This window comes from Apodemus sylvaticus, chromosome 6 (genome assembly GCF_947179515.1).
Source record: "Apodemus sylvaticus chromosome 6, mApoSyl1.1, whole genome shotgun sequence".
Taxonomy (NCBI): domain Eukaryota; kingdom Metazoa; phylum Chordata; class Mammalia; order Rodentia; family Muridae; genus Apodemus; species Apodemus sylvaticus.
The window spans coordinates 23,945,647-24,234,004 of record NC_067477.1 but is presented as its reverse complement, the minus strand read 5'-3'; the positions used below and the strand labels follow the sequence as shown (position 1 = coordinate 24,234,004).

Genomic DNA, 288,358 nt, shown 5'->3' with positions numbered 1-288,358 from the left:
ATAGATTTGGGTATGTTTTGTTTTCATTTTCATTGTGTTCTAAAAAGTCTTTAATTTCTTTCTTTATTTCTTCCTTGACCAAGGTATCATTGAGTAGAATATTGTTCAGTTTCCATGTTTATGTGGGTTTTCTGTTGTTTTTGTTGGTATTGAAGACCACTTTTACTCCATAGTGATCTTAAAGGAGGCATGGGATTAGTTCGATCTTCTTATATTTGTTGAGGTCTGTCTTGTGACCAATTGTATGGTCGATTTTGGAGAAGGTGCCATGAGGTGCTGAGAAAAAGGTATATTCTTTTGTTTTAGGATAGAATGTTCTATATATATCTGTTAAATCTAATTGGTCCAAAGCTTCAATTAGTTTCATTGTGTCCCTGTTTAGTTTCTGTTTTCCTGATCACTCCATTGAGGAAAGTGCAGTGTTGAAGTCACCCACAATTATTGTGTTAGGTGCAATGTGTGCTTTGAGTTTTAATAAAGTTTCTTTTACGAAAGAGGGTGCCCTTGCATTTGGAGCATAGATGTTCAGGATTGAGAGTTCTTCTTGTTGTATTTTTCCTTTGACCAGCAAGAAGTGTCCCTCAGAGTCTCTTTTGATGACTTTGGGTTGAAAGTCAATTTTATCTGATATTAAAATGGCTACTCCAGCTTGTTTCCTGAGACCATTTGCTTGTAAAATTGTCTTCCAGCCTTTTACTCTAAGGTAGTGTTTGTCTTTGACCCTGAGGTGTGTTTCCTGTAAGCAGCAAAATGTAGGGTCCTGTTTACGTATCCAATCAGTTAGTCTGTGTCTTTTTATTGGGGCATTAAGTCCATTGATGTTAAGAGATATTAAGGAATAGTGATTGTTACTTCCTATCATTTTTGACGTTATTTTTTAAATTTGATTGCTTAAGTTCTTTTGGGTTTGATGAAAGGTTACTATCTTGCTTTTTCCAGGGTGAAGTTTCCCTCCTTGTATTGGTGTTTTCAGGGAGGATCAATCTTGAAGTCTGATAGCCTGCTCTCTGGTCTGCTCTCTGCTTCCTGACTCTTAAGGCAATATGACCAGAAGCCTAAATTAACTTGATAGAAGGTCTAGGCCATAAAAGTTGTAGAAACAGTTTTGAATATACAATACCAAAGTGATGACTCATGAAAGAAATAAATGACTCTCCAGATGTCATTGTAATTAAAAACTTGTACTCTGTAAAAGACCACTCAAAGAACTCTCAAAAGTGAGCAACAAACGCTTGGTTGAAGCACGTGCACATGAGGATGGAGAGAGACTCAGAAGTTCAGATTCCATGCTGTTTAGTCACAAGGACCAGAATTCAGATCCCCAAATCCACACAATGAGCTGTGCGTGCAGTGTGCATTCACCTGTTACACTAGCTCTGATGGAGACAGAGACAGGGGCATTGCTGAGGGTTTCTGGTTTCTTGTCTGGCATAGAAAATGTGAGTTCCAGGTTCAGAGAAAGACCCTGCCTCAAAGAAAAGGACACACACACACACACACACACACACACACACACAGAGAGAGAGAGAGAGAGAGAGAGAGAGAGAGAGAGAGAGAGAGAAAACACACTTGACACCCTCCCTTCTGGTCTTTCCACTCATCACAGGTACTCATACCCACATGTACATTTGAGCATACAGTCAGACACGTATGCAAATAAGTAATAAATAAATGAACCTTCAAAAATATGTAAAAGAAGTTGCACATTCACTAAACATACAACAAGATAGTCAACGGCATAATTTACTAGAGAATTACAAATAACAAGATACTACTAAATACCTACTAGACTGGCCAAAGTCTGAATGATTGACATCAAAAGCAGGTAAAGATATGGAACAGCAAGAATTTCCAGTTATAAGTGATGGAAATTCAAAATTATACACCTACTTTAGAAGACAGCTTGGTAAATTTGCTAAAAAGTAAATGTTTTACCGTATGATGCGACTACTGCGCTTACTCCTCCAACTTTTTGAGAACTTGATTCCACATCAAAGCTTGATGATGTTTACAGCAAAGGTGTTCATATTGTTCAAACCTCAAGGGCGGCAAGATGTCTTTCTCTGCTCATCCGTTCGCCCAGTGAGCAGAGCGTGAATCATCAAACAGCTTGTGATTTGCTGCCACATCACTATTGCATCAGCAACGGATCAAAGGCACAGATTAAAAGCAAAGATACCAAGGAGGCGCCAAGACTCCAGGAGTGGAGACCGGGGTAGAGAGAGGAGAACTGTCTGGAAATGTGGTTTGGAGCTATAACCACGCCCCTTGGCTTCGAAGATTGCACACCTGAACAGGCTGCTGGAATAGCGGCCATTGAAGGACTATCAGAGTTTAGAATTATAAATCCACCACAGTCTCCTTACCTTAGCTGAGTCCAGTCAACTCTCTCCCAGGACCGCTTTCATCTGTCAATACTGTGCTTTTACTTTTCTAGGTGAATTCATGAACCAGATGAGAACATGAAACTGTGTTGGGAAATTCTGTGTGATAAGGCAGGAGTTCTGCAACTTTCAATCGAGTGGATACAATGTCTCCCTATATGAAATTCACCAGAAGCTTGCAACGAAGATATAAAAAGCACTTACCAAAAGTCACCATGAGGCTTTCATGTCTAACAGCCAAGGCACCCCGCCGATGTTTTTGTTTGAATCCAGGATTCCCTTTCCACCCTGTCTTTGCTTTTTTGCTTTTTTTTTTTTCTTTTCTGAGCATAATGCCTGCTTTCTCTTAACCTAAATAAAAGTGTATCAAATCAGAGGAAGGTCCACCTGCTGACTCACCAGCAGATTGTAGTTCTTGGAAAAAAGAAACCCAGAGAGAGAGAGTGTGCAAGGCTGGCCTTCATTACTAAAGGGGGAAGGGGAGGGGCTATTGAAGCAGAGTCTGCTAAGGGATGTACACGTTTCTGTCCAGAAAGAAGAGAATGGATAAGCGCCCTGATGAAGTTAGACCACTCTGCTGCCTCAGGGAAGACTGGGAAAGGAGAGATACCTCTGATGATGGGGCTGGGGCAGGGATCTGCACACTTACGAAGTCTTCAGTGATGTCTACACTGTTCATGCCTGCGGCTTAACAAAGTCTGCAACTGGCATGACCACAAATGGGAATAACTCCACTTCTCCCTTCCACTTCTTCCAGCACATTATGCTGGGTCGGCCCCTTTGACAACAGTCCAGCCAGATCCACTGCAGCTCTAGCCCTGCTCTTCACCACGAACAGTCGCCCCCCCCCCCCTTTCCACTACTTTATTTTTTTCAATCTCATACAAAACCTGAACCTCGTTTCTGAAAGGAAAGATGCTTCTCTTTCCTTCTGCCCCCTTGCTGCCTCAACTCCTCAACTGCCTTACTCCCCCTCTAGTCCTCCTTGGGCCTTGCTGCAGATGCTGACCATGAATTTAACCTTCTGCCTTCCTGTTCTATTGGCCCACTGCCTGGACTAGAGGGATTAGAGCAAGTGGTAAAAGACTTGTTTTCTTTTGTTATATTTCTCTCCTGGCACTACATAACCACTTCTCTGTGTCCCCAACTCAAGTCCTGTCTCCTTGAGAGACAAATGTGTAAGTCCTTTAAAGACATGGTGGAGTCACAGTATTGTTTAGTCTCCATTTGGAGAGTGATGTGGCATCCAGCTATTGACTTTGGGTCACATCTCAGCTCCAGTCTCCCATGGAAATTCTACAGTGGCTCTCATTATCAAGTGTGATACCCTCGTGAGAAGATTTATTCAGATTGCTCAATTCTAGTACCATCTTCACTTTAAGTAGGATGTTGAGGAGGTGTTATCATGTGACACCAGCTAAGAAACAGACTACTGGGTGCAGAGGACACATATAACAGTCATGTAAAAACAACTATAACCAGTTTCTGAGACACTCTGCATCAGGTGGGCAAGCATTGATGAGGCAGATTGCACAATGCGATGTCAGCAAAGATTAGCAAAGAGCCCCAAATGTTCTGGGCATTGTGACAGGTGCTAGAAGTCAACAGAACCCAAAAAGGTTGGGAGGAATCCTTTACAAACACCGTTGAGTCATGTAGAGGTTAACTGCAAGCAAACACAATCTCCAATCATACTCTTTCCTAAGCAGATTTGTAATTGCATTCATTGGGAACAGATTGCAATACCGATAACGGCAGCATAATAGAGTTCTATCGTGTTTTCAGGGAACTTCTCAGTTTTTTTCCCAATAAACAATGAATCATGTTTATTTGGAGGCCAATTTCATCCCCATCCAGCATCCACAGGAAGATGGTACTGATCCAAGAGAATCAATTATCCCCTCCCACTTTCCAGCACTAGTCTGGAGAAAGTGTCGAGCACCGTACATCACCACCTCGGAATCATGGCTAATTTCTCACCGAGTTTCGAAACTCATGCAAATGGTTATCTTTAAAGATGCATCCAATTAGAGGGGGGAGGTGAATAACATCCCCGAGACAGGATGTCATCAGCGCGATCAGGAAGCATTTCCTCTTACTCCCTAACTCTTCAGTCACTGTGCTTCCTGCCCTCCCATTTCCCCATACTGTTTGCTTGAGGAACACAGGGAATACAAACCTGAAGGCTTAAGTTCAGATACCCAGTACCCATGCAAAAGTGGGAGGGAGCACAGGTCTGTAATCCCAGAATGGGGCATGCTGGGACAGGTGAAACCATGAAGTGTGCTTGGCTGCGAGTCCAGCCAAATCAGTGAGCTCTGGGGTCAAATAAAAAAGGTAGACTGCAGCTGAATAAGACATCAGATGGTGACAGATGCATGCAGATGCATGCTCTCTCTCTCTCTCTCTCTCTCTCTCTCTCTCTCTCTCTCTCTCTCTCTCTCTCTCTCTCTCTCTCTCTCTCTTCCCTCCCTCCCTCTCCCTCCCTCCCTCTCCCTGTTTCTCTTTGTCTCTCTTTCTCCCCTCCCCCACCTCTCTGTGTGTGTTTGTCTGTCTGCCTGCCCCCCTCCCCCGTGTGTGTGTGTGTGTGTGTGTGTGTGTGTGTGTTTGTGTGTGAATTTTCTTTTCAGGCATTGCCCCCATGTATTAAGATGCAATAACTCCTTGGAACTTTGTAAAGATTATTTCTTACCAAAAAACTGTAAAAACAAAACAAAAGAAAAATAGGTAATGCTGTCCCTGTTCAATAAATAAAAAGTGGATGGTAACCAGAAATCATGCCAAAATATACACAATTCACAAATATACAGAGAGAATTTCAAGCTAGATTTTTCCTTTTTCTTTCTTTTATATATATATATTTTTCTTTTCTTTTCTTTCTTTTTCTTTTCTTTCTTTTTCTGCTTTTGGAAACAGAGTTCCCTGGTAGCCCTGGCTGTCCTGGACCTTGTTCTGTAGATCAGGCTGACCTCTAACAGAAATCCATCTGCCTGCCTCTGCCTCCTAAGCACCAGGTTTAACAATGTGTACCACCACTGCCTGGTGAGGCTACATTTTTCTAAACCAGACTCAAGACTCTTCCCCTGAAGAGGGATTGGAGAAAACTGTTCAGCCACTGGCCTCTGAGGATAAGACACCATGTCATGTGCCTCTGCTAAAGAAGTTAGCAACTGCAGGTCCCTGGTTCCGGTTAAGGTCCGTTACACGACAAACACTCAGTACTCTTGTATAAAGTTCCAAGAGGAGTACACAATAATGAATTATCTCTGTTGCTGTCCTGCTGCCCAAAGATCCCAACGTTATCCGGACCCTCTGAGACTCTCCAGACCTCCTCAGAGGTTCCTGCGTCCTCCACCAGACGAGAGTCGGGCATGGGAGCTCCCTGACTCCTGTCTGCACAGCTCAGCAACACGCACTTCCCTGCTCAGTATAGACACATGGTCTGTAGGTTCCCCTCATGTTCCTGCCATTTGGGACTCGGAATAATTTTAATCCATCTTTTCTACAACAGCCTTTAGGCAGCCTTCACATTCTCGGCCGAGACAGGTAAGTACATCCTGGAATTATTATAAACTACACGTATGACATTGCTTTACATCTTTTTTGCTGCTGTTCTAGAATCTCGCCTCTGTTCTCGGCTCATCTAGTCACAGCCTGGCCGTTTCTAGCAGCTTTTTGACTGGTGTGCTCACACCACCCATAAACTATACTCTAGACCCCACCCACTATCTGGGATATTTCTTTTAAGTATGAAGAGTCACGTTTCCCTTTCACTCAAAATCGCCTAACCATCTCAGATGGAGAACACTGTTTTTAACCTCTTACCTCACTGTCCCAGACATTAACTCTCTAAGTCTCAGAACATGATAGACACCTGACCGGAAGTTAATGTTATTACTGCTGGGAAACGTTGAAAGTGCTCTGTTCCTGTTCACATTTAGATTAATTGATTTGCATGGCGCACAGTTAGGATCCTCAGCCGCTGACACTGTGTTTCATGAACTTTTCAGCCCTTTGCAAATCTGGCTCCGTTGATCCGAACGATAAGTCGTTCATTATTTGAACACATAAAACGTGAATGGGCTGTCCAAGCTTTTCCTAAGACATTCAGCCTTTAGTCATCGTAGATAAATTCAAAGTAGTATGGCCACACATAAAAGTGTAATTCTGGTTCATGCTACGGCATAAACCAGCAGTTGTTTTGAAATCCGTATGTTTTAAAATGAGAGGGTGGGGGGAGAGACGTCCAGAGAATCAGCACAGAGCATGCGTGCAATCAGGAGTCCCTGCCTTTGAGGGGTTCAATCCGGTCTTGGTGACACATTAAGTCAGCAGCAGTAGAGATGTGAAATTACTAATACAGTGAAAGAAAAATACAAAGGAACTTAATCTAATGGCAGATCGGCCGTTTCAAAGGTGACCAGAGGAAGGTGATGCTTCAGCCGAGATGTAAAACATGAAAAGTAATTAACTGGCGACTACTTTCCTTAAGCCTCTGCGTTTCTTTTTTCTTTTTTTCTTTTAAAGGTTATATTTTTTTTATTCGATATATTTTTTTATTTACATTTCAAATGATTTCCCCTTTTCTAACCCCCACTCCCCGAAAGTCCCGCAAGCCCCCTTCTCTCCCCCTGTCCTCCCACCCACCCCTTCCCACTTCCCCGTTCTGGTTTTGCCGAATACTGCTTCACTGAGTCTTTCCAGAACCAAGGGCCACTCCTCCTTTCTTCTTGTATCTCATTTGATGTGTGGATTATGTTTTGGGTATTCCAGTTTTCTAGGTTAATAACCACTTATTAGTGAGTGCATACCATGATTCACCTTTTGAGTCTGGGTTACCTCACTTAGTATGATGTTCTCTAGCTCCATCCATTTGCCTAAGAATTTCATGAATTCATTGTTTCTAATGGCTGAATAGTACTCCATTTAGTACCACATTTTTTGCATCCACTCTTCTGTTGAGGGATACCTGGGTTCTTTCCAGCATCTGGCAATTATAAATAGGGCTGCTATGAACATAGTAGAGCATGTATCCTTATTACATGGTGGGGAATCCTCTGGGTATATGCCCAGGAGTGGTATAGCAGGATCTTCTGGAAGTGAGGTGCCCAGTTTTCTGAGGAACCACCAGACTGATTTCCAGAGTGGTTGTACCAATTTGCAACCCCACCAGCAGTGGAGAAGTGTTCCTCTTTCTCCACACCCTCTCCAACACCTGCTGTCTCCTGAATTTTTAATCTTAGCCATTCTGACTGGTGTAGGGTTTTGCGAAGACTTCCTAAAGGGCCGAGGGGCACAATAGCTTTTCCCTGGAGATCATTTCCACCACTTCCTTTCCTCTTGGTACCCATATGCCACTCCATTATCTGGGAAGATTTTAGAGTGGCCTTAGATTTCCTTGAAGAACAAGATGTAGCCGAATGTTGCTACCTGGAGGAGACCCGAGGGAGCTGATGCTTGAGAGATGGGGCCACCTTGGGTGTCCAGTACAAGTGAACTTAATTATGACCTCAGCTCTGCAGCTGTCTAGTCGTAATTGTGTGAGAGATCTTGTCAGAAATTGCTAACCTAAGGCTCAATACCCCAGACAGCCAGGACAGATGATGATGATGACAGCAATGATGACGACGACGACGATGATGAGGCTAAGGGTGATAGTGATGATGATAGTGATTATGCTAGCGATGATGATAGTGTATTTTTAAGCCAGTGTGCTTTTAGGGCATTTGTTATACAGCAGTGGGTAACCAGAAGGCTTGCCAATGATCAAATTAAGCCCACGTTAAAGATTTAACCTAACGAACGGTGTTATATCAAGTGACAGGATACCCTGCAAACATTAATTTGCCTGTTTCCTGTGATGACAGGAAATCAAAGCCACGTCCTTCCAATAGATCCTAGGTTACCTGCTCACAAATCAAATGTCTCCTTATTCTTAAGGTGAAGAATGAATTCGAATGTCCCTAATGAGACCCCTATCTTGGAGCAACTCTTTTCAGAAATTCTAGCTCCAGACATCTCACAATAAATAATAATTATTATCAATTTCTTCTGCTTTTTGAATCCAGTATCAGTTGGAGAAGGGCCACCTACGCTGCTCTTTTGTCCTTTCTATGAGTTCAGAGTAAGAGTATAGGGAAGAGGATATGAAAACATGTGCCTTGACGTTGGGAAGTGTTTTTGTTTTTGACATCATGCATTATTAATACTCATAGTAGCATAATTAGCTGTCTTCCCAAGCTTACACACAGAGCGAGATGTTTATGCCTCTAGTTCCTAGCTCAACCACAGGCAAAGCCACCCAGTGCCCTGAAGGCTGAACGCACGTAGTTCTGAATACAGTAGGGCAATGCTTGCCCAGAAGAGTGGGATATATAAGCTTTAATGGCTGCTAAAAATATATCCACTAGAAGAATCATACTCTGTCTGTCAGGAGTGGATAAGAGTATCTACAGATTCAGCACCCTCGAGAAAGGCTCTGCAGAACAAAGGAAAAGGCAGAAAAATAGGAATGAATACAATGTATTAGTTAGGGAAGATAGCCAATACAGGACAATACTTCTTTTCTTTGTTCCAATAATTGGCAGTCCATTTTACTTGGATAATGATTATTGCCTTACAATGTGGTTTCAGACTCTCGAAGCAGTTCAATTTAAGTCCTGTGTTGGTGTCACGCTTTCTCGAGCATCCTGGAGTAATTCAACATTCCTTACAATAGCACAAGCTATTAGGGAAAGCTAAAAGAAAGTTTCCAGCCAGGATAATGGACCCTTTGTATCATCTTATTTTATGCACAAGTCAGTGGCCTAGGCTCAGATTTCCACCAGCTGTTGATTTCTAACTCACAGATATTCATTTAAAAAAAAACTATTTTTGCTTTGTTAGAAATGACTCAATGTTAGAAGAATGCACACACACAAGATTGTGTGATAGGACTTCTCATCCATCTTATCATGGGAATACCGGCCTGGCATCCGGCAGGAGGTAGAAATTCTGATCAAGTAATACTCTCATCCACACACACACATATTAACATTAGTTAATACTAAACACAGTGCTTATTATGTGCTGAACAAATACTCTTAGTATTAATTCACTTAATTTTTTAATTCAAATGGAATATATGCTATCACTCTTCCAATTTGATAGATTAGGAAAATGAGGCATAGGGTTATATAAATTCACTTAAGGTCCTGGAATTAGCAATGGTCAAAACACAATTTTAGAACTCATCAATCCAGCGTAGACATCTGTCCACTCAACTAATCAACTGCACTGTGGTGCTTCCCAATTGAAAGGAATATTTTTTTATATTTACCTAATTTTCAACCTTATTTTACCCCTAAAACAGAGCACCAGTTGCTTGTCAGCATACAGAGCCTTTACATACAGTCTCCCATCTTCACATTTTTTAACAGCTCTTAGAAGTAAGAACAGCACCATCTTTCATTCCAATCCACAGATAAAGCGACTGAGCGATCAACTTCCTTACATTTATAACAAGAGGAAGACCATGCATATAAACAAATGCCTACAAATAAACATTGAACTCACAGCTCAGTTAAGCCCGGGCAAAGCCACAAACAGATCTGTCACAGAAGTGCATGGCCAGCAAACCTAGGGAGACATGTTTCAAATGTTCACTGAAATGACAGAGAAATGCAAATTAAGGCCAGAATAGGGTAGCAATTTTCATGCTTTTTATAGGCAAAAAATGTAAAAATATATCTATGCCAAGCGTTAGAGATAAAATAGAGACAGGATCTATGTGCTGCTGATGGAAATGTGAATTCGGAAAAGTTTGACATTCTGTGCTTAAGTTAAATTCATATATTCTATGACCTGAAAATTTCATTCCTACATATATTCCCAAAATAAATCTTTTCCACCTACAGGAAACATATATAAAAGTGTCCATATCAGCATTTTTTACAATAGCAAAAAAAAAAAAAATCCAGAAACAGCGCAAGCATCTATTAACATGAGACCGGATAAATATATCTTCTAAGCATGCATTCAGTGAACTCTCAAACAGCAGTTAAAATGAGCAGGGTGTAAAGCACCTATCAGTATAGACAAATGGTAAAAACACACATGCCAATTGACCAGAAGGGAAATATCAAGGTAAATATTCTTACAGATAATAGGAACATGAGAAGGGAGAGATTTAGGGGGAAGAGGGAGGGTTGCACTGGTTACTGGAAGAATCCATGACGGTAGACTTCTGAAATGAGTCACTTGGGGTGGGGCCTTGATTCTAATACAGCAAAGTGGGTGGGCTGTCAAACTCGTGTTGGTGTTATATATTATGACAAAGATAGGGAGTTTTTAACTGGGGGTGGGGGGAGAGATGGAGGCTGGAGAGATGGTTCAGTGGTTAGAGATAGTTCACTTTCTGCTCTTGTTGAAGACCTGAGTTCTTTTCCTAGCACCTACATCAGGGAGCTCACAACCACCTGTAACTCCAGGTACAGAGGGATTGATTTAGTGCTTCAGGCCTCCATGGGCACCTACACTTTTGTGTACACACTCACAGGCAAGGGCACACACACACACACATACATACAAACACACAAGCACAAATTCACACAATTTACAATAATAAGACAAATTTGGTTTTAAGGGAGTTAAAGTCCCCAACAATAGACTGGAAATAAAAGACTTCCCCAGGAGGGTATCATGCTATCAGCTGGGCCCTTAAAGAAGTCTGAGAGACCAGACTTATAACAGAGATTCCTGCACTCCCTTGCTTCTTGGAATTCTACAGCTTCAAGGAAGCAAGTCGACCACCTGCAGGAGCTTTCTTTATCGGGTCAAACACCCTGGGTTTAAGCTTTGAGGCCTGCACAGTGAAAGACATAGTTAAGTAGCATCTCAGCACCCATGAGAGAACTAACAGCTATCTGTAACTCTCCGTCCAAGGGATACACGCCCTCTTCTGGCCACTATGGGAACTGCATGGACAGAGCGCTTAGACAAGCAGTCAAAACACCTATACACACAAAATAAAAACAAATCTCAAAAAAGTAACTAACATGAGATTATTCGTGATGCAATACTATAACTATTCCATTTATGTACACCTGTAATAAAAATGAATAGAATTTTAAAAGTGGAAAAATGTGGTACTTTGGGTCTGCTCTCTCCATGAGCCAGAAGCACAAATTAGAATTTTCAGCCCAATGTGCTATCCTTTCTCTTAATATTTTTTAATTCTATTAAATTATATAGAAAAGTTCAGTAATTTTATATCAGTTTATGGTGTACCATGGTCAAATTTAACCAACATTCCTATTTTGTTAAACATGATCTGCCTCTAATAACTCTGTGTCAAACCCAATCCTTGTGGGCATGCAACAATTTGTGTGATGAGTTAAAATGTTGTAGTCTTAAGTGACAGGTCATCTCACATTACAGAAACTTCAAAAAGCTAAAAGTGGTCTCTCCCAATAAGAAAAATCTAAAGTCAGCAGTCCAAGGATAAAGTGATGTCCTCAGAGCCATGGGCTCCTCACAGATGATTTGCTATCATTAGATTAAGAATTCCATTTCATGGTCCTCAGTGGGTACTCTATCTCCTTCATTCTTCTCAGCAGAATGGAGGAAGAAAATGAGAACAAAAACTCAGACTTCCTTTTCCTTTGTTTTCAAAGGGGAGAGCAGTTCTTGCAGTTGTCCTCTGAAACAAAGTCACACTGTAACTGAAAAGGAGGCATGGAGACAGTCTCTATTCCGGAGAGCCACTATACTCTGATAAATTGTGAAAGGGAATGCCTAAAGAAGAGGGTACAATGTTTGAATTAACAATTTGCAGTCTCTGCCACAGTGGGTTTATACCGAGATACTGAACATGCTTAATTAGTTTGTTTGCTAGGAAACAAGCTGACCCCAGTCTCATGGGACTGGATGGATCTGGCTATTTCCAGCTTTCGGTACTAGAAAGCCTCCTTAGCTATAGCTATAAGCCACACTCTCTTATACCGTCTTTGCCACCATCAAAGATAATATATTTATCTCCATCTGCTGGACAACTTTGTCCTCTTTGAAACCATTTCAGAATGCACATGAAGAAAAAGGGATGGCATTATTGAGAGCCCTCAAGGTTCTCTGTGTAACTCAGAAAGGAAATCTTCATAGAATGCCTCAACACATGAGAGTTACACAGAACTGCCCGTGATCCTTTACAAAGCAGTGTCACAGAGAAAATCCAAGATGCATCTCTGTGCTCATTCAGCTATTCTGCCTCCAAGCGTAGATCTTATTTGGTTGCTAAACAGATGCAGATATAGTCTTTTAAATAGTGTCTCTGGATAGCTTCTGTTCTGAAATGGTTTGATTCTGCACGGTAGCCAAGGCTGTAATGTTTATCCCTTAGCAGAACGGGGTTTCCCCCTTTGGGATCAAAACTGACTATTCTCTAACATGCACGGTTTTTAACATTTATAGAGTGTCCATTTTTAGAAAAACCGCAGCTGTGTGACTATAACATGTTGGTGCGGAGGAGGGCCACATGGCAAGTCGCTGTAAAGAGAAGAAAAGCACTGCCTTTGAGATCTGGGTAAGGCTTAGGTTGTTGAACAACCTCCCTTCACTGTGAATGAGAAAACCAAAGCCTAGAGGTGGACAGCAACATGCCCCTGGTCACCCAGCACTGCCGGTAAGTTCAGCAATGGCCTGCAGGCCAGTACACTTCCAAACACATGACAACAGACAAAATTCTCCTGTCTCCCACGGCCCACCTATAATCCAGAAAACTAAAAAAAACAAAAAAACAAAAAAAAAACAGTATGCATTATTTAGCATTCTAAGTCTCCCTATTCCATATGTAAACCATATGTAAATGATAACATACCTCCCAAGATTGCTAAGACTGAATTAGACAATTATGATATCCTAATACAATCAAGATAAGTGTACATCAACGTGAGTGTTCATTAACATTTCTTAACAAAGGAAAGGTTTTATGTAAAATGTTTAAAGTATGAAGTATAAAGAACCTGAAACGCCATCATATGAAGTATAAAGAACCCTGAAATGCCATCATCCTGACACATGGGCCTTCGCTCGTCCACCCATGCAGTTGAGATTAAGGAGCAGCCCCTGAACTGATCATGGCCAAGAGTTTTTCTGAGCGTGACACATGAACAGGTAAATCACCACATGCAACTTTAAAGACAAGAGAGGAACCTTCAAGCACAGATATGAGATGTTAAGGAGCAAGCTGTTAACCCTTGGCTAAGGCTGGCTGGGGGAACGTCACCAAACCTTTCCTGTAGAAATGACTTCTGGGCGTGCTCGAAAACTATCCACAAGTATGCCAGGTGGAAGTTGGTCCCTTCAAATACAGAACTGCGTAAGGAAAGTCACAGAAGCAGTAAGGCACAAAGGAGACAGACACTGAGGTATGCGGGGTAGAAGCCTGGACCGTCTGAATATGAGATCTGCCCAGATCATCCCTTCTGGTGATGTTTTCTGCTGTCGGCGAAGAACATTGTGAACGCTTTTGGGCAGTAAGAAACACGGTTAGGACATCTTTGGTTTGCATCGAGAAAAAGGAGGCACTATGAAGCCAGAAGCTGGGACATGAGCAGATGAAGACATGACTTCAGGCCATCCACAGACATCGATTTGTTCTTCCATAAAGATGGAGACTTTATTAATTTACTATTTGACAATTTCATGCTAGACTGTGCACATACTCATCCCTCTGCCCTCTCCTGACCTCTTCCCACCCTCCACCCTCCCTCCAATTTCTTCCCATCCCACTTTCATGATTAGTTTATGGTTTTGCTTTCTGACCCCACTGGGTTTATCCAGGGTCACTTGTATAGGTGTGAAGCTGTCCACTGGAAGTGTGAACTGCTCACCAAAGGCTACAGCACTGAAGACAATGACTTCCTTTCCCCCAGCTGTCCTTGGCTGTCACTAGCTCCCCTGGATGCAGCAGGGCCCCATGAGCCCCTCCTCTGCCTGCGACTGTTTAACTGGCTCCATCTTGTACAGACCTTCATCATGTAACTGCAAATGTTGTGAGCTCATCAGTGTCATGACCATGTCTGCCCTAACATTCTGCTCTGACACTCTTCCCAGCCTCTCTCCCACGGTGTTCCCTGATGATTTACAAGGGTGATATGGATATCCTGATTAATAGTAAACACTTGATAGTTCCTTTCTCTTAGCACCTTAACCATGAGTTAAGCACCACTCACTGGGAAGGAAATCTTCTTGGATCATGGTTAAGGACAGCACCAATCTATAGGTATAAATATTTAAGAGGCAGTTTGATGGTATGTGCATTTAACAAAATGAAAGTGGTAGGTTCACCCCTAGTGTTTATGACTTCCCTAGCTATGGCCTTTGACCAGTCCCTAATACCAGGCATGAAGTCTCTCCTATGGAGAGGAGAAGGCCTTGAATCACGTCAGAAATCAGTAGGCTTCCCCGTCAAAGGTCACACTGCTATTGTACCAGTAAGCACCTAAGCCTGAAAACCGGGTATTTTAAAGCTGGGGTGAGCTTTGGCGATGGTTCTCCTCCACCTGCCTGCATAGCAGCTCCAGCACTGTGACGGGGAGCAAGCATGGAGGTAGCTTCTGGTTCACTTCCTGCGATGTTTTCCTGACCTTACACAATCAAAACGTGAGTAGTGTCTTCAGCAGCAGGGCCTTACTATCAAGTTCTTATGGGCAACTGGTAGCAATAGTCTTAACCCACATAGTTTGGGAAGTTTCTGGAGATCTTCCTGACCATCAGCTTCTAGGGATGTGTCATATACCTGGCATTTGGATTTGAGTTTAATAACTCATGACTTCTGGGACTGCAATTATCCACCCACACATGGCACCTCCATTCAAGGTCTTTTTCATTATTATGAAATTATGACCTGGATTCAAGGCTTCTTAGACTGCAGGATACTCTATTGAGGTGAGCTACCCACTTTGTGCCAACCATCGTTGCATTGAAATGGGGCCATATGACTAACATTGCCTACTGGGCTGGACCTCTGAATTACCTGTGGGATGTCTGAGTTATGTGCTTACAGGAAACAGGAGTAGCCTCATTGTTCATCTCTGTCCTCTCCCTGGCAGGCACGATCAAGCCATGTTTGACCGTATGGATGACACACACCCGAACATGCTGAAGCGATGCATCAGGAGACTGAGCTCCTGAGGAGCGAGAGCCTGGGTCTTTTATGTCCAGAGAGACACATTGTCTATCTGTATGGTAAGCCAAGGTTACTTAGAGACTCTGTTGCACTCAGCCAAACCTAAACTGTTACAAGTCTGTGAAGCTGCCTGGCTGAAAGGAAGTTGTATAGGGTGGGGGCAAATGAAATGAACAGGGGTCCCAGAGGTGAGAAAAGTTGTGGCTGTTGGCAGGAGGTGGAGTGGAAACTAGAGAGAAGGAGTTAGCAGTGCTCAGCGTACTGCTGCTTCAAGGGGGGGGGGGGGTGGATGGAGAAGGAATAGAAAAAGAAACACATAGAAGAGGAAACAAACTACTCTTATATGCTTTAAATCAGAGGTCTCTTCAACTTGTTCACGCCCCTGTAATAACCTAGGGAAGGTCTATTTTCAGTCATTCGCTTACCCATTCAAAAGCCTTTTGAATGGCCTGGTACCTTGTATAAGCAACAAAAGAATTTTTTGGAGAGTGATGCATTTATTACAGATTTTAGGGGTTTTATCTTTGTGTTTGGTTTTTCTGGGTTTGGTTTTGAAAAGATGGGCAGGGGCTAGGGAGATGGTTTAATGTGTAAGGGTGCTTGCTGTGTACGCAAGAGCATGAGTTCAAGTTTCAAACACCCACAAAAATCCAGGCATAGCAGGGTGTGCCTGGAACTCTGGAATTGGGGAGCATAGACAGGCAGAGAGAGATCCAGGAGCTTGCTGGATAGACAGCCTGGCCAAAATAGCGAGCTTCTGGGTCAGTGACGTGGGTGAGGAGACATGAAATTGGGGCTGAGGAGATGAGTCCATGGGTACCACACTTTCTGTGCAAGTGCTAGAATGTTGGTTTAATTCCTAGAACCCCTGTAAGAGAAAAAGCCAGGCTTGGTGGCCATGCTCCTGATCCCAGTGCCAAGGAGGCAGAGACAGGTGGATTCCTGGGGTTCAGTGGTCATCCAGCCTAATCATGGCGTTCCAGGATGGTGAGTGACAGGCTGGTCCCAGAAATAAATCCTAGGTGGGAAGCACCTGAGAAACAGCGCAGGAAATTGACTTCTGGCCTCCATACATGTACACACACACACACACACACACACATGAGAGGCAGAGACAGAGATGGAGAGACAGAGATGGAGAGACAGACAGAGAGACAGACAGAGACAGAGACAGAGACAGAGAGGCAATAAAGACAGTAGAATCCATAACTTTCTAGCTGGCGTGCTGATGCGGACCCTCTGCTACTGAGATGGTAGTGGGGGTATCACCCCCACTGGCTTTAGTGTTTTTCTAGTTTTGCATGTGGACCTAGCATGTGCAAGTGAAGTATGAAACATACTTCTTACATGGTCTGCACTTAATGCGACACAAGAACGGCTTCTCAAGCAAGGAAAACTGCACATAGCTATTTGTGGACTTGGGAACCAGTAGCAGACACTCAGGACATAAAGTTATCAGGATGAAAAATACACAAGTGGGGCCTGGAGTGAGGGCTCCAGTTAAAAACTCTGGCAGCTCTTGCGAAAGACCTGGGTTCAGTTCCCACACCGACAGGACAGCTAACAACTGGCTGTAACTCCAGTTCCAGCAGATCTGATACCCTTCGCTGGCCTCTGTAAGTACTTCCTACATATGGTGCAGAGACATAAGTGCAGGGGAAAGCCCACATATAGCACAAAAATAATCTTTTAAAAAATATGTATATACACATTTCAAACAGTTCTCGACACACAGCTCAGTTTGTAATCTCTCTCTCTCTGTCTCTCTCTCTCTCTCTCTCTCTCTGTGTGTGTGTGTGTGTGTGTGTGTGTGTGTGTGTATGTGTGTGTGTGTGCTCTTTCTCAGTAGACTTCTTATCCTCCTACATGAACAGCTTAGGTCACTGCCACACAGCGCATTCCGAACTTCCAGAGTAGAATAGCTGCTGTTATTCAAAGTGTATCTATAAATTATAAAAGCCAATTAATATTCATGCTGATATCCATAAAGATTATACTGTCTCAAACATATCCATATATATATATATATATATATATATATATACAATTTGCCTATCTTTGGTAAGTTCCTGAGTGGTACCCCATTGCTGGTGAGATGAATGTATAATTGATGAGCATGCAGTGGGACCCCAGGGGGTTATTGCTTGAATTCCTACAATGTACTACATCTTGCCCAAGACATATGGAGGTGCAGAAGAAAATAAAATATGTTTCTCTGACACAGATAAAAACCAAACTATACTGGGCACTTAGGAGAAGAGATTAATTCCTTTTGAATTTTGAGATATTAAAAACAACAACAACAACAGCAGAAAGAAACATTCCCTAGGGTGTTTTTTTTCACCCAACCTTGGGAAATAAGAAAATGCTGGTCTGCTAAGACAGTTGAGAGATTCCAGGTACAGTGGACTAGTCTCTGTGAGTACGGGAACACTGCAGGCAGAGTAAACTAGTTTTCTGTGTTTTGAAAGGAAAACAGAGTTCAGTGGGGTTGGGCTGTAAGATGAAATGAAGTGTGCTCACAGACTCAAAACATGGTCTCCCTCCAAAGGGAGGGAGGTGATTGGAGAATGGGTGGAGAGAAGAAGGTTTATGGGACATATTGGGAGGGGGGATTTGGGAAAGGGGAAATCATTTGGAATGTAAACAAAGAATATAGAAAATAAAAATATTAAAAAAAAAACATGGTCCCCCAACCCACGGATCGGAGTCGGAGCCCCAGTATCTTACAGGGAGATTCTTTGTGAGCTTCGCATCATGCACCCCGTCCTGCTCATCTCCCCATCCCCTCATATCTGCTCTTTGCCTTTGTGAACCCCCCAAAATAAAAACCACACACAAACAATAGCAAAGAAAATGGCATAGAAAACATGTCATCATGGGAGCTGTAGTATGTCAGGGTGTCCCACAGTATGCCCCTCTGTCCACACATCCTCACTTGCAAATGTTCATTGCAATGAGTCACACTGGTCTGGATCAACATCTCTGGCTTCTGCTACACCATCGATGTGGATCCTCACCAGGCCTCCTCCCAATTATTCTGCTGTTGCCTTGTGTAGTGGAGATCCTGCAGTTTCAGAGCAGCAGGACTGCCCTTTCACACATCTCAGCCATTTGCAGATTTTGAGGTGGGCCCTGTCAGAGCCCTGGATCTGGGCCTGGGGGTAGCAGAGCTGGCCAGCCCACTGGCTCTCCCTTATCTGAACTACCAGGGTGCGCACATCAGCACTGCTCTGGCTAGACCACCCAAAGCTGCTATCAGCAGGACCTAGTCCGATGATCTCCTGTTCTCATGCCCTCAGGCCAGCTCACCAGCACCCACCCCATCCAAAGGCAGCTCCACTGTGCTGCAGGCTGGGAGGGGCACAGCCTTGGGGCTGGATCACCTTGTGCCTTTGCCATTAAGGCCAGCTCCACAGTGTTACTCCACAGGTGAGGTACAAGGTAGACAGGGTTCTCCTGATGATTACAGGTGGTGGATGGGGGGGGGGGGAGGGAGAATCACCCCCTCAACCACACCACCTCACAACAGACAAGTGGGCAGAGCCAGCTGTGATCTCACCCTTTCAGGGGGAGGGGTCTGCTCGCCTGTGCTGCACAGGCAAGGTACAGGGCCCGCTTGCTCTCCCAAGTGCTGCAGCTGGCAAAAGGCAGAGCCAGCTCACGACTCTTACAACTCCAGGGCCAGCTCTCCTGACTGCTATAGGTGGTGGTGAGCAGAAGCAGCATGAACACACCCATGCCACCTCACAGCAGATGAGTGGTAGGGCCAGCTCGCCCTCGCTCTTGTCCCCTTGGCCAGGGCCAGCCCTATTGTGCCGCCCTGGAGAGGTATAGTACCCACTGTGCTGAGTGATACAGTGATGAGGGGCAGGGTCAGCTTACCCACTCTCATGGCTCCAGGGCTAGCTCTCCCGACTGCCACAGATGGTGAGGGGCAAGAAGTGGAAGGGAATCATTCATGGGCATGCACTTACACACACACACACACACACACACACACACACACACACACACACACACACGCATGCACGCACGCACGCACGCACATGAGCGCGCGCGCGCACACACACACACACACACACAGACAGACACACACACACACGGACACACACAGCGCTACCTCACCAGACTAAGTAGTGGGGCCAACTCTCTTGCTCTCTTGCTCTCTTGCACTCTTGCCCTCAGGGCTAGGGCTGGCTCGCCTGAGCCCCCACCAGTGGAGTCAGCTTGGCTTTGCTATCTAGGATAAGGATAGCTTTCCTAGGCTCACGACACTGTGAGCAGCTTTTCCATCTGTCAATGCACCCATGTCACCTCACAGCAAGAAAGTGGTGGGGTCAGCTCTCCCACACTCACACCCTTGGGGTCAGTTCACCCACAGCCCTGCCATCAGGACCATTTCCACTGTGCTGCCTGGACAAGGCTCAGGACCTGCTCTGCTGAGTGCTGCCAGGGGTGAGAGATGGAGCCAGCTCATGAAGAAGGTTTGTTAAAAGACTTCATTAAGATTAAGTGAGATCATCTAGGTATATCCCAATCCAGACTGGACTCCTTAAGACACAAGGAAAGATATGGGGGGGGGGGCGGGGGGAAGGGGGGACCATGTAAAGACATAGACTATATCAATCTACAAACCAAGAAGAAAGATCTCAAAGAGATAGCCCTGTCTACACCTTGATTCCAGGCTTCTAGTTTCCAGAATTGAAAAAATAAACCACGCACTGGATCACATTTTCATGGCCCCCACCAAACAAAGACAAGTTATAAACTGTGAGCATATGGAAGGACCAGCAAAGACACCATTTCTACTCTCTACATTCACACTTTGCTGGGTACATTTTTTTTTAACAAACACTATTTGATTTTTTTTTAATTTTTTTTATTCAATATATTTTTTATTTACATTTCAAATGATTTCCCCTTTTCTGGACCCCCACTCCCCGAAAGTCCCATCAGCCCCCATCCCTCCCCCTGTTTTCCCACCCAACCCTTCCCACTTCCCTGTTCTGGTTTTGTCTTATACTGCTTCACTGAGTCTTTCCAGAACAAGGGGCCACTCCTCCGTTCTTCTTGTAACTCATTTGATGTGTGGATTATGTTTTGGGTATTCCAGTTTTCTAGGTTAACACCCACTTATTAGTAAGTGCATACCATGATTCATCTTTTGAGTCTGGGTTACCTCACTTAGTATGATGTTCTCCAGCTCCATCCATTTGCCTAAGAATTTCATGAATTCATTGTTTCTAATGGCTGAATAATACTCCATTGTGTATATATACCACATTTTTTGCATCCACTCTTCTGTTGAGGGATATCTGGGTTCTTTCCAGCTTCCGGCAATTATAAATAGGGCTGCTATGAACATAGTGGAACATGTATCCTTATTACATGCTGGGGAATCTTCTGGGTATATGCCCAGTAGTGGTATAGCAGGATCTTCTGGAAGTGAGGTGCCCAGTTTTCGGAGGAACCGCCAGACTGATTTCCAGAGTGGTTGTACCAATTTGCAACCCCACCAGCAGTGGAGTGTTCCTCTTTCTCCACATCCTCGCCAACATCTGCTGTCTCCTGAATTTGTAATCTTAGCCATTCTGACTGGTGTAAGGTGAAATCTCAGGGTTGTTTTGATTTGCATTTCCCTAATGACTAATGAAGTTGAGCATTTTTTAAGATGCTTCTCCACCATCCGAAGTTCTTCAGGTGAAAATTCTTTGTTTAACTCTGTACTCCATTTTTAATTGGGGTTATTTGGTTTTCTGGAGTCTAACTTCTTGAGTTCTTTATATATATTGGATATTAGCCCTCTATCGGATGTAGGTGCAGATCTTTTCCCAATTTGTTGGTTGCCGATTTGCCCTTTTGATGGTGTCCTTTGCCTTACAGAAACTTGGTAATTTTATGAGGTCCCATTTGTCAATTCTTGATCTTAGAGCATAAGCTATTGGTGTTCTGTTCAGGAACTTTCCCCCTGTACCGATGTCCTCAAGGGTCTTCCCCAGTTTCTTTTCTATTAGCTTCAGAGTGTCTGGCTTTATGTGGAGGTCCTTGATCAAATTGGAGTTGAGCTTAGTACAAGGAGGCAAGGATAGATCAATTCCCATTCTTCTGCATGCTGACCTCCAGTTGACCCAGCACCATTTGTTGAAAAGGCTATCTTTTTTCCATTGGATGTTTTCCGCCACTTTGTCAAGGATCAAGTGGCCATAGGTGTGTGGGTTCATTTCTGGATCTTCAATCCTGTTCCACTGATCCGCCTGCCTGTCACTGTACCAATACCATGCAGTTTTTAACACTATTGCTCTGTAGTATTGATTAAGGTCAGGGATACTGATACCCCCAGAATTTCTTTTATTGTTGAGAATACTTTTAGCTATCCTGGGTTTTTTGTTATTCCAGATGAATTTGAGGATTGCTCTTTCTAACTCTGTGAAGAATTGAGTTGGGATTTTGATGGGTATTGCGTTGAATCTGTATATTGCTTTTGGCAAAATGGCCATTTTAACTATATTAATCCTGCTGTTCCATGAGCATGGGAGGTTTTTTCATTTTTTGAGGTCTTCTTCCATTTCCTTCTTCATACTTCTGGAGGACCCTGATATACCACTCCTAGGCATATACCCAGAGGATTCTCCGGCATGTAATAAGGACATATGCTCCACTATGTTCATAGCAGCCTTATTTATAATAGCTAGAACCTGGAAAGAACCCAGATGTCCCTCAACAGAGGAATTGATATAGAAAATGTGGTACGTTTACACAATGGAATACTACTCAGCTATTAAAAACAATGAATTCATGAAACTCTTAGGCAAATGGGTGGAACTAGAAAATATCATCCTGAGTGAGGTAACCCAATCACAAAAGAACACACATGGTATGCACTCACTGATAAATGGATATCAGTCCAGAAGCTTGGAATACCCAAGACACAATTCACATATCAAATGAATCTCAAGAAGAATGAAGAACAAAATATGGATATTCTGGTCCTTCTTAGAAGGGGGAACAAAATACCCACAGGAGGAGATACAGAGACAAAGTGTGGAACAGTGTCTGAGAGAAAGACCATCCAGAAACTGCCCCACCTAGGAATCCTTCCCATATACAGTTACAAAACCCAGACACTATTGTGGATGCCCACAAGTGCTTGCTGACCAGAACCTGATATAGCTGTCACCTGAGAGGCTATGCCAGTACATGACAAATACTGAGGGAGAAATCCCAGCCAGCCATTGAACTGAGCACAGGGTGCCCAGTGAAGGAGCTAGAGAAAGGACCCAAGGAGCTGAACGGGTTTGCAGTGCCATAGGAGGTACAACAATATGAACTACTCAGTTCCCCCAGAGCTCCCACAGACTAAACCATCAACCATAGAGTACACATGTAGGGACTCATGGCTTCAGATGCATAGGCAGCAGAGGATGACCTTGTTGGACATCAAAGGGAAGAAAGGCCCTTGGTCCTGAGAAGGCTCCATGCAGCAGTGTAGGGGAAACGGCAGGAAAGCAGGAGCAAGTTGATTGGTGAACAGGGGGAGGGGGATGGGTTAGGGGATTTTCAAGAGAGGGGAGGGGAACCAGGAAAGGGGACAACATTTGAAATGTGGATAAAGAATATATCTAATAAAAAAAAGACTCTGAGTCTCAGAGTGTCGTGCTTGAAGTCCACATCTGACGGAAGTGGAGAGAGGCAGGGCTGAGAGGGAGGTAAAATGTCTTTATGAGCTGTTTTCAGCTCATGACCTCTTACAGGGATCTCCCACATCACTAAGAATCTGAATCTGCCATCTCAGCTCCCTATCATGAGTTGGAATCCACAGCCTGTGGAATCTCCATTAGACAAAAGCATCCTGGAAGACCAAGAATGAACAATAATATGTTAAAATTTCTAAGAAATCTAGTCTTCATCTGAGATACCCAAACATTGGAACAGGCAAGAACATATCTGCAGTCTGTCCTGGATGCTGGAAAAGGCCGTTTAAGCCTAACTGGATGTCCTGGGGATGGGGGGAGCTTTATCACCTTCGTTGACCCCAGGAATGATGAATGACTGACAGGAGAGCTGCTCCGTCCCTTGCGTCTGACAAAGTAAAGGTGAAATATCAGCATTCACCCCAGAATGCCCTGACCGAGGGAGAGAATGAAAATAGCTCATTTCACTGTTCAGGAAACATCAGCGATGATTTCTATGGTTGGGAAAAGAAAAAATTTCCATTCTTCTTTACATAAGTTATTCACTATACTCTTTGTAACAACTTTTAGGATTATTTGGGTGATCATCTCAAGATAATAAGTCTAATAAATGCATATGATTTTGAACGGTAAAGTTCAAAGTGGGATAGTAGTTACCCTGGGGACTTAAAAGGGAGAATTTGAAAGAGTTGTAGGCCACTGTCCTTAACGCTGCCATAGGTTTATCTGGAACACCATCATGTCTTAAGCACACAGTATACAGAACATAGATTTATGCTCAGGCCTTTGATTAGAATCCCAGATCCTGAAATTATAGCTTATTTGACCTAAGATATAAGCAGTGAAGGTGCTACTGTTGAGAATATACTGAGCTCTTTCTGAAAGGTTGCATGGCAACCTATGGAAGGCACCTGGACCACAGTCAAAACACTATAAGTGGAAACTTGTATTACTCTTAGAAGCTGTTGTCAGTCCTCTATGAGTCTTGTGACAGAGCTACAGAACCCATGAGAATGCTCCTTTATTGCTCAAAGTCCTTGAGGCCAAGTCTGGCAGTTCCTCAGAAATCTGGACATGACACTTCTGGAGGACCCTGCTATACCACTCCTGGGCATATACCCAGAGGATTCCCCAGCATGCAATAAGGACATATGCTCCACTATGTTCATAGCAGCCCTATTTGTAGTATCCAGAAGCTGGAAAGAACCCAGGTTTCCCTCAACAGAGGAATGGATACAAAAAATGTGGTATATTTACACAATGGAGTACTATTCAGCCATTAGAAACAATGAATTAATGAAATTCTTAGACAAATGGATAGAGCTGGAGAACATCATCCTAAGTGAGGTAACCCAGTCTCAAAAGATCAATCATGGTATGCACTCACTGATAAGTGGATATTAGCCTAGAAACTTTGAATACCCAAGACATAATCTATATAGTAAATGATGTCCAAGAAGAACGGAGGAGTGGCCCCTGGTTCTGGAAAGACTCAGTACAGCAGTATAGGGGAATCCCAGAACAGGGAAGTGGGAAGGGGTAGATGGGGGAACAGGGGAGGGAAGAGGGCTTATGGGACTTTCTGGGAGTGGGGAGCCAGAAAGGGGGGAATCATTTGAAATGTAAATAAAGAATATATCGAATAAAAAAATAAAAAAGAAAGAAAAAAAGAAAACCAAGTTCAAGTTCCTCAGCAGGTTGGTTCTTCCTATGAGTGACACTTGTGAGTCTTTTATACTCCGATGATAGCTAGAAATCCAGTGTTCCCAGCTTATGGCTGCAACACACACACACACACATACACACACACACACACACACACACACACACACACACTCCCTCCCCAGTCTCTGCTCTCCTATTCTTATGGCTTCATTCTTAGATCTCTCTGTTTCCTCCTCCTCCTCTTCCTCCTCCTTCTCTTCTTCTTCTTCTTCTTCTTCTTCTTCTTCTTCTTCTTCTTCTTCTTCATCCACCACTATACACCAGTATGACGCTACTTTAATTACATTTGTAAGACTTTCCAAAAGGTCTTATTATGAGGTACCAAGAATTACCATGTGGGCATATCTTTATCTGGGAGTTGAGGGAGACGCATGGTTTGTGTTCAGCTTCTTCTCCTAGTTCTATTACAGCCAGCCAAGTGTCGTTGAACAAGGCACCGCCTCTGACCCTCACTGTCTAAGGCACCACCTCTGACCCTCACTGTATCTGTTGTTTTTGACATTGCTGTGACCAAGTACATGATCAGAAACAATTTAAGAAAGAGTTCGTTCTGGCTTAGTTTAAGGGGATACAGTGCCTCATGGTAGATGATGTCATATCGGGAGTCAGTGATGCCTTGTCACATTTCATATGTGATTATGAAGCAGAGAGCAAGTGGGATGGGGACATAAAACCTGAAGGCCCGCCCCTTTCAGGCACCTCACTCTCTCCAGTGAGATGCTGCCTCCTAAAGGTTCCACAACCTTCCCAAACAGCACCATCCCCTGGGGACACACAGACCACAACACTCAGGGTCTCCCCTCACATGCTTCTACATGGAGATAAGATGCTTTCTTATTCAACTGTCTTCAGAATCAAGGCAGACTGCTTTGTGTGTGATACTTATCATGTAATCCCGCCAACCATGCACATTCCTCTGGTGGCTGATACAGTATTCCGATGCTTGTCCTAATCCTAGCAGTCCATCGTTCCAATGCCCGACATCCTCTCATATGCCACAATTCCTTCCCTGCCTTCAACAATACTAAATAGGACATTTTATTATTCATTCTTTCTGTTAACTCTGAGCGAACTGAATTATGCCTGCAAATAATTGGGCCTCGGCAATTGAATTGGGCCTCACAATTGCCAGGTAAGTCACCGTCATAATATAATGCAATATGGCAGCTTTTTCCTGCAGTAGTTTCTAAATCTGATTATTCTGAGTAAGAAAATATTCATCAGGAGAGCCATGAAAACTATGCAAGGCCTGTTTAGTGTCTGAACGTCAAAATCAGATGGCAGCAGTGAGGGCTGAGAAGCCATCCTCCACCATCCGTCATTCTTCTAGACCATTGAACTGGGCACAGCCGAAGTGTGCCTGGTTCTATCGCCTTGTGTGGAATTAGCACACAAGCCACAAAGCCCACTGTTCATCATAAATCGGAGGAGAGGGTCAGTATTGGTTTCTGAAAACAATTTAAATTGCCACTTTCACAGACTTGGTATGTTAGAAATATGAAAGAGCTTCATCTGAGCTCTTCCTTCTGTTGGTAATTAGGACATGGTGCCAAGATGTATGTTCTTGATAAATGATTTAAAATAGTACAGCACATACAGTCATTTGTTGAGTTCTTATTCAGTTCTGTACTAGAAAATGTAATGTCTCCTTTCCTGTTTCCTTGGGATACTTTGCACTATGAAACATTACCCATTTCACGCATGTCATCTGCGAGCGCTTTCAACCATAAACATTAAGTAAGCCACGGTTTCATTGGACTGGAATGTCAGTTAACCAATGAGAAAACAAAAATCCAGAAATGATTTTGGAGCTACCTCAAATGGTCCTCCCAGGACGCTAAGTCAATGCAGCAGTGGCAGTGCTCAACACCCTTCCTTACATGTGGCTTTTGTACCTTTGCAACTTATTCTCCATCCTGCATCCTGTAGGTGCACCTAGACATCTTTCAGATGCTTTTCTAAATCTGTGAGACACTCATAGGTTCAGAGAATATAATGAAACCTTGTATCAGAGAGGGGGCATGATCTCCAGAGCCCCACCACTGTCTGACCTGAGCAACTGGTCATAGTTTTCCACAGCTAAAGGAATACTGAGTAAATATAGCCAAGAACTCAGATGGGTGATAGCATACCACTGCTTGGGAATTAGAATATATGTCTATATGTATATAATATACTCTATGCTACATACATAAGCATATATAATAAAGATAAACAAATCATTATATATTCAAATAAATCATTATATAATGATTTATATATATACTTATTATATATACTTATGTATATAACACACTGTGTGTTATATATTTATGCATGATATATATCTATACACATGTGTATATGTCTATATATACACATAGACAATTTGTGTGTGTGTGTGTGTGTGTGTGTGTGTGTGTATGTGTTATATAGAATACCCTAAAGATTACTGCTCCAGCTAGTCTAACAATGGCTGGCTGTCTCCTGACTCAGGAAGTCCAAGAATCAAATAATTGTTCTATCCACTGGGATAAATATCTCAGCTTGTCTTCAGTATATATCACAATTCACAAGAAGTAGGTGTCAATACCAGTGAAGGAATAAACTTTCCAGTAAGACTGAGGGCAAGCAGGAAAAAAGCAACAGCTTCCTTCTTCTGTGTTCTTTGCATAGGCTGCCACTGGAATGTCTGACCCAGATTTCAGTGGGTCTTCTGACCTCGAATGATCCCATCAAAGGAAATCCCTCCTGGGTGTGCCCAAATGCTTGGGTTTTAGTTAATTCCAGATGTCATCAGGCTGATGATCAAGAATAGTTGTCCTAGCGTGTATTGATTGTTCTGTTAAAACAGTGCCGAGCACAGCAGAGTCGATAGGAAGCTCTTACTTTCATAGTTCTCTGCAATCCCAAATCATTCTCTCTGAGCTGTCCAGTTTAGCTCTCCTGGGGTATTGTTGCAGGTCTATTGCACATGCATCAACCTGGAGGAGCTTGCTGGGAGGGTGTTTGTCTCACACAGGACCACTGTGGTGGTTTGAATATGCTTGGCCCAGGGAGTGGCACTATTTGGAGGTGTGGCCTTGTGGGAGTAGGCGTGTCACTGTGGGTGTGGGCTTTAAGACCTTCATCCTAATTACCTAGAAGCCAGTCTTCTTCTAGCAGCCTTTAGAGGAAGAAGTAGAACTCTCGGTGCCTCCTGCACCTCCTGGACATTGCCATGTTCCTGCCTTGATGATAATGGATTGAACCTCTGAACACGTAAGCCAGGCCCAATAAAATATTGACCTTATAGGAGTTGCCTTAGTCATGGTGTCTGTTCACAGTAGTAAAACCCTAACTAGGACAGCCGAGAGAGCAGGGCATGCTCATCTGCTGCATCTGTGCCTCCCCACAACCGAGGGTCAGTCAGGGTCTGAACCTGCACCATCTCTCTACTGACCACAACTGGCTTTTGAAAGGGTCCCAGGGATGGGCAAACGACCGCTATCCCTGGAAGATCAATGTGCTTACCTATTCTTGAGGAGTAATGGGCAACTCCTATGATGAGCTTGATCCCCTTTCCCTGTGTCTCTCTGTCTCCATGTCTGTCTGTCTCCATGTCTGTCTGTCTCCATGTCTGTGCACTGACTCCTCTGGACTCTTGGGAGCGACAGGAACCAAAGAACACATAGCTCCAGCATTTTCCTAGGCCCAAGTACACCGCACGAAGCAGAGACCAATAGATCTGCAATTCAGTGGGCTCTGGCTCTCACTGTATGATGCTCACCTTCAGTAATCATGGCCATCCCATTAGAGAACTGACTGAGGAATTTTCTCTCTTTTTAATCCCCTGGATGGAGGCTTTAAAGACGAGGTTCTTGACCTATAGATCACAATTCCTTCAGGGCACAACAACCCTTTCACAGGGGTCACGTATCAGGCATCCTTCCTAGCAGATATTTACAGTTCATAACAGTAGCAAGGTTACAGTTATGAGATAACAAAAATAATTTTATGGTTGGAGGTCACCACCACAATTGTACTAAAGGGTCGCAGCATTAGGAAGGTTGAGAACCACTGCTTTAAAGCCTTCCAGAAGTTCACTAGCACATGTGGATTTTGTCAGTCTTTTTCCAAAAGAACTCCAGTTCTACTCAACTATTACCACATTTGCCTTCAAGAGATCTCTGGCAGGCTCCTATATCTGATTTACATTTTCTGCATCCTTCTTAGCCATATTATCACCTTAATAACCCATTTATATATCAGCCTAAGACACATAATCCCACCAGAGCCCCTACTACTTCAAGTTTTATGATAAAACCTGGCAAAACTGCAAGATCTCTGTATCAGCACTTAGGTCCTGGCTGAATTAGCCTTCTCTGTTATTCTAAGTCAACATGGCCCTCTCTTGCACCCTAAGCTGGTAACATAGCTACTTTTCTATTGCTGTGAATATACACCTGACCTGACTGAGGCAATTCCTAGAAGAGTTTATGGATGGCTTTACAGTTTGGGAGGGTTAGAGCTCATGGCCATCATTGTGGGGAACATGGTAACAGGCAGACAGCTGTAGTATTAGAGCAGGAGCTAAGAGATTACATCTCCATCCACAAATAGGCAGAAAGGGACACTGGGAGCGACACCAGCATTTTGAACCCTAAAAGCCTTTCTCCAGCGACACACTTCCTCTAACAAGACCATACTTCTTAATTCTTCCCGAATAGTCTCACCCACTAGGGACCAAGTGTTAAAGCCTATGAACTTATGGGGGCGCGATTCTCATTCAAACCACCGCCAGCCATCAACCGCCTCACTCATGCCAGGGTCCCTCACTCCTCTTTCTGCCTAATCGCTGGCCAGTGTTTCCCATGTGTTCAAGGATATTTTATTCCAAGAATAAATTTCTCTTTTAGTTACAATCAACAGCAAGACAGAACTTCCATCTCCACCTCTCTGGTAGTCAGTTTACCTTGTTTAAATGAGAGACTAACATGGAAGATGGTTTCCACATCACAGATTTTCTATTGTCATGTCTCTGTGAAGAGTGCAAGTTCTTCCTGTGTGGGGTGCAGACACAGCCTTAGTTCCATGTCTTGTGAGGGTAGTGTGCATGCATGGACATGCTGTGGGCGTACAGATGTATTTGTCTGTGTGTGAACTTGTGGAAACCAGAGGTGGGTTTGGGTATATTCCTTTTTTTGCTATAATTCTTATTTTTTGAGACGAGGCTCCACTGAGCCTGGAGCGTAACACTTCAGCTAGCCTAAGATCCCAGGTGAGCCCCTGAGATCCACCTAACACTGCAAGTTAGAGAACTTGCATTGCAGGCCTATCCCACGGTGCCTGACAGTTCTGCATTTGTGAGAATCCAAACAAGTCTGCACACTTGTCTGGCAAGTATTTCACCCCCGGAAGTCATTCACATAGTTCTGTTTTATGCCTTATCGTTCCTCACAAAGTCCCATCCCATCACATAGAGGCTACTTTCAGTGCTTGAAACATAATATCTGGTTCATTAGCAACTCGAGGGACGCCTGTGTGCTCATATGATAGACCCCATTCATCACAGAGGCACGCCATTCTACACCATACTGGGGAAGAAGGCCACATCAGGATTGCATCCACAGATGCTCTGTCCTCTGATGGCCTGAGCTACACACATCTTATCACCATTGGCAGAGCAACACCGCAGCTCCTCCCATTTGGTTCTGAGATGCTGCTGCTTAGGCACCAATGTGCTTTTTAAATGGTGTGTGTGTGCATACGTGTATGTGTATTGTGATAATTTATTTAAAAGTTGTCTTTTTAAAGGGTTTTCAAATGAAGAAGACTCTTGTATATCTGCCCTTGTATTTACCAGTTTCAGCATTTGCTATTTCTGAGATCCAAACGTCTGTTATCTTTTCTTTTTGCCTGAAGATCTTTTTATAATCCTCTTGAACTGGTGGTTTGCCAGTGGTGAATTTTCCAAACTCTATTTTTCTATGAAAACATTTATTTTTTTCTACTTTGAAAGTTATTACGTGCCTTTGGATAGTTGTTCATAGCGTGTTTGCTTTGTTCTCACCCACCTCCTTCTGGTGGGGTAAAAATGTCGCTCAATTTTCCTTCTGTTGGTCACAGTCCCTCTTCAGAAGTCTGGTGCCAGTCTCATCTTGCTTTGAGCTGCGTGTTTTTCTTTGGCGTCTTGTTAGGTTTTCTCTCTACCATGATTTTCACAAGCTTCTATACTGTCTTTACGTTCTTTACATTTATTCTGTTAGGTATTTATTGATCTCCTTGAGCTTGAAGTTTCAGTATTTATGAAAAATATCCTCCACTCACTGCCCGGTGGTGTGTTCTGTCCCCCGCCCCTCCCCCCGCCCCTCCCCCCACTCCCCGCTGAGTCCCCGCTGAGTGCTCCCCTGCAATGCTGCTCTCACTGTCTAGGTCTGTCTTTGTGAAATTTTTAATCACTTACCTTTCTTCTTCTATTCTATCGTAATTCCTTTCACTAATAGGAAGAGTCTTTCATTTCTAGCTTTGCTCTTCTCAGCACTGTAAATTCTCTCCTTTATCACTTGTCATTATCTCCTGAGTGTGCTTACAAAGCGCTTTCTTCCTCTTTCTTAAGCATATTACTGTGCTATGTTTCTAAAAGTCACTTTAATTTTCTTATGTTAATTTTAGACTCCATAATCTGGGAGCCTGTTTTCTTCCCTTCACTCTATATTACAGGCCAGACTTTTGTGCCTCTTGAAATGCCTGATAATTTTTAATTGACGAGCAGACGTTGTTTTATGCCTTGAAGCACGCGACTTCAAAGCATCCTTTTCAAATTGTGTTGGACTTTATTCTGGTAATTTGCTTATTATAAGTCATTTCGGTCTTCTCAAAACATTAAGCTTTCTTTTAATTCTACCACAATACTAACTTTCTATGTGTAACTGTTACAGCTCTGAGAGGAAAGGTTTCCCCAGTAGAAGTGTTACTGCTCCAAAGCAAAAGGTGTCCTGGTAGCCGGGAGCCAAGGAGTGCCACAGCGTCACACTGCACTGTCACACTGCACTGCACACGAATCATGCAAGAGATTTACTGGGAGAGACACAAAAGGGTGACTGCGTCTACTCGGGTGCGATGCACTATAAAACTGAGTGAGAAGCCAGCTTATATACGATTTCTTGAGGGTAGAGCTGTCCAGGATGGAGACTTCCAGGATGGGAATCGGCAGGACTTCAAGCCCTGAGCATGGGGTAAACTCAGAGATTAGAGGGATTTCCAGGGCAGGCACTGGTAGGTTTCTGAGCTCAGGGACCGGTTGATTTCTAAGTTCTGGAACTGATGAGTTTTCAATACCCAGAAGTTAGCTCAGACCTATGACCTTATAATTTCCTTTTAAGAACTGAAACAAAACCTTACTTCTGAGGCTGCCCTGCGTAACGTTCATAACAATGGGCCTTCGTTTTCCTGAGTGGATTGTGCAAGTTCTTTAGTGTTTAGTGTTGCCTGGCATTTCTTTACCTAGCTCAGGGTAGCTTCCTCTCATTGGTATGAAGATTAGTACACAGCCTATACGTCAGATGTCTTCTTGCCAAGGAACTGACTGCCTGTCTCCCATGTCTCCAAATTTGAGCCACATTGGCTTTTCATAATTCATTCCTACATCCTTTCCTCGGCAGGGCTGCCAGGCTATGTTAGGGATCCTCTTTCCTGCACTGAAATCTCTCTGCATAAAAGATCGGGATTGCTTAATTTCTCTCAGAGCTGACAGGTTAGTGCTACTTAAGGATATATATTGTATATATGATATATTATCAAATATATGATATATATATATATATTATTTATGTAATACTTTGCATATATGTATTACTTTGTATTGAGGTGGGAGGGTAAACTCAGCCTCTATTATCTCATCATTACTAAAGCAAATAAGCTTTTCTTAAAAAATTATTTTTGAACCTCATAAAAAGAGCTATCTACAATACATATTCTTTTGCCTTAAGATTTCTTTGCTAAATGCTGTAGTAGCCATGTTTTTCAAGTTCCACTAATTTATTCATTTTCATTACTGGTTTATAGTCATAGCTCAACAACTCTTTCCTTGCTATGGGTTCTAGAAACTGCCAAGTTCAAAGGATATAATTCTATTAGATCTTGCAAAACTCATATTCTCCAGAAGTGCATAGTCTACTGTTGAATAGCAATTTCCTCCAGGTTAAAAAAAAAAAATCCACCATGAAAGGAAACTTGTTAGGATTCAGGAAGTTTTAAAAGGGGACCCACTAAGCATCTGGAGGCAAACAACTCAGGAAGTCCCTGAAACTGACAAGATGCACAAGGTCTCTTCCTCCCCAGTCTTATATATAAAACAATAAAGACTACTGAAGAAAGATCAGCTGAGATATCTGGAAGAGACTTGCTGTCTCAAAGTTGTACAGTGAGCCTTCTGACCTGTAACCATGTCAACGTAGGTTTTCAGTATTGTGGCTGAGTCTCTGTCACCCCTGTTCCTGTGACCTCTCACTCATATCACTCCTGTTAGCAACCCCCATAGAAACTCATTACTACAACAAATTGTACTTCAGTGATATCCCTTATGTTGTTCTGTCATGGGTGAGAAGACATTTGTCCTATCTTCCAGGAATAGTGTCATATAATATTTAGAATAATTCAACAAATTATAGCTCATTGACCAAATGTGACCTGATTCTTGTTAAAGCTTTCTTAGAATGTGTCCAAATCCATTAACTTATGTATTAGCCAAGGGTATTTATTTGCTCCAATAACAGATAACTGTGACAGAACCATATGGACCACAGACATGTACTAACTTCCATTTTACATTAAATTTTTATTCCACTGTAATAGAAAATATCAGTACCTTGTAGTGGAGACCAGTTGTGCATGGCTTAGAAAAAATGATTGGAACAAAATTGTTTATAACTTAAAGTTGTATCTATTTGTGTGCATGTAGATGTTTAACTGTTGGTTCTGTATTGTTTTACTATTATAATTTACACAGAATATATGCCACAATTTGCAGATAAATTAATGGTATTTTAAATAGATTTATAACACTGTGCTAGAAGGGAAGCTAGCCAGGCAAACATGGCTCTGGGAGGCCTTGTCCCCTCCCACCTCTCCTCCTATTTCCCTTCTACCTTGCTAAAAACTCTTAGATTGCATTCCTAAAGCTAGCCACCACCCTCTAGGTCTATTCCCTTATTTGGCCACATCCTCCTGAGACTGATTGCTAAGTTCCAACAATAAAAAGACCCCCTTTCACTCAACTAATTAATATGCCCAATTACAGTTAAACACATCCTAACACAGGTTTTTACCTTTCACCTTTATAAATCACCATTTTCCTATGGGTCATGTCTGTCTCCTCTCTATCCAGAGTCAGGCCTTGGCCCCCTGGGACAAATAACCCTGCCCCCTCTCCCTTGTTCCCTTCCTCTTCTTCCTCTTCCTCAGTCTCCTGTCTTTGTCTCTTATTCCCTGCCCTTTGTTCCTCTGGGGCAATAAATCTCCTTTGTGCTGAGAACCAGATGGGGGTCCTGAACCAATACCAATCACTGCAATGCTATGTGAATGTTCTACATACATCAGGTCCCATGGATCTGTAGTGGAATTATAGGATGAGAATGAGTTTTTGACTCTTGGTGATTATAGGGTTTTCTTTCAGAGAACTGAAGAGCTTCTAAAATTAGATTTATATTGACAGTTTCACAACTGTGAATATACTGAATAAAATAGACTTAGATAACTTTTCTGTAACTATAGATTTGTTTATTTTAGATAATGTACATAAATGGTATCAAAGGATAGGTAATTTTTGTTATAGCTAATGCCCATGGAATGTTCCATAAAGGAAATTCATATACAATGCTTCCCTTGATTTCTGCTGACTTTTTTATTTTTTTTTTTATTTTTTTTTTTAATTTTTTTTTGACTTTTTTTTATTCGATATAATTTATTTACATTTCAAATGATTTCCCCTCTTCTAGCCCCCCCACTCCCCGAAAGTCCCGCAAGCCCCCTTCTCTTTCCCTGTCCTCCCACCCACCCCTTCCCACTTCCCCGTTTTGGTTTTGCTGAATACTGTTTCACTGAGTCGTTCCAGAACCAGGGGCCACTCCTCCTTTCTTCTTGTACCTCATTTGATGTGTGGATTATGTTTTGGGTATTCCAGTTTTCTAGGTTAATAACCACTTATTAGTGAGTGCATACCATGATTCACCTTTTGAGTCTGGGTTACCTCACTTAGTATGATATTCTCTAGCTCCATCCATTTGCCTAAGAATTTCATGAATTCATTGTTTCTAATGGCTGAATAGTACTCCATTGTGTAGATATACCACATTTTTTGCATCCACTCTTCTGTTGAGGGATACCTGGGTTCTTTCCAGCATCTGGCAATTACAAATAGGGCTGCTATGAACATAGTAGAACATGTATCCTTATTACATGGTGGGGAGTCTTCTGGGTATATGCCCAGGAGTGGTATAGCAGGATCTTCTGGAAGTAAGGTGCCCAGTTTTCGGAGGAACCGCCAGACTGATTTCCAGAGTGGTTGTACCAATTTGCAACCCCACCAGCAGTGGAGAAGTGTTCCTCTTTCTCCACACCCTCTCCAACACCTGCTGTCTCCTGAATTTTTAATCTTAGCCATTCTGACTGGTGTAAGATGAAATCTTAGGGTTGTTTTGATTTGCATTTCCCTAATGACTAATGAAGTTGAGCATTTTTTAAGATGCTTCTCCGCCATCCGAAGTTCTTCAGGTGAGAATTCTTTGTTTAACTCTGTACCCCATTTTTTAATAGGGTTGTTTGGTTTTCTGGAGTCTAACTTCTTGAGTTCTTTATATATATTGGATATTAGCCCTCTATCTGATGTAGGATTGGTGAAGATCTTTTCCCAATTTGTTGGTTGCCGATTTGTCCTCTTGATGGTGTCCTTTGCCTTACAGAAACTGTGTAATTTTATGAGGTCCCATTTGTCAATTCTTGCTCTTAGAGCATACGCGATTGGTGTTCTGTTCAGAAACTTTCTCCCTGTACCGATGTCCTCAAGGGTCTTCCCCAGTTTTTTTTCTATTAGATTCAGAGTGTCTGGCTTTATGTGGAGGTCCTTGATCCATTTGGATTTGAGCTTAGTACAAGGAGACAAGGATGGATCAATTCGCATTCTTCTGCATGCTGACCTCCAGTTGAACCAGCACCATTTGTTGAAAAGGCTATCTTTTTTCCATTGGATGTTTTCAGCCTCTTTGTCGAGGATCAAGTGGCCATAGCTGTGTGGGTTCATTTCTGGATCTTCAATCCTGTTCCATTGATCCTCCTGCCTGTCACTGTACCAATACCATGCAGTTTTTAACACTATTGCTCTGTAGTATTGCTTGAGGTCAGGGATACTGATTCCCCCAGATTTCCTTTTGTTGCTGAGAATAGTTTTAGCTATCCTGGGTTTTTTGTTGTTCCAGATGAATTTGATAATTGCTCTTTCTAACTCTGTGAAGAATTGAGTTGGGATTTTGATGGGTATTGCATTGAATCTGTATAGTGCTTTAGGTAAAATGGCCATTTTAACTATATTGATTCTACCGATCCATGAGCATGGGAGGTTTTCCCATTTTTTGAGGTCTTCTTCCATTTCCTTCTTCAGAGTCTTGAAGTTCTTGTCATACAGATCTTTCACATGTTTGGTAAGAGTCACCCCAAGATACTTTATACTGTTTGTGGCTATTGTGAAGGGGGTCATTTCCCTAATTTCTTTCTCAGCCTGCTTATCCTTTGAGTATAGGAAGGCCACTGATTTGCTTGAGTTGACTTTATAACCTGCCACTTTGCTGAAGTTGTTTATCAGCTGTAGGAGCTCTCTAGTGGAGTTCTTTGGGTCACTTAGGTAGACGATCATGTCGTCTGCAAATAATGATAGTTTGACTTCTTCCTTTCCAATTTGTATCCCTTTGACCTCCTTATGTTGTCGAATTGCCCGAGCTAGTACCTCAAGTACAATATTGAAAAGATAAGGAGAAAGGGGGCAGCCTTGTCTGGTCCCTGATTTCAGTGGGATTGCTTCAAGTTTCTCTCCATTTAGTTTGATGCTGGCTACCGGTTTGCTGTATATTGCTTTTACTATGTTTAGGTATGGGCCTTGAATTCCTGTTCTCTCCAAGACTTTAAGCATGAATGGATGCTGAATTTTGTCAAATGCTTTTTCAGCATCCAATGAAATGACCATGTGGTTTTGTTCTTTGAGTTTGTTTATGTAGTGGATTGTATTGATGGATTTCCGTATATTGAACCAACCCTGCATTCCCGGGATAAAGCCTACTTGATCATGGTGGATGATCGTTTTGATGTGTTCTTGGATTCGGTTGGCAAGTATTTTATTGAGTATTTTTGCATCGATGTTCATAAGGGAAATTGGTCTGAAGTTCTCTTTCTTTGTTGGATCTTTGTGTGGCTTTGGTATCAGCGTAATTGTGGCTTCGTAGAAGGAATTGGGTAGTGTTCCTTCTGTTTCTATTTTGTGGAATAGTTTGAAGAGTATTGGTGTTAACTCTTCTTTGAAGGTCTGGTAGAATTCTGCACTGAAGCCATCTGGTCCTGTGCTTTTTTTGGTTGGAAGACTTTCTATGACTCCTTCTATTTCTTTAGGCATTATGGGACTGTTTAGATGGTCTAGTTGGTCCTGATTTAATTTTGGTATTTGGTATCTGTCAAGGAAATTGTCCATTTCCTCCAGATTCTCCAGTTGTGTTGAGTATAGGCTCTTGTAGTAGGATCTGATGATTTTTTGGATTTCCTCAGTTTCCGTTGTTATATCTCCCTTTTCATTTCTAAGTTTGTTAATTTGGATACTTTCTCTGTGCCCTTTGGTCAGTCTGGCTAAGGGTTTATCTATCTTGTTGATTTTCTCAAAGAACCAGCTCCTGGTATTGTTGATTTTTTGTATGGTTCTCTTTGTTTCTACTTGATTGATTTCGGCCCTGAGTTTGATGATTTCCTGCCTTCTACTCCTCCTGGGCGAAATAGCTTCTTTTTGTTCCAGGGCTTTCAGGTGTGTCATTAAGCTGGTAATGTATGCTCTCTCCATTTTCTTTTTGGAGGCACTCAGGGCTATGAGTTTTCCTCTTAGCACTGCTTTCATTGTGTCCCATAGATTTGGGTATGTTGTGTTTTCATTTTCATTGTGTTCTAAAAAGTCTTTAATTTCTTTCTTTATTTCTTCCTTGACCAAGGTATCATTGAGTAGAGTATTGTTCAGTTTCCACGTGTATGTGGGCTTTCTGTTGTTTCTGTTGCTATTGAAGACCACTTTTACTCCATAGTGATCAGATAGGAGGCATGGGATTAGTTCGATCTTCTTATATTTGTTGAGGTCTGTCTTGTGACCAATTATATGGTCGATTTTGGAGAAGGTACCATGAGGTGCTGAGAAAAAGGTATATTCTTTTGTTTTAGGATAGAATGTTCTATATATATCTGTTAAATCTAATTGGTCCAAAGCTTCAATTAGTTTCATTGTGTCCCTGTTTAGTTTCTGTTTTCCTGATCGGTCCATTGAGGAAAGTGCAGTGTTGAAGTCACCCACAATTATTGTGTTAGGTGCAATGTGTGCTTTTAGTTTTAATAAAGTTTCTTTTACGAAAGAGGGTGCCCTTGCATTTGGGGCATAGATGTTCAGGATTGACAGTTCTTCTTTTTGTATTTTTCCTTTGACCAGCAAGAAGTGTCCCTCAGGGTCTCTTTTGATGACTTTGGGTTGAAAGTCAATTTTATCTGATATTAAAATGGCTACTCCAGCTTGTTTCCTGAGACCATTTGCTTGTAAAATTGTCTTCCAGCCTTTTACTCTAAGGTAGTGTTTGTCTTTGACCCTGAGGTGTGTTTCCTGTAAGCAGCAAAATGTAGGGTCCTGTTTACGTATCCATTCAGTTAGTCTGTGTCTTTTTATTGGGGCATTAAGTCCATTGATGTTAAGAGATATTAAGGAATAGTGATTGTTACTTCCTATCATTTTTGACGTTATTTTTTAAATTTGAATGCTTAACTTCTTTTGGGTTTGATGAAAGGTTACTATCTTACTTTTTCCAGGGTGAAGTTTCCCTCCTTGTATTGGTGTTGTCCTCCTATTATCCTTTTTAGGGCTGGGTTTGTGGATAGATATTGGGTAAACTTGGTTTTGTCATGAAATATCTTAGTTTCTCCATCTATGGTGATTGAGAGTTTTGCTGGATATAGTATTTTTGGTTGGCATTTGTGTTCTCTTAGAGTCTGCATGAGATCTGCCCAGGACCTTCTAGCCTTCATAGTCTCAGGTGAAAAGTCTGCTGTGATTCTGATAGGTCTTCCTTTATATGTTACTTGGCCTTTTTCTCTTACTGCCTTTAGTATTCTTTCTTTGTTTAGAACATTTGGTGTTTTGATTATTATGTGACGGGAAGTATTTCTGTTCTGGTCCAGTCTGTTTGGAGTTCTGTAGGCTTCTTGTATATTCATGGGCATCTCTCTCTTTAGGTTAGGGAAGTTTTCTTCCATAATTTTATTGAAGATATTTGCTGGCCCTTTAAGTTGTAAATCTTCACTCTCATCTATGCCTATAATCCTTAGGTTTGGTCTTCTCATTGTGTCCTGGATTTCCTGGATATTTTGGGTTACAAGCTTTTTGCATTTTGCATTTTCTTTAACTGTTGAGTCCATGGTTTCTATGGAATCTTCAGCATCTGAGATTCTTTCTTCTATCTCTTGTATTCTGTTGTTGATATTTGTATCTCTGTCCCCTGATTTCTTCCCAAGGCTTTCTATCTCCAAAGTTGTCTCCCTTTGAGTTTTCTTAGTTGTTTCTACTTCTGATTTTAGATCCTGGATGGTTTTGCTTAGCTCCTTCACTTGCATGTTTGTGTTTTCCTGTAATTCTTTAAGAGATTTTTGTGTTTCCTCTTTCATGAGCTCAGCCTGTTGACCAAAGTTCTCCTGTATTTCTTTAAGAGATTTTTGTGTTTCGTCTTTCATGACCTTAGCCTGTTGAGCAAAGTTCTCCTGTATTTCTTTAAGTGTTTTTTGCATTTCCTCCTTGTTGGCTTTTGTATTCTCCTGGATTTCTTTCAATGATTTTTGTGTTTCCCTTGCAGGGGCTTCTAACTGTTGATCCATTTTCTCCTGAATTTCTTTATGTATGACCTTCATGTGTTCCTGTACCAGCATCATGACCAGTGATTTTAAATCCAAATCTTGTTTTACTGGTGTGATGGGGTATCCAGGACATGTTGGTAGAGGAGAATTGGGTTCAGATGTTGCCATATTGCCTTGATTTCTGTTAGTGACGTTCCTGCGTTTGCCTTTTGCCATCTAGATCTCACTGGTGTTAGTTTATCTTGTCAGTGCTGGACTCACCAGTGCAAGCTGCCCCTTCCCAGTTGGCCTCTGGTGCACAGCTTACCTCCTGCACTGCTTGTAGACAGTGTGCTGCTGCCCAGGCTGTTCTGATCCCAAAGCAGGCACCCGAAGGCTCCCGCTGGGGCCCGCTGGATTCACTGGAGCACACTGACTTCTCCCAGCTGGCCGCCCGGAAGCCCAGCTAGCCACTTGCAGGACTTGGAGATGTAATGCTGCCGCCCAGACTGATCTCAGTCTGTCCGATTCCTGGAGTACGGAACCAAGATGGATGCTCCTCTCCTGACTGGTGGGAGGCCGAGTTCTGAAGTGGCCTCCGTGCAGGAAAGGCGCCGCACAACTGCAGCTGCTTGCTGCCCGGCTGGTCAGCGAAGGTCAGTGGTCGTGGGCGCAGGGCCTAACTGGTCCCTGTGACGCCTTGGTTCCACTGCTGATGGCCCTTCAGCTGGAGCAGCCACTGCTGCCGCCGCCGCCGCTGCCGCCGCCGCCGCCGCCCATATATCCTTTTTTATTTTTTTATTGAATATATTCTTCATTTACATTTCAAATGCTAAAACCTTTCCTGGTTCCCCCCCCCAATTAAAACCCCCAGTCCCTCCTCCCACCCCTGCCTCCAAATACATGCTCCTCCACCCAACCCACTCCCACTTCCCCCGCTTCAATTTGTTTACCAACCCCCTTTTGTTGGGGCTGCTGAACTTTTTGTATTTATAAGTAGTAATTATGATTGATTGCAATTGCAATCTTAATTTTTCTGAAAATACTTGCATATTTTAGTGTGAATGAAATAACAAAGTTCTGTGTGAAAACTTTAGTCAGTGAATCAGTAACATGAACAACTCTGTTGTTGAAGTGAAAATGAGTGTTTGAATACTAAAAAATGTTTTCTCAATATTTTGTGTCATTCAAAATGTAATAGTGAGTTCTCAGTGAATCCCCTGCCTCAGCTCTATATCTTATTGATTTCACTACTGCTTTCTGAAGATCTCTCATGGTTAAGCCGCCTCTTTACAACGGTCAAACGTGCCTCAGTGCCTTTGGCCTCAATTCACAATTCATCCTGGCATTCCGAGTCCTTTCAGATGTGATTGCAATATACCTTGGCCATGAATTGGTTAAACTTCATGGGGCTAGAGATATTGTTAGGCAATGAAGTACCCTGCTTTTGCAGCATCAGAGTTCAATCCCCAGCCTCCACACCAGGCAGCTTACAACCAGCCGGGACTCCAGCTCCAAGGGATTTGACACCCTCTTTGACTTCTGTAGGTGTATACACACACACACACACACATCTTAAAGACAATATAATTTCATGCACTCATCATGCTATTCGTTCTGCATCACTGCCTAACGTAGAAGAAACCTACTCCACGGGTCATGTGAAGACTTAGGGTGTCTTAGTCAGGGTTTCTATTCCTGCACAAACATCATGACCAAGAAGCAAGTTGGGGAAGAAAGGGTATATTGAGTTTACACTTCCACATTGCATGTATATACATATGCATATGCAGCACATAATAGACATACACACACACACACACACACACACACACACACGCACACGCACACGCACACGCACACGCACACGCACACGCACACACACACACACACACACACACACACACATATACATTGGCTGGGCCCAATCACCTGTTTAATCTGCTCCATAAGTATTCAGGCATACTTACACATAGACAACCATATACATTTGGTGGATGGATGGATGAGGGAGAGTGCCCCCTAAGACAACAACTTTATTTCTTTTCTCTGGTCTTTTTATGCCTTCTTTAGAAAATTACTTCATAAATAAAATGCTACATAAAATAGGACTCACAGAAGGATGTTGATATTAAAAGCAGTGTGTCATTTTATATGCTCATTATAAGTTCAAAGTAACAGTCTCACATGGTCTTGTCTTATCATAGTACACACCTGTGGCTTCATCCACAGACCTGAATGCCTTTCCTTGAACATAAATTTGTCTCAAGCCTATATCTCTTTGTACTGTCATTATGAATTCTCATTGTATTTCTTATTATGCAGCCTTCATTTACCGTTCTATGAGAGTGGGCTCATTCTATTCTTGATTCTGCCTTCATTTTATCTTCCTGTCAAAACAACTAAAACCATCTCTTAAAACCGTCTTCCTGGTATTTCAGTCAAATCAAGGATTCTATAAAATCATTAATTCACTTAAACTTCATGAAAATTTATCTTTATGTTGACCTGAAGGAAGTCTGCTTAATAGGGTGGGCTGATGTTCAGGAATCCTTAAGCTATTTAAGAGTGATGGGAAAGGCATATCAGCTGCAAGAAGCATTCCTGAGATGAAGTCTCTGGGGACCTTGCCTCTCCAGAGCTCACCCATCTTAGGCCATGCACAAAGGCGGATCACCTCCAGGGAGGTCACCTGCCTGCCTTAACCCTTCCTGGATGACTCCCCACAGGGTTTTCTACCCCATTGCTCAACTGTCTTCTAAAGTGTGTCTTTCTATCTGTTCAGATACCCATGTATGCAAAATGTACATGGTCTCAGGGCTGTCTCCCAACAGGAGACAAATGAGAACCTGAAACAAGTAACTTCCTGCACTAGAACTGACACAGAAACTGCCACAGCGTATCCTTGAATTGGTCTTATTCAGATGTTCATCTCTAAATTCAAGGAAAGCTGGTAAAGGTAACTACCCCCACCCCTCGGGAGCTCATTGCTCTTCCGAAATTCAAAACTGAGAGGGTAGTGCAGTGTTCTATGTATAAAGGGGGTAATAAAAGTGTTGAAGATGTAAAACTTCAGCTGTGAATCTGTGACATACACAATTCCACTTAATGCTGCCTCTTGCGTCACCATGGATACCCATCCCAGCTTTGTCTCTAAAGGTAGTTTAATAAGTGAAAATTCCCCTGCATGTTTTTTATCAAACTAGTAAATATTTTTGGTTGGAAAACTTAGTTAACATTGTAATAGAGGATAATGATTTTTGTCAAAGGATTAATGTTGCATAGAATAAATACATTTCAATGATACCGTGCATTTAGTTTTCTCAATACACACATAAACTCACCTGCCAGCATCTGGTTCTTTTTCTGTGATATAACAGGAAATATTAGTCCACAACAATAGCTTATTTGCTCATAATTATTAATTGTGCTTCCTGGATTCCGTGATGTGAGGTGCTAGATTCCATCCTCTGTTACAATAGCCTGAAAATTTGGGGACTCCAACACACAGCTTCTGTGAGGCCATTGCTGGGGTAAGACTTTGCAATGCTGTTGCTGTATGAGGGTCACTCATGTCCTTGCAAGTCACCCCTCACCCATGCATGCTCAGTAAGGTGGCCCTAGCGAGAAGAAACAGTGCTCCGCCCTAAGGACAAGGCCCCAATCAAGGAAGCTCCAAATTCATCTACAGGCTTTGATATGCTAGCACTTCCTCTGGCAGATGGTTCAGCAGTGGAAGGAAAGACCTTTTGGTCACCATGACTTGGAGGTCAGGCACTGGATACCACCTCAAATATTTCTTTAAAACTTAGCTCCCTTGGGGCACTGAGAGCAAGAGCCCCCCTCCCCCCCCCATATGTCTGCGAAGCAGTGAGGCAGAACTGGATAGCACATTGGGCGCATGAAATTAGGTTTTCTTTCACCCTTCTCATCTCTGGGATGAACTGGGATGAACGTCTGTTGGGCAAGTGGGAAGACTTGATGCTAACAAGGTAAAAAAGAACAGACAGCAGGAGGCTTAGCTCAGGCAGGAACAAGTTCCTTGTTTCAGGTTCTCATTTGTCTCCCGTTGGGAGGCAGCCCTGAGACCATGTTTGGTGACTGCAAACAGATGGAATTAATCTGGGGTCTGATATTCCTGAGTTTAATGTCAGCAAATAGATCAGCGTCTGGAAATTCCTGTCTGCTATCACAGTATTCTATAGAATCCTGTCTCTCTTGGATTCTATAGTATCCAAGAGCTATAAGCTCCTTGTCCTCTACACCCAGAAGGGTGATCAGTGCTCAGTGGGTTTTGAAAACACTGAGACAGGTCTTCAGCCCCTACAGATCTCAATGCTGTGCTTGCTTTCTCTAGTCCCGGAGAGGAAGAATCTGGGGGAATCTTGCTAAGTGGGAATACCAGCCCAATACATAGGCTAGAAAGCTAAATGTGACCATCTGGCCTCTGGTACACAAAGGGAAAACAGCTCTAGTAAACATCAAAAATCTCCAGTACAGGATCAACACCAGAGTAAATCATAGGAAAGACAAAGAATACCCAGGTTTATCTGAACCTCTATGCCTCTTGTGCATATAACTGGCAGGATCCAATTTTCAAAGGTCCATAAAGAAGCTACACTAACCCACAGTGCTATTTCTGTTGCGGTTTTTCTTGTAACTGCACTCCCAGAACTGTTTTTACTTGATATTTCTCTTCATATGTTCATCTTTACAAATATTACATATTTGTATTATTTGAGAGTTTTGTACAACATGCTAAGATCATATTCACATTTACCCTTCCTCCAGCTTAGCACAGATTCATTCCCCCATTTCCTACCAATCCTATGTTACATCTTTTAATCCTACAAGACCAATTTGTAGTGGCCAAATATTCTTGGGTGTCTGTCCTTCCACTAGAGAGTGGTCCACTTGCTAGGGACTACACCATTTGAAAAAAGTGTCTCTCCTTCTTGCCACTAGCAATTGCCTATAGCTCTACAGCTAGGGATGGAATGGTGTTTCCAACTCTCCATGCTGGGATTTGGTCTGGACTGGATTTGTGCTGGTTTTGTGCACTCGATTCCAACTGCTGTGTATTCGTATATGTAACAGCCATGCTGTCTTGAGTATGTTTTCTTGTAGCCATCCTTCACCTTTGGCTCTGAACTCTTCTTGTCCCCTCTTCTCCTACGCTCCCTGAGCCTTTGGAAGAGTGCATATATATGTTCCTTTTAGAGATGAGAATTTCACAGTATTTTTTTCCTCTGCAGCTTGGCTAGCTGTGTTACTGTGTTAAATATATAATTAGGAAACCTTTATTTCCCCTTTTTATTGCTTAATATGTTCTAATTTTGTGCAGTGTGTTTGGGTCATAGTCACAGCTTGCTTCCACATTTTCCCAGATCTACTCTTCCCTAGCCACTGTTTTGTGCTCTTTTTTAAATTGATCATTACCAATTTGTACTGTCCAAATATTTTTGGATTTGTGGCTACAATGGAATGTAGTCAACTTATAAGAAGCTGTTCTCAGATCCTCTTCCTGCAGCTATCAATTGCAAAGAGCTCCTTGGCTAGAAGTGGGACTTCATGCCCAGTTCCCCTCTCCACACAGGGCTTGATCTCTGTTGGGCTTGTGTCAGACTTATGTGTGTCACAACCACTGTGAGCTCATGGTGCAGCTGCCCTGCTGTGTTCAAAAGATAGTTTCCTGTTCCCATACAGTCATCTCCTGCTTCTGCCTCTGACACTTTCTATCTCCTCTTCTAAAATGAACCTTGAGCTTTGGGAGGAGGCAGTACTGCATATATGTTCTCTTTGGGGCTAAACATTCTACTGTCTCGTTCCCTACAGCCTGCCCAGTTATGTGTCTCTGTGCCAATTACCATCCAAAACAAATAGAATTTCTCTGATGGGAATTAAGAGATGCATTAATCTATGAGTATGACGACAATTAGGAGTTGGCTTATTATGCCCATTTAGCAGAGTAACAGTAATAGGTTCCTCCTAGGAACTATGATCTACCTACCCATAGGTTCCTGGCCTGATAATCAAGCCAGGTATGGTCTTTTCCTTGTAGAGTGGAGCCTCAATCCAATTGCAAAGTACTTACTTACTCCCATGACGTTCGTGTCACTATTACACTGGCATCAACCTTTAAAGGGGTAATCATAGTGTTAGGGTAGTGTTAAATTGAGATGGCAAGAGGGTGTCAGGGTAGAGGGAATACAAAGAAGAAATACAAAGAAGGGTAAACACTAAAGACATTTTGAAAAGGGTATACAGAAACTCACTACCTAAAATCTCTGTCTCTGTCTCTCTCTCTCTCTCTCTCTCTCTCTCTCTCTCTCTCTCTCACACACACACACACACACACACACACACACACACACACAATAAAATGGAGTTACCATAGAATGACATATCAATGTCCTGTCTGGATAACAAGATCAGCAAATAGAACGCCCAGTGCCAGGCACAGGTTCCTTCTTTTGTAGTTAGCTGCTGGCCAGTGAGATCCACAGGCCCCTGAACATTATAGGCAGCTGTCAATGCTCTTCACTGCTTGGTGGCATGCTGCTATTGTTGAAGACATCACTATGATTCTACTGGAATCATAGGTGGCAAAAAAACCAGCTGGTACTCATCTGGAAGCTGTATCCCTTGTAGCTTTCGTGGTGCTGAAAGGTGCTGTGCACACTCCCAGAGGAGGGGAGAAAAGCATCCATCTTATCCAGCCATGAACCTGTGAGCTACAATAACTGGCCAAACAAGATATGCCCACTGGTGTAAAGGCCACTTTTTAAAATTTGACCTATTTCCCCCTTTAAATTTCTGAACTTTCAGCAATATTTTTGAATCTTAATGGGTTTTTAAGAATATTTTAGGACCCTTAGAATTCTCCCTCAAATTGTTATATATTTAATTATATTTTGGTTTTTTCCCTTTTCCTCTATACCATTTTCCTCCGGCCCTCTTCCTTTTCCATATTTCATTAGCCAGTCTTCCTCTCTGCCCACCTCCCCTTTATGTATTGGTTATGTCTCCTAAATTAATTTGACCTTCATTGCACTCTACATTTATTTTGTCCTTTTCTGTTTTATGGTCAGGTGCTGACTTGCTTTAGTTCATCTAAAGTATGTTTCCATATCTTGCACAGTTTGTCATTGCAGTCACAACAGCTTTCTCTGTCCTTCCTGACAGGTAGCAGGAAATAACCCTGAACAGTAGACTTGCCCCATGAGAACTTTCCAAAGTAAAACTGTCCAAATAGTAAGTCACCACACAGAGTATTACAAAGGTGGCTCTAGTGCTAAAATCAATCAAGAAGCTGAGGAGGGAGATCCTGTAAGAGGACCAACAGTCCCAACAAACCTGGATCCCTGAGATCTCTCAGACACTGGGTGTACTGGATGGTTTTGTGTGTCAACTTGACACAGGTTGGAGTTATCACAGAGAGAGGAGCTTCGGTTATGGAAGTGCCTCCATAAGATCCAGCTGTGTGGCATTTTCTCAATTAGTGATCAAGAGGGGGAGGACTCCTTGTGGGTGGTGCCATTCCTGGCTGGTAGTCTTGGGTTCTATAAGAGAGCAGGCTGAGCAAGTCAGGGGAAGCAAGGCAGAAACATCCCTCCATGGCCTCTGCATCAGCTCCTGCTTCCTGACCTGCTTGAGTTCCAGTCCTGACTTCCTTTATTGATGAACAACAATGTGGAAATATAAGCTGAATAAACCCTTTCCTCCCCAACTTGCTTCTTGGTCACAATGTTTGTGCAGGAATAGAAACCCTAAGACACTGGGCCACCAACCAGGCAGTACACACCAGCCAGTATGAGGCCCCCAACACATATCCAGCAGAGTACTGTAGGGTATGGACTCAGAAAAGATTCACCTAACCCTCAAGAGACTTGAGGCCCCAGGAAGTTTAAAGATCTGGTCCAGTGGAGGGGTCAGGGGTGGGGAGGACATTCTCACAGAAACTGGGGGAGGAGGTATGGGTTGTGAAACAGTCAGTGGACCAGGAGGGGAATAAAATCTGGACTGTATAAAAAGTTCAAAATTAAACAAAAATAAAATAAAAATGTTAATGACACTTCACATAGAACTAGGAGGAAATCCTAAAACGTGTATGGGAGCATAAAAGAGTCAGAATGGAGGAGGTGAGAAGGAGACCCTAAGAAGAGAAACACTAGAGATATCCAAAATACATTTAAAAAGTAGTACTACATGTTTAGTTCATTTCAGTTTATTAAAAATATCCATTTAGTGAGCAAAGACATCACATCATTAAATCAGACTATCAGAATGACTTAACATTTTAGCCAAATAAGTATATTCATTATAGAATATGATGACAAAGTCCTGAATCACTGTGTTTACAAACCCTTAGCCTAAATTACTAAAAGCTGTCAAGATTACACACATGAAGTTAGAAACCATTACCATTACATAATTAGTGAATTTTATGTTGTACAACTGAGGATAAATTTGATATTTTCCAGATTATCCTTTCTAACAGTATCAAATTCTGAGAAATCCTTTTATCAGGTCAAAGTTGTGATAATTTCTTTGTGAGGTGGGCATGCAAGACCAGCTGCTACTTATCATTTAGATACAAAGTATTTCCCACACCCCTTCCAAGTTCATGTCTCCAGCATGTGGCATTAAGAGGCTCCATACCCTTTAGAAGATGGCGCATAGCATAGGCTAGATCACTGGGGCCATATTCTTGGGAGCTGTGTCTGGTCCTCTCCTCCACCACCCTTTCTCACTTGTCTGACACTGTAAGGTAATCAGAGTACCCCTTCTCCAAAACTTTCACCTTAGCCACTGTACTGGCTGGTTTTGTGTGTCAATTTGACACAGGCTGGAGTTATCACAGAGAAAGGAGTTTCAGTTGGGGAAGTGCCTCCATGAGATCCAGCTGTGGGGCATTTTCTCAATTAGTGATCAAGGGGGGAGGGCCCCTTGTGGGTGGTGACATCCCTGGGCTGGTAGTCTTGGGTCCTATAAAAGAGCAGGCTGAGCAAGCCAGGGTAAGCAAGTCAGTGAGAAACATCCCTCCATGGCCTCTGCATCAGCTCCTGCTTCCTGACCTGCTTGAGTTCCAGTCCTGACTTCCTTTGGTGATGAACTGCAACGTGGAAGTGTAAGCTCAATAAACCCTTTCCTCCCCAACTTGCTTCTTGGTCATGATGTTTGTGCAGGAATAGAAACCCTGACTAAGACAGCCACAATGAAATGGAGCCAGCTAACCAAATATTGAAAAATCCAAAACAATAAGCAAAAAGACCTTTTTCCTCGCTGAAGTTTGGTCATGCATTTTATCATAGCCAAGCAAAAGTTTAATGCCTTATCTCAAAGATCATGAAACAGAAAGGCTCAACAACCAAATTAAAACATTTCAGTTACACCTATTACCAATTTTAAACAAAGCAAAAAGGTAAGCAAACAGGATATTAAGTGAATGTATTCACCAAGTAAGTTTTAAGCAGACAAAACTAGGATCAGTTTACCTGTTTAGGACCAATAGATACCAGGCTCACATACTTTCAGGAGCACATAAAATTCCTTAAACTAAGAAAATAGATGTAATTTGGCCTGGTTAGATTTGCTTTGAGTATTTATTTTTAAGGGAAAGGCAGGTACCGGGAAGACTGAAGTGCACTAGGTGAAATGCAGAAGAAATGTCCATACTATCCAACCTTTGAGTCACATGGTGTCCACATGATGACTTATCCTGGATGGTGAGTAGGACAGCTCAACTTGAAGTCATTTAAAACACAACTTTCGGGGTGCTCCCGAGAGGGATTTTCCGGATCACACCGTTTGAAGCAGGGAGAGCTCCCCTTAATGTGCCTGCTGCAGTGGTCTGTCACCAATATTAGAGAGGACATCTTGGGAATTCCAGTGTAGACTCAAGACCAGAAGCTATCCAGGAATCCTATAGGTGTTCAAAGCCGGACTGGGACTCCTAAGACAGTTGCTGTGAGGACTGAACAGTGGCCGGATTCTCAGCCTCTCCTGGTGTTGAACAACACAGAACAAGTCCTGGAAATAACTTACTCATGTGGAAGGGGTTTGAGAGGAGGGTGGGGCCATTTATTAGATTTCATTAACTCTCATCAATACTGTTTTACCTCCATTAGATGCTTCATTAGACACATCTAATAAACTCCCTTTTATTGTATACATCTCTTCCATCAGTCCTGTTCCTTTAAAGAATCCTGACTAATGCAGATCGATCATAAAGTCCAGAGATGAAGCAAGAACATGAATGAGAAATCACGAAGTGCGTGGGCTCAGACCAGGCACTGGCTCCCTCTAGAAGGGAGGCACATGGCTTCCTCCCAGCCATGACCATCACTTGGCAATCAGTGTGTTCGACAGCTGCAGGGGTTGACTGAATTTCTCAGTCAGAGGACATGTGGAACATGACAGGGCAGCAGTGGGTGTCACCAGTGGATGACCAGTTTAGCGGTGACCGTTGTCAGCTCAGAGACATAGCATGCTCTACAACTTGCTCCTTGCACTCTTTATGTTAGCAGCCATCACTCTTGCTCCATCCAAGCATCCCTCTCTCCTCTCCCAGCACATCCTACAAGCTATATTATCTTTCTTTCACTGTTTTAGGAATTCTGTCTGATGAGCTATTTATTTGCACAGAATCTATCTTTAAACTGTCCTGGTAATGGGGCCTGTCTCAAGTCAGCTTTCTAACTACTGCTTCTGAGTTTTGTGCACCCCATTCATTTTCTTGACAATTACATAAAAACTACATTGTATAACAGAGAATGCCAATTACGGGAAATGTAAAGTAGTGCATGCCATTAGAAAACACAGCCACTAGTTCTATTAGAGATTGTGACCTCACTTGGTGTATACAGTTACATCCAGGAGAACCGAGTGGTACTCAAGTTCCCAACTTTTGTCCTCAAGTGTTTAACCTTACATCAAAAGATAGAAAATAGTCAACTTTTTTTGTGAGCAGAACAGAGTGAGCACTGTAATTTCAATACATATTTACATTTATGATATAGTCTACCAAAACTAAAAGAAATCATAAAGAACCCATCCATAAATTTTACTCACTGTAACTTGAAATAGTCTCTTTACAATTTTAGGATTGACATTCACTGACCTTGTCTACTTGAGTCATTCCCAGGTGCTTCTCTTTTCGGTAGGTGACATATCTTGGGGGAATGGAACATCAAACAAAATAACCAGAGGACTCACTTAAGTGGAACACATTTGAAAGGATGGTACCAAGAGATGGGACCATTGTTAGACTTCATTATTTCATCAGTACTCTGTCTCACCTTCATTCAACTCTGAAGATCTATGCATGTCTTGATAAGAGTGAAGGGGAGAAGAATAAATCATTAAAATGATGACCTGACATTAGTAATCGTCTGAACCAGAGAAAACATACAATGAAAATCAAAGAGTGCCATTTCTCAAACTATGCTTCACCTGTTACAGAAGAAAGGAGAGGACAATTGACGGGGCTTCTTGGCTCTCTTAGTTAAAGACTGCCCATCTAGCCCAGGGAGCGTCATAGCACAAAGTAATGAGTAAGAACTAGAAAGGGAGACCTGTTTGTCTTTCTTTGATAAAGTGGAGAGAGAACGACTAAGAAAAGAAGGTTAGAATGGACTATTATGCAATGCCAGGAGAGACACAGATCTGAGTGCTGGGGGCATTTTGAAGACAATGTTCTATAGCAGCCAAAGGAAAACTTTTCTATAGATGCCATCACAAAATGTTTCATCTATATTTCAAGATGAGTACATTCACGGGCCACTTCTTTTACTCCATGCTTCACATGTACTGGGCACCCTCTCATACCTGTTAATAACACATTCACCCATTCATTTAACAAGGACCTAAGCTGCTGCTGTCATTTGCTTTGTAATAGGCACTGCAGCATCAATGGAAGATAAATAATAAAACTACTTCCTTGACAAGTTAATTGATTACTTAGAACATCTAGATTATATAGCTATAGAATATATATTGTATATATAATATTTCAGTTTATTCTTACCCTGGGCTTATCAACTCCATTCCCAGCACCTCCTGCTCAGCATAATTACATTGGCATGATAAATGATTTCAGATTTTACAAATGAAACATAGGCACATTACATTTTTTTACGGAACACATTTTGCTTTTTCCTATTATTAATGCTTAGTTCTTTTCTAATTCAAACTTTCTAGTTTTTTTTTTTATGACACCCATTCCTCCACGCATAGTTGTGAGTGCCTGTAATCCCAGCATTTAGGAGGGAAAGGGGGAAAGATGAGAAGGTTAAGGGCAGCCTCCACTACACAGTTAGGATGAGGCTACATGAAACCTTTATCAAAACAAAATCATTCCTTCAAATCATATCAGCTTCTAGTTTAGGGGGATGCCTGCAGAGCTTTCAGATCTGGCTTGCTCTAGATCAGTGGCCCTGAAACCCTTGCCATAGTCCATTTACCCTGGGGAAGTTGTGTCTTGAGAACCAATTCCATTATTATACAAATCTCGGAGTAAGCAGTTTCAAGTGGCACAACCCTTCAAACTCTGATCTTTCAAGACTTTGTACAATACATTTTCACCTCTCATGTTGTTTATTGTCACTTGTGTCTGCAACAGGTATAGTGCATATGTGCCGTATTCTTTCACTAAACCAAACAGGCATCTCCAAAGCTTTCTATGTAGGGAAGGAGGAGCAGGAGGATGCTGTACATTCTGAAGGGAAATGGTTCATATTCTACTCCCACTTCCTCTGAACTCAGTCATAAAGCTCATCGTGCTAGCAACTGACAATGGAGCTGTGGTTTCGCTGCATGGTAAGTAGAAGAAATTGCAGGAGGAAACACCATTCTGTCAAGTCTGCCTATTGGACCATCAAACAGTCTTGTCTACTGGGTACACAGAAAGACAACCCAGGCTCCACATAGTTAGGCAGTACTCATTACGAGGTTCTCCCTCTCCACATTCAACCACCTATAAAGAATGAAAACTATTCACTTGCACAGCCCTAAAGTAGAGTACAGCTTAGGGACAACTCTTCAAAAGCTGAAGAGTATAAAACAAAGTTATGCCCTGTAGAAAAATTCTGAAGTCCCACTGGATTCTGAAGAGCAGCGGTAGTTCCTAGATTGACTCCAATTCTTGCTTCCGGAGGTTTTTGATTAGATCTAAAATGTCCCCCATAGGCTCACATATTTGAACATCTGTTCTCCAGTTGGTGGCTCTGGTTTGGAAGGTTATGGGACCCAGATGATGGTGGTAGAAAACAGAGGATTTGTTTCCACATCTTCCAAGGCATATCAATCCATCACTAGGTTTCCATCACCTCACAATGAGCCAGCTTCTCCAGGCACAAAACTTTTCTTCTCTCTGTGATGCAACTTTTCCCTCAGAAACCATGAACTTAAATCTTTCCCCCTTTAAGTTGCCTTGGTCCGGAATTTGGGCATATTATTATCTCATGTGTTGTTGATCATGCCAAATTGGGAGGAAGCCTTTGGAAGCCCTAGAAACCTTGACTCAGTTGGGTGATAAACACTGTTCTCAAAGAATTTGAAGCTATCTTGGCCAGATTTATGGTTTCTTCAGCAGGACCATTCTTTTAGAACCCAGAGTTCTGTAGATAAGTTGATGTATTGCAACCACACCCAAAGTGCTTTTACTTTCCATACAGACTGCTCCCATTACTAAGTCCTCCTTATGGTGCATCTTTCTCCCAATTAGTGGCAACCATACAAGGGCCACTGGAATTGGGCATCCCACTCAAGTTACATTATCTCACTGAGATGCTCCGTGTAAGCTTTATACTTCTCTCTTTTGCTTTATAAGCATCTCTAGGCTCCAATGTTAGTACACTACTTCTTGCAGACCAACCAGTTATTTTCTAGGGTCATCTCTTTTTTTCTAACAAGGTACCAAATAGTGCCAAGAATATCTGGTCTTCACAAATCCTTGCCTGAGGCTAATTCCTTGGCCACTGGTCCCCACACCATAGTTAAGTTAGGGTTTTGTTCAGTTTTTGCCATGTGACTATTTGGGACTTTATCTTTCTAATTTCTGAATCTTGGTTCTTCTGTGCTACCCACCGAGTCAAGGTCCTGTGCCCTTGACACCAAAGCATGGATTGCTATCCAAAGCAAATTCCCAAATAAGGATTCCATTTAATAATTATTTCTCGATCTTGTCACAGTCCAGTATGGCTGAGTCCAGATGGCACCTCATCTCATAGTAACTAGTTACCCTGAAGGATATACCAGACCTGGAGAAGTTATATAATCTGACATGGTAATTCCAACATGACTCCAAGGGTCACTGGGGTGGAGGTCCCCAATGCTCGATATCTTCTCTTTCTTTTTTAATGTGATGGCACATAGCTTCCAACAGCTTCTTAGAAATAGTTGGCTAGGCAAAATCTTGAATCCTCACAGGTTTGATTTTTTTTTCTGTGCCTCACATTCATTAACTACATGTCTAAGGTTCTTAACTGGAGAATATGACGTCCTTCAGAATTCAGGGGCCATTGCTGTAACATCTAACTTCTTGTGTCTCCATGTTTGTTCCTTTGTGTCTCCTTTCCAATTGTGTACGTGTATGTTTCTATTTCTTCTTTTCCTAGAATTCTTCTTTGTGCTACCGGAATTCTCCTTATATTGGTAAGCTTTTGGTAGCATGAGAACTCATGTCTTTCCATGTGGAACAAGTTCTCCCTTCAGAATGACAACTGCAGCTAGTATCCTTTTCCGAATGCTTGCTGTTAACGTACTAGAGCAACTGAACTACATTTTTTTAAAATCCTACTTCCTTTTTGTATTTTTTTAAATTTCTTAAGAGATTGCTTCCATCATACATTCTAATATTTCTTTAGATTTCATTTCTTCATCAAGTGTTCTTAAGAGCTGCATTATCACCTCAGCATCTGTCTTTATATGCCATCCTCTTCTCCACAGGTGATATTTTTTGAAAGTGTCTTGGAATTGTTGTTGTTTTTTTTTAAGGGCATTTGTTTTTTCCTCTGGAGCTTTGTATTTTATTTTATTATTATTATTTTATTTTTAAGCACACACTGGAAAGTTCTGTCTTATTGCTTTCCTTCGGAAAATACTTATTTAGATCATTCTAAATGTTCAGCTGAGTACTCTCACAAAACACTGAAAAGAGGGTTGGGCCCTCTAATTGGACGAGGGGAGCCTGCTGACTCAGAAGAGATCCAAAGTTTCTGCCTTGGTGTCAAGATTCTTCAGCAGACTACTAGAAGACAGTAGGAATGTCGTTTCTACCGTCCATGGCTATGTTTTGCTGGAGCCCCCACATGTGGATTAGGCCCAAGTCCTTCATTCATGCTCTGCTGCTGCTTCAGGCTCTCATCTTTTATTCCTTTTTTGTTTTTTTTTTCCTTTTCAAGCCATAAGCTTAATCTCATGCCTGTGTGGGAGAAGTGGATGCACAGTAGGAGTGCAGAACAGAGGATCTTCTCACTTCAACATCTCCTCCTTTCTGGAAGCTCCTTGAGCCTGCATCCTTTTCATTTTATCTCTGGAGCTTTTTGAAGTCTCTGTGGGATAAACACGGTCAGTTCTTCCCTTCCTGCACTTGAGAAGTTAGCCATCTTGCGTCTGCTGTATCAATTCCTGTTTAATCTCTTTGCTTTCCAGTTTCAGACATCGTTAATTCTAGGCTTCCAGTTCACCCCATCAGTATCGACTTGGCTTTGGATTGAGAGTGTGGCTGCATGCTGCTCCTTTCTCTCCTCCCAAGAGTCACAGATTTCTTGGGTCAAGGGCTGCACTTGACCAATGTCCTCCTCATCCCCCAGAACAGCAGCACTATGGTTGCACAGCTTCCCCAGACTCGGGTTTTCCAGCTGACTTCAGCCCTTGCAGTGCCTTCAAGTACTACTAGCACTGCTTCCTGTGTCAGAGCATCTGCATTGCCAGTGTATATACCCTGGGCCTCGAGCAAGCTTGTGCAGAGGTGGGGGTGGGGTGGGGGTTCAGTTCATGAGATTGTACTATCATCTCTTCCCATGGCAAGTCACAGCTTTAACAGAAATGAACTTAACTTTGAAGCTATATTCTCTGTTGTTACTTGCTATCAGCTGAAGCAAAGAATCACATCATTTCCCTTTGGCTTCTGGGAGAATATTTGTCCAGGTGGAAGGATACACTGTAACAGCTTGTTAGCTTAATTTGTAACTTTCAAATATTATGCCTTTGCTCAGTAGTACTGCAAATATTAGGCCTGGTCTACCCCCACCTTTATAGATTTATAAACTAAAATGTAACTTTACTGTGTTTCAAGAGGGACCAAGGACAGACCTGTGAGGTTATTTGCTACCCTGTACCTGACCCACACCACTGCAGTCTCATTCTCCATTTGAGATGGCTGCAGGCTTATAAGATGTCTTACATCTGAAATGATGCTTCACTTCCCTTTTTGTTAATTGTTTTAAGATCAGGGTGCCACTTCTGATCACTGAGGCATGCCCTAAGACTTTTTTTTGAGGAATGTTTATTCTCATGATTTTTGCACGAGAGTATTCCTGCAAGTTTCCCTCTTTGAAATACTTTTCCTAGAAAATTCATTTCTTCTTAAAGCTTTAACATCAGCTCCCTTCTTTTCACAGTATCCTATTCACACTGCCTGTTCACACTGCCTGTGTAGGATGCGATTTAGCACAGCTGCTTGCCCATTGGAAAAGCCCAGGGAGCACTGGGGTAGCACGACTGTAGCGGTTTAGTTATACTACTCTGCACCGAGCGGTAACCGCTTTACTTCTGTTGCTACTACAGATAACCAGACAGTCGTTTTTGGCCTGCTTCCTTCCAAGTGAGCAGCCTATTAGACCTAAGCTGAGGATCATTGTGGCATAATCTCAAAATTACACAAGTGCGAGAGAGAGCTGAGCCTCTGCCTCTTCACATACTTGGTTTCCTAACAGGAAATGTGCTATGTCCTAAAACAAATTCTCTTCCAGACATGTCTTTCTTAGTGTCTCTTATTGGTCTAATGGAAGTGATGTCAACTAATACTCTACGATTTGTGTTGAAAGCTAGAGTCAGGACAGAGAAGAAGCTGACGCTCTGAGAGGTGACACTCTGAGTCTAAAGTGTAAAAGCCAGCGCACCCCCTTAGCCAGCAGTCCAAAAACAAAAAGCATGTTAAATCTGGGAACTATTTCAGCACTATTTATTCTCCGGGCTGTTGGGCCTGCAGGCTGTGGTGTGTCCCCTCTTCTTGGGAACAACTGAGAAAAGAAGTTCCAAGAGAACATTACAATGAGAATTCAATAAGAGTAGTGCTATCTGGATCATCTATTGACCCAGAAATGAGGTGTGTCAACCAGCATTTAAGACACATTGCACACCTGTCCATTCTCCAGAAGGATAAAAAATTATCCAAGAAAGCAATATATTATCCAGGAAACCTGCAGGCCCCATGTGATGTGCTGGTCCCAGCAAAGAGTCAGTAAACTCACCATGGATGTGGGATGATCTCTGCCTTCCTAGACCTTGATTTAACTTTATCCATATTCAGAGGTCCCCGTTCAAGAGGCTGACTTCCCTCAGTACATAGGCATCCATCCCTTCTCCCATCATTTAACATATTTGAAACCCATCCAATACCCCTGGGCTTTAAAATTAAAGAGGATCTGTAAATTTGAGCTGGACAGGAGACCTACAATGAAACTACCCATCTGTAGTTGAGTTCTTGACACAATGAGAGAAATGCAGGCAGGATTTCGGTCAAGAAACCCCAGTCTTATGGGGCGGACAATACAGTATAATACAGTGGGAGAGCACTTAGGCTAGCCAGTCTCGGGCCCTACGTTAGAAAGCTCATACTTTAAGAAGACAAACAAGCGGAACTTTTTTTTTTTAATTCTACATGGATTTCACCCAATGGTTTCAATGAGACTAGGAGATGCCCACCAATCGATTGTCATCCACTTGTATTTTCCGGGCACTGGTTTGTATAGTTTCTACTTTTGAGGATGGGGAACATGTCCACAGGCTCTTCTCATACCATCAAAACTGGGTGAAAGTTTGACCCAAACTAAAAAGCAATTTTAAATATCAGATTAGCAGTGAGAAATCTGACTAACTCCGGGAGAAAAAGTGAACAGATACATTTTAGAGCTCATGGTTTCAATTAAGAGGGAAGACCATATTGGCTAGAGTCCAGCATTAGGAGTTAAACCTTTCCTGAGACAAAAGATAGTGTAATTGTCCACTTCCAGAAAGGCTCAGGATGCCATAAAGCAGTTCCCTCTGCTTTTAACTTATTCAGCAATGTTTTCAGAGTTGAGCCTAGGGCTTCATTTAAAATTCCTGGTGAGCCAGAAGGACAAGTCAGGATTCTGCATTTCTGAAACCAGGCTCCCAGCTTTGCTCTCTCCCCTGTGCCTGCCTCTGGCCCTCTAATTGTGTCTGCCCTGCCTCTCTGCCTTTGCCAAGAGACAGCATGACTCAAACAAGACTGTAATCTACAAGTGAAAGGAGGAGCCACGTCCTCAAGGCATCAAAAATGCCTTACGATTCTCCTCAGGGAAGTTCCCCAGTGACATTTAAGATAGAGCCAGCATAAAACCGAAGCCAAAAAGATCTTCGGGTTTAGCTGTGGTCACTTAAAGCTATTCGTGGGAGAGGAAGAGACTCAATCAGAACCATAGGCATAAATGGCTATTCAACTTTCATTCACAAAGGAAGCTGGTAGGCCGTCCTTGTTTCTTTTTGTCTGCGTCTGATACTAACTCGCCCAATGAGAACTCTGAGAAAAAAGAAAATGCTTCTGGAGCTGATGAAGCAAACTCCTGGCTGCTTTTTCTTCTTAGTATGAATACAGATACCGAGACACTGATTCCAGAATGCTCCCAAAGGGATAAAGAGCTGATGGATGCCCGTGTTCCCATCAGGAGGTCGATTCATCCTTCCAGGGCCTTTCTGATATTGCAAGCTCAGCCAAAAGTGGTTTTGTTACCAAAGAACTGGAAAAAAAAAACAAGAAAAACAAAAATGCCCCAGTCTTTGGGTGGAGTTTAACCTTTAACCTTAGGTTTAACACCTTTCCTACTTACTTACAGGTAGTTCATTTTCCTTGACCCTCCCTCTCCCACCCCACCCCCCAAAAAAGCAAAACGGAAATCAGAAGAAAGGTTGAAAAACCTTTTAAAGCAGAACAGAAGGAGGGACAGTTAGGGCACCTCACACAGGGAGGAGTGACTGAGCTGGGAGCAGAACAATAGCTAGTTGTCGTGTTCATTGAGGATTTCCTTGCGGGTTTAAATTGACAACAGGCAAACACAGGCTTCTACTCAAAAACCAGACTTGACTGTGAAATCCAGGCTCCCGTCTTTGGGTCTTTGGGGTCCACAAACAATTAGCCATGTGCTATTACTATTAGTTTAAATGCATAGCCGGTGGGGCTGGGTGTGAGCTGTTCCCAGTAAGCCCAGCATCTGAGTGTGTGATGGAGAGAGAGGAAGTAGGTAACTGCACCTCCAGTTGTTGGTTTCCCTTTTCATTTTGAGCTAGCTGACTATTGGCTCACCTGACAGTCACCAGCCCCAAGCTTCTCTGTTGGTAAGATTTGTTTGTTTGTTTTTAACCTAACTAGTGGCAAGCAACGTGACTGTTTCTGGAGAAAGATGATATGTATTCACTTAAGAGGTGGATGTTAGCTGAAAAGAAAAGATGAATCATGCTATAATCCATAGAAGCATGGTGATCTCTAGGGACAGGGATGTGCCTGGATCTCCCTGGGAAGGGGACATAGATGTCACATGTGGCCTGGAGGCTGGTAGGACGGGAAGCAGGAGGGACCAGATCGAAGAGAGGATGGTGGCGGTGGAAGCACTGGGCGAGAGGACTGGATCGGGGGCAATATTTACAGGGTAAAAACCTAGTGTAATGGAAACTTCCAGAAACTTATAAGACCCTAGCTAAGACTCCTAGCCACGGAGATCATGGCTCCTGCACTCAGCATCTTCTGTGACCAGGCAAGGCTTCCCCTGCAGGGACTAGGACACCAACCCAGTCACAGAACCTTTGACCTATAATTTGTCCTGTCAGCAAGAAGTGAAAGAGATGCTAACTTGTAGGAGTGGCCAAGCAATGACTGGTCCGACTTGGGACACATGCCATGAGAGGGAACCCACGCCTGACACTGCCTGGGTAGCCAGAAACCAGAGACTGGATAGCCCAGAGACCTAGGATAGAACCAAACATGACTGACAAAGATTTAAAAAAAAAAAAGTCATTTCTGAAGGGCATTTTCTCTTGTTTCCTCTGTGAGAATGCTTCCTCTGTCTCCCAACTCCCAACTCCCTGTCTACCCCACTTGATTGATCATCCTTAATAGAGAAGGGCCTACTGCATTGCATAAGTCTGTGGAAAAGGAACAATAATTATTCCAGAGGAAAAAATCACATCAGAGTCCAAAGAGTCTTCTCCTGGTTTTGGGGTTTTTTTTGGGGGGTATATATATACCCTATCCAGTCTAGTTTCAGATTTGGGAATCTGCCCCCTGGGGAGGATCCACTGTTCCTCAACTCTTCCCAACATACTGTCTAGTTTCTCAGGAACAAGAGGAATGGGGGTGGAGGAGCAGAGAACGAAAGAAATGTTAGATGATTCATATGGGCAGAATTTTCTTGCCTCGGGTCGACAAATACTGGCTTTAAGGAGGGCAGTTATTATCTGAAGACCATTCTAAGGGACCTCTAGTAACAGTCTCTAAAGAAAACGATGCTTTCTTTGAGTCCTTATGATCTCCAGATCTGACAGCTCCTCTTACCTGTATATATGTGTGTGTGTGTCTTTCTAGATCACTTGATCCTAGATCCTTCCCATTGTTGCCTGGTACCTTAGAGGATGCACTGGTGTCTCTTATGATGAGACACACATGCAGATGTATATTCTTCAGCCTTGGTCTTTGCCTCAGCCAGTCTCACAACATCTTTGACTCTGCCCAAGGGGATACCTGTCAACTTTTCTAATGAGCTCTATGTTCTTACAGTAACCCAAGGCAAGCCAATGAGTTTCTAAACCCCAGAAAACATTCATCTAGAGTATTTAAACTATTCTCCACCTTGGAAAAGAGGCCATAAGACTTTAATGCCATGTTGACTGCACCAGCTTTATCTGACTAATAAATGAAAGTAAAAGAGAGGCAAGATCCTCCTTGGTCCAATTCCCCTTCCCAACTTTCCAGATAGCTCAGGGTGGAGGGGGAGGCGCATAAAATACATAGCTGGTTTTCCTCCTACAAATCTCTTCAAAATAATTAGTCTAACGAATTGCAATCTTGTAGATTTTAATATGGGGCACAATTGTTTCAAGCCCAAATCTGTCCTAGAAATGAATGCTGAGCTCTGTTTTGCTGATTGCCCACCACTTCAGGGATTCAGTAACAGTTACTGTGCTGGAAGTTTCTTTCCGTGTACTATTGCAGATTCTGCCTCTGTGGATACCCAGTGGGGCTAGGAAGACTGTAAGACTTAGGTACTGGAGTTAAGTATCTGCTTCCACAGTTCCTTCCTCTTCTCTACTGGGATTGCTCTCAGGCACTGTGAGAAGCCGTTCCACTCACAGGGATGTGTCTCACTCCAGGACAGCATACCCTGATCTTTCTACAGGAGATCGGGGTATCATTTCCCCCCAAAGGAACACCAGTGCAATTTCAAGATATAGGGCTACCTGAGCAAGTCTTTAGCTTCCACTTTCACAAGTCTCTAAGAAGTCAATTATAGCAATTAGCTAGATGCACATTACAAATTAAAAATCTTTAACCAGCAGATAGTTCATTAAACATTAAACTGTTCCTCCTAATACCAGAAACTATCAGAAGCAATCAAGAGATAAGGAGAGTATGTGGAACTTTATAAAGAAAAGCCACTCTCCATTAGGCCCCTATGACTTATGGGAAAGAAAAGCATTCAACATAGTCAACTGCAGCTTGGCCCCAGCCAGCTCAGTAGCTGCTCATAGAGATGTATGATAATAAGATGGGCAGTTAATCTCAAAAATAAGGGCCCAAAGGAAAATCTTAAAGCCAAATGCCTGTCCTTTCTAGAAAGCCTGTTATGTATTCTGTCACAACAGAGTAAAATTATGTTTTATGTTTTGATAGGGCAAAAACAAAGCATCATCCATATGCTTTTTCTCACACACCACACAACTGTTGAAAGCTGAAGGGATAACCAGATAACAGCAACCACAGAATAAGGTAAACTTGCCCTTCTCCTTCTTCAGTGTTCTCGGTACTAACAAGAAGAAAGCATAGAGGAGCTGTCAAAACAGGGTACATTTTTAATATGGCAACAAGTCAGGAAGCCATAAGAAGGGATTTAATATAAGCTAAGAGAAATGTCTCAAGTCTGAGCCAGAGTTTACCATGAGACAGTGTCCATTCTGTATCAGCCCTCCATTGGGAATGTGTACAAAGAGTAGGTAGAAAAACAGCAAAGAAGATAGAATACATAGGCTGTGCTAACCATCACCCTCTGTCTCCAGAGTGGCCAGCCGCAGCCACCACCATATCACTGGTGGACAGTCACAACAGGTTATTCATCCTTCGACTCTGTTTATCATGTTCACTCAAGCATCCACCTGACTTTCCAGCCTCACATTTCCATCAGCTTCTAAACCCTGCCTTTATCACACTCTTGTGCCCACTACTCATCTCCTGCACTTAATGCGTCACACCTGACCCTTTGGTGGCCAGTTTGTGCTGTCCAGACAATCTCTCCCTCCTATTGACTGCTGTCAGAACTCAGACTTTTCCTATGTGTGTTTGACATAACCCTGTGATCATCATGGCTACCTGTTCACACCCCTTAAAGTGCTACCATTCTCCCAGGTCTATTCTAGACTAGGTAGAGCTGATGTTCAAAATATTTAACAACTAGTACAACATAGGCACTAACAAATAGAGCAACTTTCCGTAGGAAACCATCAGCATCAAGGGTAGATGCTCATTTGCTCAATGTGAACCCTGAAGAAAAGATGAAATGATCGACCTCTGTATTTTAAATCAATGATTTCTGTGGTTAGGCTTGGTGCCCACCCTTCAAGTGTCTTCCAGCTATCACCAAGTACAGCTTGTTTATTTAAGCCTGCTAGTCCCCGAGGATAAATGTCCTTTTTCTTTCCTTTTTTTATTGAAAAACTAAGTAAAAACATTTTATGATAAAATTGAATATTTACAGGGAAAACATTTTTGATAAATTGAAGAAATATCTAGAAAAACATGTTAAAATTGACAATTTTCATGGAAAGTCCTTTAGCAATAAATATTCAAGGTACATGTTTAGATTTAAGGCAGGCTGGGTTTGTTTTCTTTTAAAATACTTAAGTAACCCTCATAAGTATGCACCTCCACATTTTGACATTTCAGTTTCACCTGAATACTTTGTCTACATAGTGCTTCTTCCAAACACTAAACCCGTTCCTGTCATTCGGAAATCCTGTCATCCTGTGACCCGTTGGTCACAAAGCAACCAACATGTTCCAAAGCAATCCATCGTTCTGAACTGGGAACTTCTTCTGCATCGTGATTATCAGGAAAAAATAAATTAGCCCCCTGGAATTGTTCTACCATCTCCATATAAGCTCATTTAATATTTAAGGTATGAAATATCCTCCCCAAAGGTCCTTAGGTCCTGAAGGCATAATCCCAGCCCCTTTCACTATTGGGACATGATGCAACCTTAGGAGGCAGGGCTGGTGAAAAGATGTAAGATCACTGGAGTATGACCTTTGATGGGACACTGGGACCCTGACCTCTTCCATTTCTGTTTGTTTCCTGGCCACCGTAAGATTAGCAGCTTTGTTCTGCCACGTACTTCCTGCCATGATGTCCTGACTCACCACAGGTCCAAAGTGAAAGGAGGTCACGTGACCAAGAATGGAAACTTCTGAGACTAGGAGTCAAGAAATTTTTAGAAAGAGATGGTGTCAGAGATTTTTGTCGCACTGACACAAAGCTGATTAGCACAGAAAACTGGAACTGAGAAAGGTGGCTGGCCATGATGGCATGGTTTAAAAGCGTGAAGGAATTTGGAAAAGTTAAGAGAAGAGAACTAGCGAAAGCTGGGAAAGTTGTGAGCTCAGTGATCTGACTGGACCCTAGGAAACAGTGTGGGTAGGGGTATGGAGAGGAGAGACTGGGCATTTGTAAGGTCTTAGGTGGGAGCAGGGACTATGGAAATTGAAAGCCATTCTGACAAATGGCTTGTCTACATTTCTCCATGTCTTGGGACTTTTGTGGGAGGTTGGGTTTAAGCCTGAAAGACTATTTAAATCAAATGGAGGAAACTTTGAAGCACACAGCATCCAGGCTATAGCATGGGTATCCTGGCCCCCTTTTGTCAAGATTCATAGTGCTTGGCAAAGCAGCTAAGCGGGAAAATAAACACACGTAAAGTTGCAGCCAAAGAAGGTCTGATTCCAAAAGACTTCGTACCAATTAAAAGGAGCCAAGCACTTTGCACCAGAAATCATAGGAGAGATGGCTTGAGTGTTTCTAATACTGGAGTCTTCGATATTCCATTTGCAGCCATGGACTAGGGAAGCCCAGCTACTTCTCAAACCAGGAGCAGAACTTGGCATCATCCATGTGACACTGGTTTTTGCAAGGATATAGATGCAAGAGTTATAGGCTCATGCAAACTTTAGAGAATATGTTGGGAGTCTATGAATTCTGTGAAGGGGGTCAGACTTCTACAGAGCAGCCCTTGACCAAGCAATATATGATGCTGTAAGAGTCAAGCCAAAGATGCAATGGAGACCCCAGAAAGTCAGAGATGTCAGAACAGTGAAATACCTGCTGGGAGAAGTTGTAAGCAGCAAGCAAAGATGACCAAGAGAGTGGCCGTGGGGATTGCAGTCAGCAAGGCAGGAGGCTCTTGGGAGCTCCTACCATGGCACCTTGTGCCTTGGATCCTGGACATGAGGCTATTGTATTTTACTAAAACCTATGTTCAGTTTAGACTTCCCTTGGTCTACTTTTTATATCTATCTACCTATTTCCCTCTTTGTTAATGATAATGCTCACCCTATGCCTTGCATATTGGAAGCATGTAACTTTTAGATATTTATAGGTCTCACCACCAAATTTTTGCCTTGAGCCTCACAGGAGACTATGAATTAGGTAGGATCTTTGGGCAGTGCTGGAACTATTTATCCTTTGGGAACACTCGGGAATGTACTAAATGCTTTTTTCCCCCTTCATTATTAAATGACCCTTTTCAAGGACTTAAATGCAAAATGCTGCAGTTTAGATTTGAAGTATCCTGCAAAGGCCCATGTGTTAAAAGCTTGGTCACCAGCCTGGGCTGTTACTAGGAAGGAGTGAAACTTTTAGGAAACAAGGCCTAGTAGAAGGGAGTGAGGTCACTATGGGTATGCCTTTTAGAAGGTGATGAAACTCTGCACCCTACTCTATTTGTTTCTTGGCTGCCACGATATAAGAAGTTTTGCTCTGCCACAAATTCCCCACCAAGTTGTGTGCCTTACCACAAGCTCAAAAGCAATGAAACCAACTGGCCATGGGTTAAAACCACTGACACTGTGAGTCAAAACAAATCTTTCTTCCTTCTGAGTTGATTCCCTCAGGTGTTTGTCAGTGACACAAAGTGAGAAAGTACTAACATAGTACTCTCCTGCCTCCCAAGTGTCATTGAGGGTTGGTGGGTCTAGGGGAGGGGTGGAAGGCACCTTTAAATAAAGACTTCCAAATAGAACTCCTATTTTAGGAGTCAAAGTCAGTTCATTTAAGTTGTCATGGTTAAGACATTCAGCCATTTCTGGGAAGTGAAACCCACCAGAAACCCGCCAGACATGTTTGCAAGCCCAAAGTGACATGAACACCAGCTGTTAAAGTGCTTCCCCCAAGCAACTCTGCCACAGCCTAGGCTATGGTTTGCTATCTTTCCTCACACACCCCAGGGCCAACAGCATCAGACAAAGATGCAGCAGTACTCTGCATCACAGGGTATCCACAGAGGCAGAAAGGAAGCGGTCATTTATCCTACCTGCATGGACACCATTATTTTAAAACACAAATATCCTTTTCTTCCAGAAATGTATGAGTTCCTTGACAATCTTTACTAGACCATTGGCTTTATAGCATATGTGTTAACCAAGGCATTGAAGTTCATTATAAGGCTTCAATTATAGCTACACTGACATTTTTACCATGTACTGCCTCATTGGAAGTTCCAGACTGAGCTATATGTATACACCTTTGTATTTAGTGCAACTGGTTAAGCAACACAAAAGACCAGAGGCTGAAAATAGAAATATTGTCTAGAGAAGTGAAATGGCTTATTCAAAGATAAGGACCTTGTTCACTTAATTTAGAAATCTTTGGGACTCTCGGATCTGAAAGAAAAGTCATTGGGCCAATTGAAAAAAAAAAGTCAGAATAAAACTACAGGCCATTAAGAGTCTTGGGCTCAAGTTTGAGTTTTGTAAATATATATATAGTTACATAACCTGAACCTAGCAAGGAATTAGTCGTCATGTGCAAAAGGAGGTAAGAATGAAGATACTGGAGTCTACAAACAAACAGGAGAGTCATTTCATACTAGTTCTGTGTTAACCAATGGGCCAAGTCTTACAGACTAGAAGATCCTGACATCTCTATTAACAGTATACTTTGCCTTTATGCCTAGAAAATGCAGTCTGCTTTTATTTATATATGCAAGAAACACTGTGGCCCCAAGTCTTAAATTTCATACCAAAGGCATTATTCTCAGGCTCCCCCTTTATCAGAAGGCACGCTTGGGTAAATGAGGCCAGGAGTCGGTGTCTTGCTCTAGACAGTGGCTTGATGTTGACACTGAGATATGATCAGCAAAGCTAAGACCAAACACAGCTCAGGTTAGAGGTAAGTTTGGCAAAGCTGGCTTCCAGGATTAACTGCCGTGTTGGGCATTTGGGCATTCAGAAATAGATTAAAGAGCAGGCATTATTGGAAATAAGGACTCAAAGGCTTAATTCTCTTATGGCAGAGAGCCAGGACCAGAATACAGAGAACATAAGTGCAGATAGAAAGAGACTGACTGAACTGCGTAGGTTGAGGAGGGGAACCAAGACAAAAGAGCAGACTCAAAGATAGCCTGCTAGCTTCCATCATCTCCCAGGAGATGTCTTGAAGACAAGTGACACGCAGCAAGGGTTGGGAACATTCTGTTATAGTAATACTGAGGACCCAGGCTGATTGGGTAAATCTTGGGAAGTCTTCCTTTCTCTCTGACTCAACTTTATTATTGGTCTTCACAGAAACACTGATTCCCATGTGACATATTTGCCACAGCCCAACTACAGCCAGAAAGGTCCCAGCTTTCCAAAACACTACTGTAAAGAATTTCTCAGTACATCCACACTCCCACATCCCATGGTCATCATCACCAGCCCCCTCTCAACTGGGCCTTTCAGAGGCCAGCACCTCACACCATGTCTAGCTCTAAACCAAGCTTGGTTCCCTTCCACTTTGCCTCCTGTCTCCCTCCTCTGAACTTACCAGAAGGCTTAGCTTTAAGACCCATGTTCAGACACTAACAGGGGTGGTATCTGGACTCCATCATTGTGGGGGGGGGGGGGGCCCAGAGACTTTGAACTGTCAGTTCCTTGGAGAAGGATGCAGTTTACTGCTTTCCTTATGCCCATGTGTAGCTCCTGCACCCTGAAGTGTCCCACACTAATAGTCTCTATTGACCCAAGTATTGGGTATATATACAGCATTACAAGGTCCTGTTCCAAAGTATGGTTTTTCCCTGCCCTCCCCCTCCATTCAGGGATTGTATAGGGCCATACAGCACATTGGTGGCATCCTCTGCCAACAAAGCTGGCTCCATTCCCTTCTGTCTGCATTCCCTGGGAACAGGTGCAGATCTGGAGCGCAAACAACCCTTGGGTGTAACTTTCTTAAGTCTTCCCAGCAGAGAAAGGTCTCTCAATAAGGGGTTGCCGAGGCCCCTATGCCTTGTTACCAACAGTTTCCCTTTTAAATTCTATAATTCTGCTTCGACCGGGGTTACCTTTTCTAGCACAGCAAGGTCAAGTTTTGACCATTCTTATAGTAATACAAATACTGTGTCTAACACAGAAGAGAAACAAAATTCAAGAATTTAGGAAGGTTAAGCTTTCATATCAATAATAGTCACGCAGCTTAGACTTCTTGGCACGCTCTTGGTCAAACCTCATGATGAGAGCCTGCTTGCAGACCCTTTCGGGAACACGGCTGTGTTAAATGAGCCTGCTTCCCTTCCCTTCCAGAATTGGAAACTGCTGCTAAATTGATTGAGTTGCAGTCTACTCTACCTTACTGGTGATGCTAGTAGGAGAGCGCAGTGGGCCATCCTGACTGCTGACCATGGTCATTTATCAGCAAGAGTACATTGATCATGAGGCCAAAGTCTAATTTGTAAGTAATGTAAGAGTGGCTCTTGAAAGCGATGACTTAAGCAGGTACCATTTTGCCATGCTTATTCGAACAGCAGCTGATTCATTTACAGAAACAAGAAGTGCATAAACTATGGAAGAGAATGAAGAGCAAAGAGGGGCATTTATAAACTATTGGTGGTGTGTTGAGGACTGAAGCCCCTGGGCCTCACGAGTGTTCCACTGAACCACATACATCCTTAGACACCTGCTTAAAATGGAATCACTGAACACTCATCCAACCATGCCTTAGCCAGACATGGGTATATCTTAGTATATTTGTCTCAGTACATCCTATAACTTGCAGAGTAATGATGAGACACTTTGTTGGGGTGACCCCGTTCCTTCAACCTGAAGGTCTTTGGAAAGGCACCTGAATCATGATGTACGATCTCATCTTTGTGGTGGAATTTCCAGAACAGTGCTGATTTCAAATATTTCGTCCTGTTGTCTAAGTAAATATTTTCACACTTTTTTTTCATCCAAACTCCATCATCTGACCACCTCTCCCTCTCTCCCTCTCTTTCTCCTCACCCCTCTCTCACATTTGCCCAGGTGCAGAAGTTTTCGAAGAAAAAAAAAATCTGGTGTCCACTAATGGATCCCAGAAGAAAGGTCCTTGACTTCGGGGCTCCATTGCCACAGTTTCACACTCCATACAAAGCCCTGAGACCTGTAGAGAATGAGGAACCGTGAGAACAGAGGAGTCTAGAAAACACATCCTGGGTGGTAGACAGATTCTGAACAGTGGGACAAGGAGAAAGGATGCTTGAAGAGACTTGTACAACTGGCAATGTGAAGTCACACCTCCGAAGAGACAGTATTCTAGGACCATGACGATCCTCAATTTAAAAATTAGCATCTAATTATTATTAGGATGTAACCATAGCCTCCAAATTGATTCCTCCAGATATGCGTAACTTTAAGGGAACAGTGCAAACTAGCTCTTCCTTTACTGATCAGTTCATGCAAGTTCCTGATATAGGCATTATCAAAAGACACAAAGTAACCCATCTTTCCAAGGACTTTCTTTTGATACTTTTCTTTTTCTGAGACTGAGTCTAACTATATTGGTGGGGGCATTCTTCTCAGCTGTGTAGCCTCCCCTAATTCACGCAGCAGCCATGTGGCCAGGTAAAAGATAAAAGGCATCCCACGTCCACACCATTTCTGTAGTTTACCCTGCTGGTTGAGGTTACACTGGTCCCTGCTGCTTAGCTTTAAGGAAACTTCTCCAGTCCTATGTATGACGTTTTCTTTGAGACACAGTGCAGACGTAACCCAGGTGAGTGGCACATATTCCAGGAAAAATGACAACCTCTTGTTATTTTATGAGCATGTGCTCTGCACATATGTGGACTTTAAACACAGTTTCTGCAACCAGAACATTCCTTCTGACATCAGCTCTGTGACACCTCAGGCGCTCCGATCAACACTTTGGCAGCTGGTTGATACCTTATGCGATTCTTAAAACATCCTGTGGTGTGGGAAAAGGGGGTGAAGTCAGAGATTCAAGTCAGAACCCATGGGAAAGCATTAAGAGGTTCCTAAATACAGCAAAATTGTGTTTTTTTTCTTTTTTTTTTACTTGCAAAAAACAGTCTTTGGTTTCCATCTATGCTCATGAGAATGATCAAACTGTTGTTAACCTCCATTGTTTAAAGGCATAATCATTATGGAGAAGCTAGAGTTATCCTCTGGCTCTGTAGGGAAAATTGGGCACGCCATTTTCCTGTGCGCAAAACGGAAGACCATTATCAGAAGCCAGCCATTCGATGTAGCCAATGACCTTCAAGATTTGTCAACCTCACTTCAGAGGCATTTTTTCCTCTTCCCCTGTAGCCATCAATGCCAGATCCAACAGTCCTTGGCTCACTATATACAAACTCTGCTGACCCAGCTTTGGTTTCCAAACTCACCATGGAGCAACAGCTCCATGAAAACTATCACCAACGCTGCTGCCTACTTCTACCAGGTGGACACTATGCCCAGAACAGTTTCTGGAAGCCTCTTTACCCTCCCATTGGGGAATCCTGGAGGAGCAGCCAGATGTGATCAACATATAAAAGGAAACCCAAAAGTTACTGGGGGTTAAGAACCCACCTTGTCTCTGCATATGTAAATATAGAGAAGTGTACCTATACAGCCCACCTCCTCAAAGTGTATATTGGAGACCATTACAGGCAAGGAGTTCCTGCTGGTGTAGACTACCCTCTTAATAATGTTTGACTAGTCACGGTCTCCTTTCCGTGGCCCTTAACATCATGCCATGAACTCACTATAGCCACCTCCTTTGGCTCAACAACTCTCTCAGCTCTTGCCCTCATGTCCTAGTCAGCCAGGGTCCTCGGGAGGCCTTTTCTAACCACAAAAGAACTTTCCTCACCCAGGTCAGCTAGACATTCTTGTCTTCTGCCACCTACCACCACAGATCTGCTTCTGGAGGTTCATGGAAAAGTGGTCATAAGATTTTCAGGTATTTGAACTATAATTTGGGGGAAAAGAAATCTCAAGATTTATTATAGCAAAAAAAAATCTGTCCATATTTCACAAGTTGAAATTTATGATACTCAAACTGCAAATCATATTGAAGCACATTTTTTTTCTTTTTTTTTTGTGACAGTGGGCAAGGTGGATGTGCAGATACAATCTTTCAGCCCCATGTGGTGCCTTATCAGGAGGAAGGCCTTACTCTTCCCTGCATTCTCAGACTGCCTGGTGGGCCAAACCTTATCCCAATAGGCAACTCTTCCTCAGACAGCCCTGGTTGCTTGGGGTGACCAGTGTGATGTCTGTGGAAAGATATTTTCTCAGCCCACGTGCACCATCACCTCTCTGAAACACCTGCTCCCACCAAGGAGCCGGCAGACTCCCATGGGACTCAGAGTGACCCTCTGGTCCTGATCTGTGTATTTTCCCTGAGGCATGCCTGTATTCCACAACTTCCTGGAAATCATTCAAGATGGGATCTCTGAAACTGATTACTCAGATTCACTCACAAATATTCATTGGCAAGTGGGCAAGAAAGTCACACTTTGAGTGTTTTCTGTCCCTCCAATCAAGAAGTTGCCCCAACAAAATGTAGAATCCTTGGAATTGATGTTGAGTCCTAACTGCCAGGCTTCCCTGCTGAGGAAGAAATGGAAAAGGAGAGAGCAATGAGGGTCGTGCCAATGAGTCCCTTCAGGGCCCCCCACTTTTATTACTATAGCACCCACCAACTCCTGCCTTCCTCCTTTTTGTGACTCAGGTTTACTTTTCACACTGTAGGAGGGTTCCATGTGGACTGGCTTATGGAGGAGGCAGAAAGGGGGCAGAGCAACATGAAAGCAGCAGAGAGGTTGGGTCCTGCTTTTGTGCATCGTGACTGATGAAACTCAAGATTCTCATCATAATCTTGAACCTGACGAAAACGGCAATAACAAAAGACGCTCCCAGGCCTACCATGATGCCATTAGAATTAAAACTTGTCAAATATCTGATAGAACATGTTCCAGAACTCTGGCTAAGTTTCCATGGGTAGTACATAGAAATCATCACCAAAAAATACCAAGGGTTCCCTCTGAGACAAAAAGGCCTTTCATCTCAAGATCATTAGAAATCCATGTAGCCTTTCCTAGGACCTACTCTGAGAGGATTTTTGTTGCTCTAAATAAACCTAAATGTTTATAAACACCTAAAAAATAATAATTACTGGGTGACTGGCTGGGTATGGTGGTCCTCGGTGGGACATCCTACACCGTGTAGTAAGAACGGGATATTGTGCAGGACTGAGACTTTCTAGAGACTTTCCCTCTCACAAGGGTGCATGTAACCACTCTGACCACCTTGTCTCTTCCTGGTCAGAATTACAGTAAACTTCCAAACAGGGGATATCTCCATCTTTATGGCCTTAATATGTTACTAACATTGAATATGTTTCTAGAAAGATGTGCCAAGGCGGCGGTCCAATAGTTGCAAAAACAGTTAGTGACCCATTTAAGCTTTAAACAACCAGGGAATTTAAACCGTCAGGAAGGAAGAATGTATATAGGTCAATGAACCAACACTGAACAAGCAATTAGTTCTCATAAAAACAGTGGGTTAAGGAAAATGCTAGTAATCCTGGATTTTGATTTTGATGTGATATGTCATTGTGTTACTATTTGTTCTGCAAAAGTGTGTGGGTCTACCACAAACTCCGCTTTCTCTCAGTGTTTTCACCAATCCTCCCACAACAAGGACACACATAAGCACCCTGTCCACACTATCTCTTCCTGGTCAGAACTATGGTAGACTTCTGAGTGGGGGCATTTCTCCAACTTTAAGGGCTGAAAAGGTTACTAAACCACAACAGATGAGAACCCTGGGTGTCAAGAAAAGCAACCCGTTGATGTTGGAAGGCTGATGGTGAGAGATCAAACTCTCTGTGGCACATCAGAAATAGGAGAGAAAAATTAAGCCAAGTGGCAGATTCAGAGCAAGAGGAGGCCATAAAATAATAATCTCTGGAGACCTATAAAGTGCTCTTCCACTTATTAGCTTCTGTTGACTAACTTGGGAAAGACATTATCCTCTGTGTGCCCTGCACTGAGGCCCCACCCACCCAGGACACACCCTATATGTATATCTGTGAGAAGACATTTTGGCATCTAACCACCAAGCAATGCACAGGAAGCAAGAAGCAGAGAAGGGTCAGGCATAAGGTCATACAGCCCAGAACCCCAAGAATGAACAGTGCCTCTCAATGATGGTCACACTCCCAAAGCTAAAGCCACTGAAAAAGCCAGGCAATTTACTGGACATGGGGACATACTTTCATAACCCTTTATTCCTTTTCCTCTATTATGTACACTGACTATATTTGGGGTGGAGAAGGAAAAAATGTTACTTAAAAACAGTACTTTGTCTTTAAAGGGAATGGCATGGTCCATCTCTGGGTAGGTAGATGGAGTACCACATGTGGATTAAGCCTAATAGTGGCAAATTTTTCCTTGTTTAGTAAGGCAACCAGAATTTGCAGGGATAGGGGTGGGGTATACAATTGGGATCTCAGAAAAGGTAGAAGAAATAGGTAACAGGCAGGCAACAGCAATGGGAGATCCAAGGAGACATGTCGCCCACAGCGAAGTCTATGTAGCTCAGAAGAATACAGACATTTTGTTACCTATTGTCTTCAGCTCTAAAGTCTCTCCCATTAGCTCCAAATTTTCATCTCTATGAAGAGAATCGGAATTTCAAATTGAAGTGACAAGGGGGAAAACAGGTTGGGAGAAACAACACAGCTTAATATAGTCACCACTTAAAGTTCATGGGAAATGCTTTAAAGCATTTGGGAGAAACACAGTCTCCCAGCATGCAACACTGGGATTCAGAACCAGCTGACTTGTCACGAACGGGAAGCATCTCTCATCTCATTATCATCATCATAATGTCACCTCTGTTTCCATTAGATCAATGCTCTTTGGGCTTCAGCAGAAAGCAAGTTTGTTCACTAAGTTTCTCTAACAATTTGCTTCACTTACCCTCCCTAGAACTTCCTTTTATCTTTTTAAAAATCTAGAAGCTGTCACATCTTCCTGTCCCTAGAGGACCCCCGCCACCACTGCCACCATTGTTGCCCCCTGCTCCTTTTGTACTTGACTCTCTGGTTCACTTAAGAACACACTATTTTCACTGCCTTCTTTTGTAGATTCCACTCTCCCATAACTAACGAGAGACAGAACACTGAGTCTCCATGTCTCTTGCTATATGGCTTTCCTATCCAATGACTTTCCATCCATTAGACTTTGTAACAGGAAGCCCATGGGTTCCTACAGACTGATAAAACACAAAAGACAGACTAATGCTTTCTTTTAGAGTTCATTGGGAAAGTGTCCGAGACAAGCACCCATCTTAGTTGTTCTCCAACTGTCCCTGGAGCACCCAATTCTCAGGCTGTCTTAGTGACTTAACATGGTTACTGGGGGTAAAGGTCACCAATTCAAAGCAATATTTACTGCTTTCTGCAGGAAATTGACATCTTTATTTCTGAATTCTTAATGTGTATTTTTAACCAGTCTATCGTTGCACCCCCCCTCCCCAATGATATTCTGCATGATATCTTTAAAGGAACCATTTCTAAATATTCTGGTCCTTTTAAGCAAGGCCACACAGAACGCAAGGCAGAAAATGATGTGTTGATAGCTTCCAGAAGACAAACTGAAAACCTAGTCTTGCTCTGCAATTGTTTCTTTTAAGGGCCCATCAGCTTTCCCAACTCCACAGCTTTACAATGGTTTTTATTGCTTTAGCCATTATGCAAAAACAACCCAAAATTGTGAAATGATGTATTCCTGGGGTCAGACAGACCAGGATACTGCCACTTACTGGCCATGCTTACTTTAGGCAAGTGTTTACCCATCTCTTAGCATCAGTTTCCATATGGTTAAAATGTAAATAAATATTCAACTTGGCAACATTTTCCACCCAGTGTTAGCTTTTATTTTCCTGTTACTTTTAGCTAGGAAACCATAATGTGATGTTTTAGTATATTTATATATAGTGAAGTAGCTATTAAAATCAAGAAAAACAATCTGCTCATCATTTACTCAGTTAATATTGTGATTTAGATCTTAAATATTCACCCAAATGATGAATTGGCAAAAGCTTTGTTTCCAATGCAGTCCAGTTTAAAGGTGGAAGCTCTGTGTTTGTGACTCTGACCTCATCATTAATGGATTAATCCATTTATGGATGCATGGTTTAATGTGTTTTGGGAGAAAAGCTTTGTTATAAGATGAGAAATCTCTATTTCCTGGGCAATGTAAAGTAAACACATCAATGTGTATTTTTCATCTAGCCTGTTCTTGTCTCCACATTATCCCGTCCCTTCACCATAGGCCCAAAGTGACAGGGCAAGCTGCCATAGACCAAAACCTCTCAAACGGTAAGCCAAAATACATCTTTCCTTCTTTTGTTTGTCTCAGCTATTGTAACACTGCAACAAAAATTTCACACACACACACACACACACACACACACACACATCTATAGAGATGTGTCTCTACCCGACCATGTAGTTCAGAAACCTTTCGAACTGATTATAAAGTTTGGAGCTTAGAAGGTAAAAGGGGTGGGGGGAGGCTAGCTTAGGTTGTTGCAAACAGAAATGACTGAGCACTGCCAGTGGAAGTTCAGAAGACCACACTGCTTATACAAGTGCTGACAGCAGTGTGCTGGGGATAGAAAGGGTGGTTTTCATGATGGAAATGGCAGCTGGCGATTGGAGTAGAGGCCATTGGCGCGACATTCTGTCAAATGCCGTGTTTACATTTTGTCCACATCCTATGAAATTGTAGGGCTGAGTTTAAAGGTGACAGACAAAGCAGGCAGGCAGGACAGGACTTAGGCTGTGGTATGGTTATTACTGGAAGCTCTTGGTCAGTAACAGTAATAATTATGGATTAAAAAAAACCGATTTAAAAAACCTGTTGCTTGATATTTAAAGCATATTTTTGATATTTTCACAACACAAAGTTGTGTCGAAAGAGGGCATGGTTTGCTGAGGAAACCAGTCACGAAAAAGGCGGCTATTTTATACTAGGTTAGCAAGAAGGGTGGTTTTACAACATCTTAAGCTTGGCAAGACCCTCCTCATCACCTGCCCAAAGGGTAAGTAAACTTAGAAGACATTGTTTTAAGGAGAGAGGCCTAGGGCTATTCACACAGGACATTTTAGGGAACTATTTGGCCCAGATTAATGTTCTTAGCTATTCTGCTGGTAGCAGACCATGGCATTGTACATGGGACAGTTTGAGAGGCATACAAATGCAAGAGTTATGAGATCATGGAGACTTCCACCAAGATCTCAAAGAAGAGTCCCACAGGGAGGATGGTGGCAGTGTGAGGACCATGCAGTGCATGGCAAGGTCAGGACATGCAGCCAGCCCTCAAGGGCAATACAGGAAACTGTGAGAATAGAGACAAAGCGTCATCTGACACCCAAGAAGTTAGAGATGCCAGAGAGATGGGATACCTGCCAAGGGAGGTTGTAAGAGATGAACAGAGGCAGACTACAAGAGAGACTATGTATATGGGCTCGGATACACTTTTCGTGTTACAAAACTGTTTGTGACTTTGGTTTGTTCTTATGGCAGTTTTTACAACACACGTCCTATAGGAATCAGTATGGGGGAGGAAATGCTAAGTACTTGCCTTTAGAAAGTATCACAGGACTAAGAAGATGATGGTCAATTCTAAGCCTATCTAATGGCGAAGCATTAGTGGAGTTTACTAAATACTCCTAGCCCAAGGCCTGTCTCGTAGTGCACCTCTATTGAAGCCTTTATAATATTTTGATGCGGCACAGAAATTACAAGAGAAACTTGTTTTGTCCTGGAAACATGCAACCTTCGAAATAAGAACATGGTGAGCCAACTGACCAAGGTTAATTCCCTTTCCCCTTTGGAATTTCTACTAATCAGACTGCCATGCCTTTAGCCCTAGATGTGAAATAACTTAGAGGAGAAAATGATCAGAAAGCAAACATTTATCCCTCTCCCAAAATAACATATTTATCTTTAGAGAGAAACTTCCTGTAAGGAGATGGTTTTAAGTCCTCTAAGACACTCAGTAGTCACTGCTAAACAGTCTAATCTTTAACAAATGAGAAATCTGACAATCTTTCTCCAACAATCCTGTCACCAGCACTGGAGCAGCGATCGAATGCCCTGTCCTCAGAACTCCCTGGCTTTGTTCTGCCACGTGCTTGCATCTAAATTCTTCTCCTAGAAGGAAAGAAAGCTAGCCAAAACTCCAATTCTTTTCTCCAGTCATTTGACCTTGGACAGGTGGGCCTTCTAAGAGGCAGAGAAGGAGCACAACTCTAGACTCCTGTGATGTCCCAGGAATTTAAAAGTTGGTAAAAAATGGAAAAGGCGAAGTTATGAGTATAATTACACAATCAAATGAGAAATCAGACAGATTTTTTTCTAGTCAAATATATCATAAGCTTGCATAAACCCAAACTGAAGGAAGCACTCTTTGAAGGAGTGCTAATAGGCAAATTCAACAAGCATTTATTGAGTGCCTGCTTTTTACTTTGGCTTTAGGGAATGTGGAGGGGTAAATAAACAAGGTTCATCTCCTCATGGCATTTGGAGACTTTGAGGAAAACAAATGTGTCAACAAATAGTGATAATGACAGAAAATACATTCATCGAACAGCAAAACATAGAATGGGGGGGGGGGGGCGGGAACGGTGATCTGAGAAAGTTTCGAGTTCAGCCATACCGCCTGCCCCACTCAAAAAATTAAATAAAAAAAAAGTGTCTCAAGCAGAAACAGGTCATTTCAACAAAAGCAAGCAAGGGTGACATCCCCAGTGGATAAAGCAGAAGGTCACATTTGTGACGTATAAGAGCTCCCACACAAGATGGCCAGGAGCAGGAGGGAACAGCAAGAACACAGAAGACTGGCTCCTCAGACTTTCGTGAGGCATTCTCTCGCACCTGTGCCCAAGACAAAAGATCTGGTGCCACAGGCAATGGAGAGCCACCCATGAATGCAGACTGTGCCTTCCATGGCTTCAGAAATAGATCCGTCCATACTGAGTCTGCTTGTTCTGTGTCCTTCAGGAAATAAGGGCTCTGTTTTGTCACTGACTTAATCTTGAAGAGTTGTCAGAAAAGAGACCAGAAGGGAGGAATATGATGTATACTCAAACTGAAGTTTTGATACAGTAGCTTTCAAACTAATAGCTGCATAGTTCAAATGGGGCTTAGGTTAGCATATTATTCATCTACCTGTTCTTCAAGGCAATGTGAATTCAAAGAAATCCACCAAGGTAACACTTGTCTCAGTGTGTTTGAGCAATGAAGGTAAGAGACCTTCCCTGGCCCCTCAGAACCTAAAGGCAGAGGAGTCGGTTAGTACCTCTAAGATTGGAAGAATGGACCAGAGAAATAGAGCTCACTCTTGTTGACAGTTTGTCATCTGTGTGCATGCAGAGAAACCAGAGTGATGTCAAGTTCCCAGGAATGGTCCGTCCGTCCCTCTCATTCAGAAAGGCTAAGAAATGGGGGATGGGGTTTGAAAAGAGAGAGGAATCCAAGTGTTTTGCCTACAAAGAGGGTTTCCAGAAAGAGGCTTGTATATAGGTGTGCAGAACCCCAGCTGAGAGCGCCAATGCCTCCACATTCACTGATTTTATATTGACAAGAGTTTGAGATCGTTAGTTATTGGAAATCAGAAAAGAATTTCTCCCCCCCCCCAATTCCAAAGGCGTTTTTTTAGCTCCCTTGGGTTTCTCTAATACCATCTAGGGAAACGTTTCTGTGCTTCCCACAATAATCCCTATCACTTTTCAGAAAAAGGAGGCCCTAAGGGTCCATTCACATCTGACAATGTTTCTTGTGCAGAGCTATTTCCATATAACCCACCACAAGGTAACACTTACTGGGGTTCAACATCCTTGTGTCTATGTTGAAGCCTGTGTTGGCCAGGACTTTCACTGAATTGACCATTGACCTCAAGTCTTCTGTCTCAAAGAAAGTAAACCGTCCTTATGGAAATAGCATGACCTAAGGTAAGATTAAAAATTAACCTTGGCAAGACACGGGAATTAATTATCCCAGTAGTTTGCTAGAAACAAGTTCCCTCGGACCCTGTGGCTCTGGGTATCTATACTTCATGGGGTAATACACATGTGTAAGGATTTAGTTGAAGGAATTGCTGGGAACACAAAAAGACATAACCTTGTTATTAGATATCGTCATATCTACGGATGCTCTTTGCATTATGAACTGCACAAAAGGAAGCTTCGCAAACTGTTCTCAAGAGCATTGAGTATAATGTAAAGGTTGTGTGAATTTATGGATTAGCTAAGCAGATATGAAGCAGATTTAAGCAGATGAAGCCCAAGTGGAGAGAAAGAGGATGGGAGAGGGGATAAAGAAAAAGACTCCTGGTCCCCCATGGTTCTTCACCTTCTAGAGTCTTCATCACCTCCCATTATTTCTGTGTTTAATGTGTTTCTCCCTCCATCCATAAGAGCCCAAGAATTACTATATCTGACCATTTTTGGATCCCCCCAGTTAAAACAGAAAATACGCCTCTATGAGAGCATAATACAGGCTTTCTAATGCATTCTGGTATCAGCCATGGCTTATACAAGAAATTTAAAGTCCATGTCAAAGCCAAATTATAAGGCTCCTGATCTGTTGACAAAAAAAATAAAAAGAAATAGAAACTATTTTCTATGACTTTTTCATCTTCATTTTTGGCCTGAGTTTGAAAAGACCTGCTGCTTGAAGAGGGGGGTGCATTTATACACACAGACATATAGTCAAGTCGATGCACATGGACTGGGAAATGTCAACATGTAGCAGTGAGCATCTTGAGCTAGGAATTTGGAAACCTGCTCTTCTGCATGGAGAAGCTGAATCTTAAGGATGGATGGGATTTACAACTGGAAGACAGAAGAAAGTTGCCCTTGTTGGAAGAGAAATTCTGCAAAGAATTTCTGTAGAGTTAGAGGAGTATCCTCAGAGACATGAATGGATGCATTTGGAATGGAAGATAAATGTGGGCTGGGATGATGGGAGCCATGGGATGTAGACCCAAATCTCAAATTTCTCATGTGGGGAACTCGTAATCATACCATGTTCACTGCAGCCACACTTCTGAAAGGTATCTAGCATACCTGACAGTCTCTCAGTCCCAAACTTCAGAATCACTTAGAGACTTGTGTCCAACATGAGTACAGAAATAAGAGGTCAGTTAATTTTAACAAACCAAGATCAGAAAGAAAGCAAAGTACTTGTCTTCAGCAAATTGTTACGCCCCTCCTCTGCATAGACATGGTCATGCAGACTTTGCATGGGCCTTTTTGCACTAGGTACTTCTAGAGACAGAGGGAGAACAGGGGGCTGAGAAATCTGAGAGTCTTGGAACAATACAATTACCAGAACCCCAGATCCTGTCTAAAACTGAGGTGGGATCTCTTAAGAGGTGATAATGATTCCATGAGAACCATTAAGAGGTGAGTTGGGGCATTCCATGTGCAAGACAGGAAGACAAGAAACCAGTCAGACGACTCCCCAGTGGAGACAAAATGAGTCTAGTGAATTTGGTTGTTCCTGGGGTTCTTGCTCATATTTCCCATCTTGAGTTGAGCCGTGTCTGGTCATCTACCTTTCTCAGAGGATCTGGAATACATAGGCTGTGAGCCATTGAAATCAGGTTGCAAATGGCATTATTAGTCTGAGAAAATGCACACAGTGCGATGCCAATGTAGGAAAGCCTTTTATGGAAATAACTATATTCCCATCTTCTTCATTTGGAAGTAGAAGTGCTATGTGAGTATTTTAGGAAAGCATAACTACAGGTGATTTTTTTCATTACTCTTTTCTCTTTTAGTGCTCATGTTTAATATTGAATAGGCAATACTGAATTTTTTAAAATGGTATATTTGTTTGCTTGTTTTACCTGCATAAGAACTGGGGATGAGACAAGACCCAGAGATTATACCTCTCATCACCAGATATTCCCAAGCTCTTTGCCCTAGTCCTAAACAATGTATCAAAAGAAAGTCAAAAAGTAATGCCTGAAAGGTTGACAGTGGTTACCAGCCCTCTAGTGACTGCCAACACAAGCATCTTGTAGGGAATCTCCCAGGGCATAACAAATACAAATATCTCCAAGTGATTAAATTCATTCACCTAGAGCCAGAGGGAGAATGATGGGTACCCATGAATGAGAAGAAGACACTCTAAAAAGACCAATGTTAATTTCAAATATTTAATAGTCTTTCCATGCTCATACATGGTCGCTTGTAAGTACTGTCTTCGTGGCTGCCAGAATGATGTGGAACTCATGTGAAAACAAGATCCCATTCCTCATCACCCAAGTCACCACCACCAGCAAAATGCACTCTACTCCAGAGAAATGCAAAGGCAAAGGCATCCTGGGGAGGTATGCATTTGTCCTAATTCCAAACAGAGTCATCAACCCAAATCCTTGGCAGAGACCACAGGTAAGGCTCTGCTTGCCGGCAGAATGCCACAGAAACACACACTATTTGTAGTTTAATGACTATCAATGTTCCACAGTTACAAAAGCTTCTAGAAAAACATCCCACTTCTCACTGGAATTACCATCTTTGGGGCTAGATTTCTATTCTTCATTTTATACAATTACATCACCACCACTCCCTTTCTCTTCTGACCTCTTCCGTTCTCCTCCATACCCTCCCGTTCCAATTAAATTTTGTATCACCCTTTTTAAGTATTCTTATTATATATATATAATGAATAAATATATAAATACAATCTATTGAGTTCCTTTTAGTGTTGCTTGTATGTATATGATTTCAGGACTGACTGTTTGGATGACAGATTAGGGGAACCATCTCTGAGGAAGATGGATTCTCTCTTCTCTGAGCACTCACTAGTTTTATATCAATATACTTTGAAGATTCAGTCTTAGGATGTAAACTAGAGCTGTCAATCACGTTTGCCTGTTCATCTACATGCTTCTCTTTCCTGGATGAAGCCAGTGGTTGGAAATCAGCAGATGGCCATGTGGCAGGCGTGCTAAGACAGTGGGGACAAAGCCTCACCATGTCACTACCACCAGGCCTCTTTGGTCCTCAACTGAATAGAATCCACTGCCCTCCACCTTCTGAATTATTTTCTTAAAGAGCACAAAAACCTCTGAGACAATTCACTCCCCCTCCTCTGTACACTCTTAGCATGATATCTGACTTGTGTTTTTCAAACTTTTAATGTGCATGAGATGTACCTGGGGAGCCAGTCCTGGGTTGTAGGGTTTAGGATGTAGAGTTTCTAATGCATGCCCTCATGATACTGCAATGACATAATCCAACTTAGGAACCAAGAACCTTGTCCTTTCCAACCTTGGCACTCCATCGTTGGAGGTACTTCATTCAAACCACTTGTGTCTGATGTCATCAACCCAAGGTAAAGAAAATATAAGCTGCTGGCAAAGAGCTTACTCCACACCAGTAAATACCATGAAAGCAAACAAAGCCCTCTGTAGCCTGAGCATTTGACAACAAAAGGGGAGTGGGAGAGAGAACCTGAGTCAGGGAAGGAAAAGCACATCCAAATTCACTCTAAAAATTCAAGCTGAAATAAAATAAGGGGAGGGGCATGTTCTTCAGTGAAGTCCAAAGAAAAGCATCCCCCAACACTGCCTCCCCCAAATATAGAAAGCAAATAAAACTAAAACAGGGCTGTTTATTTCTTTAACTATATTCTCCTGAAATCCAAAACATTGAGGGGAAGCAGAAGGATTTTTCCAGAAAGTGGGGGCCTCTGTCTACCAAAGGTATTGGACAGCTAAGGACAAATGAGGTTGATTCTGCATTCTACAACACTGAAAGGTACAAATGGGTGAGCTAAAGAAATCATTGTCCTTTCAAATTTCCAAGGCTGTGTGAACACAAAAATTATAAATGGTGAAATCAGTTTACTTCCTTCCTATATGAAGCATTTGCACCTACCTTTCCCTGACTCTGTGGTCAAAGATGCGCATACCTCTCCAGTTTCTGTTTACATGAAATGGAGAAGCATGTGTGTGCATCACCTCAGGAGACCCTCAGACCCACAGAGTGAAGCCCAGAGCCACGTGTCTAAATCCAGTTCCCAATTAGAAGGACAACTCCTCCAGATCAGCAATGAAGAGTCCTTTTAATGGAAGGATTTCAGAGGCCCCGTGCAGTCCCACATGTGGGTTCAAGCTTGGCCCAGTCAGGGTGTGTTTTCACCCCTTTCCCTTCCTCATTGCAGGGTCCACAGAAATAGCCAAAGGCCAGAAAAAGAAAATTGACCAAATTATGTGTTCCTCTTTCTTCAATAACTGCTTACAGAAAATAGCAGATTCCCTGAAAGAGGCACAAAACCTTAGAATCCAGGTATGTGTTGCACTTCCAGGGGCAGAATGAGCAACTTAATCAAGAACCAAGGAAGCACAGCTCTATGATAGCCAGGAGGCCTCCTTCCAGTGCCTGTGTGGAAGACTGTCCTTTCGCTTTAAGGAGTCTTTCTTGTTCCAAATCACTAAAGTCCCCAAACAAAAGGAGATGGAACTGCTTAGCAAGGCAACTGCCTACAGAAGCAGAAGGAAATTTTGCCTTATTGTTTAAGGTCTGTAAATCCCTCTAGTAGTATGGATGACCTCTTTGAAAAACTTGAAAATGAAGAGGGGACAAAGGGATGGGGAGCTAGGATCCTTAAATATGAGGGAAAGGGACTTTGGACACCTCCATCTGTCCTATCAATGACTCCTTGGGAATGTGGGTTTCTTACAGTGTCAAGACACAAGGACATGCAGTTCCAGTTACTTGAACAGTAAAAACCTGCTGGAGAAGCCTGCGCTCCGACAGTCAGACCCCTCCCTAAAACAGGACCATCTTTGAAATGTTAGACTCCCGAGATCTCGTGTGGTCACGATCTGATATTTTTGCCTTACACCAGATCTCCAGCTTCACCGATCCTGAGCCCCCCAGCCCCCATGCCCTATCAGTCTCCTGTCTCGGCTTCCCTTTCCATGGTAGGAGGATTCGGGGTGAGCGAGTCCCTTTTATATTCCTCCTGATGTGAATCGTGCCACAAGCTTCTCTCTTCTGGCCCTAACTGGCCTATTACCAACCTTGAATGGGTCCAAACATCCTCCCCTCCTATGCATCTACCCCCTGCACTGCTGAGCACAGCTTGAGGAAGCCACTAGACCAGCGGTCTCCAGCTTCCTAGGTCGCAGTATTCCATAACCTTCTCCCCCATCCTACGCCACAGCTGTCTAAAACCCACAGCAGCTCTACCAAATCTTCTAATCCCCAATTCTTGCCCTTGGGAAGTTGACCTCACTTCTTGAGAGAAATGAATTCCTCAAAAAGATCAGGCAGGATTCTCTATGCCTATGAATTAATCTAAATTTATGTCTACCCTTACCCCATCTCTCTCCAAGTACAACACCTCTTTTTCTGTTGAAAGCAACTGGCCAGCAATACTTTGCTCCACCATCCTTCTCAGCTCCACCAAAAACCCAGACAGGTGCCTAGTCTCTGTCCCTGCATTCTCAACTCCAGCCTATCAAGCTATCTCTGTGTGGCTTAGAAATGTGCCCGAGTGCCTGCTACACCTATGGAAAAACAAAGTGTCTCCCCTTGATCTTTTGTCTTCCCTAGCAATTATTCTTGCTGACCAAGCCAAGCTTGCCAGAGGGATTGACACTACTCCTCTCTGAAATGTCTTCTTCAACTTGTCCCAACCAAAGTTCACGCTCTTTCCGCTAATAATAATCTGACAGAGTGCACAGGCTGCCTCTTACATAGCAAAAGCAGGCTCAGCAGATGCTTTTCAGCATATTTGTCCTTTGAAGAATATACTCTGCTATCCTTTCTTAAATTCTGCATTTTTTTCAAGCCCAGACTTCCAGTTGCTGACACCATTCTCCTGGGTTTTTTTCTCCTGTTTCTTTAGCTTCCCCTAGGTTCCCTTTGCTGTTTTTTTCTCTTTGGCGTACCCAGGGTTCTAATCTTTTAAGTCTACATGCCCAAGTAGAAGATTCTTCCTCATTTTTATAATTCATGGATAAAATTGTCATCCCAGAGTAGTTAAGATTATTTGCAACTATCTCATGAAGAACTGCCTCATTCTGAGACCCATCCTTCCTCTGTCACAACTCCAAGTCATGAGGAGGAACCCACTGAGTTTGAGTCCGTTCTTATAGGAAAAGCTTCAAGATTAGAAAGGCTGAAAAGGAGAGAGAAGGTCTGAAGAAAATCAGGAGTAAGCAGCATTGTGGGTTCTCTTTCAAGAGTACAGCTTTGAATGTTTAAAAAAAAAAATGTTGTCAGTGCTTCTGAGGAGGAAACGGTCGTTTGTAATGAGTGGCTGGCACTTGGTGTTTATAGCAGCCCAAGGCTAATCTGCTCCAAGGTCACAAAGCTAGTAAGTCCCCAAATCAAAAAGCAAGAAGATTCAAAAGCAAGCGAGCTCTCTCCAAACGCAGCACTCCTGAGCCATCAAACAGATCAAATCACGTTCCTGACAGAGGAGGAGATGGGAAATGACAAAGTCTGACAATCTTATGAAGACAAAGAGGACAATGCCACAAGACATAACAAACAAACAAAAAGCCTGGGTAATACTCTTCTGTATCCAATTTCCTCCTTTAGCAGTCACCACAAAGTCCAGTTAGTCACCTGCCTTAATATTTTCCTTTCAAATCAATTTTAAAAAAAATACGGATGTTTACTCTCATTTCTAACTTTCCCTTATCTTATTAAGCTTTTAAAAGGAGAGAAATAGAAAACATTTGGTGACATTTGACTAATTTTGTTCATCTGCCCCCACCCCCTCCCACCCCCTTTGCCACCCCCTCTGCTGAGAATTGTGTGTGTTGAAATCCTGCTGCCACAAACAGGTGACACTCAGGACAGCTCGTTCCTGGGGTTTTGGATGCATTGACCTGAGGACTGCAGCGGCTTCTCTCTGATTTTCCTATCAAATCAGAATAATAATCTATTCTTCTATTTAGCTTTTTAAAGTAGACAATAAAGACTAGCAAGAAGTACACTGGCTGTTCCTGAGGTGGCTTATGGGTGTGTGTGTGTGTGTGTGTGTGTATCTCCAGAAAAGTTACCTTTAGGACAATCAAAAACTAAGACAGGTATTTTCTTTGTTATATTAAAACAAGGCAATTCTGGCCAATAATAAAAAAAAATCACAACTGTTAGTTCAATTGCTGAAAATGCATTGATAAATTTATCTCCTGTTTTTATTCAATAAAGGACTCTGTGGTGTAAGAATGGTTCAAAAATATTTTAAACGATGACGTAGTAACATTTTACTGCATAAGCTATTTTTTTTAAGTTCATATCTCTGTTATCTCTCAAGACTTGAGACCACTGGGTGACTACTACGATCCTGGACCTCTCCAGGCCTTGCTCACTACCAACTAGATTCCTAGAAAGCCTAGTCTTAAACCAACTTCCTACTCAAGTTTGTGAGAAAACAGACTACCTGTCTCCCTGGGATACCTTTGGCACTAAGCTCTTAGGAGATTCACAAAGAATGACGTAGAAAACCCCATAAAAACCACATGCAGAGAAAAAAAATGACAAGAGATTTAAAGAAATTCAGTATTGACTTTGAGATCTGAGGTATCACCCGACACATGCAGAGGAGCTGACTCTGTGCCTCTGAGGGGGATGTGACCTCAAGGACTGCAGCTCGAGTGGCAGTTTAACAGAATAGAACTTTGGCTGAGGGGAGTTGCTGTAGCAACCCCACCCCCACCCCAGCTTGGTGAGGGCTTTGGGGGCTCCTGGACTCAAACTGTCAATTGCTCTCATATCCTGAGGGAGTGCTGACCCTCACAGTCATGACTCATTCCACAACTTGATTCCAGCCGACTTATTCATTCGTGCAGCCCCTCGGTCTAGCACACAGGAGACTTCCCAGTTAATATAGAAGCAAAGAAAGAAAATGGAAAGGCTGTGGATAGGGCAAGAAGACAGAGAGGAAAGACGGACAGAGTAAGCTTTAAAATGGGCAGCAAACCCTGTCTCAGGCAGACAACTAAAAGATGTATCCCCCTGAAAGATGTTAGAACTCTTGGAAAATTCAGTGGGCACAGCAGTCATGTGGAGCCAATATATTGGTGTGTTCAAGGCACACAGGATACATTGAAGATGGACAAACAGGACACTTGAAAAGTGTGTCTGATGGATGTGAAGGTTTATCTTTAAGGCCCTTTCCAGCCTGAGGTGACTGCCTTTGGTGCCTTCTATGGCAGGGAACTTTTCTCACCCCTGCATGGTCCTGATGAAACGAAATAGAAACCTCTGCCTCAGAGGCCAGAGAGAGGCAGACATTGAGGAGTTGACTCTGAGAAGGAGCTTGCTGTTCCAGTTGAGGATATTTACAGATAACTTCTGACTAAACTGATGTTTTCTCTGTAATGGACCATTCTGCTAATGAATGGTAGTGGATGCTGTATAGGGAGAAGAGTTGAGATTCAGCGTCGAGTTCCCAGCTAATCTGCACCGCTCTGCTGCTCGCTCTATTTCTCTGCCTCTGGGGTTGCTCTGGAGTTCTCCCGAACCAAAGACAAAAGAGCACACGTTCTCACACATATTTGTGTTTTTTCCCGTTCTCTTCTCTCATTGATCTGACAAAGATCTGCTTGGTTGGCCTCATTCAAAAGGATGAAGGATGTAGGAAAACTGTCCTGTGCCTGAACTAAAAGGCACATAGGTTAGGGGTCCGCACGATGAAAAAGATGAGATGGGCTTGTGTTTTTCTGCTATTAGGAATGAATGTTCAATTATATGGAAGAGAGGAAGGGGGGGAACATGAGGCAGGGGAGCCAAGGCTGAAGGCAAGGAAGGACAAAAAGAAAATGTGAGAGAAGTGGGAGTAGAGCAGAAGGAAGGAGATAAAAGGGAAGGGAAGAAGGGAGACTGGTTGGGGCATGACTGATTATCATAGATACGGCTAGAGATGAAATGCAAACTGAAACAGCTTACATCTCAGATCCACTCCATAATATCTCAGAAGTTCTTGTGGAATTAGTTTCTAAGAAGAGGCACTAAGGCAAAATTTTAAATAACCAAGTTTAGGTCTCAGGTGAATAAGGTCCCTTTCACTGGGTTGTCAGATGTCCTTTCTCCTGACAGGACTGGAAGTACACACCTTCTCGCTGTCTCTAAAGGTGGTTCTGGGTTTGGGCTCCTAGGCAAACTCTTGGGTGGACTCCCCTCTGTGTCCCAGTCTTCCTCATAAATCTTCAGTGCTTCCCTATGATCTGGGGGAGTTCCCTCAACAGTGTATTTAAGGAGGTCAGATGACCTGACGTCTCCCATATGTCCTCTTAGTTTTCCTTTCTAGGAACCACGAGGCTCCTCATCCCTTGAGCCTGGTCCATGGCATCTCTGTAGTTTAGCTAGCTCATAGTACTGCTCTGCCTGGAATTCCCACTTATCCCCAGACCCCAAACAAATGCACCCATGGCTCCTCCTTGGAAGCTCTTCATGTGGCGCCTCACCCCCACAGCCAGACATATTCCTCTGTCATCCCAACAGCCACAATCTGTGACCTTGTTCAATTTCATGGCTTCTCCGCCTCAATAGACCACGGGTGCGTCCTTCAGGTAGAGAAAAGAAAAATGTCTTTCCTCCACTTTGCAACACCATGCGTGACACACAGTAGGCGCTCAATAAATGTTTGTTGGGTAAAGGAGTCGGTGAACAGCCAGTCGCCTTCTCCCTCACCACGCTTGAAACCCAGCTGTCTGTTACAAGGCTGCTCACTAAGTTTGAAACCACTTTGAGTGTCACTGCCCACCTCCAGCCTCTTGACAGATGCATATTCTGTGCCCTTTTCTCCTCCTACCCTCTCTCCTTTCTCTCTTATTCCCCTTTGTCACTTTAAGAGTACACTAACCCCTGAGCATTGGATGCTGGTGGAAACCTAGCTACACCAATGTCACACACAAAAAAAATATTGGTAACCGCCCCTCCTCACAGCCCCAAGCTGGCCTTGGGTTAGCCAGGAGGTATGAGAAGTACAGATCTTTGGGAAAATGTTTTCCTGAAAGGAGGGTAAGTTGGGATAGCCCAACTCCTGGAGAAGTATATAAGCAACAGCGGACACACTACACACTGTGGCAATGACAGAAGCAGTTTGGGATCCTTGGAGGAGGTTTGAAAAGGTAGTCCCAGTGTCCTCTGCCTTTTTATTGGCAAGTGTTCATCTCTGAGTTAAAAACTTGGAGAACCTGCAATGAGTCTTAAGTGGCGCCTGTTGAGTCAGACGGTATCAGACACACCCTTCCATCCCTTCTCAGTTTACACTGAAAAGGATTAAAACTTCTGTATACCTTCCTCCAGGCTTGCCTTAGGAAAGAACTGAGATTTCTCTCTTGGCTTCTTCCGAGGTCCAGCCTGTGGACACAGAACATTCGTTACAGTTATAAAGACCAAAGCTTAAATGACGAGGGGCCTCTTCCAGATCTGCATGTACTTGGGCATGTAGCACCTGGCACGTTACCTGAGAAGGTGGGCAAGACAGAAGCAGGCTTTGTGGCAGTGCTTTTGAGGCCCGGCTTAAGCACCTCCCTGGACTTTGGCTTGGATGTCCATCCTCAGCCATCCACACCACATGGCTGACTACTGGTGGGCGCCCTGGAGGCCGCCCAGAGCCATCATCTAGAAGAGTAAAGGAAGGAGAGACATTGTTGAGTACTGCATGACAGAGTCGGTCATTCTAATGGGACTCTCTGGACTGTGCCCACAGAGCATCAGGGCACCAGGGCCAGAGGAGCATGTTGTTTTCTCCGTATAGTTTTGCCACAGTCAGAATTGCCTGGTTACAATGGCTAACTCTTGAGAGTTATGAGAAAGGATGAAGGGATCTTGAAAGACAGGCCAAAAAGATGCAGGCAGTAGCAAGAGCAGACGCCCGCAACAAGTGATGCAGGCCTCTCAAGGAGAAGCCCTAACAGACACTGAGAGGCAAGGGAGCTGGCACTTGGCAGTGGTAAAGGGGGACACGGCCCTGCTGATGGGGCGACTAAACATCAACTTGGTTGTTTTGAGTATTATCCAATAGCTGGCAAGGACAGGTTTTCTTTGCCCAGAGAGGAACCTTTGAAACAGACCCTACTGGTACTGTACCTGGCCTGGGGTGGTAAGGCAGCAGTGTTTTTCTATATCAGAAGGGGACCTAGGATGGAAGGGCACACGGTGTGGGGTCCCTAGCCCTGCCCACCGCAGGTGTGCCTTACCACTTCACCTACTCTTCTCAGATAACTCGAGGCTTATAAGATGCACCCTTAAAAAGAAAATCTGAAATCTCTCTCACAGAGTGAATTCTAAAGCACACACAAACCACAACAGTGCAATCTATTAAATATACTATAAATACAATCCCCATTTTCCAAAATCTCATACCGGCCTTACTCTGCTAAGACCAGCTAGAAGGAGCTCTTCCAGTGAGAACTGAGCAGCGAGAATTGGCTATGCGTGTTTTCTAAACAGACCTACACATGGCTTAAAGGGGCTCTCCGGAAGCACCCAAAGAAGACACAGCAATACCATCTGTGGCTGAGTTCTCCCGAGGTACAAGGGTGAAACCCTGGGATTGAGGCTACTCCCTTACTATGCAGGAAAGACATGGACATGGAGCTGGAACATGCAAGAGAAGAGAGCAAGAGAGCTGAGGGGTGGGAGAAGGAGTCTCTCCCTGTCTCTGCTGTACTACAAAAAGAACCCACCGAAAGTAAAACGCTGCTCTGTTTCCTGGGATGTGATTGAACCTCTTTGTAAAGCCCCGGGGGCAGTCCTTTGCCCTTAACTGCTTCTGAGAAGATAGAACCTAGGAAAAAAGATCACCATACCTTTTCCCCTCTAAGTACCCTCTGCCTATTTGGGACTACCCACACCTAGCTAACATGTAAGCAACTAGCTAGGTAGTTTCCAGACTCTGAGTCCCCTGAGAGGTGATTCTCCTTCAGCACCTGGGGCGAGCAGCCCTTGAGGGTGGGGCCGGCTTCCAAGGTGAGCAGCAAGGCACTGCTTGCTTCCACATCCTTGCATCGGCATCTCCTCAGTTTAGCCTCACTTCAAATTCAGTGTTGAGCTGAGGCCCAGGGAAGACATAAACTTGGAGTTGCTCACAGGCAGGTGCTCGTCTTTCAGGTGAAGGAAATGGTCTCTAAATGCCAGGGCCCGGCAGCCTACTCATCCACAGGAGAATAATTCAAGTGGCCTGGGGGTTGGGAAGGGGTGGGAGTGTGAAGGCAGGGACATCCTGGTTCGTTTGATACCATCAGTGACAGAGGGATAGACCCTGCTGAAGGAAGCCCCTCATTCCCTCTGAGATGTTTTAGTGTTGATGGCTATTGTATGGGGGACAAGTCACAGAAGAGTGACAACGGTAGAAATGTAAGAGATGGAGCTAAGCACTGACTGAATCTTTCTACCCAGACCTAACTTCACTGCTGATAAGTGCAATGTCTGGCAAGTCACGGTCCCTCAGAAAGCAATATACTGCGATTTGGTTTGATTCGCCAGAGACATGCTCAAGCTTGGACTTCTCAGGTGGCTTGATAAGTCAGTAAATGCTACAAGACTCTTTTGTAAGGTTGAAAGACGAATGGAAAAGATTGATTTTTTTTTTTTAAAAAAAATGTTTTCTCTCTTTTCTGTCTCCGTGTCTGGCCTCGTCTTCAAAGATGGCCAAGTAAAAGCCAAGTAGACTTTACACAGGTTTTCAAATGTCTATAATGGCCAAATATTAGTTATATGTTTATATTTTTCCATTGTATCACATATACATTATCACAAAGGATAAAAATAACTAGAGTGGAAAGATATAAATGCCTACCATTAACATTTAATCTTAATCATTAATTTTGTGCATATATATAACTATTACATACTCAGGGGCTTCATATACACTGCTTCTTAGAGATTTAGCCCAGGAAGTTCTGTCTGAATCTTGTAAAAATTCCTTTAGGAGGCCACCTATTTCTCTCTAATTGCCTTTATGACGTCTTGGGAGGGGCTCTCTAGTGTTAGAAAATACCCAGAAGTCTAGGCTTAAAGATGCAAACATGGGAGGAAACCCTCACCAGCATTAGAATTTAGGGGCAAGTCACATTGTACTCTACTGACCCATTATCTTTCAGTTCCCTTCAGGGCATAACACATGAAACCGCCACCGCCGCCGCCAGGGCAGACACATAGGCGACACATAGACCTGCTTTGTAACTTGGACAAAGTCACTAAACAGTTCTCTGAATTTGCCTTCCTATTTGGTAACTGCAAGCAAACGTGGTTGCCTCGCTTCTGACAGATGGAAGCTGTTTGTGTGGAAGTACCGAGTATGACATATTTCTTGGGTTTAGCATATAACTTAGTGCTGCTGAGGACGTCTTGTCGCTGGGCTGCCTTGGAACAGCTTGTGATAGATAGCTTGAGTTGAAACCAAGTGGAAGATACGTATGGTATCTGGCCTCCAACCTTCGAGATGCTCTAGTAAGGGTCAAGCGGGCTTCCCACGGGCTTTCCAAAATTGCTGGGTAGGCTGCTTTCTCTCAGACCCCAGGAAGGGCTGATGCTGTTGAAGCCATCTCTTTATGGAGCACAGCTGGAAACCCAGCAGAAGACAGAGATCATGGTACCTTGTGCCCATTTTCTCCTCCTTGAAGGTGTTCCTTAATCTCTTCAACTAAGTTCCCTTTGGGTCCTTTCAATGAATGTGATTTGACATGGGAGGGGGGCAGGGGGTAGTGAGCCTTCTCACTTTAGAATCTAAATATGAAGCTTTAGTGGCTGCAACCTTTTGTACGTGGTACTGGCCACCAGTGTGGAGTCTGGAGTTCTTGAGTCTGTCAACTTTGCTTCTGAAATAGTTGGGACCCTTGCCCGCTGAGCTCCAGCAGATGCTTGCTGTCAAAATGCCATTTTTAGGGTTTTTTTCAGCTATATAGATTCAGCCATTAGAATTCACAACAAATAGCACATTGCGATTTCTCAATTCTTGTTGAAATTATTGAGGTAAAACCATACTGTAAAAAACCCTCGCTATATTTTCTTAATGTTCTTCTCTACATGATTCATTGTCATGGGGTGGTTTTTCTAATGAAAATAATACAATAGCTTTAATAACACAAAAGATGCCATATGGCATTTTTGGGTTAATGCAGTTAGTTCCTATGATTTACCGTTCTTTTTTTTGTACATACCTGTTACTATCACAAGGGGGTAATAATCACATCAACCACATAAAAAGGCCAATCAGCATCCAGATTTAAGTTTCTATGGTACAGGTTTTTTTGTTTCCTTTTATTATTATTATTATTATTATTATTATTATTATTATTATTTCAGTAGTTGATTAAGTTCTTGGTTTTACATTTACCCAAGAATTCTGATTTATGAAGTGTTGTTTTACTTCCAATACTGCTGCTTTCAACCCAGTAGTTGCTCTCTACACATGCTTCTGCTCCTCATAAGCACGTCACATAGACCTCCTGAACTTGTTCAGGGTTTATGTGATGGGTTTGCCGCGATGATGTCAACACACGGGGTACTCATCCGCGAGCGCGCGCGCGCGGTCGAATCCTCCTGGGGACAGACAGAGGAGCAGTGTCTCAGTTCCTAAGACCATCAGAAAACACTTCTGATGTTTTCCCGTGTTTTCCGATGGTCTTAGGTGACCCCTGTGAACGCGCCACTGTTTGACCCCACTCCACCCGCAGAAGGGGCCACGACTCCCAGTTTGAGAAGCACTGCTTTAGATTGTTTCTGAAGTCATCTTTCCCAAACTTCTTAACTGCTCAGCACCTGCCCGTATTGAGGCTTAGGGAGGCTGCTTTTTGACATGTCTTCTTTGTGCCTGGGTCAGGACAAAGTAAGCCATATTCCTACCCTTCTTGTTATCCGGAGGCTTCTGCCTTCTACTCTGAGCTCCTGCCCCTACCCAGATTTCTCTGACCTCATGCCTTCTCTTTTCTGGATCCCGCCTTTTCCCTCTTTGCTTCTGTTATTTTTATCTGTCAAGTAAGGAATTTTTTTTTTTTTTGGTTCCCAAAATTTGATTTCTTTGCCTTCTTGTAGATGTTTTTGCCTGTATCTTTTTTTCTTTTACTTTTATGTTAATAGGATTCCCCCACAAGGATGCAGGCGCCTGAGAGAATAAAGAGAATTCTGTTAGACGGTTTCTGCTTTCCTCCTATCTGCATCCACTTCCCTTCCCTTGCTTGAGTTAGGAACAGCAGATAGCAAACTGTTGTGGGGGCTGGGAGGGGTTGTCCGAGGAGTAAGGGGTTTTATTTTATGCTTTGCCATGTTGCCAGGCTCAATCAAACTGTTCAGCCAAAGTATTGTGACTTCCTTAGAGCTAATTTCTTCCAGGAGTTTCTTGTAGGTCTGGGGAGGGGAGAGGAGGGAGGAAAGGAGGGAACTAGGGTTTCTCTATCCCTTCCCTCAATGCACATGGGCCTGTTTATTGAGGCCCCCACATAAGACGGAGAGTTGGCCCTGCCTGCCTACTCTGGATCCTGCAGAGGTGAACTGGGGAAGGGAGCTCACACAAGAGTGAAAACGGATATGTAGCTGGCTTCCCAGAGAGTAGCCAGGCCTGCTGGACATGAGGTCAGGATCTTCAACCTGGTTTGGCTATGCATCTGACTGGGTCTCTTTCCCATCAAGGCAATCCCCAAATTCTGGCCCCCTCCCCAAGCTCTGCTCAGCCTCTGGGAAGTATTCTCCTCTGCACCCTCATAACTACCCACCAAGGCAGAAAGGTATAAGACAGTAAGAGTTTATTGTGGGTGTTCCTGGTGCCCACTTACAGTAGACTGCCTTGCAAATCTTTTGAAAAGATGTTTTAGCTGCTGAAATGGCACACTATATTCATAGTGTCCCAACGTGGCAATCCTCTCTTGCTTCTGCCTCAGAAACCCTGGGATACAGACACAGGTCAGGAAGAACCATTTAGCACAGAAAAGAGAAAGTGAAAAGGACCCGAGTGTGTATGCAAAACTAGAAACGCCCTTTCCTTAAATCATCCTAACGCCAGTTTCCAGGATCATCCTTCCTTCAGTGATGGGAGCTTGTGTGTGCGTAGAAAGATGGTTTGGGCTAGGATCAAAGCTGACCAGCTAGTGGCCATGATCCTCGTGGCCACCTGCAGAAACTGATGGTGCATTTTCTCGCTTCATGGCACTGCACAGAGGGTAGGGCCACATTCTCTGGGCCTGTCTTCCAACCCAGGGAGAGACTTGTTTCTCCCAGCACTGTGTTTCAAGTCTGCTCGCAACCATGGGGAATCCCTCTGTGTATCTGACACAAAGAGATGACTCTAGCCACCATATCCCTTTTTGGAGGAAATAAAGACAGAACATGATATTCTCTTTCACCGGAGACAGAAGAAGGGCATGGGGGTAGGGGCATGCAGAGAGAAGAAACACTAAAGTTTGCACGTTAGTCAATTGCACGTGCTTTCAGAAGGAGTTAGAGTTCCCATTGTAACCCATGGCCAGTGGTGCTGGTCTCCTTTGTCTTTTCACTTTGGTTTAGCTTCTGTGACACATTCAGTCATTTTCAAGCAACTCTGCCTCCCCCTTTCACAGGAAACATCTTATAGCAACAGAGTATTTGTTGTGTTCTCAGCACGTTATTTTTTAAATTACACAGGATCATATCTTGGAACGATTCAAGTTCCTCTGTTCCCAGACAGGTCCAGCACCTGTCTCAGGAGACTTCCTCTTCCAGGAAGCTTGCTTTGACTGCCTTGGTGCAATCAATCTTGAAGGGTACATCCGGTGGCTAAGACGTCTCTGTCCCACTCTCTAGGCCTCATCCAGAACCGGGCTCCGTCAATGCTCGAGCAGCTAACTCCTGAAACTTGAGCCAGTTGCCCCTGCTGTTCTCTTCTTCACATGCTGGGAAGTGAGTAGAGAAATTGTTTTGGGTTTTTATCCACTCATGGACATAAGAAGGTGGCTTGTTACTTTCCTCCTTCAGTGGACCCCAAAAAAGCAACATTTAAAGACACAAGAACAGGATATGCTTGAAGGCACAGGGGAATGTTCTAGATAAAACATTGAGATGTTAATAACAATTCATGAAAAAGAAGCCATGGCTTTGAAGGAGCGCAAGGAGAAAGGTATATGGGAGGCTTTCCAGAGAGGAAAGGGAGAAACGTTGTGATTATAATGTCAAAAACAAAAGTTCTACAAATGTAGAGCTGTAAACTATACTGGCATCATGTACCGTCATGTCTGTTCCTACTCCATCTACAGCTGAGGTTGGATGTTTGTATTCTCCAAAGGTGCCCTCTATGGAGTGAGTTCACTCATTTCAAGGTCTTGCTATTGTTTTCTGCATGAAACATTTGCAACTAATTCAAAGGTTGTCTACCAGTGTAGGCGACTGGTAAAAATACAGGTGACTGTACCAGCCAAGATGGAAATTTTAGCGCATTAAAAGTGAAAGAAGATTCTTACCCAGAATGACCCGAACTCATTTAGTAAGAATGGCTGTTACATTGATTATGTGAAAAAAAAAAAAAAAACATGGTGTAAAAAAGGAGTGGACACTTTTGGTGCCTTTCTATAGGTCAGAACAAAAATGACTTCAAATAACAGAAATTTGAAACATTTTACAGAAAGGCATTCAAAGAATGCTCACATGACTGCCTTCTCAAATTCAAAAACTCTGGGGGAAAAGATTGTAATGGGCTTTGTTTTGTTTTTTTAATTCTCACACTTGGGTATGTTTTAGCATTTTTAAACTAGTATTTTCGTTCCAGGTATGTTACACTATTTTGAATCCCATGTTTGTTACAAGTTCATAACTGTAGCCACATACCATGGTGGTCAGTGTGCTAACTCTAGAGAAATCAGCCAAAGACTGTCTTATTTGCCCGGACCATGGAGAGCCCTTTGTCCCAGGCTCCTCCTGCACAGCATCCTGCCCTCTGTTTCAGGCAAATCTAAGCTCCCTTCTGCTGGGACTATGCTAACTCCTTTTGCTCAATGCTGTGGTTTATGGCAGACATCTTTTAAACTTTTCTCCTGTGTCCTGAAAACAGAGAGAGAGAGAGCTAGTTCCCTCTAGGAATTGACTATATATGGGAACCGATGAACAGGGAGGGGGCTGTTGTAACCAAGGTATCACCAGGAAGGCTGTCTAATCTCTTTTAGGAGTACCAGAAAAGCATCTAGAAAGTTTCTTCCAGTAGCTTACACAGTAGCCAATAAATAGAGGGCCTTGAATTTTTCCCAGGAGCAGCTGGGGAAGGCCTAGAAGAATAAATCTGTAGCCACAGCTGAAATCCATTACTCTTGAGGGGCAAGCAGGAAGCCCTTTTTAATGGAATTATTACATCTCACACTTCTTTTTTCTGTTTCTTATTTTGGGGATTATAATACAATCACAACAATTCTCCCTTTCTTCCCTCCAAACTCTTCCATATAACTACCTACCCCACTGCCCCCCTCACAAAGTGCCTCCCCTTCCCCCCTCCTTTTCTCCTCTGAGAAGGTGGAGGCATCTCTGGTTATCCCCTGACCATGGCAGGTCAAGTCTCTGCAGGACTGGGCACATCCTCTTCCACTGAGACCAGACAAGGCAGCCCAGTTAGGGGAACAGATTCCACAGACATGCAACAGCTTTAGGGTTAGACCCTGCTCCAATTATTAGGGAACCCACATGAAGAATGAGCTGCACATTTGCTACATATGTTAGGGTTGGGGCTAGGCCCAGCCCATGCTGGTATCCATCCAGTGGTGCAGCCCATGTAATATTCTTTGGTTGGTGGTTCAGTCCCTGAGAGGACCCCAGGGGATAGAAACTGCACAGGAAGACCAACAGTCAACATCTGACACTTTTTATACTCTAAGAAATGCAAGCCCATTTGCTGTCATTTTTGGAAAACAATTATGCTCATCAGAAGGTACCAGATTAAAAATAAAATAAGAGAAGAGAGGAAAAGAAAAGTAAAAAAAAGAAAAGACGGTACAAGATTACCTTGCCCATGTGCTAGTAGGTACTGGTGCTAGTCACTTGTTGTGAAGTGTATTCTCACAGGGTTAAAAAACCGAGAATTAACAAGAGGCTATACACTATCTGAGACTATAATCCTAAGAATTCACCAGATTAACAGGGAAAGGAAGAAAACATGTGGCTGATGAGAAAAAGGTGCAGGTGTGAGCATGGCAGCGGGTATCTCCAGAAAGCATAATACTTATTCCCTGTGTGCACAGAAGTTCCAGTTCTCTCTATAGATCTATTGTCTTTTAAATGGACATTGCCAGTATCCAAAGATCAAGATGAGAACTGGTCTTCAGGGTAGTCATCTTTCTGGTCTAATTATTTCAGTCACTGCCTGTGATTAAAATTCTGGAATTATGTATGCTTTTTTTTTCTTTTTGGTTTTGTGAGACAGGGTTTCTCTGTGTAACTCTGGCTATCCTGGAACTTATTCTGTAGACCCAGGCTGGTCTTGAACTTGAGATCTGCCTGCCTCTGCCTTCTGAGTGCTGGGATTAAAGGTGTTCACCACCGCTGTCTGGCTTTGGAATTGCATGTAAAGCATATATCTTATTTCTTTATAGATGAACTTGCCTTTCCCAAAATGATATTAAGTAGTTGAGGGAGACTTGAACTATCAGTCTTGACTCCAGGTGGCCTTCCAATTTGTGAAAACTTAAATCCTCTTTGAAGGATGAAACTATGCTCAGCAATAATTTAAACTGATTCTCTCTTAAATGCCTGTATTAACTACCTTGTTCAGTGCTGAAGATAAGAATGACAGACAGAGCCTCTAGCCCAAGAGGGAGCATATCATGTAATGAAACAGGCAAGGGGATCATGAGTTAAAACCCAGTCTAGCAAATGTCCAGTTGAGGGATGGTCAGGTTGGGTTGAAAGCGGGTGACTTGCTGTAAGGTGTTGGGGAGTTAAGAAAAGGTTTCTTGGGAATGCCTCTTGTACTGCATCCAAGGAACTCAAATTTGCCAGATAGGACTGGCACACAGGACTCAAGTGGAGACAACTCCTAGAAGGACCCCAGGTATAAAAAGTTGGAGAGAGAAAATGAGAAAATGGAGCAGGCCATTTGAGAGAGCTTGAAAGTAATTCATAATGGAGGCAGAAGAGATTGCTTTGTAATGACATATGACATCGTGCAGGGTCTGGTAGACCATATTTTTAGATATTATCCTAAAAGCCAAGGAGGTCAACTGGCCTATTTGTGCTGCATTTTTTGAAAGAAATCAGAGAGCTCCTAGCATGTATTGTGCACTGTGGCATGCCCAGAAAGACAATGGATATTTGAACCAGACCCTGTTCCTGACCAGCAATGACCAGCAGACCTAAACTTGATTTTGGCTTCAACTAACATGGAAGCCAGTTAGTTGGTCTTACTACAGCTAACAGCTTATACCTCTGACATCATAGAACTCCTTCCTCGCCAAGAGGAAAGAGAGGGAGGACAGGTGGATCTGAAAGAATCATGCCACCTTTACCAAAAAATAAAAGTGCATGCACTTACTCAACCTAGAGAGACTCAGGTTGATCGCTGAGTGTTGGTTACTTGGTTCCTATCTCAAAGGCTCAAAGCGGTCACCCATGAAATACTTTTCTCCTTTGGAAAGCTAAGGCGGGATGCTTGTCAACCACTAGTAGACAACCTAGCATGTGACAGGTGTCCAAAATTGGTTACCATCTATTGCCACCCGTCATGGAAGACACGTGTGGCATATCAATATCGTCTTATGATGCCTGCAACAGAGAAGTTATACCTCTCACAGTTGCAGACCTCTTATGATGTCCAAATGTAGTTTTTCCGCATACAAAATGTGGTTTAACCTGCTGCCCAACCCCCAGCAACATGCCACTGAAATGAGATAAAAGGTTAAAAAAAAATGAACGTCAGAGCACAACCCAAAGGTTGGCTTATTAGATTCCTTTCCTTGAGGGGTTCCAGACTCCTCCTACGTCCCCCGGGCTCTGTGCTCATGAACACAGCACATATGCTGATGAATGAGTACAGAACCTATTCAGTGGCCCTGAACATAGTGCCCAGTTCAGCCACTATGAGCCACATGCATCCCCTAAAAGAAAGGACAGACATGAGATTGGATCTTCCAGAAGGTCTTTGTTGCACTATTCTCCATCAGTGGAAACAAAATTACATCTTCAAATAAGGGCAATAGCAGCACAGCTTATTGAAATGTTACAAGCAAATTCCCATGTCTTCCTCCTAAGAACAATATGAAATGCCCCCCAACACGTTAACTGTAAAATGCCTTTAAAAAAAAAAGCACCATGAAATCCTACAAAAAAAATAGGCAAAACATCTCCACACATGGGTTTATGGTTAGTCATCACTGGGTCCCTTGCCTGCAGCTCTGAGACAGAAAGGAAACAGAGGTTAGCATTCGGGGTAGTCTGCATAGCCCATCTAGGCACCTGCCTTCCAGCTAGAGGCCCACACTTGGGACAGACCATGAAGCAGCATCTATGGCACAAATGTACTGAGCAGATGGACTGGAAGTTTCTCACAGGGGGTTCTTTTATGATGCACAGGGCAGAGAACAAAGAACTTAAGGACGAAGAACATAAGGGAGTCTCCAATCTCCTGTACCCGTGAAAACGATAACCACACCCAGTAAGTCAGAGACAGCCTCACATTTCCCTATTTCTGTAGGCTGGTGTCATGTGATCTGCTGACATGGAAGGACCAAGAAGCACACGGAGCAGGGAAGGAGTCAGTGTGGTGCAGCATGGCTACCACAGCAGGACAGGGTGCAGGACTTTAACAGAGCCCTGTAGCTGCCACACCACATGCAGACTCAATAGCACTCAAAATGCCAAATGAAAGTGGCCTTTTCTTTAGAGCCCAGTTGTATGTCTTTTTGAGGCCATTATTAATAATCTAGTTCTTATGCTTACATCAGCAGAGGCTTCCCACGCCCACCTTCAGCCTCTTGTCTTTGCATACACAGCTGTATCCCAAAGGTGAGAAAGACCCCCGTCACAAATTGGCAAAATGCAGAAAGCCAAAAGGCAGAAGGCAGTGGAACTCCTTTTCTTTTACAGAGAGGCTCTGCCAATTTGTTTTGCTTCTTTTCCTTTCGGTGCCTTTGATGTTGAAAGCTCTCTGTACACTGACTGGATGGTTAACATCATTCCCCAGTCCAGTGGGCCGCAAGTACTTCAACCAGAACCCTGGTCCCAGACCAAGCATGTAAATAGGTACACAGCAGCTTCGACTCCTCCAGGAAATGCCTCAGAACCGGGGAAGGGTTGTTTGCTAATGCTTAGCACACCTAGAACTTCCTACATGAGATTGTCCCCACAGAACCAGTGAAGTCATTTCCTTTGAGTACCAGGAGTGGGGAGGAGGGGGGGAAGGACATGAATTCATAATGTAGTCAAGGGAATGTTTAGTACAACTGAGTGCAGATAGCAATGGCTTACAACTCTTTGACTAGCCTTAACACCATTGCCCTGGCGACCCCACTCCCACCCTGCAAAACAAAAGAAGCCCCCTGTCATTGTGTGCTGTGCAGAGCAGCAGCAGGCTGAGAGCCAGGACAGTGGTGGGTACACTCTATATAGGGTGTGTTCCTAATTTGGACACCAGTCTCTCAAAAACATCTGGTCTCCGTCAACCATGCAGAAAACAAACACCGAGGGTGGGAGTGGGGCCATTAATCAATATGCAGAAATCCAACATAATAATCTTCTGATTAACTCACAGACTAAGGACTGTTTCCTCAGAGAACTGTACAATTGGAAACGTGGTTTGGTAATAATCTGTGCTCTGTTCCCTTAGTGTGCAGATGAGGTACAGGGAAAACAGTGTGCCTATGAGCATAGGCTGTGGAGTGGGAAGAACACAAGGACTGGTGGTCCCAGATACCTGAATTATAGGCCAGGACCCCTTTCATACCACATACACCACACACATACACACTGCACAGCCTGAGAGCTAAGCTGGAAACTGCTAGAGTGAATAACTACTGAGTTAGGTCTGGGATATATATATATATATATATATATATATATATATATATATATATATCCTCTCCCAACTATCCCTTGGATCTCACTAGTAAACCTCCAGAAAAAAAAATTCTGTACTCCGCTGCCAAATAAAATACAAAACCTCCCACCTAAGATACCAAACATGTGCTCTTTCCATGTCTTAACATCCATACATTTATTCTGGGCTTAAGAGGGGCAAGGGTTACTGAGGAGAAAGAATAGGCTGGGCTGATGTTTGTATGTAACGTGTAGCAGCTGTCTTATCATGCATGTTCTGCATCCTGCTTGCTCCCCTGCTTACAGGGGTAACATTCGAGTAATTTCCAAACAACACCTTCCAGCTTAGTGAGCTCCTATCAGCTTCTTCCTTGGAAAGTACTTCATAGTTTTTGGAACACTTTGTCTACACACACAATCTTCACTGAGGGTCTTCTTGGACCTCATTCAGAACCTTTAGCCAACACTCAGGGAACGGCTACACACTCTCAATCCGAGGTTATGATTGAGTCTCACGAATACATCTATGCACACACTGATTCATATACCTGTTCCATTTGATTGACTATGCATCTAAGTCTTCTGAGCTGTCTAATTCCTGCTGTATGAAGAGTTTCTGCAAGAAAATCAAGTAAAGTGCAAAGGAGTGCTTTGGAGGGGCATTTCTAGCAACACAGAAAAGGTGCTGTCTACAGCATCCCCAAGCCAAAAACAGGCAGTAGATAACTTCAGGGGCAACCTTTGAGGCCAGCTTTACCCCCCCAAATTATATTCCCTCTTAGGGCTTTTATAAAAAAAAATCTATCTTCCCCTCACCTGTGTCACCTGTGTCACCTGTGCTCATGAAGCTTGTAAGAAGTGTGCACGGATACAATCACACACACACACACACACACACACACACACACACACGAACACATGCACTCTCAAGTCACAAGGATGCATGTTGTGGACATCATAGCAAAACTGAAAACAGATGTTTACCATGTTCTTGCTGTGCTGTACCGGTAAGCTGCTTAGCCTCCCTGAGTCTCTGTGCCCTCTTCTATACAAAGAGTTTGTAAATACTTTCCATTTGACAGGGTGAGGTTTCAGGGAGTGCGGTAAAATGCCCAGTCTAGCACCAAGTCCATGAAGGGCACAGAGCAAGTGGCAGGCAAGATTCTCTACCAGATGTGGAGCCAGTGCCTACAGTTTTAGTCCAACCACAAAGATGTACCCAAGTACCACACAACGGAAAATGGGTGAGAACCATGTGCAGTTTCATCAGGAGACTTGTCAGAACAGAGAAGTCCCACTTAGCTACCTGTTCCTTAAAACACAATGAGCCAGGCTGAACCCTTCCTGTAATAAAAACCCAGCATCCACGCCTGCATACGCATCATAATTCTCCAAGTCTACCACACTCTGTGGAAGGCCAATGAGCCAGACCATTGTTCTGCTCTGATGGAGAACTGATCCCAGACAAACCCTTGACAGAAAAGGTGTTGCCATGGTGATTCCTATTTGACTTCTCAAATATTTAACAAGATCCTGAAGGTTTCCCTGAGAGCTGGGAAACAGGGCCTTCTGTGCTCCGAGAAGGGGACAGCTGGAAACAGTACATTTCAGGGAAATGGGCAGGGGACATGAGCCTTCCATGGTACCATCGAGGCAGTGGTCATAATTTTCCCCTTGGTTAGAAAACAGACGGATTCTGGAAGTCTTCACTTGTGCTGTGATCTCTTGTTAAATATGCTTTGTTTAGTTATAAGAAAACTCAATGAAAATCCCCCCCAAAGCATTACTGAGTCTTGAAGACCCCATAGCCAGCAGTTTCCTCATGATAATAGGATTCAAATGTTTAAGGGCAGGCGCCCTAGCTGAACCAACATGTAGCCAAATCTGATTAAAGCTGACACATTCACAGGTGAGATAAGGCCTACTATGAATTTCTCCTTTCTGATAAAAAACAAAATCCATTAAATCAGCCTCCCAAACCCTACAACTCACTCTTTCCTACAATGGCCCTTCACTGAACATTGTAAAAGGCTAAACAATCAAAGCAATCACATATCGATCATTGCTTGCCTAGAACCAACAGTGAGGGAGTTACCATTTTAGTGAATAACGGGTGTGGGGTGATTAGGTAAGGAAGGGTATGTTCCCATAATAAAGGATAAAGAAACAGTCATACAATGAACTTGATAAAGGCATCATGAAACACAGAACAAAATGAAATCTTTTAAATATTCCTTTTCAGTATTGTTTTAAATGCATTAATGGCACTTAAGCTGCAAACAACTTAGACCATTTCGATCTTACAAGGGTTTGGTGAGAAGTTCCTATTTCTTCTGTACAGAAATAGCAAGATCGAGTCTCATAGCCAAGTCTACTCTAAGACACCCAAAAGGACAGGAAGCCCTGAGATGGAAAGATGCCATGGTCCTCCTCAGTGTGTCTCACAAACGCAAATATGTCTATTTTTATCTTTTATTTAAAAAAAAAAAGGATCAGCTAGACAGAACAGCAAGTCACTGGTATCATGCAAAGGCAATAATTTTGGTATCTCCTCCCTCCTATCAAAACAAGTTATAATTGAAGTTCCCATAGAAAAGTGAGTATGAATGCTCCAAAATCAGGGGGGGGTTGTTTTTTTGTTTTTTGTCTTCATTTTTTGTTTTGTTTTTTGTTGTTGTTGTTGTTTTTTAACCTTCACACCCACTGAAGAAAAATGCATGATCTGCCTTCCAACAAGGCAGCGGCTGAGGCGGTATATTCATCAGTGCTTGCAAGCCTGCCTACACTATCCCATGAGAAGGATAAAGTTCAGTGGACCTCTGTCATTGGTTAAGGAGATATCCACAGTAGGATGTGTCTGTGATTTGTTTTTTATGAGAAAGCAATTGCACCTTATAAAACGTGTGTGCTCTGATCTGTTTTCCAACAAATTCCAGGTACTTTTGGGTCCCAAGGACATTCATTTTGGAGTAAGTGTTCTGCACTGTGGCCTGTCAAAAAATGTCCACTCAAACCCTTGCTAGAGTCACCAGGTCCCTCACGAACAGCCACCCTTTCTGTGCACCACCTATCTCTAAGGGCTGGTTCGGGAAAGGAGACTCAATTCAAAAGACAAACCTGTCCTCTCAGAGGCTGATCTGAGGGGAAGCTGCCCTTGCCTGTGTGCCAGAGTGGCCCTGTGTGAGGACTCTAGCACTGCCACTGGAACTCCCTCACAGGCACAGCTGACACCTGCTACCTGTGCAAATGCTCCCGTCTGTCCTGCCGCCACTATCTGAAACGAAGCTCTTCTTTGATTCATTTTGGCAGAGCAAGCTTTCAGTTGTGTATGGCACAGTGAAATATATTCTTCAATGCTATGTAATTTTGGACTAACAAGTCTATTTAAGGCACGTGTCTCAGTGTGAATATTAAAACCAAAACAAGACAAAAACAAAACAAAACAAAACAACAAAAACAAGACAACACGTAGTCCAACTTCAGTGTCTTTAACATTTAGTTTCTGTCTTCAAGTAAAGAATTGTTCTCCAGCCCCTGGTCTTTGGTGTCCGTGGGTACCACTCCGTTCTCCATCTCAGCTTGCTGCTGTATACACTCTGTCAGCATGGCTGTGCTAGAGTTGTCTGAGTTACACATCTTTTCTGTCTCATCCTCTTTCTTCTCTTCATCCAGAGAGTAATTCCGGAAGGTTTTGTAGATTTTCTGGACATCCTCGGGTAAGGTCTTTTTGAGATCTTTGTTTTTCCTCTTTGTGAGTCTGGAGGTGGATCCAAACTTGTTGATGATGTTGTCCTCAGACGCACCCTGCCCATGTTTGTTGAGCTGCTCTGGCCCCTTAAGGCGTAGGTTGTTGGGTCTGTTGTTGATGCTCTCCTGGGATGAGGCCTTGAAACGGCCTGTATCCAGGGATGCAAAGACAGAGCGCTTCTCAGGGGACAGCATGTCCAGCGAGTGGGCCCTCTGGTCCAAGCCCAGCCTCCGGCGCTCCATACTTCGGATGGTGGCTGCCCGTTGTAGCTTGTCGTGGATCTCAACACTGAGTCGTCTTCTTGTCTCCCGGAACTCAGCAGTGACATTAGCCTTCCACTCAGCTGCATGGGCTTTGATCTCACCAACCTAGACAAGACAGAAGAGCAAAACAAACTAAAAAATTCCTCTTCTCTTAGACATTCTAATAAACCACAGCTCTCAAGAATCTCATGAGGGAGGCTGTCTCTGGGGGAGCCTAGTGGGGAGATCATCTCCCAGGGAAAGAGACAAAGCACTACAACTTCTCTGGTGCTTTCTACAACCCAATTATACACCCATGTCAGGCTGGGTAGTGACTTGACTGATGGAGTCGGGAGAGCTTGGAAGCATCTGGGCTTGAGAAATTAGAGCTGAATAGAAACATGATATTTGGAGGTGAGATCTGGATTCTGGTTCAGTGTGAGTGTTTGTGTGTCACTGTATGACCCCATTTTTCTCACATGAAGTCTCATGGAGCTTCTATAATTGCATAATGTTAAAGACCACACCTAACTCAGTTGCGGCCATAAAGTCTATGCTCAGCAAACCTTTCTTTTTCTGTCTTTCCAATACTTCTGTCCAAGCATTAAGGATAGAACTCAATGGCTGAGCACCTGCCTCGAATGTTCAAGGCCCCAGGGTTCAATCTCTGAGGTACTGAGAAAGAAAAATGTCCCGTGCCCAAGGAAATCCCCTAGGGCCTGGGGCAAACTGGGATTGTTAGTTACCCTTTGTTGGAGCCATTCTGCAGCCATGTCATGAGGAAGGCCCAAGATACCTGATAATCCTATTTCCCTGGTTAAGGTGCAGGAAAAGCGCGTTTGCCGCCAAAGTCCACCTAAAATACTTCTGTAGGAAGTGAAGTTTTGCTGGGGATTCATCACCGATATCTTTTGGTTGCTTATGCCCCCCATTCAGCTTCCCTATAGAGGCAAATGACTCAAAGTTTAGCATTTAGAAAAGTCTGTTTCTGTTGTCCCTTCCTCTTTTGTTAAAGCCAACATTCAGCAGGTCAGTCTCTGGGGAAATCAACCTGGAAATGGCATTGGGAATGTTTACACACGACAGGAACATTGATCTGTAAGCCCAGGAACTGTGGGGAGGGGGTCACTCAGCAACTGTCTCCTATGCCCCTTTTTACCAAATGAACTGCGCAGCTGCCCTTAAATGGACCGTGTGTCCCTCTCTTGTCAAGTTATCTCCCTGTTTCTTTACTCTTTCTCCTCCTACTTAAGTTCCCCTCTTTGCAGAATGACATTTTGAATGCCCTATGTGTCTTCCCTCCTTGTCTTCCTTCTCTTGCCTTTGAGTTTCAAATACACTTCGAGGAGTAAAGACTGCAGGTATCTGGCAGCAGGAATAAAAGTCTGAGGATCTGACAATGAGGGGGTGGACATGGGGGCAATATATATAGGGACATGGAGATAGATGCAGAAAGGACTCCTGAGCCTATTTCCCCATGGCTGGGCACTGTTCAATGACTTTCATCTAGTGGTGTCCAACAGGCCATCACCATCCTGACCCTGAGACCTGGAGGGCCGTCCAGCCCCCTAGGCTCCCCATGAGGCCTTCAAGTCTCCCTCATGGCTGCTCACACAAGCAACCACATTCTCTCTGAAGCCACCCACCACCCTCGCTTGTCATTCCTTTTTTTTTCTTTACATTTTTAAAGCAGTTATTTACTAAGATATCTAGAAATAACTACTGTGGACTCAACTTAGCTTCTAAATAAATGGAAAAAGAAGTCACACAATCCTTTCATGGAGTCAGAAACAGACATTTCTCAATGAAGAGTGTCAAGGACATCTGTGGGGCTTGGAAGGGGTCCTACCTCTTCTTTTGTCTTTTTGGATAAAACCCTCAGCCAGTCTCCAATCATACTGAGGACAGCTGCAAAGTAGGCCAGGCCAACAAGGATCCAAAACCACACCAGAGGCTTATACCACTCTCGGTAATTGATGCCAGCATTTCCCCCTGAAAACAAGCAAATGGTACTTTAGCATGGTCAGCAGTTGGTCTTTGGCAGAGTAAACTCCAGCCCGTGGAGGGAAATGTCATTTCCACATATAGTTCTAGGCCATTAGGCTTGCAGGAAACAAGACCCAACAGAAACTGGAGTCTGGCTTGTTGCTTAATTTCTTTGATTCCTAACAACTCAAAATAACCCTTCATTTTGGAACAGAAAAATGCCAGGGGCCACCTTGAGTCATCTACTCTCACTGACAAAAGAATTAACTTCACAGGAAAAGTATTTTCAGATGCTGGCCTACCCGCCACCTATCATTTTGTTTTTCTCAAACTTCTCTGAATTCTCCTCATTAACACAGGTTCAATACTGCGAGGGCTTGCACATGCTGGTAATCTATCTCATCACTCAAAAAGCAAAGGCTGCAGGATACATTCTTTTTGTTGTTGTTGTTGTTGTTTTTCTCGAGACAGGGTTTCTCTGTGTAGTTCTGGCTGTCCTGGAACTCACTCTATAGACCAGGCTGGCCTCGAACTCAGAAATCCGCCTGCCTTTGCCTCTCAGAGTGCTGGGATTAAAGGTGTGCACCACAGCCACCCGGCTGCAGGATACACTCTTAAATTCAAGGCCAGCCTGAGCCACACAGTGAGTTCAGAGTGAGCCAGAGCTACATGGTAAGAATTTGGCTCTGAAAAGAAGAGAGGATGATGGATCGGGGGAAGAAGATTACGACTGATGATGCTGATGACAACAGACAGACCGACAGACAGATAAACTGACAGAGTGGAAAGGAGTAGGAGGGGGAAGAAGGGGAGAGGGGAGAGAACAAGAGGAAGAAACCAGGAGGAAGGGAGGAGTTGGGAAAGGAGAAGGAAAATGAAAAGAGAAGAAATACACACACACACACACACACACACACACACACACACACACACATACACATACAGTACCAAATGATTTCAAATACTTTATTTCCTTCTAAAGTTCACATGCATTAGAGATGAGTGTGTGTGCAGAAGTAAAATTAAGTGTAACAGCATTACTGAGACTTTGATCCGTGAAATAGTGATCTGATGCTAAGTGAGGGGTGCTGTTTACATGATGCTCACCCAGGGGGTCCATTAGGCCAGGCAATTGGAATTACCATAGCTGAGAGCTAAACCATACCTGTGAGGGCATCTAGTTCAATCCCATCACTTTATGAATAAAGATTACAGTAAAAAAATCCATCAAACCAAATTGGCCAGTTGCCTAATGGTATTGACTAGCTGTTCCATTAATAGAAATGGTCATTTATTCCAAATAATTAGCCTACTTATTCCAGTCTCAGTGTTTGCACTGCTGACAGCACCCTTCGCTCACCCAGAGAGCAGGCAGGGTGCTTCTAAGACAACTCATGGGTGCTGTACTAACAATCAAGACACTGGGTGATGAAATTTTTCTAGCCTTGTCCACTGGGTTGTGGTGGTCACCATGTCCACCATCACTGAAGCTCTATGGCGACAATGGCTTAGAAAACTTGATAGAACCCACTGGGACCTGTGGCTCTTAATAAAATCAAAACTAATCTGCAGCACAGCCCATGAATTGTTCTGCAGTAGGAACGGGGCTGGAGATGCAGCTGGCTATAAGGGCACTTGGAGCTCTTACAGAGGACCTACATGGTGGCTGTAACTCACATTGCGGGGACTTGACGTCGTCTTTTCTGGCTTCAAAGGGAATCGGGCACACTTGTGATGAACAAACATATGTTCAGAAAAAAATTATACACACAAAAAATAAAAAGTAAAAATTAATGATTCCAAGGTGTCAGGTCCTTCTTTCCTCTGGTTTATTCTCCCCTGTAGCCAACTGTTTACAGGGTTGTGTACTAAGCCCATTTCCTTAAATATTCTTTTCCCTTTAGGCTAAGTAAACATTTACCTTTGCAAATCCCTAGCACTCAGCCAAGGCTGCCACTGGTGTGTGCTAGCCAACAATACAGAGCATGTCCCTCTGTGTAGCCTTTCATCCGCCATGGCCAGCATTGTAAGCTCTGCATGTTCACAGTCAGGGTTGTGAAATACTGCAGCAACATTAGGCTGTCCCAAAGTGGGTCCGCAGTAAAAGAAAGCTTCAGTCAGTCCTGAGTGGTTCTCTCCCACCCTCAGATGAATTTCTAGTAGAGCTAATAACCTATCAGATCACAGTGACCATCAACTCGTGGTTATTTGAATGGTCCAGAAACCTTCCCAATCACACAGAGTACTAATTATCCCACATATCACAGATTCAACCAGAGGTGGACCGAAATTACTCAAAACAAAACATTGTGTTGGTATTAGACGTGTGCATGACTTGTCATTCTCACCACTCCCTAAACAATAAATACATTAGGATGACTATTTGCATAGTGTTTCCTTTCCATTGAGTATTATATGCCATCTGCACATAAATGGTTGAACATGCACAGGAGGATGTGAATACATTCTATGTAAAAGTTGTGTTTTTATGGGGGACTTTGAGCAATGTTAGTTCTGGTATCTTCAGAGGTCCCAGAGCCTGTCCTCTGGAGGGACAAGAGAGGTCTATGTACAAATAAGCTGGCGACTCCCAGAGTGCATTTTGCAGGCGCACAAATGCCTGGTTGATCCATGTGAGCTCTGAAAACTAGAGAACAGCTCAGCAGTTAAGAACACTTACTACACAATCACAAGGACCAGAGTTCAAATACTAGCACCCACCTAAGAAGCCAGACATCCCACAAATTCCTGTTATCCCAGCTCCAAGCAGGGTAGAGATACAAAAAAATCACTGGGGTTTGCTGGCTTCTGGTCTAAGCAAGAGAACATGAGCCTCATCTGTGTGAGTGCGCGCACGTGCGTGCACTCACACACACACACACACACACACACACACACACACACACGGATATGTATAAATAAAATAAGAACATGGTCCATTTCAGTTAGCATTGTGCAGGTTAAAAGACCCTAGTTTATGGAGGCCTCTATGTAAAGGAAATAGAATTTTGTAACCACTCATAAGAAAGACCCTCCCAAACAGTGCAGATCCAAGGACAGTGTAGCTCGCCCTCTCTGGAGTAATGAAATTCAAAGCACCAGAATGCACAGAGAGCTCAATCCACAGGGTGTAGTAATAGAGACTAAAACACAGAAACAGGCTTTGAGCCTTTCCCTGAGCTCACCAGGCCACTCCTGTGCTCAGAAGGGCTTTCTCTTTCAGTTCTCAAAATCAGAGCTCTGTGCTTCTTCATCCAGATCAACAGATTGGGCAAAGCTACTGCTTAGAGGGCAGGGTCCATCGCAAATGCTCAGACTATTCATAGATAGTCCTTGGGTCATTGATGCTAGCCCAGCAGTCGTCAACACTCCCCCGTATAAATTGCTCTGTTAAGTGTCTAAAGGTAGTGGGAAGCAGCTCTTTGCTCCTCTGATCTTACAGGTATTTCCTTTAGATCAGAAGCCCAGCCACCTTTCCCCAGGGTCCATTACCTATGGGTGACTGCCAAGGGATGGCCTAAACAGGCTTACAGGAAGTTGCCCTTCATAGCTCAGTTTCTCTCCCAGGCATTAGGATTCCATCCAGACCATAGTGGTTGAGTACTGTGCAAAAGGGAAAGCCTGGGAGTGCAGGGGTGTCTTACATCTGGGTAGCAGAGACTCTTACTTCAGCATTAGGAACTTACCTGCTGGCCACTGCAGCAATGCTAACTGTTCCCGAGTCTGATATTTGCCTTTGGCTAATTGTAGTCTTTATCTATTGACTTAAGGAGCCTTAATACAGTTAATAAGCCCAGGTTCAATGAAAACTTCACATCATCTGTACATAATGCATTCAGTGATGCTAACACTAAGTCAGCATCTAAGGAGCAGGGGCCTAGATTTCTTCTCAGGAAGGAAAATGATAGGTAGGTAGATAGATAGATAGATATATATATAGATAGATAGATAGATAGATAGATAGATAGATAGATAGATAGATAGATAGATAGACAGACAACTTGATACTGCTTATATAACAGTGACTTTCCAAATATTGAGCCATTTTGTTTACTTCCTCTGAAAATACCTGTTACCGTGATATTGAGTCTTTCTTTTGATCTGGATCCTTGGCCTTGGGATTTCTGACCAAGCACATTAGAACTAAGCTAAATCCCCAACCCTGGGCATCATGATTTTGAAAAGGACATGCAACAGATTGTTTTCCCCAGGAAGGCCCAAGTGACTGAGTACGTCCAGATTGCTTACCTGCAACAAAATCACCAAAGCCCACTGTGGTCAGAGTGACTACCACAAAGTAGATGGACTCCAAGGCTGTCCAGCCCTCAATGTATTTAAAGATGACAGCAGGGATTGTCACAAACACAATGCAGCCAGCCAAGATGAAGAGAATAGTTGAGATGACCCGGATCTTGGTCTGACTCACTTGCTTTTTCTGGGGAGAGCAAAGGAATAAGATTGATAGACAAGTCAGAGGCAGTATCCTGGATTCAGAGAACAGGTACCCAGAGGTGGGTGCTAGCTATGTCCATGGTTTTCAACCTTTCTCCAGAAGCAGCTGTGTAGAAATCTGATAACACCAGTGGACAGGAGCTAGGGAAAAACATACACAGAAGCTTGCAGGTGGTCTAGGAAAACCCCAGACTTGAAGTTGGACCCTGTTTGTGCTTTGAATATCTCCAGCATGGATTTATTAATATGGCCCAATTGTGATCTGAGTCACTAGTGTGACTGTAGTAATTATTTCCCAAGAAGATCTAGCTGGCTGACACTTTTCATATGCTACTGACCTATTGGGGATCTGACATTCAGGGCTGTTCACACACTGCCAGTGTCAAAAATGATTGGCTAGGGGAGGGAGAAATAGCATTGGATTGTAAGAGGGAGGAGGCTCATTGCCCACATTCTTCAGGCCTCCCAATAGAAGGAGAGAAGACAAAAGAAAATGGAATCCTAACAACAACAAAAATCCACCATCACTCGTTTGTGGGACTCCAGCCAATTTTAGTCTGTCACTTTACCTATAATCCCCATGTGTGGAATGCACACATCTCTAAGTACATGTTGAGTTAGTGCTGTGGTCATTGTGTATGTTGATTGCATCACCATATATCATAGGAGATGAGTCAGAATGACAAGGTCCCTTTCTAAAAGATCAATTGGTACTGGTACAAATGAATCACACCAGCCTTGTCCAAGGTAGATGTGCTGAGTCCTTCATATGCACTATCGTCTAACCTGGCCTTGCCTCTAGTGGGATGGTCTAAATCCTCTCCAGACTCCAAGAACTGGTGCTAGAGAAGATGACTCTGGAATCAGGGGTCTTCAATATCATTTAATGGTGTAAATATATGATTTGGGTGTTTAACATCAGACTGCATGGCCTGTCTACATTGCTTAGGTTGATTTTGTCGAAACTACACAGCACTTTGGGGACTACATATAAAATCCACTTCCCAGTCATTCATTGTTCCTGATCTCTTCAAAGTCAAAGAATCTCAGAACATGGAGAAACCAACTGCATTTATATTTCTCATTTTATTGATATAAAACAGACACCAAGAGGAGCTAAGGGACTTACACAAAATGATGCTGCTAATGAGGGTCAAAGCCAAGATTAGAATTCTGATGTGATTATTGCTCAGCCCTGTGCTCATGAAGGAAACAGCTCTCCAGGTTATTCAACAATTGTTCTGCTCAAAGAAAATTGCCAAATAAAGTTGGCCCTCTCTAACACAAGACACCAAAAGCAATCCTTCTGAGGAACAGGTCATCTTGTGTCCATTATAGGAAGATGGGATAAAAAGTGGTCATTGTGTAAACTCTGGGAAAAGCTAAGGAAATTCAGAGCAAGTTACTCCCCCTGACTTCTCAGAGGGCAGTTAGCATATAAAGTGGGAGAAGGGAAAAGCAACTTAACCTGTATACCTGTCTCCTCATAGACTCAGAAAGGCCTTCTGAAAAAAAAAATGTGTCTAGTAATATAATTGATATAACACAAAAGTGTCTTTTCCTAGCAGTGTCAATAGAGATTGGTTACCTGAGAACCATGGGGGATACTGTATCTATTTTATGAATTCCTGCTGTGTTGAATAGGAGAGCCTTGGGGAGAAGCAGCTTAGCTCTTTGACAAGCCAGGAACTTACTAGTCTGGTTTAGTTCATAGACATGCAAGAAAAGTGCAGAGCCCAAGAGCGGATCCCATGGTGGACTGTTATGTTCATCTAACTGCTGGCAAGGGAACTATCATTCCCCCTTTCTACAAATCGCCCTCCTCAAATGCATAATGAAATTCAAGTGGATTAAATGTTTGTGTGGTGTTAAGTTCTACATTAAGATGTGTACACAACCCTCATCTAAATGAGGAAGTGGTTGGCAAAGAAGGGTGTTCTGTGGGAAGCAGAAGATCTAGCCAACCTCCTGAGATGGGTGCAGGTGGGTTTGCTTGATGGAGGAGGAGGCAAGTATCTAGCAAAGGCTGGGTGCTACTGTCCTCATGGAAGCATCTATTAGTGACTTCACTAGCAAGGTAAACATTTCTCTTTCCACTTCCTGCCCACACTGACCAGAACACTCCTGAATTCCCAGGAATGATGTTTGGAACATTTCATTATTTGAGGAATTTGGGGGACTTGAGAAATTCATGACAATGTTTAGGTGTATGAAATAATGTATATATCCATGCTCAATTATAAAAACAAGGTGTGAGCCCCCAAGTTGTAGCAATATCTGCTATTCTGGGCATGTGTACTTTTGCTATCCACCAGATAACAGCAAACAAGCCAACTGCCTTCCCTGAATATCAGCTTTCAGCACACGTGGAGCCTCAGCCCCTATCATGTGTTGAACTCCAGGCATTGACTCTGCAAGCATGCGCTCCTACTACAGAAGGGCTTTTCTGGACACAGTCTTAAGGACAGACTACCTGAGACACATTCTGTTCCAACTGAGTAACCTCAAACTTCTCAACTCCAATAAAATGGAAACAAGAAAGCCCACCTTGTGGGTGTGGTTTAGAAAAATGAAATGTGTATAAAGGTCTTGGCAGAGGCTGCCAAGTGCTCAGTGGTTAACTGGTGCCTTTGATGTAAAGGCTTAAGTCTTTCCTTTACTGAGAGTAATGCCAGACTTATTATTTCTCTTTTTGAGTGAAAAAATGTCTCCTCCTAGCTTAAGATGATTTCCACTCAGCTTCAGGAGGTCACCACCCCTTGTCCCTCTCTGGAAATATTACCCCATATAATCACATTTTCAATTTGGGGAAAAAAATCTTCCTCTTCCTTTGATCCTCCTGTGCTAATCCTGGCTGAGGCTCTCTAGTTCATAATGTTGGTAGGGTTTCTGGTTGATTGGTTGGTTGATTGGTTGATGGGTTGGTTGGTTGATTGGTTTGGTTTGGTGTTTTTCTCTCTCATTTGCCTGTCCATTCATTTCCTCCTACTCACATCAACTTTCTGAAACTGCAAGAGCTGCCATTAGCAGCTATGATATATGGACTAAGCTACAGAGGAGAACTGAGAGGCCCGAGCCTCATCCTGTCTGTCTCTTCAAGTCCTGTGTCTCAATACCACTTATAGAATGGTTCTGACCCTAGGCAAAAAATCACATGGTTTATGGACCAATGGTTTGTGTGGCTGGATGTGGTGTTTGAGCAGATGTGATGAGGCTATTTTGTGTTTCTAACCCAGTCTTCCTTCCTTTGCTCTGTAGACTAGTTAGGACAGAAGAGTTGGTCTTCAACTCCATCAACAGATACTGTTATGAAATACCTAGGAGACACTGTTAGAAAAAACTAGCTCATATATATCCAGCCAATGCTGACTACAGGAATTCTTAAAGAACTCAAAATCCATCTCTCTGTCTGTGCAATTCTACCAAGGAAGGACTGGAGCATCATAAGTAGGAGGAGGAGGAATGTGAAGAGCTTGGAGAGGATTGCGTGTAAACCGCTCATTCTGTTGGCCTACTTCAGACATCAAGAGGCCAAGCTCCATGTCCAGTTACTGTGAACACATCCTCTCACTTGTTTTTCCATTTACAGAAACAAGGTTGTTTTAGTAAGCTTGTAGATACTTTTGTTCATTGGCTGCTTTGTTGTTGTTGTTAATTTGATTTTCACCCCTTTGTAATAATGTCTGCACTACTTCCAATTTTTATGTGCTTTCTTATAATTCTGACATACATTATCCAGATTGTTTTGTCTGCCTTAGGAGTATTTTTAGTGTGCGTTTTCAGCCTGGACATCAAAGATTTTATTCAAAGATATTGCGACAGAAATGCTAGGGATAGGAGCTAGATACACAGAGCCTTCTTTTATGGTGTAGTTGGGCTTTGTTGAAATTCAAACATGTCGCCATGGGAACACAAGCCGAGGATGACTTCTCCCAGTGAAGGAGAGAGTAGCCACCATCTTGCCAAAGGATGGATTTTTTGTTTTCTTTTTATGTTTTCTGCCAAGATTTCTTCTAAAAGGTCTACATAACTAATAGTCTCAACATTATAACAGCCAGAAAACACTCTAGAAACTTAAAAGAAGGTATTTGAACACCAATGTCTATGATCTCCATGGTAGAGACACTCTAAGCACACTACTGAGAACATGTAGAAAACTCTTCATGGACAACACATACAAGAAACACCTAGAGTTCAAATATACAAATCTGTGTGTATATACATACATATACATATATGTGTATATACACACAGAGATATGAATATATATATTTAACCAGACTGAGCTTAACAAGTATGACACATGTCATCAGTTTATCAATTCAGTACACTGAGGTTTTGCCATGCAAAACTATTTCATAGATGAAATAATACTGTTTTTAATCCTGTGAGCTGATTAAAAACTCTGTGATAGAGAAAAAATTGCATTCATAAATGATAATATTCTTAACTTATTCCACAACAGTAAGATCATTTTAAGTACATTTATTAAGTCAAAAGTCAGGGTAAAGAGACTGAGCGTTTCAATAAAATATGGAAGTTCTGTTGTCTTCCGTCATTAATATACCTCATTGTGGCCTAACCTGTATCAGTTAACTGAATTAAATGAATTACTAAATTAATCAGTAATGAAACAATACTGGTATCCAAGTGTTGGAACCCACAGGGAAATAATAAAACAAACCCTCCTTGAAGACTTCCAGAATTCCTACCAAATGTTGTGGATTTGAATTTGGTACCTCCTGGCTTCTTCGGTTTTTTGTTGTTGTTGTTGTTATTGTTGTTGTTGTTGTTGTTTTTAAGTAAAGTTCTGTTGGTTCCCAAACTCTTATAGATTTCCAACAGATGGGAACTAGGGGGTTGAGTTTGCCCAAGATGCTAACTCCCAAATCTGACCATCTGCATCTCCACAAGTTTTGCATGGTCTCTGCTAAACTACCTGTAGTTGCCATAGGCTCACAGGACCATTTATGTGTCATAATCTCTCTGGATGGTTGCTAGAAGCACTCTGATTTCTTCGAAAATTCTTGCACTGTCATTTTGGAGATAATGGGGTTGCATATTTAAATTCTGGTGACATCATCAAAGCAACTGGGTCATCTCTTAACTCAGCTGTTAAAAAGTTTAACTTTTTAAAAGCACATTAATCAGAACATCCATATCAAATTCTCTGGGCTTTCTGTCATATTTCAGAGGGTTTTTTTTCTTTAAAAAAAATCTAACTCCACTCCTTTCATTTTTCTTTTTTTTTCCTCACACGAAACTACATGGCAGAGGGTATGTTTCTCAATACATTTGTTGTGTGACATTTCCTAAAGAGGCAAACATCTATTTGCCACAGAGAGGGCACCAACAACAGACCAAAATAAAAAAAAAAACCCATTTCCTTACATGTCTTGCTTTAGTGAACCAGTGAGGAACAGAGGTGAGGGATTGTCTTTAGGACGAGGGAGGGCCCCAAAAGCAACTCCATCACCAAAAAGTCTGCCCTGACATGGCTGACAGCTTACAAAAGGTGCCAAGCTAGAACAATCTGCAAAATGCTTCTCCAATTGTGAATGCTCAAAAAGCCTCATGGAGAAGTTTTGTGAATCTTGTAAGTTTCTGGAACTTCCTGTGCATTCCAAGTTTCCTCAACATCCTGATAGATTTGAATTACTTGGAGAGTCTTAGGAACTTCCCTCCTCCTTCCAGCAGGGAATGTTTCAATTCAGAGGAAATAGCTACACATATTCTTTTATAAAAATTTCCTTCTCCTCTTCAGACAAGTTTTTCAGCATTGGATTTTTCCTGCTTGATTTTTGTGGGATTTTTTTTTGTTTTGTTTTTGTAATTCTAAGACGAAATTGTCAAGCTTTTGCAGTTGTCTCTACATCTTCGCATTATTTTCACACAGCCTGTATTAGGTCCATACCTCTTCCAACTGGGCATCAAAGTTATAATCATCCTCTTTTGAAGGACGTAGGACTAGGATCACCAGAACAGAGCTTATTTGGAATGCTTATTTCATTTACAGGTTGCATGTATGTTTGCTTCTTTATAAATTAAAATTTGGCTATCCTTCATTACAAATTAATAGGATGAAATGTCCTTGTTTTTTCTATCCATAGTTGTATGGTATGCTAGCAGTTTGACAGTCATAAGGTTTTCACTACAAACATGTTGGAGAGTAGGGCTGCCACTGGCATCCGTGACATTTGAATCTGCACCATGTTCTAACAGAATAGATGCACGTTCTTGCTGATACGTAGCCTCACTATGGGTAACGTGGTTGTAACAGCAATATCAATGCCACACACTTCATTTCTATTGAAAGCACACTATTCTAGGTATCTGTGTAGAATAATGCCAAACAGTCCTTTCTTCATCCTGACCATTTCACTGACCATTTCACTCCGACTGCAACCATGATGTTCCACTTGCAGAGGACCGCCAGCTGGCAAACTGGCCTTCTCAAGCACTGCTTCTTTGTGCTGGGGTAGAAAACACAGATCCCTCAGGTATCCGCCTCTCAGCTTCCTTTTTCTTTACTTCCTTCATATACAAGGTAGGAGGACTCTGATCATGGTCTTTGGCACTTTTTTTTTTTTTTTTTTTTTTTTGTGGAAACAGCCCAGAGCAACAGCACAGTAGGGGCTTTCTTTCAAGTCCTACCCACTGCTTTTGTGTTTTTTGTTTGTTTGTTTTTGTTGACCTTGGATGTGTCCTAATAGCAGATCAACACTTTTGATGGATGAAGCTAAAACCTCTGAGGCAGGCTTCCTCCTCTGAACCAGACGACCCAGGACTTCCCAAGTACACTCAGTGCAGGCCCTTCTGAGAGTGGCTAGGGTTTCAGTAAAGGGGAGAAAGAGAAGGCAAGGGCCAGAGGAGAGCAGAGAAGCACATTCCGGCAGGGGAAAGTGCAGTTGGCCCTCCGGAAAGACTTTAATTAAAAATTTCAAAAGTTAGTGTCTGCTAACCTTTGGAAATAAATGGTTATTGGAACGGATGGTCTGTATTGGAAATTCAATCTTTTCAAAACCTAATTATGAGTACTTTTCTCTACCATGGGCTGTGTGAATTGTGAAAGATGTGGCAGAAGGTGGGGGTGGGGGAGGGAGGAGATGGAGGCAGGAGGAGCTGCCAGAGGAGAGCAGAGAAAGGTGAGAGAGTGAGCAAGAGAGAGGGAGGGCAGGAAAGAAAAGGAAGGGGGAACAGAAGAGGGAGAGGAGGGAGGGAAGAAGGGTCAAAGGAACACAAGAGAGAGAAAGAAGAAAAGGAAGAGGGGGCAGGAAAAGGGAGGGAGTCAGGAAAGTTACGTTACTCTTCCTTTAGCTATACATCCTCTACTGGTCCCAGGTCAGAAGCACTTGAAAGTGACCGAAACCTTTAAAGATGCCATCAGCATCCATGGTATCTTGCCTTAGTATTTACTGCAGGTAAAATTTCAGTGCCTAAGAACACAGCAGAGAAAATGGAGAAAGGAGTGAATGATGGGCAGCAGGGGCACTGCTCTTCATGTCCTCTGCAGTGTGCCACCTGCAATGGTTGCTCTTTACACCTCTGTTGGCTAGACGTGCAGAAGCTTGGGCCCAGATGCCAGAGCCTTCCATAGGCAGTGCCAATACAGGGAAATGAACTAGATCCCACCTCAGTGGAAGAATGGTCATTTTCTCTAGTTGAGGTGTGGAAAGGAAGAATGGGAAAGATATGGTTCCTGAGAAGAACCATATCTGCTGTTACCCAGCAATCCGAACTGATCTTTACCTATCCACCAATATCTACCTATCCAAATTCTAAATTTATTCTATACACGTTTTGGCAGCATGATGCCATGATGCCCCTCCCCAAATAATGTACACCAATGCCACAACAACAATGACCCAGACAGATAACAAAATTTAAGACTAAGCTCCTTTGCTAAGCACTGTACTGTAGATAGGGCCCATAAACACAGAAGAATAGGCACCCATTTCCCACAGAGGCTGCAAGGTGTTCCAGCCACCACAACACACGTGGCCACTGTGCCCTTACTCTGACCCAGCGACTGTAGCAAGGCTCTTCTTTTCGATTTGAGAACAAGATTTCCCCAAGAAGATATCCCAACTAACTATGGTTTTATATTAGGGAACCCATCTGTTCATGGAGAAATCCTATTCAACAATATTTAGAGGATACAGTAAGCTTTAATTTTTTAAAGGTTTGTGTATTTTAAGTATATGGGCATTTGGTCTACCCTTGTTAGTTCATATTTGGAGTGACAAAGAAGGAACATGATTTATTGGGTTCTTTCAAAAACCCAAATCACCCTAACTATCCTCTACCAGCATTCTCTGGTAGTTTTTTTTGGTTTTTGAAACACAGTTATATCCAGCCCCTGACTCAGAGTCATCTTGCAACTTAAAGCACATTGGCCAACTTGGTGCTTTCTTGGTTTAACAGTGCAAAGTTTTATTTAAGAGTTTGGGGCTTGAGAGGTGGCACAGCGGTTAAAGTGAACTGGCTGCTCCTCCAGAGAATCCAGGTTTAACTCCCAGCATCCATTGGCAGGTCACAACCATCAGTAACTTCAGTTTCAGAGGATCTAACACCCACTTCTGGTCTTCATGGACACTAGGCTGCACGTAGCACACAAGCATACACACATGCAAAACACCTCTCCACATTAAATTTTGAAGGAGAGCTTGGATTATTCTATGAAAGAGAAAGGAACTTAGAACATCTACCATGCCATGAGGTTCATCTTCTTAAAGGGAAGTGACTTCCCCTCTTTAAATTGTGGATGTTCACCAAGAAGAAACCATGATTGTCATCAAGTCTGTTGTGAATGAGATTGTGCCAGATCTCCTGATAAGGTGGGAATTGAGAAAGTCCTAAGCCCTGGCAGAGATACCTAGGAGGGATAAGAGTCTTGTCTGGGAGCTAGAACGGAGTGCAGAGCAGTGACTGTGACCCTAAAGCAGGTGTAACACTTACTGGGTAAAGTTAGACATTATCTAAAGGCACTTTACCTTTTCCTTGTCCATTTCTTAATGGCCAATTGCCAAAACCACCAAGGGCGATCAGCACACAGAGAGGTCGGCATCTTAGTTAGCATCCACGAGAGGTTGAGGTGTGGAGAGAGGTTATTTCTGAGATTTCCAGTGGGCTGCCTGGAACACCCATCTATTACATGTCCAAGAATTAAGGTAAGTGAGAAACTTGTCTACTGGAAGATCTGTGGGAAGCTTCTAGCATCAGCCAGATTAAGTAAAACCAAAACAAAATGAGCAAACAATGCCTTAGTGTCATCAGTAGACGAAGGTCCCTCCACCCAATTGTTCCTTCCCACTCTTCCACTCTTCCTTTCCCTTGACCTCCTCTGATTTTCTTCTTGAATCTGCTTTAGTTTCTTGCTTTCTGGACAATGATTCTTAGTTCTGAGCACATGATGGGAACATACAGTTACTCTCTTGTTTAACCATTTCTTTGCGGAGGATTAGAAAAAGAGACCCTAACGGCAAAAAAAAGAGGAGGAGGAGGAGGAGGAAAAAACCCACCAGGCTTGTGATGCTCACGTCATATTAGAGCAAGCCCAGCCTTCAGTTGACTTAGTGGCCACCACTGATGCAGTTCTAAGCCCCTAAGCCAAGTGAGTACCAGTTGTGGCTGAACAGTCAGTGGGTCTTTTAGTTGTTTTGTTGTTGAACCTTTGGATTTCCTTCCTTAGTCTGGTGAAAGAGATCCCCCACGCAGTACAGAAACTGAAAAGGACTTGGACCTTTGAAAGGACTCTCCCAGGAATCGGTGAGGAACACGTAGGAGCTTCCATGGTAGGGAGGGTTGGGTGGCAGCCCTTCGCACATCATTTGCTGTTAGGTAAGAAGATCATCGGCCACATGACTTATTACTTCCTGAGGCTGGTGGCCAGAACAACACTGTCATGTCGCATTTCAGGGGAATCACCATAGTGCTTCTAACCAGCAACAGCAGCAACACCACCACAATCTCCACCATCACCACCATCACCACCATCACCTCCATTGAAGGGCTCTTGTCTTGCCTCTTCCCTCTCCTTTGCTAAACCATTAGATTACATCACCAAAGCTAGCGCCTAAGGTCCAGCAATAAAAACTCATTGTTTGGTTACCCTGGCTGCCCTACCCAATGAGGACTTACCAACTCCCCTTTTCCCATTAAAAAAAAATCACTCCACGCAAACACCTGCTGTCAGCCTTAGTTGGATCCCCAACCAACCCCCACTTGCCCCTCTGGAGAAACATATGTCCTTTGTGCTGAGAATATAGCATCTGGGTGTGTTCTGTGCTGACTCCAAAGGGCCCTGCCACAACCAGCATCACCACCAGCAGCAGCAACTGTGGCTACACTGTCTTGCTGAACAGACCCAGCTCTGGCTTCTGCTGGGACACACAGAAACCACTCTGCTGGTCTGGGTTCCTTCCATTTAGTTCTCCAGGCTTCCTGGGACTTGATTGGTATCTAAGACCTCTGCTCAAAGTGCTCTTTTCTTCTGTGGAACATGCCTGCCTATTTTTCCCTTATCACCAGGAAAGAACTCACCAGGGATACAATAATGCCAGGATGTCTCCAAAGACACACTGGCCGGTTTGTGGATTACATGGGAATGTTGCATTAAGCCACTAGGGGGGGAGGTTCCCCAAAAAAAGCCATTTTCTGATTAACACCTCTAGGCCCAGATAACTCCCAAAAAAATCAAGCACTTGGTCACTGTCCTCAGACAGCCTGAGTGTCAAGAAACCGATGTTATAGAATTTCTAACACCCACTTTCTTTTCAATTAAACATTTTCCTGGAGGAATTTTTTTTGTTGTTTTTTATCTCCTGTTTAAATTACCCTAGTTTTAAACTAAGCTACTTATCTGTAACTGCCACTCCTGGAGGTTACGGGGGAAGCTGGCTTCAGTCATTTGGAGGCAGACCGAGGACACAGCCCTATTTCTGACTCTTAGGACAGCACAGTTAAGAGACACAGTTGATCTCAGCTGTTTTGTGCCAGGGTTGTGCCCTTTTGGGACCTAGGGTTGTGGCAGGAGCTGTCCTTCTCTTAAGGCCAGCAGGGAGGTCACACCACCTGCTGAGACCCAGGGGTCTGGCTATCTGTGGAGTTCAAATGCTAGCATTGTCTAGAAAGGTCAGTGGGCAGAGCAGAACTAGGCCAGCCAGAAGGAGATGCTGGTCTAAGGAGTGGAAAGGCATACACAGTGACCAATCCAGAGGCTAGTGGGATATGTAAGCAAGTGTGAGAAGGGGGTGGGTGCCTGTTTCCTGGTGCTGGTGGAATCCCTGCCCCTGGGCCACTTGTAGAGGCAAGGAAAAATGACTAGTGCCGTTGTTCCCCACACGCACACTGGTGGCAGCTCTCTTAGAACACAGCATGTCCCTGTGGCTTCATTTTCGTCTTGGCACCCCTCTCTATATTTTCTCTTTCTAACCGTTGTATTTGAAAGAAAAGGAGTGAACGAAGGGACCATTGGGCAGGGCAGGGCCAGGAGTAGAGAAGGGAAAGAAGGTGGCATGATCATGACCTGGAGTGTTTCTCCAGAAACAGCACACAGTGCCACTAGAATCACACCGTCTCCTATAGAAGGGGCGATGGCCGTATCCTCAAGGGAAAAATGTGTGCTTCCTGCAGTACAGTGAAAAAGATGATCCTTGCCTGGGCCTTCAGAATCCTAGGAACATTTGCCAAGGGTGGTGACGGAAGGCCACGGGTACCTGGTCTTCTTCCAAGGCGGTAATTGCTTCCTGCTCTTCTGGGTCATCTCCTCTTCCTGCAGATGGGCAGCACCTCCTCCCGTTCAAAGCTGATGGGGAGCCCCGTGGCTTATGCACACCTACAGGGTCTCTCCGCACTCCAATCTGTAACCTCAGCAACTCTTCCCTCTGCTCTCTGGAGGGATGCACTGTTCATTGATACCCAAATACCATGCCAGTGTGGGGGTTTGTGCCCTATGTTCTTTGACTTTTTTTTTTTTAATGTAGTAGATTTAGGTTTATGGAAAAAGTGAGGAAAGTACATTTCTCTCCATGCCTCCACACAAACCAAGCCTCTCCCAGTATCCCTACCAGAGTGGAAAGTCCCCTGCAACTGATTATTCTATAGTGATCTATCAGTTACACAGTGATGATCATCTACACCAAGGATCACTCCTGCCTGTGTAGTGTGCAAACATGGATAATGGCATGCATGTGTCCACCATTGTGGTATCACACAGATACTGTGTTTTCCAGCCTCCACCCCCACCCCAACACACACATGCATGCGCACACACTGGTCTTGTGCCGCTCTCACTTGGTCACAAGCACGCACATCTCTTGCATGTGTTGTTGTGACTTCACAGTGTTGTGGGGTTTTGTTTTTGTTTTGCTTTGGTGGTCTGGCCTCTTTAAATGACATTTCATCCATAGAATATTTTTAATGGTTATCAGAACAGATGTGTGCTGTTCATTCCTTAAAGCACAAGTCCAGCCGTACCTCCTGCAGGAAGGGTGTGCCACTACCCTATTGGTAAAGCTAGAACTTCTTCCTCTGGTTTGTTCCATGAGGTTCCCTGTCAGTGGGCTGCTCAGTCTGCCTTGCTATCTCTCTTGTCTGTTTCCTTACTACACAGTGCACAGCATCATCTGTGTGTTGTCAGGGTTCCGAGTCCTGGATCTATTTTTATGCTTATTGAACTGGTTAGTTTCGTGTCAACTTGACACAATACCCGAAGAACAGGCCCATAAGCAGTGCTCCCTCATGGCCTCTGCATCATCTCCTGCCTCCAGGTTCCTGCTTGAGTTCCTGCCCTGACTTCGCTCCACAATGGACTGCAATCTTCATGTGAAATAAACCCTTTCCTCCCCAAGTTGCTTTTAGTCGTGGTGTTTTATCACAGCAGTAAGAAACCCTAATAAGACACTTATTCTTCCTCCCTTTTAGTTCCCAGAGAAAATGTGGGCATACTCTGCATCCAGTAAGAGACACGCTGTGAAGATTTTCTCATATGGGATTCTAGCTAAGAATATTTAATAAAGAAGCATAGGCCTGTGGGTGTGCATGTACATTGTGTCTCTCTAAATGATACTCGGGTGAGAGATGCACCAAGGGGAGGGGCTTAGCCCTCTCACCCCGGATGGTCACTGAACAGACGTGTGTGTTATGTTCCCAGAAGTTACTCAAGGGCTCTCTGGAAGCCTGGAACGCTCTAAGGGGTGGCTTGTAAATCTGGTGGAGTATTTGTGGTTGTCACAACTGTGTTACACTCTGCCACAAATTATAACTTTTCCACATTCTATAGAAGTTCCAAACATGCCACTGAGCCAAGGACCTCATTCTTTTTTATCTGCAAATATATGCAAACATCTGTATCCGATGAATATATTTTTTCAAGAATATCAATACCGTAAATTTTGTATTTGTGCATGTATATTCACATGTGTACACAAGTGCACCTACACATGTGTCTGGAGATCAGAGGATAACTTCTGGAGTCGTTCCTCAGTTTTGTGTGGGGTTGGTGGTCTTTCCCTCTCAGTGTCCTGGAGCCCACCGTGTAGGGCAGGCTTGGTGGACAATGAGTCCCGAGGGACCTGACTGACTCTGCTTCCCCAGCGTTCGTATTGAAGTGCCTGCCGCCACGCCCAGATTTTCCCTGAACTCAGGTCAGCAAATGCTTTACCAACTGAGCCATCTCCCCAGCCTTGGACAAGGTAAGTTCTGATAATGTTGGTTTTTAATCAATTTGACCTGGCTGAGAGTTGTTCTCTGTTTTGGAAAAACTCATCGCTAGAAGGAAAATAATCCCTGGTGGCTTCCAAGTCACCAGTCCAACCCACCTGAGGCAGTCTGCCTGGGAAGCTGATGTGTTTGGAGGTTCACTAGCTTGGCCACTCACCTAGCATTTCATGACAGAGCAGTTATTACTGAAACACAGTCTCTATTATGAGTTGCCTTCACATTATAACTAGAAAATAATCGTGAGTTTTGTGTGTGTGTGTGTGTGTACACATATCTACAGTGGATTGGACTAGCTACAGTGTTCATTTCAATGTAATAAAAATGCCCTAGCATTGTCTGAAAGGGGGATATATGTTTCTAAGTGAAAACAAATAATACATTTTAAGGAAGTTGACAGGTCTGCAGAGTTACACATCTCGGTGTCACCCAGATGCGACGAAAGACTAGCACATAAATACAGTTTGTAACAAGCATTACAGGGTGGGAGTTGGCTTCCCTGTTGAACCAGCTTCTCATCCTAACAGCTATACTTCAAAAGTTAAGATCTCTCTCACTCTACTGGCATTTATTTGCATATGACATCATTTTCTATATCGAGATATGTGTGGTTAGATCTAATATTTTTTTTAACTTATCTACCCAATTGTGGATTAATAGTTCTTTGTGTAGCCAGATTTGAGGCAGCTCCTATAAATAGTATGGCAAACCAGGGGCAGAGGGAAGGGGGTGGCTGCCATCACACAGTTCTTAGGGTGACAGGGATACCAGGTATCAATTACACAACTCCAACAGGGCCACACAAATAATGTTGTTCCTGTAGGCAGGATGTAACAGGAGTTTGGGGATGCTGAAGAACTGACACACATGGTAGCGAGCAGGTGGGGCGGGGTGTGAATCTTAAATATCTCGTAAGTCCCAGGACAGAGTCGGAGATATCCACTGTAAACACCCAGGCTCGATGAACTTTCTGTGGTCAAGCAGAGCTCTCCCCCCACAGTACTTACTCAGGGTTCTTCCTCTGGAAAAGAGGTTTCACTGTGAAAAGCTTCTTAAAATATTTATTCTTGGGATTTTGAAAGATGGTTCAGCAGTTAAGAGAACTCATTGCTCTTTGATTCACGGCTCCAACACAACAACTCACAGTCATCTTAAACTCTGGTTCTAGGGGATCTAATGGCCCCCTGTGGACACCAGGCAGGCAGATATGAGTCAATATGAACTTTACGTGAAATCTGGCTGATGTGGTTCTCTGCTGCTTAATCATGAGATTTAATAATCTGAACCTAAGACATTGCTAGAAACATAACAGCTAAAGATGTGTGATGGATCACTACAGGATAGAGAAAGGGGAAGGGGGCACAGTGAGGCAGGAGAACAATAAACAAGAAGTTCCAGAGATGAACAGAGGAAAGGGGCGGGCGATTGGAAGAGCACACACACACTGCGCTTCGCATCAGTTATCAGTTATCATGCAGCCGTGATAAAACGCTATGACCAAGGCAACTTAAGGAGGAAAGAATCTACATCCGCTTACAGTTTTAGAGGGTGAAAGTCCCTCGTAGAAGGATGGAATGGCAGCAATTGGCAGGAGTAAGAACCCAGGAGCTCAGTTCTTCAAACACTCAAAGCCCAGTGAGCCAACTGCACGTAATGCGGAGGCTGCAGATGCATCCCAAGGGACGGGACACAATCCCCCAGCAAAGCTTGCCCACAGTGTGCCACCAGCCACGAACCAAGTGTACAAACCCCTGAGACTCCCAGTTATATTTCTCATTCAAGACACCAAAGGCTTCGTTCAAGCAAGGGAGCATGCCCTCAAAAGTTTGCAAACCTGCAAGAGGCGAAGAACTTAAGTAACTTAAGAAGCCATAAAAGGTCACTGTGGTGGGCCAGCTTCACACCTTTGCCTCTTTGCCCTCTTAGCACCAGGCCACAGGATGCAACACAACTCCAGGTTCCTCTGATCTCCCTCTTCCTCTCCTGTCACTGTGTCTCCACAAAAGTCATTTTAAAGAGGCACAGCAACCAGGAAGCTCTGGCCCCTGCCCTCTAGACTCAGGCTTGTGCCTGTGGCAATGGGATCAGGAAAGGATCCCTGCACCCCAGAATCCAGACTGAATCACCAGCTACAGTGTGAAGGTTGCCTGCACAGAGACAATATTCCTTTGTGTGAAATACATTCCTATAAGAATGTTGAAAGACCAATAGCCCATGCTTAAGTACCAACTCTGTTACAGTACTTCCTTATCTCCAAGCTCTAAGCCAAGAAATGTCACACACACACACACACACAAACACACTTAGAGTAAAAAACATCTTAACCTCCTTGCACAACCCTCAAGACCCATGGTTCTGTCAGACTGAAATCCTATCCAAGACATTTCTGGAGTCACATTTTTTTACATATACACCCTGGCACATAAATAGTTTGTAACAAGCATCATGGGTTTAACTTTAGAGGAAACAAAAGTACATGCACAATACTTCTAAGACACTTAAGTGTGACTCCCTTGAGCAGCCCACATCCACACTTTAGTGTGTGCTATCTCTTCTGTGAGTACCTGGTTACTACCATACTTAAAAACTGTGCTAATATCTCCTCTTAATAAACTCCACTCTGCTTCTAGAATTATTTTCTGTAGAAAGATTAAGAATCCAGCTTCACTTCAGTTTAGGACTCTGAAAAGAATTCGGTCAGGATGCCTCAGTCCCCACCAAGCTGCCATACCTGTGAACATTAAAGAAAGTAGGCAGGAAGGGACACGCCCATTTTCTAGGCAGGAGACAATCCCATCAATTCCAAAAATCATCTGACGGCAGCTCATGGAAGCAGGTGTCCCATATTTATGTAGCCATCTGGACAGGTCTGCTTCCCCTCTTCCTTGAGTAAAAGGTTGACGACCCTCCAAAGGGTTAGCAGGCAAGAAACCCACTCCAATCTCACAGCAGAATCAATGGGCAAAGAGGGATTGAGACGCGATTAAAGAGCATCAGAGGCAAGGAGCAAGAAGCCAAGTCAGGATGCATGCCAAGGAAGCAGCACTCACCCTGCGAGCACGCCATATGGCACTCATATGCCATGCACTTCACTCGAAATGTTCATATTTGCTTTCCTCTTCACTCTTGGTGCCAGCTCTGTTACGGTACTTAGTAAAATTCTTTTTTTTCCAAGAAAGTGCACCAAAGCTTCTTGCACCCTATTTTTAAAATCACGCAGAAGTTCCTTTTTCTTTTTTGAAAGCAGGCAATGCATATCTGTGCTTCTAATTGAACTAATCAACAAAAGCAGCAGCAGCTCTAGAAGGGAAAGGCCTATGGAATGCAAACACACACACACACACACACACACACACACACACTTATTTGTGCCTAGTCAGCAGATCGGTTGACAGCTCAACACCAATGGTAGTGATGCCCTATCGTTCTTCTGACCGCTGCCTAGCTCATGCAGAGAGACAGTGGCTATTGCTCTCAGCCAAAATTCCTTTCTGCCACAGAATGTGAAAAGAAACAAATGGAACATCACTAAATAGAGAAATGGTGGAAATTGTGAGGGAACCCTGGGAATGCAGCATTTGACCTCAGCGAAATCCGTTCTCCCGTGGTCCTTGCCGCGATGGGAACTATCAGCTATCTTTGCAGAAGAGATTTAATTCCTCCTTTGGTGTGTCTTTTGGTACTATTTTTAAATAGTTTACAAAATTTCAAAGTGCCCTGTATTTAAAGCACAGCAAAAGCACAGACAAGCTGAGAGGCAATCAGCTGGTGGTTAAAGTAAATTTCTATGATTTTCCTCCCAGAATCTCCTTAGGTAGTAGGGTTTCTGTATAAACAGTTGGAAACAGTAAAGGACAGGTATGTTTGCAGAACAGAAGGGCAGGGAATGGCGCCCCTGAGAAGCCAATCAACTCTAACAGCCAGCCAGCTGTAACCTCCCTTCTTTACTTAACTTCCCAACAAGTCCTCTGAGTCAAGGCTCATGTAGTTCCTCCTCCCAGAGCAATGGCTGACAATTGCAATTTTATCCAGGGCGTAAGCTCTGCTGCCTGCCAGTCTATTTCCTTGTGTTACTGTCCCTGCTGCAGCTCCCTCTACATCAGCGGTTCTCAACCTTCCTAACACTGCGACCCTTTAATACAGTTCCTCACGTTGTGGCGACCCCCAACCATAGAGTTACTTTTGTTGCCATTTCATAACTGTAATTTTGCTCCTGTTGTGAACTGTGTTGTATATACCTGTGTTTTCGGAGGGTCTTAGGAGGCCCCTGTGAAAAGGTTGTTTGACAACCCCCAAGGGCTCACAATCCACAAGTTGAGAACTGCTACTCTACACCAAGACACACTCCTAAGAAGGGCAGGCTGGAGGATAGCCACGCAAACCCCTCTTCTCCATTTAATCTGTCAGGAAAAGGCTGTAGCCGGCATGCCCTGGGTATAGCATAAGGAATCTGGCTCATTTCCTTTTTGTTCTCCAGTCAATTCTGTCTGTATTTATTGAGCACCTCTGACTGCACTGTGAACTCACCCTGTTCACACCTCTCAACACACTGTGCTGGGCACTAAAGCAGGCACTGCTGGGCACCAGCCAAACCTGGTACAGCATGAAGCTTTGAAAGCCCTGTGCTCTGAGGATCATAATCCATTAGCCAGGTACGACAGATGCAACCCAATGCTCAGCCTGAAAGCTAGAGTTCACAAAATTTCCTTCTGGTCTAGCTGAGCTAGCAGAGGCTTCTTCTGGCCTCCATGGGCACCAAATGCGTATGGTGCACAGAAATACACACAGGCAAGCACACATACATATAAAAGTAAAAGAATAGCCATTCTTTAAAGGATATAGCAGCTGTCAGGGACAGGAGGGAAGAAGAAGAAATGGCAAATTGTTGCCTAATGACTACAGCTTGATTTGGGAAAGATGAAGTTTTAGAAATGGATACTGATGACCATTTTACAACAATGGGAATGTAATTACTACCACTAAACAGGACACTTGAGAATGGTTGGGGTGGATTACCGCATGCTGTGTTACATCACTACAATAAAAAGAATAAAAGTGACACTTAACTAGTACCGTAGATATAGTACCCAGGTATCCCTCAACAGAAGAGTGGATGCAAAAAATGTGGTATATCTACACAATGGAGTACTATTCAGCCATTAGAAATAATGAATTCATGAAATTCTTAGGCAAATGGATGGAGCTAGAGAATATCATACTAAGTGAGGTAACCCAGACTCAAAAGGTGAATCATGGTATGCACTCACTAATAAGTAGATATTAACCTAGAAAACTGGAATACCCAAAACATAATCCACACATCAAATGAGGTAAAAGAAGAAAGGAGGAGTGGCCCCTGGTTCTGGAAAGACTCAGTGAAACAGTATTCAGCAAAACCAGAACGGGGAAGTGGGAAGGGGTGGGTGGGAGGACAGGGGAAGAGAAGGGGGCTTACGGGACTTTCGGGGAGTGGGGGGCTAGAAAAGGGGAAATCATTTGAAATGTAAATAAATTATATCGAATAAAAAAAAAGTGACACCTAACTAGTACCGTAGATATTTTCAAGATATGTGTCTGCATGTGGGTACATGCACATAAATGCAGTGTCTGTGGAGGCCAGAAGAGGGAGCCAGATCCCCTCCAGCTAAGGTTCACAGCTGGTTCTGGGTCACTCACCGTGGAAGCTGGGAACTGACTTCAGCCAGTCCCTCCACAAAGGCAGTGTGAGCTCCTTACCAGGAAGCCACCGCTCAGCAAAGCACCCCTCCCAGGATGATTGGAAAAGAAAACCTCAGTCTAAGGGTTACTCTGGCCAAACAAATGGGGCTATGCAGCCAGCAAGGTGATAAAGGCGCCTTCCACCAAACCCGACATCCTGAGTTTTACCCCCCAAGACTTACATGGGCGAAGGAGGGAAAAACAACCCTGAAATTAGCCTCTTATCGCCATGTAAGCATGTGCAGGAGCACACACACACACACACACACACACACACCAAATATAATTTTAAAATGTTAAATTTATGAGGAAAAAATACCAGAATGAAACAAAAGCAGAGTACTGGTTTTAAAACACAGTGTAATCAGCTTTTACAGTATGAAAATCCCTTCTGAATGTTAAAATTTTTCATAGATCCCCACAAAACATAAGTTTTGATACCAACCAATGACATTCTTTTAAGTGATACTAATGAGTGTTCTGTTTATAATTGAAAAGAGGCGATACAATGCAAAGGAGATGTTGTTTACCAGGCAATGTTTGGTGCACAAGAGAACCCTAGTTATTGAAAACAGCAGCTCAGCCCCCGGGGACCCACCATGCATAAGTTGAGAACTACAGCTTCATGCTAACAAGAGCCTATGCCTCAGCTCTCCGAGGCATAGCCAGAACCAGTAAATAAAGCAGGCTGGGGTGCACAGATGCAGCCCTTCCCAGGATGCCAGGGAAGAGCATTGCCCCAGAAATACAAAGTGTTTCCTCCACAGGATACTCATGTCCCAGACTGGACTCAGTTCAAGTCAATGGCACTCCAGGGCTTAGGGATGGTCAAGAAAGAGCTTGCTCAACAGCCTGGGAGCTTGAGTGTAGATCCCTAGCACCCACATAAAAGCAGAGTGTGGTAGGGCATGTCTGTAACCCCAATGCTTAGGAGGCAAAGGCAGGAGGAAAGGAGAATCTCTGCAGCTTGCTGGCCAACTGAATGGACAAAGCCTAGGTTCTAGAGAAGCAATGCCAAAAAAGTTAAAGTAAGTAGTGATTGTGAGAGAAACCAAAGATGACCTCTGACCTCCACACACTTGCGATCACATGTACTAGTGCACGCCTGCATGTGTGCATGCTTGCACGTGCACCCACACATGCACATACACACAGGAACATAAACACGCATATGCATGAAAATATTTAAAATGAGAGTGAAAGTAGTCTACTGGCAGCCCTGCGCTACGCTAAGCGCTCAGGGCCGCTCATCGGTGTGACTGGATATGCCTGTCATGACATCACCTCCCAAGGGAGCAGTAGCTCAGACCCTCAGGACATCTCTCCATAATGATGTACATGCTCAAGACTTTTCCTTCCCTAAGGTGGAAAAGTCCTAAAGCTATCCAGAATTTTTCCGCGGTTCTTCCACACTCAAGCTACTTAGAAACTGCCCAAAGTGCCACGCTGTTGTAAACAGGTAGATCACACACCCAGATCCACTACAGGCAGCCTCAGTAGCTGCATGCCGATTTGTAGCCTACAGCAGTGAGCTGTAACTTCCTTGGCACACAGAAGTGGTATGTTAAGCTCTTTGTCCCTGTGGCAAAATGCCTGAGAAGAACAAAGAAGAAAAGTTTGTCTCGCTCCCACTTCCAAGCAACCGGTGCTATTTCCTGGGGTCAGAGGTGAGGCAGCGCCTCTTGGCAGGTGTGAGGAGAAAGGAGGTTGTTCACCTTATGGTACTAATTAGGCAATAACAGGAGGGAAAGGGAGCCATGAGGATCAGGATGACCTCTCCAAAGTCAAATCCCTAGGACCTACTTTCTCAACCAGGCCCTACTTCTTATCATTTCATTGAGCTGTGAATCCATCAATGATGTTCAAGCCCTAATAATCCCATCATCTCTGAATACTGCTGTATAGGAGAGCAAGTCTTAAATTCATGAGCATCTAGAGAATATGCCAGACCCAATTAGCATGAGATTAAATGTTAAAATACACAAGAAAAGGAAACTGAAGAAGGAAAGGGGTTGTTGGGAGGTGATGGCTCAGGCTATAAAGGACTTGCTGAGCATACATGAGGAGCTGAGTTCATATCCCCAACGCCCACCCCCATGTGAAAGCCAGGCCCAACAGTGGACGCCTGGAATTCTAGAACCTGAGAAGTAGAAGCAGGGCTATCCCTGGGGGCTCAACTGGCCAGCCGGTCTAGCCAAATTGACAAGTGACAAGCTCTGGGTTCAATGAAAGGTCCACCCCAAATAGATGCATACATACATACATACATACATACATACATACATACATACATACATAAAGAAAAATTTTCACGCCAACAAATGCAATCTAAAACAAGCAATGAGTTCTTCGGAGGAGCCAAGGATTATTACTCTATTAAGTCGGTGCCTCACAGAATACCAAACTAGCCCATGTAAATTGGTGATAAAGAGAGACCATAAAGTTCATCTACCTGTTAGGCTGATTTTTATGACACCAGTAAAAATGTGAATGCTAATAAAAACTCTCTCATTACATTCATAGCTCAAAAGTTGCTGTTAATTTTAGATACAGGTTACCATGGGGTAGAAATAATACATCCCTGGATTTTAAATAGCCCCAAATTGGGAAGATATAAAACATTTTAATTAATAAGACTCCTGGGGTTCTAAGAAGAAACCAACTCATAGATGGGCAGGAGAGAGTAGATTCCAGGACAGTTTTCTAGATGGGTCCCTCTGTTGGATAATGCTTTGGGGTAAATTTGTACAAGTTTCCCTAGGGAGCAGCAAACAGAAAAGATTCACCCAATTCTTTTTTTTAGACTTTAAAACTTAAGGGCTTTAAGACTTAAGAGCTGGAGGGAGGTGAAACCAGTCAAAACTTGAACATAGAGTAGGTGGTACCAAGCAGAGCAATGGAGCAGAGGAACAAAGTATAGGAGATTTCCATCCATGAAGTACTGTGGAAGCAGATCAGAACCAAGTAGGCGTTAGGGCTTTATAGAGTCACCACCTTTGTAAATCCACTTTGTTGGCTACATGGCAGAGTGCAACAGGAGCAAGAACGGTCTAAAGCCTGTACTAAACTCCACAACAGAGGAGATGAACAAAGAGATACTCACTGGATGTTAACTGCTTAGTGAGATACAGCAGGTCCTTGAAGAGAAACAGAGGCTGTGATCCAATTCAACATAATGAGAGAATAAATTGAAGATGGATATAGGCAGGGCCAATATCCACTTGCTCTCAAGCATCCATGTTTATCTGTCCCCAGACCTCACTAAACATTCAGGGTCTTCTGGGTTGTCAAACACTAAAGACCCTTACAAGAAAAAGAAAGAATGGGTGGCTGAGAATATGCATGCGCTCAAAGCTCAAGGGTAAGGGAACCTGGGCCAGCATTTTTTTCTGTCAGCTCTTGGCTGGGTAGACCTTGGGCAGGTCACAGAATCAGGCAAAATATTTTTATCTCATTAAATTAGCAAGACAATGATGGTGTTTTTGAGACACATAGCTTATTCTGGGTAAAGCCAGAAGCCCAGAGTCTAGCATACCCTCAAAGCAGATGAGGAATACTGGCATCGGCACTGAGGTACCACAACACTCAATCTGACCTCAGCCAAACTCTATTAGGCAGACAAACCCTAGGCTCTACATGGACAGTCACCAGTGATTTTCTGACCTGGAAAACAGTCAGATGCCCCAGTTACATGCAACCAAAGTTTGCCAGAAAGAGAAACAATGTTAAAATTACCTTTAAAACCTTTAACAGTTGAAGCTGGGGAAATAACTCAGTAAATTACTTACTATGCAAGCATGAGGACCTGAGTTGTAATTCCAAAGAACCCACATAAAGAGGTAGCACATTACTGTAATCTCAGCTCTGTGGAAAAAGAGATAGGAAGATCCCTGGGGCTCAGTGGTCTAGCCTTAACCAGTGAGGAGCCCCAGATTCTCAAAAAATAAGGTGGGTTGTTCCAAAGGGAAGACACCCAAAGTCGACATCTGATCGCCACATATACCTCCCTAAATGTGAAGATAATCTCTCTCTCTCTCTCTCTCTCTCTCTCTCTCTCTCTCTCTCTCTCTCTGTGTGTGTGTGTGTGTGTGTGTGAATAGCTGACTGCTATCTAGAAAGTGTTTACTTAGTCTTTTACAAAAGAGGAGAGATACATTTTAAATACATTTTTTTAAAAAAAAATCCTTTTCCCAATTTGTTGGTTGCCGATTTGTCCTCTTGATGGTGTCCTTTGCCTTACAGAAACTTTGTAATTTTATGAGGTCCCATTTGTCAATTCTTGCTCTTAGAGCATACGCTATTGGTATTCTGTTCAGAAACTTTCTCCCTGTACCGATGTCCTCAAGGGTCTTCCCCAGTTTCTTTTCTATTAGCTTCAGAGTGTCTGGCTTTATGTGGAGGTCCTTGATCCATTTGGATTTGAGCTTAGTACAAGGAGACAAGGATGGATCAATTCGCATTCTTCTGCATGCTGACCTCCAGTTGAACCAGCACCATTTGTTGAAAAGGCTATCTTTTTTCCATTGGATGTTTTCAGCCTCTTTGTCGAGGATCAAGTGGCCATAGGTGTGTGGGTTCATTTCTGGATCTTCAATCCTGTTCCATTGATCCTCCTGCCTGTCACTGTACCAATACCATGCAGTTTTTAACACTATTGCTCTGTAGTATTGCTTGAGGTCAGGGATACTGATTCCCCCAGATTTCCTTTTGTTGCTGAGAATAGTTTTAGCTATCCTGGGTTTTTTGTTGTTCCAGATGAATTTGATAATTGCTCTTTCTAACTCTGTGAAGAATTGAGTTGGGATTTTGATGGGTATTGCATTGAATCTGTATAGTGCTTTAGGCAAAATGGCCATTTTAACTATATTGATTCTAAAAAAGATCTTCACCAATCCTACATCAGATAGAGGGCTAATATCCAATATATATAAAGAACTCAAGAAGTTAGACTCCAGAAAACCAAACAACCCTATTAAAAAATGGGGTACAGAGTTAAACAAAGAATTCTCACCTGAAGAACTTCGGATGGCGGAGAAGCATCTTAAAAAATGCTCAACTTCATTAGTCATTAGGGAAATGCAAATCAAAACAACCCTAAGATTTCATCTTACACCAGTCAGAATGGCTAAGATTAAAAATTCAGGAGACAGGGGAAGACCCTTGAGGACATCGGCACAGGGAGAAAGTTTCTGAACAGAACACCAATAGCGTATGCTCTAAGAGCAAGAATTGACAAATGGGACCTCATAAGGTTACAGAGTTTCTGTAAGGCAAAGGACACCGTCAAGAGGACAGATCGGCAACCAACAAATTGGGAAAAGATCTTCACCAATCCTACATCAGATAGAGGGCTAATATCCAATATATATAAAGAACTCAAGAAGTTAGACTCCAGAAAACCGAACAACCCTATTAAAAAATGGGGTACAGAGTTAAACAAAGAATTCTCACCTGAAGAACTTCGGATGGCAGAGAAGCATCTTAAAAAATGCTCCACTTCATTAGTCATTAGGGAAATGCAAATCAAAACAACCCTAAGATTTCATCTTACACCAGTCAGAATGGCTAAGATTAAAAATTCAGGAGACAGCAGGTGTTGGAGAGGGTGCGGAGAAAGAGGAACACTCCTCCACTGCTGGTGGGGTTGCAAATTGGTACAACCACTCTGGAAAGCAGTCTGGCGGTTCCTCCGAAAACTGGGCACCTCACTTCCAGAAGATCCTGCTATACCACTCCTGGGCATATACCCAGAGGATTCCCCACCATGTAATAAGGATACATGCTCTACTATGTTCATAGCAGCCCTATTTATAATTGCCAGATGCTGGAAAGAACCCAGGTATCCCTCAACAGAAGAGTGGATACAAAAAATGTGGTATATCTACACAATGGAGTACTATTCAGCCATTAGAAACAATGAATTCATGAAATTCTTAGGCAAATGGATGGAGCTAGAGAACATCATACTAAGTGAGGTAACCCAGACTCAAAAGGTGAATCATGGTATGCACTCACTAATAAGTGGTTATTAACCTAGAAAACTGGAATACCCAAAACATAATCCACACATCAAATGAGATACAAGAAGAAAGCAGGAGTGGTCCCTGGTTCTGGAAAGACTCAGTGAAACAGTATTTGGCAAAACCAGAACGGGGAACTGGGAAGGGGTGGGAGGGAGGACAGGGGAAGAGAAGGGGGCTTACGGGACTTTCGGGGAGTGGGGGGGGCTAGAAAAGGGGAAATCATTTGAAATGTAAATAAATTATATCAAATAAAAAAAAAGACAAAAAAAAAAAAAAAAAAAAAAAAAAAAAATTCAGGAGACAGCAGGTGTTGGAGAGGGTGTGGAGAAAGAGGAACACTCCTCCACTGCTGGTGGGGTTGCAAATTGGTACAACCACTCTGGAAATCAGTCTGGCGGTTCCTCCGAAAACTGGGCACCTTACTTCCAGAAGATCCTGCTATACCACTCCTGGGCATATACCCAGAAGACTCCCCACCATGTAATAAGGATACATGTTCTACTATGTTCATAGCAGCCCTATTTGTAATTGCCAGATGCTGGAAAGAACCCAGGTATCCCTCAACAGAAGAGTGGATGCAAAAAATGTGGTATATCTACACAATGGAGTACTATTCAGCCATTAGAAATAATGAATTCATGAAATTCTTAGGCAAATGGATGGAGCTAGAGAATATCATACTAAGTGAGGTAACCCAGACTCAAAAGGTGAATCATGGTATGCACTCACTAATAAGTGGATATTAACCTAGAAAACTGGAATACCCAAAACATAATCCACACATCAAATGAGGTACAAGAAGAAAGGAGGAGTGGCCCCTGGTTCTGGAAAGACTCAGTGAAACAGTATTCAGCAAAACCAGAACGGGGAAGTGGGAAGGGGTGGGTGGGAGGACAGGGGAAGAGAAGGGGGCTTGCGGGACTTTCGGGGAGTGGGGGGGGGCTAGAAAAGGGGAAATCATTTGAAATGTAAATAAATTATATCGAATAATAATAAAAAAAAAGAATGACAATTTAAAAACAAAAAAAAATCCTGAAGTGATATCAGACAGCAACAGGAAATGCCAAGGGGACACTGGCCAGTTATTAAGGATAGACTGAGAACGTGGAAGGATATTTTGTTAAATTAGTCCGCATCACCTAAAGGGGATACTAAGATGTTTGCCTGCTGAAGAATCATAGCTAAACCATTCTGCTTTCTCTAACTTACACATTAGAGTCAAGCCTTGGGCATTTTCTTTTCTCAGTAAAAATGACCTCATTCCCATAGTCCTTGTCAATGTTTTCTTTAAGGACCCAACTGGGACAGAAGGGGTTTGGTAGCACTAGTGCTGATACCAAAGAAATGGATAGTACCATTGACTTAGAGACTAGAGCAGATGTGGAAATTCTGTCAGAGGCTAGGATATGCACTTCTTTGGTGGTGAAGCAAATGACCCTGGACACTTTGTCACCACTGGAGCTTCAGCTCTTTTTTTTTCCTTTATTGACATATTTTTTTTATTTACATTTCAAATGATTTCCCCTTTTCTGGGTCCCCACTCCCTTCAAGTCCCATAAGCCCTCTTCCCTCCCCCTGTTCCTCCATCTACCCCTTCCCACTTCCCTGTTCTGGTATTCCCCTATACTGTTGCATTGAGTCTTTCCAGAACCAGGGGCCACTCCTCTATTCTTTTTGGACATCATTTAACATGTGGATTATGTCTTGGGTATTCAAAGTTTCTAAGCTAATATCCACTCATCAGTGAGTGCATACCATGATTGATCTTTTGAGACTGGGTTACCTCACTTAGTATGATGTTCTCCAGCTCCATCCATTTAAGAATTTCATGAATTCATTGTTTCTAATGGCTGAATAGTACTCCATTGTGTAAATATACCACATTTTTTTTATCCATTCCTCCGTTGAAGGACACCTGGGTTCTTTCCTGTTTCTGGCTACTACAAATAGGGCTGCTGTGAACATAGTAGAGCATGTGTCCTTATTGCATGCTTAATAATGCAATAAGGGTATATGCCCTGGATATATGCCCAGGAGTGGTATAGCAGGGTCCTCAGGAAGTGTCATGCCCAGTTTTCTGAGGAACCGCCAGACTAATGTCCGAAGTGCTTGCACCATCTTGCAATCCCACCAGCAGTGGAGGAGTGTTCCTCTTTCTCCACATCCTCGCCAACACCTGCTGTCTCCTGAGTTTTTGACCTTAGCCATTCTGACTGGTGTGAGGTGAAATCTCAAGGTTGTTTTGATTTGTATTTCCCTAATGATTAATGATGTTGAACAATCCTTAAGATGTTTCTCAGCCCTCAGAAGTTCTTCATGTGAAAATTCTTTGTTTAGCTCCACACCCCACTTTTTAATGGGGTTATTTGGCTCTCTGGGTTCTACCTTCTTGAGTTCTTTGTATATATTAGATATTAGCCCTCTGTCGGATTTAGGGTTGGTGAAGACCCTTTCCGAATCTGTTGGTTGACCTTTTGTCCTTTTGACAGTGTCCTTTGCCTTACAGAAACTTTGTAGTTTTATGAGGTCCCATTTGTCAATTCTTGATCTTAGAGTATAAGATATTGGTGTTCTATTCAGGAACTTTTCCCCTGTGCCCATGTCCTCAAGGGTCTTCCCCAGTTTCTTTTCTATTAGTTTCAGTGTGTCAGGTTTTATGTGGAGGTCCTTGATGTTGGTTTCTGCGCAAATGTCCTGTCTGCTTGCTGCGCTCACTCGCGCACCACGCACACCACAGGGATACGGTGGAGCCGTGGGCTGCAATGAGATACACCAGGCCAAACAGTTCCACGTGGGACTTTATTTAAGATAGGGAAGGGGTAGCAGGCAGGAAGGAAGGAGAGAAAGAGAGAAGAGAAAAGAGGAGGGGGAAGAAGCGCTGCTGGGTTATATACTTGTGGTGACAGGTAAAGGTAGGCTATGGAATTCTGGGTAAACGGCAGCTGTTGCCTTGGCAACAGACCTATACATTGTCTTAATTCTTGCTTGTATGGCATCACAAGCTTTGCAGGCCACGAGTACCTACACTTGATCCATTTGGAGTTGAGCTTGGTACAAGGAGACAAGAATGGATCGATTCGCATTCTTCTGTATGCTGACCTCCAATTGAACCAGAACCATTTGTTAAAAAGGCTATCTTTTTTCCACTGGATTCTTTCAGCTCCTTTGTCGAAGATCAAGTGACCATAGGTGTGTGGGTTCATTACTGGGTCTTCAATCCTATTCCATTGATCCGCTTGCCTGACATTGTACCAGTACCATGTAGTTTTTAATACTATTGCTCTGTAGTAAAGTTTGAGGTCTGGGATACTGAATCCCCCAGAAGTTCTTTTACTGTTGAGAATAGTTTTAGCTATCCTGGGTTTTTTGTTATTCCAGATGAATTTGAGAATTGCTCTTTCTAGCTCTGTGAAGAACTGGGTAGGGATTTTTATGGGGATAGCATTGAATCTGTAGATTGCCTTTGGCAAGATGGCCATTTTAACTATATTAATCCTGCCAATCCACAAGCATGGAAGATTTTTCCATTTTCTGAAATCTTCTTCGATTTCCTTCTTAAGAGACCTGAAGTTCTTGTCATATAGGTCTCTCACTTCTTTGGTTAGAGTTAACCCAAGATACTTTATGTTGTTTGTGGCTATTGTGAAGGGTGTCATTTCCCTAATTTCTTTCTCAGTCTGCTTATCCTTTGAATATATAAAGGCTACTGATTTGCTTGCATTGATTTTATAGCCAGCCACATTGCTGAAGTTGTTTATCAGCTATAGGAGTTCTCTAGTAGCGTTTTTGGGGTCACTTAAGTATACTATCATGTCATCTGAAAATAGAGATAATTTGACTTCTTCCTTTCCAATTTGTATCCCTTTGACCTCCTTATGTTGTCTAATTTAATTGCTCTAGCTAGGACTTCAAGAACTATATTGAAAAGATATGGAGAGAGGGGGCAGCCTTGTCTAGTCCCTGATTTTAGTGGGATTGCTTCAAGTTTCTCTCCATTTAGTTTGATGTTGGCTACCGGTTTGCTGTATATTGCTTTTACTATGTTTAGATATGAGCCTTCAATTCCTGTCCTTTCCAAGACTTTTAGCATGAAAGGGTGCTGAATTTTGTCAAATGCTTTTTCAGCATCTAATGAAATGATCATGTGGGTTTTTTTCTTTGAGTTTGCTTATGTAGTGGATAGCATTTATGGATTTCCTTATATTGAACCATCCCTGCATCCCGGGGATGAAGCCTACTTGATCATGGTGGATGATTGTTTTGATGTGTTCTTGGATTCGGTGGGCAAGAATTTTATTGAGTATTTTTGCATCGATATTCATAAGGGAAATTGGCCTGAAATTCTCTTTCTTAATTGGATCTTTGTGTGGTTTTGGTATCAGCATAATAGTGGCTTCGTAGGAGGAGTTGGGTAGTGTTCCTTCTGTTTCTTTTGGTGGAATAGTTTGAAGAGTATTGGTGTTCAGTCTTCCTTGAAGGTCTGATAGAATTTTGCACTGAAACCATCTGGTCTTGTGCTTTTTTTGGTCGGAAGGCTATCTATGACCCCTTCTATTTCTTTAGGGGTTATGGGTCTGTTTAGATGGTCTATTTGATCCTGGTTTAATTTTGGTAATTGGTATCTGTCTAAGAAACTGTCCATTTCCTCCAGATTCTCCAGTTGTGCTGAGTACAGGATTTTGTAGTATCTGATGATCTTTTGAATTTCCTCAGTTTCTGTTGTAATATCTCCCTTTTCACTTCTAATTTTGTTAATTTGGATACTTTCTCTGTGCCCTTTGATTAGTCTGGTTAAGGGTTTATCTATCTTGTTGATTTTTTTCAAAGAAGCAGCTTTTGGTTTTGTTGATTCTTTGTATGGTTCTCTTGGTTTCTACTTGATTGATTTCAGCCCTGAGTTTAATGATTTCCTGTCTTCTTCTCCTCCTGAGTGAATTAGCTTCTTTTTGTTCCAGGGCTTCCAGTTGTTCCATTAATCTTCTAGTGTATGCTCTAATTTCTTTTTGGAGGCACTCAAAGCTATTAGTTTTCCTCTTAGCACTGCTTTCATTGTGTCCCATAGATTTGTGTATGTTGTGCCTTCGTTTTCATTAAATTCTAAGAAATCTTTGATTTCTTTCTTTATTTCTTCCTTGACCAAGGTATCATTGAGTAGAGTATTGTTCGGTTTCCATGTGTATGTGGGATTTCTGTTGTTTTTATTGTTATTAAAGACCACTTTTACTCCATAGTGATCTGATAGGAGGCATGGGATTATTTCAATCTTCTTATATTTGTTGAGGTCTGTCTTGTGACCTACTATATGATCGATTTTGGAGAAGGTACCATGAGATGCTGAGAAAAAGGTATATTCTTTTGCTTTGGGATGAAAAGTTCTACATATATATATATATATATATATATATATATATATATATATATATACATATATATCTGTTAAATCCAATTGGTCCAAAGCTTCAATTAATTTCACTGTCTCCCTGTTTAGTTTCTGTTTTCCTGATCCGTTCATTGGTGAGAGTAGAGTGTTGAAGTCATCCACAATTATTGTGTTAGGTGCAATGTGTGCTTTGAGCTTTAGTAAAGTTTCTTTTATGAATGAGGGTGCCCTTGTATTTGGAGCATAGATGTTCAGGATTGAGAGTTCTTCTTGTTGGATTTTTCCTTTGACCAGCAAGAAGTGGCTATCCATGTCTCTTTTGATGACATTAGGTTGAAAGTCAATTTTATCTGATATTAGAATGGCAACTCCAGCTTGTTTCCTGAGACCATTTGCTTGTGGAATTGTCTTCCAGCCTTTTACTCTAAGGTAGTTTTTGTTTTTGACACTGAGGTGTGTTTCCTGTATGCAGCAAAATGTAGGGTCCTGTTTACGTAACCAGTCTGTTAGTCTATGTCTTTTTATTGGGGAATTGAGTCCATTGATGTTAAGAGATATTAAAAAGTAGTGGTTATTTCTTCCTATAATGTTTTATTTTAATTTTATACGTGTGGTTATCTTCTTTTGGGTTTGATGAAAGAAGCTTAATATCCTGCTTTTTCCAGGGTATACTTTCCCTCGTTGTAATGGTGTTTTCCCCCTATTATCCTTTGTAGGGCTGAGATCTAAAGCTCAGGGTGATACAGTACCTAGTGACCCTTTTCTGTCCCAGCAGGGGTGATAAAGTACCTAGTGACCCTTTTCTGTCCTGGCAGGGAGCGAATATGGCCGCTGTGCTTTTCTCCTTCTGCTGCTCTCTGGGCAGAACACAGGCCCCACACCCGGTGGGCTGGCAGACAAACCACCTATGTGCTCAGTTCTTTGGCGCAGGCAGACCCCTGGCAATTTGCACCACCAGAGATCTAAAGCTCAGGGTGATACAGTGACCCTTTTCTGTCCCAGCAGGCATCGAATATGGCCTCCGGGCTTCTCTCCTTCTGCAGCTCTCTCGAGCCTCAGCTCTTAACTGGGGTGAATTTACCTTACTATGGTTGTCTTAGTTAGGGTTTTACTGCTGTGAACAGACACCATGACCAAAGCAAGTCTTATAAGGATAACATTTAATTGGGGCAACTTACAGGTTCAGAGGTTCAGTCCATTATCATGGTGGGAGGCATCTAGGCAACATCTAGGCAGCATCTAGGCAGACATGGTACAATAGGAGCTGAGAGTTCTACATTTCAAGGCTGCATCTGAAGGCTGCTAGTGGAAGACTGACTTCCAGGCAGCTACAGTGAGGGTCTTAAGCCCACCTCCACAGTGACACACCTATTCCAACAAGGCCATACCAGGCCCACTGCCTGGGCCAAGCATATTCAAACCATGACAACAGTTGTTACTATGTCTGGAGACATTGGAATTGATATAACTGTGGAGAGGGATGAAATGAAGAAAGCAGAGCCACCCAGTGAGGCACAGGGCAACCCTATGCCAAGCAATTACACAGACCAATGTCAATCATACTAAGATAAAGGTAGCAGCAGCAGCAAGGAAGGACTTATACCTGGAGCCCTGTGAGGGGTTCCCATGATCCACTAGAAATCTCAACACATGCGTGCACACAATCTCTGTCTCTCTCTCTCTCTCACACACACACACACACATACACAAGATTTCGTAAAAAGAGTTACAATTTATTAAAAGACACTTTTCACATTGGTTTTTAGTATGAGAATTTTAGCACAAGAAAGAGGCACTCAGAAAGACAAACTGAGAAGTAGGTCTGATATACACATACACACACACACATGTACACACACATATATATACATATATATACACACACATACATATATGTATGTATACATATGTGTATATGTTTATACATTTCTATTTTGGTGGCTCTCAATATACATCTTAAAATGTTAAAAAAATTTCTTTCTACATGTCTCAGTCTCTCTACGTCTGTCTGTCTCTGTCTTCTCTCTCTCTCTCTCTCTCTCTCTCTCTCTCTCTCTCTCTCTCACTACAGAGTACCTCTGGGCACCTTGGATGAATGATAACCTAATGAGTTAAAGTCAGGCACCATTAGGGATTGTGCAATGCATTTCTGGTGAGATTTCTAGAAAACCACAGACCTATGGTGAAGCAGAGACCTTAAGCAGGCATTGCTTGTGTGCAATCCTTGGTTCTTGGCTGGTAAGGGTCCTCAGTCAAACTCCAGAATGGGCACTCCTTTTCCTTCTCCTGTCCCTGCAAGTTTCCTGCCTTTCTATGGTGCCTCATAAGCGGCCCTGTACTAGAGAAAGAGGAAGAACTATCCATGGGAAAACTGTCATGGGCAATCCTTAAGAGAAATGGTGGAGCCTGTTTTATGGTTGTCATTTATGTAGGCCACCCCAAATGTTCATTTGGGGATGGCTATTAATGCTAGATAATATCCCTAAACTAATTTGGAAGAGATCTGATTGATAAGGCTTTAAAATTATTTCTCTCTTCTTTTTTCATTTTAAAACAATTATCTCCTAGCTCCTTCTAGCCCCTCAGGGAAAGTAAGCTATTTATATTTACACCAGAATCTTCTCCCTAATTAAAAAAACAAACAAACCTCACACTATATAACATTAATCCTACATATGTACTTGCTATGAATTTATAAAGTATTCTATGCTCTAGAATAGGTGTGTAATAGACACCCAAACACACACACACACACACACACACACACACACACACACAGGCCTTCTCACACCAAGTTATAAACTGTAGTTCACCAATATTACATCTTTTCTATGCTACTAAATGTCAGTCTTTTCTTAGACTAAAAACTCAGCCCACCACCTTGCCCTCATCCCCTGTCTATTTAGGTACAATGCTAGCACATGTGTCATTGTCGCCACTAACTGGAACTAGATACTGTAGTTGAACCTACAGAGCGGAAAATAACACTGATTCCAAACCATGGATTTTCATTTGCTTTACACAACAATCCTTGTAAGTTAATTGTTTTGTTGTTGGGTGTGTCCTCAAGAAACAGAAGACCCCTGATGAGTGTGTTCTCCTAAGTTGTCTCTTGATTTTTGCCTTCAGCAAGTGATAGAACTTTCTAGAACTCTGCCTCCCTCCCACCTGTCCTTTCCTGCAGACTACAGTGATGATAACAGATCTAGGGCACTGCATCATTTGTAAGCTGTACACGGATTCCTTTGCCTCAAAAGACAAACATTTTGTTTTATCCTTGTAGGGTGGGAAGGTATACTGGCTGGTTTTATGTGTCAACTTGAGACACACAAACTTGGAGTAATCACAGAGAAAGGAGCCCCACCAGTTGAGGAAATGCCTCCATGAAATCTAACTGTAAGGCATTTTTTCAATTAGTGATCAAGGGGGGAGGGCCACTCCCATTGTTGGTGGTGCCATCCCTGGGCTGGCATCCTGGGTTCTATAAGAAAGCAAGCTTAGCAAGGCAAGGTAGCAAGCCAATAAGCAGCACCACCCTCCCCCCACGATCTCTGCATCAGTTCCTGCCTCCAAGTTCCTGCCCTATGTGAGTTCCTGTCCTGACTTCCTTTGGTCATGAATAACAATCAATATGGACCTGTAAGCTGAATAAACCCTTTCCTCCCCAACTTGCTTCTTGGTCATGGTGTTTTGTACAGGAATACAAACCCTGACTAAGACAGAAGGCTAAGGAAGAAAATGTGTGGCCCTCAGTTTTAGGAGAAATATCAGAAAGCTTGCTGCTCAGTTGATGAAAAGAGGTAGCTGCCTTCTCCCAGAGGCCAAAGCAAGACAATGAGACCTGATCCAAAACTGACTCAGCTTCTCCTCAAGTGGTGGCCAGTCTTCCTGGCAGAGCCAGTCCACAGCAGGGGAGAGAGAGGCTGCTAACTTTGAGGCCCTGCTTTGGGATCTGGGCCTGGGCCTGCTTAATCTCAAATAATTATTCTTCCTTGCTTACCAATTCCCCACTTTGCAATGGAAGGGGAAACTAATTTTTTTGTACTCATAATGATTTTTTTTAATATTTTTATTTTCTATATTCTTTGTTTACATTCCAAATGATTTCCCCTTTCGAGGATCCCCCCTCCCAATATGTCCCATAAACCTTCTTCTCTCCATCCATTCTCCAATCACCTCCCTCCTTTTTCTCTGTCCTTATATTCCCCTCCAATGCTAGATCAATCCTTTCCAGGATCAGGACCCTCTCCATACTTCTTCACGGGAGTCATTTGTTATGCAATTTGTGCCTTGGGTATTCAGGGCTTCTGGGCTAATTAATATCCACTTATCAGAGATTGCATTCCATGTGTATTCTTTTGTGATTGGGTTACCTCACTTAGGATGATATTTTCCAGATCAAACCATTTGCCTAAAAATTTCATGAATTCATTGTTTCTAATGGCTGAGTAGTATTCCATTGTGTAAATATACCACATTTTCTCTATCCATTCCTCCTTTGAGGGGCATCTGGGTTCTTTCCAGCTTCTGGCTATTATAAATAAGGCTGCTATGAACATAATGGAGCATGTGTCTTTATTGCATGCCAGGGAATCCTTTGGGTATATGCCCAGGAGAGGTATAGCAGGGTCCTCCGGAAGTGTCATGTCCAGTTTTCTGAGGAACCGCTAGACTGATTTCCAAAGTGGTTGTACCATCTTACAGCCCCACCAGCAGTGGAGGAGTGTTCCTCTTTCTCCACATCCTCGCCAACACCTGCTGTCCCCTGAGTTTTTGACCTTGGCCATTCTGACTGGTCTGAGGTGAAATCTCAGGGTTGTTTTGATTTGCATTTCCCTAATGACTAATGATCTTGAGCACTTCTTAAGGTGCCTCTCGGCCATCTGAATTTCTTCAGGTGAAAATTCTTTGTTTAGATCTGTACCCCATTTTTTAATAGGGTTATTTGGGGGAAAACTATTTTTACTTAACTAGCAAGATGTGCTGAAAGATTTCAAACTCTACATTGGCTTCATGGTGTGGTTTGAAACAATCTGACAGTAAATATTTTTGGCTCAACTGGAAGAGGCCTAACAGGATACCTGGTTGAGATCTAGGAAGTACCACTAACTTAACACATGGCTTCAGGCTGGTGGCTTCATGAATGATGGACTCAATTTTCTTGGATGGGAAAAGAGGCTCACAATAATTGTGTTTCTCAAAAATGAATGTCCAGGCCATCTAAATTCCCAGGATGTTTGTCATCCTAAAGGAGTCCAATGGAGCAAACCAAGAGATATGCCAATAGCACTTTTGATATTCACAAATTTTCCTATCACCCTTGGGAATCAAATAGTGCATCAACCTTTGGGGTTGAGTGACTAGTTCAGGACAATGACTTCTCCCTGGATACCAAAACTCTTAAAAGCCAATGTTAAACTTCCAGCGTGTCTCCTATCATGGCAAACCCAATAACATGGGCATTTGTCTAGGCTTTGAGCCTGCATGGGTGGAAGTAAGCCAGGACGCTTTATTACTAAAGCATATGACAGCCTGTCTTAATTGATTCAAGGATCAATTTATGCCAATCAGGGGGAAAGGGACAGTTTCCTGAAGAGTGATTTATGTGGCTTCGAGTTGACTCACACTAATAGACCCCAACACTTGCTTGCCCCCACCTTCTCTGCTCATCTAATTCCATTCATTAAAGCAATGTGTGCAACCCCAAGGGATGATAAAATCCCTAGGCCTTTCAAAATTCGGCGATCGTCAGAGTCACTCGGAGAGCTTGGTAAGCACAGATAGATCACTGGGCAAACCCTCAAAGCATAATCATGTCTAACAGTGCCCTTTCAGAGGGCACTGATACAGACTGCTGAGAGACCAAAGATCACAGGTCAGGGACAATCCAGTTGCCCTTTGTTAGATGCTTGCCTCCCTAACCTCTCTTATAGCTGGGAATAGTCAAGCAATGTGTCTCCAGTTGATGAGACAGAAAAAAGAAAAGAATTCATCCATGCATGGGCATGCATGTACACCTGAATGCCCATATGAATACTCAGTACACACACATGTAATACACACACACATATACAGGGTAACCCGTGAGAGAGACCGAAAGAATCTCCTTCAACACGATACCCAAAGATTTTAAAAAACATTGAAGAGCTGATGTCAGTTGACTTCAAGACTTAGTACAAAACCACACTAATAAAGAAAATGGAGTCTCTGTGAAGAGACCAATAGAGCAGGATAGGGAGACTAGAAATAGACACATGAAGAGATAACCAATTTATCTTTGTCAACAATGGAGGTGAGATTGTCCTCTTAACAAATGAGACTGAGGCAACCAGACATCTGCATACAAAAATTAAATAACTAATTAACTGATTTATTGACTGATTGATTGACTAAATGGACTAAGGGCTAGAAAGATGGGCTCAGTAAAGTGCTTTCCAAGCAAGCATGAGGATATGCATTGGAACCCCCAGCACTCATATAAAAAGCAAGACACAAAATCACAGGCCTAAAACCCCAGTGTTGAGGAGACAGAAATGGCGGAAGGGCCTTACTAGCCAATGAGTAGAGCAGAATTGGCAAATATGAGGTTCGGTGAGAGATCCTGCCTTGAAAATAAGGCAGAAATCAATAAAGAAAAACTCTTGACATCGAACTCTAAACCTACACCCATGTATGTGTTTATGTGTACACCTGCATACACATATATACACAGTATACACACACACACATATGTGGGCGCGCGTGGGCGTGATAAACATGAACATATCTAAACCTGTAGTAGACAGTGAAGGCTATGCAGAGAAACCGTCTCAAAACCATCACCACTACCACCAAAAAGGAAGAACAAAAAAGAGAAATGGACCAAAGATATTAATAGAGATCTATTAGCTGTCAAATAAGCATAGGAGAATATATTCCATGTAATATGTCATTTGGGAACTGCAAATAAAAATAGGGAGCTACCACAGTAGCAGGAATGTATGCAGACAACACCAAATGCTGTCAAGAAACTGAGGCAACAGGAAGAGTAAGCCCTTACTTATTCTTTTTGGAAATGGAGAATGGTACATTGCCCTGGGAACTCAGGGAAAGTAGTTTCTTAACACTAGGGATGCTCACAAATCCACTGATCATGTCTCTTGGTGTTTACCCAAAGGAGTTAAGACAGGTGGCTCCATCAGCTTTATTCATATTTCCCAAAGTAGGACACAAGGAAACTGTCTTTCAGTAGGTAAATGGATTAATAAGCCAGATAACCACTCCCTCCAAAAAATCATTCAGCTCTGAAGAGAAGTTAACTATTAAGCCAGGAGGGTTCCTGAGGAAAATACCTATTTAGACAGCAAATGGTTGTCTATCACTAACTGAAGGAGGCCATAAAAGGGCTCTGTGTTTATATGCCTCCAGCTCTGTAGCATCTGGAAAATGCAGACGAGAATGGTCAGTGTTTGTCAGGGTCTAAGCGACAGAAAGAGGTAAACAGACAAGTGCTGAAGAGACTCTGGCCAGCTGGAGCGTGGCAAGCCTGGGTCGGGCAGGCCTTGCCCTTCTCTCCCACTCCCCCTGCCTTGCTAAAAACCGTTAGATTAAATTTCTGAAGCTAGCCACCAAGGTCTGTTCCCTTATTTGGCTACTTCCTCCTGAAGCTAACCGCCAAGGTCCAGCAATCCCCCTTTGGCTCACCTAATTAACATGCCCTATTAAAAATTAAATACCCCATCCTAACATGAGGGTCTCCCTTTTACATCTATACACCGCCATTTGCCTATGTGTCACGCCTGTCTGCTCTCTATCCAGAGGCAGTCCTTTGTCCAGTTCTCCTCGGGGACATATGCCCCTCCCCCTCCCTTGTACTCTTTCTCCAGTCTTTGTCTCTTATTCCCTGCCCTCTGCCCCTCTGGGGCAAATAAATCTCCTTTGTGTTGAGAACGTGTCTTAGAGACCCAGAGCAGAGACTTTTCCTTTCAAGTGCAGTGAATGTGCTCTGTGTGGCTCTGTAAAGGTGGATCCATGTCACTGAACCGCTTGACCATAAAATGTACGGCATTATGAGGGAACCGTGATATAAATTATGACCAAGAAGCAATTATGCCTCAATGCAGGTTCATCAAATGAAGCAAAAATGTGCCACTTGGTTAGAGTGTTGGCCATTTGGAGTTAGTGTGTGTGGGGGCACCAGCACACATGAGTATCTATGTGTGTGTATTATACTAGTATATGCATATATAAATGGGAATATATGCACATATAAATAGGAATGTATGTACATAATAGAGAATGCATATATACATATATATATATTAAATCTATATGCTATCCTTTCAATTTTGCTACAAATCTAAAATTGCTATAATAAACTTTTTGACAGAGACGGAAAAGAATAAACAGATACAATAATGTATTTTTAAGTGTCTCTTTTATCTTGCCTTAATTGTGGTTGCATGAAACCATAATATCTGTTTTCCTACGGTAACCTTGTAACCACAAGGCAAGAAGCCTATGGATGAGAAGCTGACATGCCAAGAAAAACAAAAAAAAAAAAAAAAAAAAAAAAAAACCAACAAAAAAAAAAAACTCTGGATAGGTTTGATACTGCACTGTGGTTCATGGACCCCACTTAAAACAAGCTGCCCCCAGGCATCTTGCTATATGAGATAAATGAGGATCCAAATTCTCAGCCACTGTTTATCAGTGATGCGGGGGCATGTCTGTTTTCCTGGCATCACAAGGTTGCAGGACTTTCTCTGAGCCTCTCTCCTCACTTTCCAGCTAGACAAGGGACTTAACCTGATCGACCCGGACACCTTCCTCTCCAGCCCTTCTTTTGCTGTTTGCAATCATCTCGATGTAAAGAGATGAATTCAGTTTAGCTCTCCAGGACGTACCTAAGGTCAGTGAGGCAGACTGTCCTCATAGAGCAGGCCTATACCACCCATGACTGCACAACTCCAAGTGTGTTGAAGGGAGAAAGTCCGTGATGCCTTCAGAAGATGAATTATTCTGATCCCCAGCCGCTGAGGCACAGTAACCTATCACTCCCACAACGATGTGACACAATATGGCTGACCTTTAAAGCAGATAGATTATGCCCCACAGGCTTGATCTAATCTCAGAGCCATCAAAAGCAGAGAGCTTTCCCCTGGCTGGACCAGAGTAGAAGTCAGGAAGATCCAAAGTGTGAGGAGGATCCAGCATCCTCGGTTGTGAAGCTGAAAGGGCACCTGTAGCAGAGCATTTGGGTAAAACTGAGAAAATCGCTCCAACTCTGCAAGGAAATGTGCCTCTCCATCCTACATCCACAGAGAACTAACCATGTTTGTAACTGGCTTTTCCAGATGGAAACACTGCCTTGCAGAGGAAGTAGAGGGGATCACAAGCCTCTCAAAACTCCCAATAGGTGTGCCGACCCCACTAAGATTTCCTAAGCAGTAAGCAACTCCCAGGAAGGAGACTCCTGAGGAGTCCAGCTGTCCACAAGCCATGTGGGGAGCTCTCCCATGCACTTTGAGGCCCCACCCTTAGTAGAATAGCGGCTTTGGTCCTGCCGCTATTTCTTACAGAAGAAATGGTCCTGAGTCCCATTTCTTCTGTAAGCTTCCCCTCACACACTCTCCTGCAAGCAACCTCAAGAAAATTCATCAGTTCACTTAGGCATAAACGGAATTATTACTTTGGTTCAGCACTGCTCTATCTACAATGAATAGAAAGAGAACCCACCCCAGAAAAGTAATACAGTGAAGACTGTTTTGGGTTTTTTTTCCCCACAAGTGAATTTGGTTGGAAGCAGGTTCTTCCTCAGACTTGGAGCCTCATTTGGCCAACACTTTGACTTTGGCCCCGTGTGATACCCAGAGCATGTTACCATCTGAACCCACCAGACCTGTGACCTCCAGAGCAATGACTGAGCAAGTGGGTGCGGCTTCCATTGCTGTGCTTGATGTGTTTGTGATGATGTATCACCCCCTCAAGAGAAAACTAAGTCCTTTTGGCAACCTGACTAACGCTGCACCTTCTGGTCAGCTCATCAGCAACAACACTAGCATTGTGATATTTAACTGACCCCTATAGCTCTCAGTCAGTCCCAGTATCCACAGATTAAGGTGTTTTTACTCTATCCAAATGTCAATAGCCTGACTTTTTCTTGTTGTTCTGTAGCCCAAACTCATTCCTAAGCATCACAGCAGCTCTACCAAGTGAGAGCCCAACCACAGTGTGTTTAAATGACCCCTAGAAGAGTTACCTCAGAATACATGCACCTAGAAGACTGATACACACACACACACACACACACACACACACACACATTCCACCTTCTCTTCCCAAGAGCTGAAAAACATCAGAAGAAGGGAACGGGTTAATAATAGTATGCAGACTTAATTAAATGAAATTTTCACTGAGACAACTGACAACTCATGCCCAAAGACTTGTGGGTGAGTACAATTGCCCTTCCACAAATAATCATCTAGGAGTAACTGGTCCTTTAAATGTTGTCTATGTGGATAGCCAAGGAGGTGGAGGGTTTTCCTACCACAACGTTACACACGGCAAGTTGCTGCACAGTAAATTGTTTGTATACTGAGGAAATGTGCTTAGGTTCCTCCTGGAATTCCACCACTCCACAGCTTTGACACTTGGCAAATGCAACCCCTGTATGTCACCTATTCAACAAGGCATATCGGTCTTGCCTTCCTGGATGCCTCCCTGTCTTTAATAGTGCTGCATATTAGGATTCTGTCTAAGTTCCACCCCACAGTTACCTGCAAATAGCCAGGTATGTCCCTCCCCACAATTACTGGACAACGGCTTCTTGGCCCCTCCTCTCTTTCTTATTCTCACACTCTCCTAGCCTCTCTCTTACCCCCTCCCCTCCTCCTCTCTCTCCACATGGTCATGGCTGGCCTCTGCTTCTCTACTCTCTCCTTCTCTCTTTCTCTGCCTCTACTACCCCCTTAACTCCCCTCCCCTGAATGCCCTGAATAAACTCTATTCTATACTATACCATCATGTGTCTGGTCCCTCAGGGGGAAGGAGTGCCTCGACATAGGTCCACTGAGGCACCCCCTTCTCCCACACCACTGTAGAACATATTCTCTCGCCCCTTTCTCGTTTTATGATCACAACACTGCAAGGACCTGAGTCGGCCATCAGCATGAAAGGGAAGTGTGCAAATGTTCAGGCATGGTCCTAGAGTCTACTGGAGGACCTTCTGGAAGCATCACAAAGGAGGCAAATAGCATGTTCCACTTGTAGTGTGATCTGCATTACAGCAGGGTGCACTCCCAATTTGGTGGGCATGCAGTAAAATGACTGCAATCTCTCCCCTCCTGTGGAACACATAGCTAACTCTGCTGCGGGAGATTTGAAAAGCTGCAATCCAAGTCTTTCTTCTATGACCAAAGAAACTGAAACTAAGAGGGACTGCCCAAAAGAGGGGGAGAGGGTATGTCAAATCTGTCATTTCTCCATGGGAACACACTAAAGAATACTCGGGTTTCTTCGGAGAGTTCAATCACCACAGCCTTTCTTTCCTAACTCAAAGGGCTGTGCAGACAGCTAGGAAGCACCTCCAAGGAGTTCAGACAGCTCTTGGAGACAAAGCTTCTTGGTCTGAGTTAAGAAGACCTAAACATCTGAGAAGCTGAGTTCCATGGTTTCCATGGTGACCACTGAGGAGACAGGTGCACATTCTAATGAGGTTGGCTAGGCAGCCAGCAGCCAGGGAGCAAAGGGTGTGGGACATTTGCAGAAAAGCTCACACATGCACAAAACCCATGTTAGTGTCTAGCCTGCCAGCACATTCTCCTTTTAGGAGAGACAGCAGATCTGAGTTCTGTGTTTCTGGCTCTGGGCCAAGGTTTTGCCAACCCATTATTTTATTTAGCCATCACCAAAACTTCCTAAAGTTGATTTGCACTCTGCCGCCTTTTGCTGATGAAGAAATGGAGGCAGGTACCCGGAACTGCTGAGTTTATGAATGTGCCGATGACCCAGCTATGCATCTGGTTCTTCTCATATGCTAATGAATCATTAGCCCCTCTGAGGAGCTCCCCTGCATCAGCTAAAGAGAAACAGAATCTAGGATCTGAGGAACAATCTGAAAGATCTTATTTCTGAGGACATAGGGTGACTGATTTAAAGCTCACTCACTCATTCATCGGTAGAGATTTGAAAAACTTCTCAAAATGTCCTTTTGAAAAATTTTATCATCAGGCGATTGGGAGATGGTACAGTCTGTAAGTTCTATCTCCAGCACCCATGTAGAAAGCTAGCATAGGAACACACACACAGTTAAGTTACTATAAGAAAGAAATCCATGAAGAAGAACAGAAAGACTTGAGAATTACATCACTACTGAGCAGGAACTAAGATAACAATTTCTGTGAAATCAAATGAATGGGTGTGAGTCAAACAGTACTGGCAATCTTAGCCATTCACATCCATCCTACATACCCGCCAGAGACCTCAAACGTATCACCTTTCGGAAATAAACTCAAGTTGAGACTTCTGTCCCTTTTTAAGGGTAGGTGTTCTTAGTAGGAAGATACATCCTAAGGTAATAACAGTGCCTGTGACTCAGCATGAAGTAGAGCACTGGTGTCCTGCTGCTGAGGGAATGCTGGGAGGCAGAGTGAGGAAGAGCCAGGAAAAAGACACGAAGCACAGCACAGAGGACAGAGAAATTCCATTTCTAGAAGAATCTAGGATCAACCCGAGGACATTATGCAGAAATCGAACAAGTGAAGGTACTCTACTCTAATAATGAAGCAGATGGGTTTATATTTCTCTACAACACTTTAAAAACAGCAAGGAAACTATCTTCCATCTTTTTCATTTGGGGTGTGTGTGTGTGTGTGTGTGTGTATATATACTCACATTTACACATGAGCATATCATGGCTCATACATGATTTGTAAGAGTCAGTTCTCTCCTTCCGCCATGTGGGTCCTGGAGACTGAACTTGAGTTAGCAGGTTCGCACTTACTGAACTGTCTCTCCTGCCTATTATCTTCCATAATGGGACCCAAGTCATGGTTTAAATGTGGCAGGTGTTAGCTAAGGTGATCATATTAAAAGCCAGGGCCTTTAAAGTGGGGTTAGTCATGAGGGATCCTCCTTCACCCATAGGGTTAAAGCCCTTTTGACAAGCATCATGCAATGTCGAGATGCTTTTCCTTTTTGTTGATCTACCACATGTTGCTTTAGCACCCTTCTCTTCCCCCACCAGGCATCTGAACCTTCATCCTATACAGTCAGTCTCCAACCTGTGGGAAATAAGTTCCAGCTGTTTCTATGCCATCCTGCCTCAGGCATTTCATTATACCAGCATTAACAGACTAAGACAGTGAGTGGGCCTTACATCTTCAGGAAATCTGTGTTGATAATCCATTCTTAACCTTCTTTGATCCTGTAAGTATCACAAGGCAGGAAGTTATTTAAGAAAAAGACATTTAGGCACAGTCTTCTGTCCACATCCGCTAAAAGAGAAAACACAATCATAGCATTCAACTATTTTATCCTGTCAGAGCCCTTAACGCTGTCTTCTAACCCTATTAGGCTAAAGCCAATGAATCCAGTAAAGAGGGTTTAAATTGGTGCAGTACTCACTCGAAAAACCTTTTCCACTCTTGCAATGCTTTTGCCAAAGATGGTTCCAAGTTGGTCTCCGATTCCGGCCAATAAGAAACCAAAAAGTGGGATCCCAAAGATGGCATATAAAATACAAAAGATTTTGCCTCCTTCAGTGCTCGGAGCAATATTCCCGTACCCTGGGAGAGAGAGAGGAGAGAGGAGAGGAAGCAGTGAGGTGACCGAGGAAGTAGAGCATTGACCAAAGAATCCACAGACTTCCATATTCTCCAAAGCCCTTTACAGTACAGAACAGAGTCCTCTGGCCTCTCTCTCTATGAGTAGTCTCAGTGTTTTGGAGATCTTAATACATTTTAAGACATGTGTGGTTAGCCAGAGTTGTGTTTCTGGTAGAAAATGTTACTTTTCTCTTAAGAAACATTTTAAATCATGGACACCATTGAACGGCACAAAACAATTCACCTTGCTTCTGTAGACAAAGCCCCCATGTACACTACTACCCCGCCGGCATCCTTGCCTGGACTGCTGTATTCAACATCTGCTTTCACAGAGTAATAGGCACTGAACATTAACTGGTCTACTACAAACTCGGAAGGGACAAAGGATTTGTCCTTCCCTACCCTGGGTAGGCCATCCTGGTAACGGAGAAAAATGAGTAAGCAAAGACTCTGTGCCTCTTTACCCTAATGACAGTGGAGCCAAGCTGTGCCTGACTCTGGCACCCAATCCCTGCCTCTTGTGTCTCTGCCCTTGCAGAGCATTACCCTTGCACCCAGAGCAATCAGTGCTAAATAAATGTTTATTGATGGGATAGAGGTTTGGACATAAAAGATTCCATCTATAATAAGGTCAGTTGAAATGAGTTTCACATAGTTGTTTGAAAACATGAACATCTGCATTCTTAAGAGTTTTGCAATTACGACAGTAATTCGTGTAGAGTGAGTATTGGGATTATTCTATATAAATGGGGCTGGTTATAGCATTATTGGAAGAAAGAAGCATATAATATTAGCACAATTTACATAGGGTGGAAGCCTCAAGTAATTGGTAGTCATTTTCTTGTCAATTATCATTACAGCCTCACAGCAGTCACTTAACAGTCTCCCCAGTTCAGGTGGTTCAAATGGGGTCTGTTTCTGAATCCATGCAATGGGTGAGGTATTGCTCCATGGCAAGAGACACATTTGAGAGCATAGCCCAGAAAAGAACAATGCTCTTAGCATGGCCAGAAAACAAAGCCTGTTCTTGGACATCACTCTTGCTCCTGTAGGCCTGGAGAGCTCACTGTAATATTCTGCCTTGGGGGTGAATCACTTGGTTATTCCTTAACAATCTCATGCTCAGAATCACTCAAACCTCTTGCCACAAATTATTTAAATTGTAGTTTCCGTTTCTTAGATGAGTATTCAGGCAAGACTTCCTGGTCTTGTTTTCTTTCCCTCACTATCTTGCTGATTTAAATGTGCTCCTGGGACTTCTCAGATGCTTTCAGGATCTTGGACAAAATGATGTTGCCAGAAGAATCTGATTTACCCGGACTTATTCAGTTAGAAAACAAGCATGCTCCCGCATCATTGCATTACACAGGTGAGTCTCGGAAATATTCTAGAAACTTGTAGAAACACTGACTCGACTTTGGCTTGACGGTCTCATGACAACTTCATTTCAGGAAATACAGATTTTCTGTTAGTTCATCTCAGAAAGATATTACAGACCAAACTGAAGCCCTAGGCCTGCTGAGTACACAGTTATTAATCTAGACAAGCTCTGCACATGTCTTCTGGTCAACTCACACAGCATGCTGGTATCACCAAAAGAACCAGAGAAAAACTTAGACTCATGTAATCTTTCCAAATCTTAGGGTATCAGAGACAGTCAAGAAAAATGTGAACAAGAAAGTATTTGGTGGTAGCAGTGGTAGAATTGGTTAGCATTTCACAGAGCGGAACACCGCAGTGAAAAAAAATTGGGTTCTCTAGTAAAGTGGTTAATAAGGTAATATTCAAATATGTCGTGAGTGCGCATATGTATGTATACAGTTGACACAGTGTGTGCATGTGTGAACAACTTTAGCTCAATGACTTAAGTGGACCCATGGTGCCCAGGTGGTAAACATGGCAGCTATTGGAGAGCCAAACACCATTGAGACTGAGAAATAGAAGAGACAGCTCACCTGCTACATGAGCAACTTCTCACAAAGAACTGAACTAGCACCTTGGATATATGGAAAGCAAAGGAAATTCAGAAATCCCTCTACCAATCGGCTGCTGCACAGTCTCAGTGGAAGGCTGGCCAGCCCAGCAAGGACACGGAAACAAAGAGGTTATTACAGGAGAGGGCCATATGGGTCTTGGTTTTGTTTGCCCCTAAGTAGAAAACATCTCAAAGTTCTTGACAAGAGAGCTAGCTTTTAAAATGACTTCGTCCTGAGACACAAAGAGCTTTCCACATACTTTGCATGTGCCTAAATCAAATCTTTGCCAGTCTTTGCCTTTCAGTTGTACACTGTGGAACCAACCTGTCTATGCTTGCATAGTCTGCATAAGCATAGGATCTCATACTCAGAAAGGGCCTATGTCGAGGGCAAAAAAAAAAAGTTCTTGTGCACACAAATAAACACTGGAGAAGTCAGGAAAAGTTAAGCACGCAGCTTATTGTTTCAATGGAATGAGGTGCTTAGCTGTTCCTCTTAGAATGCTGGGAATAAATGCAGTTTACAATGTAAAGATCCTCTGTTACCCGATGAGCCAGGCTCTGCCAGGTCTCCCCCAATGCATGTTTTACTTATCCCAAACCTTTTCCATTTAAATCTTAAACATTACTTCTAGGCCACAAAACTCATCCTTGTGAACAATGTCACTTGTGCTTTTTGACTAAATGACTTCTGTATTATCTCAGGGCCAGGCCAATCCTGATACCCATCGGCATTATGTCTACCTCAGTCATTCTCCCTAGATCCTAAATCTTGGTATATTATCTATCTCTGAGTCAACATTACCCATCTTATACCCAGAATACCCAACAGTACTTTATAAAGAATCACAATGTGAACATGTCTTGAATTTGTCATGTACTAGAGACTGGATTAACTATTTTCAGAAAACATTTTTCCCCAAAATTGTGCTGTGCTTAAATACAGCTAAAGTAAATGACTGATGTCATACTCTCGACATCTTAGGCTGGCACTTGTTACATAAAATCTGCTAAACGGAGTCTCACTCCTCCCTCGCCTGTATCATTTCCCTGCCTGGGGGGAGGAGGCTTCCAGAGTTCTGTGTCTGGTTAAGTGTTCTGACACCTCCATTTTGATAGTCTTAATCACTTTTTAATAATGAAACATATTTTTCAGATTGCACCAAGCCCTGCTGACCTCAGTAAATGACACTAGGATCTGTTGCTTACTTACTGTGACATAATGGATAAATTGTTTAACTTTTCCAGTTCCCATTCCTGCCATAGATAAATGGGGCTAATCCTTACCCTATGTGGTTATCACAAGTTTGAATGAGAGCATGTGTGTGGACCATGCTACCCTATACCAGTGTTAGGTACAATGGTTGCTATTTGGGTGGATTAAACATCTAATCAAAATATTTAATAAGTTCGAGCAGCTACTTCAGTACCTTTTCCGGTCCAACCCTTTGTTGATGCTACTAGGCAAGAACACAGTCACCAGCTGCCTCCTGACACTTGACCAGGAGGTGTATGATCCTAAATATGTCGCAAAGACTAAAATCTAATTTCATTTCATAGCCATGGGTAATAATGTGGATTCAAGCAGGGCTGGAACCTGAAGGCAGGAGCTGATGCAGAGGTGGCAGCAGTGGGGGGGGGGGGGGTTACTTACTGGTTTTCTCTGCCTGTGTTCTTCTAGAACCCAGGAGCACCAGTCCAGGGATGGCACTGCCCACAATGAGCTGGGCCCTCCCACTTGATCACTAACTGAGAAAATGTTTTACAGCTGGATCTCATGGAGGCATTTCCTCAAGGGAGGCTCCTTTCTCTGTGATGACTCTAGCTTGTGTTAAGTTGACATACAAAACTAGACCATTCAGTCTGTTAAACCCCATTGTATAAGGGATGATGGAATGGAAAAACAGTTCACTGTGCATCATACATTTTTGTTTTGAATATTTTCAATCTATAATTTGAGTCAATGATATGAAAGCACAGATACAAAAGGCCAATGGTTTAAGCATAATCTCTATATATCAGCACATAGGTTTTTTTCAAAAAGCAAATTGACACTGAGAAGTCATATTACTTGTTGGAAAAGGCCCTACCTAACACACGTAACTTCATGCTACATGTGAGAGTCTTTCTGGAAAAATGATTTGGCAAGTCCTTCAAAGCTCCATGCCCTTTGAGAGAGCAATCTCTGTGGACCTTTTCCAAGGAAACAACCAACATCCTGCATAAAGGTTCTCACCTTTATGGTGTTAGGATCACGAAAGTAGATGCATCTTAATCCCTCCACATGTGACAGCAGTGCGGATACTGAGCCCCCAGAGGGACATCTGTAATGAGCATTGCAAAGAGCTCTGAAGCGCTAACATTGCTGTTCATAGTGGAGAGAAATGTGAATGACATCAACTTGCAAACTATCTGACCTAGAGCTCGAACAGGCTCTGAGCGGCACAGTTAATAAAATAGCACTTCCTCTCCACCCCATGATAATTGTTCTACTTCCCTGACTCCTAGATAGTGGGAAATTTCTCAGGAATGGCTGAAAATTGACCAAGCCCCAAGACTACTTGTAAACCTTTGTATAAGCCTTGCAATAAACTTACCATAAGTACTTAGCGTTTGAAAAATGTAGCAATTAGTTTCTCATCTCATGACTTCTTACATTGTATCAAACTAGTTAGTTATTTTTTTTTTAACTTACCTAACTATATGGCTTTATAATGCCCTCTGGAATTAAATTTTCCTCAGCTAAATAGTATTCAACTTACAATTCATTATGTTTTAGGTAAGAAAAAGAGAGGGAAAAGTATTAATTTTTTTAAAGTTGCATAGAATAGGAACCCAGCCTGCTATGGGCATTGGGTGGTGGGTTATAGTTTTTTGTCTGCATGGTTGTTTTGTGGTGGTTGCCTGTTGGTAGACAGCATCTTCATAATTTGCAATAAAGGTCCTGATCCTGCACAATTGGTTGAAAAGTGGAAAGCCTCTTTCTGAAGAGGAAAGAGCCTCTCAAACAGCCAAGACAAAGACATGTGAACCCAGAGGCTTACCCAACAAGGAAGCTCCCGACTAAGGCTTGAAGGATGATCACATGGCCCAAAGGTGTCATGCAATGATCACTGGGTCAAAGGATATTTCTGGATCTACTCTGAACTCTCTTCCCACTGTTCACATTGGTTTGAGATGTCTAGATGATAGAAAATCCAAGCCTAAAGTCACACTGGCTCTAAAACAATAAAAAATTTAAGATGTTTCTCACTATTGTGCAAGTGGCTCCAAGGGTTCATAAGATATGAGCAGGGTCCACTTGCTACTAGCCCTTTCCTTACTCTAGAAGTGGTAGCTCAACTCTAGACAGAAAAACCTCCTGAGAGAAAATGACAGGGGCAGGGGCTTGGCTCTTTCTTCTCCAGGCTTACCATCAGTAAGAAAGTAAGGTAGCCATGCCCTCCAAAGTCCAAGAAAAATCTCAAGAAGTTCTTCTCAGCCATTTTAAACTGCTAAGTCTAGCCACAGACTGCATTTCTTTATATAGATAATATCATTCTTCTGCAGGGCCTTGGGGTCATGAGTGAAAAAGGGGGATCAGATATACTGTTGTTAGGAGTAAGGTGAATTTTAAAAAAGGATGTATGTGTAGGTGGCTGAAAAAAAAACAAAGTAAAGATCAATAAATACCATTAGTGCTTTACTGAAAATCATAGCAATACTTCAGCAGAGTTCTTTCAATGCATCAGACAAAACCCTGATTTAACAATTTCATACCACAAAGAAATTATTTTTTCTATTATATGTAGTATCCCCTAACAGCTCACGGATCCAATGCTCAGGAGATTTTTCCAAAGTACAATTTTTGAAGTGGCCAAGACTTTCTTAACTTTGATTAGTTTATAAGTCCTCTTAAAATGCATGATGCCTTTCTTCATCCTAATAACCAGACTGTCAAACACATTCTAACCTGACACTATGCTTATCTGAGGGATGACAGGATGTTCTTGGGTTAGATGAGGTTCCTAGTGCCACAGAGGTATAGGCCACATGCTTTCTCTGTCGGGTGTAGTGAGTCTGTAGAGTCCAAAAGCCCGACCTTATCTGGAGCTCATGGGGACTTCTGAATGCAAAACTACATGCTTAGTGGACACTTGGAACTCTGACAGTAACAGATGATGTTAATGAATTTAAGAACTGCAAATGTAAAATAGACTGTCATCTAATTAGATTACGAAAGTTGGTGCTTAATTTTAGGTGTTTACACAAATGGGTTATGAATACCTAGAAAACTGTAAAGCATTATTACTGGGTGTGTTTGTGTAAAAAAAAAGTTTCTAGATGTTTCCACAGGACATGGTCATGTGAGTTACTGGACTAAATATGGAAGATACAGCATGAGTGTAGGCAGGACCATGATTGGCTGAGACCTTGGATAGAACAACAACAAAAAAAAAGAGAGTGTTTTCTCTCTCTCTATCTATCTATCTATCTATACATACATATACATATATATATATCTTTCTCTCTATCTCTCTTTCTATCTCTCTTCCCCCATTCCTCTGTCCCTCCCCCTCTCTCTTTCTCTTTCTCTGTCCCTCCCTCCCACACCAGCATATATACAGGTGAGCTACATTCTTCTTTCTCTACCCTTGGGCATCAGAACTCCAGCCTCCCCAGCCTGTAATCATCAGGATCTATATCACTGGTCTTGTGGATTTTCAAAGTTTTGGAGTCCATCTAAGAATTATGCCATCAGCATTATGGATCTGAAAACTTTGAACCTGGACTAAACCATCCAAAGGTATCCCCTGAGTTCCCAAGCAAGTAACTTGCCAAGCAACTTCTTGGGCCCATAACTGCAGAAGCCAACTCTTTGGTCCCACGTCTATGTACATATAATCTTCTTTCTGCTTCTCTGAAGACCTCAACTGATACCATTCTCAGTAAGAATAACAATTCTCTTTCATGCTGCTTGTTTGTGTCACATATAATTTTCTTGATTTCACCAGTGTAGAAAAACATAGACCTCACGAATAGATGTTAAAACAGAAATGTATGCTTCTAAAACATGCACCCACAAGAAGTTGACTGTCCACACTATAAACTAAAGTTAAAAGCTCCTCAAAAGGAATAACAGGGCCTCACAGGGAATCAGAGCAGAAAGTTCCTCCCAGGAAGGTTAAAGGCATGTCCCTGTGAGGGAGATCTCCAGCCAAACAAGCAATGATGAAGGGGGCTATATGAGAGGCGAGACGCACCAGCACCGACTCGGGCTTAACACAGGGCAAGTGTGTCAATGAGAGTGAGCAGCGAACAGAATATAAGGCATTAGCTCTTGTCTCATGTGTAGAATGGGTGGTGCTCACAACGTGATGCAAAAGGAAATTTTTGCATCATTTTTTTTGAGATGCTAGATGAGCTTCCTGTCTGAACTCCATGGAGTAGCTAAAAACTCACAGTATTTAAAGCTGACAAGTAACACTAATCATTTTAAGGCAAACATTGTAAAGGTGACATCAGCTAAAATTGTGTGGTAGAGAAAGACAGGAAAAGGAGATGTCATCATTCATGATCAGGATCTAGGCATACTGCCTAGTCACTAGAATATTGAGGATATTATACACTGTTAAAATTACAAAGTAACCCCAAAGGAAAGAAACTCCCAAAACTTGAGTATCAGAAAAGATAAAGATAAATATATAAGATAAGGCAGACACCATTGAGGGAAAGCAGCAATGACAGTTGACCTGAGGATCAGCCACAAAGAGCATGTGTAGAGTCAGCCTCAAGGGAGCACCAGGGTTCTGGATAATTAGACTATGCTAGGAAGATAGGGACACAGGAAGTGGAACCCTCAGCAAGTGAAATGGAAAGAAAGAAAGAAAGAGACCAGTGTTTCCACCTGCACAGTGGGAAGCCGAGAAACAACCCCTAAAATTGAAAATTCTAGAAGTAGCCATACTGGTTTGATATTTAAAGCCACACAGATGGATACTAAAAACACCAGACAAAAGGGATGAAAACTAGTTTCTTGGGAACAATTTAAAAAAAAAAGCTGGAGAGGGGCAAAGGGTCCTTTCCCTCCATACCCAACTTTGCAGAACATCTTCATACCACTATGTATGTAATTCTAGCAGCAAATACAGTCTTTAACACGGAATCTGAATGCGACAGAACCACCCAAGTTCAGTTGACCAATCCCTGCCTTCTACTCCTGCCTTGACATTGGTTTCCTTCATTGAATGCTCTCTAGCTTTACATTCGGACGTCTTCACCGTGCTTTGCTCCTCACTGAAAGCAGCCACAACAACTGCATTCACCTGACCAAGTAGGGAGAACCTGGTCCCTAATCTGTCTACCCATTCCTCAGGGGGGCCTGCAAAGGAAGAGATGTTAGTAAACAGTGAGTACCTATGGTCGTAATGACCGTCCCAGCAAAGAAGAAGGCACTTCCAAGGTCCCAGTGACTGCTGCTGTTGGAAGAGTTTCCTACCGGGCTGACACCCGCGTTATCAGCATCGAGCGCATGCTGCAAAGAGAAGAGAAAGCACAAGAATGGGTTAGAAGGATATTTTTAATCTTCCAATAAATCACTATACTGCTCAAGAACCTGCAACGATCTAGATGCCACCAGTAAAGCAGAAGAAGGTACACAGACACCCTCACCTCAGCTTCTACATTTTTATTACATTGTTGAAATTGTGTTGGGGGAGGGGTGTGCAGGTGCCACAGTGCACATGTGGAGGGCAACGAACAGCCTGGGGGATCAGTCCTCTCCTTCCACAATGCAGGTCCTGGTAAGGGAATTCAGATCATCAGGATTGGCAGGAAGTTCCTTTTATCCAAGAACTACCTCACCAGTCCTGATCTCTGTTTTCAGTCAGCCTGAATGACTCCTCCTTCAGGGACACTGGGATCCCATCCCACACTCTTCTCAATACAGCCACTATATTGTTCCCAGTGGTGTCCCAGTCCCATCTCTCGGTGCTAAAATGTCTCTCTCACCCCCTTGTGCCTTTGATCACACTCTTGCAAACTGTGTCCATCCTCCAGGTCTAACCCAGGCCCCTCTTTTCCCCCAAAGCTTCAATCTATACATTGCAGTTCCACAATTGTCCCCCTCTACAGCTTAAGCATGTGCACCCATTCCATCTAACCCTCACTTCAGCACGAGCAGAGGAAGATAAACCCCCTCAGGGCCTTTGCTGAGCCGGCCTTGCCATTCTGCCTCAGGTAGGATGCAGGAGTTGCTATCGTGACTCTCAGACACATGCGGCCCACAACTGTGAGCCGTAATGATTAAGACCCAGGGGCTTCATGGAGGAGATGACCCAGGCATGAGCTACTCAGAAAGACTGAGACTCCGCAGCCTGTGCAAAGCTGGATATACCCAATGTAGAGAGGGCAAGGCAGAAATGATGAAATGTTTTTATTGTTCTCAATATTCTTGTTTAAGCTTGGTTGAGACAGACACATAGTGGTTGTCACAAATCAGGGGACAGCAGGAAAGTCCTCATTCTCTTCAAAGCAGATACCTAATGAGATCACTCAAGCATTCTAGGGCAGAGATAAATGACCTGACCTATAAATCGCCATACCATGAATATTTGACTTCGCCTCTTAAGTTGCATGGAGTTTCTGATGCCTGTTTTTTTTTTCTTTCTGTTCTTTTAGAAATAACTGCTTCGATATGCAAAAATATCTTTTCTATTTCAGAGGTGATACAAAAACAAGCTGTAGAACAGATTTTGCATGCAAATAAGACTGGCTAGGGGACAGGACAATGACATTTTCTATTTAAATCTTCAGTCTACTCCTCCTTGCCTCTAGGAGCATGAGGTGTTATGATCAAGCTACCTACAGTTTCTAACATACACTCTGGCTCTCCAGAATTTAACATCAACTGCATGGGATGTGAGGATATTTTTGCCCAACAGTTTGAATCAACATTGAGTAACAGGATTGCCCATTAACCCAGAGCTAAATTCTGATCTGCTGGGAGTTTGTACAAATATGTGTGGGTGTACATGTATAGGTGTACATGTGTGGGTGTACATGTGTGGAGGTGCATGTATGGGTGTACATGTATGGGTGTACATGTATGGGGTGCATGTATGGGTGTACATGTGTGGGTGTGCATGTGTGGAGGTGCATGTATGGGGGTGCATGTATGGGTGTACATGTGTGGGTGTGCATGTATGGGTATACATGTATGGGTGTGCATGTATGGGTGTGCATGTATGGGTGTACATGTATGGGTGTACATGTATGGGGGTGCATGTATGGGTATACATGTGTGGGGGTACATGTATGGGTGTACATGTATGGGGGTGCATGTATGGGTGCACATGTATGCATGTACATGTATGGGTGTGCATGTATGGGTGTACATGTATGTGTGGAAGACAAATGTCAACAATGGGCATCTTCCTCTGTCATTTGCCAGCTTATTTTCTGAGACAAGATCTCTCAGTGAACCTGGAGTTCACCAACTGTCTAGACTGGCTGGCAAGCAAGCTCTGAGATGCCCCTGTGCCCCCTTCCCCAATACTGACATCACATATGCTCACCATCCTGCTGTTTTATATGGATGTCGTGGTCCTCACCCTTGCACGGCAAGCACTTTGCCAGCTCAGCCATCTCCAGGCCTCTATTCTGCTTTGGAGGGAGGCAGGTGGGGAGTCCTTTCCAATGCTAAAATTTCACTTTTGTTGTGCTGTGTGAGAGCCATCCAACCATGTCACAAACTTAGGTTTATATCCTCATTACCTGCCCAATGCTGAGGGCTCCACTCCCCCACTATACTTCCAGGTTCAGTCACTCGGGCATCAAATCCCACCACCAATCCTAATCATTTATATCTTCCATCAAACTTGAAAGAGAGAGTTTAGGTTCAGTCAGCTCTCACTGTGCTGAGAATTTCACACAAACATCATAAATAAACCTCACGCCTCACATAGAATACAGATTTACAAGAAAGACAAACGGGAATGATTACTGCTAAGGCCAAAGAGATCTGAAGTAAGATGCCTTTTCAAGTTTCGTTTTTCTTGAATAGTGCAAGTAATAAATATTTAATGTATTTTTCATGTAACCCTCAAAGGAAGTGTTTATCGACTGAAAGGAAAGAAAACTAACACTCATCAAGCACCTGCATGGAGCCAGGTACTTTAGAAGTACCACTGCAGTTTATCCTTTCCCCAGATCCCAAGAGCGAAGGTGGGATCATCCCCACTTGAGCAACACTGTGGCAGGCAAGGGAGAGTTGAATAACAGTTGTAAACACATGGGAAGCCACAAAGAAAGTAGAGACTCAAATCCTGTCTAGCCCAAAGTGGATACTTTCATGCAATTCTCTATGCACAATACCCAGGATGCACTGCACTTCTCCTACTGCCCTTGTCCTAGGATGCAGGCAGGGCCCACCACATAGGGATCATTTCTAACTAGACTACTCCCTTGAACATGCATGCATGTGGAGACTCCAAGTTTCATTTGGCTGTTGAAAATTGTAATAGTTTATTCTGCATCAAGACAAAATTGGAATCTGGGGAGATGTCTCAGTCAACACTTACCTCAAAAGCATGAGGACGTCACTTTGATCCCCAAAACCCACACTAAAAAAAATACCAGGCAGAGTGGTTTATGTTTGTAATCCCAGCACTGGGAAGGTAAGAGACAGGAGCCGCCTGGGGCTCTCAAGGCTGCTACCCCAACTGATGAGCAATAGACCAATGACAGACCCTGTCTCAAAGGAAACAAGTGATATTCCTGAGATAACATCCTAGGGTGACTTCTGGTCTCCACGTGTACTCCAGAACACACAGGTGCACAGACATACAGACACACACACACACACACACACACACACACACACACACACACACAATGAATGAATGAATTTTAAATGAATTAAAATGGAAGGAAAGAGTTATTTGGTTCTATGGAAGGAAGAGAGTGAAAAAGAGAACCAGGATCTATTATGCTAGCCTTTTATCCCAGCGTTTGGGAGACAGAAGCATGTAGATCTCTGTTAGTTTGAGGGCCAGTGTGGTCTACAAAGCAAGTTCTAGGACAGCCTAGGCTACACAGAAATACCTTCCTCAAAAAAAAAAATCAATACACACACAATAAATAGATTTATAGAAATAAAATGCCCAACAAACCTGGTTATAGCTGTTATCATTTGAATTTTAGGATCATTTCTTGTAACTGTAACTGATAAAAAACATTATGTTTCTTTGAGGTAATGTGTTTACCATATATTATACCACCACCAAGTAATGTGTTTAGCATATATTATACATTGTGTAATATTCAAATACAGTAAATAATTTGCATTTACTTATAGTGAAACTACTTAAAATGTATCTAGCTTTTAAAAATTATATACAATAGAAACATTCTTTTAACTAAATAGCAGTAATTCTAAATGAGTCTGTAGTTTTTACATTAATTACTATTTAAAATTAGCTTTATTTTTAAAGTATTGCTCAATGTTTTTAATGGCTTGAGTTCAAAACATTTTATAATTAAATGAATTTTCTTTGGTTCTTCTATTATCTTTGTATTCGTGGCACAAAAGTCAAGCAAAGCTGGGTATGGAGAAATGCACCTTTAATCCCAGAATTTGGGAAACTGAGGCAGGAAGATCAGGAGTTCAAGGCTACATATGGCATTCGAGGACAACCTGATCTTCAGGAATTATCTCAAGATACAAAAAAGGGGGTGGAGATAAGCAAGAAGCCAGGATATAGTGAACATTTGGGAATATGGGTAATGTAATGATTTGACTGAGCTGGGTACAGTTGCATTTAAAAGATGTTATTTGTGGCTGGGGAGACAGCTCCAAGGTAAAGCACTTACTTACCTAGCTGCCATTAGCTCTAGTTAGGTTCCATCTCCAGCATTTCAAAAAACATTAAGGTTGTTACATGGTGAAAATTCAACTGGCATTAACACCAATTTGAGTCACAATCTCTCACTCAGTGAGCAGCATCTGTTCGCCTACAAAGACAACCACTATAAAGTCCACGGAGCTCTTAAAAGCAGACAGGTGACAAGTGATGGATAGATAGATAATAGAGGAATGGTAAGTGGGGTATTGATAGATGAGAGATAGACACGTCTTGGTGATGGGTAGGTGATAGATACATTATTGATAGATGATTCATAGAAAAATAGATACATAGATTAGTGAATAGATACATATATACATAGATGATACATACATACATACATACATACATACATACATACATACATATAAGAAGGCATTACTTTATATTCTAATTCTACCCCTTATTAAAATTTCCTGTTTGACCCTTTAATTAGAATTTCTATCACCGAGCCAGCTGGCTAGTAAATGACTCAATGACTCAAGAGGAACCGCCAGAGTGAGTGCCTAATTGAATAAACAAGCTAAGGTAATAGACATAAGCACACAATCTTTCCAGAGGTGGGCTATGAAAGCATTTCTACTTCTTAACATATGAGGTAATGATAAAAACAACAACCACCACTCCACAAACACATGTGTGGTCAGGAAAAATGATCTTTAAAAATAAGAAGGGGCAACTGACTTGGAGGAAGGCAGCATCTCAAAGCATCTGTGCCTTGCTTTCTATCTCCCTCCACACCTACACATCACGCCATGTTTTCAGACATGTTTTCTGAAAGTGTAAGAGAGAAGCCATAGCCTCACAGAATACGCCTCCTGGGGGGGGGTACATGAAGAGGGGGAGAGAGGGTGACTCTTCCCTTCAGGACGCCCAGCCAGGATCCTCTGTTAAGGATGCTGAGCTGTGTAAATCACACTTCCATACAGCACAAGATGTCATCATGAGTGTTTGCGCTGCACAGGGATAAGCGATGGCCCACGGGGGACCTATAACTGTCGGGGGCTTTTCTCCTATGATCTGTGTACTTGGTGAGATCATCTGTTTCTCTCTTTCCTCATGAGGCTTCATGAAGACAAACAACCAAAGACACATAATCATCTGCTTGTCTCCGATTAGCTGAAGAAACCAACAGACTTGTGCCACACACATGGACACAGATAGCTAGGATTTATTGTCCAAACCAGGATATTTCCAGACTGAAAACTGGATCTGTTAAAAAAAAAAATTAAGTTGGATCCACAGCTCAAGTATGACCCAGGTCACAGACATTTTGCTAATAGCTTGTATACCATAGACAAAAAGAATATTGGGGATGGCTTCATACGCAAACTTAAAGCGAGCATGTGTTCAGCTATGGATGGACAGAAGGAAAGCAAAGGTTCTGCAAACCACAGGCATTACAGCCCCCAAACACCCTCAGTGATGCAACCACCCCCCTGCCCTGTGGGGTGGTAACTCACCCACACTCTTTTAGGAGACAGGACTGAGGAGCCTCAGGTGAGAAGCAGAGAGAAGATATTAATTTGCTTGCAACAATCTTTCCCCCTTTCTCCTGCTTCAAAAGTACTTAGAACATAAATATTTCATTGACTCAGAGGGAAGTGTGCTGGGGCTTGGGGAACAGTGGATCGTAGCTGCTTCAGAAGATCAGACAACAGTGAGGGAGAGGAAGTCTGGAGGGTCAGAGGCCATAGGCACCTCAGTCAGACAGGAAGAGCGTGTCTAGATATTACTCCTGCAAATACAAATTTGGACTGTGCAAAGTCACCCAGCTTTCTGAACCTGTTCTCTCATCTATAAAATGAGGAAAGGCTATCTCTCTTGCAAAGTTGTTATGAAGGCGTTTTAAAAATGTATGCAGCAGTTCAGCTAGTGAATTCTCATTCTATATTAATAATAATAGGAATCCCTTTTGAGTTCATATAAGTGCACTTATTATCCTAGCCGTCACAATGACTGACAGCCCTCACTACGGTCCCCACAGGACATGAGAGGCTGCGAAGAATCGTGTACTTGGACCACAGTGGGAATCTGCTGGATGGCAAATCCAGCCAACGATGCTGTTCCATCCTCAACAGGCAGATCAATGATCCACACTCTGGAAAAATAGGTCCCTTTATCCTGAGTTTGAGGTTTTGTTTTTTGGTTGGTTGGTTGGTTTTGGTTTTGGTTTTTGCTATCTCAGACACTTGGTTCACATCTGTCATACCAAGGCTGAGACATCTCAACTGCCTGGTGAGAGGATTGGGAAAATGGAAAGGAAGCTTTGGTCTCCTTGCACCCAGGAAGAGGGTCAGTAAGACTTCAGGCCTGTGATGGCCTGGGAGGGTTTGCGATAATCCAGAGGCCACCCTAACTATACCACTTCAAAGCCCTCAATAACAACAACTCCCAGTCTTCCCTGCAAAGAGATAGCCTCAGAAAGACAAAGGGAGAAGTACCTCTAGGCTAAAGCGAATATCACCATATCACCATGGTGTTTGTTTCCTGCTGCTTTGAATATTCAATTATGTGCAAATATTAGCCTTTCCTAGGATCCCGAGAGGCAGGTAACAGGCTTTCATCAGGACTTTATATCCTGGCTATAAATCTAAAGTGAAAGCCACCTGCAGAAGGGACATATGAGCTGAGGATCTATTTATAGAATTAGAGAACAGAGCCAGCATGCACATCCCTAGCCCATGGTCTAAAGCAACCTAGACTTTCTCATGATCCCAAGTTAATCCTTTGAACAAGGAGGGAGTGGGTTCAAAAGCTCAATTCAGTAACACCTGAATATAATGACTAATTTTAGCTAAATATTGTCATTGTGAAGCAATTCACATTTGGGAAGCTTATTTAAATTCTTTCCAAGTTGTGATATATGATATAATAAAACTTCTCCCCACCTGACGGATGATTGATAATAGATAGAAGGATAGATAGATAGATAGATAGATAGATAGATAGATAGATAGATAAACAGGCAAGATGACTCAGCAGATTAGGGTCACATGCTGCTAAACCTGACTGCCTGCATCTGATCCCTGGAGTCCATATTGTGGAAAGACAGAGCTGACTCCTGGAAGTTGTCACTCTGCCATTCACATGGGCACAGTGCAATGCATACCCCCTTCCACCAAAACTCATTAAAGAAATAAATGTAATTAGCGAAGTAATAAAAATAGATTAAAGAAATAATAAAATCACTTACTAGTCTGCAAAGGCAGCTATAGAAGTTCCACTTCATTGCAGTGTGAACTTATAGAAAGTATTAGAGAGGGTCTAAACTTAATAGATGATCAAAACATTGCTCAAAGAGGTCCCGTTGGTTTCACTGTACTTGACTCAATTTGCTTGATCCTTTATTGTTCAACTTTAACCCCAAACTCATGTTTTGCCCCAAGCCCAGTAAAGATTGAGTCGACGCATACTACCAGCATATCTCTGATAAGTACAGTTTGATTAAGGTGGAAACAAGGAAGTTGGGACAATCAGAAACACTCAAAAGAAAGTTCTAGAATACTTTTAAAAATAACAATAGTAGCCATTGGTTCTCACCAAAATCCTGGGTCATAGGTGGAACTATTCTCAATGAGGATATTCTCAAATGAGATAACAAAAGACAGAAGTGATTTGTTTGGACTTATAGTAATCTATACATGGTAGACCGAAGATGGCTTAAAGCCTTTAACTCTAGCCTTCACCTGTCTTGTTCTTTCACTGTCCACACCGACACAGACAATTCAGAACTTACATGATGGCCCCCATTTTAAAGGCATCTAAAGACAGCCTTCACTTGCTCAGTGGTCATCCTGAACCCACGTGCTCTGCACCTCTTCTCCCCATTTCCATTAAGTGAAAATACATGTTCTCAACACAGACTGAAAAGCTATTCTTAATGGTAGTGTTCATTCCCTGCCTTTTAAACAGAACACACAGGCCTAGTCCTAACACCTGTGTTCAGACAAAAAGCCATATTTCTGAAGAAGCTGGCTAGCAACCAATCATTACTGATTCACAGGTATGTGACCCCATCTCAGGGGCCCTGAAAGTCAAGTTTAAGACTCTCTCTCCATGAATGGGAGTCTGCGTGCTTTCTAGTCTTTTGAACCAATCACATTGGACTTTATCCAAGTCAAGCCTGTCTCAACTCAGGAATAGAGCATTGTGGTTTAAAAAGAAAAATAAGTACTCCGTTGTGTAAATATACCACATTTTTTGTATCCATTCCTCTGTTGAGGGACACCTGGGTTGTTTCCAGCTTCTGGCTACTATAAATAGGGCTGCTATGAACATAGTGGAGCATGTGTCCTTATTACATGCTGGGGAATCCTCTGGGTATATGCCCAGGAGTGGTATAGCAGGGTCCTTTGGAAGTGCCATGCCCAGTTTTCTGAGGAGCCGCCAGACTGATTTCCAAAGTGGTTGCACCATCTTACAATCCCACCAGCAGTGGAGGAGTGTTCCTCTTTCTCCACATCCTCGCTAGCACCTGCTGTCTCCTGAGTTTTTGACCTTAGGCATTCTGACTGGTGTGAGGTGAAATCTCAGGGTTGTTTTGATTTGCATTTCCCTAATGATTAATAATGTCAAACATTTCTTAAGGTGTTTCTCAGCCCTCAGAAGTTCTTCTTGTGAAAATTCTTTGTTTAGTTCGGTTCCCCACTTTTTAATGGGGTTATTTGTTTCTCTAGGTTCTACCTTCTTGAGTTCTCTGTATATATTAGATATTAGCCGTCTGTCGGATTTAGGGTTGGTGAAGATCCAAGCAAAGTTTCTGGAGCCACGTGGTCTTATGGACATCTCAGTTCTGCTTTTGACCAAAGTCTGAGCAACTCTCTAGCCCCTGGTTGCTCACCTCTGAGAAGGATCACGGAGGGAAGACGAGGCACACTCCCACCGCTGTGGAGCATCGAGCATTCTGCCTCTGGGAGCTGACCATTGTCTGTACCGGCTGAAGGCTCTCAGAGGGCAGGGAGTGTTTGCCTCATACTCTCACCTCATATGGTATAAGTGAGGTAACCCAATCACAAAAGAATACACATGGAATGCAATCTCTGATGAGTGGATATTAATTAGCCCAGAAGCTCTGAATATCAAATGTGCCTGTGTTGGCTTATCAAATGACTCCCATGAAGAAGTAAGGAGAGGGTCCTGATCCTGGAAAGGCTTGATCTAGCATTGTAGGGGATTACCAGGACAGAGAAAAAGGAGAGAGGTGATTGGAGAATGGGTGGAGAGAAGAAGGTTTATGGGACACATGGGGAGGAGGGAACTGGGAAAGGGGAAATCACTTGGATTGTAAACAAAGAATATAGAAAATTATATATATATATATGAATTGCTAAAGCCTAACATGGTACCGGCTTCATGTCAAGTAGCCAGATATCAGTTATCAAATGAATAGCACGGGTCAGAACTAAGAACGGCACAAACCACCATCAAAACTTCACTATTCCACAATATATACAGCGACGCTTTAAAGGAAAGCCAACAGAGGCACATTTGGGTAGAAGTGCAGATTTGCTAGCATTTATTTCTGGGTTCTGACATTGTTTCTCTGAGAGTTTGGGGGTTTGGGTTTTGGAGCACCAAATCCTTGTGTGCTAATTCATTTCCCAAGGCCTTGCCAGTTTCCATTAGCACTTTCATCTCTGGCTTAGAAGCTTGAGATCCTTTTCCCAAAACAATAACAGAACCTACAACCCTGGGAGCGGGGCAAGCAATAAAAATAACAAGGGGGAAGCCGCAGAGGTGGCCACGGGCTGCAGGCCTGATCTTGCACATATTGAACAATCTTCTGCGTGACTGAGTTGCTGACGAAAGGCCAACCCTTCTCCCTGCCACTCACCGGTCAGGAGGAATGATGTCACCCCTCAGAGCTATGTCCTTTGGTTCTAAGAATCCAAACGTCACTTTCAAAGTTCACCTGCTGACACGACTGTTGGATGAAGAACAGCCTAGGGGAGAGACTATGGAGTCACAGCCTGATATATGAATATCTCAGAAGCCATGTGAGTGGTGGTTTGAAACAAATGGCCCCTTAGGCTCATAGTGAGTGGCCCTAGTAGGATATATGGCCTAGTTGGAGTTGCTATGGCCTTATTGGAGGAAATGTGTCACTGGGAGGTAGGCTTTAAGGTTTCAGATGCTCAAGCCAGGCCCAGGGTCTCTCTCTCTTCCTGCTGCCTGATAGGCTCCTTCTTCATCCTTGTGTCTGCCTGCATACCACCATGCTTCCCAACATGATGCTAATGGGCCAAACCCCTAACTGCAAGCCAGCCCCAGGTGATGGCTTTCCTTCATAAGAGTTGCCACAATCATGGTGTCTCTTCATGGCTGTAGAAATCCTTAACTAAGACATCATGCTTTCCTTACTATGTTTCCTGAACATGTGGAGACACAGGGGACTGCAGAGACTGAGGGACTCTGTTCACACACAGACAGGACAGGAACATAGATGGGAGAAGCAGCGTTGACAACTACGCCAGAAGGATTTGTATTCCTAGCAACCAAAGAATATTCTGGAGCTAGGGACTCAAGTTTAGTAGGAAAATGCTTCCTGGTCTGTTCAAGGCCTTAAATAAAATACCAGTACAGAAAAAATATAAAATTCTAAGACAAGGTTTTTTTGGCCAGGTATGGTTGGTAGCACATGTTTATAGTTGTTGCCCTTGGGAGATAGAGGGCCTTTGGTTTCCTCTTTCATCCTCATTTTACTTACAAATATTTACGTGATAATAAGGCTTGCCTCTCCCTTTATCTACAAATAGAACATGTTTAAAGGTAGGACACCTTGAAAGAGGTGAATAACAGTCAAGAAGTTCCACAGAAGCACGGAAGGGGTAAGGTAGGTCATCTTACTTATAAACCCCAAATGTGAAAAGACCTCATATATCTCTGATTCACCGTCTAAGCCTCAGGATCTGGGATTGTGTCTGGCACACAGTGGGCCATCAACACAGTCACTAAATGCATGAGTTATTGAGTGGCTTAAGTGTTAGCAGAAGAAAATCGCAACCCCCACAGCCTTAAAAAATGATCGAGCACCATGCAGTTACCCCACATTTGATTCTGAAGGGAAGGCTGTGTCACCTTTACCTCATCCTACCTTCAGAAGAGCAGCTACAGTCACAGGGACCAAAATGTCCACACCCAGCACCACAACCTAGAATCCGGTTCCCTCATGCAGCTGCCCACATCTTAAAGTCAATGCTCTTGGACTAAAGCATGGTGGAATCAAGCCCAAGAAACATAGTTAATATCAGAGATCAACAGGGCAGCCCCAGATCCTTGTCACAGACACTGTGGTCAGGAAGGTTACAAAACACAAGGGAGGAAGGAGACAGTTGCACATGTCCAACGGCAAGCACTAAGTCTCACAAAGCATCCACGTGAGATCCACTGAGGACATCCAAAGCCACAAAGCACCCAACAACTCAAACCCTGATAAACGACAGAAACAAATCATCGCCCGCGCAGCTGAGGCATCTTTCCTTCCCCTGTCAGTCACTGAAGCCTCCTATGATTTTATGCTCCCTGGATTGCAGAAGACGGATGCTTTATGGCTTTCCCTGAGATTAGTCAGCGCAGACGTGTGTGGTACAATTGCACTGGGAACAGGGTGATAAGCAATTATGACACCCAAGAGCATCGTGGGTAAAGACATTCTCGGGACAAAGTGACTATCATTATCACATCCATGGGAACTCGAGTTCAAAAGCGTGTTTAAGTTACCTCACTCCACAGCAAAAGGAATACATGAGTGTGGGTGCCTTTGTTTATTTCATTACAGTCCTTGCAGGTCACACTGGAGAAGCTAGACAGACAGTTGGCCAGGTCAGGGACAGCGGATTCTGAATGCCAATAGCATTCAGGTTCTCCACCAGGCATTTATCACGTCCGGCATTCTCTGGAATCCCTGTGAAGACTGACTACTCACTCCCTTGACAATAAAGAGGAGTCTTAGGTTCAGTGGGTAAAAGGGCAAATGCACCCACTTCTAAACCTCCTACCCTTTGCCCTCCTTTATACATGATGTTCTAAGAGCTCCCTACTGCCCCTCCAACTTCTCCCTTCTCCAACGCTTCTTCCTCTTTGATAAAAGATTGGTTTTCCTAGCTACCATGTCCCCACTTCCTGTTGTATAAAATCCAAACTCCTCTGCACATCTGAGAGGGGCCAATCCAGTCACCCCGTTTTCCCTAACTCGTCTCTGCTCACCTCTTCCCATCCATTTCAGTTCAAACAGCTGACCCCTGTAGTGCTCCCTCAAGCCACTGAGATGCTCTTCAGAGTCTACCGTAGGGTCTACCTAATGAACCTCCCCATTGGTGGAAGGCATGAGATAATGTCAGAAAACTGCCTGGCAACAAACCCTGCACCTCTCACTTACTACCCACACCCTGAGCATATCTTCACCCCGTGGTGTCCTGCTTCCTCATCTATATGGGAGCACCAAAGATAGCCTTGCTGGGATAGATAGTTGTGATGGCGAAGGGAGATAAATACCCATAAATCATGCCTAGATATATGATTCCCTAGCCTCTTTGGAAACATTTTTCAAATAGCTCCAATCCAGAGAATCCAAATTATTGATTATGTACTTCTTCCTTTGTGGCTTTCCAATGTATTTGTCGTTAAACTAGATATCCCTGATGAGATATTATTAAGATATTTAGTGGTCTCCCTGGCCTCTACCCACTAGATATCTATAGTACCTCTGCTGTGTGGTAACCAAAAAATGTCTCCACATACAGTTAAATGTTACCACAGAGGCAACCTCTGCGCCTCCATGCCTCCTTTGGGAACCACTGTTTTAGCTTAGCAATACAAATGGGGCTGGAGACACTTAGAGATGCAGCTGGAGCATTTGTCGGCCATGTGGATCCTGGGTTCAGTCAATTCAATCTATCAATTATCTGCCCCATAAAGGAACAACTGCCTGAAATTCCAAGAGAGAAACACAGCTGCACCTGTCACTAGCCACTTACAAGTTCCCATCGTGCTCCACAGCCTACACCCTTCCTGCTAGAATGTTGCTTTTAGCCTTCTAGCAGCTGAAAGTCACATTTTATATTTTGCTGACAATAAAAATTGGAGCACAGAGAGGGCTAGGGACTTAACTGAAGTTGTGTCTTAGTTTCATCCTGTGTAACTCCAGCTCCTAACTCATAACCTGGTGGTGGAGGAGTTTTGTAGCAATTCCAAGGCTGAGTGTATAGACGGGAGTGTGAATTGGTGGAGTGAGAGGTGAGCCATCTTCTCCATCACAGCTGATGTTTTCTGCCTCTAGAGGACAGTGAACTCTACAGGGGCCCCACACTATCGAAGTGATTCAATTTATCAGAAAATCCATCCCCAGCTTTGGTTCTTCTGAGACATCCGACATTTTTGTCAGAATAGCGCTGTTTTGAGAATTCTGTATTTGATCCTAACTACACCTTCCATCTTTGTTTCATGACAGTTTCATGCATCTGTCCAGGAAATCTAATTTTCTCTCAACTGGTCACTCCTTCTGGACTATAGTGAGATGCAATAATATTGTTTTGCCAACAGATCACAACTCACAGAAAACCCTTCCTAAAGGAAAGCCACTTTTAAATACAACTCTTGTTAGAAGCCCTGGCTCCAGTGCTATGAGGAAACAGTGTACAGATCTGCCCTTCTCCACAGCATGGATGCCTGCACGCACATGAAGTATCAATACCTGAAGGACAAACGCAGTCTCCTGATGTTTGACTGGCACCTACTTAGTGATTTAAACTTCTTAACATGCATTCTGATAAAGACTGCACATAGACATGAGAATAAACACCTAAGTCACAGCAGACAGATATCAGAAAATACCCCAGGTCTAAGTAATACTTGGGGAATGCAGAGAGAAGAAACAGAAAATACTTTCTGTTAGATGCAAGGCACTCCAGTAGTTATTTTCTTTCTAAATGATGGAATGATTGAATGCAGGCAGATATTTGATAGAGAGAATCAAGTTCAATAGAACAAGATTGTGGGTTCAATGAGTGAGGTGGGTTAATACCCATGACTTTGAGTCCCAGACGACTCTGACACCTTAGAACTTAGGAAATTACTCAATCTCTCTTACAATATGTTTCTTCATTTAACTAGTGAGGATAATAACTTAGAATACTGTGCTTCATCAGCATGAAAAGTACCTGAGGAATTTACCTTAAAAGAAAAACAATGTTATTTTTGTCATAGTGGCGGGGGTTGCACGGGGTTCCATTATTGGGGACATGGACTAAGGCAGAACAGCATGAGAAGAAGCATGGGGGAGGAGTAAAGCTGTCCATCTTATGGTTGCTAGGAAACCAGAAGGCAAGACATCAAGAGCTCCCCAAGACATGCAGGCCTCAATCAACCTGCTCCCTCCGACTAGTTAGTTCTTGGCCTTTAGTTTCCACCACCTCCCAATAAAGCCATCAAGGTATGACTCCATCAGTGACTCCAGTTACTGATGACATTAGGTCCTCACTGTGTAGTCACTCTGAAAAGAAGCTCTCCAGGTGTCAAGCACACCTTCAGCTTTTAAGACTCCAAGGATTCTTCATCGAAACCAAAGCAAACATCGTTCAGAAGATTGAATGATATAATACATGCAGAGCACCCACTTGTCTACAGCACTTTGTCCATGGTTATTACGTTATCTTAAGTGTGCACACACCTCATGCAACAGAGGATCCATAGAGGTAAACAATCTCATTCATACATAGAATATAAGAGTTGGTTTCAGGGGTAGCAGAATAGCTTGGTTGATAAAATGAGTTCCACACACAGAATCCATGAAAAAAAAATCAAGCAAACAAACCAGGCCTGGTGGTATTCACTTGTAATCTCAGCCCTGAGGAGCAGAGATAAGAAAGATCCCTGGGCTCACTGGCCAGCCAGCCACACCCACTTATCTAGTTCCAGTCAAGTAAAAGAGCTCAAAAACTACCAAGGTATACAGCTGCTGAAAAATGACACCCAATGTTGACCTCTGACCTCTGGCTTCTAGATGTGTGTGTACAAATTCACAAAAGCATATATATGCACACACAGAAATCACACACACACACACACACACAAATTGATCCCATAGAAATTGAACTAAGTAGTTATGAACTCAGTAGAGTGGTGGCTATCAGAGGCTTGGAAAGTGAGAGAGGAATGTTGTGAGGAGAAAAGTTGGCCAAGAGTACTTAGCTCTAGTGAGATGGGAAAAGAATTCCCCAGCATTGCAATACAGTAGAGCAAGACTACATAAGGACCGTGACATTGGTAGAAAGCTAGAAGAAAGAATTTGGAGGTTGGTGAGACAGCTCAGTGGGGAGGGTTATTTGTCGTCAAGCCCGATGATCTGATTTCAATTCCCAGGACAATATGTGAAGGAGCAAACTGACCCTTGTGGCTTGTCCTATGAGGGCCACAAGTGTACTGGGGCACACACAACCACCACCATGACGCAGACATTAAATAATGTAATGTAAAATAATTTTGAATGTTTCCTTTATAAAGAATGATAAATATTTAAGGAGATAAATACATTTACCCTGATTTGTACATTCTGCAAAATATTGCTGGGTAACCTGTATACAGTTTCGTAGACCACATAAAGTAAATAAATATAAAAAGCAAACAAAATAAAACTGAGTCAGTTAGGTAAAGACACAGACTAATGGTATCATCAGAATGAGGACCCCTTGCTCGCCCATATCAACCTTCATTTGTGCTCTGAGTCCTTTCATAAAGTAGAGGGTCAAAGCCTGGGCAACAAAACAATACTTAATTATTGGCCAGTGTCTGAAGAAGCTCTGCTATCTTTTGCCGTCACCAATGTTCCAGATGTGCTTCGATATTTCCCAAAGTATTTCAATATGAGGAAATAATCAGACACAAAGGAACACATAGATCATGTACAAACACAGCAGAGCATGCTCCCTTTCTTCATGGTCTCACCATCTAAAGAAGAAACGTAACATGATTTAGAGTCTAAATTTTAGACTCAAGACAGATCATCTTCCTGGCTATGACATTCACTGCAGTTAAAGATAAGATCCCCACCACATACCACAGCATGGATAAATACAATATACTCTAACTTACAAATATTTCAGTTATTTCTCTCTAATATTTTACCTGGTATAGAAGTCTCAGATTCTACATTAATTTGTACAACATGCTTCTAACACAGATTTGGCAGCTTTTTTTTTCTTCATAAAAGGCAAAGTAAAAAGTCAATGACATCCAAAGAATTCAATTATTATAAAAAGAGTGGCATAAAACACTGCCCTTGTACTTTTTTTTAAAATAAAAACTGGAGAAAAGCAGTATGAGATCATATTTATTCTCAGAGAAGAGAGTTTGGTTTCTAACTTTTTTAAGAAACAAGTCAAGACACTGTCAAGACAAGAAGTTAGAGGCTGGTTACCCATAGGACGCCAGATCCTATATAGCGTCCTTGCTCTATCCGTATCAGTTGAAATAAATGAATAGGCCAGCCCAACTCTGTGAATTCTATGCAATCCTGAGATGTGCCATCAATTAGAAATTCTAAACCCTGGACCCCAGAGCCAGAGGGAAATGTGCAAGCCATCTTTTTTATCCCTCTCCTTCCAAACCTTAGAAACTCAGAAACATGGGTGTGGAGGACTCATCCTTGTGTCCATGAGTATTAATACCTTCCCCTCAGTCTTCCTAGCTCAAGAGGCTGCCTGAGGAGGAGCCCTAACGTCAGCTTCTGAGGCATCTCACCTCCTTCACTTCCAAGGTAGGAGTCCTGCAGTGGGCTCTGGACTGCTTCTCTCTCCTCCTCCAGCCTAGTCTTTTGCTATTCCATCCACCTGTGGTAAGCCTACCCCTATCTCTGTTGATGCAAGCTAGCTTCCTCTGGCTGCATCCCACGTTCTCTACCTCCATCTTCTTGTGGCTCTCTCTTCCACCGATATTCAGAGAACACAACAGCCTGAATGCAGTGTCTGCCATGTGGTGTTTTAACACAACAAGTCTGGTGACTATGGTTACTGTGATATTTATTATTTCTCCCCCATAAATGCACTCAGCAACTCTCTCTCGAGGATCCACAAATTCCTTCTTCATCTGCATACCTGCAGACTGTTGCTTTCTCATATTCCTCAACACTGAATTGCTTAATACACCCGTGCTTATTCACACATCTTCCTTCCTCTGTTTTAGGGGGCACCCTGTTGTCCCAGCTCTCTCCTAGAGACCCCAGACCAGAGTTCATCAACATGTATTGGTGTTCTTGGATCTGAAAAATCTGAAATCCTTTTTTCCTGCTGCACCTCTGTCCACCAGATCTGAAAACACGAATGTATTTTGAGCTCATGGTCCCTCTTCTCCCACATTGGCACACCCCTCACTTGCTGGCTTCTGTGAAGTATCACGCGTGTGACCTTTCCAGAGAAGACTTCCCTGATCACCAAAGGCAAAACTCAGTGACCCACAACGGCAACACCAACCCCATAATCCCTCCTCAAAGGCTGCTGCAGGCTAGACATACTCCCTGCTCACCTGGATCAGTGTCTCCAGTTCCTGGGGGCTCACACAGATATGATCTCTCAAGAATTCTGCCTTCTCCAAGGCGATTGTGTTCTTCTGACTGCTCTCAAAGGGCTGTTCCAATGCCCGGAAGACAAGGCCACCAGTGACGAGGTAGACCACGACCACCACAAAGATGGCAACCACTGTTTTCCACTTCATAACTGTTTGCAGGCCTCCCTGGGAGGCGCCTTCCATCCTGGCTACCACCGTGGCTCGGGAGGAAATGGAGAGTCGAGGAACAGGATGGTGCCCGTTAGTGGCACTCTTGGGCTGGCACACTGGTGGGGCTGCTGCAGGCACGGCCACTGAAGAAGCAGGTGGAGGAGAGGAGAGAAGAGAAGAATTCATTTGTAAAAACAAAACACCAAACTCATCAGAAACAAAGAGCAGATGTCTTCCTTCAGCTGCCTTTCCAAATGTGAGGATGAAAAGCTGGTTCACCAAGCCTGCAGCTGGGGAATTTTATTAGTTGTTAAGTATCTGATTTTTGTTGTTGTTGTTGTTTTAATGAGTTCTTAAAAGGGAGCATCAGGAGTCCTAATTCTACAGGAAAGAGTGTCAGTTGAGTTTAAAACACTTATATTTTCCTACAAGGATCCAAACTGTAAAGTTTTCCATATTTATTTATACCTCATCGTTTCCCTCAGCTCCCATGTTCCAACAGGTACAAACCATCATTTTTGAAGAACAAGCATATCATTCAGACCAAAGGAAAAGAAACAGAAGAGGGATGCATTGCTATCCCAGTACAGAAGCTGTCCCAGTACAGAAGCAAAGAACGGATGGACATTAAAAGCCCATCCTAGAAACTGGGGAGAGGTACAGCAGCCCACATCTGTGACCCTAGCACTGGGGGGTTGAGGGGGTGGAGACAAAAAGATGTCTGAGGCTTGCTGGTCAACAAAAAAGGTGAATTGTTGAGGTTTGATATTTTGATATGTGTTGTAATGATAAATACTGGACCCCAAAGCCTGGGTGGACCCAGGGGCTAGAGTCTGAGAGCACCTAAGTATAATTGTGTAACTATGTGACAAGTACCCAAGTATAACTATGTAACAAGTACCCAAGTATAACTATGTAACTATGTAACTATGTAACAAGTACCCAGGTATAACTATGTATGAGTACAGTACCCAGGTATAACTATGTAACTATGTAACAAGTACCCAGATATAACTATGTAACTATGTAACAAGTACTCAGGTATAATTATATAATGAGTACAGTACCCAGGTATAACTATGTAACTATGTAACAAGTACCCAGGTATAACTATGTAATGAGTACAGTACCCAGGTATAACTATGTAACTATGTAACAAGTACTCAGGTATAACTATGTAATGAGTACAGTACCCAGGTTTAACTATGTAACTATGTAACAAGTACTCAGGTATAACTATGTAATGAGTACAGTACCCAGGTATAACTATGTAACTATGTAACAAGTACTCAGGTATAACTATGTAATGAGTACAGTTCCCAGGTATAACTATGTAACTATGTAACAAGTACCCAGGTATAACTATGTAATGAGTACAGTACCCAAGTATAACTGTAACTATGTAACAAGTACCCAGGTATGTAATGAGTACAGTACCCAGGTATAACTATGTAACTATGTAACAAGTACTCAGGCATAGCTATGTAATGAGTACAGTACCCAGGTATAACTATGTAACTATGTAACAAGTACTCAGGCATAACTATGTAATGAGTACAGTACCCAGGTATAACTGTAACTATGTAACAAGTACTCAGGCATAACTATGTAACCTTGGCCCCAAGTGATCCCTGATTGGTGAAGATAAGATAGAGGAGAGGGTCCTGGGTGTCCTGGCTTGATGGTTGGAGGAATCACGAGGACAGAGAAGGTAGAGAGATGTTAAGGAGCCGTGGGTTAGGAGGCAAGAAAGCAAGGCCATAAGGACTGGCCAATTGGAGTTAAGAGCAGCCCAGATGAAACATAGCAAGTAATCAGTTCTAATGAAGGCTTATTATAAATATAAAGGCTATGTGTGTTTTATAAGAGAACTAAATGGTCAAAGCAGGATAGAAACCCCAGATTGGGATTAAATTTTTCTACAACCATATCTCCAAAACATAAGGTGGAGAACGGTAGGAAATACCTGACTCTGACCTCTGATCTCCACATACACATAGACACTGGCACACACACACATACATGCACACACACACACATGCAAACAGATCCACATGCAAACACATATACAAACATACACTCCCCACCCCACAGCTACACAAACACAGAGAAAGGGGAAGCAGAATTAAAAGCCTGTCACAAAATGAAGCAAAGAATCTGTTCCCTTGCTAAAGCAGAAGAGTCAAAGGTCAGACACGGTAGAGAGGTTCGGGACATCAGGAGAGAGGTAGCTATAATTGGAGAAGGAAGCCAGAGTGATGGCTTATGTCAATTAGCCCTCTTGCCTGGAAAAATAATAAAGATAAAATAGATCCCATGTGTATTGCCTAATAGAAAATGCAATGACTTTGGTGTAACCACTCCTGAGCTATTAGCAACTGAATTTTTTTTTCCTCCGATTGTCATCCAATAAGAAGCCACTGGAAATGAATTTTCCCCCTGGTGCTCAGAACACAGAATTCGTTAAGATTCCCTAGTTTTCTATAAAGGCAATTTCATTACCTTAGAAATAAATACATTAAGCTGGCAGTTCTTCTGCCAGAGCAGGAGGTTGGAGGTAGTGCCATGCTCTGCAGATATCTGTCTTGTGCATCGATGAGCCAGCAAGGAGCTTGGATCTGTTCTTGCCTTTATTACCCTGATTCTCATTATGCCTGTGCCGTGGCTGTGGTGTAAATACAGTCTTAGCACACACATGCGGCAAACCATACTACCCCAGAGAGGCTAGGCTGCTCAGTCTCTGTACTGGGGCTGCCGAGATTTTGTCATGTCATTCTTCCTTGAAAACAGGCCTGATCTTGACCACACCTGGCTTGAGGGGTAGCCCTTAGAAAAAAGTTTGTCTCTAAATATATGTTCTTCTAGGCCCAAGAAATCAGTTATTCTCTTTGAAATCAGCCTGACCATCCACCTTTTACTATACATTACAACAGTTATTCAATATTAAATTCACCTTAGCCTTAACATGAATACAAAGTTCTGTGTAGTCTCTAAACAGTCTATAAATTAGAATCATTCAATCCTATTAGGCATTATGTTCTTTTATGTCCCTCTAAAGAAATTAAACTCAGGTTCTCCATTGCCCTTGTAGACACTGAGGAGAGTCTTTTTGTCTAGGATAGCTTTTCTTTAACACTGCCTGACCTTCTCATCCATTCCGTCTCTGCATCCACGGCCACCAGACTCATCCAGATGTCATCATGTCTTGTCTTATCTCCAGCACCTGTCAAACATTACCTTCCATAGTAAGATGTGATTAAAGATCCTAGGGCAAGGAGGTTATCCTAGACTGTGGGTACCATCACAAGACCATGTGACAGTAATTCAGGTAGAGATCCTAGAATTGTGTAACTGTGGGTTGAGCAATATGGTCCCACTAGAAAATGGGTCTCCCCTTAAGCCTCCTAAAGAAACCAGTTAATTATAAATTGTTGTTCGAGGCCACTATGTTTATGACCATTCATTAGCAGCCCCAAGAAATAAATATTGCCCACCTCACTTCTGTATCCCCATGGATCTGCACAGTATCTGTAACACAGTAGGCAGTCAACTGGTGATGACTGGATAAGGCAGTGTGGATAGAAGGAAGGAGAGTCAGCAAAGTGTAATCACACACACAATGCAGACCAGCACTGTCCAACTAGACACAATGGCCATGGACCCATATGGAAAAGCAGGCCTGTTCTTACCTCCACACGGTCGCCCAGAATCTACAAACCCATATCCACATGGTTCTCAGCCCAACGCTGCCTCCTCTGTGAAATCTTTCTGGACTCTTCTGTGCAGACTCACCAGCCTGTCTCACCAGTCTGTCTCTCTCCTCTAGCCTGTTTGCTTTAAGAGTCGAGAATAGCCAGGTGTGGTGGTGCATGCAGGCGGATTTCTGAGTTCGAGGCCAGCCTGGTCTGGAGTGAGTTCCAGGACAGCCAGGACCACACAGAGAACCCCAGTCTCGAAAAAACAAAATAAAATAAAATAAAATAAAATAAAATAAATTAAATAAAAAAAAAAAGTCCAAGAAGACCGTAGCCCTTTCTTCTTTCTTATTTAGATAGAACTTCACTATGTAGCCCAGGTTAGACTTAACCTTGAAATTCTCCTATCTATGTCTCCTGAATGCTGGGATTAGAGGTGTGTGCTGGGGCTCAGCAGAAAGTCCATCTTCAGTTCTTGGTACAGCACCAAAGGACAGGCGTTTGTTTCCTATTGTCGTTGTCATTGTTATTAGTGGTTATGTTAAATTACAAACAATCACAACGTCAGAGATATCACAACAATAAGTATTAACATTAATTACCTCATTTTGTTAACACTGAATGTACCTAAGAGGCCACAGAGGTACCCCCTCCCTTCTAAGACAGCTGACCAGGTTCTCTGCTTCCAGAGTTCAGCAAATTGCTTTGCACCAACATAGCGTCCCGTCTCTCCCAGACTAAACTCTGGGACATCAGGCCAACCTTGGGTCTTTCCATCTGTTTCATGCCCTTGGTTCTTGTTCATTTGTTATAGCTATCATCCAGTTCCAAGCCCTAAAATTTCAAACAGTGCAAAGGCCACTTAGTTACCTTGATCACTGTGAGCACTTTCCCCAAGGGCAGCAGGATCATCTGTAGTGCCCTAACCTAAACATACCTTCTGCCTCTTCTTAGTGTCCTCCTAGGGAGGGGTCCCTCTAGTCCCTTCACCGATGTCTCCATAAATCTCTGAAGCTGCCAAGAGAAGTCACTGCACCCTACTCCAAAAGACTGGGTTTCAACTCTTTGAGGAGGGAAGTAGATTATGATGAAAATAAATACATGAATTAAATATATTAAAATGGTAAACTTGAGGGCAAATAAATAATCTTGTAGCTAGATATGAGATATACAAGCTAATCAGATAAGAAAGTAGTGGTACTATTAAAAAATAAATACAAGCTTACAGCTAATAGTTTTTGTTTGCGTTTGACTCCAAATGTATTAAATCAATCTACTTTATATATTACAGAATAGCCTAATAAGGTTCAAAAAGCTCTGTAACAGCTTATGTAACCCTGTAAAGCCATATGAACAGTTTAAAGGTCAAATATAATGTATAGTGTACAGATAAATTGTCATGAGCAACCTAAGCCTGTTGAGAGCATCAGGAGCCTGTGGCAAGACAGATCAAGGCCCTAAGGACGAACCTCCACTATTATTCTGCTAAATAGACATTGTGTTAAATTTACTCCTAAAGACTAACTGTTCTACCACAGATTAGGACGTCTCTCAATCCTCAACATAGAAGCTTCTTTTGCAGTAGATGTCACTAACACAGGGACCCACAACTTGTCAAGATGCAGACAATAAGAGAGTACAGAACACTTGGCCCTAAATGGGACAACCACATCACGCCCCTCTTTCCAAGGCTCGGGGGTCATTGTGAGAAGAAGCTCAGACCAGGAGTGTACAGGCAGCACAAAGGGAACTCAACAGACTTTAAAGGGGGGTGAGGGGGACATAAGAGGTGGATGGGGAGGGAAGAGGGGCAGATGTTGGAGGAATTGGGGGAGGGGACTGAATATTATCAAAATTCATTATATGTGAAGTTCTTAAAAATGAAGAAGGAAGAAGAGGAGAAAGAGAAGGAGGAGGAAGAAGGAAGAGGAGGAGGGGGAAGAAGAAGGAAGAGGAGGAGGGGGAAGAAGAAGGAAGAGGAGGAGGGGGAAGAAGAAGGAAGAAGAGGAGGAGGAGGAGGAGGAAGAGGAGGAGGAGAAAGAGGAGGAGGAGGAGAAGGAAGAGGAGGAGGAGAAGGAGAAGGACAACTACTCTGGGAGCAAAGAGGTCCTGCCTTGCATCCTCCAGATCTCTCTGTCCCAGGGAAGCCTGGCTCCTTAACTCTGTATCAAAGAGGAAGGAAGCAGCAAATAGCTAAGGGCATTAACAATACTGTCTGTGACACAGCAACAAGGTGAGCTGTGAGGTTATCATTCATCCCATGGGGTAAATATGCCGACACTCACAGGAAGCCAGAGCTCATCACGCAGAGGGTGCAGAGGATCCTCCGCCCAGAGCACTGTCCATCAGGACTCCAGCTGACTGCCCTAGCTTCTCCCCTGGTTGTTTCTGGTGATTTCAGGTGCCTTGGAGTGATGTCTATCTCTTACTATTTGTTCATTCACTGAGAAGCCTCACAAGAGAGGTCACTTAGCTCTTCAGGGGACTCTCCCTGGGAATCCCAGCTGGCTGCCTCACAGGGACTTCCCTCAGTCAATTTCTGCTGAATGTTTGTAGCCCTTCCCCCAATTTGATAATGCTACTCCAGGCATAGATGCTGGAGTTCTGAGCACCCGATCTGATGAAGTCTCACTATCTAACTGCTTGTTTTTCTTTATCTGCTACTCTACTCTATATCGATTCTTTTAATTCTGCTTGCTATAGACTTGCAAACCATGGTAGGTAGATCTTTTCCCAGTACAGAACAGATGGTTCCAGAAATCTCAGCACTCCCAATGCTAGGTGGAACTGGCCTTGGGAAAGTTCTTTTAGGCTTTAGGCCAGTTCTTTGTACCAGTTTGCTAAGGACTTTCTCCAGGAATAAAGTCTGAATCAAATCTGATAATGCCTTAGTTTGCAAAGCACTGGAGCAAAAAAACAGTTTTATCCCCAAACCATCATCCACTAGGTGACCTTGAAATGGTCGCTTAGCTTCTCTGTTGCTTCTCTGGGAAATGTGAATAATAACTCCACTTCTTTGTAACCTCACAGGGCTCTCAGGAACAGCAAATGGGCTGCCCTGGTTTGCTGATTGGAGTATATTTGCAGATGTCAGGAGTCCTGGCAGGGACTTCAGAATGGTACAAAACCTTTTGTGCATTTGACTAAAAATGGAGTGAGTTGGCTGCTTTAGCAAATGTGAGTGCACATTTCAGCAGCTAGAAATGGATTTGGAGTCTGCTTCCCTTGAGGTTGACTACATTTTCAGAGGGTGTTTTCATTACTCTGTTTATTCTCAAAAAACTAGAGCTGCTTTGGCTCTAACAGATAATTGCCTAGTGACCGTGCATGAGTCATAATGGTCTCTGTCTTTTGCAAAAAAGCCTAAAACTGTATAAATTAGTGATAGTGGTGGTGGTGGTGGTGGTGGTGGTGGTGGTGGTGGTGGTAGTGGTGATGGTGGTAATGGCAAGGACAATGAGGGGGGATGGAGGGAAGGGGAAAAGGGGAAGGGAGGTTGGGGGTAGAGGGGCAGGTGGGGGCGGCGGCAGCAGTGGTGGTAACAGTGACAGGGTTGACAGCACTGCATCAATCCTCACTCTGTCATTTATCATGCTCTATGTTTCCAGATTCTCCCAGAAGCAATGTCAAAAGGGTGCTAAATGTGCTCATTTCTTTAACTAAGGGAAATGCAAATGGGGAAAAAATGAGGGAGTTGCAGGGAGGTGAAGCCGCTGTCAGACACTAACGTACTACGTTAGTCTGCCCTTGCTTAACCAAGTGAGTGGAGAGGGATGGATAGAAGAATTCCAGACCACCCACCATCTAAGAAAGGTCTGGAAACCCTGTTGAGGAGTTCTTGAGCCAAAGTCATCCCTCTGGGACATTCTGGGTCTCCTGTGAACAATTCTACCACGTCAGTCTTGCAAGTTCGAATCCAGCTGAGAATAGTTCCCCAGAGACGCACACCTGCTCTACAACTGAGGCAATGAATTTAGCACACACTCCCTTGGCTCTGACTAAACTACACACCCCCCGACTGGAGGCTCACAGCCATCACATCACCACTGCAGAGAGAAAGAAAATGAGACCGAGGCAGGTTAGATGACGAAGCCAAGGTCAAATGGCCCGATTGCAGAGCCAGGACTGAAAGTAGAAGAATCTAAGTTGGAAATCACTTCTGCAGCAGAGCACAGGGGAGGAACAATTAAGGAACAAGGCAATTTCAGGCAGAGAGGCCCTTCTGTTAAAACTCAAAGAAGGACGGAAAATGGTTTCTGATCTGGGGGAAACTCCCATTTCCCACATTGCATATCAATAACGGACAGATCCCATAACATATGGTTTATCACACGTTACAGATCCCACAGAAAGGCATTTCATAATAGAAGAACTGGAGAGCTTATATAAAAGGAGATGTTGGGTGAAAGGTGGAAATAATCAAAACATATTTAATATATGTATGAAATTCTCAAAGAATACTTTTTAAAGATTTGTTTTTTATGTAAGTACACTGTCACTGTCTTCAGAAACACCAGAAGAGGGCATTGGATCCTATTACAAATGGCTGTCAGCCACCATGTGGTTGCTGCGAATTGAGCTTAGGACCTCTGGAAGAGCAGTCAGTGCTCTTAACCACTGAGCCATCTCTCCAGCCCCCTCAAAGAAAAATTTAAAAAAAAATTTAAATACTATGTTAGAAGGAAATTTCCCTTCCCTTCAAGTTCATTTATAAATGATTTCTCACACGTGCTCAGAGCATTTATTTCATCATTACCTGTGTGGAGATGAAAACAGGAACCCATGTGGAAGCAGATTGTTGGTGGTTGAGTAACTTCCTAGTAACTTTATATTATGTGGTTTTCTCATGTCCTGTAGACTTTCCTGTATCATTCTTTCATAAATGCAATCAACAAACATTTGAGCCTCTCTTGTTCCGTGCTTGGTATAGGGCATATATGAATAAAGAAGACACGGTAGATTTGGCACAAGCCTAGGCTTACATGAGTCCATCTTAGCTTCGCAAGGCCCTTTATGGAGGGCAGTGACACCGACCCTTGACTGCCTCCACTCCATCACACTACTGAAAGCAAAGGGCATGTAAAGGACTAAAGATCTCTTGAAAGCCTAAAACACAGCCTCCTCAGACCTTCCATCACCATCCAGCCATGTGAGTCTTCCTGATAACCCAGGCAAAGCACAACCATGGCTGGGCTCACTCTCTGGAAATGGCAATCTACTCCCTCTCCTCCCTACACCGCCTTCCACACATGACCATGCCTAAAATCCTTCCCAGGATACCTGCACATTAGCCTCAGAGAATGCTGCAACCCCTGGTCTAAAGCTCAACCAGATTCCCTAAAGTGCATCCCCAGGCCTGGAGGCGATCCACGTTCTACCTAGAGGGGTCAAGCGTTAGGATGAAGACAGAAGAGGTGAAAGGCCAACAGATCCGTCCATACCTCCAGTGCTCCAAGCATACCTGCCTGTCAGGCAGCCAGTCATTAGATGGAAATGTGGCCCCCTTGGATTCCAGATACCCCAGCAGCCAAACCTGGTTCACCCCGTTTCCATGTAGCTGCTCTGGGTGAAGGTTCCTTACTGTAGAGGCAATCAGACTAGTCCTTTTGAGAAAGGAAATGCAGTCTATAGACACTAATGAGCAAGCCCCACAGTACCCACAGTGCCCACAGTACCCCTGTGATGGCAGCTATGCCTCTGAGAGGCATTGCTGTCCCTCTCCATCCTCCCCAACGCTTCAGCAGATTACTACAGCTCCATTCATAGTCACTAGGCTATGGAAGCAACCTAGGTGTCCCTCAGCGGGGGAATGGGTAGGAAAACATGGGCTATACACACATGGAGTTGCTTCCACTCCATAAAGAATGGAATTATGAGCCAGGCAGTGGTGGCACACGCATTTAATCCCAGCACTTGAAAGGAAGAGGCAGACAGATAGACAGATCTCTGTGAGTTCGAGGCCAGAACAAGTTTCAGAGCAGCCAAGGATGTTACACAGAGAAACTCTGTCTCAAAAAACAAAACAAAACAAAAATGAAATTATGTCACTGCAGGAAAATATATGACGGGAAATAATTACATTAGGCTAAGTCAGCCTTAGGAAGACAAATGTTACACGTTTTCCTGTTTGTGGGCCCTAGATTTTACAAAGACGTATGTAAAATTATATGCATACAGATTAGAGGCAAGTAGAAGTGACACTGTATAGGGGAAAGGGGGAGGGGAACTAATGGGTGATTGGGTGGGGGAGGGGGATAATGGGACACAGTGAAAGAACATTACAAAATGGTAGGAAAACGGCCTGATGGATTTCAACATAACAGAACTGTGAAAGATTTTTGAACTCCAACCTACCCACCCCTCCTGAGGATCTATAAGCCCCCAATAGTTGCTGGAGGGGGGGGAGACATCCTTTTCAATGCTGTGGCCACTGGTAAGTTGTCTGTGCTCCTGTAAATAATCCTTTCTGCCAATGCCTCCATGAAATTCTTTGAGTCACAGCAAAAGAAAAACGACAAACAAACAGATGAAGGGGGCTGGTTGACATGAGGAGAGGGGTCATCAGGAATGGGGGTGAGTAAAATCAAAAGTGAATGTGATATATGTGTGTGTGTGTGTGTCGCACATGAAACAGATTGTAATGTATAACTAATATGCGATAATACAAACCTTAAAAAGTAAACTCGAGATAGAACAGACCAAGGTCCAACCCCCCCCCCCACCAAGAGCCACTGGAACGAGGAAGAGGTGGCTGAGAACAGGCTGGCTCCTGCCTCACGCCTGCCCTCTCTCACCTCCTCAACAAGATGCCCATTTTCTCTCACCTGAGTCGCTGCCTCAGCTCCTGGTCTCCTCTCCCTTACTTCCATCCTGTACACCACGGCTACCCCGAGCTCTCCAAGCTGTCTGGCAAAGCAGATCTACTTCAGGTAACACATGTCCAGGGTAAGGAGCAGACTCCCTGTGGCTTTCCCCAAGACTCCCATCCAGGACTTGGCACTCAGCTATCTCCGTGTCCCACCCACTTCCACACCCCTAAAAACAACCTTTGCTCCAACCAAACCAAAACCTGCCAACGCTATGCCACCTTAGTTATGCCAATGGAGGAACAGGGTTTTTGTTCCCCCATTCCTTGCTTCTCCTTACTCCATTTTTTTTTTGACAAATTCCGGCAACTCACATGTGTTGCCACCACCAAGAAGTCCTCCTTGATCTACCAAACTCTGCCTCAAGGTGGAATTTATGAGTGCTTATAAGTGGGAGGCTCCGAACTAGAGTTTGATCCACTCCTGAATTTATCCATCCACCCATCCATCCATACCACACTTAAAATAATCTGCTGCAAAGAAAGGTCGATGTTGGTAAATCAACATGCAGAAGCGCTCCTGCTGCTGTTGCATGTTTTCAGAGGCAGATGTCCAGACTCAAGTATTAAAGTCCTCAGAAGAGAAGATGATCTGAGCACCACTGGGGTGAGTGTTTTATGGAAAGGATAAAGAAAGAGACACTGCACTGTCTTCCCAACACTCCAATCTGGGCTCTCTTGTCCTCTTAATGGAGTGCTTAAAAGTTGTTTTTATCCATCTACATAAAATAGTTTTTAGGTCAAAAAGAAATGTCTCTTAGTGAGTCATAGTTCATCCTAAGGAGACAAACTTCCCCTCTAGTCTGCCTCTCTGCTGACTAAGAGCAAAGATGGATTTGAAGATACCCGAGGTTTTGAGGCTTTTCTTGCCATGCTCCATTACTGTACACCCTACCCTGGAAGAGTATAAATGAGAAGGTTCATTTGAGGCTTAATGAACCAACTCCATTTGGAGGACTAGTGTGTACACAGTTCCTCCTGATCGTCCCAAGATCCTCTGCATCTATAAAGCAAGGGTGTAGCCAAAACAGTGGCAATAAAGGGGTGAGAAGGAGCCCAGAGAATAAGGCTTTTAGGACTTGGGAAATGGTCATCCAGTTGACTCCCTGCCATGAGTCTACAATCTAATACAACTCCACAGTTCACAGGAAGCATTAGGCAAGGCAGAAAGCAGGCATCCTGGAGAAAGAAGATGAGGTGGTTTGAATAGGCTTGGGCCCCCATGGATTCATGAGTTTCAATGCTTGGCCGTAGGGAGTGGCAGTATTAGGAGGTGTGGCCTTAATGGAGCATGTGTGGCCTTGTTGGAGGAAGTGTGCCACTGTGGGCGTAGACTTTCAGGTCTCTTCAAGCTCCGCCCAGAATGGAATCAGAGCCTCCTCCTGGCTGCCTGCCAATCAAGACGGAGAACTCTCAGCTCCTACTTCAGTGCCACATCTACCTGCACAGTGCCATGCTTCCCACCATGATGATAATGTATTAAACCTCTGAAACTGTAAGCCAGCCCCAATTAAATGTCCGCCATTACAAGAGTTGCCTTGGTCACGGTATCTCTTCACAGCAATGACATCCTGAGACAGAGAGGGCTTAGTTCCCCCATTTTCTTCTTTTCCTGGCTCTACTCCAAGCATGTCCCTGCCCCCAACATGGAAAGACAAGGAAGTAGAATGCTATTCAGTAGAATACAGGCAATAAGACAGGACTGCTCTTCCATGGTTAGTTCTAAGCAAGTGCTCAATGAACATGAGCTTTCTGAATCATTCAGAGTGGAAAAGATTGTGGGAGCCCCGTGAAGTAAACACAGCAAGTGTGCAGTGACCATGCTGGGCAGAGGTGTGAGGGTCCTGACGCCCAAAAGGCTTCAGAGAGAGGGTGCCTGATGATATAGGAAGAGGACCAGGAGTCTGGCATAGAGCAAGGGGAGGCAGAAAGGGAGGAGACCCAGCCACAGGCGCCACAAGTACAAATACACTGAATGGTGAACCAAGCTTGGATGTTTAAAACTTAATCAGGTCTGTCAGTCAGGATATAGGGTTTTAACAAAGCTAGAGATGTTACAGTAGGCTAGTGAGCATGGGAAGCCAAGTCTAACATAACAAGAAGAGCCACGGACTCAAATGTGGGGTGAGCAAGCTGAGTCTGGCACAGTATGAAGAGCCTGTGAGGTGAGAAACTAAAGGGAGAGAGTATGGGCAGATGGGTGCTAGTGGGCCAGGAGCTGCAGGGATGGCTTAGACTGTAAGAGATCATGAGGACTAGAGTCCAGGCTGCGGCATGCATGTAAAAGCTGTGTGTGGTCCCCTTGCATGTGTGTAACAGCAACTATAACTGAAGGCAGCAGAGACAGGAGGATGGTGGGGCTGGCTCACTGCCAGCCTAGGCAGAACACATAAGCAGGAGGCCCTCTCCCAAAGTCACAAAGCATAGGGTGATACAGGAAGATACTCAATGTCCTCTTCTGATCTACCTGTGCCAGGCACGCCTAGCTATACCTGTGTCTGCATATACACCACACTCAAATGGAAAAAAAGTAAGTTTACTGGGCTCCATTCTGCCCTTAATTTGGCAGAAGACAAAGAAGAGAGCTGAGCAGCAGGTCCTTTTCTGAAGAGAAACAGAGGGGGGTGGGGAACTGCTGTCCTGTTGTAAAATAAATAAAATTAAGCTAGAAGAAGAAGAGGAGGAGGAGGAGGAGGAGGAGGAGGAGGAGGAGGAGGAGGAGGAGGAGGAGGAGGAGGAGGAAGAGGAAGAGGAAGAAGAAGAAGAAGAAGAAGAAGAAGAAGAAGAAGAAGAAGAAGAAGAAGAAGAAGAAGAAGAAGAAGAAGAAGAAGAAGAAGAAGAAAGAAGAAAGAAGAAAGAAGAAAGAAGAAAGAAGAAAGAAGAAAGAAGAAAGAAGAAAGAAGAAAGAAGAAAGAAGAAAGTAAAACCCGAAGGTCCCTATGATCAAGGAGAAGTCAGTTGGGGGGAGGGGTTACAGGGCACAGTGTTCTGCAAGGCAGAAAATGCGGGAGGGAGGCTTGGGTGTGTGTGGTCCCACTGCACATCCAAAGGAGCTATCCGGGAGACACGGAGCACAGGGAACCAGAGCTCAGGTGGGAGAAGGAGAACCCGTCTGGACTCCTGGGTACGAGTGTGACGAGGATCTAAGTGGTACTGAAGCCTCAGGACTGAATGAAATGGTCCAGAGGGAGTTGTAAAGTGAGAAGAAAGTAAAAGAAGAGCTCAAGGGAGCAGCATTTAAGGGACCATGAATGAGCAAACCGCGCAAAGGAGTCTGGGAAGGAACAGAGAGGAAGTGGGAGGTGGGCAACCTAGAGGCAGCTTTTCAGACAGAGTGACGATGGATCGTCTACCGGAATGGTTCACGTTCCTGGTGCACAGGAGTGGGTGGGTGGGTACCAGATGAAGCCTGACTGTCCTATAGAATCGCTGGTCTGTTTTAACCGCATCCTTCCTGTTCTTGATTACAGCAAACCCCTCTTCAATAGACGCCCTGTTCTAGAACTCGCCAATTTTATAGCGCTCTCGAGAGCTGACAGGGTTGAATTTGTTGCCCCCCCCCAATAAAGTAAACCTCCCTCACCAGCTCAGGACCAAAAAGCCCAGGACTCAGAGTGACCCCTGTAATTTCTAGACTGGGGATCCAGATTGCCTGTTGTTCTCCCCTTTGTCCTGACCCTAAAGTCAAAACTGTAGAGGTGAACGGCCACCACCAGGGTTCTTGTGGTCGAGTCCAAAATGCTTCCGTAATGTATTTTGATTTATGCCCTATTTTTTTTGACTCCACAATTTAAATTAACTAGAATACTTTGGCAGGGAAACATCATTCCCCATCCTTTAGGATCAAAAATAATGTATGCAGTTATACCTTTCAAAACGCCTTCTCTTCCCTGGGACCAAGTGTTTGGAATCCAAGTTTGAATGTCATTGGCAGAACCTTTTCTTTAAGTTAGGGTCTGCCTTTCCCAGGAGTGTGGTCAAAAGCTGTTACCTCTCCTCACTGAGGCTCCTGCTATCTAGGCTCCAAGCAACAGCCAGGAAATCCTGGCAAAGTCCCTACATTGTTCTTACACTTTCAAAGGTTTTGTGGACAGGGCTCCCGTCACCCCTCCAGCCTTCCTTTCCCTCCACACTGTGCTTTCTGCAAAGCCTTCTTCAGTCATACTCCTTAAGTAGGTATTCTGACAGCGCCGTTGTCCTTAAAGACCCATAGTGGGAGGCAAAACCAAATAAAATTGTATTTCAAGCTATTAGGAAGAAAGATCCTACAACTTCAGCACTTAACTCATTCTCTTGCCTAGGAAATCTGTTCACCTCACCTCAGCTGATCACACTAACACAAGTAGCTAAAAGGCATCAATAAATTCTAGGGCAAAATATCCTTGAAGAAAGAGATGCCCTAGTATTTATAATGACCTAGAAACTCAATGTATTTGGAGCTTGTTATTAGATCAATGACTGTCCTCGCTGCACCAGGAAGGCTCCCCAATCCCCTCTCTTCAAGCTACCATTTATCAGGAGACAACAAGAACCATTCTTCTGAGAAGTGCAAGACCAAATGTAACAAAAAGAGTAGGTATCCATGGCCCTAGAGTCATGAAGGTGTTGTTGTTGTTCTTGTTGTTGTTGTTGTTGTTGTTTGCCTCTCTAAATAGCCCTGTCTGCCCTTGAACTCACTGTGTAGACTAGGCTGGCCTCAAACTCGCAGAGCCCTGCCTGCTTTTGCCTCCTGAGTGTTGGGGTTAAAGGTGTGCACCACTACACCCAGGCAACCCTAGAGTTTCAGTCTTTCTCTTGCTTTTAGCTTCCTCCCCTCTGATCTACCTTCCAGTTGTTCCATCCCAGACCCAAGCCTCTGTTCAGAACCTTGACTACTTCTTCAGGTTCCTGGTGCACCAACCTGCACATCTTCCAAGGGTCCACTATACTCTACTATACTCTACACATGGCTTTCTAGTAAGATATATGTATATATATCTTATATATATCCGCAATAGCAGGGCCATGCTGCCTCCCCCCCCCCACTCCCAACCCTCTACTGCACCCTTGTGTCAAAACCACTGTTTCTCTCAGACTCAGGAATGGCTTCTCCATTTCTGATCTTTCCTGTGGACATTAATAGTAAAACTGAGGGGACTAGAGAGATGGCTCAGCGGTTAAGAGCACTGGTTGCTCTTCCAGAGGTCTTGAGTTCAATTCCCAGTAACCATATGGTGTCTCATAAGCATCTATAATGAGACCTGGTACCATCTTCTGGCCTGCAGGCAGGATGCTGTATACATAATAAATAAATAAATCTTTTAAAAATAGTAGACCTGAATTCTCTTCTTAATTCTCCAAATCCTTTCATTGAGACCGCTCTCCTGTCAGTACCTCTCAGACAAACTACCCAATACCCAAGCCTCTCATTGCCGCTAGTTCTAACTAGTGCCATCATTACCTTCCCATTTCAACCAGCTTATAGTGGATCTCCAAAACTGATCTGCTTGTGATTTAGTACAACTCGGCTTACTGAGAGGAGGCCCATAAAGAGGGTGAGAGAATCAGAGAGCCAAGGTAAGGAGAGTATCCCAAGCAAAGTCCCAGTCTTTGCCTGAGTCGGGGGGGGGGGGGGGGGCCTCTGGAATCTGAATTCCTTCTCAATATCTGTCCAACTCTGAAGCCCAGGAGGTGAGCACTCACCTACTTACTCAGTCGGCCACCATATATTGAAAACCCTGGGAGAAATGGACTCCTAGAGACAACAAGAAAGAGATCCCCATGTGCCAAGGAAGGCTATAGGTACAAGCCTATAAGAGGAATTCACGTAGATGATGACATACAGAGAAGATCTGAGAGACAATTGCATCTGTGTGTGGATGCAAGAAGAAGGCGGTCCTCTAGGAACCACAGGAGAGGCCCTCACAGGACGCTGAGGTTGTCTTGACTGGACTTCTCAGACCCATGAGAAATAAGTATCTATCCTTTTGAAGGATATTTTGTTACAGTAGCCCAAGCTAACTGAGGCACCAACTTGGGCATCCTCTCCCTCAGCTCTCTCCCTAATTGCTCTCAATTGCATTCTGCTTCTCTTCTCCCCTCTGCAAGTCCTCCCAGCTCCCCTTATCGCTTCTGCCTCCAGCTTGGATTCCATGTTCAACACTTCCCTTCAGCCAACGGACTCAACTCTCTTTCCATTTATCCTCTCCCATGTGACCATTAACCTTCATTGTCATCTAGATTTAGAATCGCCGTAGAAACACACCCTTGTCTTTGAGGGTATTTTCATAAAAGTTTAACAAAGCAAGAAAGCCCCACCCTGCGTGTGGGAAGCCAGGGCCTGAACTGAATAAACGGGAAAGAAACTGAGCACTGGGCATTTGTCTTTCAGCTTCATGACTGTGGATACAATGTTAACTGCCAATCTCAAGCTCCTGGTGCCTCGACCTCCCTGTGAACTGTGGGCCAGGATAAAACCTTCCTTATTTAAACTGCTTCTGTTGGGTAATTGTTGCAGCCTATGAGAAAAAAATATATATGTAGTCAATATATGAGGGACCCCTAGAAGTACTGCTCCAGAAGTGCTCTTCCTCTCTGTTCTTCCTCTACAGGTAGGATGCTGAATATTTCTGGGGAAATGGAATTGCCTTGGGGACTGCCGTCATTCTCAATCCACAGTATCCTTCCTCATCTGGTCCTGTCCTGTTACCTGTCTGTCACAATAAATGCTATAAAGACACTAAAGCTAGCCTCACTGTCAGTAGATGTGATATAGACATAGACACTCTATAAAATACATATATTTACAAAGGAATTCTCTGCAGAAAGTGTCAAATAGTACACCTAAACTGGACTTGGCTTCCATCTAGATATTTTAAGGAATAAACTATGTTGAACAAGGTATGCCTTGCCCATTGCCCTTATTCCGGGTCACTGAGCCGGACACACACACACACACACCAGAACACCCTGCTTTGCACGCAGTCCTAGCTAACCCCATTTGCCAGCCTGACTGCTCAGTGTTCCTGGCTCATGGCAGCCACCGAAACCTCCTTCAGAAAAAAACTTTTTCGATAAGAAAAAAAAGAAGTATTTAGACACTTCTTCCCTCACTGTGCCTACTAAGCTGCAAAAATAAACAAAATCTGTTGTAGGGAGAAGACAGTTTGTACAAAACATCCTACAAGGCAGCTTTGCACTTGAGCATCACCCTCTGGGTAATCTCCCCTACCAAAAAAAAAAAAAAAGGTTCCTCTAATTGCACCTCCGTGCTGCTGACATCAGCACCGCCGCCGACTTAACTGCTAATGCAGCTATCAGAGACAAGGGTGGGTGTGAGTTGCAGGAAGAGTATGACTAGAAGGGTGGTTGCCTATGGTATTACTCATGAGGCTGAGGAGACAGGGACTTTGGAGGCGTACAAATCCATTCATCTGAAGAGTTCTAAGATAATAATAGATCCGATTAGAGACATCTTCAAGGAATCAAGAGACTTATTGAAAACTTGGACTAGATTCCCTCTCGTAAGACAGATCTGTGGATTCCGAGTAGCACCCAGGTCTGGAGGATGAGCCGGCTTCTGCTTGAAGACAAGAGTCAGCACCGCCTGGGAAATCTTGGGGCTGAACCAGCTCCTAGGGAATTTTCCACACCAGCTGCTGAACACCTCATCCTGTCCCCAAAATATCCTCTCTTACTAGCAATTCTTTCTGCCAGAGAGTACACTCCTTAGGAGTGGGCCCTTGACAGTGGGCCCTTTCATCTCTGACTGGGTCTTGCATAATCCCAACCTCAATGCACACGCTATATAAATGCCTCGGTTAAAGTCCGCAGAAGAAACTCAACAGAAGTTGACCAAGCGTCCCTTGGAATCGAGGCACCGAGTGCACAGAGACGAGCAGCAGAGCCCCTGCTACACAGGAGCTGAGCAACTGGAATAGGAGTAATTACACGTAGGGAGCAGAGGGCGGAACCTCCTCCCCCACCCCCACGTGACACAGCACTCATTCTCAGGCTCCAAGGTTACACACGCTGTCATGTGACTCCTCTAGAAAGCTGCCAAACTTCCTGCAGCTCCTTATGCTCTTTAAGGGTAGGACGTCCAAAAGCAAGGGTGAACAGAAGTTTGCTCCCGTAACATTTCCAAGAGCCAAATCCTTTCTTACCATAGAGCCTTAGACTCAAGAGTTAACCAGGTGAACTCTCTATGACAGGTTAGATGCAACTGAGCAGCCACCAGAAGCAATGTGGCTCCAAGGAACCAGGAGATTTATTATTTGAAAATCTAAACCAAATTAGATATGTAATAGTAGCATATAGTAGCACTAAGCCCTTGATATAGAATAAAAGAATTCCTGTCGGCTTCAGTGATTGTTAACTGCTGGTGTGTGTGATCCTTCTAAATAACACAGCCAGGGCGAACCACAAGACGGAAAAGGGCCATTTTCATAGAAAGTAAAATCTCATCTTCAGATTCTCAGGTTTGAGCCAAGGGATAGAATATTTGCAGAAAATCCTAGCTCATGTTTAATTCATCAGATATTCTTAATTCAACTGGTGCTTCATTTCCTTGAAGCTGCCTCTAAAGGGGTCATCTGAAATAGTCTTGTGGTTATGGCTCCTCCATCTCATAGAGAAGAGAGGAGAGAGAGGCACAGAGATTGCCGTAAGCGATTAAAAAAGCAAATGACTCACCCTGGTGCTTGTGGAATTTGTGGGCATATCCAAGAGTTCCTTGCCACTTAAAGAGCTTTAATGGCCCCTCAGAGGCCAGTTACACTTAGACCATGATAGTGAGGAGGCGATCCACTCTGAACAGACATTTGCACCTTGGGCAACAGGGTTTAATCCCACAGATTCCAGTATGCCCCGCCACTAACTCACCGAGGACTTCCACTTGAGGCCCAGTTCTCAAGTTTTCCACATCACACTACAAGCACAGGGTGGGTGGTTCTTCTCACCTATAGTCTTCATAGGACATACCAACGTGATGCGATTTTCTTTCTTTCCCTTTTTTATCTCTCTCTCTCTCTCTCTTTTTCTACTCCCTCCCCCTTTTCTAAAGGATATGGTCTCATGCACCCAAGCTGGCCTCAGACCACTAATAGGCAAGGATGAGCCTGAACATTTCATCTGCTTGCCTCCACCTCCTTTGCAGGCCTGTGCTGCTACCCACAGGTATGTGGTAGTGCAGATCTAACCGAGGGCTTCTTGGGAGCTACCCATACTCTCTACAGCTTCAACCCAGAATGCAGTTTCTTCGTAACCTGCATTTGATGAGAACCTGCTATGTACTTGGCACTCTGAGATGTGCTAAAATAATTTAGTATAAAAAAATATATCAATTAAAAAAAGAAAAAATAATAATTTAGTAAGTGCATCATTATCACCAGAGCTGGTGACTAAAGTTCACCATTTTAACCATTTTAAAGTGACCATTCAAGGTGAGCTTGTATACAGCAAGCAAAAAATGCAGGACAACCAGTTCAATTTGTGTTTTAGATAAACAATCACATCAAAATTTTAAGTATATGCCCATTACTACCTGAAACAGACGTTTCCAAGTTTTCTTTTGCAATTCAAATTTCACTGGCTAGCTGGTATGTTGTCTGCCAACCCTAAGTTAAGGACCAGAGAGAATCACAGCTATTAACCATCCAACACATGAGCCAAAACTGATCCTAGAAGTACTATGCACAGCCCTATGGTTTGAATGTGTCCACAAATTCTGTGTGCTGGAAACCTGGTGACCAATGTGTCAGTGCTGAAATGTAGGACCACTAAAGGGTTATGGAACAGGGAAAGTGACTAAGTGGTAGGCCATGTGCTTAGCATGTATGAAGCTCTAAATTCAGTCGCCACAGCAAACCCCAAAAAGAAGTCCAACCACACAAGCTCTGCCCTCATAAACAGGCTAACTTCATTGTGCAGGGAGTAGGCTTATTTTTCAAAGTGGATTTGCGGTAAAAGCAGGTTTGGTTGAGTTGGCATATTTAAATAAATGTCACTGGGCCATTATAAATTTAACTATAGAGTATTGCTATTGAATGAATCGAGTCTTCTACAGTAAACGTGACCCTTCTAATGACTAATGAAGTAACAATGCACATTATTAGCAGCCAATACACTATCTCAAGTGCTCAATCTCTTAGTCATTCTTGGTTTATTTGCATAAGCATGAGTTGGCTAAAATGCAATGACTCTCTTTAAAAGCCATGAGTAAAAGTAAATGGCTAGGTTCTCGCTCTCCTCCCTTCCCCCTCCCCCTCTTCCTCCCCTCCCCTTCTTCCTCCCCTCCCTCTTTCCCTCCCCCTCTCTCATATTCCATTATGAATGACACAGCAGGAACGGCCCAGATGCCAGCATCATCTTATTTCTTGTTAGAAATGGATTTCTTTTCCATATTCTATATTCTGATTGTGGACCCCCTCCCCTGCCCTGCCCCAGATCCTCACCCACCCAAACCCACACCCTTTCTCTCACTCTTTCTCTCTCTCTCTCTCTCTCTCTCCCATTAGAATGCAAACAGGCTTCTAATAATAGTAATAATAAGATAAAATAAGGACAAACAAACCAGAATAGGACAATACAAGCAAACAGGAAATAAATCAGGTCAAAGAAAAAGCATGAGAAACATGTATGGACATAGAGACACACACATTGGTCTTGATTTTAGACTTCTTGGCTTCCATGACTGTGAGAAATAAATTTCTTCTTTCTAATAAAAAATGAGCTTGTGCAATAGATGCCCTAACAAAGGGAAATTGAGGGGGGGAGTGGGTCAGGTGGAGGGGCATATACTTGGAGGTAGGGGGTGGGAGGAGAGTTTGGGGGGTTGGGGGAAGGGGAGAAACCAGGAAAGCTTTTAGCATTTCAAATGTAAATGAAGATTATATTCAATAAAAAAATGAGTTTGTGGTATTTTGTTATAGCAGCAGAAAATATACTAAGACATTCAGTGCCAGTCATAAAAATGCAAAAGAATGAGCAAGCTTCTACCAGGCCTCCTTGGTATATTTATCAAAATATCCAAGACCTCCATGTTACCAAATCCCAGGGCCACTATCATGGCCACTCATAACTCTACCTCCCAGTGGTATCCACAAGAAGCCATCTAGAACAAAATGCCTGCCTCTTGCTGGGTCATAATGGCACAAACCTTTAATCACAGCACTCGGGAGGCAGAGGCAGACAGATCTCTGTGAGTTCGGGTGAAGACTGTTCTACAGAACTAGTTCCAGGACTATCAGGGCTAAATAGGAAAACCCTGTCTCAATAAATGAAAACACAAAAGCAAAAGACGTGGCCCTTATCATGACCCCAAGGTCTGAAAACAAGGCATCTGTCTTCTTTTCTCATCTCCTCCCAACTCTCCATCTTTCCCTCTGTGCCCCAAGCTTCATTCAATTTATACTCTTTTCTGTCTGGGAAGGGATCCCCCAGCCATTTGTGAATAGCTCCTTCCTTCCTTTTGGGTCTCCATTTAAATGTTGCCACATCAGACAGGTCCTTTCTAGCCACCTTAAATGACTGCATTAATGTTGTGTTAACTTGACTGGGTCATACGGTGCCCAGATATCCGTACAAACATTATTCTGGGTGTTTCTGTGAAAGTGCTTGTTTTTAGATGAAATTAACAACTAAATCAATGGTCTGAGTAAATGGTCAGCTCATCCTCCCTCATACAGTGGCCCTCATCTGGTCAGTTGTAGGACTGAATAGGAGCAGCTGACTGAGTTCTCTTAAGTAAGAGAGGCTTCTCCCTGCCTTCAGAGTCTTCAGACTTGAACTAAACCATTGGCTCTCCTGCTGGGACTACAGCTTGCTGGGTCTGTAGCTCTGAAGTCCTACTCACCTCCACAGTCACACAGGCCAAATCCTTATAATAAAAATATGTATATATACATCCCTGATGGGCTCTGCTTATCTGAAGGGCCTTGGGCTCCTCATTTTTCTTTATCACAGTGAAGCTCATGACTGTAAGATTATGATTTGATGCTCATCTGTTAAATATGCCATTATCCCTAGAACCTTCCTCCACTAGACTATAAGCCCCTGTGGGAAGATAGCTTGCTCATTTAGTTCACTTACATGGTAAATATAGTTGGCATAAGTGAGTACTTAATACATACTGCAATGAACAAACAATGCCAAAATAAGTTTGTACTGAAACAATTATATCAAAAACCATAATATAAAACTGCATCTACTTAAAGGGCAATTTTGGACAGCAGCTAACTCAATTTCTTCAACCAGAAGAATCTAAGCAATTTGCCCAAGGCAAATGCTAGAACCCAGGTAGAAGGCTGGCATCTACCCAGTTCTCACCTGCAAGCTCTATCGAGATATCTCACCGCCTAGGAGTTCCGTTGCAAGAAATTCTATGAAAGACATTGCTTAAGCCACTCTGTCACATATATTTGGAATCTTGGCTCTAGTTTCTCAGTTTGGCACTAGTACTTCCTTCAGCCACGTCAGTCTTTGATCTTTGGTGTCCAGGGCTACATTTAGCTCTACTTGAGCAAAAGTAAAATAGTCAGACAATCGCTCAAACTCCAAACTCTGAAGACTGAGGCACTCCAACTTTGGGGGAATATCTTAATACAAATCACTAAAGCAATCAGCTACTGGCATGAGGACTAGCTACTTCTACCCCAAGGATGCTATGTTGTACACTATACCAAAATAGCACTTTTATTCCTAGGAAACCACTCACGAGTCCAAAGAAACACCCTAAAGGAAATGTTCATAGAGGGACAACCTTGGAAATGACAGACCATAAGGTCTTTTTATTCCTATAACCTTGAAGCTTGGCATCAAGCCTTCCATGCTGAAGAATGGATGGCGGCTAGAATCCACCAGAGTGGATTGTCCTGCCAGATGGCATAAAGGGTCATTCACAGACCCATAGTACACAATTAGTTCAGCCATATATGGTACCCTTACCTAAAGATGTGGTTCAGCCCCACGTCAAGCTTATTTGGGATTCCATTAAAAATATCCCTGCATCCAAATATTTACACTTATTTTAATCCCAAAAGAAGAATTACTGAATGTGTCTATAGAACTTCACTGCTTGCTATTGTCTATTTGTGTGTATATGTGTGTATGTGTGTAGTGAGTGTGTGTGTGTGTGTGTGTGTGTGTGTGTGTGCACGCGCACGCACACTATAAAGACATGGTGTATGTGAGGGCACATGTGCACGTGGAGGTCAGAGGTCATTGTCAGGTGTTCTCATTGCTTTCCACTTAATTTATTTGCTTGTTTGTTTCTTGACAAAAGATTTCATTGAATCTGCAGTTCACAGATTCAGTTAGTCTTGTTTGCCAACACGACTCAAGGATCCACCTGGCTCCCTCATCCATTCCAATACCGCTGGGTTAGATGTGTATCACCATGCATGAATATATGGTGATTGGATTCTGAACGTGGGTGTGTGTAGCTGGCACTTTACCAACTGAGCCATCTCCCTACCCGCCTCAAATTCCCAGTCATATGCATGTCTGGTGCCCTGGAAGACCATAAGAGAGCATCTGATCCCCTAGAAGTGGATCCTTTCAAACTATTATGTGGGTTCTGAGAGCCTAACTCAGGTCTTCTGCAAGAGTACTAAGTGCTCTCCAGCCTCTCAAATTGAATTCTCTTTTTTTAAAGATTTATTTATTGTTATATCTAAGTACACTGTAGCTGTCTTCAGACACTCCAGAAGAGGGCATCAGATCTCATTACAGATGGTTGTGAGCCACCCTGTGGCTGCTGGGATTGAACTCAGGACCTTTGGAAGAGCAGTCAGTGCTCTTAACCGCTGAGCCATCTCCCTAGCCTCTCAAATTGAATTCTTAAAACCTGGAGTAAGTTGTCCTTCTTCTACAGCATTCAATGTTATGGCTTCATGTGCATTTTGAAGGTTATTTCAGATGGTGATGTGGGCTCTGTCAGTAGCAAAGGCTAGCTGCTAGTGACTGAGACTTTGAGCTTAAACTTAGAATAACAGCATAGATAATGCTTTCAAACCAAATCCTTCAACTGAAAGTATTCAAAAACAGTGTGAAACAAACCAGAAGTGTTTAAACTTTTGAAACAAAACCCTTCCTTCAAAATAAGCTAAAGTTTGAAATTCAATCGAGTAAAATTCAAATAAATATGAAATTTCATTTAAAGGAGTTTTGTTTCAATGTCTGTTTTGCTGTTCTGTTTCTCTTGGATGTATAAATTAAAATATATTCAAGATATATATTGTATACGGTATGTATATCAAATATAGCTCCAAGCAGGCTTCATGGTTGGAATATATCTCTCCTAGAAACCCAGAGAGCATTTCTCCATGGTTGAGATATCAGTCATCTTCCATCCATCCCTCCTCAACCTTGTGATGCTTCATGAGGCTGGAGGGAAAACATATCTCACACCCTCCCTGCAAAAATCTAGAGCTTGGATTTTCATCCCAGCTTTGAATTAGCTAGTCTGAATATAAACAGAAGGGACAGATGCTTGTGCCTATGTGACCCCACTTCTGCACGCCTCTCTCATCTGCAAATGCAAACAATAAAACACAGAGTTTAGATATCTAAGGTGGCCAGGGCACTTGGTCTAGTGAGTGGCTCTAATAAGCACTTAAGGCTCGGTAGCTGTAATTATGATTAATTAATAGGCAGTACATATAGAATGGAAGATGTGCGCTGAGCAGGGGCTACCATGGCAACTAAAAAGTCTACATTAAACTCATTTCCATCTTGTTTTGACTAGTTTTTAACTATCATTAGTGATTGTCAGCAGCCTCTATCTCTCCAGAGACCACTTAATTGAAAGCCACAGTATTCGCCTTCACCTGTTGGCACACTGACTTCTGGTAACATCTCAGTATACCCTACAGCAATTAGCATGGACGCTTGCACAGTTCAGAATCCATATGGTTGTACTCAGTGTTCATTAAGTGAACGAATGCCTATTGGTTGGAATGACTCGGCCCCTGAATTCTGAAAGGATTGAGATTAAGAGCACTCAAGACCTTTTAATTAATAAAAGACCACATCCGGATCTGCAGAAGACACCCTGATCTCAGAGCATGGCCAGAATTTAGAAGTCTATTGAGTTCTTTTTCTTAATATACTTTTATTAATTCTTTGGTAATTTCATACGACAGGTTTTGACCATACTCACTCCCCTCCTCTGACTCCTCCCAGATCAGCCCCCACCACATTACTTTGTGATCTGTCTTTTTATAAATGCATCTAGTTCAATTGTATTGCCCAATTACTCTTGGATGTGGAACCTGTCCTGGGGTGCTGTCAACCTCCTAGGAGTCAAATCCTTTAACAGGCTTTTCTTCTCCCGGCAGTAACCATATGCCAATAGGTCCTCAACTACAGATGGACTTCATGCCCACCTCTTCTGACTCTTCCACTCTGGGCATCACCTGGCTGGAGTTGTAAATATTTTATACACTCTGTCACAGTCACCCTAAGTTCATATGTGCAAATGTCCTGTTAGGTCTGGAAATCTTTGTTTCCTTGGTATTTGGAGGCTATTACTATAGTTCATGTATTGGATTCTTAGGTCAGGTCATTTTATAAATGACCTCCTATTTAAGCTTCTTGACCCAGTACAGTTTTTCCAAAGCAAACTAACCACAGCAATTTATTCCGGTCTACATTCTTTATGTAAATGAATAATCTGCTCATGGGAATGTGAAATCTAGGCTACTTCTCCTCAAATCTGAAGAGGTTATGACGAAGGCAGAGAAGACAACCATGCCACATCTCTCTGGTCGTCTCGGGACATTCAGTCTTGGAACGGATGGCCATGTTGTGAGCAACCCAGGTCATGTGACAAGCCACCAAAGACTGATGCCTGTTGCTGTTCAGCCCCCAAGTCACATGAGCTGCAATGTCACCCGGTGATTCCAGTGTCTCCTCTCTATCATGCCGCCAGCACCTGTAGCTTTCACATATTCCCTGGTAAAATCACAAGCATAACAGAACATAAGCCATCGCCTCTGTGCTGCCTAAGCCTGTGGCTATAATAAAATGTTTGTTTTCTGCCTGTGGGTGGCTACACAGCAACAAGAACAGATAAAAAAAAAAACTGAATCGGGCTAAAACCCAAGAATAGAGCTCGAACATCCTATACATTGGCTGGTAAACAAGCAGAAACAAGATTCTAAAGCAACGCTCTAGACATGCCACTCTTATCTCTAAGGTACACCGTGGGGAATCCATTTATAGAGCTGAGCTGACGTCACTTCCAGTATTTTCAATGCCTCGACTGATTTCAGTAACAGAGTGACTTTCAGATGTAGGCGCAATTGTTACTCCATCTTACAATAAGCAAAGTCTAGACATGCCACCAGTCAGAGGCATGGCTGGGGATTGAGCTTGGGCATCTATCTCCAGAGTCTGACACACTCTACTCGCATGCGTCTCCATCTTATGTCTCATGAATAATAATGTATGTGAGTCATCTAGCAAGTGCTTGGCAGACCGTCAACCCTCTGTGAAAATGTTTCCTTCCTTCCACAACGCTGAGATCAAGGTTTGAATTGCCACAATTCCTTTTGTTTGGGGAGACATTAGAGATGGTAGTTATTGGTTTCTTTGTTAAAGTTTCAGGAATATCTTTTAAGTCAGGATCTCGCTATGTAGCCGGCCTTGAACTAGAGATCCTCCTGCCTCAGCATCTAGAGATGAGTGACTACAAACCCAATACTACTCAGTGCTATAGACTCACAGTCTCTAAAGCAAAAAGTGTGGCCATCTGAAGGCAAAGTGTAGGTCTCTAACCCTGGGTTATATTTATTGTCTACTCAGTATGTCTGCTCAGGGGCCCACGTTAAACATGATTTCAGGAGAAATCTTGTTGGAGCTCACGCAGCATTCTTAAATCTGCTTCTTCCCCAAGACTTCTGTGCCTCAGTTAATGTCCAGGGACTACTCCAGGCTCTCCAGTTGCCTTTGACAGCCCCTTATCCTGATGTCCACAACTCCACCTCTGAATATTGATTTCTACCACTTCTCTTCCCTCCCTCCAACTCCAACTGCCCCAGGCTAACACCCCACCCCATACCCCTACCCCCCCCACCCCCACCCCCACCAGCCAGCCAGCATGTGAATTCAGTCTATCCACTACCTTGCTAAAAACCTCCAAGAGACTCCCATGTGCTCCTGGATAACAACCAAACTCATCAAATTAGTGCTTGGCGTCCTGGCTCCTGCTCACGCCTCCAACTTCCCCAGCTGCCATCCATCCACTCCTACGTGTTCCTCGGTGACCCTGGGCTTCTAGTCCGGCCCTCTTATCTCCAATCACTGGGACATTGCCTTTGCTCTTCCGAGTGGGACATCTGGCTCAGCCCTTTACCGGCAGGCTACTTCTTAACACCTCCCTGCCTTTGCCTCATGGCAAATGGCCAACCTCCCCACCAGCCACTTCCGAGCCTGCTTCCCAACCTTAATTTCCGCCCAGCATTTTACTTCCATCGCTGTCTGAAGCTGTATCCTGTACTTACTTGCTTGTTCATTCTGTGCCTCTTTGTAACAATAAATAAATAAATCTCTCATATAACGAGATTTTGTGTTTTTATTCATTGCCTGTATTCCAATATATAGATTAGTGCCTACTACATAACTTATACCCAATGAATATCTGTTCACACAAGTAGATAACAAGCAGGAAGCGTGTTTACATGAAGGAATTTTATGCAGGCACAAAGAAAAATGAAATTATAAAATTTCAGGGAAATGGATGTACTGGAAAATTAATTATATTCAACAAGGCAGCCAAGGATCCTAAGCAGAAATCCCATACATTCTCTCTGCTGTGCTAGTCCTAACTTCTAATTTTTATACAGGTATTTTACATGTATAATTTTATACATGTATTTATAGGGAATGAGTGCATGTGAAGACCAGGAAACTAGAAAAAGTCCCTTGAGAAGGTAAATAAGAGACTTCCAGCAAGGGAAGGGTAATTAGGGTAGGAAGGGCAAGAAGACAAATGTGATATGAAACTGAAAGGAGAAATAATGGGGGCAGGAGGGTATAAAAGGAATTGGGACAGGAGGGGTGGGGTGGAGATAGTGGAGAAAGATAAATCAGAGGTGTCCTTGGGCAAGTAATAAGGAAAACTGTTAATTTTAAAAATAAAATTTAAAATAAAAACAAAAAATCAAGACATGCAAAATTTGTTATTAAATGTTGAGCAAAATTAATGAATGCTCTAACTAGACCATAATTCCTTGGCAGACAGAAACTAGCAATTTTGTATCTAAAAGTCCAAGACAAATGTCTGTCCCATGGTAGGGAGAGGAAGGGAGATGGGGAAGGAGAGAGGAAAAGGCAGGAAAGGGCAGAGGTAATAGAAAGGGAGAGCAAAAAAATAACACGAGGAGGAAGACAGTCATTGTCTCTAAACCTTTCTAATGTGTGGATTTTATAGATGAAAAGTCTAGCAAACATTCAATGATGCGCTACATGTATTATTCATTTGATCAATCATCATTTAAAAAAATTAAGGCTGTTCTAAAAATGTTCAAAATGTATGAACTTTCACCCTTATGCAAATGTGTCTAAGATGAAATTGTGCCCAGAATCATTGGTGTCAGCAAAGGGATTGAGAGAAAGACGCTGATCCTTTGGAACCCGAGGGAACACAACTTCCCCACTCCTACTGTGGGAACAGCCCAAACTCCCAGGTGGCCCTCTGCAGGCTGGGGGCAGGTTGGCATCAGATCCAGCACACACTGGGACAGAAACCCTCACAGGTTCTCTTCTCCCCTGGGCCCTGTCAGCCTGTCAGTCTCAGAAGCCCAGTGAGTCTCAGCTGGGGATGTAACTCTGAGGTAATATGCCTGGGAGAAGGGAAGGAGAGAAGAAAAGGGAGAGAGAGAGAGAGAGAGGGAGAGAGAGAGAGAGAGAGAGAGAGAGAGAGAGAGAGAGAGAGAGAGAGAGAGAGAGAGAGAGAGAAGAGAGAGAAAAAGAGAGAGAAACAGAGAGAGAAACAGAGAGAGAAACAGAGAGAGAAACAGAGAGAAACAGAGAGACTCAATCAGTCTGGAGTCACGTCTACACACCTACCTTATGTAAAAATTCATTTCTATTGCTACAAGAAATCCTGACATAGACAAGGAATAATATGGTCCTTATGGATCAAATGTAGGGACAGGAAAGATGGTTCAGTGGTGATCAAGGATGCTAGAATTCAGTTCCTAATATCCAAGTGGGTGGTTCACAACCACCTGTAACTCCAGTTCCAGTAGCTTGCTCTCTCTCTCTCTCTCTCTCTCTCTCTCTCTCTCTCTCTCTCTCTCTCTGTGTGTGTGTGTGTGTGTGTGTGTGTGTGTGTGTATGTGTGTGTGTTTATTAAATAAATCTTTTTAAATCTTTTTAAATAAGTCAAATGCTGCCTCTCCCCAGCTCACCTGAATGAGCCTCTGAGACGCCCACCTACTCCAGATGGCGAATCACACAGCAGCTTAGTACGGGACTCTCTGTCTACCGTCCACACAGCCCTCAGGTCGAAACCACCCCATTATCGTGGTGATAAATGAATTTCAGGGCATTCCTTTGAATTCAGTCCCACTTTGCCCAACTGTTCGGGACGTGAGCTTTGGACCCTGCCTGGCAGGCTGAGAGGAACGTAGCACCTGGCTCCCAGGCACTCTGCCATAGGCCCTCCAGCAAGGGGGTTCTGTGAGCTGCCCGATCCGATCGGTGCAGCTGCTCCATCTGAAACATAGAGACATCCTTGAAGGACCACATGCACAACAGTCCACAGGAGATTCTGACTGAGCCTCTCTACAGCACCAATTTCAGCATCAATGTGTCGCCTTTGGGATCAGTTCCTTACTGAAAGGTGAAGGCTTTCTCTTTCTCTACCTAAACTTAACATGCAACTCCCCGTTACTGACCAGTCTTCTCAGACATTCTATAAGTGCTGCTTTCTACCCTTAGAAAACATTTTAGTGCCGTCACCTATGATCTTTCAATAAGCTTCTCTCTTGCATTCATTAATATGCTAAATTATAATATGCAGATTTTTTCAGTGCATGTCCTACATGTATTTCTTCATTGGAGTTGTATATAGGGAGTTCTAACGACTGGTGAGAATTTGTAAGCCTGTATGCAACAAATGTTTATTGATAGCAAAAATCAATATGGTAAGAGCCATACTCCCCACTTCGCTGGAAAGGTGGTTTGGTAAGGTGGTTTGGTTTTTGAATTTTGGGGAGGGGGCAGTTGGTTGTTTTTTTTGTTTTGTTTTGGTGTTGTTTGTTAGGTTTTGTTGGGTTGTTTTTTACTTTTTTGGTTTGGTTGGTTTTTGGTTTGTGATTTTGGGTGTTTTCTTCCTTCTGATTATTCAGTGGCGCTGTCCTCTAAATTTAATTTTAAAAAGATCACTTTGCTCTGTCATGTGAGTGGGAAGAAATTAGCAACAGGCTTAATTAAACATCTTACAATCTGTCTTCATCCCCAGATCTGAATAACTACTTTTGGCATTTGGAATCTTGGAAGCTTTGGTATACTTTGTGAAAACTCTTCTAGGCTCTTCATTAGCTCGTAGGAAATAAAACAGTGATTTTAAAACCATGAAACAAAACATTTCACACTTCTTTGAGGCCCCCGTGACCAAAAATCTAAAGATTATCCACCATCGTGAGAACATCTCCCCAAATATGAGAGAAATGGATAAAATTGTCTACTAGCTTCAAGTTATGGTCTGTGGTTTATCCTAACACAAACTTCCTGAGGGACTGTGAACTTTATTAAAATACCCTGGCACTGAATTCTGGAACTTTAGCCACATAGCACGTCTAGTTTTTGAATGTCTGCGTAAATGTAATCTTAACTCACCAGGCAAGCTGCTGCTTCCTGGGCTGTTAGCATGTCCCTGGTCTGGTCCATTCACCTGGGCTCAAACACACAGCAGTTACCTCAAGACATCTGTGGAATCTTGCTTAGGAACCATAACTTTAGATTCTGCATCTTATTCTGGATAATTCCTAATCTCACCCTGCCAGCTTTCGAGGACATGTACAACTGGACACAAAGTCCGTGTGTATTATGAGATGTGGAGCCACAGAGCAGCATTGACTAATACAAAGATGTTGATGCCTGTACCCCAAAGCTTGCATCTGGATCCCACCACTTGCCATGTATTTTTAGACGAGTCACCTCCCACTTCTGTGCTTGAAGTAAGAGTAGTATAGTAGTAGCGCCTACTAAATACCCAGATGCAGGGTATTTTATTACTAGAGGTAATAAGGGCTTTGAAATGGGGAATGGTCGAACACTTAATAAAGCGATACTACTGCCGCTGTATTAGCTGTGGGTACTACTAGGCACACCTGCTGACCTTGATCTTGTCATTAATCTCCACCTCACACAGCGCAGCCCTTGCTGCTGTCTCTCATGCCCCCTGCTCTCCTCTGGCCTCCGACAGGATCACACTACATGACTCACCTCAGCTTATGTCGCAGGCCAGAGAAAGAGACGGAAGATACTAGGAAATGTGACTGAGTCCTGCTGCTAGAGTCTACACAGCGGGAACTGTTCACCTTTCATCTACCTTCTGCTTCTTCTCCCCTGGATCTGGACCTCCAGGCCTCTGAGTCCTGGTGTCCCTTGACCTACCTTGACCCCTAAAATTAGAGGCTTGAAAAATAGTAAATTCCAAATCAAGATGTTATGTTGATCAAAATATAGTACCAGTTTAGTATTATGCAAATATTTGCTATTAATCCAACACACAATCAATTATAAAATGTATCATTATCCTATGTGCCTCATAAAAGTTAAAATGTCTAATTAAATTGATATCATTGCTAGAAAAATATTTTTTATGACTGGGACTATAACTCCAAGATAGCTTTTGTCATTGTATAAGACCCTAAGTTCAATCCTTATCACTGCAAAAATAAATATATAAATATATAAACAAACAGACTGACAAAGAGGTAGATTGATTCTTTCTTATCTCAAAATCAATACATTCTTATTTCAAAATTGCTAAATTGCAAAAATGGACTTTAGAATCAATTTAGGATGCTAGAGCATTTCTCTTGATACACTATAAAAATTACAAAATGTGGCTGTTCTCACTTCTCAGACTTCTGCATAGAACCTGCCAACTGGTAAATAAACGTGCTTTTAATGAGCAAATGTATATGTGAATACATGGATTTGCCAACAGTCTCATTACTCTGGGTCACTGTTACCTAAAAAGAGAATTCTAGTGAAACAAGAAAATTAAGTTTAAAATTAAATACTCATGATTTCAGCAGCCTTCCACTTTAGATGTATTTTTAAAATAATAGTGAAATTCACTCTAAACAGTATGTACCACTACATTAGGCCTTGATCCAGTAATAACTTCAGTGCCTATTCAATAGCCCGTTTCAAAGACTATCTTGTGTTTAAGTGTTCAGTGTCTGAGACCATAGATGTAAGATGCTTATTTAGAAACATCTGGCAACATCCTTGGGGTATACTTGAGTTTTCTATTAGCTAGGAGATAGCATCAGCATCTTTGCTGACTGGGAACGTAGATCCATTTAACTGTACCATCTCCCTTCTTTTGTACCACCAAATTAACTGTAGTCTAGCAGCTGTTTCCTGGAATTCAATCAGTCCCTGTATGGTGATGGAGATGAAGGCCAGTGAGTTATGCTTCCCAAAGATGTTTCCATTAGAAGAACCCAGCCTCCACTCTCTACAGAGTAGCCCCCAAGAGTTGCTTTGTCCTATTCAGTGCAATTAAAGTTGGGGCATCTCATATCAGGTAGTACAGTGGTAGGCATAAAATAAAACAATTTAAAAGTTAGAAAAAAAAGATTAGAGAAAATTGGATGGATTGGGAGGACAGGTGTATGGAGGAGGAGTATATCCTTGTTTGTGTGGGTGAATGTGCGCATATGAAAAAAGAGGTAGACATCTAGTCATGTGTGTGACACATCTAGCCATGTGACTTGCTTGGTTACTCTTCACCTTACTCTTGGGGCAGGGTCTCTTGCTGAACCTGGAGTTCTTGGATCCACCAGACTCATTGGTCAATGAGCTATACTCAGTACTGGGGTTCCAGAGGCATGCTGCACTTTCCAGCTTTTGTGTGTGTGTGCTAGAGATCTTAACTCAGGTGCAACTAAGCTATCACACACACACACACACACACACACACACACACACATACACACACAACTCCGGATGCCTGAACTTAAAGAATTCAAACATCAAATGGGCTGTGGTGGTGCATGTCTTTAATCCCAGTACTTAGGAGGCAGAGGCAGGCAGATTTCTGAGTTCAAGGCCAACCTGGTCTACAAAGTAAGTTCCAGGACAGCCAGGACTACACAGAGAAATCTTGTCTCTAAAAAAACAACAACACCAAAAAAAAAAAAAAAAAAAAAGAATTCAAACATCTACAGAGTTCTCTGAAGAAATTTCCACCTTACTCTTTGCACTCCAGTGGGAGTACCAAATCCCAGACTGCACTCTGAGTAAACCTCTGTCTTCTCTTTGCTGAAACATAACCACCATATAGTCTTTTGTATGAAGGCAGGTTTACATCCACAGCCACTAAATGCCAGACCTTTTCCGGATGGAAAACATGGAATCAAAATAGACGAAACTGTCCTGTAATTACCCCTGACTCTGAAGAAATATTTGAGGAGGAAATGCCGACTTGATGGACAAAAGCCAGCCATTCAGGGGAACTGTACATACAAATTTGAAGTGACTGTAACAACAGGTACAGAATCATCAAAGCCTTAAGCCAGACAAAATCCCAGCATTGAAAGAGGAGGTTGGTATGGAGTCCCACTGCTAGCTAAGGAGCTTTTGGCAATTAGTAGCTGCTGTGAGGGAAGGAATCAGTTTTAAAGTTGTGACCCCCAGTAGGTCAACTATACTCCAGGAAATTAACAAAGTCAAGTGTATGTAGGCAGCACAAATTGAACTCAATGGTGTTTTTAAAAAGACACAACATTGGTTGAGTAGGGAGTCGGGGAGGTCTGACAACAATTGGTGGGGGATAAATATGATCAAGATACATGGTACAAAATCCTTAAAGAACTAATGTTTTCAGATGAGTCACTCATGTGGTTTCTCACATAACACAGTGGGCCAGTTTCCCAGGGCCGACTAGCCTTGTTCAAGGGAAGAGTAATGTCTGTGTTCAGCTCCCACCTCCTTGTCTCTTGGCCGTGAAGATCTACACAGAAATTATAGTTCCACTTATCCTTGAGCATACTCAAGGATGAAATGGGAAACTTACTGCAGCCCGATCTGCCCCCGCTCTTCCATGGGGAAGGACAATCTGTGCATCAGACCCACTGTCCCCTCATCAGACACTGGAGCTGCAGTCACTGTCTTCTCTCCAGACAACCGCTGTCCCCATTATCCATAGCTCACAGATGGCATTGAGCTCCTGGTAATGTAAGAGAAACAATTGCCTCTGCTGTGTTGGTCACCGGTCAGTGTCCACTTCTCTACACTAATTACTCCTTTCTATTTCACTCTCCCCTGGGCCCTCCTAGCCGAGACCTGGGGCCCAGCGACAGTGCACGGTCTCATCATCTTCCACCCTTGTTTCTGTACTATCTCCCTGAGATTGCTGTTTTCCTTCCCTCTCATTTAAACTATGTGCACGCACCCCATTGTTTCCAGAAAGTCAACTCATGACATGTGACAGCCATCCGAACCTCCAACTTGCTCGAGGAAATAAATCTTTAACTAGAACCTCAAGGGCCACAAAAACCCAACTGTCCCTCCTATCCTCATCTCACAAAACTGGAGAGTTGCTCTTTCACAAATAAACACCCATTTCCCTCTTCAGTTCCTCACTGATTCCCTTCATCCTGCTGGACCACTTCTCTATCACTGCCTTTTACACCATCTCTTCCTTTAAAGTACATCTGAAGGGCTACAGCTACTTGACAGCCTTTCTTGGGCTCCAGAGCTAGCAGAGAACTCTGTTTCCCTTAAGCTTTAAGCATACACTCATTGCATCTCATCTGTGGTCCTGGTCTATTCTGCCTTCCACTTCATCCTTTAGTTTCCATTTTATTGCTCCATAAACCATACTAATCTTCAGAATCCCCAAGGTATCATACAGTCCCTGGCAAATCCTGGAGCAAACTGAATTTGAAAAGAGGTTACTTAGCCCGGAGTGCAAACAAACTGCTCACACAGCTACTCTAATGGCAAAGCTGATGTCAAATGGCATACAGAAGACCCACTATCCACACAACTGGAACTGAGAGCATCAAACCAACCCACATTCTACCTCCTTATTGGTGCGCCATTCTCCTGTCTCTTTGTTCCAAATCCATTAAGATTAAAGTCTTAATACAATCCATATTGTCATGTTTTTTACAGCACATGAGGTTGAACATGCTAAGCATCTAATAAATGTAGCCTGGATATCATGTGTTTGGCTCCTTTCCTGTCACAACCAGAGCCAGTGTTAATCACTGTTTTTGTTGCTGTACAAAATATCTGAGAAAGGCAACTAAAGAGGGAAAGATTGATTCCAGCTTGTGGTGTCAGATGCTCTGATCTACAGCCATCTGGTTTCAGTGTTCCTGGACCTATTGTGAGGCAGAAGATGGTGGAAGGGTGTGGTGAAGCAGAAAGAGTAACAGGAAGACAGGACCATGATGCTGTACCTTTCAAAGACATATACAAACAGGCCCACATCTTCCAATGAGGCCCCAACTTCCATAGTTCTAAATACCACCCAATGTCTGTTCAGATTTTAAAATCATCAAATGATTAAACTATTGATTAAGACAGAACCTTGATGACTTAATAATCTCTGAAAATGGCTCCATAGACAAGCCCACCGTGTTTTACTAACTGTCTAGTCTACTGTCCTAATCAAGTTCACAACTGAACTTATCCCCATCACAGAGCTGAAATTTGGCAAACAAAAAAAAAAAAAACCTTGGGTGTTCCCAAAAGTGTAGCACACAAGTCGTTGGTTGTATGTGAAAAAATAGTAGGTGATACAGGTTTACTTTCGTACACACTAGGAAAAATAGAACAACAGAGTGCCCATGATTACATAGGCATTCTATATTTGCCTGAGCTTAGTCTATATTTATTTCTTTTTTAAATGGTTGGATAAATTTAAATAAAAGCACTAAGTATGGTACAAATTACTGCTTAAAGGAAACTTAATTTTTAAATCTTTGAAAGTGAAATGATGTATATGATAGTATACATCTGTAATCCCAGGTCTTAGGAGACTGAGGCAGAAGAATCAAGAGTTTGAGGCCATCTTGGCCTACATTGTGAGACCCAAAAATCTCAAAAATATTAATTAAATACAAAGTGAAGCTGGCATAGGAAAGACTGGGAGATAGAAAACAATAGAGAAGGAGAAGAAAAATAACACTAAGGAAGCTTGAAAAATCATAGGGTGTCATTATTCTATATTTACCTAAAATTATATATCATACAAACACTCATAATACATATACATACATATATACATAGATACACATATACACCCATTCATGCATATATACATATACATACACTCATACATATATGTACATATAGATGCATACATACATATACATACACATACACATACATGCAGACATTCAGACATATATACATACATACATTCATACACACACATGCATGCATACATACATACATACATGCATACATAATACATACATACACTCCAAATAAAGTTACACAATTTAGAATGCTACTACTCTCCCCAAGCACCAAAGATTATCTAACAAAAATTCCAATACCAGTTATAAGACAAGAAACCTCCTTTAGAGTTGGTCAAGGAAATCTAAGACCTCCCCTCAAAACAATATAGGTTACTGCTATTGCCATCAGTTGTTTCTCAGTAGTTGAAAGTAGGGCTCTATTGCTGAAGACACCACATTATTTGGACATAGGGCTCACAAACTTGACTAGAAAGTGTCCTCTCTTAGGACCAGATTTCACAGTACCAGAAGGTAATGTGCAGCTGGAGAAAGAGGAACACTCCTCCAATGCTGGTGGGATTGCAAGCTGGTAAAAACACTCCGGAAAATCAGTTTGGTGTTTCCTCAGAATATTAGACATAGTACTACCTGAGGACCCAGCTATATCACCTGAACATATACCCAGAACATGCTCCAACATGTAATAAAGACACACGGTCCACTATGTTCATAGTAGCCTTATTTTTAATAGCCAGAAACTGGAAAGAACCCAGATGTCCCTCAACAGAGTAATGGATACAGAAAATGTGGTGTATTTACACAATGGAATACTACTCAGTTATTAAAACCAATGAATTCATGAAATTCTTAGGCAAATGGATGGAACTAGAAAATATCATCCTGAGTGAGGTAACCCAATCACAAAAGAACACACATAGTATGCACTCACTGATAAGTGGATATTAGCCCAGAATCTTGGAATACCCAAGATTCAATTCACAGACTAAAAGAAGCTCAAGAAGAAGGAAGACCAAAGTGTGGATACTTTGGTCCTTCTTAGAAGGGGGATCAAAATACCTATGGCTCACAGCCAACCAATGGACTGAGCATAGGGTCCCCAAAGGAGGAGCTAAAGAAAGAACCCAAGGAGCTGAAGAGGTTTGCAGTCCCATAGAAGGAACAATAATATGTACCAACCAGTACCCCCAGAGCTCCCAGGGACTAAACCACCAACCAACAAATACACATGGAGGGACCCATGGCTCCAGCTGCATATGTAGCAGAGGATGGCCATTTCAGACATCAATGAGAGGAGAGGCCATTGGCCCTGTGAAGACTCAATGCCCCAGTGTAAGGGAATACCAGGACAGGGAAGTGGGAGGGGAATTGGTAAGCAGGGAGATGGGGGTGGGATAGGGGGATTTGGAGGGGTAATGAGGAAAGGGGATAACATTTGAAATGTAAAGAAAGCAAATATCTAATAAATTTTAAAAAAGAAGGTAATATGCAAGCTGCTAATGCAGGAAAGCAGGCATCAATCTGTAACACCTACAGACCATAGCAACGGCCAACATGACAAGCTATCCCTAAAGGTGCACTAGTGGTATTTATTTCTTGGAGGTACATAATAGCTGTCAAATTGAACTCAGGGCCCACTCAAGAGGAAGGAAACATATCTGGTACTACAATCTAGTCAATTTGTATTGAGGTCATGAATCTTAGAGGAGAACCTACTACTACCAGTAGGTTTTTCCTAAACAAGTAAAATGCCTAAGTACATTCTAAATACTTACCTTTCTCCCCATAGAGAAGTATAGGTATCACTCTTCATCAGAGATGCTTCTTTTTGCAACAGAAAGTTACCACTATAGTGGTCAAAATGCAGAGAACAAACCACCTTGGGGTGGCCATCACTAGTTGATAGATATGTAATACAATTGCTACACCTAAGGCTCAAGGAACATCATGGAAGGAGAGGAGAAAGAAAATGCGAGCCAGAATACCTGGAAGGATGATGATTTTGCTGAATTACCACACAATGGTAAGAAAACATCTTCAGGTTGTTACAATGAAAAAATAATTCTATCTGAAATCTTAACTTTCTCTTTACTGTTTTTAAACCAAGTCTCGTGTTGTAGCACAGGCTGGCCTCAAATTCTCAGTCCTCCTGCCTCAGCCCCCTGAGGGCTAGGATTATAGATATGTGCCATTGTGCCCGTATTTATTCCCTTCCCCCAAAACTTTTCTAAAACTCCACTGTACCTTCCATTAATCAGGAAGAAGACAAAAGTCAAGGGATTCTGGCCTGGGAACCAATTTTATTTGCCATATTTTGAAAATAGCCAACCACTTATCACATATTATCTTTCTATTTCTTAATCAGCTAAGAGCTGTTTTAGTCATCACATGGACAAATATAGACCAAGTTTACACATGTGCGCTTTGAGTTTGCTCAGACCTGGAGAGAGTCTCAGCTCTACTACCATTTATCAGAGTCTTGGGGGACAGGAAACATTCCTTGAAGGTTCCATGTACCAAACACTACAACCAACTCTCTAAAGTCTCAGTGTAGTGTGAGCATGACAATACTCCCCAACAATGCAAACCTTGTTAGAATTATACAATGTATGCAATGTTCCTGATCCACAATAAGCATATACATCAGTTGTCACTGTGATACCCATAATCATCTATCATCATCATCATCATCATCACCACCATCATCATCACCATCACCACCATTATCTTCAGCCTTTGCAAGTACATGAAATGCTGCTAGCTGTGATCATTTCCTTAAAAGTCTCTGTTCTCTCAGCGTTGTTTAGATATCATTTTTAGTGGTTTTAGTGTTGTAATTTCATTAGTTTCAGTTCATTAAATTACCAAATAGAAGTTTTTTACAGGGATTCATAGGCCCAATGCAGAGAATTGTAACAGAAGGTGGCTAGAAAGTGTGGGTAGGTTAAAGAAAGCTCTCTGGGGTATTACATTTGAGCTAAGATTCCATAGGTGAGAAAGGCTGGATAGAAAAGAATCAAATGAGGAAATGCAAGTTTTGAAAACCCTCTCAATAAGTCAGAGAAGGAAGAAGTCCAGAGGAAACTGGAAAGACGTGGTTCAGAACAAAGTCTCAGGCAGATTAACAAAAGCCACCACACAAGGCTTTGTAGACCAGCAGCAGTAGAGAGCCTAACTAAAATGGCATACCACGAAGCACCAGGGAATAGGAACAGAAATAAAAAGACCAACATGAAGGCCCTGTCAACATCCAACGAAAAGAACACACAGATCAAGGGAGGGAAGGAAAAACAGACAAAAGCAAAGATCCTAGGTGTGGTTGAGAGGCCTCTTGGACAAGACTTGTGGTGAACAGAATGTGTCAGGGAGGGAGGGGAGACAGGAATAAAAGGACTCATGTGACCTGACCAGATTTTATAAGGTGGTATCATTCCCTGAGATAATGCAGTCTGGGGAAGAACTGGTTTGGAATGCAGAGTCCACAGTTCTGTGTTGGTCTTCACAGTGAAGTGGAAACATCAAGGTGGCAACTAGATACACACACACACACACACACACACACACACACACACTTAGAGAATGGTAGCATTAACAGCACTAAAGGGCTGCTGAGATGATCGAAGAAGAATGTACAGACCCAAACAAGAAGGACCTCAAATCTAAGCACTTAAACATGTAGAGAAAAAGAGAACTTCCCACTAGGAAAGCAGGGAGTAGATAAACTAGTGAAAGAAAACCCATTCTGTTGCAAACAAGAATGAAGTACTTTTTTTTAAAGACTAAGTTGTCCTTCTAAAAGTCAAAGTTGTTTCCTAGAATCCAGGAAGATGGGGCAGATTATTGCCCGTCACTTTTACTCTCCCTTCTCTCCCTTTCTGCTGCCACACACGGTTTTACTTAAGGGTTGGCTAAATGGCAATATATCAATAAAGATGGCCCCACGTAGAGAAACAAGGAGTGAGTCTTCACTGTTCTCACTGAGATAAGAAGGATGAAACATTCCCTTTTGCTACTGATGGGGAGGGGGTAGAGTGGAGGTTATGTGCAAGAATCTATGAAGGATTTTCTAGAAAATAAAAGCAAGAAGTGGGAAGGAGAAAAGTGGAGAGGAGAAAGGGAGAGAAAATGACTGGGGAAATAGAAAGGGAATGAGGAGGTGTGATGGTTGGAATAAGAATGGCCCCATAGGCTCAAATATTTGAATGCTGACTCACTAGGGAGTGGTCATATTTGAAAGGATTAGAAGGATTAGGAAGGAGTGGCTTTGTTGAAGTGGGTGTAGCCTAGTTGGGGAAAGTGTTTCATTGGGGGTGAGCTCTGAGGTTTCAAAAGTCCACGCCAGACCCTGGTGTGCTCTCTCTGTCTCTGTCTCTCTCACTGTCTCTCCTTACAGATCAGGATAGTTCTCAACTACATTTCTAGCACCATACCTGCCTTCCACCATGCTCTCTACCATGATGGTAATAAATTAACTCTCTGGAATTATAAAGTAAGATCCCAATTAAATGCTTTCTTTTAAATGCCTTGGTCATGGTGTCTCTTCACAGGAATAGAAAAGTGACTAAGACCAAGGAAAAGCAAAAGAAAAAGAGAAGTAAAAGAAAAGGGGAAAGGATGGGGGAAGAAAGGAGGAAAGAAAGGAACTGTCTCAGGAGGGAGGGTTAGGGAGCCCCCCTTCATGTCCTCATTTTCTTCTATCTTTAAAGTACAATGGCTTCAGGACCTCCTGGGCCTTTGTACTGCCATCTAGGACCTATGCTGGTATTATGTAAGGAAGCAGACTAGAAAATTAAACAAGCCAACAAGAGCAAAATTCTAGATGGTATTAGAAAGTAACAGAACCAAATCTTAGAATGTCTTTATTTGATGAGAATCTAACTCTCTGAACAGCCAGTGCCTGTATTGTATAAGGAACTTCTAACAGAGTCTTGGCAACATGAGCTATCATTTGTTTGTTTGTTTGTTTGTTTGTTTGTTTGTTTGTTTGTTCTTTGAGACAGGGTTTCTCTGTGCCACCACCTGGCAGCTCCATGTATCTTAATCATAGTCAAAAGACCATACAGAGGAAAAAGTACTCATTGTGAAAGCTGACCCTGGGAAGTAGTGGCCACTTAGAAAGTGAAGTAAGTAAACATGGCAACCTTACACCACTCTCTCCAGAAATGAAGTGATAGTTAGAGGAGAGGAAGGGTCAAGGATCCCATAGGTGATACAGAAGTCTTTTTATACAGTGATGAGGATGTTCATGTAGAGTGGGAAAGACCTGTCTGTGTTTCTGGAGAAGAGAGGATGCCCCAAAGAATAAAGGATCCCCAGTGCAAATAGGAAAGATGATCTTAAAAAGGAACACATGATTCACTGAAGAATGAGTGTTACTAGAGGGTACAAGGGCAGGTAGCCTGGCAGAGTCAATCATAGTAAAGAAGGTTGCTCTGACCATGTTTTTCCAAGATTTATAGAGTGCTTGAAATGCAACCTATTTCTCAAGACCTACCTGAGGCTTTACTCCAAGTCCTTTCTGACTAGAACTGTTAATGCCCTCCTTTATATTTCCTCTGTAAGAATACACACACACACACACACACACACACATTTTCTTATGTCAGTAGCTATCTCTGAACCACCAGAATGGACCCTCAATGTCAAGGACCATCTCATTAATCTCATTAATATCTCAGTATCATTATCAATCACAGAGCCTGGCTCCCATGTTTATAAATATATTAAACCAGAATCAAGTCTCAGTGTGATAACATGAGAAAGACATTTGATTTTCATTAATATTCATACATTCTACTTCTATTTATTCTCCTACCTGAAATTTTTATCTGGATCATCTCACGGTCAATATTTGTGCTGCTTTTGTGGTCATTTGCAGGCATGAGGTAAACAATGGAGGTGGGGGATCCAATTGCAAGGCGTACCCTCAGCTGGAGATCAGCCAAGCTCTTCTCTGCCTTCTCACTTCAACTTTCATAGTCTTAGCAACTATGTCTATAATCTATTTATGATATTACTGCCTAAAATCTCCAAGCATTACATGGAAGTGTCACCTAGTGTTTCTATGCTAGAGATGACAGTGAGGGACTTTAGAGAAAAGCTAGTGTGTTGGATGAGCTTCATCCAGGCACAGCAATAAGGCTGTAGCCAGAAGGTCAATGCAAACTGAACCAATAGTACAAATTCAATAGGATGATGGTCCATCCTAATCACTTGATGAGAACACTGTGAGCAGAGTTTGGCATGAACCTAGCCCTGTGCTTCCCACAGTAGCAAGGGTTTTCATTTGCTAATTCACTATTTGTACCATCTCTGTAGAACATAACAATTATTGTCAATAATGAAAATCAACTGTACTTCATTTTTTCCCTCTCATAAGAAGGAGAATTGTGGAAACAAACTGGTTTGATAAGGCTCAGACAAGTCCCATCAAGCCTTGGCTAACCACATTTTTGTGGCTTATTTGCCAGAATCAGGACTCAAGGAAGACGTTTGGGATTACATTCCTCGAGAGCTGTTTGCCTTAGTGACAAGTTAGGCATCCTGAGGTCCTGTATCCATCCTCTCTCCTCATTCCACCATCAAAGCTGGTGCTTGATGCATACATAGAAACACGAGGAATAATACATCTCCACCATGTCTTCCTCTGAGTTCCCCAAGAAGCTAAACCTACAATATGATTTTGAATACCAGTAGCTTTTTAGGATATGAAAAACAACCATTAGGTAATTAGGGAAAAGAGCCACAGATGGGAAGGTTGCTAAGAAACCAATAGAAGACACAGCATCAAGTGAGTTATCACTGTTAGGAAACTGAGGCTCTGTACCAAACATCCTCCTGAGTTATCCCACCCAGTGCTGAGGGAATTGGGGTGCACTGTATCCCATCAGTTGTGATTTGAGGGTCACTCTAGATGCCCTAGCTCCCCAGTATTCTCTACCTTCCACGGGAGCAGCAAAGATGATTCCAGAGGCTGAAAGAGACAAGTTTAGTGTGAGCCTGGGCTACATAGTAAGACTCTCTTTGTGAGGAGTAAGAACTCAGAGAATGCTGAAGGGGTGAAAGTCAAAATAGAACACTAAAGTGTGTGTGTGTGTGTGTGTGTGTGTGTGTGTGTGTGTGTGTGTGTGTGTGTGTTGGATCACACTGAGTTGGAAGCTACAGCTATATACCAACCATATCCAGAAGTAGGATTATTTTCAAGAGAAACCTGCAGAATTCAACACTTTTTTCTCAAATCTGGGGCGAAACACCTGTTAGAAACAGCATGAGAGGTAAGGTGGTTACTTTGGAATCACTGTGATCAAAAATACCTGCCAGAAGGAACTCATGTGAGGGAAAGGGGTCTCATGATTTCTGTGATTTAACCCCATCGTGGAGGAAAACACGTGGAGAAGAAAGCTTGTGTGAGAAGTTCATCACACCACAGCAAGCCAGGGAACAGAACAGGGCCTGAACAGAAACCAGGCTATAACCTTCAAAAGCACACCCCCTCCTAACATACTCTCACCAGCCACGCCCACATCCTTAAACTCTACAGCCTCCAAAATAGTACTACCAGCTGAAGATAAGGCCCTCAAAACATGTGCCTACAGGGAACATGGTAGATGTAACCCATAACACCAAATAATTTTTTTCTGCTTATTGTCTCAGAGGGTTCAATTCACACGTGTTTGTCTTCATGCATTCAGGCAGAACATCACAGTAGAGGAAACTCTTTACCTCAGGCTGGACAGAAAGCAGGTGTCTTCTGGATACCCAGTTTAAACCCACATCTCTAGTGATGAATTTCTCACAGTGCATTGTAATTACTGTGACTTCTCTGGGTACCCAGACTTGGGACTTTTCCATGTGTCTGCGTTCAGTACCCAGCCCCATTTTTGTTTACGCTCACTCAGTGAGTGTTCAGAATTACCAGATGGATGAATAGCAACTACTGGTGCATAAGAGGCAAAGACGTCCTGACAGCCATGGGAAACAGCAGTGCGTGTTAAGAGTGGACGGCGAGATGAGGACTTAGGGAGCTCCTAAAGTCCAGCCCCCTGCAGCTGTCTGGTCTGCCCCTCTTTATAACGGGCTGAATGCAGAACTTATTGCCTGATAAGCCAGCATTCATGCTCCTGTGGAAGCTGTGTTCTCACCCTGCCAGAGAAAGGAATCAATGTGTCATAGTCTCTCATTAATTCAGGCTCGGGGGAAGACTTCTGAGCTGAAGCCACAGGGACAGGACAAGCAGGGAGGGGGTCCCATTATAGTCAAAGGAAAAATACAGCAATGCCACAATACCTCTGGACACACCAGGAACAAAGCGGCAGCCGGCGTGGAGGGGACACTGGCAATCTCTATTAGGCCTGTTATGTTGGACCGACAGCTGCATGCTTCCAAGAATCATTTGAAGTTAGGAGACTATGGACAGGCCATAGCTTTCCGTTTATTGATTTGTTCACTCCGTGTGCATAAATTACCATAAAATCAAGGGCTGAGTGACAAAACCAGAGAAAAGATTCTTTCAAGTAAGAAATTGAATATGCAACACCCATTGCTCCACACACACCCCTTTTTTGCATAATTGGTTCTCATAAACCAAAGATGTCATGAAAACATTTTCTCCCAGACTGTATGTTTTTTCAATTTCTATAGTCCTATAAGAAGACTCAAATGTCCCAGTCAAGTCCGGTACCCAGCACGATCATAGCCACACAGCAGCTATCCATCATGAACATTTGGCTAAATCCATTGTGCAGTTTAAAAGTGGTTTAAATAATCTTTGAAATAAACTTTTAGCATCATCTTTCTGTGTCACACTATTCCCGAAGATCCTGTCATCCTAAAGAAATAAAGAAGCAAGCCATCTGTAACCTGCTACATTGGTCACAATGTAGCCACCATTCATGTCACCAAACCACAGCCCCGGCCCTGCAAGTCAATATCAAAATCTCTTGACAAAAAACCAGAGTTTGAACTTATCCATCCTCCTTGACTTGGGAACACATCCAAAACCCACAGCACCTAGCCAGGCCGCCAGTCAGTCCAATACCATTGTCGGAAGCACAGAGAACCACGGTGGTCAGGCACAGTTCTAATTACATCTGCAGTGCGTGCCACCCATGAAAGTTTTCATGGTAGAAACATAGATGCTGAGGGCAGTATTCATATGTGGCCTGGCGTAGGTCATAAGAGATCCACATGGTAACTCAGGACCATCTGTAACGGCAATTCCAGGGCACCTGTCCTGTTCTGGCCTCCACAGGCACCTGGTATTCGCATGATTCACAGACATTCATGCAGGTAACAACACCCTTACACATAAAATTAAAAGAAGAAAGGGAAGTGGGGCCTCTGGAAGTGTACAGTTGGCAGAAAGTTAGGTGCCAGTGTGGGGCCGAGGCTGTGGCCGAGTGGGCAGCGTGCTCTCTGGCCAAGTATGGACACACCAGTGCCCACTTATGAAGCCAGTGTGATGCCCCATGTCTGTGATCCCAGAACATGGAGTCACAACAGGTAGATCCTGGGGTGGGGGGTGTTCAAGGCCATCCAATCTGCCCAATCATTGAGCTCTAGATACAGAGAGAGATTGTGTCTCAAAATAAAAAACAGACAAACCACAAAAGGATTGGGAGGCGGAGAGGGAACAGATATTCCAAATCTAACATCTAACCTCTAACCTCTAGGCTATACATGTCCCTACATAGGCAAGCAAGCACATCTGCACAGAGGTGCAAACACAGACACACACACACATGCACACAGGCTCACTCTCTTTCTCTCTCTTTTTTTCTTTCTCACACGCGCGCACTCACGTGTGCACAAAAACACAAACACACACACACATGCACACAGGCTCGCACATGAACATGCACACACACACACACATGCACACAGGCTCTCACACATGCATGTACACACACACACACACACACACACATGCACACAGGCTCACTCTCTTTCTCTCTCTTTTTTTCTTTCTCACACGCGCGCACTCACGTGTGCACAAAAACACAAACACACACACACATGCACACAGGCTCGCACATGAACATGCACACACACACACACATGCACACAGGCTCTCACACATGCATGTACACACACACACACACACGCGCGCGCGCGCGCGCGCGCGCGCAAATACCAACGAGACAGTGAAATGAATCAGTGGTAAGGATGCTTAGTACCAAGTCTGACTATCTGAGTTTGATCCCTAATATCCACAAGTCAGAGAAAAGAACCTACTTCCATATGTTGTGCCCCATCTATCTTTGTCTGTCTGTCTGTCTACAGACAGACAAAGATAGATAGATAGATAGATAGATAGATAGATAGATAGATAGATAGATAGATAGATGATCATGATAAATAAATAAACAAACTTTTAATGTTTAAAGTATCAAGGAAGAATCCACCCTGTGGAGGCAAAGGAAATTTCCAGGTTGAAAGAACAGAGGAAAAATAATAGGCTGGAGGGGGTAGCAGGGGGTTATGGTGGCACACTGGCATCCTGAGACTCTTTCATCCCTTGGTTACCATGGTCACAGACAACATAAGAGCTGGCTCTAGTATAAAACTGGGGCTTCAGGCAGCCTCACAGAAACCCCTTCACCCTTCCTTAGACCCTGTCTTTGTCACTTTGTGTAGAAAATGACATACTCAACAATCTCCAGTTTCTGATCTGGCTTGAGTCCACAGTGACACCCGAAGATTCCATATGCACACTGTTCAGGACACAGAAGCCCCAGGCTTCCCTCAAAATAAAAATCACACGAAGAATAAACCAGATGTGTGGTGTTGGGAAACGCGGGAACTCTGAAGCAGCCTACGTCCAGGAAACAATTTATTCAAGATTACAGGGAATAGGCAACTGTTTGTCAAAAGAATACTTACTGGAAAAATGACAGGGATTTCTAACTGTCCTCCTCCACCAGCTTGTCCCTGTGGGTGCCTGTCACCCCAGGCACACTGTCCCTGCCATCTTAGTAAGCTAACAACTCATGTTTCAATCACACATTTCAGATGGTGTCGTCATTGGCATGGACACCCCAACCCCCAACACTTGGATTGCACAGACCAGAAACCATCTTACTGCTCTTTCTGGTTTTATTCAAGAACACTGAGTGCAGCTTGTTTTGTTTTGTTTTGGGGTTTTTTGTTTTCTTTTGGGTTTTGTCTGTCTGTTTTGAGACTCACTATGGGTTCTCATATAAATAGTTCAATATACTTTCTTTTTTGATAGTTGTTGGAATGGAACCCAGGGCCTCACACATACAAGGCCTGTTAAATATTGGGGTTATTTGATGGCAGGCAATGCAGTAAAGTACTAAGGTTTTATGAGGACTCTCCAGAATGAACTGAACAAGTATCATTCGGCAAAATAATTTCACAATAACCTGTCACTGATGTTGCTGCTGGTACTGTTACTGCTTTTGCTTTTAGTACTTGGCCACAGATTTTTGTGTGTTGTGTTATTTTTCACTGTTTGAGTTTGAACTCTAGGACTTTTATAACCCAGGCATGCCAGGCAAGTACTCTACCTCTGGGATACAGCCCCAGACAGACCTGGAATTTCTTTTTTTTTTTTCCTTCAGAGCCTTTGTTGAAACTATCTGTATCTCACAGAAGACACTTTAGGGAATGCTATAATTTTCCAGTTTATAACTCATAGTTACATTTATCTCAATTGATCATCTCAATAGCTACAACATGCTACTGTGAACTGTGTTTTATCCAGGAAAAGAAATTAAGGCTCAAAAAGGGTAAGTGACCTTTTCAAGTCCACACAATGGTCTAGTATCAATACAACAACCTAAATAGATGAAGACATTCAGACAAGAAAGTCAGAAGAGAGATAATTCAAACTCAAATATTGTGATTACAATGTATATGTTCTTTCTCTGGTCTTTTAAAAAAAATAGAATAGCCTAGGTTTTATAAATCTGGACTGAGAATATTGGGGTGCTAAGAGACTCTTTATAGGGGTACTTCCTCTGTGGATCACCCTCCCTAGCAACCTGGACAGTGTCCCAGATGCTTCTCACACCAGCAAAGAACACCCATCATCTATGAGGTGCTTAGAAAAAATTCTAGATGTTTCAACTCATCTGCATAACAAACTGTGGATGCAGTGGCTTGCTATAATTTTTCCATTTTACAACTAAAGAGGACAAGCCAAAATGAGGAAATTTTCCCCAACCAGTTACTACTAAGCAATACAACTCAAATTAAGACCAAAGTAATCTATCAGAGAAGGGATGGACTTCACTGATCAACAACTCGATTCTCTCCTTTTCTATAGGAGCAGCAGAGACAACCCAGGAACTTAGATGTTCCCACTGTCTGTTGCCAAGATTCAAAGGGAGACATCTTACCTCGACATTCTCATACTGAGTATACTAGACCAGATCAGGACTGATCTTTCTATATGGTCTCAACTTCTGCTGTGAGAAATGAACACCTTTAGCCTAAAGCAACATTCTCAACCAGTGGACTTTAGGATATGGGTCAGGTTGGTTTGTGATTAAAATGGGTGAAAAATAAACCAACTCCAATTTGAAACAACAACAACAACAAACCAACAATAAAATAATAGGTAGGGACTTTTTAGCTCTAATCTCCTCTCGTCATTTCTTTAAATAGTCACCTAATTTCTTAACTCCCATGACAAAGGTGGTGAGTGGACAATTGTCAAATATCACAACTGACACCCAGCATCTCTGTTTGGTTTGCCAGGCTCAGGTTGCACTAAGATGGGAAAATTACCGGGTTCCCTGAGTTGAATGCTCACTGTGCTGAATTCAGACCCTCCCTCCAACATCCACATAAAAGCTGTGTCCATTAACACACATCTGTAACCCTGGCACTAAGACTATGAAGATTCCTGAAGCTCCTGCCAGGCCAGTCTGGGCCAAATGACTTCCATTTATTGAGCGGCCCTGTTTGTAAATAAATAAATAAATAAATAAGGTAGCAAGTGATTAAGGAAGATACCAGATGTCACCCCCTTAACCTCCATACATGCATACACATGTAAACACAACCACACATGCACAACATACACAAGTTAAATTACAATACCTATGTCTATCCTGCTAGACTGTTTGGTTGTAATTCAGGAGACCTCTAGTCTACTAACCTCTATAAGATACTCATTTTCTATGCAGCAAACTTGTTTCTGGCTCCTGTCTCATAATTACAAGGACTGGCACTTCAGGTCTGTCTACAAAGTCCACTGTGGACTGAAACACATCTGGAAACTGCATTACTGTTTCTTCTACTATCTGTTTCACAGCTATAACTCCCTATCTTGGACCCCTGGGTAGGTGGGGAAGTGAGAATCTTTTACAGAGGCAATAGCAACTGAGATCAGAACTCTTTGAGAACTAGCTAAGGACTAAGGAAGGAAGGAAGGAAGGAAGGAAGGAAGGAAGGAAGGAAGGAAGGAAGGAGAGAGACAGGGAGAAGATCTTCTCCATGATGGCTGCTTGTTTATGGTAGTAACAAACCCTGTTTACTTATAAGGAATCAGTAAGGCCAAAGCTATACCCAGAACTCCCTGAAATCCTATCTGGCTGATAATTCTACTCTCAGTCTTTACTGCCCACTCCTCCCCACCTCTCTAGGGTTTGGATGGCAAAGAAAGAGTCCTTCGTGGTCACCCCTACTTCAGCAAGTGGCTGTGGTGCTCACCCGTTCTCCAACCTCATGTAAAGGATAAGAAAGTCGGGCTTTATAGCCATTCTATGGCACTCAGTCCCAGACACTATGAGGAACAAGACAGAAATCTCAAATTTCATCCATAAACCACAGAAACATTCTGTGAACATGAGGTCTCTGCTTTCCCCCATTCTGGGTGTCAGTGATAAGTCTTGTAGAAGATGCTAAGCTGCTGGGAAGGACCCAAAGGACCCAGAGCCCAGAAAAGGATGGTTCTTAAAGGCAGAAATAAGCCAGTGGGTGTTAATCAACATACTGACCTCACTCCTGACACCACCTTTAGGCTCCATAACAAAGCCTTCAGAGGGAACCCTAAGGAGATCTGACTCAGCGTTATCACCCACTATGTACCCCTCTTAACAAAACCTGAGAGAGATCAGCATTTTTATTCACCTTTCTACTTTCACCAAGGGACTAAACTGTGGGCAAAAAGCTTCTTTCTGCTTTTTTTTATCATTTATTATTCTGTGTGAGTGTGTGCATACATGTGTTGTCTGAGCGTGTTCATGTGCATGTGCATGAGAGAGAGAAATAGACAGAGAGACACACACACACACAGAGAGAGAGAGAGAGAGAGAGATTCCCATAGACTAAAAATAAAAAGCAATTCGCTAGCTCATTGTGCCTGTAGTAACCTTCACAGCATATCTCAGCAAGGATTAGAGTTTCCCAGTTGGTGGCAAAACAGTGCTGTGCTTCTCAAATACGCCTGACTTAAGACGAAGATGAAGCGTGGTGGTGACAGAAATGGGATGAACGGCAAGGGTCCACATGCCCTGTCTTCATTCCTCAAAGGAAGAACCAACTGTGCTGTAAAGGAAGCTCAAACCAAGCCTCAGCCTGGAAAGAAAATCTCTGGAACATCATCCTGCTGTACTCTCTGGCTAATTATGGTGATTTGGGCTCATTATTAATTGCATTTGGAATGCTGGTCTTCTGAAAGTTGGATATTAAATCAGAAATAGATGATTTCCTTCCCAGAGAACCTAAACTGTGCAAATGCATGTTTGGAAACACTCTAATGAGGACAGCACTCACAGGGCCCCACCAACTCATCACAGCTCTGCTTCACCAAAGACTGATCTCTCCCTTAAGGCAGGATGGAAGGTGGGCTCCACCTTCTACATGCTGATCCATGCTGCAACATGTATGTAGCCTATGAGGGTGCAAGCTGCTGAAAAAGCCCACAGCTGGAGACCCACTGGCCACCTCCCCTTTCCCAGGTAGACTTGTGAGTGTATTGTCAAGTAGAAATGATCTTGGGTGTGATCTTGGAACTGATAAACCGTGGAGGGAAAGGAGGTGTGGCTGATGGTACCCTGGATAGAGGCAGTCAACAACCTGGGTCAGCCTCTGTTCGCTACCTATTTGAAGTCTAAGGGTCCCAAAGAAGTTGTTTCTTCTTTTTCTACGTCCTGGCTTTCCCGGCAGCTAGAGTAAAACTCTTAATATCTGCAAAAATAGTTGCTTGAAGAATAAATGGCATCATTTGTAAAAAGTGTTCTGTAAACTGAAAAGCACTACACAAAAGGTGAAGGATTTTCTGGAACTCTCCACTGAAAGTGCAGCTTTTTAAAGAACCCAGCTCCCATTCAGAGGCTTTGCTTATTTCTTAAGTGTATTAAAGTGCCTGGAAATAGCCACAGATCCATTATTAGCCGAACACTGACCAGATCTTTGTCTGGCTAGACACACCCATCTGGCATCACTACCTCACACTCACACAGCCTTTCAATTCCTGGAGAAAGGGAGAGAGGAAAGCAGCAGGCTACAGGCTTGAGAACTGGGAAGGAAGGAAATGAGACTGAGAAGAGGAAATGGGAAAATGGATGCGTCTTCTGGCACCATGCTGCGGAAGACAGCCGTCTTCTTCTGGCTTTATTTGTACTTTGTAGTTTGTGACTTTGAAGAGTCTAGACTTTCACGCTACCAGAGACTTGGATAGCCTCTAGTTCCTCCATCCTCCTGTTTATTCATCCATCATCCAAACATCAATAGATCCGCTCTCCCCCCACCCAGCTCCCCTCCCTTGCTAATCCTTCCCTAGCTCCCTCCCTGTCTCTATTCCTCCATCTGTCTATCCATCCGTCTGTCCATTCATCCATCTGCCCGTCCACCCATCAAGTTCATCATTAAACAATGGGTTTATAAGTGATTAAGTTTTGCCAGGTACTTCCTCTGGCACTGGAGTACAATTTTGAACAAGACAAGGAAGTGCTTGCTCCTGAAACTCACATGCTACTAAAGGAGTTTGGTGTCCAACAGGATGTGTAAGTACGGTGTTCCAGACAGCAACTGCCAGGAAGAGCCATCAACAGATGACACCTTCTAGAACCTGACAGAGACAGGGAACTTGATTCCTCAAAAAGGACAAGAAAGCCCTTTCAAAGGAGGTAGCATGGTAGAAAGGTGTGCAAATATTCATCACCAGCAGCTCAAAGTATAAATGCAGAAGCTCTGTGACAAAAAGCCACGTGATTCCTTCACAGAAAAGAAGGAGAGGGGGAAGAGGAGAAAGACAATCCACTGCCTCAAGGACCCAAAGATCAGAATGAGGACGGGATGAAGCGAGAAGACAGGGAGGTACACATAGAGTCAGCGGATACACAGAGGTCGTATCCATGACCGCTTTCTAAATGGGAAGAAAGCAAGGCCCAGAGAGGCTACGTGAAGAGCCTAAAGTCACACAGCTAGTAGATGATACAACCAGCTCCAGAACCTAATTCTTTCCAAGTCCCAAGTCTTGAGTTTTCTCCACTAGATTGATCCACTCACTTCGGGCCGTGAAAATGTTCTGCATTGATGTTTCTGGGGTTTAAAAGCTTTAACATGCTGGAGCAGCAAGCAAATCTGGAGTAGGCAGGAGAACACCACTAAATGATTGTGGTGACTTGGCATGACTAACCCCCTCCTCTGCCTCTTTCCTTGCTTCCTTCTCTTTTACCTCCTTCCAATAAGTTTTGACACTTGACCACTGGAAAACTCACAGGCAAGAGTCAGCTATGCCAACATTCTATTAGACACGTGCTAGAAGAATGATTAAGGGTCCAGATTTTAGTCCAGTCCTGCTACCTACAAGTTGTGCAACTCTGAGCAAGTTTCTTGGCCTTTCTGTTCCACAGTTCCCTCATTTTAAAAGTAAGACGATACTTCCCTCTTAAATTGCTTATTGGCATTAAGGAAATTAATATATGAGAAGCATTTGACTGTTATCTGGCGCATAATTCTAAGACACACCCATGGCCAGACACTAGTCACCTGCACCTTGCAAAACAAAAGGGGTAAGCTAGATCACATCAGGAAAAGCAGTTTTGTGGTGTCCTGGCAACAGCAATGACCAAGTAGGACAGTAACATAATGTCAAATAAGAACTATGAAAACCAAGTCTGAAGACTGACTCCTCTTCCGGAGGACCCGAGTTCAATTCCTGGCACCCACACGGCAGGCAACCAGGTAAGCATCTGTAACTCCATTTCCAAGGGTGATCTGATGCCTTCATGAACACTTCCTGCATGTGGTACACAGGCAAAACACCCATACACATAAAACTAAGTGAAGAACGGTTTAAATAATGAAAATAATAAAATAATGAAAGCAAACCAGAAGGGGACCAGCGAGAGGGAGGGAGGAGGAGTAGGGCAGGGAGTTGGGATGGATAATACAAAGACAGAGTGTAATGACACCTATGGATGAAGGCGTCATTATGAGACCCATTCCTCATACGCTAATCTTTTTTTTTTAATTTAAAAATAAAAATTATGAACATAAGCGATGGGAAAAATGGCCCTGCAGCACCTGGGCTGGCTCATGAAATGCTGTTCTTTTTATTGTGCTGCTTATTGTGATTGTGACTGTAGATGCTGCTAGTACACTCTTCTCTGTATCAGGCTGTGAAGCATAGAAAGTTCATAAGACCCACCTGTCACGGAGCCACAAGAAGGTGTTTCAGAACTAAGTTTCCAAAGCCAGCATCAGGAACACAGTCCCTTGATGTTCCTAGCAGAATTCCAAAAGCTACCTACCCCTCCCCTCTCAACTGCTGTCCGCTGGGGACGTCTCACCCTAGAATGCCCCCACTTCTCTACACCAGACCTGCCCCAGCTGCATCCTGGTCCTTGGAAGTTCCATCTGGGTGTTTCTCTCACAAACTCTGATGGTTTCAAGTCCCAAGCTTCTCTGTGTGTCATCTCCCCCTCCCCGACACTACGGCCTTGGCGAGGGCCCTGTTGCATCTGGTCCCTAGAATTGCAATCATCCTGTGCCAATGGCTCTGAAACTTAGCTCAGATCACATCATGTGATTCCAGCTTGAAACTCTTTAATGCTTAAAATAAAGACCCCTCTTACTCAATCCCAAACATGACTCTATCACAACCAGCTCCGGGGCTTCGGAGATTCCCCAGCCACGCCTCACAGCAGGAATTCCTTACTGTCTCTCTCCTCTGGGCTTGGAACACTGTTTCCAGCTTCTCAAATGCACATGTTCTTTCTGCCCTGCGGACTTCTGCCCTGCGGTTCCCTCTAAGGAAGGCAGAGCCCCTTGTCACTAGCCAGGGATCTCCCACTCCATGTGCCAGTACAACAGAGGTGTCATCTCCCCCTGCCAGCCTTTCTTCTGCCCTTTGCTAATCTGCTTGTATTGTTTCGGACAGGGGAGAAGCCCAAGTTGACTTGGAACTCACTAGGTAGCCCCATGTGAATTAAGCTCAAACTAATGGAAATCCTGCCTCAGGCTCCCAAGTGCTGGCAACACTGGCAGGAGCCACCACACCCAGCTTCAAGGTTTTCTATCAGACTTTCTTAAAGCTTCATGGTGCCCACAGAGCATGCTACACTTTGAATTCCTAACACCTCCCTGCAGTGACTAATTTTGATCCGACAACCTACACTGTAAACTCCAAGAAGACACATGTTTTGTCTGTCCTCTTCTGACTATATAGTTCCAGGTCTCAGACTGTGCCTGGTGTGAAGCATGCATTGGACAAATAAATACTGCAGTGATTAAAAATAAAAGCCAAACCATAAGGCTTCTTATTTCCAGAAATTTGGAAACCTAACAGAAGGCTGAGACTGTACTGAAGGTGTTTGCAAACTGAAGGGCAATACCTCTTCATTCACTCTTCAGCTAGTCAATTCATAGGACATTTACTTCACAGATAACTTGCTTCCCTGGATCTAGTCTGGGGAAGAGAAATGAAGTCATAAAGAAATTGAAAGGGAGGAACTGAGCTGAGTAGGAATTAGATATGATCAAGATATATTGTATAAAACTGTCAAAGACTAAATAAAATTATGTTCTTTAAACGAAGAAATTTAAACACACACACACACACAATTTTAACTCCAAGACCCACTCAAGCACTGCCTACCGTAATTCAGCCTGTATATGAGCTAAGAGGTAACTGGACACCGTTTCAACTTGTCCTGCTCCAATAATATTTAATAAGAGCCATAATATATCTATACATTAACATCAGGGGCAGTGGCCAAGGCCAGGAGTGTGGTGCACCCACACAACCTGCCTTAATCCATTTTACAGGAAGGGAAACTGAGCCCTCATTCCTAAAAGTATACCACACCATTGTGTGCATAGGCGTACTGTAGGTCACTCTGTGAGCCCTTCCCAGACTCACCCTTGTTGAGGAAAAGCCACTCCCCACACCCTCTATAACCTGAGCCAAACTAGCTGGCAGGATTAGTAATAAGACAGAGCAAAGACTCTGGAGGTCCCTTGGGCTCCATTATGCTACATGCCCTACGAGAGAAGTGCTACCCCAGGGACAGCTGCTGCAGGTCTCAGCCTCACATGCTGCCAAGAAACCTGTCCCTCTGAGGACACGCGGGCCATGAGGCGCAGCTCCAGGTCCAGTGAGAGGCACCCCACCCATCTGCCAGAGAGACAAAGATCACTAGAAACAAAGGACACACACACAGGCACACATACATGAACACTTATAAAGTCATAAAAGCAAATACCAACACTTGGTACAATTTCAAAACAAACAGCAGCTTGGTGTATCTTTAAATAGATTGTGAAACCATCCTAGAGGGACAACGATTATGTGATCTTGACAGGCGCGATCTGGGTTCCGAACCCACGCTGCCTCCGCCCTCCTCCCACCCACGCTGCAGTTGTCAGGCGCATTTCCCAGCTTCGGGACACATGCTGCCGGGAGCAAGCCCCATCCACTCCTGCCAGTGAGGCACCGGCAGGTGGAAGAGAGCCAGGGTAGCCCAAAGTAGGCAATACCAACCTTTAGGATCCCAGTTCACCTGCTTTCTTGGCGTCTCGATTGGAAATTTCATTGCTCCGTTGCCCGCAGGGGGATGAAAGGAAAAGAATCAAAATAATAATAATAAAGTCTTCAAGATTTACAACTCGCCGGTTAAACAGACCAACGGAACAATTTGTGAGGATGGAGGAGCATTGAAGTGGCTCGTGGGGAGCCTCAGAGAAAGACAAGCAGGGAAAATACTAGCTGAGGGAAGCACCGAGCACTGGCTTGGTTGGGTGTTTGCACCGGTTAAGGGGGTGGCCAGCTGCTGCCCTTGTGGGTGAAAGAAAAAGTAAGATCGGATGCTGAGGGTGGTTCCGAGAGGATGAAAGAGCTGGACTGCTTCTGCAAAAAAGCGCGGTAGGCAGATGCGAGGCTGAGCAGACGCCGGGCGGAGGCCAGAGAGAAGCCCACCGCAACGTCCCTCGGGTCCCCAAAGGCGTGTTCGTACCCCCTCTCTCGCGTCCACACACACACACACATACACACATATACACACATACATACACACACACACACACACACTGGCGCGCACACAACCGGCCGCGCGCTCGAGCGGACACGTCAGCCTCGCTCGGCTGAGCACAGAGCACTCGCCCCTCCCCAGCCGCGGCTCCGCGCCCCCGGGCGACGCCCCCCACTCTCCACCCGCGGAAAGCCATTGGACAGAAGGGTGGCGCGGCGCCCCGGAGAGCTCGCGGCTAAGGCGACCCTCCCAGTGGCGCGCTGCAGGTGCCGCGCCACTGCGGGAGAACGCCCGGCGCGCGTGGATCCCGGACACCGGGTCTCATCGCTGGGCGGCGGCGGACCTGTCCTCCCCCGGGCTGCGTAGCGACAGCGAGCTGAGGGCGCGGCTGCTACTTACTGGCGCGGCCGCAGCGTGCTCGCTGGAGTTGCAGCCGGAGACACGCTTGGCTGCCTGGAAGGCTCTGCAGGAGGCGGAGGAAAGGGCCTGCCTGCCGCGGCCCCACCGCAGACCTCGGCCTGGGGGGGTGACCTCCTTTCACCGCTCCCACCCGGGGTGCCTGATCTTTCTCTTTTGTCACTTCATTTTTGGTACTCCACTCTCTGCTCCCCAGCGTGGTCCTCTCGCCTGAGTCCCGAACCTAGGTCTCCACTGCGCTCCCGAGTGAAGGAAGCTAATACCAGCCATGAGCCTTTTGTTCTGGGACCGCTTGGCGTTGGCTGCGATCTCACCGCGCCTAGTTCCCCAGGCACAGCTCGGTCTCTTCCCCAGCTACCTGTAGCCGGACTGGGGCTCTTGCTTGGAGGCTGGGGAGATGGGCTGGGGAGAGACTCTGAGGCCCAGGAGGAAAGTGGAGTTGCTAAGGCTTGGCGATTCTACTTTGAGAAGCTAAAAAGGTGGCCCCGGGAGCCCTTGAAAATCAGTCAATGGTGGGTGCAGGAAGACCTCAGCTGTGTTCCCAGAGAGTTAGGAAGATGCCCCACCCCCACTCTCCCCATCCTGGAATCTCTAGGTGGGTTTATGATAAGAAAAGGCCAGAAAAGGCTAACAGTGCTCTGGTGCTCTTGAAAGAGCCTCCCAAGTATCCATATGAATTCTGCTTAAAAGTTCCCTGGGGTGCCTAGCAACAGAGACCTGCACATAACAGATGCTCAAAATAATTCAACAACAATAACACTAATAATAATGTATGCAAAAGGAAGTGTAATGTTTGCTAAAGGAAGGTTTGATTAGCACACTGTGATGTTGGATAGGAAGTTCAACTCGGTCCCCTTGTCTCTAAGTAAGATTACTAAAATCTCTTATTCATCAGCAAATATGTGCCAAAGTCCTTCTGTGTGCCAGCACTGAGCCAGGGGCTGGCCACCTGGCAAAGGGTAAGACTGACATGGATCTGTCCTTCAAAGAACTAGTGCCAGGAGGTCAGGTTGCTTGTTATTGCCTTAATTTAGGGGGGAAAATGACAACTATCCTATTCCCAAGTCTGCCAGCTGTAGTCCTAAAGTCCCACACCAGCTTGGCATTCAAGACACCTTTGAGGTTCGTGAGAGGCCTGGGTCAACTTCACACAGACACACACACACACACACACACCACATATACACACACACTTCTGGAGAGAACTGTTGTGGGAAGTGCTTTGTCACTGACTTCACAAGCAGCCCAGACACAAGCTTTTTGAGTTCTCTGCAGAGCAAGCTCAAGGAAAGCTGGCACCACAATGAGGTGCTGTTCTGCCTCCTCAGCCCTTTGGATGGCTTCCCCAAGTGCATCAGGGCGGCCTCCTCCGGGCTGTTTCTACACACACACACACACACACACACACACACCCCTCCCCGGACTTCGAGGACAAACGAGGCATGAACATATAAAGCAAATAGAACTTCTGCATTTCCCAGTTGTAAGCCCCAGAGAAACCAGTATGCATAGGAATTCTTTACCCAAGAACGCAGAAAGGAGACTCTCAGAGGCACATTCGTGCCTCACTCTGCCCTTTCCTCCCTGCGTCTCCACTGGAATCAGCAAAGAATCAACAGAGAATCACACCCATCCAAACCCCTTTAAGTGAGGAGGCAAAACAGCTTATTTAAGGCAACTTCTCCTCCTCTCCTCTTTTTCTCCCTCAGCTTCCTCCATCTCTCTGAGGATACACTACCTGGCCTCTGTTTACAAAGGTGAAGAGTTCTGCTCAGGGGAGTAAAGAAACACTCCCAGGATCACAGAGAGAGATCGAGACCCCGAGTTTATCTGATCCAAAGACCCATCATTTCTATACCAAAAGCCTTGGGGTCCAGGACCATGAATCTAACCAGATGTGTGCTTTTGAGTAATGATGGTCCAAATATTGGGCTACCCAAACTCCAGCCTCTTTCCCTTTGCATAAGGAACTGGGGTATCCTGTATTAAGGAATTCTATCACTGCCCGAAGCCCCATTCCTTGGAACAAACTGCAGTCTTCTGATGTATTATCATTCAGCCAATCAACAAACACAGAGCATCCCTTATGTCCAAAGTAAGTTGCAGGTCTTCCCTAAAAGTGATTTTGACCTCTAGGTAATAAATGACCCAATAGCAGGAGGGTAGCTACGAGGAGGTTGGGAGACTTAAGGCAGACCCTACTGGCCCAGAGAACAGAATTGGTCCATAGCTGCTGGTTGGGTTAAAGTCTTGCTCTGGCATGGTAGAACATCTCTGCACTGAATCACTGGATTCCTTCTCTTTTACCTTTCAGGAACCACTCAAGTCTGGAGCATTCCCTCACCCCCACTTTCATTCTCAAAGACAAGTTGGGGTGGGGGGACAAAAATAAAGAAATCCCAGTACCCTCCCTGCAATGTATGTGAAATTAAATGTAATTCTTCCAGAACTGAGATGCAAGACGACCCCTCAAAAAAAACAAAACAACAACAACAACAAAAAACAGCACATTAGCCCATGAGCTAATTAGCACATTAACCCTTCGTGCCCCACACCCCGCCCCCTTCCATCACAGTCAATTCCAACATTGATTGGTTGGTTGATTATTTGGGGACTCAGTCCACTTACCCAACGGAGGAAGAAAGAAGTAACCTACGGAGGGAAAAAACATCCACAAAAAAGGCTGCGCGGAGTGCTTGGGTCTCGCTCTGCTCCACAGTCACTTCCATGACTCTCGCTGCGGGCCAGTTAGGACTGGTGGAAAGAGCCCGCCTCGGGTTTCTGCCGCAGGAAAACAAGGCGTCTGGAGGAAAAATCTCCCTGCGCTCGCTGTCCCCAGCCAGGAGCTCCTGGCTGGCAGCAGTGGCGGCCAGAGTGCACTGAGTTTTCTGCCCCCGTCCCTGCAGCTCAAGAGTAGAGTTGCCGCACTCTTTAACGCTAGCTGCATGACCCGGCGTGGGAGGGATGGGGAAACCCCAAAACCTCAGTCATCTCTGATGACGAAGTTTGTCTGAGTTGGCAAGCCCTTACCCATTCCCCGCTCCGCAGCCTGGGCTGACACAGTGAGCCCTGAGGGGGCAGCTACTTGGGGGGGACAGCTCACGCATAGAATAACTGAATTCTAGTTGGAGGCGAGGCAGGAGAATATCCTGGGACAGCAAATCGCAGGAAACGATGAAACAGCTTGGGGGGTACCTGCTTAGCAAAGGGGAGAGGGGTGGGTCTGATCAAAATCTACTTTAAATTCACAAATAGGTTCATGCACCTGCATAAAATTATTTCCCTTGGGTTTCGCAATTCCTCTCCCAACCCCAGAGGAAATCGCTGTACTTTAACCTTTTCACTACTTAAAAGGCAACTCCAAGTCCTCTTTTCAAAAGACTTGAACTATGGTTTGTATGCTGTTTTATGAAGATATCACCTGAATATACGCACGCGCACACACATGCGCGCGAACACACACACACACACACACACACACACACGAGAGAGAGAGAGAGAGAGAGAGAGAGAGAGAGAGAGAGAGAGAGAGAGAGAGAGAGAGAGAGAGAGAGAGAGGTGGGAAATACATCCACCCATTCATTATGGAAAGTTAACCATTGGCACTAACTTAAATTGCAGAACTATTTTCCCCCATGGCAGTGTCTCCACATGTACTTCTCAGTATTCAGAGACTCTTAAATGTGTCATGTCCCAGCCATCATCTGGGAAAGCTACCGGTAAGTATATATTGCTCTCATCTTGGGCTGTGCTTTGGCACAGAAAAGCCAGACAAGTCCGCAGCAAAAGGGCAGAGGGTGTCAGATCGCCCTGGAAACGTGGATCTGGGATGTCCAGTAACGAACTGTGTGCGCACATCCTACAGTTATTTTGATGACCCAAAGCTCTGATTGGGAATTATCAAGGGCAGCATAGTATGCGCTCCCAAGATGTTGTAATCGAAACTTCAGTCTGATGGAGGTATGTCATAACAAGGCATGATACCCTTCCCTTGTAAGCACTCTCTGTTTTACACCTTAAGAGAAGCCCTAAGAGAATAATGTTTAAATTCCCACTGGGTATCGTCCCAAACATCTTACCCAAAATGGATAGCCAAAATCCTGCTTTTCCTATTACATTGACCACCTCTCTCCGGGTTACTACCAAAACATAAACCCAAAGGTTTGAGGTGGTTTGCTTTGTTTGTTTCTTGGTTTTGTCTTATATGATTTTGTTTGTTTGTTTGTTTGTTTGTTTGTTTTGGTAAGAGCTTAAGCCAGAACTTTATCCTTTGGCTTTTTATTTTGGAAAAAAAAAATTAGCCAAGACTATAACCTCCTCACCTGGGAGGCTAGATTGGAAGTATCTCAAGTTCAAGGCTTTGTATGAGCTACGGAGCCAGTTCAAGGCCAACCTGGGTAACTCAGAGAGACTGTGTTACAAAATAATTTCAAAAGGGCTACAACTCAGTAGTGAAGCACTTGCCTAGCACACATGAGGCCTTAAAACTATATCACTACCACCACCCCACAAAAAAAAAAGAAGGAAGGAAGGAAGGAAGGAAGGAAGGAAGGAAGGAAGGAAGGAAGGAAGGAAGGGAAGGAGGGAGGGAGGGAGAGAGAGGGAGAGAGAAGGAAAGGAAAGGAAAGGAAAGGAAAGGAAAGGAAAGGAAAGGAAAGGAAAGGAAAGGAAAGGAAAGGAAAGGAAAGGAAATTATCAAAGATTATGGTTCTTTGTTTTAAAAAAAATTGCTGTGGGGCCTGGGAAGGGGCTCAGTGGATGAAACATAGGCCTAAGGATCTAAGTTCCAATCCACAGACCCCCATACAAAGCCAAAGCCGGTAGCACACACCTGTAATCCCAGCTCTTACTCTGAGACAGGAAGGTAAGATAGGAAACTCCCTGAAGCTCTTGAGCCAGCTGGAATGTTTTGTGATACAGACACTTCATCTCAAACAAGGTCCCATTCCAAAAAATGTTAAAACATAATCCCTAGTGTAGTGTTATTAAGAAGTGAGGTCATTGCAGGACAATTAATGTAGGAGAACTCCACCCTCCTAAGTAGGGTTAGATCCTTTCTGAAGCACTTGCAAGTGCCAGGAAGACCCTTCTTATCGTGAGCCACATGAGTGTGCAGCAGGAAGGTGCCACTCTGGAAGCAGAAACAAATGCTACCAACTATCAAACTTGCTGACACCTTGGTCTTGTCCTTTTCAGCCTGTAGAACTGGAGAAATAATTTCTATTTGAAAATCATCCAAAGTAAAGTACCATGCCTACCTAGTGTATTCTTTGATATCCATTGGGGAATTGGCTCCAGAACCCTCACGGATTCCAAACTCCAAGAGTGTTCAAAGCTCATGCAAAATGTCAAGAGCCCTTGCATCCTCTCTCCTACTTTTATCTTTTTGAAGATTTGTTTTTCCCATTTTTATGTGTACATGTGTCTGTGTGCATTTAGGACATGTGAACGTCCATGTCCTAAGATGCCAAAAGAAGCCTTTGGGTCCCATAAAAGTGGAGTTTCGGGAGTTTATGAGCTGCCAAACATGATTGATGAGCACCACCGAACATGGGTCCTCTGAAATAACAGCAAGAGCTCTTTAACAAACGAGCCATCTCTCCAGCCCCACTCTCTTCTGCTTTAAACCATCTCTAGATTACTGATAAACCCAATACAATATAGGTGCTGTCTGAATAGTAGCTAGGCTGTATCGTTTGAGGAGTAACGGCTAGGAGGAGTATGTACATGCTCAGTACAAACACCGTTTCTCAAAGGTTGGTTCAATCATTGGACATGGGGCCTGCAGTAAAGGAAAGCTAATTCCATATGACCATGTTCTAGAATCATTTCCTTATGTAGTATTGATGGCTTTTAAGGTTTGCTGTGTTATGGTTGTGTCCTTTTGTTTTTGCTTGTTGGTTTCTGTTTGAGGTGTTTGTTGTTGTAGTTTGTTTGTTTGTTTGTTTGTTTTTTGAGAAAGGATCTTATTTGGTAGTCCAGAGTTGTCTGATATTCGCTGTGTAGCCCAGTTTGCTGGCCTCAAACTCATGACACTCTCCCTGCTTCAACCTACTAAATCCTGAGGTTACGGACATGAGCCAGCGTACCCAGCATAGAGGTTTATTTTTATTGTATGAATATGGGTATTCTCCTTCATCTGTCTGTGACTTCATATGTTTGGTGTCCACGCCACAGAGAGCATCATATCCCCTGGAGCTGGAATGGTACACCAGTTGTGAGCCATGCAGGTGCTGGGAACTGAATCTGGGTCCTTTGCAAAAGCAACGAGTACTTCTTAACCACTGAGCCACCTCTCCAACCTCAACACTGATGTTTTCATAAAGAGCACCCCAAAAATAAAAATAAAATTCAATTTTCCTTCCTCTAAGATTAAAGGCCACACTGTGTGGAAGAAAAATCTATTTCCAGACCAATGAGCAATTAAAGTGACTTAGTGCTTTCTGAGAACCCGGTATCTCTGCTCGCCCAGCCACTGTCCTCCAGAGTCCCAGAAGGTATCTTCATTTCCTATCCCCGAAAGGCAGAGTTTCGATGAGTGTTTTCCCACATGCACACCGAGGTGGCAAGCACAGCTGAAATTTATTAGATTAAAAAAAAAATAAGAGCCTTAGCAAGGTCACACAGTATAGGCTGGTTTTCATGTCAGCCTAAAAAGGGTTTTCATTTGAACTAAAACTTGAAGGCATGTCATGTTTTCAATACTTATTTATATAGGGGAGAAACTTATTGCCAGGGTCTTTCAGCTTAGCCAAATTGGAAATCCTTTAGAGGGACTCTGTAGGAGTGCAGGCAGATGCTTTTCCTGTAAGCTAATGATACTGTCTGACAAACAGAAATAAAATCTCCCCAGTAGCAAGTGGAATACAGCCTCTGCCCCCAGTGCATCAGTCCTCAACTTGTGGGCCTTGACCTTTTGGGGAGCCACAAGTCAGATACCTTTCATATCAGACATTTATGATTCATAACAGTAGCAAAATTATGATTATGAAGTAGCAATGAGATGATTTTTACAGTTGGGGGTCGGCACAACATGAGGCATTGTATTATAGGGTCATAGTGTTAGGGTGGTTAAGAACCACTGCTCCAGATGGGAAAAAAAGGAGAAACATTTTTCTCATTTTTTGCTGCTTTTAAAGCTAATACTTGTTTGGTTAAAAACTACTGGGACACATTGATGCAAAAATACGCAATAAAATTCTTGCCAACTGAATCCAAGAACACATAAAAAATGATCATCCACCATGATCAAGTAGGCTTTATCCCAGGTAACAATCCCACCATGATCATGCAGGGATGGTTCAATATACGGAAATCCATCAATGCAATCCACTGCATAAACAAACTCAAAGTAAAAAACCACATGGTCATTTCATTGAATGCTGAAAAAGCATTTGACAAAATTCAGCATCCTTTCATGTTTAAAGTCTTGGAAAGAACAGGAATTCAAGGCCCACACCTAAACATAGTAAAAGCAATATACAGCAAACCAGTAGCCAGCATCAAACTACATGGAGAAAAACTTAAAGCAATCCCACTAAAATCAGGGACTAGACAGGGCTGCCCCCTTTATCCTTATCTTTTCAATATTGTGCTTTAGGTACTAGCTCGGGTTATAAAATCAACTCAAGCAAATCAGTAGCCTTCCTATACTCAAAGGATAAGCAGGCTGTGAAAGAAATTAGGGAAATGACACCCTTCACAATAGCCACAAACAGTATAAAGTACCTTGGGGTGACTCTTACCAAACATGTGAAAGATCTGTATGACAAAAACTTCAAGACTCTGAAGAAGGAAATCGAAGAAGACCTCAAAAAATGGAAAAATCTCCCATGCTCATGGATCGGTAGGATTAATATAGTTAAAATGGCCATTTTGCCAAAAGCAATATACAGATTCAATGCAATACCCATCAAAATCCCAACTCAGTTCTTCATAAAGTTAGAAACAGCAATTCTCAAATTCATCTGGAATAACAAAAAACCCAGGATAGGTAAACTATTCTCAACAACAAAAGAAATTCTGGGGTAATCAGTATCCCTGACCTCAAGCAATACTACAGAGCAATAGTGTTACAAACTGCATGGTATTGGTACGGTGACAGGCAGGCTCAATGGATCAATGGAACAGGATTGAAGGTCCAGAAATGAACCCACACACCTATGGCCACTTGATCCTCAACAAAAGAGTTGAAAACTTCCAATGGAAAAAAGATAGCCTTTTCAACAAATGGTGCTGGTTCAACTGGAGGTCAGCATGCAAAAGAATGCGAATTGATCCATCCTTGTCTCCTTGTACTAAGCTCAACTCCAAATGGATCAAGGACCTCCACACAAAGCCAGACACTCTGAAGCTAATAAAAAAAGAAACTGGGGAAGACCCTTGAGGACATCGGTACAGGGGGAAAGTTCCTGAACAGAACACCAATAGCTTATGCTCTAAGATCAAGAATTGACAAATGGGACCTCATAAAATTACAAAGTTTCTGTAAGGCAAAGGACACCATCAAAAGGACAAATCGGCAACCAACAAATTGGGAAAAGATCTTCACCAACCCTACATCAGATAGAGGGCTAATATCCAATAGATACAAAGAACTCAAGAAGTTAGACCTCAGAAAACCAAATAACCCTATTAAAAATGGGGTACAGAGCTAAACAAAGAATTTTCACCTGAAGAACTTTGGATGGCTGAGAAGCATCTTAAAAATGCTCAACTTCATTAGTCATTAGGGAAATGCAAATCAAAACAACCCTGAGATTTCACCTTACACCAGTTAGAATGGCTAAGATTAAAAATTCAGGAGACAGCAGGTGTTGGTGAGGATGTAGAGAAAGAGGAACACTCCTCCACTGCTGGTGGGGTTGCAAACTGGTACAACCACTCTGGAAATCAGTCTTGCAGTTCCTCAGAAAACTGGGCACATCACTTCTGAAAGATCCTGCTATACCACTCCTGGGCTTATACCCAGAGGATTCCCCAGCATGTAATAAGGATATGTGCTCCACTATGTTCATAGCAGCCCTATTTATAATAGCCAGAAGCTGGAAAGAACCCAGATGTCCCTCAACAGAGGAATGGATAAAAAAAATGTGGTATATATACACAATGGAGTACTATTCAGCCATTAGAAACAATGAATTCATGAAATTCTTAGACAAATGGATGGAGTTTGAGAACATCATACCAAGTGAGGTAACCAGTCTCAATCATGGTATGCACTCACTAATAAGTGGTTATTAGCCTAGAAAATTGGAATACCTAAAACATAATCCACACACCAAATGAGATACAAGAAGAATGGAGGAGTGGTCCCTGGTTCTGGAAAAACTCAGTGTAGCAGTATAGGGCAAAACCAGAACAGGGAAGTGGGAAGGGGTGGATGGGAGAACAGGGGGAGGGAAGGGGGCTTATGTGACTTTTGGGGAGTGGGGGGGGGGGCCTGAAAAGGGGAAATCATTTGAAATGTAAGTAAAAAATATATCAAATAAAAAAATAAAATATAAAAAAAATTAAAATTAAAATTAAAATTAAAAAAAAATCCAAAAACAAAAAACCTACTGGGACAGAGTAATGTTGTTCTGCTATTGAGTCTCAAAATGTTTGCTGATTGGGGAAAGAAGCCTCGTAGTTCAGTTTCCACCCATATTTATAGGTATTACTTACCATTCCCAACATGTCACTCAAGGCTTTTCAATATATGTAGTGAAGAAATTTCTAAACTCTTTAGGCAGTACTGGGTATCAAACCTAGGACCTTACGTTATGATAGGCAAGCACTCGGCTCCTGAACTATATTCTCTAACCCTTATTTCTACTTCTTAAAGGCCTCACCTAGGATGAAGGCTTTCCTAGAACTCAATCTGTAACCCAAGGATGCTTGAACTCCCAGTCCTTTAAGCCAAGCTCTCAGAAAGCTAGGCTTACAAGACTGGGCACCAGGCTTGGCTTCTCAACTCTTCATTAAGTGGCTTTTCCATGGGAGAGCTGGCCCCCTGCCTCTCATCAGCTGTGTGGTGGCAGGGGTCAAAAGAGATCCCCCCACGCCCCAGCCCGGGCAGTGGGGAAGAGATGACCCTGATGTGGTGAGCACTGGAGAGCTGTCGGGCTGAAAACTCAGCTACCACCCAGGCTGTGAGTTGACCACCCCAACAACTACCCCATCCGTGAACTACTGGAGCACATGAAAGAGCCAAAGCGGCATGATATTCATGGCTCAGGTCAACAACAAGATATCCAAGATAAGTCTCTATGAGGATCCAGTACTGATGCTATAGCAGAAGCCAGAGGCCTCGAACCAGACCACTCACTGCAATGAACATTTTCAAGTAAAGCTGTTGGGGCAAAATGGTGTACTGCAGGATACACCATGAAATGTGCAGGTTTATTCTGAGATGTTTTGTTTTGTTCTTATATTTTTAATATATTTTCTTTTGTGAGAGAGGTTGACAGGACAGAGGGGTAGGTATGAAGGGATGGGTTGATGAGTGGGATTGGGGTGCTCTTTAACACCCCAATTTTGGAGATTGGGTTTGGGCTCTTGTGCTTGCATAGCAAGCCCTTTACCAACTGAGTAATCTCCCTAGCCTATCCCCCAGTGAGCCTTTCTGAAAAACATATTTTTCACTCTAAGTCCCAGAAAAGAAAACTGAAATGTCTCTATTTCTTACTGAACTCCTTTACTTATATAATAGTGATCAGCAGTTAACAGTGAACTATTTTGTCACCATATATACACTTTGGACAACTACCTTTGGCAGGAATACAACCAACTAAAGTCCTGAAACTTAGTCCATTCCTCCACATATAAAATGAGATAGTAGATATTGTGGCTACATCCAGCAGCAAGATTATTATAAAGCAGGAATTGATATGAAGTTGTTTTTGCAAAATACACAGAAATTTACAGATGAAAAGTGCTCATATTTATTGCATAGTTTCTCCTGGGTCTCTGCCAGGCCTGTGACGACCACTTTTACAGAATGTGTCATTTATTTCTCATAACAGTCCTGGAGCATGAGTACGATTATTGGCACGGTCACATTTAAAAGTCTGATGGGCATTTATTGAGGATGACACTGGAGCCTGAGGAAGGAGTGCTTTGTCCAAGTAAACATGGTTAGTCAGCGATGGAAGCTGAGACCAGCGCTGTCTAACTGACTCCCAGGACCTACCAGTCTCTAAGGCAAGCTACTATCTCCAAATGCCACTGACCACATGAAGCTGTATTGAGAAAGTCCGCCTGGTGGCCAACTCCCCACCACCACATACAATGCACATTGTTCTCCTGAGAAAGGCAAGTTTTCTCTCTCTTAGAGAACTGACATAGAGATCACACATTCTTCTGATCCCTGAGGTGCCCGTGTTTTAATAGCAGGAGAACATACAAGTCAAGATACTGAACAATAAATCTTAAATAGAAGAACGTTACCTGAGAACACCCCTGTCGTGTCCTTGAAGCCTCTCTAGTGCTGTAACCACCTTCGAGTACTTGCAGTTACCTGTGCATCCTTGGTGAAACCTGACTCTCTTTTCACATTTCGTTAGTTCTTTGAGAAACTCATACGATGAATTCAGAACACGTATCATCACCTTCACCAACATCTCCCTACCCACCCAGTTCTGTGTCTTTCTGTTCTTTACTCTAAGCCCATCACATACAGTCAGTGCTGCCCATATACTCTTAGATTTGTGGTCTTCCTCTGGAGCGTGGCCTACCTACCACGGACCATCCATTTGAGAACACTTGACTCTCCCTCTCCCAGAGTGGATCAGTTATCAATACCTCCTCCATTAGGGGTGGGACGTGGTGCTCATCTTCCCACCCAGTGCTGGGATTTCTATCTATCCTAAGCTTGTGCAAGTCTCAGGCATGCTATCACAACCACTGTGAGCTCATATATGCAACTGACCTGCTGGGTCTGGAAAATATTTCCTTGTGGTCATCAACAACCTCTGGTTCTCATCATCTTAATGTTTCCTCTTGTGAGATGATGCCTGAGCCTTGGGAGGACGACTCCATTCTTCATGTATGCACACATTACATTACGTAATCCTATTCAGTAGTTGGCTAATAATATTGAGTCTAGGAAAAGGACCTTTCTAGCCCATACAATGTTCCTGTATTTAGATTTTGATGCTTTATTTTAGTAGCCTTCAAATGTTACCTGGATGTATGGAAATATTGATCCTCTCAGATCCTTAAAATAGCCAGCAGGACACATCACCATCTTCATCGGGAATCAAAGCTCTGCTTCTAAGTGTAAAGTGTAACATCCTCTTACAAAAGAGCATTCTTGTTCATTTTTTTTCCAACTCTGGGCTATCATTTTTCAAAGAGACATTCAAAAAAGCCCAACAGTTGGGTTCCCAAGTTATGACCATAACCCTTAGTTAGAAAGAGTCCAGTGTGTTTGTGAAAAGTCTTTTAACAATCGCTCCCACTGTCCGCACACCCCAGCAAAAATCTCAGAGATTCAGAACTCACCTGATTGAAGCTGCTTCCAGCAATTTCTTGGAAGACTCAAATGTCAAATTTTCTAGTATATAAACAAGGTCACCATATGCCAACAAGTCTGGTAACAGCCTAGTCTGTTAAACAAGGTTACCAGTAATTTATATGGTAACTAGAGAAATGCGCCCTCTACAGGCCAAAAGAGAGCAGTGACCCTTTCATAATGTGGACACCGCGGTGCCTTAATCCTGTTCTGATAATGGAAGCTCCTTGAAGATGAAGGGTTGGGGAGCCACAGGAAGGGCACAGCAGTAGATCTAGAACTTGGATTGAATCTCAGATCTCTCTAACACTACCATCAGCCTAGTGCTGATACACAAAGTATTTAGTGATGCACAAAACTGCACGACTTTATTATGCTCTGGCCATTCATGGGAGGCCTACTTACGGATGCGGGAAGTGAGCAGAGATAGAGGATGAATTCTAACCATTTGAGATCAGAACTCTAGATTAGTCTTAAGTAATAAAATATTATTTTTATGTTTGTCATCTCTGAACATTTTTAGCTTGTTTCCTAACTTGCATTCCGCTCAATTTGAGAAACATCAAAATATCATAACTCTGCAACATCATAACAATTTTCCTTCTCAAGATAAAAAAAATAAGCCTAAACCTAATATAAAAACAATGCCTCTGTTGCTTTAGAGCCACGAATGATGGAAATAATAAATTTAATTCTGAACTGCTGTGAGGATTCGTACCCTGCTTCTGGCCACCGAGGGCCACATGCTAATTTTCCAGGACAACTACTGAAAGACGTGAAGCTCATGCACTTGTGCTGATTTTTGCTTTTCCCTATTCTACTCCTGGGAGATAACATCATATATTATTTTCTGAGTTTGGTGCTAGAAGATTTTATTTGAAATATAAGCTCATTGGAGATAGTATATTTTTCTGGCAAATAGAATTTTAAAAGCTGACAGCAGAGAGCTCATCTACTGAATTTTATACTCAAGGGGGTGTAATTTGGAGTTAATGCATTTATCCACTTCCTGCTTCTTCTCCACGGAAAGCTACAGAACTTTATAATGTGTCTACCACTCACAGAAGACCCTTGGTCCTTGGTAGATGCAATTTCTTGATGAACTCTATATTTGGCTGGTGAGAAGGATGAATCATGAGATTTGACCATTAGAAGGGATTATGGGATGGGAGCTTTCAAAACTTTGCTGGTCTCTTAGTCTGTTTTCTGTTGCTATGATGAAATACCTGAGACTGAGTAATTTCTAAAATACAGATCTTTATTTAGCTCATGGTTCTGGGCAACAGAAAAGTCAAGAGCATCTCTGGCATCTGTTTGGCACTGGATGGGGGTCCTTTTGCAGCATCAGAACGTGGTTTAAAAGCCCAACATAGCAAGTTAGAGACAGACAGACAGAAAGAGCTCGTTTTGGAGTTGTTTCTCCTGAGATAACCCATCACCACAGGAGCGAACTCATCCATCCATAAGGACAGAGTGCTCACGCCTCAATCACCTTCCCAAATTCCCATCTCTCCTATGCCATCACCATATATCTGCTGCAAGTAAAATTGAGGAGCATTTCCAAAGCACAGGAAGCTACAGAAAATAATAAAGTCTAATTATCTAAACGCCTCATTCCAGATGTATTATTAAGCAATTCTTATGACATACCTGCTCTTCATATATAACCCCATTCTCAACATCCCCCCAAAATCCTCCTTGCATATGGCCCCCTTGGCTCCCATTAGCAACTTCAAGCTGGTCCTTACTACTGTCTCCCTCAAGCCTCTCAGGCAAACATATCCTCTCTTTAAAATTCATATTTTATACTCAATATATTATGCCAGACATGTCTGCTGTGACATGTGCTGACGTGTGCTTTGAGTCACCACGATCACCAAATATCTGGCAGAAGTGATATAGGAAGAAGGATTTGGGTTTGTGTTTTCAGAGGGTCCAATGATGATCTCTTGCCCAGTTGAGCCTGCACAGAAGGTGGCACTGGTGGGTGACTGGAAGAGAGCTAGCTGTAAATGACCAAGAGCTAGAGAAAAGGGGAATATGGGCACTGAGCCAGATAGCTCCTTTTTTTCTTTTGAATTCTGTCTGGACTACAGCCCATGAGAAGGTACTGCCCATATTCCAAGTGAGTCTCCCTCTCAGTAGATGTGACCACCAATCCCCTTTGGGCCTCACCAGTCCTATTGATAGTTTTTAATCCTGTCAAACTGATAAACAAAATGATATTTTATACACACACACACACACACACACACACACATCATTCCTTTTGTCAGTTCTTTCTTGTTCTGTTTGTCTAGTCTACTGTAGTTTGTAACAAGAGCATGCTTGTTGTTATGAATGGTTTTCTTTCTTTTTGTTTTTACTTTTGCCCATGACTTCAGAGTGTTCTAATAGAAATGGGAGCAACCAAATTTTAGTAAGACTTACCACACATACTGTGTGAATGTGCAAGGTCACTTCATCTCTCTAAGCTTTTCTTTATTTGTGTGTGCATGTGCGTGTGCATGTGTGTGTGTGTGTGTGTTGTGTGTGTGTGTGTGTGTCTTGATGTGGTTGACATGGGTGCTGGGAACCAAATGCGGGTTCTCCGAAAGAGAAGCAAGCCCTCTTAACCACGGAACCACCTCTCCATACCCCCCATGCCTAAGCTTTTACTGATCAACGAAAGGGTTAAAAATCTGATATTCTGAGTTCTGTGTGTCTCTGGCATTTCTTAATGAAAGGAACCCTCTTTTCTAGCTTTCTCTTAGTCCTGAGCCTAATTTTCATGCCACACACAATGCCCATTCAGCACATGATAAGATTGCCTCAGCTAAGACTGTCATTCTCCCTCTGAACTGGCTTTTCCACCACTAACTCAGCTGGAACAGGAGCTGCATACATGGCAGTAGCAGATCTTGGCCTTCGATGAAACTAGATTTAGAAAAGCAAAACAGAAGCTTTGTATCTTTACGGTGTCTCTATTTCCTCCCACAAAAGCATACATCCTATTCCCCAACTTCTCTTATTTTCCTACTGTGCCCTCCTTTCCAGCTTCTTGAAAGTTTAAGTATAGGATTTTTGCATGTACAAAGTCACACTATTTTTACTCTTAGTGGCCTGGTCTAATCGGCTATTTATGGTTTCTATTTATGGTTACTTCCTTTTCCAGCTACAGTTTGAGTCATGTTGATCGATGTCTTTTGATGTCTTGTGATTAAGAGGTGCTTGGTTTCACAATCAGAACCAGAATCACATTTATTTGTTTGGGTATTTTTCTTTTAAAAAAAAAAAAAAGTAACTCTTAAGGCATCTAGCAGTGTCTCATGCATTCATTTGCTTCACCCAGCCAGATGAGTCACACTTGACTGTACCGACATTAGGTAATAATAAAAGGGCATAATGTGTGTGGAGCAGCAGCAAGTGCCTACCCAATGGGGAAAATCATTCTGAGGTTCAAAACTGTACTTAACGCTGTAGAACAAAATGTCGCTGCTTCAGGACCTTGGACAGTAAAAACTACTTGGGCTATAAACCCTGCTGTTCTGTTTCAGACTGCAGCACATTTTTGAGTCTACATCGCATCAGACAGAGAGCATTGTTGCTCTTTTTATTTTTCGGACAAAGCAAAATTAAAACTTTCCTATTCAAATATAAGGAATGGATAGTTCCAAGAACTTTACTCTGAACTCCTTTCTAATATAAAGGAATACAGCAGAAAAATAATTCCTGGATATACATCAAGTTATCTGAATGGCAAGATGAAACCTAACAGTATGAAAGTAATCACAGACAAATGGAATTTTCTGGGGCATGTCTTGAAACTTGGATGGTCTTATTTGTTTCCCTGATGTGTGTGTGTGTGTGTGTGTGTGTGTGTGTGTGTGTGCCTTAAAACTGATCACTGGGAATTTTCTGTGACTCACATATTACAAGAGTTAAAATACAGGCCTGTGACATCTACAAGGACATAGGAGAGCAAGAAGCCCCAAGGCAATGAAGAATCGCTAAGTCAGTGATGCCCTGGTTGTTTCAGTTGGGTATTGAGTGGTTTTCTTAACTGGTCTGCATTTTTTTTTTTGGAAGTTTAATCAATGACACATGGTTCTGAAGAACTGCAGGTGAGCTGCATCAGAAGAAAAAGAGTTCAGCCTCACTACCATCCAAGAATTGTAAAGCAATGAGGTGATCTGATGCAATGCCTCAGTCAAGGCCTTCAGTGCCCATTGGGGTGAGCAGGCAACAGTGGTGCAGTGTTGATGTCCTCAGAGGTGATCAGGGGGACTGCAGAGATGGTTCTAGCAGAACTCTATGTCTCTGACCAAGAAGAGAATGATGCAACAGGGGATGGAACTGAGGAGAAACCATTTAAAACGGCCCTAAAGGCTTTGATGACAGTTGGAAAAGAGCCATTTCCCACCATTTATGTGGATTTACAAAAGGAAAAAAAAGGTGGGATGTTATTTCTACATCACAGATGAAGAACATTAAAAAGATGTGGCACAGAGAACAGATAAAGAGTAGTTCTCAGAAGAATAAAGAGGCAGAAGATAACTTATGAAGAACCTGGAGGAAGGTATATATATATATATATATATATATATATATATATATATATATATATATATACTATTAAATATTATATATAAATAATATATTTAATTATATATATACATATACATACAATTCAAAATCACCTGAGAGCCTGAAAGTCAGCATGTGTAAAGATTAGTGCATTAGAAGGATACAGAGGCCAGAGAGTGAAGGCTGCTGGGTCCACAGGTTACAAAGGCAAGGAAAGAATTTGATATTTTGGGTGTTGTGAGACGGTACGGGTTATCCTCAGTATGACTTGTCGGATGACTTATGTCCCCGTGTTACAGTGGAGTAGTCTCATCCACTGGGAATAGTAGTACGGAACCCTAAACCTAACTCCAAAGGGCAAACAGGCTCTGGGAGGCCATGAGCTGAGCTGTGACTTCTGGGAACTAATGGGGCTGGCCCCAGCTGCAGGATCTGATAATCCGATCAATGAGGTGTCCGATGTGGACGTCCAGCTCAACAACCAGCACATGATGATCCGGAGAAAGGATGTCCAAAATCCTGAAAGCACAGTCCATGGTCACCAGGTGTATTAGGGACCACTTCTTCCACAGGGGGTGCTATAAAGTTACCACTCCGACACTAGTGCAGACGCAGGTGGAAGGTGGGGCCACACTCTTCACACTTGACTGTTTTGGGGAAGAAGCATTTTGGACTCAGTCCTCACAGTTGTACCTGGAGACCTGCCCTCTGGCTCTGGGGGATGTTTTTTGTATAGCCCAGTCCTACAGGGCCAAACGGTCCAGGACACGAAGGCGCCTGGCTGAGTTCACTCGTGTGGAAGCCAGAGTATTCTTTCCTGACTTTTGAGGACCTCCTGAACCGTTTAGAGGACCTAGTGTGTGACGTGGTGGCCAGAGTCTTGAAGTCACCAGTGGCAAGCATAATGTATGACTTCAACCCGAACTTTAAGCACCCCCCACCCCCCAACGGCCTTTCTGATGGATGAACTATTCAGATGCTGCTGAGTGACTAGAGGAGCACAACATAAAGAAGACAGGGACGTTCTATGAATTTGGAGATGATATTCCCAAAACACCTTGAGAGCCTGATGACAGACACCATGAATGAACCCATCCTGCTGTGTCGATTCCCTGTGGAGATCAAGTCCTTCTATATGCAGCGCTGTCCTGAGGATCCTTGACTTACTGAATCTGCGGACGTGTTGATGCCCAGTTGGTGAGATTGTGGGTGACTCGATGCACTCCAGGGATAGTGAGGAGATTCTAGAAGGCTATACGAGGGAAGGGATTGACCCCCTCCTTATTACTGGTATACAGGCCACAGGTATACCAGTAGTATACCTTGGGGGGGGGGGGAGTAGTAGCTTTTTCCTATCTTTAAGTTCTCTCTTCCCATTATCTTAAAAAGGCGGTAGGTATTACTTGAACATCAAGTGGCATTGATGCTCTTTTAATAAAAATACTCTTTACAAAAGTTTGAGGAAACAAAATGTCATGTCACTCTTTAGTTATGGAGATATTTTATTGTACTGTAGGTTACAAGCATTGTATTAAATAAACCATACATGATTATATAGTTTTTTAATTATGGTCTGACATCCCAGTAACTCCATCTTTTTGTCCTTTTAAGTGTCACTGGAATTCTCTAATTTATTATATGCATCTTGTCTTAGTCAGGGTTTCTTTCTATTCCTGTACAAACATCATGACCAAGAAGCAAGTTGGGGAGGAAAGGGTTTATTCAGCTTACACTTCTGCATTGTTGTTCATCACAAAAGGAAGTCAGAACTGGAATCATGCAGGTTAGGAAGCAGGAGCTGATGCAGAGGCCATGGAGAGATGTTCCTTAGTGGATTGCTTCCCCTGGCTTGCTCAGCCTGCTTATAGAACCCAAGAATACCAGCCCAGGGATGGTACCACCCACAAGGGGCCCTCCCCCTTGATCACTATTTGAGAAAATGCCCTACAGCTGGATCTCATGGAGGCACTTCCCCAACCTAAGCTCCTTTCTCTGTGATAACTCCAGCCTGTGTCAAGTTGACACACAAAACCAGCCAGTACACATCTATTACAGCAAGCATCTAAGAGAGAAATTGGCTGTTTGACATAAAAGATACTGGAGTCAAATACATAGACCTTTACATCCCCTATCAATTTTTTCTAAATCCATACAGTGTTTATAATTCTATGAACCCTGATGAGAGTCTTATCAGGGCCATGATAAGAGTTTATAGGGGTATGAGTTGACAGGGAAAAAATTAATGAAAGGGAATTGGATTAAAATTTGCAATGAACATGATTTGAATGGTGTGTTATTCAAATGATTCCAACACTCTTAGCCTTTAGTTTAAGAACAGGGGGCAGATGGGGCTTCCCTCTTTGATGTAATTCCTGAGTAACAAAAAGCAAATCTGTTTCCAAAGACTTTGCACCTGGAATCTTAGTCACCATAGTGAGCTAAGTCCTCCTGGCCTCGTCCTTAGGTACCATTTTCTCTGCCTTGCAGACTCAGCAGGTTTACCAATGGCCGCAGTGCACAATTGCTCTCCCCAAATGCATGCCATGTGTTCTGATGGGCTGTGTTTCCAGCCAATAAATGAGCACTTGTTTAAAAAAACAACAACAAAAAAGAAATATAAAGTAATCAACAGGGTGCTATATCTCTTTTCTGGGATTAACAGGGATTAGAAAGAATTCCAAGGGTGTGGGAGAATAGACATTTTCATGCACCACTGGAGAGAATACAAATTGATATAAGGAAGGTAAATGGCCTAAAAGTATCAAAGTATCAAAGTATAAAAGTATTAAAAGTATCAAAGGCCTAAAAATAAATGATGAGGTTGTAAATATGGCAGCATGCAAATATATTCTCAGGTCATCATTAGTGGAAAGTTGCTTAAGTTATACAAACACATGCTTATGAAATGCAAAAATATATTTGAAATATATAGCAAAATTTTAGAGGCTGAAATAGGGGAATTTATATTTTGTATATATATTTACATTTTGTATATACAGTATATGAATAAGCATTTATATCTAAAAATTAACTATTTAGGGATGGCTAGGTGACTCAGAACATAGAGGCTTCCTATGATTCCTAGCTTCCAAATCTGATTATCTGAATTCCCAGGATTTAATGGAAGGAGAGCAGTTGTTCTTTAACCTTTATAAGCTGTATTATGACCTTACACATGCACACACATACACACACACACACACACACACACAAATAATTCATTAAATGAAGTTTAAAAATGAATTCACCTAGGGCTAGAGATGTGACTAAATGATGAGTTCTCGCCCACCATGAGCTAGACCCTGGGTTCAATCCCCAGCATTGCCAATAAGTAAGGTGATAATTTACTCAATTAATAGAATAATGAGTACCTGTCTTCACTCCTTCAGAATTTATATGGCAAATATGCCTCTGTTGTTTTAAAAGTGCTGCTGGGAGGCCGGTAGAGCTGTGAGTGATGGACAAGAAAGGAGATGGGCTCAGAGAAGTGTGGGCAAAGAGGTGGAGAACGAGCTACATGCAGCTCTGATGGCCTGAGGGGATATTTCTGTTCAGGAGGGAGTGGGCCGCCATTTCAGGACAGAGTGAAGAAAGGGCAATGGTTAGACTGGTAAACATTGTATTCAGCCAGGTTTAATTACTCTGTCTTCTGTGTAGAGAGCAGGAGTGAGGTAAAGTCAGGATCTAGGAAAGCCACCAAACCACCGTGGAAAAACAGTCCAGGAGAACAGAGCATTGAGGTTGGAAAAATCTCAAAAGACAAGATTTATATTTCAAAACTGATAATAGTGGGACTTGCTTATGAAACAAGGTAGAAAAGGGAGGGGGAATTCTGAATATCCACACGTACATTATCAGGAATAACTTTGACAGTATTCCTTAATATAAAATTTGCAAACACAAAACTACTCTTAGTTATTAGTTCTCTCAAATGTTTAAATTGGAGTATGTCATTGTCATGTGTTATATGGTGGCCTCCAAAAAGATGTGTGTATGTCCTAATTCCAAGAACCTGTAAATATGTTTTATTAGGAAAAGGGATGTTTGTAGATGTAATTAAGACTCCAGATGGAGAGACTCTCCTTGGTTATTTGGTGGACTGTAAAGCCAATAATAATGTGATGGTTAATTTCTACTGTCAGTTTGGTTGAATTAAGAAATACCCAAAAGGGAGCTGGGAAGGTGACTCAGCAGGTAAAGAACTTGTTGCACAGCCAGGAAGGTCTCAGTTTGGAGCTCTAGTACCCATACAAATATCCAGGTGTGGGCATGCATATCTGAAATCCCAATACCAGGAAGGTAGAAAAGGACACTGGGGGCTTGGTGGCAGCAAGACTAGCTCACATGGGTTGCTCTGGGTTCAGTCTCAAAAAGCTGGAAAATGACTAGGGAAACAGGATGTTAACTTCTGAACTATGCTCAACCTCTGGTCTGTATACACTAAAAACACACCCTACAGCACTTTGGTAGTTTGAATAAGAACGGCTTCCATAGGCTTACATATTTGAATGCTCAGTCACCTGGAGTGGCACCATTTGAAAGGATTGTAAGGATTAGGAGGTGTGGTTTTGTTGGAGGAAGTATGTCACTGCTTTGAGGTCTCTATGGCCCTTATGAGCCCAAGACACTCTCTCTACCTGTGGAGGATGATGTTGCTTTCAGCTACTGCTCTAATGTCTGTCTGCATGTAGCCATGCCCCTTCCCCCCACCATGATGATATTGAAGTAAACCATTCAAATCGTATGCTTTCTCTTATGAATTGCCTTGACCATGGTTCTCTTCACAGCAACAAAACAGCGACGAAGACAGGTGTCACTGAGACACACTTTGGGATGTCCATCTTCATCACTGTTCTGTTGCTATGATACAGAGATGGTTAAATGCTCAAGAGTACTTGCTGTCCTTCCAGAGTTCCTAAGTTTGGGTCTCAGCATCCATGGTGGGCTGCTCACAACCATCTGTAATTTAACCTCTAATGGCATCTGACCTCAAGGACACCTCAATTCATGTACACATAATCACATGCAGGCATTCATGTCTCTATATAATTTTAAATATATATCCTTAAAAATAGGTGAAGGCATTTTGAAATATAAATAAAAAATATATCGAATAAAAAAAAGAACATTTCATCCTAAATCAAAAAAAAAAAAAATAGGTGAAGGCATTTGAAGTTAATCTCTGCTTCAACCACATGTACACACACACACACACACACACACACACACACACACAAACAAACAAACATGTGTATAAATACAATTCATTTCATTACCCTCTATGTTTTTGTGTATGAACATTTCCATTATTATTATTATTGGTTTTGGATATTTTTTATTTCTTCAATTTTTTATTATCAGGAGTGACAAATAAAAATATAATTGAATCCATCATTATTGTCATTATGGAAATGGCTTTAAGAGAATGGTCAGATGAGTATTATTGCTTCCCACTTTTCAATTGGTAAATAGTTGCCACTGATAAAACAGACAAGGCCAGAGAATCTGTCCAGAATGTTCAGGATATGGCAGAGTAGACAACATTCCTGCTCTGGGGGAGAGCAACCATGACATAATTATGTGTATTTCTTCATCTCATCATACAAGGCAACCACAAAGGCACCACACATGCCTCTGAGAACGCTGGACCATGCACCCTTAAATAAAGCCTTGCTTCCTTCATCACAAGCAATCTTTTGCCAGCAGTCACGCGAGCCTGTATACATATTCAGTTCCCTTGCATCCTGACTGCATCATCATACAACAGAGAACTGTGTCAAAAGGATGGGAAGTCAGGCCAGCGACAGCAGTGACAGACTGTGCAATCATCCAGCTGATGAAGTTGTGAGTATTCTTGCAATCTGAGAGCATTCCGTTTGCAGTGTCATAGATACCAAAGCAGGCGGCTTGGTAGATGTTAATGCCCTGCACTGACACATCAAAGCCTTGGTGCAGGCCCTTAATCCCATCAGATTTGTAGATCTTAACCAGGCAGTCACCAAGGCCTTTGAATTCCCTTCCAGTTCCAGCTTTGCCCACATCCACTGCTAGACGGGTATGCCCAAAATCAAGAGGGTACACAAAGCACAAGGATGTGCCCAGTGGCACCACCTGATGCCAGGTTCCCTGCAAAGTAGCGCCAAAACTGGGTCCTCTTGTCCACACCACCCATAAGGATCTTCTTGTAGGTATCTTCGAAGGCAAAGTTGAGAGCCTGGGTGGGGAAGTATCTGATGACACTGGCCAGGTTACCACGCCAGAAGGACAGGACTCCCTGTTCCTTGGGGATATGAACCCTGCAGTCTACAATGCCCTTACAGACTTTATTGCCTACCTGCCTCAATTTGTTTGCTGGCATGCTGCACCTGCAGCAGCAGTTTGACTGCTCCATGAGCACTACCGCCATCTTGGAGATGGCAACACCACTGTCCAAGAAATCCTTGGCAAAGGACACAGCGGCATCCGTCATGTGAAAGCACAAAGGAAGAGGCAGGCGAGTGCGGGACAGGACTAGGTTGACAACCAGCTTTGACTCCAGGACTCTGTGATGAACATTTCCATTGTTGAAAGGTGTTTTTAGGGTCTGGGTGCTATGGCCAGAGCAGCTATGAGCAAGACATGGACTTGGAAAGGAAGGTTAATGGCAGACAAAGACAGGGGACACTAGGTTCACTTCAGGAGCAAACAGTCTATATTTCCCCACTGCTGTTTATATATTGTTAAGTTAGCTAGTAGAGCTACTTGAGCAAACAATATCTTTGACATCTTTATCTGAAATTCTCCTTCCACACCCCCTGCCCTTGTGATCTTATTTTGCCTAGAGGACATTCTTTCTAGGCATTAATTATCTTGTGCCTGTAGTTTCTCACAGTCACATAAACCCATCTTGGGTTTGTGCTGGAGAAAGGAACTATACACTATCTGGACCCCAAAATCAGAGAAGATGCCCCAGTGGACAAGTGTTCTTGCTGTATATCTTAGATAGGGTCTTACTGCTATGTAAGACCCTATCTAAGGGTCTTACCAGACACCATGACCAAGGCAACTCTTATAAGGACAACATTTAATTGGGGATGGCTTAGAGGTTCAGAGGATCAGTCCATTATCATCAAGGCAGGAACATGGCAGTGTCCAGGCAGGCATGATGCAGAAGAAGCTGAGAGTTCTACATCTTCTTTTGAAGGCCACTAGGAGGAGGGTCTCAAAGCCAGCCCCCACAGTAACATACTTCCTCCAACAAGGTGACATCTACTCCAACAAGGCCACACCTCCTATTAGTGCCACACCCTGGGCCAAGCATATTCAAACTACACTGTGTAATCACAAAGACCTGAGTTCAAATCATCAGAACCCATATAAAAAGCTTGCCTGGCTGTATGCCTCTGAGACTTGAGTGTTGTTGGGGCAGAGGCAGGAGAATTTCTGGGACTTGTTGGCTGAGGCTCTTGGTTCAGTGAGAGACCCTGTTCAAAAGATTAAGGCAGGGGGTGATAGAGTAGGATACCTAACAATAGACATATACAGAGAGAGAAAGAGAGAGAGTGTGTGATTAAAAATAAAATAAAGATTTCTTTTTAAAAATGTGAAAAGTGCCAAGTGGTGGTGGCGAACTTCTTTAATCCCAGCACTTGGGAGGCAGAGGCTGGAGGATCTTTGTGAGTACAAGGCCAGCCTGATCTACAGAATGAGTTCCAGGACAGCCAAGGCTACATGGAAAGATCTTGTCAAAAAATAAAAAGATGATAAAAATAAAACTGAGAAAAGTTTAAAAGTTCCTTAAGATAATTAAACCATACCTTGAATGATTTATGTACAATGTAAAGGTTTTTTAAGATTAATGTATTTTATTTTGTGTATATGAGTGTTTTATCCACACGTGTTCATATGTACCACTAGGATTCCAATAGTAAACAACTGAGACATACATGGATGTTGGGGATCCAAACTCAGGTCATATTCTTTCAAAATTAATTCATATACTTTTACAACAAGCACTTTACCACCCAGGCTACCCTCCCAACCCCCATTGTAATGAACTTCTATGTGCCCAAAATACGTTTTCAAGAAAGTTGTCAGCACATAACAGTTTCAGATTTATTATTCTCTTTCATGACTTTACTAATGTGTTATTTTGAAGCTGATGCCAGACATCATATTGTTCCATTCATAACTACTTCAAAAAATATGCCTACGATATAATTCCTTATCAGCATAACCATAGTACCATATTTTACTCTTAAATTAACAAAATATCTTTAATAACAACAGCTACTCAATCAAAACTAAGTTTTTCCAATGGTCTGATGGTCATTACCCAATTGGTCTATTTGCCACAGGAGTCCAGTCAGGACATAGAAGTACTCTGTCTCCTAAATCTTAATCTATGATATCAATAGTTTTTAATTTTCCTTTCAATTGATATGTTAAGTAAGGTAGAAGCTTCCTGTGGTAGTGCATAATCTGAGCCCTTTGGAAATGGAGGCAGGATGATCAACAGTTCCACGTTATCCTCACTTACATAGTGAGCTGGAGGTCAGCCTGGGATATTTGAGACTTTATCTTTGCAAATCAAAGCAAAAATAGGAAAGAAACTATCTCAGCTCTCAATTCACCCTGAGTGTCTTAAAGAGATCTCATCTCTCCCTGGTGTTTCTTCTCTGTGAACCGAATTTGGATCTGAAATTGATCCAGAGTTAATATTGTTAAGAAGAATATTCCATTCACAGGATTTGGTACTCTACATCCCATTACTCCATGCTCATGTGTCTTTATGTAGGACTCTAAGATTGACCAGTGACATTAGATATTGTTGATCTACCCACTAAGAAGTTCTTCCATTGGCTTCCTCTTGGTGGTTTAAGATCCCTTTGTGAGCATGGTCTTGCAATATTAGTTGAGGTTACAGAGTGATGGTGGACTAATGCTACCAATTTTCTACATTTATTAACTGGTACTTTATATAAAGAAGTTTCCTCCATAAACTCTCTTATTACCTTGAGGCATAGTCCATACAGAAGAAGCAGGGTGTATTAATATTTTTCCCTCTTTATATGCCTATCTTCCTGACATCCTCCAAAGATACCCAATGTGCTTTGTTTGGCTTGCATGTAAGCCTTTTGTGAGGCATTTTGTTGTAACAAGAGAACGTGGGATACAGTGCGTGACTGGGTAAGAACTACACTAACCCATGGGTATAAGGATAAGTATTCAGAAGGCAGTTGCGAACCTGTACTGATGTAGAAATATGGAGGAAGTGTAAGTTCTTTCTTAGAGTTAAGGACCTCTCCTGCCACAGTGGGTTCTTGTTAAAATAAAGTGTAAATATTAAACAGAACATAATATATAAATGTGAGCTCCAAGACTCATAGTATTTATGACAGGGATCCAGATGGAACATATTTCAAATGGTCTTAACTTGCACCCTCTTGACTTGGACCCGAAGATGGTAGAAAGGGGAGCTGTGAGAGAAAAGTCAACACTTCGTCCTAGAGCCACATTTATAAAGTCAGCAAGAATCATCTCTTCTACCACATAAGAAGGAAGACTACATTCTGGTCACATACAAGATTGGAAGGAATTGAAGATTCCATGTTGCAGGATATTTGATCACACTGTGAACCCTGACATTATGTTATTTACTGGGAAACCCTGTTTTCAGTTCTGCTGTGGTTCAGCCTTAACACACATCTTTAATCCAAGAGCTTCCTGCTTGAATATTGTTTTAAAAAAAAAAGATTAATTAAAGTCATCCATAGGTCAAGAGGTGGAGCAAGCAACGACTTGACAGGAAGTGAACATAGGATTTACTAAGGAAAAAAATGTGGAGAGTAAGAGGGAGTCGGGAGGACAGAGTGATGCACAGGAAGTAGAAGAGAGGGACATTCAGTTTGAAGGAGGTTGGCTCTGGAACACTGCTGGCTGAGGAGGAAGGTCAGCTCGGTGCTTTCTCTGCTTCTCTGAGCCAGAAGGCTTTCACCCCAGCATCTGGTTCCTGAGTCTTCATCGGTAAAATTAAATTTTGTTAAAAGCAACACAATCACCACTGGGTGCCCCAATTTACTATGGTTTAGTGTGACTTAAAATGGAATAAGAAACATTTTACCTGGAAAACACCAATGACTTTTTTTACATCTGTGGCAACAATCACTAAATAGAAAAGGACAGTAGATTTCCTCCTTCTGACAACACACCAAGACTAATGGGTGCAAAATGCAGAGACATGTATTTCAGCTCAGCAACACCACAGGGAGTGACGCGGAGATCTCCTTCTCCTTAGGCTTTTCCAGAAGGGAAGCATCCTGGGGGGAAGAGGAATACACACTCAACTCACCTTCACCGTCCAAGGTCAGTTTACATTCTCTTCTAGAAAAATCTGATTTAACAACAACAACAACAACAAAAAACCAATAAATTAATAAAACAAAAAGGTAAATGCTCTCTTTCCTCCCCACCAAGCAATCTTTAGTCTTTTAGAAGCTGTCCTTCTCTAACAGCCTGTGTGCAGTCCTCTCTTCCTTCCCTAATTTCCTCTCCTGTCTATCTTCTTTCCTGATGTGGTTCAGAATTCCTGGAAGGCTGAAACCAGAAGCCATTAGTATCTAACAATACAAATAGTAGGGAGTCCTGTAATGACGCAGCTTGGGTGCTGTGTGTTACAAAGAGTTTCTAACTACTAGCCCACTTTAGTGACCTATAACTCCAGGGGCAGAGCTCCCCAGTTCATGTTTTTGTTCGATTCCATAAATACTTCTGATGGGACTAAACCTTGGACAGATGTCTGGGAGTCAATCTCATGAGGTACAGTGATCATTCATAGCCATAGTAGAGATACACATTTCTCTTTCCCCACCTCTCCCACACAATGAATTCTAACCAAACATTTTTTTACTATGGTAATCCTTTAATCTCAAAAACAAGCCTGTCTTCGTTACTCTTGCTGTGGGAAAACACCATGTCCAAGGTGATTCTTATAAAAGAAAGCATTTAATTGGGTGGGGCCTTGATTACAGTTTCGAGGCTTGGTCCATCATCATCAGAGAGTGGGAGCATGCAGGCAGGTATGGTCCTGAGCAGTGAAAATGCTGAGAAAAAAAAAAAACAGAGAGTTTTTTACATGTTCATTCATAGGTAGCAGGCAGAGACTGAGAACCTAGGCTTGGCTTTTGAAACCCCAAAGCCCACCCCCAGTGACATACTTCCTCCTACAAAGCCATACTACTCCTACAAAGCCACACCTCCTAATCCTTCTAATCCTTCTCAAACAGCTCCAATCTAAGCATTCAAATATATGAGACAAAGGGGCTATTTAAACCATTAAAACATCATAAAGGAACATAAAACCTTGGTCTAAATTACAAAACTATTACCCAAGACAATATTCATGTTGCAGGGTAAAGATTTGACTTAAAGCTATACCATTATCTTACTTTATATTGTATATATAATATTACATTATATCACAAATAGTGCTGAAAACACCTTGTGAGACAAATGCTTACAACTGCTGATGCTCATTGGTTTTCAATGTGAGAAAACCCAACCCTGAGCATCTTAAGAGGCCAATTTCTTGGTTTAGATTCTTACAAAATGACCAATTCTCTATGATTTTAGCCTTGTCTCATCCAGAAGGTTCAAAATGTTCCAAATCTCACTATTTCTTAGCTTCACTTTTCTTATGTGTGTATACATACATACATATAACCATATTTTAATTTTTAAAATGATGTTAAGTACTAGTATGATTGTGTGTGGAGATGGGAATACCATTATGATGGCCAAGTCGGGTCTCTCCTTCCACCTTTATTGTGTTCTAGTGATCACAGATACTAAACAGAGACATTATGAAACTAAGAGAGGCTATGGACCAAATGGATTTAACAGATATCTACAGAGCTTTTCTCCCTAAAACAAAAGAATATACCATCTCAGCACCTCATGGTGCCTTCTCCAAAATCGACCATATAATTGGATATAATCAGATCACCATGGCCTAAAGATGGTCTTCAATAATAGCAAAAATTGCAGAAAGCCCACATACACATGGAAACTGAACAGTTCTTTACTCGATAACTTGGTTAGGGAAGAAATAAAGAAAGAAATTAGACTTCCTGGAATTTAATGAAAACATTGACACATCATACCCAAACTTATGGGACACAATGAAAGCAGTGCTAAGAGGAAAATTCATAGCACTAAGAGCCCTGGTAAAGAAACTGGAGAGATCTTACACTAACAACTTAACAGCATGCCTGAGAGCTCTAGAGCAAAAAGAAGCAAACTCACCCAAGAGGAGTAGAAGGCAGGAAATAGTCTAACTCAGGGCCAAAATCAACATAGGAAGGAAGGAAACAATACAAAGAATCAACCAAACTAGAAACTGGTTCTTTAAGAAAATCAACAAGGTAGATAAACCCTTAGCCAAACTAACTAAAGGGTCGAGAGGAAGTAATCCAAATGAACAAAATCAGAAATGAAAAGGGAGACATAACAACAGAAACAAAGGAAGTTCAAAGAATCATCAGATCCTACTAAAAAGCCTATACTCAACAAAACTGGAAAATCTAGATGAAATGGATGGGTTTCTAAACAGATAACACATACCAAAGTTAAATGAAGAGCAAGTAAACTATCTAAACAGGACCATATCGCATGAGGAAATAGAAGAAGTTATTTTAAGAAAACCTCCCAACCAAAAATAGCCCAGAGCCAAATGAATTTAGTGCAGAATTCTACCAGACCTTCAAAGAAGAGCTGATATCAATTTTCTTCAAACTATTCAAACACTACCTAATTGTGAAGCCACAATTACTCTGATACCTAAAGCACACAAGGACCCAAACAAAAAAGAGAACTTCATACCAATCTTGCTTATGAATATCAATGCAAAAATACTCAATAAAATTCTTGCAAACTGAATCCAAGAACACATCAAAACCATCATTCACCACAGTCAAGTAGGCTTCATCCCAGAAATGCAAGGTTGGTTTAATATATGAAAATGTATTAATGCAATCCACTATATAAACAAACTCAAAGAAAAAAATCACATTATCATCTCCTTAGATGCAGAAAAAGCATTTGACAAAATACAATACCCTTCATGTTAAAAGTCATGAATTCAAGGTCCATACCTAAACACAATAAAAGCAATTTACTGCAAACCAACAGCCAATATCAAATTAAATGGAGACATACTAAAGCAAGACAAAGATGCCCACTCTCCCCATATCTATTCAATATAGTACTCCAAGTGCTAGCTAGAACAACAAGACAACAAAAAGAGATCAAGGGGCTACAAATTGGCAAAGAAGAAACAAAGGCATCAGTGTTTGCAGATGATATGATGGTATACATAAGCAACCCCAAAATTTCTACCAGAGAACTTCTCAAGCTGATAAACAACTTCAGCAAAGTGTCTGGATATAAAGTTAACTCAAATAAATCAGTAATCTTCCCTTATACAAATGATAAAGAGGCTGAGAAAGAAATTAGGGAAACAGCACCCTTCACAATAGCCACAAATAATATAAAATATCTTGGGGTAACTCTAACCAAATAAGTGAAAGATCTGTATGACAGTAACTTCAAGTCTCTCAAGAAAGAAATTGAAGATCTCAGAAAATGGAGAGATCTCCCAGGTGTATGCATTGTCAGAATTAACATAGTAAAAATGGCCATCCTGCCAAAGGGAGCTCCCAAGGCCTTGACACTAATACTGGGGCTAAGGAGCAAGCACTCACCAAGAGGGGCCTAGCATGACCACACTCCAGAAGACCCAAGAAGCAGCTGAAAGAGTCAGATGTAGATATTTTCACACAACCAATGGACAGAAGAAACTGACCCCTGTTGCTGGATTAGAGAAAGCTGAATGAAGCTGAGGAGACGGGTGATCCTGTAGGAGGACCGGCAGTCTCAATTAATCTGGACCCCTGAGATCTCTCAAACACTGGACCACCAATCAGGCAGCATATACGAGCTGATATGGGGCCCTCAATATATATACAGCAGAGGACTGATGGGTCTATGGTCACTCAGAGATGGTGCACCTAAGCCTCAAAAGACTGGAGGCCCCAGGAAGATTAGAGATCAGGTGGGGTGAGAGGTAGGGACATCCATGTGGAGACAAAAGGGTGGAAGGGGGTTTGGGATGTGAAACAGTCAGAGGGTGGATGAGTGGGGTATAAAATATGGAGTGTAAAAAAGTAATTAATTAATTAATTAATTTAAAATGCACATACTGTCTTCTAAGAATCAAGGGGTAAAGCAATTAAATAACAACTCACGGAATAATCAACAGGGAACATGGGCAAATGATTGAACTGATATGTAAATAAAAGATTGGGCTTTAGTCTGCAAGAGAGAGCTACCTAGAAAGAACTGCTTGGAGAGTGAGCACAGCTCTTTTAGAATTTTTCTAACACGATTTCTGACCTTGGTCAGAAAAGCCAATGATTACTTAGAGAGCTAACACAGTTCTTTTAGATTGTTTTCTAGCAGCTTTTCTTTTTTGGAATTTGTCTGGCAGGTTTTCTGACTTTGATGGGGAAAAAAAACAAGAATTTTTTTTTCTACCTGTTCTTCTGACTTTGGTTGGAAAATTCTTGAGCTATCCAGAGAGCATTTTTTTTTTTTTTAGGAACAGAGAACTGTCTCGAGCGGAGAGCTGTCTAGGAAGTAATCTCAAGCAGACTACAGAGCTGTCAGCCTATGCCTGCAATTGACTTTGAGTCGTTTCCTCCAACGTTCCCAAATGCCCCTTCCTCAGGGCCTCAGCAAGCTGAGGCAGGCCCTAGGCACCCACCACTTCCCTCTTTCCCTTTTCTATCCCATCCACCACTCAAGGATCAGCTGGGCCACAACCTATAGTCCCCGCTCTGATGAAACATCTTATCACATGCCCCAAAGCAATAAGCCTTCCCAGGATTGAAATCTCCAAAATTGAGACTTAAACTTTTCCTTTAAATTCCCCTGATTGTTTTTATCAGAGTGATGAAAAGTTAACTAATACACAGACAAGTGTCATTAGAAACTTCCCAGAGTTCAAAACACAGTAGCTGGAAATGCATGGTAAACATTGAAACATTAAAGAAATGTACACCATAAACTTGAACACTTAAAATTATAGCACATAAGAAAATGAGGACATTTCCCAATATATATATATATATATATATATATACCATTAAGGAAAGGATAGACCGCCATTTGTACACACACTTCACACAAAAGACACTATTTGAGTGGCCAAGTTATGGGCAGAGAAATATTCCACTTTATTAGTTACCAGCAAAGCAGCCCAATGGAGGAGCTGGAGGATGGTCCAGAGGAGCTGAAGGGGTTTACAGCCCCATGGGAAGAACAACGATGTCAGCCACCCAGATGCCCCAGGACTCCCAGGTACTAAATCATTAACCAAGGGCTATACATGGTTCCAGCCAAAAATGTGGCAGAGGAATGCCTTGTCAGGCATCAGTAAGAGGAGTGGTCCTTGGTTCTGTGAAGGCTCAATAGAGGCCACAACAAACGGAATTCAGTGGGGGGAAGTGGGAGTGAGTTGGGTGGAGAGGCAGAGGGTGGGAGGAGGGGTTAGGGGTTTTCTGGGATGGGGAGAACCAGGAAAGGTTTTAGCATTTGAAATGTAAATGAAGATTATATTCAATAATAAAAAAAATTTAGACACCAGCAAAATGCAAATTAAAGCTACTACCCAATTGTTGAAAAATAACGAGTGTTGGGGAGCATATGCAGCACCCCAGATTTCTCAGTCAAGACTACTGTGAGTATAAACTAGCAATCATTTGGAAAGCTATTTGGCAGTCCCGTTAACATCAGCACATGACACGTAACTGTCACTCCCAGATCTCTCCCCAAGCAATTTGATCAGGAATGTTCATTAGATGCCTAATTTGTCACGGTCCAAAAAAAAAAAACTGTTCAAATATCCATTGACAGTAGAACAGGTCCATAAATTGAGATATAGGTGTTCATTTCAGTGACCTGCAGCACAATGAACAAACAATAATTACAAGTAGCAACAAGAGTGCCTCGCAAATATCAAGTCAAAGGAAGGAAACCCTATCCATGAACACATAGATTGAACATTGTATAATTTCCATGAATACATAGATCATACGTTGTATCATTTCCATGAACACATAGATCAGACATTGTATCATTCCACTTACATAGAAGTCCAAACCTGGTTGAATCCATCTTTTTTTTCTCAAAGGTTGGTAACCATGGGGTGAGGTGTCCGGGGAGGGGGCAGGCAGTGACTACCGTTCAAAAGCAGGAGTTGGTCATATGGGCTATCTCTTTGCATTGGATGTACTTGCTAGCTGTACAAGTAAGTGTATTATGCTGCTGACCTAGAGGGAGTTGGAACCTGAGTGTATTTTCTTTAAAGATATATTATACTCTCAAGGTTTAAAATAAGGGAGGAATCAGCTGAGTGTTCTGTCTCTCAGTCCCTTTCCCTCGATTGTTTCATTAAGTTGCCTTTCGGTGTGGAAATGCTTATCCTGTTTTAAGAAGCCATGGGTGGTTGATATGATCTCTTGATAAATGGTTTATACAAGGTTTTAAGACGCGCAATACAAATGTCAGTATTAAACAGCCGGGGCATAGTACAATCTATTCTCATAGGGATAATGTTAACGAATCAAAGGGGGTTTTGCTGTGTTTTTTTTTAATGGTGGCGGTGGTGTAATTTTCTGTTGTTTTTGTTGTTGTTGTCTTTGGGTTTTTTCTGCCCCCCCCCCCCACTTCTCCACCCACCCACCCACCCAATCTAAAGGAACAAAAGTTGGAGCATTTTGACTCAACTCTATCTGTATAGAAGAACATCCAGCATTCCTAACTTCAGGCTACAAACTGATTTCTGTGAAGGGTCACAATTAGTATTTTAAAAACGAGTCAGATATAGCTTCCGCTGTTGGTCCTGAAACCACTTTTGAAATAACAAAGCAACTCTGATGCTTGAGGTCCTTGCGTAGACCAGATCTGTCTCCCATTAGTGGTCTTTGCCTTGCAGACATAGAATGACTGATGGTCACATTTAAATAAAAACCTCCACATGGAGGTCTCAACTCCAGCTTCCTCTGTGTGATCCCTCAAGTCTGATTCAGCCTTGCTCTCCTTCCTCTGAAAATAAGTATTGAGTACTATACAAAATTGAAAATGAATGGAGTGATGGGTGATCTTTCATGAAAAGATAAAACAGTGAGGGTAGATTGTTATCTTCTAGGGTTTCATATAAGAAAGGCGATTCATATCCATGTCAAATACGAGGAAAATAAATATTCTAACCTGTCTTATTGAATATAACGAACAGTGTCTCTCAGAAGCTGCAGTACTATATCTTCCTGACATACCAGGGTGATTCCCACTCTCTCAAAGCAAAACTCTTGTGGCATTGTTTTTGGTTTTTTTTTTTTTTTCGATATTTCTCAGTGAATCTATGATTCACTTTCAAAATGAATCAGCACTGAACTGTTTCAGCTTATGCTCTGAGGAGCTCTGTGGTTAGTTGGGTAGGGACAAAAAAGACACTCTGGTTTGGGGAGGAGTTGGAGTTTTTGTTTTTCTTTTGTGTTTTTGTTTGGTTGTTTGTTTTTTGAGCTGGAGGATATAGCTCAGTGGTAGAGTGATTAATCAGCATGCATGATGTCCTGGGTTCAAACTCCAGGGAGGGGAGGAGAAAGAGAGAGAGAGAGAGACAGAGACAGAGAGAGAGAGAGACAGAGAGAGACAGAGACAGAGACAGCGAGACAGAGACAGCGAGACAGAGAGACAGAGAGACAATGATACAACGACAGACACAGGGACACATAGACACAGAGACACAGAGAGATTCAGAGAGGAGATTCAGAGAAAGAGAGAGGAAGAGAGATTCAGAGAGAAAGAATGATTCAGAGAGAGAAGGGGGGGGAGAAAGGAAAAGAGAGAGATTCGGAGAGAGAGATTTAGAGAAAGATTGGTTCAGAGAGGAGAGAGAGATTCAGAGATGGAGGGTGGGAGAAAAACTCAGAGAGATTGATTCAGTGGAAGAGAGAGATTCAGAGAGAGAAAGAGATTCAGACAGATTAATTCAGAGAGAGATTGATTCAGAGAGAGAAACAGAGAGAGAGATCGCTTTCTGACCCTCCAACCCCAGGATCACACAAAAATTAACTCCCACCTGAGTTTTATTTGAGGGGAAAAAATTAACCATTTGAAAACAAAAATGAGGGGGCTGGAGAGATGGCGCAGTGGTTAAGAGCACTGACTATTCTTTCCAGAGGTCCTGAGTTCAATTCCTAGCATCCACATCATGACTCACAACCATCTGTAATTGGATCCGATGCTCTCTTCTGGTGTATCTGAAAACAGCAGCAGTGTACTCATAAATAAAATAAATAAATTTTAAAACAAAAAAGAAAACAAAAATGAACATGTTTAACAGATAACTCATCTTCTGGTCCGATTATTCTTGAAACTACAAGTCTTGCCCCTGAGCAAATGGAGCCCAGCAGATTAAGTGAGTTCCATCAAGTCCCATGGCTACTCAAAAGACTAGAAATGAGATATTTTTCTCTGACTCTGGCCTGCGTGAACTTTCTAAACTCCCATGTACTAGTCATGGCACCTACAGTGTGGCAGTGGGACACCTTGAGTCTGAAATGATATCACGCTCATTTCTAAAGCCTCTCTAGGGTCATATAGCTTCTGTGGTTAGAGCCCTTGATGACAGAAACCATCTGTATTCTAATAAGTCAAAGCATGCATCATGAAGTAATGTGAATAACAGAATCAAAGATAAACCATCAAGAGCCTACCTCCCATCTATTCCAAAGTTCTATTTGCAAGTGGAAAAAGGAAATCACTAGCTAAAAACATTAAATTGGTTACAATCTGGAATCCTTTAACAGAGTAAAGCTACCATGGGAACTGCCTAGCTGATTTTGAAGCTAATATAAGCTTCTTTAAATATATATTTCACTGTTTTTTTTTTTAAAAATAAGATATCCATGTTAAGTGCCAATGTAATTACATACTAGCTTTGAAATTTTTGTGAATGCTGATTTGGTTTCTAAAAGAAATCTATTGTGATTAATTTATTTAGCTAGTTTGGTAGCAAAATGGTTAATGACAGATAGGAACCTCTATTTTTAGCTAGTACTAGAGACAGGCTGACATTCGATCTAAAAATAGCCCTGTCTTTCGCACCATTTTTAACCTTGCTAAGAGAGACTCACGCCTATCCAGATTAAGGATAAGCTTAAATAGCTCGTCCTCAATCAAAACCATGGTAACCAGTACACAATCCGAATCTATCATCTCAACCGGTAGCCCTTAAGATTCTTTAATCACAAGACAGGAAGTCTGTTGTATTTGGATACCACGTAAGAGTAAATTAATATTACAGGACATTCAACCATCTGCTTTTATTTAGAAAAGAAACCATTTAAAATGGTATAAATTTTGCTGTTAAGGAGAGATTAAAGCCATTTTATTATTTATTTAGTTGTTTATTTGCTTATCTGTGCAACTGCCTTATTTCATAAAAGGGGCTATGGCAGTTTTAGAGCTTACAAAGGAGAGATAGAGAAAGTGAGGAGTATTAGGGATAGACTTTGTAGTTATGACTACATAACCATTTGATTGTCCAGTTAAATAATAATAATCAAGTAGGCTTCTGTGCAGTGGTAGTGTCTAAGTAATATTTCTAAATTAGGAAACTCAAAAGCATTTTTATTTTCCTTTCACTTCAGACAAAAATAGCCTTGAGGGTTCTTTTATGATTATAAAAATCAATATAAACTCAGAGAGATAAAACATGTATTTTGAGGCATACGAAATAGGGGTTTTTTTAAATCAACCTAAATCATTCACAGGCAGTCGATAAAGTTGTGATATCATCATTCTGGCATCCCTCTGTACACACAACATATGCATGTTGTAATCACGTTATATATATGAGACCACTGTGTGCAATATTTACTCATTCCGCTCACTAGAAGCATCTTTCTGTTATAATCCCTTGCATGTTGAAACCATAATCTATTTAACTAACCTCCTGCTTGGAAATATTTAAGATGTTTCTAGAATTTTGTTATTATGAACAACACCACAATGAAGAGTATATTACATATATTATTGGGTTATAGGTCAGTATTTCATATGTTAAATTCCAAGATATGAAAGAATGTAAAGGAAAAATGTGTATGTGTTGAAGCTTTGGTTCTACCTCATCCAGATTGTACCTTACAAAGGTTGAGCCAATAGCTATATCACACATTTATGTATGGGCATAAAGTTCTTCACATCTCTACCAATGGTGAATATCTATGTCTTTTTAAGCCTTTTACATCTAATAGATATTTTGTTCAGATCAGACTTCCCCTAGACAATTCCTAACTCCAAAAAAAGGGGGGAGTATAATGAAGGTCAATGAGAGAGCTTACAGAGAAGAATTTCATAGGTTCTTCCAATTTGAACATTCTACAGTTCTACAAAATGTTCTTCGTCAACTTCTTAGGTATGGACAAGCAAGGTACAAAAGCAAGGGGCTGAATTTGAGCATCTAGTGAGTACAAAGACAGTCCTCATTGTAAGTTCCTTTTATAGAAGAAAACATGGGACATACAACAGTTTATGTGCAGATTCAGAGCAGGTTGGTCTGACTCAGAAGCCAATATCTTTCACACCACACCACACGGTACCCCACTGAGAATCTTGTTTTCTGGAACATACAGCCTACTCTTTGGCAGGATTCAGGTTTGAAGAATGACCACCATCATATAAAAACTAATTCCAGGCAGGTATGATGGCATACTCCTTTAATTCCAGCACTCAGGAGGCAGAGGCATATGAGCTCAAGGCCAGCATGGTCTATATATCCAATGGACCAGAAAACTAGCAATCTATCAATTCAACAACCAGGCAATAGCAAACACAACAGTAATGGGGGCAGTTACAAGGGGTAGCAGTAGCCACCAAAGGCCCTCTTGGGGCTCTCCCATTTATAACCTCTCCAGAGTCCCCTAAATTAACTAAATTCTGCAGCTGGCAAAAATCACGCCCTGCTAGTGCACGAGGCAAATAATAATCCCTTGTTAGGAAACAGTCTTTTTTTTTATTCAATATATCTTTATTTACATTTCAAATGATTTCCCCGTTCCTGGATGCCCCATCCCCAAAAGTCCCATAGACCCTCTTCCCTCCCCCTGTTCCCACATCCACCCCTTCCCACTTCACTATTCTGGTATTTCCCTACACTGCTGCACTGAGCCTTTCCAGAACCAGGAGCCACTCCTTCCTTCTTCTTGAACATCATTTAATATGTGGATTATGTCTTGGGTATTTCAAGCTTCTAGGCTAATATCCACTTATCAGTGAGTTCATACCATGAGTGTTCTTTTGAGACTGGGTTACCTTACTTAGGATAATGTTCTCCAACACCATCCGTTTGTCTAAGAATTTCATGAATTCATTGTTTCTAATGGCTGAATAATACTCCATTGTGTATATATACCACTTTTTTTTTTATCCATTCCTCCGTTGAGGCACATCTGGGTTCTTTCCAGCTTCTGGCTATTATAAATAGGGCTGCTATGAACATAGTGGAGCATGTATCCTTATTACATGCTGGGGAATTCTCTGGGTATATGCCCAGGAGTGGTATAGCAGGGTCCTCCGGAAGTGTCATGCCCAGTTTTCTGAGGAACTGCCAGTCTGATTTCCAGAGTGGTTGTACCAGCTTGCAATCCCACCAGCAGTGGAGGAGTGTTCCTCTTTCTCCACATCATCGCCAACAACTGCTGTCTCCTGAGTTTTTAATCTTAGCCATTCTGACTGGTCTGAGGTGAAATCTCAGGGTTGTTTTGATTTGCATTTCCCTAATGATTAATGATGTTGAACATTTCTTAAGGTGCTCCTCAGCCACCCGAAGTTCTTCAGTGAAAATTCTGTTTGACTCTGTACCCCATATTTAATAGAGTTATTTGATTTTCTGGGGTCTAACTTCTTGAGTTCTTTGTATATATTGCATATTAGCCCTCTGTCAAATGTAGGGTTGGTGAAGATCTTTTCTGAATTTGTTGGTTGCTGATTTGTCCTTTTGAAGGTGTCCTTTGCCTTACAGAAACTTTGTAATTTTATGAGGTCCCATTTGTCAATTCTTCATCTTAGAGCATAAGCTATTGGTGTTATGTTCCAGAACTTTTTCCCTTTGTCCTCAAGGGTTTTCCCCAGTTTCTTTTCTATTAGTTTCACTGTGTCTGGCTTTATGTGAAGGTCCTTGATCCAGTTGGAGTTGAGCTTAGTACAAGGAGATAAGAATGGATCAATTAGCATTCTTCTGCATGCTGACCTCCAATTGAACCAGCACCATTTGTTAAAAAGGCTGTTTTCCACTGGATGTTTTCAGCTCCTTTGTTGAAGATCAAGTGACCATAGGTGTGTGGGTTCATTTCTGGGTCTTCAATCCTATTCTATTGATCCACCTGCCGGTCACTATAGCAATACCATGCAGTTTTTAACACTATTGCTCTGCAGTATTGCTTGAGATCCAGGATACTGATTCCCCCAGAAGTTCTTTTACTGTTGAGAATAGTTTTAGCTATCCTGGGTTTTTTTTTTTTTTTTTTTGTTATTCCAGATGAATTTGAGAATTGCTCTTTCTAACTCTATGAAGAACTGAGTTGGAATTTTGATGGCTATTGTGTTGAATCTGTATATTGCTTTTGGCAAGATGGACATTTTAACTATATTAATCCTGCCAATCCATGAGCATGGAATATTTTTCCATTTTCTGAGGTATTCTTCAATTTCCTTCTTCAGAGACCTGAAGTTCTTGTCATACAGATCTTTCACTTGTTTGGTTAGAGTCACACCGAGATACTTTATATTGTCTGTGGCTATTGTGAAGGGTGTCATTTCCCTAATTTCTTTCTCAGCCTGCTTATACTTTGAGTATACGAAGGCTACTGATTTGCTTGAGTTGATTTTATAACCTGCCACTTTGCTGAAGTTGTTTATCATCTGTAGGAGTTCTCTGGTGGAATTTTTTGGGTCACTTAAGTATACTATCATATCATCTGCAAATAGTGATAGTTTGACTTCTTCCTTTCCAATACGTATCCCTTTGACCTCCTTATGTTGTCTAATTGCTCTAGCTACTACCTCAAGTACTATATTGAAAAGTACTATGGAGAGAGGGGGCAGCCTTGTCTAGTCCCTGTTTTTAGTAGGATTAAGAAGCAGCCTTTTATCCCACACCTGAAACTAAAACCAAAGCACTGGGATTTTAAAGAAACCAAAATTCTTAGTTCAGCTACTTACCCTCTCATCCACTCATGCCTTCCCTACTGTGATGGACTGTGTTCTTCTGAACTGTGAGACCAAATAAAGCCTTCTCCCTATAAGCTACTTTTTATCAGGTGTCTAGTCATAACAATGGAAAAAAGCTATACACTGCCTTCCTTACACTTAGTAGAAACACAATATTGCCCAGCCTCTTCCCAATATTCCTGTCTCTGTAGCTGAGAGGAGAATTTTCCCATTGTGGACCAAGTAACATCAATGTTTTATACTGTCTGATACTATCCACTTTGCCAGCAAGCTCTGAGCCACAATTTTACATATGCCAGAAATAATAACCTTCTACCCTACAAGTCTGACCAGGCTAGAGCTACAAATCCTAAAAATGCTGTATCATGTTTCCCAGATACAGCAAGACACTGGATATAAAGTACAATTGAGGCAAATGATATTTTTCAAGTTCTTTTAATCCTACCTTTTCAAGTTGTTTAATCCTGATCAAACAATGGCATTTATTTATTCTGTGTGTGTGTGTGGTGTGGTGTGGTGTGGTGTGGTGTGTGTGTGTGTGTGTGTGTGTGTGTGTGTGTGTCTCACACATATATGTGTCGCCACAGCACAGGTATAGAAGTCAAAGGCCAATTAGTGGGAGTTGGCCCATTCTTCCACCAGGTGGGTCCTGGAGATGAAACACAGATCATCAGGTTTGGCCAAAGGCACTTTTGCCTGCTGAGCCACCTCATCAGTTCTGATTGCATTCTGGCATGTTTGACCTTTGACTTTCTCTCTCTGGCCCTTTGAGTATCTTTCAATTTCATGGAGATGATCACCATCATTATTTTCATTAATGACAACATATTAAGGCTGCTTTAACAAAATATACCTGGGAAGTGAATTAATAATAAATTTATTTCTCACCATTCTGAAGGCTGAGATGTCCAGCATCAAGCAAAGTGTTGGCAAAACAATGACTTATGAGGGTCCACTTCCAGGTTCATAGATTGAACTAGACTTCCAACTTTTACTGCGTCTTCACAGGGTAAGAGACACCTGTGAGACCTCTGTTACAGGGGCCCTCTGTTCATGTACAATTAGTCTCATACATGAGGATGCTGCTCTCGTGACCTGGTCATCTCTCAGTGGCTCCCCTCTTACAGTCATCACACTGGACATGAGGGTTTAATGCATGAATTTCAGAAGAACAGAAATATTTAGATGGTAGCAATGAGTTATTCACATTTTCTGTAGCTTCAGGTCCTAATCTAGTTCAGTTACTGAGTTCTTAGAACACAGGACCAAGAAGTTACCAAGTTCTGACTGGCTGCTTACACTTGTGACCCAATAAGTCCAAATGTTAGTGTTCATGTGTGTGTGTGTCTACAATGATCCGGGACCCTGATTTTACATAAACACTCTTGTATAATACATGTCTGATGTTTCACATAGTATGCAGTAACTTTTTCAATTCAATTTTATAAATATATGAAGTCCAATATGGAAAACAATGTCAGTATTTATAAACACTGAAATCCAGTGGTTTCTGAAGGTAAATACTCTTTAAAAAAAGAAATAAAAAAGAAAATAAATACCATTCCATTTTAAAATGCATGAAAATCTTACTTTAGAAATAAAACCAGGCCACCTTTCCATGACTTGTCTATGTAGCCCTATGCTTTGATTAAGCTGGGAAAATATTGATTTGAATAAATGGGTCTAGACTATGACACACCCTAGATTACAGATTACCTCCCTGTGAGGTTTCTTTCTTTGTTGTTTAGTTATTCAAAATATTTTCATCAATATATTTTGATCATGTTTTCCTCTCCTACAGCTTCTCTGGCCCTTCCCCCACCTACCCATCCAACCACCCAATTTATCTTTTCTTCTTCTCCCTCTCTCTACCTCCCCATCTCTAGTTCTCACACATTCTTTCAAAAAGTACAAAAAAGGGAAAGCAAAAACAAACAAACAAAAAACCAGAGAAGACTAAAAATGAATGACTCCAAGGAAACAGTATCATCCAGACACAACTGGACTGATGTACATATGGACTCACAGACACTGTGAAGCACACACAAGACCTGCACAGGATCAAGCCAAATGAGGTCATAACACTGAGGGCAAAGTGGACAGGAGTTCCCACCTCTATTCAAGAAGTTGCTTGCAACTGATACCTGCTGGAAAAGGGGAAAATCCATTTTCTCCATTGGAATGTGTCACTGGGTATATCAACCACACTCCAAGGTAGGCCCTATGCCTAGGAGTAGCTGCCAATACAAAGCTAACTCCATGTTTCTTTGTTGGTTTGTTTGTTTTGTTCTGATGTTTTTGAGGTAGTTTCTGTGTAAGAGAGAATTCCTCTTGAGTGATGGCAGGCCGTCAACTCATGCTCTTCTTTCTGTTTCTCCACCTCTTTTATTCCAAACAAAAGACTCAACAACACAGGGTATGACAAGATTCCAGCAAGCTCACACTAGAGATTCTCATTGTCTCAGTTAGGGTTTTACTGATGTGAACAGACACCATGACCAAAGTGACTCTTAAAAAGAACATTTAATTCTACTCCCTGGCCCTCCTAGGCTTGTTCAAATGTTTGAGTCCATGAAGTCCATGGAGGTCATAGCTAGCTATAGCATAATGCCAAATACACTAATCCATCTTCAAAAGCCCCGTAGACTATAACAGTCTCAACAATGTTAAAAGTCCAAACTTCAAAGAAAAGGCAAATCACAAAACTCCAACATCACAGGATATACATTACCATTCCAAAACGTCATGTGAGGAAATACTGAACCAAAGCAAGATGAAAATCCATCTCGGCAAACTCCAAATTCAGCATCTCCATGTCTGATGCCAAAGTGCTCTTCAGATCTACAACTCCCTTCATCTTTGTTGACTGGAAAATTTTCTTCCTTTTGGGCTGATTCCACTCCCTGTTAGCTGCTTTCCTTAGCAGATATTCTATAGCTCTGGCATCTCTAACATCTTGGGGTTGCCAAGAAAACTTCAATTTCCAGTTTATTGTTCCACTGTCAGGGATTCACACATGATCTTCTGGGCTCCTCCAAAGGGTTTGGATCATTTCTCCAATATGCTGGAGTCTTCTGCTGCAACTAGTCTTCACCAATAGGCTCTCTTCATGGTGCCAAGCATCAGCTTCTTTATATGACCCTTTCAGTCCTAGGACATCAACTGCAACTGAGGCTGCACCTTCACCAATGACCTTTGCTGGTCTCTCACAGTGCTAAGCTTCAGCCACTTGCCATGGCCTCTTCACGCTGTCAAAACTAGTACCACCTGGGTGACTCTTACACATGACCAAGTACAGCTGCAACATGGATACCTACAGCATGAGGTACAACCTTTGTTATCTCTGGAACATAGCTTCTTTGTGGTCTCAGAAAAACACTTCACAGAAAACTTCACTTCAGTGATGCTTGCTTCTTCTTAATCACCACTAATTTCTTAGCTCCAGCTAACCAGCATCAATTGTCCCAGTGGTCCCTTCTATTCTGGTCTCTAAAGCCAGAGGCATGTGGCCAAAGCTGCCAAATTCTGTGGCTTGCTGGGGTTGAAACATGGCTCCCTAGTTCTGTTACATTATCACCAGCTTTCTGTTTTCCAACTCCTTCACTGCCTAAAATTGGCTGTCCTGGAACTTGATCTGTAGATTGCTATCGAACTCAGAGGTCTGTGTGGCTCTGTATCCTGAACGCTGCAATTAAAGATGTGTACTACCATGCCTGAGCCTAAACTTTTCATAGCCACTATGCTTCAAGATCCAAATAAAAAACCTGCGTCTTCCAGCCTCAAGATCTGGATCATAGGTGTGCCCCTCATTTCTGTATTAAAAGTCCAAATGAGAGCCGGCATGTTGGCACACGCCTATGGGAGGCAGAGGCAGGCAGATTTCTGAGTTTGAGGCCAGCCTGGTCTACAGAGTGAGTTCCAAGACAGTCGGGGCTATACGAAGAAACCCTGTCTCGGAAAAAAAAACAAAAAACAAAACAAAACAAAAAGTCCAAATGAAAACAATAACCAGGTAATAATACCTAACATGATATAATTAGTCCTTGTTCAACTGCAAACACATACCTAATAAGCTGAGCTTTGTATAATCTTGCCCTGAGGTCGCCAGTCCCTTAACTCCATTTAATATCCTTCAATACAGGATTGAGCTCCATTTCACATCCTGGTGTCCCGTAATTACTTGAACCATGTATTTTATATTTTTCCTTTGCTATGCTTGAGTAAAACTCTCTTCATGAGAGTAAACCAAAAGACAAAGTCTATGCTGGGCATTCCTGAGACTTCCTTTGTCAATGCAATTAATCTGAGTCTCTTCACCTTAGCCTCAGGAAGACTCTTCAGACAAAGGCAAAAAGTAGAAATACTCTTCATCAAAACTTCATAAGAACAGTCTCTGAGCCACATGCAAAAGTTCTTTTCCTTTGAAATCTCTAGAACCAGGCTTCCACAGTTCATATAATCCTCAGCACCAATGTCTTTTATATTCCTACTAGGATGGCCCACTAAGATCCACCCAAAGCATTCCAAATTTCATATTTCTCTGAACAAAAACATGGTCAGGTCTCTCTCAGCAATACCCCACTCCTGGTACCAACTTCTGTAATTGTTAGGGTATTACTGCTGTAAACAGACACCATGACCAAGGAAAGTCTTATGAAGGAGAACATTTAATTCGGGCCAAATTACAGGTTCAGAGGTCCAGTCCATTATTATCAAGCATGGCCGCATCCAGGCAGGCATGGCACTGGAAGAGGTGAGAGTTCTATCTCCTACATCCTGATCTGAAGGCCACTAGGAGAATGACTTCCAGGCAGCCAGGATGGTCTCAAAGTCCACCCCTACAATGACATATTTCCTCCAACAAGGACACACCTTGTTGTATATATGTGTGCATATAACAATACACATGTGTAAGTGTGTGTGTAGTGAGTGTGTCAGGTAATTATATAATATATGTGTAATAATATATATTACATAATATATGCATATATTATATATACATTATATATTACATAATATATACATATATATGTGGGGGTGGGTGTAATATATATGTGTGTGTATATATATGAATATGTCTGTATGTTTCAGGCTGGCCTTAAATTTCTCTGTGTATCTAAGATTTCTAATCCTCTTGTCACCACCCAATACCATAACTGGCTTATGTAGTTTAAGGGATTAAACCAGGAGTTTGTACATGCTAAGTAAGCTACATTCCCAGCACTCTGGGTTAAAGTTTTGACTTCAAGCTTTCTGCATTACAAAGCTCTCTTTCTGATTTCTTACTCTACCCAATACAAGTGTAGCATTTTTATGTGTTCTTTGGTGAGCTATATATTCAGATCATTTCCCCTTTATGAAGTATTTTACCAACTGACCCACCCCCTAGCCTTTGCTTAATTTGCCCTATTATCAGCATGTTGAATTATTTGGGCACTGCCTTCTCCTGGTAGCAATGTCAGTGACTTAGTGCCTATTATCCTAATGGGTTTATGTCAATATGGTTTATGGCCACCCCTTCAGGCTTGTTTAATTTGTTAGACTAAAGGACACTAAGTTAACATATGAGGATTTTTGTTGATCACAATTTTAATGACAGTGATATTGGCATCAGATAAAAGAAACCAACAACTTATGGGCACGATGCAGTGTGCCCCCTCCAGTCCCTGCTCAAAACTTCCCTCACCAGAGTATTCTACTTCTTTACCTTTAAACACTTCATTTGTAATAAATCGCAGTCTACACTATGTGGGTGCTTGAATGTGCTTTAAGACCATGAGTAATATTCTTAGAACAAAATATCAGTGAACTCACCAACAGTAAACCTGCCAGCTTATATACGGCAGCTTCGGCTCATGCTCTAAAATACCTCCAATACTTCACAGATGGGGACTTTGTCACAATACTATGAAAGGCTGGGCTTTAAATAAAACCATATTTTTTATGGATCTAAAGAACTAAAATCACATCTTATTGGACATAACATTTTCATTTTAAAAATTAGAAAACTGGGGTCCAGAGGAATGCTATGGTCAAGTTAAACATCCTGCAAAGACCATTACTGCCCAAGAAAACCAGTCTCATAACTCTTCCACACTATTGCCAAAACCTAAGCATTGTTAGAGTAAGTATTTTTGGATAACTCCAAGATCAAAGAATACAATTGTCTAATAAATGTGAATATTGCTTTGGTCCAGAGATAAGTCGTATATCATTCCATCCCATATGAAAATGCCAAAGGATAAGAATAAAACTGTTAAACTGTCAGCCTAATCTAGGTAGGCATACTGTATTGATTTAGAACTCCAAATGGTCCATATACTTGATTTAAGATCTACTTCCATGGTGTATTCTGAACAAGACAAAAAGCCTGAAAATGATTGTCAAGAATTGTGTATAACTTTGAGTAATGGAAAATCCAAA

General features: G+C 42.8%; 1 protein-coding gene, 1 non-coding gene and 2 pseudogenes across 2 annotated transcripts; 2 read left to right on the top strand and 2 right to left on the bottom strand.

Annotated features, from left to right (window-relative positions):
• Window positions 1-104,535: 104,535 nt before the first annotated feature.
• Kcnk10 (potassium two pore domain channel subfamily K member 10) lies at window positions 104,536-240,722 on the bottom strand. Its single transcript, XM_052186707.1, has 7 exons — window positions 240,639-240,722; window positions 183,486-183,820; window positions 165,481-165,598; window positions 156,910-157,070; window positions 112,261-112,447; window positions 107,876-108,018; window positions 104,536-106,152 (listed from the first exon to the last, which is right to left on the bottom strand). Exons 1-7 carry the CDS (start codon window positions 240,688-240,690, stop codon window positions 105,532-105,534), a joined length of 1,617 nt encoding a protein of 538 aa, XP_052042667.1. The 5' UTR covers window positions 240,691-240,722; the 3' UTR covers window positions 104,536-105,531.
• A 17,590-nt stretch (window positions 240,723-258,312) lies between these two features.
• Window positions 258,313-260,234, top strand: LOC127687882 (asparagine--tRNA ligase, cytoplasmic-like; annotated as a pseudogene).
• Window positions 260,235-264,180: 3,946 nt separating this feature from the next.
• Window positions 264,181-265,073, bottom strand: LOC127687867 (ADP/ATP translocase 2-like; annotated as a pseudogene).
• A 7,916-nt stretch (window positions 265,074-272,989) lies between these two features.
• LOC127688108 (U7 small nuclear RNA) lies at window positions 272,990-273,053 on the top strand. Its single transcript, XR_007978562.1, has one exon. It is a non-coding gene; the product is annotated as a U7 small nuclear RNA (small nuclear RNA).
• Window positions 273,054-288,358: the final 15,305 nt, after the last annotated feature.

What these genes read in the sequence shown, in the direction of transcription:
- Kcnk10 (XM_052186707.1), bottom strand. Translation starts at nt 240,690, where the DNA reads ATGAAATTTCCAATCGAGACGCCAAGAAAGCAGGTGAACTGGGATCCT. An exon ending in GACGGTCATTACGACCATAG is followed by an intron (nt 157,071 to 165,480) that starts GTACTCACTGTT and finishes TCTCTCTCCCAG; the next exon opens with GGTACGGGAATATTGCTCCG. An exon ending in CTTTGGTGATTTTGTTGCAG is followed by an intron (nt 108,019 to 112,260) that starts GTAAGCAATCTG and finishes GCTTGTTTTCAG; the next exon opens with GGGGAAATGCTGGCATCAAT.